The sequence below is a fragment of the Netta rufina genome, assembly GCF_964035555.1.
Source record: "Netta rufina genome assembly, chromosome: 17".
Taxonomy (NCBI): domain Eukaryota; kingdom Metazoa; phylum Chordata; class Aves; order Anseriformes; family Anatidae; genus Netta; species Netta rufina.
The window spans coordinates 7,423,149-7,698,627 of NC_140141.1; the positions used below are offsets into that span (position 1 = coordinate 7,423,149).

The following is a 275,479-nucleotide window of genomic DNA, read 5'->3' on the forward strand; positions in this document are numbered from 1 at the left end:
TTTTTTTTTTTTCTTCACCGTGCAGCTGCTTTTTTTTTTTTTTGTAGCTGAGCAGTTTTCAGTATTCAAGGCGACGCGTTTCTGTCAGAGGCCCCGTTCCCTCACCGAGGAAGGCGGCAGTCGCCGGTCCTTTCAGACAGACGTTAACGAATTGCTTTTTTATTCTACGGTATTCAGTAGAAAAAAATCAACCTAAATAAGAAGATTCATCTGACGAACCATTCTAGCCTCTTTCATAGCTTTCTAACAACGAGCATGTACTAAAATTGCACTCTTAGGAGTCAGAACTGCATTCAGTCAGCCGTTGTTTTGGTTCGTTAGCTGTCCTGTCACCAGGTACAGTCACTTTGGAGTATTTTTAGTGATAAGGGGTATCTTTCCCAGGGAAATTAGGGATGGCGAGCACTCGTATCTCAGCGCAGCTTCCCCCAGATATAGACCCCACAAAAGCGCCTATTGCATTTGGAAGGAGGGCCCTTCCTAAACTGAACGAGGAGATCCAATCTCCCGAGCTGCTGACTCAGCAGCGGGCATTGATGGCACTCTGTGATTTGGTCCATGACCCAGAAAAAGTCTACCAGGCAATACAAATAGGTAAGTGGTCTGGTATCGGAAGCTTTGACATGGTGGTGATGGCTGAGGGGAGGGACACTTTACTCTTGTGCCCTATTTTTTTCCCTGCGATATCTTTGATGACAGAAAAAAACCATGAAAATTTTGGGGGTTTGATCTCTTACTTGTTTTACTTTAAAAGGTAGAGCATGTTATAATACCATCTAACAGCTATTTTAAGAGTATACTCACTTTAGAATTTATCAGATGCTCACTACAGGGTCTATTACTCCCCAAATACAAAAGTAGTGCAGAATCACTGAGCCTTTTTTCTTGTTGTCTTGCTAAATTTTATGATAGATCAAATAAAATAGAAAAAATATTCAGAAAGGGGAAAAAAGTTTTTAGTTATTGTGGAGCAGAGAAAAATTGGTACCCTTCCTCCTTTCCCCCACCCCCAGGTGGTTTGCAGCATTATTCAACACAAAATTAAGTCAATGGGAACTTTCTTCTATCCTCACTAGCTGTCAAATCGCCAGTTATTTGGGGGTAGTTATATACATTTTAATATTAAGATCATTGAGGATTGATGGCATGGCATTTTGACAGTAGGTCTTTAAGTTTCTGCTGTACTTGTAGTGCCACATTGAGAGTTTCACCTGCAGGACAACACGAAATTTCTGATTGCTTGCACTTAAATTATGAGGTAAAAACAAGTGTTGCTCTTTTAAACTAATGCTGAAGGTAAGAAATACTAAAATCAACTACTGTGTCTCAAAGGATTCGTGGAGAACCTGAAGAATTTGCTACTGCATCATGACAGTACTGTACGACAAAAAACAACAGAAATCTTCTGTATAATGGCAATGCATAATGTCGGCAGGTAGGTATAATACCAGAATTTACTGAATATTGCGGGATGCAATAAAGTTTCTGTAAGAAATAAAAACAGAATTTCTAAGTTTTTTGAAAGATAAGTGCAATGTAAATAAGAGTATTCAATTAACGTTATGCATCTAGTAAATATTTGAGATGTATCTTGCATAGTTAAATCTGTCTTCCAATGCTTGTAGGCAAGGGTTGATACAAAAGGGAGTAATACCTGCCCTCGCTGAGCTCATGGATGATCCAGTAGATATCTGTCGGAAGAACGCACACCAAGTTTTTGAAATGATGGCAAAGTTACATGAAGGTAGGGGATTAATCTGTAATTAATTATGTAAATCAGCAAAGGAGATAGGTAGGTGAATTTAAGTTTTTCTTTTCCAGATTTATTTTACCAGTCAATTGCACTGTGCATTCCACAGATTCTCTATTAATGTCTCTGAGCCCATGCTTGTAGGCAGTGTTTCTTAAATGTACTCTTTGATAATGCTTTTAGGTGGTAAATTAAATAAAAAAGACAAAAAAAATTGGGGATGATTCAGGGAACACTGAAGTTTGTATTTTCCAATATTTTATTCAAATACTGTTTGCCCTTCAGTACCAAAAGCTAGATAATACAGTTAAATGGCTTGAATTGGTAAGATAAAAAATATGATAAATATCACTTAACTTCAAGATGCCAAATTGAGCTAGTCATCCTATACTCCCTGCACAGCAGGAGACAAATCAGCATCTCCAGGGCCAAAAGATTTGACCTATCATAAGTGGTGAGCTTAAGATTACATAAATGGACATCAACAGAGCAGAATTCATTTCCAGTGCGATAAACAGAAGCTAGGTTGATTACATCAGGGTTAGGTGTCTTGTTTTTAAATGCTTCATGCATAGATAAAGAAATTTAAGCTGAGAGTGTATAACTCACCACAAGAATAGGCCATTGTACATGATTATTTTTACCACATACATAGCTTATAGTTTTCTAAATCTTTTGTACACTAGTGGAATTTATGCAGATTTGTTACTTTTATATCCAGATTCTACAGATTCTAAATCTTAGTCTCAAACCTTACTATTCTGGTTGATGGAAATGTTTGTAAATCAGTAGAAGTTACTAAGCATTCATCCATACAGGTTATTACTGCATAATTCAGTTGTAAGCCTTATTGTTCATTCCCTGTTGTCCTGAACTTTCTGTATAGCTCTAACCTTTAGACTACTAGATATCTAGCCACATCTAATGTAGGAGCTTACCACTTGTCTCCTTTTACTGGTGAAAATTTCAGATGTGTGCACAATGTAGAATTTAGAAGTTTCACTGTTTGGGAACTGCTGTACAAAAGATTTTTAGATACGAATTTGAGACAAAAATGCAAAGAACAGCTAACGTTCTATGTAAACACCTGCTCACCTTTAGGTTCTTGGACTTAATGGAAAAAGGTTACATTTTAAATGTCCTTTCCAATAAAGTTTAGTAGTTTTATGCTGCGTTTTTGAATGCACTCTGCTGATTTGAGCTGAACGTCTATGGGGTGCAAGCTGAAATTTTTATAGCTGGTAGTTGATACTCATTTTAGCAACAGCAAGGGATAAAGAATCATAAACTAATATTTGATCTTTAATCTGTTCTCTAAGTCCACTATTGCAAGTGTATACTAGCAATATTTAAATGCTTACTCTTAGATTTTCAAAAATCTTTTTTTCTTTAGACTAGTATTTCAATTTGAAGCTAGTAAAGTTAAAGACATTCAACACACATTGTAGCATATTTCTAAGTATTTCAATTGCAGCCACTTCAGAATTCAATCTGGACAGAGTGGGAAGACTTTTTTTTTAATCCTTTTAAGGATTTACTTTTAATATTTCAATGGAAGTTGAAGGTATTTTAAAGCTTACCTACTTTTATCTATTCTAAAATCTACTATACTTATTATTATATGGAACTATTCATTAAAGATGTCTCAGAATACATTTTTAGCTAATAATTTGATAGTTATCACTTGTCTGAAAGTTTTGGCAGCAATAACAATAACGAGTTTCAGTTCACACTCTGCTGGAATTTTTAAAAGGTAAGATAATGTAGCATTTCAGACATTAGTATTAATTTAAAGGTTGCAATATAATAGCAGAGTCCTGTTTGAAAATAATAGTGTTTTATGGGGAGACTGCCAGATCAAGCAATTTTTAAGAACAAGGGTTACATAGAAAGTATTTTATTAAAACCATCATTTCTGTTTAGAGATGTATTGTAGCAGTAAGCAATATTCGCTCGTGGTGGTGCCAAAACATAAAACATTGCTTATTAATAATTCTACAGAAATCAATATTTTGTCCAAAGTAGAGGATACATAATGGAGCACCATGCTGCTGCTTAGGGATCAAGAAAAGGTCTACTACCCTTGTTCCATCTGTATCCCTGCAGACATCTGAATATTTCTGCTTAGTTCAGGAGCCACTGACAGAAACTGTCATGGCTATAAAGCACCAGGTTGGTGATAAGGGGGAAAATAAAAGATAATACTGTACAAGGAGGGATCAGGTTGCCTCCTGGAGTGAAAGGATTATCAATCCTGGTGCACTGAGAACTCAGCAAAAGCTGAGAGCCAGCTGCAGCTCTCTCTCCCCTCAGGACATTGCCTTTGGTTGAATGCAAAGGATTCACAGCAGATGAGGTGAGCAGAAGCCTCTGCCACTAAAAGAGCAGCTTCCAAATCCAGTCCCAGTTTAGTACAAGTTGCTTATACAGTTCTGAAGGGCAGATCATTTTCAGTGAGCTTTCTCATGAGCTAAGGCTGATGGCTGTTTCCCTGTTTTGCCTTTCCCACTTCAGGTACTGGTGGCAGATAAGAAGCAGGTTTTTCAAATCAAGTGCTCAATAACACAAACCTGTATGAGGGAAGTAGCAAAGAGTAGTTAGTAGTATGAGGAGGAAAAAAAAGTATTTAACAAATTTTTGAATTAGTTATTTGGTAAGTTCTGTGCATCAGTGCCTTCATTAAAGCTTCCTTCTAACTGTAAGTAATGAGAGTTGTTACTCTATTAGAAAAAGGTATCTTTGTTTAGAATACATTTATTTTCCTTCATTAATCCTCAGCATTTAGCATAATCCTGATGTATTTGCAGTGCTCATGTACTGCATGTTTATGTGGGCCAATTTATCCCCTATATCCTCCCCACCCCCTTCTATTTATGAAGAAATTTAAAGTGGATGTAGAGGAACTATTTACATCTGTGACACAGGCAGAACTTTATCTTCTGATCCTGTACTCAAGTCTCTCACCAAATATGATACTGCTCACATTCTCTTTACACTTGAATTATTGCCTTTTTAGGTGAAATTCTCTTCCAAAGCTTAGTTTCTTCAGCTGTGAAATGATTGGAAGTTTTGACTATTTACTCTGTCAACTTCTGTGCTACTAAAAGCCTTCAAGACACATTCAGAATATAAGTCCTTGCCTAGATTAAGTTAGTCTTGCATAGCATTCTCCAGACCAAGTTCTTATACAATATACTTCGACATTTTTGGAGGGGAAAATAGGAAAAAAACCTGCACTTCTCAGCCTGTCAGCTACATACAGTCTGTAAAATGAGTGGTGTAGATGATAAGCTAGCATGTTGTGTTTGAAAGCATCTCTGATCAGTTACTCTCTACTGGAGATGTTGTTCTGAGGCATGTATTCTTGTTTAGCTAGAAAATATAGGATGTATGCATATGCCTGTATTTTGTACATTAAAAATGTACATGCCTGTGTTTAAGGGGTGGAATATAATTCCTTGAGCAGAATTTTTATTATGGGGTGAAATCACCTACAGATGGTTTCTTACACAAAAAACAGAAACGTGTTTAAATTGCTTCCTGTGCTATGAGGCAATTTGAGGAGTTATCAGGGAGAACAGCAAATATTTTCCGATAGGTAATAAGAGTCATTATTTCTTTATCTGTGCAATATGTCAAATGAATTGCCTCTGCCTGGTAATTCAGCCATCTTCAGCCAGTCTAGAAGCCATCTGGCTTCCTCTCTTTGTATTTACTTCTACACTCACATCTAGGAAGTCTTGTAGCAGCTGGAGGAAGTTAGCAACTAATAAAGCATTCCTCAGCTAAATTTCTGATGCTTCCTACAGCAGAGGAAATTTCCAGAGCCAAAAGTCAGTATGCTCCATAGTAGCTGAAAAGGAACATAAGCTGTACATGCATTTGGCATGGAGTAAATTTGTTTTGGTTTACTGGAAGGTGGTCAATGACTCCAGCTAGCTCTGTGCCAGGCCACCTGGTCTTTCTCCAGATAGGAGTAATTTAGGAAAATGTGGTTATTTTAAGTGAATCCACTTACAGACTACTTATGATTCCTAAATTTAAAAATGTATAGCAGCACCCTCCAATAACAGTGAAATTGTTAAACACCAAAGAATAGAGAAGTACACTAAGACTGGGAAAACACTGAGGGGTAGGGTAGTATTTCCCAAGGAAAGAACAACTTAATGGCAAGAAATAATGGACAGAAGAAAGACAAAAATAAGATACATGTATGTATTCAATAGAGGATGAAAGAAGCAGCAGAACCAGCAGCAGCAGAAAATGAAGAACACAGGCGATGAAAGGTTACTAGAAAAACTTTCACTCTTTGTAAAAACAGTTAGTTGAGATTTAGCATTATTGAGTGTTATGCAATGAGTGACCTGGGGAATAAAAAAACAAACAAACAACCAACTGTGGAAAAAAAAAAAAGTTATCTTTTGCTCGAGGTGTATTTAATAGTGGAAAAGTTTAATAATTCCTAGCTATGATCTTTTTGTTTTTAAGTGTACTTAACCCTTCCAGGCAGAGATTGAGGTGGGTTGGATGGTACAGTGGATTTTTAAAGCTTGTTGGAGCATCCATTTGGGAAGAGCCCAATAGATTAACACTTCTATTTTACTGACCCTCACTGTCTCCACGATTCCACCTTTGTAAAATTATAACCAACCAAGTCTGTGGATAAGGACTGTTTAAGGATACCTTTTTAACTTCGAAACCTGTTTTGTTGCATGGAATGCAAATGATAGAAGGACAGATGGCATTCATATTGCAGCAGATGGAACATCTCTTCTGTGAATGTCATCGTTGCCCAGGTGAAGTGAAATCCCAGCTGTATTAATACTTTTTTCAGGTGGCAGTGCACTGCATCACTGATAAACCTGAGAACTGAGGATATAGATGCAAATTTAATTGCATCATTTTTCTAGGTGAAAGACTGAGAGCCAAAGGATTTCATTTCAGCACCTGTTCAGTGTACAGACTTTTTATTTTTCAACCTTCCTATACCTCAATTTTTTCTTACATAATGGAAAAATATTTTTTTGTGTAAGACAGTTTAACATCTTGAATTCTTCAAATAGAAAACAGTAATCAACTCAGAACATCAAAATCAAAAACATCATAGGAATTAAATTATTAGAAAGTTAATAGCTAGCCATTGCTGTTCAGAGAACATGATTAAATGAATTGATTATTTAACTTATTTACTACTTTATTCATCCCCATTCCTATGTTTTTCTTAAACTAAATAGGAACATAACATGCACTGCTTCACTTTTTCTTTTCCCTCCCCAAATAATCTTCATTTAATGATAAATTAAGGACTGACTCTTTTTCTTTAGGAAACATCTTTAGTCCTTCGACAAAATATCCTAGGTTCTCAACTTCTGTTGTAGGTTGCCTGTGGTACTAATGTTGTAAGGACCTTCTCAACTGAATAAAGATTTTTATACAGAAAAGATCTCTTACCCTCCTCAAAGTTAACTACACTTCAGGTTTTGCTTTTCTTACTAAGCTTTCTTATCTTGAAGACATGCCCTAACAAAGGCCAGCATTTTTTTTGTTTTTTCTTTCATCACTCCAAAGCGACCACAGTACCGCACAAGCCAGAGGTGAAGGAGACATACCATTCCATAGTCCAAACATTGAGAAAAGGAAGTCCACACTCATTTTATACCTTTTTCACAATTATCTAATGATAGTATATTACACTATAGAAAGCAATTTATACTAGGAACACCACATGAGATCTCAAGTACTTTAACAGTAAACCAATATTAAGGGATTCTAGACTGGCTCTGTGGATTGTACTATCAATTATCATAATTAGCTTTTAGTAAACTCACCAAGTCGAGCAGCCTGACTACAAACACCACAAGCAGGTAATAGCACCTCCTCATTTCCACTAAGAGCTAAATATTCCCTGCCTGACATACCAAACCAAAAGGTTTGGTTTTATACCCCTGAGGTGCAGCCTCATTGGCTCATTTACTTCTGTCCTTCAGGTGTAACTGTTACCAGGGTATGCTTAAAGGAGCTGTATGACTTCAGTACAGGGATAAAATACCTCATTACAAAATTAGATGGATTTTTCCCATTACTGATTACATCTGGACTGAAGACTTTGCAAGTCTTAACCCATGACTTGAGACTCTGAGAACCTTTTTGGTTCCAGTTGCATTCTCTAGTAAGGTTGAAAATGATTACTGCTTGAACCACTGCCTTCAAGTGAATTGTAGTTCTCTTGGCAGTCACAGCTCACCACTAACATAATACTTCACGTCACTTAAAAAAACCCTACTTTGAATTTAGATATCCTCAAACAGTTGAAAAGGAGGATTCTTAAATACAACATGAGAAAGGTTAGGACTTTTTGTTGTGTTTTGTAGAAATGCTGAGAAACAAAGAAATGAAACTATCCAGGCACTGTAAAGTACTTTCAGCTGGTCTCAGAAACCATTAGTGGGGTGAAGGTTTTAAATCAAATTCTGTTTAAACTCCAGGGATATTATTTGCCTAGCACCTTTTAACAAGTGAAGTTAAGCGAATAAAACAAGAAGCCTCCTATAAGACTGATATGCTGTTTCTACAAGAGTTGCAAATTTTCTTACACCCAGACCTTTAAAGATTGCAGTTAGAGGATGTTCTTAAAGAACCTTGTTGATGGAGAATCTGAATTGATGGAGTTTTTAGGAGAACTTCGGAGAAAAACCATCAGTGACCTTATATAAGCACTTTAAAACGAAGTTTTTAAGGGCACAAAAAAAACTCCACACAAATACTTCTATGTTTTAAAGCCTATCTTTCAAAAGCATGTGCCAGATGGAAGTTCATATTGGTATTTGGAGACATACAGAGTTCAGTAATACAAAAATGTGGACTTACCATATTTTTCACTTTTTAAATAGAGGTTTAGGAGACCAACTTCATGGACTATTCAAAAATTTATATGCTTATACCTAGACTACTTCTAAGCCCAGAGATTGTGAAAATCATCAGTGCAAAGTGTGTGCTTGTGTAAGGTAATATATGGGTAAGCTTCAGAAGTTTCTTTCCTGTAGCTTCATCTTAATCTTGATCCATGGCTTCTCTCCTAAAATTGCTACTGTCTCCTGAAAGTATCCAACAAGAACAACATGCAGTCAGAATTTGTAAAGATACTAAATGGAAGACATCCCCTAAAACTTTCTGAGTTTCTCAGAATTGAAATTTGCTGAATGTTTGCGAATGAACTGAAGGAAACATTCTAGAGCAAATTAACAAAACTCAGCAGTCTGTCATAGAGGAATCAAAGGTTTGCAAATGTTATCCAATTAAGGAACAGCTGTATAATAACATTAAGTAATGAACACACTATAGACAAGTTTGGTATCGTTTGAATTATTTATTTTTTAAGTGGACAATTTAATTGTTGATGTTATTAACCATTTTGTTTTAAGTTTCTTGGAGCCCTTGGCTGAGATTTCTTGCACTAATCATAGTACATAGGGGGAACAAAAGTAGAAGGATATTTTCCAGTGTGCATGTGTGTCTGTGTCTCTGTGTACGTATGTGCTTTACAATTATCAAACATATATTTACACACCAACTTTACACTGAAGTCTTTAAGAAGTCTTTTCTATGGCAGGGGAAAGAATCAACTGACCAAAGACTTGGGTCTATATGATCCATTTGAGATTTTCCAGTATAGTCCCACAGAGCTTCTTATGCATTCAAACCTTTGCCAGAATGTTACTCCATCCAGTAGTGTTTCTTTATGAGATGAAACCTGGAGCTGAGGAATGCATCTCTTCAGTTTTCTTGACTTCACTAAACTGTAAATAATTTAAATTATTAAATTGAAATATCAAGACATTTAGTTATTGTTCATATCGCTCATCTTTAACCTTCTAATAATACATCACATTTTAAAATAATTAAAAACCCAACAGAAGAAGACTTTGGAGGCTATATACTACACCATATATAGTCACCATGGCTCCTGCTTCTTGGGAAATCTCTTACAATAGTACGATTCCCAGAAGTTATTTGGAGCAGTGGAACAGAATTGTCCGTTGGCAACTTTCACATTCAGCAGTCCAGACACTACAACAATAATTTAAAAAACTGCCTTGTGATTTGTTTTTATTATCTGTATTAAAAAAGGAACACTAACCTACTTCTTAAATATAGTTTGCTTTTTTTTTTTTTGTGAAACACCACAAGATTTGGCAAAAAAAGATGTAAAAGAAGACTGTTTCGATGTATAAAACTCCTTAGCAGTAGAAGAAACACTGACCTTAATTTGGCCTATTCATAGATTCATTTCTTGTAGTTTTGCTGCATATTTTGAAGCCTTAAAGAGCAGAAAGGGCTGATAGTCAGTTTGGAAATCACAGAACAGTTGCACACCAACAATTCCTTTAACAGGCAAGGTGTCCATGATAAAGTAAAGCAGAAGTGTGTACATAGTATATGCTGTGAGTCATGTGCATACATGATGTACGTGTGTTTAGTTTGGCTGTATACCAGCACTGTGGGTGCATGCCCATTCTCTACAACTTTTAAGTAGTATTTTGCTTAAACACTCCTGTTTGTAGCTTCTGATTTGAACTAGTTTTTCTCCCCAACACAACCATTCTGATCCACACCATGCAAATGAGTTCATCTGTCACTCACCAGCTTTATATCTTCACGTCAGTAAAATTTTAGGACAACTGGATGAAGAATTATTTCTTACACAGAACATGATAACACTCCCACTGTAGGAAATGGAATGAAACAAATGGAATAAAAGTGCAGTGACTGTGGTGAAAACATCTCCACAGAGTTAGGCCTCAATCTCTTTTTTTCTTTTTGTTTGGATTTTTGTGTGTGTGTGTGTGGTTTATTTTTCATTTGGGGGGGATTTGTTTGTTTGTTTGTTTGTTTGTTTGTTTTGTGTACGTGTGATTTTTAGAGAGGAGACTCTCACTCTCCAAAACATATATTTGTGAAAAATAATGTAACAGGCTAAGGGGGCATAAGAGGAACTGTGTACATACATCAGATTTCCCCTTTTTTCTCCTTGGGCTACTAAGCATTGCCCCATTTTTCCCACTAGAAGTGGAAGTGGTTAGCCTCTTTTTTAATCGCTTCGGTAAAACAGATTAAGCCCAAGGATTCTTAGCAGAGGCCAATGTATTTGAGATTGTTCTGAATGATGACATCTGTCACTGCATCAAAGACAAATTGGATGTTACTGGTATCAGTGGCGCAGGTGAAGTGTGAGTAGATCTCCTTGGTCTCCTTGTTACGATTCAAGTCCTCAAACTGGCGCTGGATGTAGACTGCTGCCTCCTCGTAAGTGTTTTGGCCTTTATATTCAGGAAAGCAGACTGTTAAGGGGATACGCCGGATTTTTTCTGCCAGCAGATCTTTCTTGTTCAAAAAAAGGATGAGGGAAGTGTTGATAAACCAATTGTTGTTGCAGATGGAATCAAAGAGACGCAAACTTTCTGCCATTCGACTCTGTAGGAGAGAAAACAAGGTCAATAATAGTCTTTTAGCATAACTGTGGAGAGCACATGGAGTACATTATTATGCCTGCTAATGTGCAAAATCTGCTTATAGAAAGAACTTTGTTCTGTTTGGTGACTGTCCATCTTACCTGAGTGTGAAATTTCAGGAACCTTAATTCATGTATTTTGTTACAATACATTTCACAAGAGACTGACTCTTATTTATTTATTTATTTATTTTAATAAATTACAACTATGAGGGCAAGTCTAACACTAAACATTTTGAAACAGCAAGTGTAACTTGGGAAAAGATGGTTGAGTTCAAAATCAGGTTAGCAATATAAACTTTTTTTTTTTTTTAAATAAAAGGGATAATTGATTTCTAAGGTTTTCACACTACTGCAAGATTCTGTGGTTGAAGTTTTAAAGACTAAAATACTATAGCACAATTATAACACTACATCATTACATGTGTGGATTAGCACACTGTACACACTCCAACGTTTTCCTGGTCTCACTTCTCCCCATTGTATAATAGTAGACTTGGAAAGGTACACGAGAAAAGGAACCACATTCTAGTGTGTTGAGGAAACTTGTATGTTGTATAATTAAAGGTAAAAGCTGAAGTGGGCCGGACGTGTTTAACATCTCTCTGCTGCCCTGAACAAGCATTTCTATTGATGACCAAATGTAGAATGACCAACACAGTTGCATATTTGGAAGTAGCAATTCAATGCTGCTCTAAACCGAAAGCAGAAATTGCTGGAAATCATCGGCCGTTTTGATACTTCCTGAGCGCTGCTCCTGCCAGTACTGCTGGTGCAGGTGGAGCTGTCCATGGTACCCTGTGCTCTCGGAAGGCTTAGGTTACTGGGAACAGAACGTTTTGAAAAGAATTTGAGCTGAATAAAATAAAGATTGTTGTATTGTCAAAAGTAAATACAGAAATATCTCAATCAAGCATTTTTGCTAAAGGTCGATGTTTTCCAGCGTGTTCCAATACTTAGTCAGATATTTGTCTACATGAAACATTTCTAAGGCATGCACTCATATTTTCTCTCTGAAGGAAAGCTATTACAATTAAACAATAAGATTTCATTCCAATCTTTTTCAATATCCAGCAATAGTTTTTCTTAATAAAACTATACACTGGAATAAGTGGTCCTTTATTCTCTCCCAGTTCAGCTTTGTTCCTGTACTGCTGAAAGTAGGAAAAGGCTGTATTCATGAAAGGGCTTAAAATATATATATATGTATTTTTTTTTCTGTACAGCAAATGCATTAGGAAAATAGTATAGAAACAAATATACACAAAACAACGTATTTTAGTAAATCACTCACACTGTCCTGGTTACAAATCAGAATAACCTCTTCTGCCTAGCAATAACATTTGATCACATTAAAGAATATCCTTCTGGAGTTTATTATTGTTCCACAAAAACAAAATATGAAGACTAAGTAAAATAACCATTGTATATTTCTTGGGGATTAGCATATCTAAAACGACTAAATGACTTGACAGAACAATTCCCTTTACCCTTTACAGTGCTTCAGCCTGAATCATAAATGAAAATGGTTTCCATGGGTAGGTCGTTACACTGTTACGTGGAAGCTTATTCCTTTTTCTGTGACATTTCCATAAAAACAGAAGACTTGAATAAAAAAATTATAGTAATTACTTTTGCTTTTCTCAGTTACACTCATTTTTATATTAAAGAAATGTGTAATTAATGTTTATTTGATACACTTCCAAACAAGCTTAAAATTCTCTCTTAAGCCCATTATAAAGGGCTTAAATAGCTTAAGGACACACAAGTTTGTCCAAAAACAAAACAAACTGAGAGGGCATCGTAGGTACAGCAAAGGCAAAGGGTCTTCATTTTGATAACTTAGTTATCCTTGTGAATTAAAGTCTGGGAGGGAGAGGCAGTTTAGCTTTTATGCTAGCCTTAGATTTTCCCTGAGAGACTACAGCTCAGATGTAACACCATGAATATTAAGCTAGTATATTTTTGTTGTGTTTACAGGCCTCACAGATTTATATTCATGGCAATTCAAGCAATGCAACAGTGACCAGGCTATATGTTTCACATTTGGGGATTTGATTGTGATTAGATATGTTATCTTTTTTCCTTTTTCTAATAAACACGTGCATTTAAGAATAAATTGCTACAGTAAGTATGATAAAGAACTGTAATAGTGCAATAAGGTACAATTTAAGAAACTATTACAGAAATTATATAGATTCTGAAGGTATTACAGGTTCTGAGATGTAGATAATAGGCTGAAAATTTGCATTCTTTCAGTAACATGTGTTTAATTTCTTCTTTTTGTTTAACTAGAATTGTTGATCTGTTTGCCAGTTATTCACTTCTTGAAAGTTTAGGTCAACTAATTTTTCAGCTTGATGATATGCTGTTAGTTATTTTAAACTCCATGGGCCATTTTCATATCAGTTACCAAAGTGTGAGTTATACATTTTCAACATTCCCTTCTTAAAAATAAAAATATCAAAATAAATTTTAAAAAGCTATAAACATCTATGAATTTACTGACTTCAGAGGAGTCATCAGAGGAAGAGCAACTGTCTGCTTTCAAACTTTTTATATAGGGATATGCTTTGCCATCTGAAAGTAGGAGCAGATGATTTTATATTTCTTATTTAAGTGGGAGAAAAATAATACTGCAAATGTTTAGTAACAATCCTAGAAATTACTGAAACCTGATTTCCCAGTTTTTCCACAAGGCATAATGAATCAGTTTATACAGAACTTATATTTTTCAAAGAAGTGCAGTTTCTTGAAAACAAACAAAAAGCCTGGAATCAACTCAAGCCTAACAGTTTTACTGTGGTCAAAAGTATTTTGGATTGGCAGAAACAGAGCACTGTAGGGTTCTTCAAAGGATCATGTATAGCATGTTATTCCTAACATTTTTTTATTATTCTTTAGTCTTTTTCTCAGACCCTCTCCATTCCTATCTGCTGACTGATCTTTCAACAAACAAAATACATTAATCAAAAGCTACTAATAGGTAGACACAGAAAATTTTCTTAGAATCACATAGATTTTTAGCTGAATTCCTCAAAGCACAGAAGCAGTATTAACTTAAGACTGATCAACTGGTGAACCACAGACACATTTCAGTCTGTGGAATGTTTTAGTGTCCGGTTTTCAAGCCCTTCTCACGCATCTGTCATGGACATGGTCTGTCATACATGCCCAGATCTTGGCATTAATTTTGGAAACTGTTGCCAGATCAATCTCATTCCACAGGAAGTAACTTGTTTTCAGAAATCCCTCTTGTAACAAACAACAGAAGAAAAATTAATTTGACTTCTTGCATTTATCCCTGATATAAAATACAAGCATTCTCCCCAACTGAAATAGAAAACTATTTGCTTTTTGATGGACTTCTATGCTCAGTATTCTTTTATGACACTGATGCAAAGAACATAATTTTTACAGAAGTTCACAACACTACTTGCATTCATCTATCTTTGTATTTATTGTATTTCCTGCAAATAAGAAGACTGAATTGGGCAGGCTAGAAAACAGCTATGCATTTTATCACTCTTTTATATAAACACATTATGTCAGCTATATTAGTCAAATACATTTAGAGAATCAACATGGTTTCTTTTTTATACTTTACTAACAGAAACCAGTGAAAATAAGGAATCAGAGCCAATACACAGAATTATTTGCAGATTTGTATTGCGCATAACGTAATGTATTCCTCCTACCAAATAAATGTGCCATAGCATACAGTGGCTGTGTTCCGCACTGTGCCAACAGATACAATACTTTGAATGTTTGCAAAGTTTGGATACTGGTTTTAAAACCTCTGTAACACTTCACTAAATTCTACCATTCCCACCTGTTCTTCTGCAATAATTGACTCTTTTGTTCTCTTCTAATGTCGATCTATGATTTACTGTTTAACCGGTATGAGCTGCCCATTCCCCCATTCCATACAGATTATTCTCCAGGTATTACATTTCGTTGTATATTCAATATGTTTTGTTTCTAAGGGAAGACAGGCTTTGTGATTAAAAAAAAAAAAAAAAAGTTTATTTTGTTTACAAGATTATTAGCAAATATATGTGTGTTCCATTTGTCTGTCTTGTGCTTGGGGGGATGAAAACAATCTAGTCTCCATGTATTTTCGTTGTTGTCTGACTGGGAAGTATTGTGGCCATCATTTCTGTTCAGAAATTTGGAGGTGAGAGGCAGATTTTGGCTTTTAATAGAAGAAAGAGTATGTTTGCCTGAAAAGAGAAATGACCAATTAAAAACGTATAGTTGCTGAAACACGAGTAGACTGTTTTATCTAAGCTTTACATGTTATCTCTTTCTTATACTTTGCTCATTTTATTTCTGTTACTATTCCTTGTCATTTGCTGTGGATCAACTTGGTCAGAACCACTTCCTCTATTCTCCAAGTTCCGTGAAGACATTGATTTAGTGATTTTAATGAATAATTCTGTGTTTATAGATGAAACCAAGGACTTTTGTCAGTTTCTGGTTATTTTAAAAGCCCCAGGAACACACGGGGCATCCTATGATGGCTGACACTGCCACAGCAACAGAGTGTAGCCATGTCAAAGCCTAGATCACAAGCCTTTGAAGACGTACAGAAATGTAAGCAAAATTATACAATTTCTACATTTTCTGTTTGCTTCTTCTTTTGTAAAGGTGGGATCATCTGACACTTGAATCTACTTTATATACAGACAGATCTATAGATGTAAAAATGTAACTTAAAAAATCTGTTTGAGGGTTTGTGCTTTACTTTCCACCATGCAAATCATGACACAACACGTAATCCACAAAAACATCACAGCTCTATTTCCAAATAATCATGTTGTTTTTTTTCACTTTCCTGAATCTGTATGTGATAAAACCTTACAAGAATTTTTTAGCTCACTTGAAATGCTTTTGCTACTAATTGCCTGGGGAAAAAAATGTTTTAGAGCTAATGTAGGTTTTTGGCAATCTCTCAGAACATTCATGCCAGCAGGATATTACATTTTAAGAGGTTTGTGTTTATTACTTTATTTTGTAGTGAATCATAATACTTAAACTTTACCACCAAGTCTTCTGTTGGAGTTCAAGGACAAAATTAGAATTAAAACTCTTCCATGAATTGTAAAGTGTAACAAATGCTTGCAAGGGCACTGACAGGTTTAAGCTACTGTAAACCTGATGATCTTTTGATCACGTAATAGCGATGTCATTAGAAAAAAGAGCAGTATATGTTAGAATGTGTTAAAGAATGTGTATATGCATAAGAAGAGAGAAGCTGAATTTATAGACGTTTCGCTTTATCTCCTGTGAAATTTTTTGCATAGACTTATCTGAGCTATAAAATCTTGTTAATAAAGGTAAGAGTGCATCAATATTAGCCAGAATGCATTAGTAAGAGAGGTGAAAAGAAAGGAAAATTCTGGTTGCTGAAAAGACAACAAAACATGAAAGTGGTAATAACCACTTCCGGCCTTGCACATTCAACCTTAATTTGCACATGGATTTTGCAGAGCCGGACATTGTAATTATTAAAGGTGAGAATTTTTTCACAACTCGCATACAAAAATATTTTAACTATAGATTAAACGCTGAGTGTTCTTACTGTTCTTCAGTTTGTCCCCTCTCTGCATAAAATACTCATGCCCTCATGCCCTTGTCCCTGGTAGAGTAACTATCTCACCAGTGAGGTGAATGCTTACTTTTATCTCTCTTCTTGGAGACTACATTCCAAAGCATATCATCCACTCTACTCCCTTTTTCTGATTTGCGAAATGCTTGCTTAGTAGCATCAGTATGTACAATTCCAGAAAATTCATACCAGAATTTCTGTTTGAAGAGTATGCAATGTAAATTAAGCAGACCACAAAGGCAGACATAGAACTAGATATGGAAATGATTTCAGGGAACTAGATGTTTCAGAGAGAGGGAATGATGTAAACAAATACAGTTCAAAAGATGGAAAGGATAAAGAGGGAGCTACAAAGAACTGGACCAGAGATAAGGACAGATGTAAGGATATTAGATAATTTGTAAAGACCTACAAAATTATTTTGCAAATTTTGATAGCTAGTGGGTACACATAAAGAGATTCTAGCAACAAAGACGGGGTGTCTCAATCGGAGTTTTGGAAAAGAAAAATATTTTCTTGTTGAAATTTGACTTTTTAGGGTGTTAGGAAGCTGCTTATAAATAAGAGAAACCAGAAGGAGAGAAGAGTTGAAACGTAACTAAGAAAACATTGAGGATTACTCAGATACAAGTTGATCAAAAATGCATCCCTACAGTGAGGAGCAGTGTAGGGAAGCTTAAAACGAGATTTCACATACATTTGCTGTAGCAGTAGTAGGAGTTCAAATAATCCTACCCCACCAGCCTATTTTTCTGTGTATGCTGCTCTGTTTTGCATAATTCCTGGCAGAGCCACTGAGGGAGTCCGCTCATGCAATTTACTGGAACAAAGAAAAGTCCAACAACAACAAAAAATATATATAACAGTTACACTCTCTTTAATCCACAGCTTTTGCAAGAAAAAAGCACCTAGCAGTCTATCTTGTTCCCAACAGCCTTTAGAAAAATAGTCTTGCACATACCTTTGTTACACTAAGCTGATATCCTGTCCAAATGACTAAAATGTCTCATCAAAATGGAAACTACCCTGTGTCAGCAGAGCCTTTGTCAGAATTTAGCTGTGTGTACTCAAGGTCAGCTCTGCCACAGGGCAGCTTTGTAACCTTCGAAAAGAACTGTAAGACTTGTTGGAAGCCTTCACTTTTATCCTGCAGCTACTTTGAAGCTGAAGCACTCAACCTTGGTCTTTGCCTGAGTTATGTTGCTGCTGTGTCTATACCTGACTGTGTCCCTCACTGATTCCCACGTGACTTTCTGGCTTGATTCCAGACCTGCCTCATTGCTTTGGAGTTATCTAGCAATCTGGACTGTTGGATGAATCTGATACTTCTGATGGACCTGCTCTGCTCCTCTTTGGGTACTGGGAGATTGCATTGTTCGTCAGAGGTTACTGCCTGCCTTCCTGTCACCCTTGGCTCATCTTCCCTATTCGAGGAGCTCATTCTTGCTGCTTCTTTAGACCCTTCTATGCTTCAGATTTTGTTTAACATCCTGTCTAAGGAAGAAGAATGCTTATTAGAGCTGGCTACACAATATTAAGACTAGAAGACAGGGGCTTAGTGGCTTTTTTAAGTCAAACTTAAGTTTAATAAATCTAAAAGAGTGTTAAGATCTGATTAATTCCAAGGGAGACCACCTGATTCATAGAACCTTTCTGTTCTACAGTACTAAATTTGCAATTCAAACAATCCTTCTGCTCCCCTACAAGAAGGGTATATCCTTAATTCCTTGTATTTACCTGAATGTCCTTGTGAACACATACACACACACAGCCACTTACTAAATGTAATTATATTTCTCAAGTGCAACCATAGTGGCTAGAACAAAGCTGAGAAGTGAATAAGCAGAGGCTCTTACTAACACCATGCCTGAAATTACTTTCCAGCTAAACTGATGATGAACCACTTTATAGATTTTTCAAATGGACCTAGAAGTGCAGCACTTGCAGGGCAAGCAGGCGATCAGACCCAGTCAGCATGGGTTTATGAAAGGAAGGTCCTGCTTGACGAACCTGATCTCCTTCTATGACAAAGTGACGCGCTGGGTGGATGAGGGAAAGGCTGTGGATGTGGTCTACCTTGACTTCAGCAAGGCTTTTGACACCGTCTCCCACAGCATTCTCCTCAAGAAACTGGCTGCCCTAGGCTTGGACTGGCGCACGCTTCGTTGGGTTAGAAACTGGCTGGATAGCCGGGCCCAAAGAGTCGTGGTGAATGGAGCCAAGTCCAGTTGGAGGCCAGTCACTAGTGGCGTCCCCCAGGGCTCGGTGCTGGGGCCGGTCCTCTTTAATATCTTCATCGATGATCTGGATGAGGGCATCGAGTGCACCCTCAATAGGTTTGCAGATGACACCAAGCTATGCGCATGTGTCGATCTGCTTGAGGGTAGGAAAGCTCTGCAGGAGGATCTGGATAGGCTGCACCGATGGGCTGAGGTCAACTGCATGAAGTTTAACAAGGCCAAGTGCCGGGTCCTGCACCTGGGGCGCAATAACCCCAAGCAGAGCTACAGGCTGGGAGAGGAATGGTTGGAGAGCTGCCAGACAGAGAAGGACCTGGGAGTGATGGTGGATAGTCGGCTGAATATGAGCCAGCAGTGTGCTCAGGTGGCCAAGAAGGCCAACGGCATCCTGGCTTGTATCAGGAACAGTGTGACCAGCAGGGCTAGGGAGGTGATCGTCCCCCTGTACTCGGCTCTGGTGAGGCCGCACCTCGAGTACTGTGTTCAGTTTCGGGCCCCTCGCTACAAGAAGGACATCGAGGTGCTTGAGCGGGTGCAGAGAAGGGCAACGAAGCTGGTGAGGGGCCTGGAGAACAAGTCCTACAAGGAGCGGCTGAGGGAGCTGGGCTTGTTCAGCCTGGAGAAGAGGAGGCTCAGGGGCGACCTTATCGCTCTCTATAGGTACCTCAAGGGAGGCTGTAGCGAGGTGGGGGTTGGCCTGTTCTCCCACGTGCCTGGTGACAGGACGAGGGGGAATGGGCTTAAGTTGAGCCAGGGGAGTTTTAGGTTAGATGTTAGGAAGAACTTCTTCACTGAAAGGGTTGTGAGGCATTGGAACAGGCTGCCCAGGGAAGTGGTGGAGTCACCATCCCTGGAAGTCTTCAAAAGATGTTTAGATGTAGAGCTTAGGGATATGATTTAGTGGGGACTGCTAGCGTTAGGTCAGAGGTTGGACTCGATGACCTTGAGGTCTCTTCCAACCTAGAAATTCTGTGAAATTCTGTGTGATTAAAAGTAATTTAAAGACAGGGAAGATGAATAATTTTTCATCAACATGAGTTCTAACAGTAAAACACCAGAGGCAGCAGCCATTATCAAGGAAGGTAAAAACTCACAGTAAAGAACCTTAGCTGAAGGTTTTTCTTAATATCACAGGAGAAAAGGCAAGGCTAATTTGGTTAGCAATGCAACAATGTTTTTGGACAATTAGAAGAATGTAGTACATTTATGAGGAAAGGAAAATTAGCAGCAACTCAAAAATTATGTGAAACCATCTAAATATGTATTGTTACTGAGGATAAAACTATTCGTAAAGGTAACAGGATTTGGGGTCAGGATTCAGACAGGACAGAATATCACAAAATTCTAGAAGGAATCTCTAATAATCTTGGGAGGAAGATGGTTGCCAAGTTGTGGGAGTTGCTGAAGCAATAAAATTCAGCTGCATGGTTCTGGGCAATTAAACAATAAATTGCTGAAAGTGCAGTAGAATTTGTGTGGAATACTGAAACATCACTCAACCATTACTGTAATTAGGTCAGATAGTGTAAAAGTCTACGGTACAGAGAAATCAAAGTCAGCTGACATGTTTTAGGTAAGGGCAGTGATTAATGAATATATATCCCTCCCAAATTTGAAAACCAAATTTCTAGAATTTTAACAGTAAAACAGATTAGCCAGAACTGTGGTTACGAAAATAGGATTTGTATTTTGTTATGATAATAACCTTAATCAATGCTAACAAACTTACTCAATGGAAATTGAATTTAAAGATGTGGCATTGGTAAAGCACCTTCTGCGCATAACTGGTTTTCAGTAAACTGTCTGTCCTGCTTTCAAAGGCAAAATGATTGTAACAGTTAACATTTTTTCCAAAAAGGAAAAGTGGAGGACATTAGTCTGAGGTGGCAAATACAAAATCCGTTTTGAAACCGAAGTACCAGGTAACTCACAGAATTTAGGTGTTAAACTTGTTGTGAATCCACTAAAATTCCTTATATAATCCACTATAATTCCGTATTGAATAATAAGGAATTGGTGAAGTAGATCTCTATTCACCTGCTAGATATTTCTTACAAGCAGGAGTTATTTTTCTAAAAAATTATTCAGTATTATGTAATATGAGCAAATGGATATACTAAATGCTGAACTGCAGGAAAATGCTTAAACACTAGAAGATGAAGTTAGACTACTGCTGTCTACCCGTTAACATGGAAACATAGTTTGATTTCACTTTCCAAGTGCAATTAAATGACAAACAAGTAAATACAAAGCTAACAGAAAACAGTATTCATGGCAGTACAAGGCCTTTATAAATTTTAAGTGCTGGCTTATGATTTGTGTAGTGCACCTATCACATTTCAAAGGGCAATGCATGACATGGCTCTTTGTTATAGTCAGATGACATCTTGATGCATCTGGAAATCTTAAGTAGGAAGTGAAATATCAACAGTTCTAAGATGAAGGCTGAAGCAACCGATCCTAAAGATAAGTGATATATCCACTCACGTACGCAACAATAGGTATTTCTAGTTTTGACAATATTGCAAAACTGCGTATTACAGGAAAGGGAACTTGAGAGGATTATAGCTTATGACCATTACAAAAATAGAATAAATTACTGTACTACTCCCAGTGGATTTATGAAAAAATTCTGTTAGTGTGGAGGGAAAATAATGGTTTAAAAATGGGTTTTTCTTCTCTGCAATGTCTTGACCAGTTCAGGAATCCAGAGGGGAGCAAATACCTAGGTGATTAGAAAAAAGTGTGCTCCTATAATTTCAAAATTACACACACGATAAGCAAGATAATGCCAATGTCTTTTCCAGACGGCCTTGTTGGGGTCTAATTGCAAACTTTTCTCCAAGCATGAGAACAAGAAATTGACTGCTTAAGGGGAAGAATGTGCTAAGGAACAGATGGCTACTTCTGTTCTTCCAATAGTTTCCAAACATACAAAATGTCCCTGGTCATCCTCTGGAACAGGTGTGCTTTGCATCAAAGAGTTGTCCAGAACAACTAAGAGTTTGCAATAGGGAAGACCCTGTTACCAAAATAGCAAGTAATTAGAAAAAAAAAAAAAAAAAAACACTTGGTAAATAGACACTAACTGTAATATAGCATCTCCTCAAAGCTTTCGTATGAAAGCTTTCCGGTCAGAGCTCAGGGAGAGAGAGACTTGAATTAAAAGGCTATTGTATGATTCATCTTTTGCAATAGCACATAGGATCAAGTAGCTATGGGTCTAAAATGGGGAAAGATGATAATTTTGTGAATTACAAAGAATTATTACTTTCTTGGAGTAATCAAAAGGAAAAAACTATGTTTCTGTTGGCAAAAAGTAAATAGACTTAATCCACCTCACTCTCTAAATCTCTCGAATCAAGAAATGAGGAACCTCACTGAGGTATGATAAAAGTAGAATAAAACTCTTTCTAGCTTTGGCATCTCCCATGATGGAGAAGGTAACCAGGAGGGGTTTGCCTAGATGGAAGTGTTTTGCCTTTCTAAATCCTTACTTTCCAATCCTAGGATCCCAAACCTTTTCTGGAAAATGTAGGGAATTCTAAAATTTCAAAATTAGAAAGCGTGACTTAGAACGGCTAAATCCCACTGCAAATGTATTAAGATATGTTCAGTTGCTTACTTAGCAGCTTAGCTTACTGTACGAGCAAACTCATTATTCCATCACCAAAGCAATATGTTACATCAGTCTAAAACCCTGCTGGAAATCCTGACTGGTTATGTGGTAAATAAAGCAGGAATGACGTCAGGATTGCTATTTCAGTAGTAATCTGCCATGTCAGCACAGCTAATTACTATATGTCAAAGGCATATATACATGCGTATGCTTCCTATTTCTGTCCTTCCTATCGGAATTCCTTTCAGTGTCATGCATGTATGAGCCATGTGAAGTGCAGTAAGGTAGAAAACTAATATGACATTTTATTTGTATATGTATACTTTATGCCACTGCAAAACAGGGAGATTGTGGGATGATAAAGGAGAGATATATGTTAGAGGAATTTCTACTACCAAATGAGCTGAGAAACTCCTGCATTTTATGAATTGCAGTCCTGAAGGAATCTTGTGTGATTTTGGATGTGGAGAAATACATTTATACAGTGAGAACAAAAAATGCCCTCACTCAGTGTGTTTGAAATGAACTTATCTCTATTTATTTTTTTTTTATAAAAGAAATCCAACCTCAAATCAGGAGGAAAAAATGTAGTTGCCAACAAAACGTGAACTACGAAATTAATTCCTCATTATTTTAAAGAAAATGTCCTGTAATTGTTTCTCTCTACAGATTGTACATGAAAATCTAGAACAAGTGGAGAAGGCAATAGGTAATATTTGATGCCTCTTTTTTCCAAAGGAGGAGAAAGCAAAAGAAACCTGACCAAGTAGTACCTCAGCATACTGTCTCATTTGATGATTTCCTGTTGGTTATTACAACTGTCATCACAGAAAACTGCAGATGATAACAGAATCTGGCAGTATGAAGGAGAAGTGCATTGGGACCTTTAGTCTTGGCTACTGTATAGGATGACAATGAAAACATTATGAATATTTTACTGCATATGATCTCTGTGACTTGAAAAGAATTATAGTGTTACTAAGGCTTACTATGGACTGGACTAAACAAAACAGATTTAATTGGGATAATTATTTTAATGGTTCTGAACATTTATCATGGAAAATTAATTTTTTCAGCCTTTCAGGTGTGCAGTTAATAGCAAGTCACACCTGTAAGCGTGCATGATAAGCTAAGCATTGTTACATAGTAGTTACATATTGGTGCCAACAAGTGGGATAAACTCCTCTTTAATACTATCTATCAAAACTGTTTTATATTCCTATACCAGGAATAATACAGATTTGTTAATCCTAGTAAGTACAGTCTGACAATATGAATATGATATGAATATGCTGAGTGCCTGAACTGAGGAAGATGTTTGATTAAATTTCGTGACAGGTGGATTAGATTTTGAGCTGGTGGATTTCCAAGCAATCGAACAGGACAACAGGTGTTTGTGCTAGGACTTATAGACTAAAGGGATCCTAAAGAAAGGATATGGAAACGTCTTAGAAGAATAGATGAAAAAGTGACTGAGTTCAAGGATCAAAAAGGGTGAGGTGCTTCATCATTTAACAGAGGCATTAAAAGATGCAAATAAAGGCTAGTTCAGAAAGTCTGGCCAAGGTTGGAATGGGGCAGTATAAAAGTGAAGAAATACATGTAGATTGAGCTATTGCTTGTGACTAGCTGTACATATCTTCTAAGCAAGCTGAAGTATGGCAAAAATATATTTGGAAATGAAAAAATGTAACATTTGTCACTTCTTTTGGAAGAATGCAAGTCCAAAGAAAAACTACATAAAAAGGTATGCTCAGGATAATGGAAATACGGGCAGTCAATATTGGTCCTGTGCCTGGTAGATCCAAAACATAAATCAATATTTCTGGAAAGGATTAACGAGGATAGAATGGCAAAAGAAAGTCACAAAAGACACAACAGGCCAAAATATTAAAACCTGCACATTACATAGATATTGTCCAGCTAGGGTAGCACTGCCAGGGCTGTAGTGAAAGTACACAAGCTAAATTGTATCATGGAACATATCCCTTTTCACAGGACTTCATTTAATCATCAGTCAGCTGGTAGTTTCTTTTTTCTCCTTAAATGAAAGCTTGCAATGTTTCAGTTGCTCAGCAAACGATTGTTAACACTCTTCACCTCCTCAAAGGTCAACAAAGCTTTACATTACGTAAGCGCCTTGACATTAAGAGTTATGAAACCTTGCACTATATTTCTCTGTGTATTATTTTGGGGGGCAAAAAATTTTATGAGAGCAAACATGCCATAAAAGGAACATAAAAATAAGACTTCAGCATTTTTGAGTTAAGATTTCCTGAGTACAAACTAAGCTAGTTCTTCTTAATACCACAGTTCCTGAAAATAGATGTAAAGCAGCCTGAAGATCCATACTTTAATTGTAAACATATGCATGTTTTACCCTTAGATTGCATTTGAGAGAGAGAGAGAGCATTTTTATTAGAGGACAGATTTTTTTTATATATATTCTTGGTAATATGTTTCAATTGATTTCAAAGTTTACTTATTGTTTTTTGAATTTGGGGGCTGAGGGGGTGGGGGTGTTGTTTGCTTGCGTTTGGTGTTTTTTCTCTTTCTGGCCTTTAGATTATGCTTGACCTGAGGACGAAAGGAATGCTTCAAGTACATATTCAACATAGCTGAAATGTTGCTCTGTTTTGCACATAAAGTGGCCCATGACTTTAGCTGTCCTTATTTGAGACTTTTAAGCTTAAATATCTTAGCCCTCTGTGCCTAAGCAGTAAGTAACTTAACGCTGCACTGACCTACACGGAGAGGCTGAGGGAACTGCTGCTAGTTAGGCTGGCAGAGAGGAGGGTAAGGGTTGATATAATAATAAGAAAAAAATATCCACAATTACTTGAAGCATAGTTGAAAAGGTGATGAAGATAAACTCTTCTCAGCAGTATCACATTAAATACTAAGTGGCAATGAATGTTAATTGCAGCTTGGGAGGTTCAGATTAGACATCAGAGGAAAAATAACATCACTGGAAGTTTTGTGAAATCTCCATTTATTGAGCTTTTCCTCACCTGATCAGATAAAGGTATAGCTGGCCTGATTTACTGTTGGCAATAGTTCAGCTTCAGTTGGGATGTTATACATGACCTTCAGAGATCACATCTGGCTAATCTTTCTATAGTGCCATGAATTATAAAGGATGGAAAGGAAATGGTCAAAGAATGGAGTTATGGCCTTTCTGGAATACCCATTCTTGATTGCTTTCTGTTCTTTCAAGTTCCCTGGACATTAGAGCAGCCCTAGGGTCTGTCACCCAGACAACTGTTTGCCTTAATAGAAGTGGATCAATATCTTACATACATAAGAGTAAATTCAGATTTTTTCTAAAATGAGAAAAATTCATTATTTTTTTGGCATGAAGTATGCACTAGTAAGCTTAATAACTTGGTGAAACAGAAGGACAGATTGAAAAATCTGGTGTCTGTGAATGCCCTTTCTCTGGATAAAGAAAAAAAATAAAAAGGTTTTAAGTATGGCACATCAGTAACAAGGCTCCAACCTAAGAGAGAAAGAAAAGAGGACTTCTCGAGTAAGTAGGTTTTCATTTCAACACAGTCAACCTAGCTTTAAAAGGTTGAATCCTCCAGGATTCTCTGGATACTCAGGAAAACTGATAGATGTGAATGAGAAGAGGGATCATTTGTAGCAACAGAATTAGAAAACATACAGAAAAAGAGCAAGAACTATCACAAGTACAGAATGGCTATCATATGAAAAAAGTACATATATTGTTCAGCATAGAAAAAGAAGTAGCTGACAGAATACAATAGAGCTCATCAAATTGTGAATGGCACAGAAGGGGTAGGTAGTGAATGATTTTTGCACCATTTCTTACAATGCAAACAAGAAACATCAAATTCAATTATCTGACAGCAGATAAATATTCTTTCCATGCAGGGCATAATTAATGTAAAACTGTATCATGAGATTCTAGAGAATAATAATAATAGTAATAGTCATAAAAGTGTAATTGAGTTCAAAAGGCAATTAAATTAAAGAGCAGTTGAGCAGAAAGATCTTGACGTAATCCTTAGTTCAGTTTTCTGGTAGGATATATAGCAGGAGATACCGGCGTATGCTTGATCTGTTCCCATATTCTTTCCCAAAGATCCCCTGTTGCCCACAGTTGGACACTATTACACAGATACTTGCTGTGACCCAGTACAACTGTTTTGTATGTCATGACTGAATGAATAGCTCATCAGCTGTTACATTCCATATTGGTGAACACTTCTCCTTTACGTAACCAATGTAAAATTGCTGCAGTTCTTCAGCAATTTTTCCTTTCCCTTTAGTCATGTCCAGCTTCAAAAACTGTTTGTTTGTTTTACAAACTTTGCCATCATTTGAAGCAGTGAGTGTTTCTCACCAAAAATGTTGACAAAGGGTCTTGGAATTAGAGGTTCTCTAGTTACTGACATTGCCTGAAACCAGAGCATAATGCATGATAGGAAGATGATAAGAGAAATCTTTTTAGAGAAAAACACCACCACCGGAAGAAAACTGGCCCATATTAAGGTTGAACAATAATAAACATTAAAAGCAGCCTGTGATGTGATAAAAAAGGTGAATGAGTATTTATACTGAGAATATCACGGAGGGGGAGGAGGGAGGGATGAATAGTCACAAAACCTGAGACTATTTCTGAGATTGTGTGACATCTGGAGAAGAACACTGTCTGCCGTCACAGCTTAAACAGATGAAATTCTTGCAGGAGCACCAGCTTGCGTTTCATTGCGTATTTGAAGATATTTTAGGCAAGATGCTTATAGAGTTTGGTGCAGCTGGAGCTCATGTGAGAACAATTGGCTATCTTCTCTTTTTATCCCACCTATGTTGCAAGATTAGCATAGCATTCTACAGGAGTAAGATCTTTTAGCAGCCTTGCCTACAATTCCAACAGTTCTTGCCATCATGCTGATCTTGAGGTTGCCTCCTACTAACCTAGAAGATACAAAAGACTGTAGGGCACATAAGTCAGTGTTCAGAGTCAAGAATGAAGAAGAAACAGAGGAATAAAACTAAATGAAAAACTGCAGAGCAACTTCAAAGAGAGCGTCTTTATGCAAAAAGGGCAAAGATCAGACCCAGATAAAGTGAGAGGAGCACTCAGGAGTGCAAAAGCTGCATGTGTTGTGCAGCATGAAGAAAGAATCTTGTCTTCACTTGCAGTAAATTCTTCTGGTTTTATGCAATGCAGCTTTACTGGAGTTTATATCAAATCACTTGCAAGAGATGATTTCCATGAAGTTACTAGAGTAAATGGAGAAGTTGATAGATTCTGAAACAACGCTTCTCCCATATTTGTAGTGGAAGTTTCAGACTGCTGGGCTGCAAAGAGGTATAAACAACTTTGGTTGACCAAGACTGAATTAAGAAAAAAAAAGCAGTTAAATGATACAAATCTACTTTGATGGTATAAATTGCTATTGCTAAAGTTGTTCAGAAAAAAAAAAAAAAAAGACGAAATTTGATGTGGATGTGGAATTTGTTTAGCCTTTTTTGGGATCATCTCTTCCACTTCTTGTAGACCTTGAGACTGATCCACAGACTCTTTAATCAGACCATGTTTCTGATCTCTAATGGTCCAATGCTAGGCTTCCCAGGTGTCTCAGTTATTCTTTTAAGCAATTTCCACATAACTATAGTCACCTCATTCTCATTGGCAAAGTTGCAGTGATCATATATTACATAAAATATAGTTCAGCTTATCAAAAAAAATCTAAACAAGCATCAGCTTTTTCAGCCTTTTAGTGCTGATTTTACAATGCTGGCTGTGTGATCTGCAATGACTTACCTTTACTTTCAAGTTTGACAAAGGTATAGGGACCAGCTCTATTGACATGAGCTTCCTTCCCTCCTTTCATCATTTGCCTGAAACACTGACACTAATACGAATCTTTTCTTGGCTTGCAGACTCTGAGGGTTATGAAATTCAATGCTAGGAGAGTTCATATTGTTCCTTTACTAGGTTTTCCTTGAAAACAAATTAGCCAGCGATCTATAGCAAAGGAAGGACAGATGCTGCACTATGCTATATGCCCGTGGCTTATTTATTAGGAAATGAATCCCAAGGAAGTACGAAAAAATAAAAACAGAAACACTGTCTGTCTCTAGGTCAAGGGCCTACATGGGAAATTCAAACCTGATTCCCCAGAATAAATTACCTACAAATTTTACCTGGGTATTCACCCAGCAGAGGATTAGCTACAGTAACATCTGAGTTATCAGGCCACCTCCCTTTTTTTGATGCCATTTCATGATATGCAAATTTTATGAAATTCAGCTGAATTGAGCAATGAAATAATCATATCTACATATCTTTTTTTTTTTTTTCCACCTGCCAAATGGGAGAGATTCACTGTTACCATCTGTCTAACAGATTTTGAGTCTGCAAAATAGGTGGAAAGGCTGTATCTGTTAAAGCGAACGGCTGAAAGAGTCTGTTTTTGTTTACAGTTATGCTGCTGTAAATTTAGAGCAATTCTAGTGATGTTACCAGAGCACTGTGAAATTGTAAACATCAGAACATGGATCTGTATCATACCAACAGTTGTATTATGGATCTACAAATCACAGTGGTTTCTCTGGTTCATTTACAGTCACCATAACATATACTATAAGTATATTGGAAAGAAAAGTATAATTTTAAAGAATATTAAAAAATTCTATCATAATGACAGTTCATGAATAAAATGCAAATATATAAAAACTAATGTTAGGCAGCAAATTTAAAATGTGGCCCCTGCCTCCATTTCCATGGAAATTTTATTGTAAACAAGTCCTTGTAACAGAGTAAGTTTACAGTCATGTTAGAAATCTGTCTACTAGCTATTCAACAACACATCGTCCAGTCCAAGTTAGCAGAAGAAAAACTGCAGTAGATTTCAATAGAATGTAACAGAAAACAATGCAGTAGATTTCTCTTAACACCGGCTTAGCTTTAAACACTGAATCAAGCTCAAGATTCTCAGTGTTGTTAGGTTTTTCAAGAGAGAGTAAGAAATGAACTTGCCAGGAACTAGTGACCACCACAAAACAAATACACAGAAGTATACAATATGCCACAAAGAGAGAATGAGACAAAATGAATTACACGTGACATACCACTGATGTTTCTTTGATGTGTTTCTAAAAGTAGTTACAATTTCAGTAAGAACCTATTTATTTACCAGAACTTACTAGAGAATGTAAGTCAAGAAGGTTCTAAGCTAGAAGAACATCAAAGCTGCAAACTTAAATGCTCAAACATCAAATGCTGAAACCATGGCTGCCTATATAATGTTATTCATGGAACTCACATGTTAAATCAACACATACTTTTTTCTTCATGTGCCAGTCAATATTTTCCTTTACTGTCACTACTCAATTTATGGACTAATGCTTTACTATAAAATTACTATTTACAAGCTGCTGAAAAGGCAGAATTACTAGTTTCTTCTCAAGCTTATAATTATTGTATCCGAGTATTTTATTGGCTATATTTGTTTTCCCAGCATGTTGTCGGATGAAGAGGTACTGCTACCAGCAACTTATAAATGGGAAACAACACAATGAGAAATTAGTTAGAAGGAACCCAGTAATTCTAGGTACCCAGTGTAGCTACTTAGGACCTATTTTTTCAGCACATGTATTTATTTAGCAGTTTTAATGGGTTTTTGAAGTTGACACTGAACTGGTGTAACAGCTCTGAGTAATTGGACCTACTACAAATCAAATCACAAGGTTTCAGATTACGTCCCTTAGAGAAAAGTAAGGAAGAACACGGGACTACCTATGGAAATTTTCATTTAAGAAACTGATTATGAACCAAGAAGGACCACAGACACACATAGGAATCTAGTATAGTTACTCAGAATAGTATTCAACTCCTTTAATCACATGAACAGTCTATTTTCCTATAATTCTATGTTTCATTTGTTTCACATTTTCCTCTCTCTGAAGCAGATGATGGCAGTGTTCCTACGGTTGACAGTCTTATTTATCACATAAGTCCTCATTAATCATAGAAAAATCATTATATTCATTGAACAAGGCCAGAAAACCCATGGAAAAAAAAAAAAAAACCACATCACTACAGTCTGAATCAAAATATACAGAATCAAGACATTCAAAATAAGGTTAAACCAACAATATTCTGTCATTTATTCACTGAAAATCCAATTTAAACTAGCGATGCTCACAAACTTTACAACTGATGTCACCCCCCCTTTTAACATATACATTATTAAAAAAAATAAACTAATGACATATTTTGTTGCTGTGAATTGAACAAAACCTCTGCTACTTCTAGAGCCAGTCTGTCCAATACCTTTGGCATCCTAGGGCATAAGTAGTTATTTTTGCCATTTCAAGTGCATGGTAGAATCATCAAAAGACATTCACTTTTGACAGGCAAATTTGTGAATTTGTAAAGAAGTAAATAAGTACATGCAGAACAAAAGACTGCGACAGTTTTTTCAATAAGTCAAGGTTTATCTGATCTAATTCAAAGCAAGAACACCAGACATCTTTAAATACTTTGTTGAAGCAGAACAAATTCTTCTTGTTTAGAAAGTAAAGGACGTGCCATGGGCCATCATTTTTCTAGGTCTCATAGCAGATTCCACACTAAAGTTTAATAATACGTGCCTACTTTATGCTACTCAGCTTAAAGAAGCTTCTAGAAAAGCACTGACACTCCTTTTAGTCCTTGATTCCAAAGAAACGGTTTACAGGAAGGCTTACAATCACCCTGTCTCCAGAGAGAGCAATGGTACAAGAACATCTCTGCATATTTCATTACCAAAAAAAACACTCTTAATTTTTTCATACTGTATCTTACGGAAGACCAGTCATTTAACCAGTGAAGTGGACCTCACGGGATGAGCACTGATTTGCATCTAGATCTGAAACAAACATTTGGATGGCAATTACGCAATCTTTGTTTAGGCAGAACCTAAAGCTCCAGTATCACCAATCAGGCTCCCAAGACTGAAACTTTGTACTTTTCTTTTTCTTTTTCTTTTTTTTTTTTTTTAATTTACACAAGGGTAATTCTCAAAAATTTGATTTCTTCAAGTGCTCTCTTCACTTATTCACATCATCAGCATTTTTGTCAATGCACTTTTCTATTTTAAATATTCATGTTTTGAGGAAGGAATAGAATGATTTGAATACAGAATGGCTTTTGTGTTCTTAGAACAAGGTGACATTTCTTTGATTCACTATGGCCTTTTTTATGCTAAATTTTCTCTTGAGCAGAATAGCAGTGGTAACATTTTAGAACAGCTGCCTTGCTTCTTTTTACCCAGGAGTAAACTGAGCAAATTCCTTTTTACCTCCACCCTACTTTTATTTAACTCTCACCTCAAAGAGAATTTGTTGAAGGACTTCTTTACAACCATCATGTAACAGTGTGCGGCTGAAATCTCATCTCAGACTGGACCACTGGGTATTCTGGGGAATTTAATGCCCAAATGTGGAAGACCCACTCTAGACACTGTATCCCATGGATTAGCCAATGTAGCAGATAGTACCAGGAGAAAATTCTAGTAATTTCTATGTTCTACTCTGCTGTTACTACTGTGTCTATTTGTTGGGGACAGGCACGGTTTTGGGTTTGTTCATCTTTTAATAGATGCCCTCATCTTTTGCATTATTTGTGGGGGGAGGTGAGAGGGTGGTATCTAATAGTTGCTGAAGTGTTCAGCTTATTTTGTGACCACATAGATTGGAAATGTGAGCACTCTGTATTATATAGTTTCTCTCTTCCCTCTACTAGTAGAGGGAAGGTGTAATTACACTCAGGGTAGTAACAGCTCTAGTCCTGACTGCAGATTAAAACAGCAAGAGCTGTTTAAACAAGATAACAGGATGAAGGTGAAAATATAATTTAAGCCTCTAATATTTTTATAAAATGGAATTTTTCAGCTTGGCTGAGTAAAGACTAAATAGTTATTTTCCACTGTATACTACTTTTTTTTTTTTTCTTTTTTTCTTTTTTTTTCATTTTGCAGTTAACTTACTACATCATTTGCTCTCTTGGAATTGCAGAGAGGTATTAACCCAGTAATCTACATCTAAACATCCCCAGAAGCAAATATACTTCCTATATTTCCATGTCCCACTCACAAACCAGTATTTAAATTTAAATAGTGTTTGTTGGATACATTCTGCGTTTTCTTCTAACCTTTTTCATTTTATTCTGTGATACTGTTCTTCATCTTGTAATCTTTGGAGATGAAATTCATTACCCTAGCATGGAAATACAGATACACAACATTCACATTCTCAGTGCAGAAATCTTATAGCTACAATCACAGCTGCTCCTTAGCAAGGGCACATGACTTTGATTCAACATCCTCATTTTCATAGCATGATAAAAAAATAATCTTGCATTGCAAGGGTACTGGCAAAATTCTGTGGATGAATGTTTAGTGTTAGGCCAGTTGCTGACCAATGACAACGTGTAATGATGCAGCTCCCTGGTAAAGTGCACATCGCCATAAAGCTTGAAAAGGAATTACCCTACTTGTGATTCAACAAGGCACTGTTGAATGGCCTTCCATTGTGCCATCACATCTGCTTGTGATGTCACATTGTAAGTGAGATCATTAATCTGAGCCAGCAAAAAATAGCTCGTTTTAGAGAATGTGAGTGAACAGCACAGGAAAAAAAAGAAAAAGAAAAAAAAGATAAAAGGGGTTTTGAACTCGAACTTAGTCTTGTTGCCAAGGCTCTGCTAACATTGAGCTACTGCTAAGCAATGCACGAAACAGATTGCTACGTAGTAGAATTAACAAGGGATTCAAATCAGGTCTCTGCTATTTTGTACAGTGAGGAGATAACAGCATTATGTAAATAGTCAGCAGAGCACAGAAAAAAAAAATCTCACCTTTCCTCTCTTCTACCCACACAACCAACAGGATTTCTTCATACTCTGAAAATAAATCCTGGTGAAGAAACAGCCTGTATTTCTATTTTTCCTTGCACAAAAAAGAAAGTATCTATTCAAGAACTCCAAGGTGGTCTCCTGAGATCCCCTAGCAGTGGCTGTATGCTCTCGCTGCCAGGGACACACTTCTCTTCCCTTCTCCCTGCCCGCAGTATTCAACATCTACCAGCTCTGTATAATGCAGCCTGCTGCAGTCAGGCAGATTTTGGGTTTCCTCGTTTTAGTAATTCTGTTGTAATATTTGAGAGAGGTTATGGAATGACTGTATACCTCAGTGCACAGACAAATGAAACAAAAATTAAGACAAGGTTGAAAAAAATGAAAACTAAACTTAGTTATTTTCTTGTTTTCTTTATCTTGACTTGTAGTATTCAAATATAGGGTTTTGCCTGATACTTTTCCACAATCTCTACTTACATTCAAAGTCTTTGCAACAGTTGCACAGTACTTAACAGTGCTTGTTATTGTGACAGTTGATTTTATTCTATGACAGCTTCAAGTCATGCTGATGCTACTATAAGCAATGAAATTGGTTCATCAGAATCTGTGAACACGAACACCTTTTAAAATATATTTGAAAATAACATTTTAGAACATGCTAATAGAATTATCTCCAGAAGAATACTGCAGAATTCCAAACTATTTAATTAAATTTTAAAATATCACTTTTGTAAAGTTTCCAATTTCTTTCACTTATTGCAAATAGAACATCTGATATGAAAGGCAATTAAAATTTCACCCCCTCAAAAAGACTCCCATTTGAACTGTGAGTACATTTAAAGTACTGAAATAGCCATAAAACCTCAACATTCTTTTAATCATATAAAATATAACTGGAAGCAGGAAATACATGTATTTATCTATATTTTTATTCATGACTCTTACTCAGAGTACCTATTTTGGTTATTTTATTCATTACAGGGAGAACTGAATCCTAAGCACTACTGAAATCATCCTAATAGAATAAATGGGCATCCTAGAAGGTCAGCTTTTCTGATTAAAAATACAAGTCAAAATCCTTCAGTGGCCACTGCATGCCCAGATTCCACTATGATAATTTGACCCTTGAGGAGAACGGAACACTGTATTTAACATAAAGACAATTACTAAAAAAGTATGCGGAGAACAGACAGACATTATTGAGGTATACACCTCACTATTAAAATATTTGCTATGTAGAGACTTAATATAAAAAACAAACAAACAAACAAACAAACAAAAAACTCAAAACTAAATACTTTGGTATGTCAAAATAACAGCATTGTCACTTCCAGCTGTAGATGTCAAGAATATTGTACTGACGTGTACATGAAGTTACTCTCAAAAACTCAAAGCATAAAACAGATGACCAGTGCATAACAATTAAGAGCTGTCAAAATGTTCGTTAGTCTTTACGTATAAAACCAGCATGTTTTTTAGTATGTTTAACAGTAAAAAATTTTTGAAAGACATTTGGAAAGAAAGTAACATACCACTCTGTTAAACCTATTATCTCAGCTCTGTGTGTAACAAATATCCTGAGACATTTTTATGATGCAAAAAGTGTTTAAATAAATATCTCTTTCAAGAAGCTTTCTTTTTATAAACCATACATCTGTAGCTGAGAAAAGCAAGATAGATCAAGGAAGATTAAGCCACTGACGCAAGATGATAGAACAATCAAGAAAACAGCTGAGATGATGGTTTTATAACACAGAAAAGAAACATTATAATACAGAGAAGTTTAAAAACTCATACAATCAGTACAGATAAGGTATTTTGACAGCATCTTTCTGTGAAGTTTAATAATTAAAATTAAAAAATAATGCACGTCCTTTCATATACAATTCTGTATTGTAATGTTGCAACTCTGGACTCAGCTCTGGGAGCTGGGGTCTGTAATGTAAATATATGATATAAATGCCAACAGTGAATTAAGAGCATCTCACCAGCAGGAACTTTAAGACTTAAGCCAAACTATGCTTTGTTTATAGATCTGGTGAACACAGAAGATGTCAGAATTATGTTAATATCTACTTAATCTAACATTTTTTTGTGTTGTTCTGTTTAGCAACCCAAAGTTAAATCAACAAAGTCAGCAGGCAGAACAGGACACAAACACAGAGAAAAAACAAACAAACAAACAAAACTATTAGAGATAAGATACTTTGAGTAAATTTATTTGAGGATTTATAGAGCAACAGCTAGGTTGCTTATTCTGGAAGGTGCATTTCCAAGTGTCAATCGTATTACACAGCTGTTTTCAAAAGTGTTTTTTTTTGTAGTTTTAAACATTATCCTCTGTGTAATCAGAGATACTGCATGGCCTAATCATCAGCTACATGGGGATGATGACAGAAATAACTGCTTTACATTTACATCTTTACTTTAAAGAACAGTAGGGATATTTTATCTCTAGGACCTATTTTCTAGGGAAACCCTTTTTGTTTCCAGTTTCTACTTTTGGATCATAGAATTACAGAACGGTTTGAGTTAGAAGGGACCTCAAAGATACCTAATTCCAAAACCCCAGCCATGGGCAGGGACACCTACCACTAGACCAGGCTGCTCAAAGATAACTAACTGTGCAATTTCCCTGTTGTTCAGAGGAGGATCATGATCTTAACAGGGAAGCAGTAGAAGAAAAAGAAGCATTTGTCAAGCTGTTTCAAAATCACTAATTGTTTCATAATGAACATGCCCTAGAATCTTAAAAGAATTACCTATATTTATGGCAAAATGAAAAGGTAACTGGCAAAAGCCTTCAGGGGAGAGAGGATTATAATTTTTCTAAAATCTTCAGATTAAGTTTGATTTGTAACTGACTGAAACACTATTCGTAAAATCCACATTCAGAACAGTTTTCAACCAAATCTGACTAACCGCTCATAGTTACCTTCCAGAGAAGCAAGATGCTATCAGCTTTGAAGTAAATCCTATCCCACAAAAAAATATGGGACAGAACTCTTTTCAGCATAAATACAATTGCGTAAATGCTAAAATCAGACTATGCATGAATCTTACAGCCTTTGACGCAAACTTGAAAACACGTGAGCTAACTTTAATAAATAATACTTTAAAATGGGAGAAAATTAAAGCAAGAATCAAGATTCACATAAAGACTTTATGTGTGGGCAAAGAGTTCAGATACCAGGCAATGAGCAGTGGGAAAATATAAGCAGTCTACTATAGGGGTAACAAACAAGTTCAATGCATAATCGTTTTGGGGAGCCACAACTGTATCTTTACTTGATAGCTTCACTTTGCTTGGCACCACATCGCTGTATAACTGATGCACTCTTGGCAGGAACTATCATCCTTCTACATCCACTAAAAATAAAGTGATATAATGATAATGTTCAAGATTAGGGATTAATTCAGTGAAATGAAAGCAATCATATTGAAGAGCAAGATTGGCTTTTCCCAGTTTGATAGATAAATCAATTTTTATCTTCATAATTTCTTAGCCATCCAATACATTTTCCCCGATATCTTTATTTTTGATAAATGCTTATGACCTTATGACACACTAATGCTTTTGGTTATTACTTCCTTTATTGTAAGGATTTGATACTGTTATATAAACACGGCAGTTTTTCCTCTTAGTTTAATCGCTTGAACAAGCGACAACGAACTGGGAATTGTAAGGTGCATGACATGAAATACATCTCGAACCATCATCCTGGATAAATGCATGATAGCTAATAAATGGAAGTTAGAAGAAGTGGGACATTATACTGGGTTTTTACCGTTAGCTGGATGAAAATGTATATTCTCAAAGGATTTTCTAAAGGAGATGCTGATTTCTCCAGTGAAAATGCTGCATAGTATTCTCTAATGAGGCTTTTAAAGTGAGTTGTTATTGTCCTCTCCTAATCAGTCTCTTATAGGGAAACAAATGAATTCCTTCTTTCTATGGGCATTATTTTATATAGAAATCAGGCAAGACTTGCAGGACCTATAGTAGGAAAGCCTCCCAAGGTATTATTATATAATATTATGTTATTTCTCATGAATAGATGGGCAGCACAACAGACTGACAAATCATGTCATTCTAACTGAAGGCATCAGCCCACGTCACTAATCAGTAAGCAAAAAAACTGATACGTCATATTATGGCTGTTGTAAATTTCTTTACAAACTATTGGATTTTTTTAAAGTTCATTTTAAAAGCATTAACACATTGGAAAGGGACTCAATTACCATGACAATCGGTTGTCCAAAAGAAAAAAACAAATTTCAATAAGAGAAATGTACATGAAAATTAGCAACTGAAATTAGCCATATACTTTGAAATTCCAGTTTGATTTAAAAATCAAGCTTTTTTGTCAAAGAACATTTACATTTGCATAATATGAAAGTTAAAAATCTGATTACTTTAAATAAAATTTGAAGACGTTAACATCAGGCATGCCTTATAAGAAGGTGATGTTTTAGAATGTGCTATGTAATACAACATCTGAAAAACTGGAAAAGCTTTGTGTAATGGACTGCACAGAAATTGACTGTTTTAGAAGTTTGTTGTGTTCATGAAAACTGTTCATAAAACCACTAATCTATGATGCATAATATGCAGATGACCAAAAAGTAAAGAATTCTCTACACAGAAATGATTACATTGTAAATTGGTAGTCTTGTTCCAACGTGCTTTCCTGTGAATCTGTTTTTTGTGCTTCCAAAGTAGAGCAATCTTGCATTTAGGTTATCTGTTCTCTTTGTAAATACATTTACAGGTGATAGCTCTGGTGTTTCCTCTAGAATTATGTGACAGCTGAATTTCTCTTTCAATTTTTTGTAAACCCTGCCTCTGCTTAAACCATTCTTCTACAAGTCTGCACCCTCTTACGTTGTACAAGAGCTTCCCTATCTGTATCGTTCTTAGGTGCATTTGCTTGATATATAGAACTAGTTCCTAAACAGTAAAGTCATCTTTATGAATCAGAAAGCAAAGTCTTCCAAAAAGGTATCATCCAGGATCCATGTAACAATGAAGGAAACAATTGAGGAAGTGCAGGATTAGTAAGGAGAATGAACACCATTAACATGTAGCAATTAGCAAATGATGTATAAATATTAATTGCAGGAAAGCAAAACAAACAAAATACGGATCCTGGCTTTGCTCATATTAAGTTCACTGGTAATAGTATTCTCATTCACTTTATTTGAAAAATATTGTTATTAAAATTATGTCACCATCTGCAGCCCAATCCGCTGGAATTCTATAGCATTTATCTTATTCCTCAGTAAAACAAAGACTTCAAATATTTAACCACATATATGATAGTGTAAAAATAATAATTTTCATAATCTAATTTTATATTTTGCAGAACTGTTTTCTACACCATTCTTACTTACACTATTGCTAATCTATTTGTACTAATAAAACTAGCTGATTGTTCTAGTATGTCCGTTGGGCATTTATGACATTCAGTATTTCCTACAATTTGTTTTACTTCTGTCAAGCACAAGCTTTTTATTCCTTATCCTTGAACTGTTCTAGCGTCTTCTAAGATAATGAATAATTCACTGTGATAAACATAACATAAAAAAGAGCACCAAAAAGCAGCTGCTAATAAATACTGAAGTGATGGAGAGGGCAAGAATAAGAGTAAGAATTAAAGTTAACCACATTCTACCATGTATCCATGATCTTTCATACTTGAAGAAAATATAACAAATCAACTGAGGACCTAATTCCTGTCACAAATAATTTAAGAATTCTAATATATAAAGCGATCCTATTTAGAGACAAAATTATTCATATCCTACTGGCCTATTCTCTGACTTCTGCAGAAGAAAAAAAATGTAGAAGGTAACATTAATACTTAACCATTTGCTAACAATGCCCCAAATAGCTCATAAAAATCTAGCATTCTGTCCAAAGTCAGATACAGACGTTTGTGATGTCTTCCTTGTAACAACAGTATCGATTTCCTACTTTTATTACCCAGATACACATACAACATATCTTACAGCAAGGTTTAGTTATGTAGGATGACTTCAGCTGCTCTAACAGTTGATATATCAAAATATTCATCTGAGTCATCTACCCTTTGATTTTTCTCTCATTGCTTCTGAACATGTGATCCTATTGCATGCCTTACACAGATCTGGACTCCTCTATGAGGAAAAAATCAAAAGAAATGCTATTTCAATCTGGAATTTATCTAACCTACCCTCTAGCTTTTTGTACTTCTTTTTTATTGAGGCTTTTGCCTTTTTTGTTGGTCCTTCAGATTGCTAAGTACCTGATTAGTATACGAGTTTGTTTTTGTTTGTTTTTTTTTTCTAAACAAAACAAATTAACCTTTTGAAATGCTTTAAGTCTCAGTCTGGATTTCTGGATAGCAATGAAGCAATGACAGCCAGATGCTCTGCGGCACACTGCCTCCAGGATATTTTAGACACAGCCACATTACATTTAGTTTTGTCAGCCTTGGATTTTTTTTTCCTTTAACTTTCAGAATCCAGTTAATTTTGATTGTTTTCTTTATTGCAAGTATGTTTTGTTGTTGTTGTTGATTTTAAATTTCTAATAACTGAGTTCCTTTTAAATATGAAGAACAGAAAAGGCACAGTGCAAACTGCCATCAGAACCACTGCCAGAATTCATGCTATTGGACTATACCTAATATTAAAAGGCATTATAAAATTTAGTCTATTCTGGTAAGTGCAATGACATCCCTAGCCAATGTGATCAAGGCACTACTGCATAAACGTTTACAGCAATGAAATTCGAACTGATTTTGGCAAACATGAATGGAAAGAAGCTCTCATTGCAGTGTCACAGTTGCTGTGAGAAAGCTCAGCTTGCTAGAAGCAGTGCTAGCTTTGGCAGGACCCAGCTGAAGCAAAACTCATTGTCGACTGATATGACACTCTACCATGCCATGTTGCCAGGGAAACAGCAGAAGAAGAGAACATAAGGTTGTTAAACTGGAGGGGTTCTGAAAAAAATGCTCAGAGCCAGGCTGTCCTGAAGTAGATGTGGCATACCTATGAGATACCATGTTATTCTATAAAATTAGTTTAGTCATAAGCATTCTCCTCCAAACTAATGGATGGCTTGATGGATTCTTGCTTCTAAAAATGCCACTTCTGTTACATGGATTTTATGCTAACTAGTGTTAAACTATTATCAATAGTTTGTTTCTACTGATGATAAATGGTTGGTGGTTGGTTCCTATTTATAAATTACAATATGACCAATCAGTAAGTAATGAGAAAAAGCACAGAAACTGGACTGTGTATTTAGAAAGCAAGTTGTTTCAACCAGTTTAATAATAGAAAGAAAGGACAGCATCAAGATCAAATAGCTAAAAAATTAGTGACAGGAGTTTGAGAACTGAATTAATTGGAGGAGTTATTCATTGTCTGCTAATTTTGAAGTATAATCAGGGGACACTGTCATTGGTTGACAGGTTTGAAATTCAACTAAGCCTATTAATAGCTATAAAAAAAATGAATTTTGATGCTCAAAAGTCTGTCCCGAGAATCAGGCTTAAGTCTTGGCAATGCACAATAAACATACATATATATCTCCATGGAATATACATATGCTGTCTCATCCATTACTTGTCATGAGAAAGAAAAGAACAGTCATCGAATGACAAAGATCTGTCTAACCTCAAATCCAATCTGCGGTGAGACAGTAGATAGTTGATGGTTAAGAAACAACAACAACAAAAAAAAAACAAAAACAAAAACAAAAAAACAGACACCACCACGATGAAGAGGAGAGAAAGAGCAGTCTTATGGTGCTCCACAGGACAACAACGGTCAGTGACTGGTCCATGGACAACGTTGCCCTGACAAGATGGTTCATTTGGCCCGCAACTCCTCCACCCCAAGTCATTCTGGTGGTGGCAGCAGTCTGCTGCCATCAACTCTCTTATTCTGTAGTCAGTCAGCTGTGCAGGCAGGGCACCATGCACAAACAGAATGCCTGTGCTTCAAGTGTCCAGTAAAGCCAGTCACTGCTGAGAACACACAGGGCTTACTACAAATACACACTCAAGGCCTTCAGCACACCCAGAAGTGTGATCTCTGAGAAGAAAGGAAGGATGCTGACTGGCTGCTGCTACTCCCAACAAATAAATATAAAAAATAAAAGCACATCTGACATGGCTAGAAAGTATTGTACATGCTGATATATAGTGGAGAATCCTTTAGATAAGTAAGAACCTCTCTCTTGACAAAGTTCGTCCTAGTATTAAGGTTAGTATTCTTATAAACTCTTATTTGATTATATTCCCCTAAAAACAAAGGTCACTTAATACTAGGATCTCTTCCTTTTTTATTTTTTTATTTTTTTTAAATAAACCATATTTCTGTTGCTTTTCTCACCACAAAGTGAAAAGCTAGAAATGTATTTAATACCTTTAAGAAATAACAACATGAAATTCCAAGTCTATGCACCAAAGCCGTGGCAGATAGCTGACACTCGGTTCCACATAAAGAAAACCCAAAAGAACTATGAAAACCAGAGAAGTGGATACAGAAAAACAAACCATTACTTGTGCAAGGCACGTCACCAGGGATGATAGTCATACCCGAGATAAGTATCCAAGGATCTAGTCCTCCAGCATGAGAACAAATGAAATTTCCTATTAAAGGATAGCGTAGCAGAATAAATATCAGAACTACTACTGAAAATATCAGTAGCAGGTCAGACTAAACAGCAGCTTTTTTATGTCCTTTAGAAATATATTAAATAGCGTAAATTGCTGAGCATCTACTGCTCCTCTACTGCCTCCTCCTCTGAAGGAGTTGTCCATCAAATCCTGCTCCTCCCATCTCTAATCAGTTGTTCACTCACAACAAACCTTTCATTCTGTAGCAGCCTAGTTTCTTATGGAAAGACTTTGTCAAAATCCTTTTTGCAAGGTAAAATACAGTCAGCATCTGGATTCACTTCCCTGCATGCTTCTTGATCCACCCCCTCATCTCCATCCCCCCAAAGAAACCAAACCCCAGAAAACAAAGAAACGACCACACACAATCAACTCTAGAAGGTATGATTTCACTTCGTATGAGCCATGTTGTTTTATTCCCACTATGTTTTTGTTTTTTTCCTCATGTACTTGCATATCCTAGTCAACGTTACTAGTTTCTCCCAGTTTTTGTCCTCTGCAGGTAGACTAGCAACAAAAGCTATTCATGAAAGCTATTTTAAGCACTGTTACAAGGAATGCGATGTTAGTAGTAATACCTTCAAGATGATTAAGTATTTGCTACACGCCTTGTAATGCTTTTCAAAGAACGGGCACTTACTATTTATAGATTTCACACATGATTTTGTCTTCTCTATCATTTAACTTGTTACTAATCCTATCAAACCTTGTAGGGTTTTTAGTATTCAAGACCACTTCTTATTTTCTTTTCAGACAATTTTCATAGTTAAAGCTTGTCAACTGTTTTCCAAGTTCTTCTGTTACCAGCTTCCAAAGTAGATAGTTTAGTAAGCGAATGGCACAGGGCAGACGTGCCCCTTTGGTGGCAAGAACAGTGAGTAGCAATTTGGGAGTAAAATTTCAGATCAACCTTTTCCCCTGTCCCCCATACTCCCTAAAGAATGAGCAACTCCACTAAACAATGGCAACAAGAAGAGTTCTCTCCACCACACTCCATTTCAGGAAGCAGTGCCTTCCTACACTCAGAGCTCCAGGAGCTATATCTAACGTCTCTGTTATCCTTGTAAGTTACAGAGCCTTTCAAATTCACACATCTGCAATAATACATGTAAGCTAGTTCACGTTATTTATATATTTTGTTACCAGCTAAGGCCAGCTGTCTATCAAGTCATCAAGGATTTCAGAAACCCTGTTAAATGTATTGGAAATACATACTGGAGAAGTGTTCTAACATCCTGGAGGATTTTTGGATTGTCATCCCAACAGTACCGAAAACTCAGGTGTATGCAAAGTTACACTTCTACTACTAGAAAAAAAAAAAAGATGATAGAAGAATATATTTACCTAAAATGAGATTTTTTTAATAAAAGAACAAAATTCAACCAAATCCACCACACCAAAACTCATTGCAAAGTTGCACGAACAGTAGGGATCCTCCTTGTTTGTTCTGGTCTCTGCTAGTTTTTAAGGCTTATTGGACTTCAGGGAATAGCGGAGTTGCTTCTTTTCCAGATCAAGATGAATTTTTTTCTTTTCTCTTAAAGTACTTAGTTCCTGTGATTATTAAGTAGACATCGTGTAGTATTATGAAAATATACAAGTGCTTCTCTGCCCACTTGAAAACTACTGCACATATGTTCTGAAAGGTTTGGTCATGATTGGCATGTATGCACATATGTTCTGAAAGGTTTGGTCATGATTGGCATGTATATCCCACAGTCCTTAATAGTTGTTGAATTTCTTACTGTTCAAGAGGTTCCACAAGGACAGTTAAATAATATTTTATTAAAAATCACTTATTAAAAAGCAAAATTTTGAGAGTTTCATGTAAAGGTGGCTATTTGCTATAGGAGAAACCTTTATTGCTCTGGTAAACTCTCCTTCTACCTCCTATATTTGCTTTATGACATATGCCCTAACTTCACTTATTTTCTATGAGAAAGTGTTTTGGAAGATCTTGACTTTCCAACACAGTTGATCAAGGCTGAAAAAATCAGTTCCTTTCCTCCACGAGTTAATTTCTTATAGATGAGATGCTGTCAAGATCATACAATCACTTTCTCTAGCTGTGAAACAGGAGGTGCTTTCTGTTCATACTGACTAAACTAACCAGACAGCGGCATTGGCTTTTCTACCAACTCATTACAATTCTGCAAGTGCTTGGCAGGTGTCTCTTTGTTCAGGCACACTACTCTAGTGGATAGTTTAACTCTCATTACAAAAAAATTATATGCACACTAGATTGATAGGCATTACTGAAATCAGCGTTCTGTTGGGTTGTTGGGTGGGTTTTTTTTTGTTTGTTTGTTTTTGTTTTGTTTGCTTTTTTTTTTTTTTCCTTTTATAGTTTGGGGGGTGGTAATGTTACAGAACAATGTATTCTATTCTTTACTTAGGTTCTTTTTATTTACCTGACAGTATCCATATCTCTCCACCTCCACAACTCTGAGCTTGAAGCCCATAGAATACTTAGGATAATTCTGTCCTGTGTGTCCATATGATTTTCGGTTACATTATTCAGCATAATTAATCTTCAGACTTGCAATAATATATAGTAGAAAGCATTGCAAATTAGATCTTAAGTGATCATTCTTTTACGTATTTTCAATAGCTTACTGATATTTACATATTTTAGAATATATATGCTTGATAGAAGCCTTCAAGCTAGAGTCTTGAAGATATCTGTGTAAACTTAAACTTTTATAAAGAAAAATATATATTGCTTTCAGACTGAAAAAAAGGCAAGGCTACAATTCCATTTGCAATGCTGAAAGATTACACATATGAATGCTGAAGTCATCTAGGCTTCACTCCCACGCAAAATTCTCCATGAAACATCTTGAAATGGAAATGCTTTGCAAAACCAAGAACACCTGAGCAGTTTAAGTCAATCTTTTTTCTCAGGTTCCCAAGAGACTTACTTTGTCAGAAAGATGTTTCACTTAAATCAACGTTTGCCAATATGGATTTTTACCACTGATAAAGAATGCTATTAACATACATATGGCCTTTATCACAATTCCTTCTCAGTGTATTCAAACAATTGGCCTATGACAGAAGACCTTCCAAGCAAATTACCACCAGATACTTGAAAGGCTCCATTATGATCCCAAAGATTTGGTTTGCATATAAAGATTTGGTTTGCATAAGGCCTGCTGCAGTCTGAACTATTTGCTGCAGTATTTTGTCATCTTTCATCTGCATTCATCTTCTTTTGAAGATGCTACACTAAAAATGTAACCTCAAAAAAGGCTAAAGTTTCATTTTTCCACTCACTTGCAATGGCTGTAAGAAAGGGAATAAAAATTAACTAAACCTTAAGTTATTTGCAAGCATTTTTAACATTGATATTTATAAAGTTACTGAATTACTGCCATTTTCAGAAAAAGGAGACATACGTGCATCATGTGAGTCTTGTAGAAATACTGATCTCAGGAATTAAGTCATACATTCGTATTTAACTTATTCATTATTTACTTTATTACTGTACTTTTGAAGAATCTTTATTATCTAGAATGCTGTTGCAGCTATACACTGTACAAGGAAATTGAAAAGTATCCGTCGTATGTAGTAGATATGCAACACATCTGAGTGCACACAGATGGAGACTTTCAAAGAAACTGCAAAACTACTTTTTATGGTGAGAAGAAGGTGTAGTAACATGAGAGAGTAAAGATTATTTAACATTCTCTAGCATCACATTAACTTAAGGAGAAAAGTTTGAATAAAGATGAGACGGATATTAACAGGAAACTCCTCCTAGGCACAGGATTCAAAGGGTAAAAGCAAAAAGATCACTTGAAAAGTCTAACAAGCAGATGGTGGATGCTAACATTATCAAAGGCCAGAGGTGACATCTTACTATAGAATAAAAGATGGAATAGGTCAAGCAGCTGTTAAGGACCTTGGAAATAGACATGTAATGTGTTTGATATAATGTGGTAGAAATTAATGTGGGGATATAAAAAGCCCTTAAGGCAACCTTCTCAGAGTGCTCGTCAGGAATAATAACTTTGTTATGAAAAAAAAAAAAAAAAAAAGAAAAGCATTCCAAACATATTCTACAAACCAATTTTGCAATCATGTCAAAAAGAGACAGCACCTGTACCTGGTTGAGTCGTATTAGGTATGTGCACAGAAAGATAAAACTATGCTTGCTGCATGTTAGGCAGGAAAGCACATGTAAGATTGTGGGATTGAAAATGGACACAAATCAGGTTTGCAGATAACCACAGAAAGCAGGAAAATACTGTTATTCTGGTGAAGAAAAAAAAAAGGAAGGGTTCTGTCTTCCACTCATTTTTTTTGTCCTCACCCCCCCAATTTTTAACATATTTCTTAATCATTATTTCAACACATCTTCAAAGACAAGGCTTGTGTATAGGTTTTATCCAATTCTGTCAGCAGGAAACATGGAAGATACTGTATTCTTATAGATTGTTTGCTTAATTGTCACAGTAAGTTATGTTTGACAGTGGATAAGTTTCATTTAATAGTTCTCTTCACCATAGTTACTACACTAGGAAGCATTTTAGGAACTCAGCAACCCTATTATTTGTAGGTCTTCTTTTCATGAGTCTCCATACAGCAGTTCAAGTGATCTGTCAGTGTAGGTTCTCTTTTAGTTTAGCTATCAGAGCTGTTCAACGCTATTGTGTATTCAGCACACCTAGAACATGCAGTGTTCTCTCAACAAAGAAGTTATGGTTGTGTTTGGATTTAAAAAAAACAAAACACCACCACCACCACACAAGAACACATAACTACAGCACAGAAAGATGGGCCAAACATAGTTGTTGTTTTTTTTTGTTTGTTTGTTTGTTTTTTAAACACTCCCCCCCACCTTTTTTTTTTGTTTTTAAATGAGTACATAGTCAAGTTCATCCTGAAATGCTGTTAGTAGCCCTCCTCCTCTTTGCCACTTAAGTGGGAGTTTCAGGAAGACAACTGTTCTCACATTTTTCATCCGTGCTCTTATTTCTCCACAGATCAAAAATGTCTGTAGATTTTTATTTATTTTTATATCAGCAAATACTTGGACAGCAGTTACGGACACATAAGAGCTGAGAGACAATATAATTCTTAAGAGCTGAGAGACAATATAATTCTGAATTTCATAATTCAGTACTGCTATAAGTAGCAGCAACAAAAAACATCAGATTGTAGAAAAAGAATTTAAAAAAAATCATAGATGAGCTCTCCAGGCTTTCGGAATATATTGATTTTTCTCCCCACAGTCTACTTCTTTTTGATTTTTAAATCTGAAATGCAAGGCAGGAAGAGTCTGAAGAATTGCAAAAAGCCAACATTGCCCTAGTCAGTGTCTAGATTTAAATAAGAGATGTTTTTCTCAGCCCCTCTGAAAATGAATAGAAAGAATTAGGGGCAATGTTTCTCATGTCAAGAGGAGGTTACCAAACAAAAAATCAGATACAGTGATCTGTTATGATAGGAAGGCAGTGTCAGTACCAAGACAAGGATGCACAGACAATGAAGCACATGTCTGCATGTAGGACAGCAAATGGTGAATCAGTTCGTACAGTACAGAGAAGGAGATGGAAGTGCAGTGGATTAGCTGAGAAAAAAAAAAAAAGCAGTACAGAATAAAAGAATTAGGAAATACTACATACAGGATAAGCTATACTAACAAAAGCAAACAAGAAGAAGCTAATTCAAGCAAAGCTGACAAGGAATTTGTAGAAATTCTTCACACACACACACACACACACCCCAAAAATTTGCAAAAGTCACTTACGGAATTAAATATTCATTGAATAGGCTCAGACACATGGACACAATGATGGAAGTACAACAGAAATCTAGACAAACCTGAGAATGCCACTCAAAATTAGTTAACCTTCTTCTCGCTAAAGTAATTTTCTTTGATCTGATATTTCTCAGGGCCTTTTATTTTAGTCGTATGATGTATATGTGGAGTTGAAGATGACTGAATCCCCTAATCTATTAAATATTATTTCAGATCTAGCTTTAAAATAAAAACTTAGCAGGATTCCAGTTCCTCTTTACATCAACGTCGCATGCAATCAAGGCTCTTAACAGCAGTCAGTACAAACTGAATCATAAGAAAAGCTCAAAAAGAGTACCAGAAATGAATATCTAAATTCCAGATACTGACATTGGTCTCATTCATCTCTCTGGATTCAGTGCATTTACTACTAACATAACCCAGTGGAAAATCTGGGATATGATATTTCATTTACAAGTCAAATTCTATGATTAAAACATAATAAGATTAATTTATTTTCTAGCCACTAGTTTGGGATGTCTGTACACCTTGCTGAGATGCAAATACCAACATGTCTATATACTTCAAAAGGCATAAAACCTGAATGATTAGCCACATAACACTCGTAAGATAATTGTTTTTCCATATCTGATTGCCTTCATTAGTTTAACTACAGATCTGCCCTGTCACACTCATTAGGAATTATTCCTTCCTACATTCCTCCCAGAGCACTATCAAAAGACGCTGTTGATCACAGCGTAGTAGTCAAAAACATTACTGTGACTAACAAACTAAATATTAGAACTTGTCTTAGAGATGAAGAGGAAGAAGAGGTTATCTGTATTTAAATTCAGTTTCCCTTTAATAGCGGTTGAGCCTATGGGTACAGAATAAGGTGTTTTATAAAGGAGAACTTCTTAGCCTTTAGTTTGAGAATTCCCGAAAATTCAGTCTGGCACATTTTCCCCCAGTCTAAGTGTTTCTCAGGCCTGCTATTCATGGATACCAGCAAACTGTAGCATTGGTCAGCAGAACGTGAACTCGAGAGTGCCTGCAGTGCTCTCTGCAAAGCAGAAGTTACTACAGCGTACAAATCCAAACTGATCCTGGCATCGCAACGTCCCAGGCATGCTCCCCAAGGCAGGCAGATAGACAATCTACTGTGTAAGCAGTGACCACAACCAAGACTGTTACGAGTAGTATTACGCCTCCACACAACTGAAACTACATTGCCTATTTATTTTCAAAGCATTCTTTTTTATTTCCCCTTGAGTTTTCATAGGCATTTAAGTAACAGACCTCAGAACAGAAGCATTTGAAGTTACTCATATCAGAGACACATTTCTCCCTCAGAAAAGTTGTTACATTGTAGTACTGACAGATTTTGTTCTTTCCCTGCAGACTGGAAGATGAGTGTTATGTAATCCTGCACAATGTTTAATTTAATGACTGTACATTTTTACTTAACATGTAGATATGTGAAGTTGCTGGAATATTCAGATACTTGCAGTTGAATGCTCAAAACGGAATATATAAAGCAGACTGTTTTACCTAGAGTAAGCCAAATTGAGCATCCAAATGCTAGGTTAGGTTCTCAGTAAATATTCTACCTTCAGATTTAGAAGCATTATTTGCCATTTTTTCTGGAAAGGAAACATGAAATCGTAAAAGTTACTTACATCCTGTGCCAAATAGTATTTAGATGTGATGTCTGGTGCTAAGTCTAGAATACATTTTAATCATGAATAAAAGAGTTTCACATTAGTGCAGTTCTCCCCTTCTCACCCTTAATTCATCAAGAGGATTGTTGTGCACGTTTCTATTCTGGATAAGTATGATGGCTTAATGTGTTTGCAAACAATTGGACTTCACTTGCTATTCTAAATCACGAGTTTGGGAAATTGGGGGGGGAAGTACATGGCATCTTCGGATGTTTCCATGATAGCTTATTTTCTTACCAAGAAGAGAAGGTCAACTATTATCTTAAATATGAAGGTGCCCGTTTTTCTTCCACAGCATAATTTTTATTCACTAAAATGTTTCTGTTTCCTATTCTAAGTCTATTCATAGGTACAAACATTTTCTCTGGTAAGACAGAATGTTAACTAGGAGCTCATAACGAGCATTCCATTTGCAATAAATTGGAAACATTTGGTCAAAATTCAGCTTAGGCAAATGTTCTTGACAATAATATTTTTTTCCTTGAAGAATCATAGAAAGTGCATGCAAAAGGGATTCAACCATATAAGGCAAGCTTGTAAAACAAAAGGATTATTTCTGGAAACTATTCTGTAGTCTTGGTTCAAACCTAAGTATAATTGCTTCTCAAACTTATCACTTAGCTCCTTTTAAATAAGAAAAAAAAAAAAACTCTGTAAAAAAAACTATATTAGCAACCAGAAACTGGCAACCTAAAACCTTGACAACGGAGTTAGAAGTACAAATGGATTGAAATAATTTCACATCATTGTATGAATAATTATAATAGATTGTATAAAATGATACTTTAACAACCAATTTCCTATGTGCATGGGATGTGCAGGGAATAGCTTTATGTATTATCTTCAGTGATCTTCTCATTTTATGCTGGTTTGGGGGGGAAGGAATTGGTATGTAGAACCCAGATCTTGAACAGACAAGACTTCACAGAAGAGTAAAAATAAGCAAACAACTTTTTAAGTTAACTTTTTGCTTTTACAGTACAGACTTTAATTCTTCCTAAGGGCGGCTATTTTCAAATGCAAATAGAGCATGTTTAGGAACCACAAGATGATAAAAATCATTCTATGTTTCTAGCTAATAAGCTCCCATCTCTTAAGCACATTTTACAAGGCTGTCAAACAAGAGTTTAAATAAAACCCTGTGAAGTTCAACTCAACCAAAGTAAATGTGATAGCAAATATGTAGCTGCGTACATGTAAGTGTGCTTAAATATTTCCATAGTTACTGTATTTGCATGCTGTGCAAACCAGAGACTAACAATAGCATTAAAGGGGAATTAAACAGAAGTAGTTATTCATTGGACAAGGCAAATCAGCCATATAGACAAAAGCAAAGAACATTTTATATTTAAGGTTCCATTTTAATTAAAAGCTGTATTTGATTTAAAAAAAAAAAAAAAAAAAAAAAAAAAAAACTAATTTCATGTTATCCCAAATCCTGATAAAAATCCTAGAGACAAAAAGAAAAAAAAAAAGAAACAACTTTCACTATTTTAGATTCAAGGTTTCCTAGGACTCACAAAACAATGCCCAAATTAATCATCCTGTACACAAGGATATACACTGTCATAAGTGATATTTGAAATAATGCTTAACCAGATAAACTTGAACATATAGCAAAAAGCACAAACCAAAAATTTCTGCTGTCATTTGAGGAGCACCTCAATAATAACATCAAACAATTACATTTTTAAAACCTATCCAATTGGGATAACTGTCTAAACAAAGGGAAGAGTCCGAACACTGGGGAGGGAGAACAGAAAAGATATATCAAGGGAATAAGGAGCAGAAGATGCACTTACTGTTTGGTTATCTTCATACAGCTTCAAGTCATATCCACTCAGCTCCACACAGAAAATTATTGCTGTAACCCCCTCAAAACAGTGGATCCATTTTTTGCGTTCAGATCTCTGTCCACCCACATCCACCATTTTGAAAGTCAGCTCTTTGAAGGTGAACTTATTTTCTACAATCCCCGTGGTCATGTCCCGAGAGCGCAGAATGTCTTCCACTGTAGGGATGTAGTCCAGTGCTGCGATCCTTTCTAGGTCATTTAAGTAGTATGCAGCATTATCCTCTAGGTGGTACTCGTTGGAGCGACAGAAGCACTCCTGCACACCAGGGTCTGCCCAGAGCCGTTTCATGACTCCCAGAAGCTCAGGAGTAATCTCGCCCTTGCTCTCAGCTGGGCCCGTCAGGGCAAAGAGCTGTACAGCATCATATGCTCTGTCAGGATTGTGAAATTCTATCTTAAGGGTGGCTAGAGCCCGAATGATGCGTGTGAGGGAGTCAATTGCATTATAGATAATCAGAGGTTTGTATTCCTTGCAAGCCTCCAAGTTAAAGCCACCACTGTGAATGATTTTCATCTGCTTTACAATAGTACTCTTCCCAGAATTGCTGGTACCCAGGAGAAGGAGCTTGATCTCTCTTCGTTGTCGCTGACTTTCAGAGCGCAGGTGGCGGTCAATCCTCCGGGACCGCCGCGCTGCCTCTTTCTCCTCAGAGCTTTGCCTACATCCCATGGTATAGCAGGCTGTTACAGAAGGGAAGGGCCGGAGATTGTCTCAGTTTCTTCAAGTCTCCGTGAAAGATCTGTGGTGTCTTCCAGCTCTCGTGCCAGGTACACCTTGTACAGAAAAAATCCAATACCTACTGGTCCAAGAGGCCTGTACCACCTAATTCAGTTCCAGCAGGGATGCAAACACGTGTAGATAAGCAACCACAGAAATAGTCTCTTCAGTAGATCTCATGGCACTCCCCTTTCCAGTGCATAAACAGTGGCACATTCCTGTTACTGAAGGGACACTTCCCTTTGCCACAGTTTGGCTAGGTCCATCCAATATTCTTTTCTGTTCTGCATAATTATTTTGCTGCCTTCTGTCCAAAGGTAAGGAGCCGCACTTTCACCTTCTCTGCTCTAGCCCTCGTCTCCTAATTGTATTTTCTGGTTGCTGTGGTGATGCTGCTAGATAGCGCTGACGCTCTTTTCAGTGGTGCTGTACTTTTGTTTCTCTTCCCCCACTTCTTCAGCTGATCCAGTTCAGCTCAGTAAATCTATGCTTTCCACCTGCCAAACAATGAGGGGAAAAAATGAATGAAGTGAGCAACTTTGCTTCCTTGCTACTGTTTCCCAAACAGAAACTACAGATGGAAAAATACGTAAAGAAAAGCAAAAAATCAAAACCCCAGCAAAAATGTAGTGACAGCTGAAACTTGCAGACCTAAGAAAATGTGGTTTCTGAACAATAGTAAATCAAATCTCGTTTTCAAGCCTTCTGCGTTTTATTATCTAAACCTACGTGAAAACACAGTGCTGAGCTGTGTCCCAATTTCTCCCTCAGCAAGAGTTTATGGCAGTGCTTTTCCTGCACAGTCCTGTTCTGACTGGTTTTCCTGAAGTAGAAAAATGAAACAGTCACAACTACTTTTCCCAGTCTCTCTATTTATATCAATATCTTGTACTCAGATGTCCTCCTGAGTTTTCTTTCATCTTTTCCGTTTTGTTTGCACTGAACATTTGAGTAACTAAATTAGGAAGCAAAATGAGGTGATTAAGTTTGCTTCATGATTTTGTGAGAGTTACTGATCTTTGCAGAATTCCACAACATATCTTCCTTCCCCCGGACACTGGTACAGTTAAATATACTGCCTGCACCTTACATAATCAATCAAGTGATATACTACTATGACAAACTTTGTAAGTTTCTTCCCATAGCGATAGTGTTATTAGGCCTCTTCTCCTCCATTTTTACTACACAAGTTCTGAGAGGTAGCTAAAGTGAACAATGACCAGAAGGCAAAAGGTTCATACAAAAAGCACAGAAAATGCCATCCAAAGCAAGAGGTGAAAGCTTTGCAGTGATTTTTAGAACAATTATTATTTCCCAAATTAGGGTTTAAGCCTACTAGTTAGAGCTCTGCGAAAGGCAACAGCAGGAAGCAGTTACCTCTCACAGAGGGAAAACACATTGCTAACAGCTGATTGGTGACAACTTGCCTCTTTTCTAGGAAGGGCTTGCTGCTCCCACTGAGCTCTGAGCATGCTGGGTACCAGAAGTCACAGCTTCCAGCTCCTCATCACATGCTGACCTCAGCCCACTTTGGCACCTATCCTGCTGTCTGCTTGCTTGCATCTGGAGGGTCTTCAGTGGTTTTCATTCTTGTTTTTTTCCCCAAACTAGACTGCATGCCATTGGCATACCCTCAGAGTAGGTTTTGACCCCTTTCTTAACTCTACTAAAGGCATATAATTTCCATGACATTTTAATAAGACTGTCTCTCAAATTCCCTTTTAAATGTTGCCCTAGAAACTCTTCAGAGGTTTTTCCTGCATTAACTTACTAGCATTTCAACGTAAATGGGACAAAGCATCAAAATCCATACTGAAAAGGATGATTCCACACTGACAGGAAAGGGAGAGAATGATCCAGGCCAGATTATTTAATATCTAGCTTTCATGAGGGAAAAAAAAAAAAAAAAAAAAAAAAGAACTAAAACTACTTGCTTTGTTTTGTTTGTCACTTACCTTGCTTTTACTTTCTTAAGCATAATGACAGCATTTTTAGTGGGCAAAAGATATTTCAGCACTCAAAAATAATCATGTGTAGTTAAGTATTTGCAGTGGAGCACTGGATTTAACAATGTGTTTTTCCTTTTCTGACATCAGTTACATTGTGGGATAAGATTCACTTTTATAGATATACCTTCTATCTGCCAGCCTGATGTATCTCATTCCTAATTGGCCACACTGCCGTAGTTGGGAGGAAAAAAAAAAAAACACACGACTTCTATTTCAATATAATGTACATTAATTAAAACACAGTTTTATAGCACATGCCTTGTAGGATACTGTTTCACTATTGGGAATTTCAATTCTGCATTTATCTTGCCAAAAATCAGCCATGGATTTCAGCAAGATCTTGCTTTACCCTTCCCAGAAGTGCCACCATAGTAGAGGAGTTATACCAAATAATAGTTCAAGCTAGATTTAAATGATATTACTCAAGATACAGTACAACAGAAGAGCTTCTTCAGGGCAAGAGGGGAAGGGGGCTTCACAGAAATAGATAAGGACAATTACATCAGCTGCAGTCTGAAGAAGGGTTGTATAGTTGAAAGAGAGAATAAAGCTCAGCTGTTTTAGTTTCCTAGCATCTTAAATTTTCATGAAAAAACATATTTCTTTGAACATTTATAGAGGGAGGGGGGTGGAAGAGTGGAGGTAGTCAATTATATATCTAGAATTCCACTCCTCGGGTAGTAGGAACAAGTGTAATGATCTCAGGCTACCCCATTTAACAAAAGGTATTACTATTCTTCTGCCATTTATGCATTAAATCATTGTCACAGTTGGGCTATCCTAATCTTAGTTTCTGTCTTTTGCATAGCTTTCTCCCTAGAGATTTTTAAACTTACTGATCTCTTCTAGTTTATGATGGGCTGGCACGTGGCAAAGTAGAGTCCACGCATCTGTTTTCAGATCTAAGTCCTCACAGCTATGCGTTCCTGGGGTCTACAGTTCCGTAACAGCATCTTGGCACCAGGCAGGTTCTCCCAACACAATGCATCCCTCTTCAGCAGTTTTCAATACATAGATGATGTGAAGCATGTGCGTACAAAAGGACAAGCAAAACAATCATCGTTAATTCCTTTGCATCAAAGTGAAAGGTGTAAAGACTGGGCAGCTTCAATGGCTGAGTTTTATGGATTTGGTCCTGAAGTTTCTTGAGACATTAGCCTGGGACAGTTGAGCTTGCTATCATTCACTCTTAAATACTTTCACTGATTCTATATTTATCTTTAAATCCCTTCCTAACTCTAACCCTGCTTAAGGCAGATATATAGTTGAACCAGTGTAGACCTGGATAAAACTCATGACTACCAGGATGAGTCAGCACAGGTCAGAATGAATTGGTACCATTGTACTGAGAAGAGCATTATATTGAAAAAGGTTAATAGAACTCGAGTAAAAAAAAAAAAAAAAAAAAAGGAACATAAGAAAATCTTCTTCCTTGCTGCCTTCCTACGAGGTTTCTTTTAATTTCCATGGTCTAACACCTGCCTGCAAATCCATCCCAAATCCATGTGCATAAAATCAGTTATGCTACAACGAGCCTTTTACAGCAGCCAACTCCAAAAATGAACCATGACAATCTTAATCTCAGTTGTTCTAAACTAGCTGTCCAATCTATACATAAGGTTACCTCCACATGACAGTTCAGAGTGCTTGTATATGAACCACAGTGCATGGGCAGACTTGTAATTTAAGCATTTTGGGTACCTTCAATTTAAAGAGGTTTAAGTCTTTTGCTCTAAATGCAATACCACCTGATCTAAAATGCTACAAGTCTTAATATCAGCTATGGTTATTTAACTAGTTATAAAATTTACTTCCCTTTGCACTTCAGAATGAAATTAACATATGAAGAACTTGTTCATAAATGATATGTAACACCATGTGGTTATTTTATTTGGCATTAATAAATAAGCAATAACAGAAAAAGAGAGTAGCACCTCCTTACTGTAGGGACACCCTGGAGTATGTAAACATTGCGTAAAACAGTTTCACAGTACTCAGTTTCCATTTTCTTTACTTCTAGTCACTCCTATCACATATATTCCTATGATTTTTGTCACTGTGTCAAGTAGGAATACAGTGAGGTGATTACTAAGAAACAGTATCACTGCTCCTGTTTTACAAGGCAATAATACAGTTAACTACAGTAAGAATATTAAGCTTTCCCACTGGCACTGAACAGCATCTTCCACATTCATAGTTGCTACTTCATGAATTTTTTCTTTTTTTTTTTTTCTTCTTTTTAAATAAACTATTTTGTAAACTGCATTTATTGTTCTGGCTACATGCAGATTAACTTTATTTTAACAGTTTTGCTATTTCTTAGAATACACTTGTAATACAGGAAAATAAGTAGCCTAGATTTTGTTCTGTTTTAAATCATATTTCATATTAAAAATGCAAGTGTTTAATGGCTTTAAGTTCCTGATTACATAAAAGCCTTTTCGGTTACTTTAATGGAAAGTGATATTGTCTCCTTTCACAGTGCACACGTCTGTCTAAATTTACTTTAAAAACCTTTAATCTTTGAATGACCACATTGTGCTGTATATGAGCATCTAAACCAACATATATGCCTTTCACTGACAAAACATATTTGTTCAATCTGATGATATATGTGGGCTACCTTGTCATAGCTTAATGGGTATCTCTTCCCACAAGAGAAAATTAACACGCCCTAGACTAACAGGGATCTATTTCAGTTAGTAAAGTTCATTTTTGGAGTGGGAACACTACTCGAGCAGAATTCTGCACTGGTCAATTATATAAATCTATTGAAACCCATTTAACCAAACAGACTAGCATGTACTTCTGTCCATACTTTCATAGACAATAAAGCAGGCATTATTGCTGCTTTCATACCCAGTTTTCCTCTTTTTCCCCCCATCCATCACTTCTGTCTTGCTCAAATTGTGTTTGCAGCCCTACCCCTTATCTCTTCCCTCAGTGTGTTCCAGAGTAATTGGGAGGAATGGCACCAAAACTACAGCAAGTTGTGAGAACTTCCCTAAGGAAAGAGCCAAGTACTGTCTCTTTTTGTGTTAGCTACTAGCACGTTAGTAGACTGTCAAGCTACCCTGAAAGATGCCCCTTCCCCAGGATTTTATTGAAAGGAAGTGGCTCCTAGGCTTAGGATATTGCCAGTGGCTGTTACTATCGTAGTCCATATAGAGACTGCACACAGTATGCAGCTAGCAGCAGGAATTTCAGAGGGCATTACAGACATAAAACTATATTCTCTCAAACATAACCAGTACAAGTAGTCTAATAGTTTAGCTTTACCTCCACACACTCTGTATGTGTGTATGGAGGGACGGTGGTGTAATCTTATTCAGCTTTTTGCAATACAACGAACCTAGTAAAACAGATAATGCATAAGGTTTTTCCCAGTAATACATAATTTAATAAAGTGAATTGAAATTCAGAAAATTGTGGCAAAACTTTCCATAGCCATTTTAGTTATAATTGCCAGCCATCTTTTTTTTAAATTCAGCACCTTAATACAGGTGTTTCAGAATGTATGCTACCAGAGCAAAGAGAAAAAAGAAAAAAACGTAGCCAAGCTATACTTTCGTAGTTTATTGGTTCTTACTGCTTCTTCTTTATCTACACTCGGAAGATGGATTGGTTTAAACAACATACTGCACTGGAAGTTTGGAGGTAGCAGACCTCCCTGTTTGAGCTCTTACCCATTTAAAAGCAAATGCAGGCAAATCTAGCAAAAAGTAGCACAGCGCATATTTAAGACTTACAAGTGTAAGCTAACCCAATGTAATCAGTTTCTAATGATTTCACACATCCTCAGAGGATTCCAGCACATTAACAAAACCTTATTTTTACTTGTTTTACTTTCAATCACTTTTTGCACTATTAAGGAAAGAATAAGACATGAGTTTGATATACAGGGAAATACTCAAGGTAGTTCACAGAGGAAGAAGCCAAGAGTTCTATTAAGTAGGCATCACTTCGATAGGAACCGAAGCTAACAAAAAATGGCAAAGTCAAATCAGAATTTTAAATCCAGAACAGATGTCCAGACACTCATGCAGTACAAATTTAGAGTTGAAATAATTTCACAGAAGTTAGTTTACTATTTAATGTAAGTAATTCAAGTCTGTTTATTTCAGAATAAAATTGCTTTTTTACAGCAGCCACAAACTTTACTAACATTATCCTTCAACTACTTTTGAAGTCTAGAAGAAGAAAGGAGAAAAGCTAAATGAACAAAAATACAGATTTTTTTTCTTTGTGAATCCTCTTATTTGACAATGCAACTTTTTGCAGTTGGCAAAATAAATAAATATTTGCAGATCTCTACCCTTAAATAATTATGAAAAATTCTTATTTAAAGGAAAATGGCTTGGGCACTTCTGGATAGAGTGCCTGGGGAAAAAAAAAAAAATAATTGTTTTGTCTGTGCTGAAGAAGTTGAGAACTTCTCTTTAAAACCCTTCTAAGCCTCCAAACTTTGAGCCAGGAATATCACATTACAGAAGTTGAGCTCTGTGGTGTGGATGTGTCTTTGCTATTCTCACAAAGCAGGAAGTTAGAGACCTTCCAAAATTTTAGTTTTAGCTGGATTAGATTCATTTCCAAATAGAACATGTACAACAAGAGAAATTGGACTAGACAGTCTAGATGTTTATGAAAAAAATGAGAGAAAATGAAGGGAAAAGACTTTATAGTAAGGAAAATCAGAAATATTTCTTATCCACTAGAATGTCTTTGACTCCAGAGCCAAGAGCATAAACCAGTCCGATCACGTACTTCTTGCCTGCAAGTATTTGTGAAAATCCCTGATGCTCTATCTTTCCACACAAAGGTAACATCCTATTATTAACGATATTCACCTTTTCCTTTGAATCCAAGAGTTTCAAATTGAAACTGAGCTGTACAGATATCAGGCTGTCATCTTGTGGTAGAATCTAGTTTAGCTTGCTATATTGGAGAATATCCTTTGTGAAATTTAAGATATCTTAGAAGAATATTAAGGATTAATATTCAAATACCAAAAGTTATATGTATTAGTTACAGCAAAAGTTTTAATTACATATTCATACATTATAGTGCCATCCAAAACAGAGGTTGGATCGGATCTAATGATCTAACAAGAGAACGCAGCAGAGAAAGCTGTCGTCTTTATAGTTTGTTACTGCAGTTAAAATGCATATCCAATTAGTCAAATGACTGAAGAAAGAAGTTACAGTCATGATTTAATTAACCCTATGCCGAGCTGGACTACTGAGTTCTACCTTCTTTTGCCATGGTGGCTCTTTGTGCTGTTCATTCACTCAAGTCTATCTTTTCAAAGGTCGTAGCTTGTGATTTTTGTTTCTTAGATGCCCAACTAGAGGTACTGCTTGTGATCAGAAAATGCAACTGTAATAGTAGCTGTTTTTAATATATACGAACATATTAAACAAAGTCATCTTTTTTCACTTGATCCATCATGATCTCTAAGAAATTGAGCCTCATCTCCCTACTACCTTCCAACAGCAGGAACTACTGCTTACAGTTCTCATCTGCTAATTCTCATTGCGATTTTATATAAATACTCAGACCTTCTAGAATTGCCACCTGGGCATACATATCAGAAGGAAGTTTTGCAGGGTACTCGCAGAGAACCCAGAGTAAGTGAGTACTCCATGCAGTCCTTGTATACCTATCAGTATGTAGGCTTCACTGATAGAATATAGCATCTCACTGAAGAAAATCTATTATATATTTGTAAGCATAAACATCCCATCTTTCTCTTTAGTTTGGGAAACATCCCACGTTCTTCAGCAGTATCCAAATACAAGTTATGCTAGTCAATGGTGTCCACTAGCTAACCATATCAATCCCATCAAAGTTTAGCATGTAGTCTCCATCCAAGTTTTAGAGAAACATGAGTTGATACTGAAAACAAAGTATACTCTATAAACCAAGTATTCAACGCCTATTTTTACAAGGCTAGATTGTAATCTGTAGTTAACGGCATTCACGTTTGCACCAGTGCAGCTAAGATCAAGATCACATTAGAGTACAAGTACTAATTAGTTATTTTGCCTGATAACTACACATACCTTGTTTCCTTCAGGACGTGGGAAATAAATCATATAAAGCATTAATACCAAAAATACTATCACCACCTGGTAGGCATTTTAAGTCATGACCTGTTTTAGCAAGTCCAAACAACCCCAAACTAGTGTGAAAAAGAGAGAAGCAGTGTCAACACAACCAGTATGTAACACCAGCTGCTTCTTGGACAGAGCCAAAAATACAACAGTTCTGTTCTGAGTTGCGTTGATGAAAGTAGTGGTGTCAGTGACTGCGTACAGAATCTCCTGTGCTTCATAGTGATTTAACTAAGACCAGACTCTCCCACAGCAGTCATTTTAGAATTGACCTTTAGACTTCCATAAAGAATGAAATATTACAAGAATATTACAGTGTGTCTAACAGTGGGTGTGCAGGAAATGCTGGCTGCTAGACAAGGGAGAGAAGAAACAACACACATGGCAGCTGCTTTAGGGACATACAAACATCAGGCCCGTTTAAAAATTTGTAACACAGCAACAAATGAAAAGCAGCATCCACTCAGTGCTAGCATCAGTGTTTTGTAAGCAGCTCAGGTGATGACAGCAGCATAGGTCATGGTTTCATTAGAGTTCTTATGTAGTTTTTATCATCTGTGTTATTGTAGTGGAGGTGGGCTATTCATGAACTAAGACTCATACACCACTGGAAAAGGGGGTTGAGGTTTAGGAGTCTTACAGAGCTTAAGTGGATGACTTTATTACATTAAAAAAAAGTAAACATTTAGTTTGGTCATGAATGCAGTAGCAAGTTTGCTATTACTTGCTCAACCTTACTGCATGCAATAACTTTTGAAAGCAGGGGGAAATTGTGTTAGAGCAGGAGAAAATTAGAGGGATTTGAAACAAGATTACAATATAACCTTGTAAAAGGAAGTTTCTCTGCCTGTGCATAAGAGGCCACATAAGAGAGCAAAAACATGTTTGTAATAAACTGTTCCAATGACAAATGCAACCTAGCAAGAGGTCAAAATCAGAATCTAGAATTTAGTAGGAATCTGAGAGCCTGGGTACATATAACAGTGTCCTGAAAAGAAGGGGGCTTTGTTTGTTTTAGAAGTTATAGGATTTAAACAGCCAGCGAAGAGTCAAAGATTGAAGCTCTAGTCCAAGCAAGAGGCAAGGAAAAGGTGCTCCAGTAAATAGGAGCTATGGAAACAACAGATGAATTTTATCTGTCGTGATGATTAGGAAAGTATCTTTGATAACACCATACAGGAGAAAAAAAAAATCACAGTTGTGCTTGTACGTTTAAGAGAAAGAAACCAGACAAGAGGCAAAGATTAAGGCAAAGAATGGGAGAGAATGTCACAGAAGCCAAGAAAGATGTATAGGGCAAACTGAAAACAATATATAAACACATAAGCCAAGAAACTTCCATGTCTATGAAAAGAACAGGGAAGGAATAGGAAGAGAAGGAAAGGCATGCTGAGAGGAATGGATGGATACATTTTACTATGTCATATTAGACAAAATCAGGAGGAATTCGTACAGTGAAGAAAAAAAGCTGGTAGACAAGGATTGACTCAGAACTTGTAAAGATGGATCTGCACGTATGGAATTTAATTACACTAGAAAAATAAAAGGAGGAAAGAATGAATCTACAGTGGAAAGAGTCATTTGGGTCATCAGCTTTCTGCCAGAATGGTTTAGCTGGAAGAAAAGCCATTGCCAAGAGTGATTAAAGGCTGGAGGTAGACCTTGCAATGAGAGACAGAGCAAAGTTTTGGAAGGAGGAAAGTGAAATAAGAAAGTTTCAGTAGAAGCAATCAACAATGAATTCACAAAAAGGCTGTGTGAAAGCATGGGATGAATGGACTGGAAATGTGATAGTTAAAGTTGGGAACCAAGCAACAGAGAATGAGTAATGTTTCACAGAAGTGGGAAAAAAAAAAAAAAAAAAAACAGACATAGGTTGAATGAGTATGCAGGAGCAGCAAACTATCAACAAGTGCTGAAGTCGAAAAAGGAATATTGGAAGTACGAGAACAGCATACGGGAGTTCAGAGAGAGCTTAAAAAGCATGAGAAGAAAGAGCAACGCAATACAAGAAGGGCAAAGAGCTGATCCAAATGGAAAGGAGTAGAAGAGAAAGCAAGACCACAAAAGAATAAAGCCAATCATTGTCATGATGATCTCTGATTTAGGGAAGAACGTAAAGTAAACCTGACAAACATGCTGAAGCTATCATCCTCACAGCAAGACATAACATTGCGTAAAAGTGCTGTTCTTCACACAACAGGAGAAAGAAAGGAAGAAATGGTGCAAATATCAGCATAAGGGACAGGGCTGTTATCAACAATCAATTTGGTGGGTAGGTTAGAGAGTCATTTCCAGCCTTGTGCCACATATGATGTTAATCATATGAGCTATATCAGAAGGGAATTGTCGATTTCCTAGGTTCCATCTTAACAATTCAAATTAAACATGAGTTTATCCTCAGAAGGGGAGATAAGGCATGGAAGAAGTATTAGATCACAGCCCAGGACAACAACAACAACAAACACATGGCATGCGCACACACACACCAGGCTAAACAGAATCCACTGTTCTGTAAAATGTGACTCATGGGAAAGGACTCGTATGCTACCAAGCACAGATTACAGCTGCAGCCTACGCATGGTCTCATTCTGCTTCTCTTTTGAAATTCAGAAGCTTTGACAGCATTACAATCCTGCTGCATGCAAGAGCTTCAGCAGATACACCTCAGAGAGCTGAGCCCTTACCATAGTTACGCTCCCTCTAATCCAAAGGAGCTTTTATTTATTTAAAACAAGCTGAATGAAGTTGTCCATGATCTGGGTGCAAAACAATTTCATATCAAACACAATCTAAAAAGCAGATGTACTTCTACATCACAGAACATACATGTAGCTCTGCAACCAGAAGTGTTTAACATATCACTACAGCATCACACAACAGCCAATTAGCTCCTGGTTTAAAAATCTAAGCTAGTTGTTTTTGTACATTTTGCTTTGTCATCTAGATGCATAACATTTTATGTATAAGGTAGTACTACAAATGAGTTTAGCCTTGAATGATGAAGGACAGTGAGCACTCTTATGGCTTAAATTCAGTGCAAACAACTCTAGCAATACTCTTAGCACATTTTTCACAGCTCATCCCCTGAAGAGATGTAAATTTCTTAAATATGTTAGGGATTTTTTCCATGTTCAACCTCATTTTTTCTACTAAGATCAAGAATATTCCTAGTTAGCACTAAATGAGGTTGCAATAAGAGCTGGAGGAACTCTGTTTAAGTAGTTGTGCTGCAATGGCAGCCTAAAATAAGCAATACTTCAGAGTGGGAACATTCCCATTTCTTCCTCAGCAGAAAAAAATACCACTGCTATTGTATAAGGGAAAAATAAGAATGAAGTGCTATGGTTATGATCTACCAACCATGAAAGGAAGGATTTTAGTTGACTTCCGTGGGCATCGATACGAGTCTGTACCTTGTTTTCACCAACAGGACAGAAGTAAATGTGTTGCTTTGTATTTTAAAATATTGCTGGCAGGTTACTTAAATGCTAGCAATGAAGGGAGTTTTACTGATGAAAAATTACTATTTAGTGCATGATTCACACTCTTCTTGTGTATGAATATCCACAGCTTAAATTTTTTTTTTTTTTTTTAAGAATAGATATGAACAGTCAAACTTTCAGCTCCAGCTTTCTATATGATCTCATCATTTACTGTATTATTAGGAGATACAAAGCATGATCAGTATCATCGCATCTTAAGATTCATTTCTATCTACATGCACATGTTCCAAGCCTAGATTCTGTTGGTATGTATTCTGTAACATTTGTTCTTTTAAGATTGACTAGGCCTGAACAAATCTGACCGTAGAGAGTTTGGTCATGAGATGACAAAAACACTCAGGATACTTTCACACATTCTTAGGGCTATACACACTTAATCGCAATAGCACTGATCACTTTCATGTAATTCCAAGAATAAGATTTTTGTCTATAACTAAAATAAGAGAGTAGATATTGTCTATTAGTTAATGTTCAGTACTTTTAAACTCCATAGGTAGCGAAATGAACTGCTAAGTCTAGTCATCGTATCATAGAATCAGAGAACAGCTTGGGATGGAAGGGACCTTAAAAACCACCTAGTGCCAACCCCCTGCCATGGGCAGGGATGCCACCCACTAGATCACGTTGTCCAGGGTCTCGTCCAACCTGGCCTTGAATACCTCCAGGGATAGGGCAGCCACAGATTCTCTGGGCAGCCTGTGCCAGTGCCTCACTGCCCTCTGAGTGAAGCATTTCCTCCTAAGCCTATCTTCTGAGGAAGCTTGCATGGACTCGTTATCTGGGTAGCTGTAGCAATTTAGGAGTGCCATGGTTTAGATTTGGCTGTACAATGCTGTCTTTTTCAGCCTCAAGCAAGCCTATAAATACATGTAGTTACTTTTCCCCAAACCTTAAAACATACAGTGGATTTTGGTTCATCTCTAACAACAGAAAAAAAAAACATATAATCACATTTTTTCCTCGACCATACATTTTGTTATTCTTCACCTGTGCACTGGTAACTGGACTACTACTATTAGTAGTAGCAATTTTAGTTCTAGACTTTGTGACACAGGATTATTTTGGTGTTTTAGTAACATGAAATAAGAGTGGTAATTACTACTGCTACTCAAGTTTGAGTTGTACATGAGCATGTTTTCAGCATTCAGATATTTTTCCCCTGTTACAGTTTGCTTTTGTTCTGTCTGAAAATCATCTCTCACTTGTTGTACAAGTTGTCCTATGTTGAGGTCAGAAAAGTTTCCTTTTGTCTCACACCTCAACCAGCATTATCTCCTTGTCTTCAAAGGTACTTAGTTATCTCACCATTTTGTGATCCTTATTTCATTCATTTTTGTCTAAAATAAGCTCTTGAATCAAGTACTAAGAACTGATCTACTGCTACATTTAACAATCATAAGGACTAATTTATAGTTTTTTTCCTGCATTTAGCATTATGAAGAGCTTAAGTAAGAGTTTCACAAGCCAGACAAAGACATGACTGTAAGCACACAGTACCAGTCTTAACAGCAAGATTTCAAATGGTTGTTCTTCTTGCTCTTTATGCTCATTGACATCTCTTTTTGACTCAAATAGCTGTGATACTACCTAAAATTATCTTAAAGCTGAAAGGTGCTAATCTAGCCTTTATTCATTATTCAGCAATAAATCCTTAGGTTTTTCAATTCTCATTTCTGGTATTAGTAGTAGGCATAGTAGGTCAAAACAGTACAGAAACTATTGCAGCAAGATGGATTCCAGCTTCCAAATTCACTTTAAACCCTCAAAACAAGTTTACCCTCTAGGGGACAATACGCACAATGGATAACAGAGTAATAGTTTGTCTTAAAAACTTTGGTCTCAGAGCTATCCTTGTATTCTTCCAGCATTCAGATTACTCAGCTAGGGGCAGGGTGGGGAGGTTGTCTGCATTTACAGTTGTTTGTTCTCAGCTACCCCTGGTTACATATCACACCAGTTCTTGCCTGATAACCACCCATAGCCTTTCAGGGTAATTGTACTTAAAAGTAAGAACATAGATTGCAGTATGCTGTGGTTCATTTACAGCACATCTCAAGACTTTTAAGTTGAGATATTGAAGCCAGTATCATAACTAGGAAAAGATGAATACTGCCTTTTGATGCCTTCAGTGACTCTTAAACAGCTTTTGCACCTTTACCGTTGCAAGACTGAAAATTCCTCACACAATTGTTCTTACAAGTAATAAGTCCTTATGTAATATCAACCCAAAAAGCTCAAAGTATTCTAGAAAACAAGAAATATAAAATTTCTTACCCCTCAGCACAAGGAAAATACCTCATCAGGCATTTTCCTACCTCCTCCAAAGGCAGACAAATGAAAGAAATAGCTAAACACTTCACCCACCTTAAAGCAATTGGAATTTTATTTCAAGCTCTACCAGCTGGCAGCAATCCCATTAAGAGGCAGTGCCACTGAAATCACACCCACTAGCAGTCTCCTCCTCCCAAGCTATCTTTTGCACCAAGTACTTCAGGAGGAAAACTACAAACAATTTGAGTCATGCCTTTGCCTACTGAAGGTTCCACACATTAGGGAAATATCCACTATAAGTTTTAAATACTTTTCACAGAATCACAGAATTTCTAGGTTGGAAGAGACCTCAAGATCATCGAGTCCAACCTCTGACCTAACGCTAGCAGTCCCCACTAAACCATATCCCTAAGCTTGTTGTTTTAGAGACACAGGAATGGCATAGAAGTAACAGAACAAGACAGTAGATCACAGAATCACAAAACTGAAGGGGTTAGAAGGGACCTCGAAAGATCATCGGATCCAACCCCCTTGCCAAAGCAGGTTCCTTAGAGCAGGCTGCCCAGGTAGACATCCAGATGGGCCTTAAATATCTCCAGAGAAGGAGACTCCACAACCTCCCTGCGCAGCCTGTTCCAGTGATCCGTCACCCTCACCGTGAAGAAGTTCTTTCGCATGTTGGTGCAGAACTTCCTGTGCTCTATCTTGTGACCATTACTCCTTGTCCTGACCCCACAAACCACTGAAAAGAGGTTGGCCAAATCCCTCTGTCTCCCACACCTCAGGTATTTACGTGTGTCATCAAAATACAGATTTTGTCACCTTGTCTTTCTGGAGATGTTTTTTGTCAGTCCTTAAGAAGGAGGTACAAGTTTTTCTCGTATCTGCCATGAGGTAGTGTAAATGGGTGCTCTGGATACGAATAGCTTTAGCTGTCCCTTCACATTTTTTGTGTTGGTTGCAGAGTAGGGTTTGTCCATTAAGGTGAAATACTGTTTTCTGAAATCTTTTAAATATGAACTTTGTACTGCTTGTATTCTCTAGATCTCCACCTGCCTCTGGCCAATTCTAATACAAGCTGGAGAATTTATTTGTAGAAAAAAAAATAGTATTCATAGGGATTTTATAACTAGATAACTCTGAAATACCATTTTAAGTTATATTTAAAAAAATACGGAATCTATAATTGATGATTCTGACAAAATAGATGCAGACACCAAGTGAACCAGGTGATGAGGTTGATGGCTCTTAATCTAACTCCATCAGATCTGTCTTCTTCACAACTTACGTAAAGACAGATAATAAACAACATGTCTAAAAAAATTCCATTTGCACATCATATTTCATTGCTGAATATGAACAGTGCCATTATAGATTGACAGCATTCCATCTGGCCTCCTTTACATAAACATTTACAAGCACTTTATTATTTTCTTGAATTGACTTGTTTATGTAAGCTTTCGATGAGTTCTGTGAATAATTCTTGACTGATAAATCATGAGAACATTAAGCATCCAGAATCCAAAATAACAGTCATATAGATAAGCTTGGATTAATCACAGACTACCTATATATGGAGACAAGCAACACCAAGAGTAAGATACTGTCCAAGAATACCAAAATGATATGTTTGATCAAAACAGTATGTTTGAAATTCTCTCTGATAATATTATCATGTTTCACCATAAAGTAGATGAAAACAGATTAATTTGGGGGAACTGTACACATTCTATGTATCACATTTACTCTGACATACAAATCAAATACAAGCATATACAAAGTTCAAATTTTATTTTTAAAAATACTTTTCAAAATAATTAAAATATTTGCCCAGTGTAAATCTGTACTATTTTGCTGACCATGTAACATGAGATGCCTTTAATGGCATTTTTATTAGTTGTGATCAGAGGACTGTTATTCAACAAGAATTTGACAGCAGGAGGAAGGAAAACACCTCAATTATTTTACCCCAAAGTTATTTTCAGTGAGGACTAACAAGTCATACCCCAGCAAGAGTTCTTACATTCATTCAGATTTTAAATCAAATTTAGCCTTTCTTTGTTCTGACAGCCAAACTTATCATTTGTCTCCAGTCAGCTCATTTGGTAAGCTTATTCAGGATAACACAGGGAGGCATCCCTAGCCTAATAAAAGCTCTCTAGTTCAGAATTACAGGCTGAGTATGGAATGAGAACTGCATAGGTTTTCATGGGCTTTCCTGTGCTTTCCCACTAATGGGAAAGAACAAGAACTCTTGCTTTTTCAGTTGGCCACTGCCCTGATAATATCAACCAAAATTATTTTTAAGCATTTAAATACAAATGTTTTCATGAACAGGGTGTTTTTTCTTTCGTTTTGTTTTCCTTTATTTCAAAGGTAGTCCTATAGATGATACTGGGTAATTGTTAATTGCTTGTCCATCTTAGAGGCGTTTTTTTGTGGGGTACTATAAACTTCCATTTAGTCAGCCTTTTCCATTTGATTCTTATGTAAGACTGGTGGAAAAGTACAGAAGCAATATAGACCATAGGGTCATGGAAGAGCACTTTGCAGTCTTTGTACTCACTTGAATGTGACTTGCATGAAATTCTCCCAGAATAAAATAACGTTATTAGTAGAATCATTCTAAGAGTTTGGTAAGAAGGAAGATGATTGTTCTGCTCACTGAGAAGTTCACCTATCATTTGTTAATTAACTTCATAGTATAATTCTAGAGTTCCATGTAATTGTGTGTCCAACTTTCCTTTTAAAGTATATTTTTGATATAATAGGCACTACACATTTCTTTCAGATCAGTTCTTACAAAAAATATCCTGCCTAAATAATTTCTGAATTAGGATATTGCAGTATTTTCTATTCGGCATTCACTGTTTGCCAGGATCAGAAGACATGACTGGAAAAGCAATATGAATTAGTCAAAAATACAGAGAATCTCAGATAGTTCTAGTCCAGTATGCTTAGTTTAAGATATGAATTTGGGAAAATGTTTTTTCATGATCCAACCTTCATTTTAGAGCTGTCTGTACCTCAGCATGAATTAGAAGTTTCCAGGTATGATCCCATGAGGCCATGATAGCAGTGGCTGTTCTTGGTTTCCTTGGCTGCAGAAGTGAGAAGAAGTGAAGAGTTGCTAGGCCAACAACACGACATGGAGAGACACTTTTCTTGTCACAGACCACGGGAATATTCTCTGTCAGCATTTAATTTTCCCATTTAATAACCCACTTGCACTGGCAGAGAACAGGACTGTATCAGAACCAATAAACTGAGTTCTTTTTCTTAGTGGTAGGCTATTACTTCACCACTGTTTTAACTTCTGTTACATAGAATTGCTCAGGATGGCAGTGTATAATCAGTCCTCTTTGCAAAAATGGAGAATTGTCATTTGCAGTGTTAAGACAGAGATTCCTACTTCTTGTTGATGCTGATGCCTGATATTTTCATGTTTTTAGACCACTATATATTTAATCGACCTGTGGAATCAAAGACTATTGTACTGATATAGGAACTGTGCATTTCAGTCTAAAATCTGACCGTATTTGAAACAACAAACAATCTCTAATCCCTTGAATTAATACATTGTTAAAATTAGCATCCAAGTATTTTTTCCCATAACTTACAAAAATTGTAGAAAGGCTTCGGTATTCTGTGTGTTTTTGCGAACACACTTGCAAAGAAAACAAACTTTATACATACGTAATCACAGTCATGAGGCAAAGTTCAGATCTGCTTTTGGGAACATTCACAGCAGAGGACTTATGCACATCAAGTCAGGGAATGGAAACAATATGATAATAGAACAATTGTTCAAATTTGAAGTAAGCTAAACTTAGAATTTGAAATACCATCATAAATGTCACTGAATTACAAATTAAGGTAAGTTTATCTGTTCACGGACATAAATGGATTGAAAAGGAGGTAAAAACATGTCTCTGAAATTACTGTTTAAGGAGAGAGTCTACCATTACTGAGCAATACAAAATGAAAGCACAATACCTTCTTACCAATTGTAAAAATATAAAAATATCTGCCAGTTACAAAATGGCTTCTATTTTAGCTCTCTGACTCTGCCAAAATTAAAAGACCAAGCACTGAAAGGCATCTTGAGAGAAAATCTTCCTACCAAGAGCCAGTTGCAGTAAAGGTATTTTGAAGGACACTGTCAACTCACTAGCAATACAGGGAGATGCTCTAGTGCAACAGAATTTATTCTTGTATATTTTAGTTTAGAATGGATTTGATTAATATCATATGCATTACTTTACATATAGATTTTATTTATTTACAATAAATAAAAAAGTCATAAGTGATATCAGTTTAAATCTTCTGCCAGAGCATAAATACTGGGGACAGTCAACAGCTGGTATACTTTCTTTCCTTATCCAGTCAGAAAAATAAGTCTAATTTACCTATACGTGTAAATGGTTATTATATACCTCTATCCAAATAAAATAATATTTTGTTTATACATATGAAATATTCAAATTTTATGCCTTGGGCTGATAGGTACCCAGAGGAAAAAAAATGTAATAAAAAAAAAAACCAGCAAAACAGTGACATGAACTGTATTATTTTCAACAAGACATCCCCTGCATAATACTTAAGTATTCTCCTGAATCATATGTGTATTTCTCTTTTAAAGGAAGAGATATAATAACCAGGTACTTACCCTATCCAAACAGAAAGCCCTCTCAGAGCTAAACATCCAGCTGTGTTTCTGTTACCATGCCATGACACTTTCATCTGAATTGATTACAATACAGTTTCATTGTGTTTTTTCTTTTCACAACACAACTGTGTCAACTGTGTTTGTGCATCAACATTTGATGTGCTGTCTGTATTTGTGTCACTGTGTTTGGGGAAGATAAAGGTAGTTATCCCAAATTGTCTCAATAAGGTTGGAAAATACAGAAAGCAGGCATGCAAAATAAGGGTTGAAACACATTGGGAACGCATGCTACAATTACTACCCATAGTAGTAGGAAAAAATGGATAAAAGACCTGTGTTACTATACTATTTGAGCGGAGTCCTTCCTCCACAGTAAAATGGCATTATTAAGATACGGTTAGAGGAAGAAAATAGTCTGCTAGCCTAGGTACTATCAAATAAAACAGGGTTGTTAGGTAGGGGTGGGAGTAATACTATGTTATTAAACATTTGTGATAAAACGCGAAAATGTCATCATAATTACATAGTTAAAATTGGTTAATGCAATACAATATAGACAATAAGAGTGGCACTCATTTGTCCAGATTGAGCATATGCACGTAGGTGGCTACCTCTCAGCTAGTCCCGCTGCTTCTTTTGTAGCCAGTGGGACAAACGGTCATTTCCAGAGGTCAGTTCATCTCAGTCTAAGATAGTGATCGAAATATAGTTTGGTAAATTGCACTGTACAAATCTGGTTTTTTGCTCCACCAACTCTATGGAAAGCTTTACCAACAACCCATACGTACATGACCCATTGTAAGTATCTAAGTGGTATCTAAGTGGGATATCTAAGATATCTAAGTTGGAATCCTTCCAACTGCAAAGTCCAGGGAATTACTATTGCATAAATCCACTGTAAAAAAATTTTAGATTAACAAGTTGTAGTTCATAAGAAATGATTATCTACTTTCTGGTTATTATTGTTCTTTTTTGCATCTCACAACTTTACATGTATGCTAATCTCATTCTATTTTGAATGGACATATAAAGACAAGTTTTGTTTGTCCCCCCACTGTATGAACCAGCTTTTTTAATTGTGTACACTTACTGGTTTTCAGATGTGCAAAATACACAGAGAAAATAATTTGTTAACTTTCCTATATGCACAGCAATATAACAGTATAATGAATACTTAGACTTTGAATTTGTTTTTTCAAATTTGCCTCTTTATGTCTTTCTATTGGCCAACATCATCACTAGTATTTTCACAGGCTATTTCTGTAGCATGGAATTGTCTGGAAATGTTATCACACTTGTCTTTTTGATGTGATGACTTAGCAATCCAGACCAGAAACAGGCTTCTGGTGTAAGGGGCTTAGAGAGAAAACAAGGGCAGAGGAAAATAGGATTTGTTGGATAAAACTGTGTTCTCTAAATATACATTACATGTCCAATGCTAAATAATAAAATGGGATTCTGGGGAGAGCTGAGTTTCTGCTGAACGATAGATAATGTTGTAAGCTACAGAAGTCTAAAAAAAAAAAAAAAAAAAGAAAAAAGAAAAAAAGGAAATTGTTGCCTTCTGAAATTTTTCCTTTTTTTTTTTTTTCTTCTAGTTATGATTTTTTTTTTTTTTTTGATAGTAACAAATGTTTGGAGCCTAGGTAACTTAGAAATGATGGCCATTCAATAATCTATTCCTTCCATCCTATTTCACCAATGCCTATCAGTGTTAATGAAAAGCAACAGTTGAGAGAGAAGCCTATTTTCTCTCTAGCTTTCATTCAAGGGTTAAATTATGTTCTTGATTACACTGGCATAAAGCTAGGATGACTTCAATTGCTAATTTGTGGCAATTCTAGATTTAATAGGAGAATAAATAAGAGATGAATTTCACTATCTCGTTCTGTGTATTCCATGGACCTGAAATTGCAAGGGGACTTTGAGAAGGGAGTCAATTCTATTTGTGTTGAATCACTCTGTTTTTTCCCTTTTGTTATTTTGAAACCATTTTTTTTATTTTGTTGAAATTTGGACTTCTTAATCATTATGCATAGATTCTGTAAAGTTTAATAAAAACATGAACTTTGAATATAACATAATTGTAAATCAAATTCTCCTCCCAGGCAGACTGGAGCGAATCTATTGTGACTAATAATGGATGTGAGTTTACTCTGGATACCTTGGGGATCACAAGAAACATAATTTAATCTTGGTTTTTAAATAAAAATACAATTTATCTCACGAAGTATAAATAATATTACATCTAATTATGCCAGTATTTTCATTTTGAAGGGTTTTGGTTTAAGAGTTATCTTAGATAAAATAAAATAGTTAACTGCTCCTGTAGTAGGCTGTTACTGCTGGAGGTGGGTAACGTCAGCATTACCAGCATTTATGGGAGGCCAGTGTTTTAGCAATGACCCTACAATTTTCTCAGTTACAAGAACATGATTAATAATCATTGATAATTTATAAATTAAAGCTTGTGATGCCCGTAAAGAGTTACAGAATTTGTCATTGAGACCATGACCTCACTGAAGTCTGCTACAAAACTATTCAACATTGTTGATCCTAGAGGGCATGGGAGAATCTGATTGGTGAATGTGTGCTCGTATTGAGCCTGGGCTCTGTCCCACTGACATTAGTGACAAAACTTCCAATGACTCTCATGAAAGCAGGACCAAACCTTTACACAGAGTTACTCAGATTCAGTTCTTATTTCCAGTTACAAATATCTGGAGAATATCTTCTGAAATAAGTAGAATTATGGTGATTTAGCCGAAAAGAATAGAGGGCATTTTTCTTTAATTCAGGAGAAAAGGGGAGACACAATTCCTTTATATTGCCTCACCACTACATGTCATCCAAGTCTCTATCTGCTGTCAAAATCATTATCTGCTTAGGTTGGAGAGGAAGAGCTGACTTCACCATTGAAGGATTTAAGCTGTTATTGGCTACTGAATTTTCTGTTATCCTGATCCCTCTGCTTATCCCCTTCCCCACATCGCAGCAGGTAGATTCCTTAAGAAGAAGGGAGAAATTACTGTCTTCTGCTTCTGCCTTGATTTCTTAAAATGTAATATACCTTATTCCATTACTATGTAATCCAAACTGAGACAACCAGAACACTTTCACTTCAGTCCTCCAGCACTACCTGGTTGGTTATTTTTAGATTATCATAGTTAAATTCAAACCCAAGGCATGTAGCTGAAACACTGAGTAGCACCAAAAGCTTCCAAAATCTGACTTCAAAGCAACAATGCCTCCGGAAGAGTCCTCCAGTTTGGTCCACCAGTGGCCAGCACAGTGCCAAGACCATACTCCTCAGATGGAGGTGGCACATTCTTTATGTAGCAGAGTTTATTCACCTCCGTAAGGCCCATTGCCAAAACAAAATCTCTGTGGCCTTACATGGATTTCATCTGCCTTTTTTCTTTCTGTGTGCATGCATATGCAGGCAAAATGGGGTTCTTTGAAAATGCAAATCAGTGCTTTTGTAATGGGAGATACAAGATTTTATTCTAAATACTCCATATAGCTAAGATGTTCTCTTGATTTCACTCATCACTGGCTTGCTGAAGACTAGAACTTCATCCTTCTGTACACACAGGCCTAGCCTGTAATAATGTCCTCTACCCAAGGACAGGGATCTGTGCTTCTGGGCAACAGCTTCCAACCAAACGATTTGATGGAGACAGACAAGTTAACAGCAAAAACCTCTCTGTTCTGCAGAGCTGCATCCCTGTACCTGTATCTTGTCAGTTAGCAAATACGTGCCCTGTTGAAAAGCCACCGCTTCTGCCTATAACAGCACTTAAGGCATCAACTTGGACTTCAGATGTCTCCCTCCACAAAGTCAGCCACAATTTTCCCTAAGGAAGCACAAAATACATGCTCATTTTTACTCCTTTATGATCCACAAGTAAGCATTCACGATACTTGTGGCTTTCTACCTGACCTGCTGCTGTAACCTTTGCAGGAGAAATTCTGACGGCCGCCCGAAGGGTGTGACCCACAGTGGCGCGAAACGTGGAACCCAAATAAAAAACAAATGGTGGGCACGACAGTATGGGCGAGTATAGAGATATAAAGAAATGCTGAATGGCAATCCAGCGAGTTTTTCACCATTCTCGCACAGGAAAACGTTGCTCAGATCGGTCAGTAGCCTCCAGAGCAAACACTGCGAGAACACGTTACCGGCAGTTCTGCAGTGGAACAGCCAAACCCGGAGCAGATCAGCGGCAGTACCAGAGACGAAGCGGCCGCCCGCTTGCTGTCGGTCAGCAGACTGACACCGAGCTGCTGGCTCTGCGTGCATCCCTCGCTTACCCAAAACGCAGAAGCGAACGTACCAAAAAAATACTTGCGCTTGGCAGCTGCGGCTGGAGCCGTCCACAGGTGCAGGTTAACGGGCTGCAACCTCGCCCTGCTCGGCACGGGGGGCGCAGGACGGAGGCAGAGCCTCGGCCCCCCCTCGAGCATCCTCTCGGCACCCGCCGGGGCCGTCCTCGGCAGCTCCCGGCGGAGGTTCCCGGGGGCTGCCAGCGGCCCTGGAGCTAGGGCAGGGCGACGGCAGCTCTGCGGGGAAGGGAGCGGGCTGCAGCGGCAGCAGCCACCGAGGGGAGGCCGGTACCCCCGGAGAAGGTCATCGGGCCGGACCCGCCGCCCCAGCCATCCCTCGCCGCCTCCCCGCGCTGAGCCTTCCCCCGCGGGAGCCCCCGCGCCTTTCGGAGCCGCCCGGAGCGGGAGGGTCGGAGCAGCGACCTGCCGGGGAGGGCAAGGGGACCGCGGCCGCTCGCGCACCCACCTCGCCGCTCCTCTCCTCGCCTCTCCTCGCCTGGCCGCCGCTCAGTCCATCGGGGCGGGCGCTCGCCCCCGCCGCCGCCTCCCCGGCCCCCCGCACATCCGCGGCCGCAGACGCTACCCCCGCGGCCCGAGCAGGAGGCAGAGCCAGCGCCTCCCCGCTTTCCTCCAGGAACACAACATCCAAAAGCCTCCTTTTTTTTTTTTTTTTTTTCCTCTTTCTCCGCCCTTTCCCCCCCCCCAAAATGCGGCAGCGGGCGCGCTCGCCGTGCCCCGGCGGCAGGCAGGAGGCGCTCGGGGCTGGGGGCGCGGAGAGGGGGGGAGAGGAGGAGCCGGGGGCGGCGAGCACCCGTTGCCGTGGCAACGGCGGGGCCCCGCGGGCGGCACCCGGGGCGGGGGCGCGCGTCCGGCAGCGCGCGTACCCGCGGGGGGCGAGCACCCGGCGCCGCGGGGCCCGTCCCTGCTCTCCTCCCGGCCCCAGCACCGGGCAGGGGGCTCCGTGCGCGTCCCGCACCGCGCGGTGCGGCGTTTCCAGGTAGCGCTGACCACCCTCTTCCTCCTCCTCCTCCTCCTCCTCCGCGGATTTACCCTCTTCGCGTCCTGCGTCGTTTTCACCTGGCGTCTTTCTCCTCCGAGCCGCCTTGCCACGCTGGCTGCGCTGCGGAGCCTGCAGCCCCGGCCACGCAGCGATGATGCCTCCCTGCCCCGCCAGTTTCATAACCGCGATTTATTGCTGATGCATTTCTGCTGGAGACGGCAACGAAGGCGCTCAGGCATAGGTGGAATGCAGGCATTTTTTCCACGAGTCTAACGCAGTGCAGAAAGCATCCGATTCCTGTCAATGAGACCACTTGCAGTGCTGAGATTATCAGGAATTATAACAATGAAATGTTTTAGTGTAAAACACAAGGTACCAACATTATTTTTCTTGCACAGAAATAAGAGCTAGGAATTGGTGTACCGTGTGGTTCCTAGAGGTAACACATCTGAGGTCTTGTTCACACCATGCGAGTACCCCACAGGCAAAGTTTGTCTGGTGAACTCCTAGCATTCCGAAAAGAAATGTCATACATGTAACTGGCCTTGTTTTCTCAGCAAAATGGCAGTGTTCAAATCATAAATGCACCCCATCTTCCATCTTAAAAAAAAAAAAAAAAAAAAAAAAAGAGGTAATAGATCATCCTTTCATCTCTACAACTTAATTTTGAAATTTTAGCTTCTGATACCTCACAATGTATCTACATCCTTTGACACTTTCATACGATCAGGCAGCGGTCAGTTACGTTCCAAGAGCGCTTTGTGTCCCAAAGGTGCTCTTTGCTTGCAGGTGCGTAAAGCCCTGACATAGTTCCGTTGGCAAGGGAATGGAACAGAGCAGCACATCTGTGGTAGCTGAGTAGTCTAGATAATAGGATGAAAGAACAATAACAAGGTGTACAGGTTTAATCTGCTCCTCCATAAAGAACAAGTAGTTACTATAGAAACTGTCGCATTACGTGTATCTTCAGTATAGTACTTCATATCTGAGAAAAGCATCTTCCACACATTTACCAACTTCAGTAGAAAAATCAGCATCAACTGCCATCATCCTGGGTAGGACGATATTCATTCACATGCTCTCTAGAGCTTTCAGCACTTTCAGTATTTTTGACTGATACAACAAAACGCTTGCTATCTTGCAGTTTTGTGGGAGGCACTTAACAGTAGATCAGGTGTTGTACGGGAAGGATCATCAGCACACAGCATGCAAGTAACGGGGTGGGTTGTCCTCTGAGAAGTTGGGGAGTTTTATTTCAACACCACAGTACGGGAGCTTGCTCTTCATTAATGGCAGTTAAAACCCAACTCATCCAAAAAACAAAGCAGCAGATCTGTCTGTTTTCTTCAACGGCACCTTGACCTGCACCCAGAACTTCTCACTCAGGGCCTTTCAGCTCATAGTGATTGCACTACATGTTGCTGAGCCCCCAGAGGAACTTGAAGGGAAATATATGGCTCAAAATAGCGTACATCCCAATGTCAGATGGGGTGTCAAAACACATTTCTTTAGCTCAGTGCTCTAAATGGTATTTTTCTACATAGACAGCCTGAAGATATACACATATATACTGAAAATTAATAGTTTATGTTACCTTTTTTGCCTGGAAGTAGTGATTTGTCTAGTAGTTTGAAGAAACAGTGATGAGCTGACAGGATCTCTGCTCTCTCTTCCATGTCAGGCAGGTCGCACATTTTTTACTGTTTTAGAGCAGGTTTTAATGTGAAGGGAGCAGCATTTGGCTGTTGGTGTGCAGCTTCTAGCACACAGCCTACTGGAACCCCCAGCTGCACAAGGATCACTCAGCCTGCCAGTGCAGCTCATTGACCAAAAGCCAAGTCCTTGCCTGTTTACTGTTGCTTTCTGGTTGGGATCAATCAAAATAGATGCATTCGCACACCCTTAGTTTGAAGACAATAGTGCTAGAACAGAAACGTGCTCTTAAGTGCAAAATCCCATAGGGATTTTTCTAATCAATTACCCTTATTATACCATGACAACATCAAAATATTTATAAGCACACATACAATGTTCTTGGTGAATGTACATCTCCAAATGATAGAGGGAAAACTGAGAGGCCACATCTGGTCTGTAATGAAAATATAATAAAAGACATTTTCTATTTCATTCAATCTTCTACCAAACACCCTCTTTTTAACAAGCAATTGTATATCTGGGTTAGATATTTATAGGCAGGTCTGTGATTCTCTTTGAGCATGAAGAACTGAACAGAACGTTTAGAGAAGAATAAAAAGTCTATATTTTTATTTTTAACCCTTTTTCTCACCTGGAAGATGTTAAAATAGCATCAAGTGAAGATGACTGGAACCTGGTATTTATAAATATCTGGCAAATTGTTGCTTTGTACCAGTGGCTGTGAGATGGGGTGAAAAAATCATGAATGCACCTTCCAGGAGGTGGTATCAGCCTGAACACCTTTCACTTTATCACTTAGGATGAAAATTCACTTTCTACCAGGTTTTCGCGTTTTTATCTTGTTCTCATATCCTTCAGGTAGCAGAGGGCTTCACTTCGTATCAACCGTTTAATCTTCCTATCTCCTTCATGCGAGATACTTGAGAATGTGAGCCCAGATAATGGATTACAGCTGACACCACAAACAACTAAAGAGAAGGACTTCCTTAGTTTTCCAACAGACAAAAAATAAATAAAAAAGAAAAACCAGCCAAACCCTCAAAATGTAAGTGCCTCTACATTCTTTCATGGCTTTATTATACCTACTGTATCTGCAGTTCACAGTCATGGGCTTGGCTGCTGAATCAGCACTTGCCACTGAAGCCAAGTCTAGAAAAAAAAGCATTAAATCCAGCAGCTGGTGGACAGCTGCTTGGAGGCTTGCCTAGAGCCCTGAAAGATATGCTGGCTTTCCTGTGCGCTTAACTTCACAGCAGTCCTCGCTTCTCATAAGCTTTGTGCTGGGTACGTGGGCCCTGACTCCTTCAGAACCTCCACGTGAAGAATGCTACAGAGATACCATGAAGAAGATGGAGTTAAGAAAAAAATATATATATTCTTTCCTCATTCTTTGTTATCAAGGGTAAGGGAAGGGGGTGTGGAACACAACATCTCAAACTTTAACCCCAAAAGAAATAGGAGATCGTTTAGTACAGCACAGAATGAAAGATCAGTGAAATGCAAACGGCTGACAAAATCACTTGAGATTGAAACATACAGATCCTTAGGGAATTGCACCCAAGGAGATGCAATTGAAGAATGCCAGAAATTATTTTAGCAAAGACATTTTCAACAGAAAAAAAAACTTTTTTTGAAACTAAATCTTTTAAAACAAAAAATACCAGCCTCAGATGTCCTATTAAAGTGCTCTGAGCAACAGGCTCTAGGTTACTCTTGGGATACCTTTTTCCCTCCTCCAATCTTCCTGATTGAAGGTTTTCCACTTCGCATGAATGATTAAATATTCATTGAAGCAGTGAGTTGAAAGTAGGTCTCTCCCACCTGAGGTTACAGGCAGGCATTTGGGTTTTGTTTATTTTTACAATAATAAACAAATAAAAAGAGGCAATGTCTTGATTTCAGTTAATTTTTCTTCACTGATGTTTTTGCCCCTACTTGAAAAAGCATCAAACTGGGGCCTTAAAATAATTGTTTATATATTTTTTAATAGATACTTAGAAAAATAATTTTAATCCAATTTCATATTTCTTTATATCCTTTTCAGATGATAATTTTACTTCATGTAGGAGCCACGAGCTGTAGCTACAATTTCAGCAGGCACTATTTTTTTTTTACAATTGCATTTCCTTATAATATCTGATTAACAGGAGAAAAAAGTTGGTAGTTTAAAAAAGGCTGCAAATTTTGTTTGAGGGCACAGAGGTAATTCTGGGAACCAACAGAAATGACGCTGTGGACACTCGGGTAGCTTTACTACAGGGGCTTTGGATGCCAGAGCAGTTCTGTAAATAACTGGATGGCTGCAGTCAGGTTTAAGTAATGGAATTTAAATAATTGTACACTTTCTCCATGTTAGGTCATGGCTAATTTTGTATCTCTGTAAAGATACCACATACATACCCCACCGGTGGTCACTGGCAGAGATGCACAAAGCGGTGCTTTCAGCTGGCTGTAACTGCTCACTGCCCCTCCCGAAGCAGTTCCAGAGGGGGGTGAAAAACTGCAAGGCCAGTTCAGTCTAGGACTACGTTGGTGATAAACTAATAGAGAAATGAGTAAATGTGACTTCTAATTTTTGTGATTTGCCACTCCTACTTTAAAAGAGAGCTCTTGCACTCTCACGGGCGCACACAAGATCGATCCAACAAACAAATGGCAGTGACTCAGGAAGCAATTCGGCCTCCAGACATGTCTCTGGGACAGGTCCAGACACAAGACTCTGGGACTACTTTCAGCTTTCAAGGATATCCCGTCTGCCTCCTACTGCACCTTAGAAACGTCCCAGTGTCCTGCTGGCCTTATGTCATACCCGACAGTCACAGACAGATGCCTCAGGTACCCAAGGATGGTTGAATTGGTGTTAGATGCCTACGTCTGGCCACTGGAACCCCTTACTGACTAACTGGGCAATTGAGCCAGCACAGTGGGCAAAGCACATTGTGCTAACTTCGCCTGAACTGACTAAATGGATAAACACCCCAGCACATCTTTCAGTTAACATAGCTTTCAGAGTTACTTGTCTCAGTGCTGGTTTTAAAAAGATTATATTAAAATGGCAGTTATTTCATCAGCTGAGTAAATAGCTGCTGGTATCTCTTATAACTGCTACAAATACGACTGTCTCTGCTTCTGGTCGTAATGTTTTGAATACACTGTATGTAATGTTCTTAAATATAAGCACATCAGTAGCACTACCCAAGTGCATACCTTTTAATCTGGCATGTTTCCAGAAGCTAGACCTAGTGTTTTAGTCTGGGTTAAGTAACAGATTCATTTCACTGTTGTTGCTTGGGTCCTACTGCCCTTGGTTGTTTTACAAATACATGATAAGAAGGTCATTTTACAGGAACACCTTTATGCGTTCACTTGGAGATCTTCATTCAGGAAAACATCTCTAGGCAGAAAGTGTATTTACTGTTAAGTCATGTTCCTATTTGTGACAGACTCCTTTCAGCCAACATCTGTGATTCACAGCTTGCTGGAGGAATCGGGCTCTCAACCCAAGAGCATCCTTTACTGGGGATCACTTCAAAGCACAAATCACCCCCAGAGCAGCTCATACCTTGGTACTCAATTAAGACTTAAGAATTTTTCATTGCCAGAACTAAAATATGCACTAAAAAACTGGAAAGCCCTATTGTAGAACCCCACCCAGAATGGAAGAAATTTTCATTGAGCAGTGTAAGTAGTTTTCCTTAAGAATGTGGCTTTCCGCAGAAAAAGTGGAATCTGCAAGGCAGCAGGCCTGTGTGGGAAGCGGAGCGTTATCTGCCTTTCCATGCAGCTCCACTCATGTCGTGCAGCCATCTGGGCCTACCGGTCTAATGGAGATGCATTTCCTCCAGCTTCATTTTGAACAAAATTGCCAAGCCAGACCATTTGAAGTATAAAAGGATTTCACCCGCCTACAGTACTGCATTCTTCTTTTCCTAGAGATTTTATCAGTTTTAACCATTCAATTGAGCTCTTCTGGGCACAACTGCATGCAGTGTGAACTGTAGGATAAAATTAACTTATTGCAGCTTTGCCAGCATGCTAGATCAGGAAACACAACCAGTGGGTTTGTCAGTGCTACAATTTCACCAGTTTATTCTTTGAAATTCTCTACCAAGAGATTTTTAAATGTAGAAAAAAAAAAAAAAAAAAAAAAAAAAAGTTGAAGAAAATAGACCAAAAAAATGGAAGAAAATTATAACAATGAAGAAAATGGAAAAAAGGAAGTCCATACAGTAGTGCAGAATACAAGCTCCACAGATATAGCCTTACAGAAACAGAAATTTATGATAGTTAACAAAATTATTTCTTGAATTTTATTAATATTGCTTTAGTCTTTCAGCCTTCTGTCTGAAAAGAGAAGACAGTGTGTTGTTTGTTTGTTTAAAAAACAATAACTATTCTCTCAGCAGAAGTTCTGAAAATTGAAATCTTGCAGCTGTGTATTTCTCTTGCCTTAAAGCCTTGTAAGACAGTTAGCCTTAAAGGTTTTACACTGGTAGAAAGGGTTTTAAACTACAGTCCACCAAAGAGCAACCTTCCAAGCTCTCAGGAAGCATTAGATGCCACAATAACACGACCAACACCAAGACCTGCTGTGGCCCTGAGGAAGCCACCTGCCTGCGCACTGCTCCCCGCTGGCCAGCCAGCCTCGGTCCCAGGCAGCCTCCCCGTCTCCCTCCACAGCAACAGGGGCAGCCCAAGGGTCGGAGCAGGGAGGGCGTCAGCAGCTTGTGTCTGTCCTCTGGCCACAAGACTCTGGCTGGGTAGCCACAAGAGCACTTTGGGACAGTGACACTAAACCGGATCTTTGTTATTTCTCAGCTCTTCAACCTGAAGAATTAAACAGCTTTCGGCCTCTTTCCTTCCCACCCACTCCTTTTGCCCCGTCCATAACCCATTTGGGAAATGAGCTGTCTCTCACATTTCTTTACAAGCCTCTACAATGCAGCAGACCTTCCTTCTCCATAGGAATCTCTAAAGCTTACTACAATGTAAGTAATAATCACATGAACATTTGTCAAACTGATAGTTGTGCTCACCTACAGTATCAATTTTTCTGTGACTGAAACTTGCTATAGTAATTGTTAACGCTTTCTGCACTCTTGGTATATGTGATTGGTATTAAGCATAAAATCTGATATTTAAGTTAGTGCTTGCAGATGTGCCAGTCCGGGTTACCTTCTGAACATATTGACTGTGTCATATGTACTAAATCTATTGTTTTCTGTGAATGATTGAATTCATAGCCAGCATTTGTGGGAGCAGTGAATTCAGCAGTCTCTTATGGTAAGAGGCTGCACTGGTCCCTTTGGTCTTATTCTATCGCTTCATGTCTCCATTCCTAACCAAAAGACAAAAAAGGAGAAATTTTCATTTGGAAAATGCGAAATTGGGTAGGAATTCATGGCTAAGGCTCAGCTTTCTGAGAGTAGTTATCTCAGGGCTTTAATTTTCTCTCTCAGTAATTGATCTGAGGACTCTGGAGCAAGTAGTACATATGTCAGACTGTTTTCCTTCCCTCTTGCATTTTGGCAAAGTCTTCCCTGTGGAGGAAATTAATAAATTTCAGGATGACATTTCCTTCTTTATCCAAAAGAACACAGGAAAAAAAATCCTCTGGGTTATTTTCCGTCTTTACTTTTAACAATTTATAAAAATCTCTCTGAACAAAGGAAATATACTTTACCAGAGAAAGAAAATATGAGAAATTTCCTCATTTGTGTCATTGATACGCATTGTGATCAGTTGAGCCCGTGTGTGCATATGCATTCGCACACCTGAGTATATCGGATGATCATGAATATAAGTTACAAACTAAGAAAACAAAAGATTAATTTTATGGGAGGTGCAAACAGCTAGAGTTCTGATGGAGGAAAAAAACCCTGTAGGAAATATCAATGCTTGTACTCCAACATGCAAGAATATGCAACAATTATAGCTAGAAAAATCTTTATAAGCCAGCATTGGTTCTATTTTACCATCGTTTTGACTGTTTGCTTTCTTTTATATGGTAATGAATACAGTTTTATTAAAAGAAGGAAAAGTTGCTTTCATTTTAGACACTACCTTCTGATGCCGTGCGAATGACCAGCAATCCACATGTGTATCATGGATTATTCACTACTACAACAGAGAGCATATTTCATAACTACCACCGCATTGGTTTTGGTGATTTTTACTACAGGAGAGGCTGACAACCATCAGAAGTAGGGTACTTGTCTTAGTCAATTATTGATTTTACCCTGTAGATCATTCTTGTACAAAATCAGAATCCAATATTTATTTTTCAGTTTGGAAGCTGTCTCTATGTGAAACACAGTCAACTCTGTCTAATTCATTCCCAGGACTTCCAGAGGTACTCTGACAAAGACGCTCTGTAGACCAGAATCTCCAAGTTATTTATATACTAATCTTCTCATGGGGCATAAATGATTTAGGTGGTTAAGCCCGTTGCTTTCAAGCAGAATGGCACAGGCAGTCTTATTTAGTACCAAAATGACAAATATATATATGTTTTTTAAAAAGATTTCTGTTTCTTGGATTTCTAAATTATAGCAGCAAAGCTAGTGCAGTTATATTAGCTGTATGTTCTATGTTAATTATTGTCAGTGCTGCTTTGATATAACAATTTCACACATACTAAAGCAAAGTTTCTAAAAACAGAAACAAGATAGCACAGGAGTCTCTTTATTCTTTGCTGAGAATTACTTACCACTTATTTATCAGACCAATCTTATCTATTTCTTGTTGCTGCTTGAAAGAGGTTTTTCAAGGACCCTGCTGACATTTTAATATTTTTATAACTTTTTTTTTTCTTTTTTTTTTAAATGTTTTTCATACACATCGCATCCCCAAATCCTCAGTACTGGAAAAATTCTCAGTAGCTCCAACAAGAGCAGATCCCATAATGCTTACTATGGTTATACAGCTATTTACGCAGTTACATCGCTATTGCATTTTTAGTTAGAATATGACAGACGCTATTATCGAGGTTGTGATTTTATATCTGGTATGTCCCTAGGGCTGCTATAAGATAAATGCATTTAGCTGATGCACAGATGTGAAATAGTTTGAAATAGAAATGCTTACTATTTCTAGTCAGATCCCAGTATTTGCAGTATTTTCCTCAAGTCTCTAATGCCCAAGTAGCTCTTCAGTTTATTTAAATAGGGACTTTCCACCTCTCAGTCCTTGATGAGAGATGATTCTTTGCCTCCAGGCACAGGCGTCCTTTGGGACACTACTGTTTATTCCTGTTTAACTTATTACTGAAAGACAGAGAATTATTATTGCAAAGAAGAGGAAAATATTCTGTCTTTCAAAGATACCAACAGAGTTTTCATCTTTAATTGGAAGATTTGATAAGGCTGATGGGGTGCAGGCAGGTAAGTTTTATTTCATTTATTGTGGTCTATCTCCTGCTCCAAACATACTGGAAAGAAAATTTTCAAATATTATCATCTTTAATGTATTCCCTGACACAGCCTTAATGCCTGAAACACTGCAACTCAACATGCTGAATCTTATCATTAAGTTAGCTACTACAGGGTTCTCAAACTATGCTCTTGTGACTGGTGACTCAGAAGTCTTCTCAGGGAGTCTAAAGAATAAGATATTTTTTCAATTTAAACAGTAATGAGCAAGGAGTTATTAAGGAAGGTAAGCCGGGGAGGGATCTGCTGCTATCCTCTTGACACTCAGAAAGGCAACATTGTTCAATGTATATCATGTATGCTAGCACTCATTAATTCAATAAACACATTGTTACCTCTAAAACCGTGCTGAACTGTTGCAGCAAGAGAGCCGCTAGGTGTAAGAATTTTGTCAGGATCATTTGGCTACTTGCAGCTGGTGAGCTCCCACGCTGGGATTGCACAGCTGCTGTGCACTGGACGCGTTGCTGGCACACCAGGATTCAGGGTGGCGTTGTTCACTCCAGCTGTGCCTGGCTCTGCTTTTCTTTTCATTTTCTGCCTCTTCCTATGCTGAACCATTTTAGATAGTTTCTGAAGGTCTCAAAGAGACCTCTGAGGAATTAACAAAACATTCACATAATATAGAATCTGTGTTTACATACAATTTCACTATGTGGTGCTACACTGTACATCTCTCTCTGGCTATGCTTCTTATTAAAACATTTAAAGGGCTTTGATTTGAAAACTGACATTTGTACTGAAAAGAATGTGTAATGTGATTTAAGTGCTCTATGTAATTGAAAAACAACACACCACTGTTATATGCTATAAAGGACTTCTTTGTTTTCTACAAAATTTGATTTGTTTACTTGCCCTGCAGCCATACTGAGAGAACAGAATAAATGGCAACACCTCTTTAGGTCTATTTGAAAAAAGAGTCAGGAAAAGGAGAATGAGAGTGGCCAAAGGGCTATGAGGAAGAAGAGATGAGTGCTGAGATAAAAAGCAGCCCAAAGGAAGATTACAAGGTCTCAGAGAAAGAGATCAATAATGGTGTTAACAATGGAGCTGCAAATACAACTATTTGCATTTTGAAAACTTTTTTTCCCTCCTGCTTCACTATGTCCAGAATATCTGGAACACTCTCTGCACAGATAAAGCACCTCTGAAAGGACAGCATTTCAATGAAAAGTCAAGACCCTGAGGATGCCAGAATAGTACGTGACTACTGGAAACACCAGCTTACCTTCCCTGCCCATTGCTTGTTCTGTAAGAAGCAAGGATCTGAGACTGCTCTAATTTACAAGCAACGCTCAAACAACTCTCCACTAATTCTGTCTCCTCCCTTTTCCTTTTCACCTCCCTAGACCTTTCACCATTTGGTTCCCTTGAGAAAACCATGACGAATTTCCACCTGGAAATTTCAGTCTCACTGTTAGGTAGTCTCTTTTTTTTTTTTTTTTTTTTTCTGTTGTTGATGGCCCTTCCTCTCCACCCTCTTTCTCTTTACACATTGAGACTTTTGACAAGGTCAAACAATCCATCTTAGTTTCTATATTTATATCTGGGAAGCTCCCTCCAGTAGCACAATAGCATTTTGGATAGGACAGTTTGACAAAAACTGTAGATAGGAAAGATGGCCTGGTTAAAAAAAAAAAAAAAGAGAGAGAGAGAGAGAGAGCAATTTAAAAAAATTAAAACAGCCTGAGTGTTCATACAAAATAAGCATCCACTAGATACATAGGGATTTCTGACCACAGAATAAAAGCTTAGACAATGCTCTGTACATTATTTTGCCAGCTTATTGGAACAGAAAGACATAAAGTGTCTTTGTTATATATTTGGTACTCGAGAATGCAGTGCAATAGCAAAGGCTAGCACCAAAAGAAGCCGTGAAGTGTAAATGCAATGAATGAGAGATGGCTGAGTCAAAGAAAGTCAATAAACATTAAATGGAAGGAATAAACTCAAGGGCCAATGAAAGCAGGCCTGTTTAGTTGAATATATTAATTGAACGTATTAGAAGACAAGTGAAAGACACAGACACAAAGATGTGAAACCAGAACATTGAATACGTACAGAGAACATGCTGAAATAGCAATCAAGGGAATTGAAAAAAGTCTGCAAGGAAGGCCTGTAAAAGAGGGAAGTGCAGGAAATAAATAAAATAAAATAAAATAAAATAAAATAAAATAAAATAAAATAAAATAAAATAAAATAAAAAGATGATGGATTAAAAAAAAAAAAGCCTATTAAATATTTGAAACCAAATGGAAAAATAGTGATGGGAACCTCTCTAGGAAAGAAAAAAAGTGTATCTACAAGCATGAGAAAAATGCTACAGCAATAGTAGAAACAGAAAGGCAATGGTTTCTTTTGACTCAAGGTGGAATGCTGACTACTCTGTGCGAGAGCTAGCATTGGCTTATGAAATGATATGATGAAACTTGTTGTGTGACACTATCCCAAAGCAGACTGCTGTCATGTGAATTACAGCTACCCAAAGCTCTGGAGGAGCATGGAGTTTAAACTTCCATTCTTTGTCACTGCTATTTACATTTACATTCAGCATGTTAAATTATATGGAAAGAATGAAATTAATGTCAAATCGTCCAGATGCAGTCTGGATTTGAAAATATCACAGGTTATCTGGAAAGCACCTACACAAAAAATCAATCACTGAAAGGAGAGAATGTCATCTTATAACCACCCCCAGCCCTTCTATACCTATAGCGTATAATCCGAACACCTATAATCCTTGTCAGGGGAGTTAATGAGAAGTGATGGAGTGAGCTGTGCAATCTTTGCTTCCTTTTCAGGGACCTCCCTTGGAGTCTCCTGCCAGAGCAACAGTGCAGGTTTCCTTTACCACATCTGGTATGGGGACAGTGTGAATTGCCCCTTGAGAATATTCTTCTTTTTGTACCTCTATGGAAAATAAATATACAGTTGGGTTTTTCTACTATGAAAATGCAACTCCCCTCTAGTGATACACAGAGACACAGCTTCAAAGACAGTGTTTTTTCCCCACTTTCCTTCCACGCTGTTTTTTCTGGTACACAGAAAAATCCTTATTTTTAAAACATTGATAGCTTCAAGAGTGAGTTGTCTGAATCTGTTTTTCCTTATTTATCTGAATTCTCACAGGAAGTGACCACCAAAGGTACTGCAGATGGTAAAAGCTGTAATAGTACCAGCCCTGGGCATTTCTTTGCATTGGCATTAGAAAAATGGATCCTAATAAGTTAGTAACATAAGATATTATTCAGTGTCATCAAAACCTCAGAAATATGTACAACAGAATAACCTCTAGATTAGGTCAAGAATCATGTTTTTCACCTGGCTGTCAAGTTGAGGGATTTCTCCAGTGCACTACAAAAGGCCATTAAGATCTTTTTCCCACTCATCCTTTTATCTCTAACCGGGAAGATTCATTTGAAAACACCTTGATGACGCTTACTCACAAAACTTCCTTATCTAACTGCATGTGAATCACTTCAAAAGGAGACACATTCTGTTGGTAACCAAAGAAGCAGCCTTAGCAACAAGACAGCTGGAGAATTTTGTTTTCAGAGAGTTGCTTGTGGACAGTATGTTCTGCTTTCTGCTTCCCCATGGCACTGCTCCTTCAGTGCTGACTTAGTATTGTGTAAGAGTCAGTCACTAGTTCATAGCAAAGACATCACTTGCAGTGCAGATGATGATCATTTTACCTTTGATGCTGTTCCCTTTATGAAATAGTGCATATGTACTGACTGATGGAAAGCTCAGTATGTGATTTTCCCCCATAACAGAATTACCACAAAGAAATGTGCAAGGAAGCTGATGGTTTCCAAAACCTGTCTTCCCCTGCAGAAACCATAGTGAAGAATTGTATCAAAGTATTAGCTCTAAAGGTTCACATCTCAGCCTGTCAGCATCTGTTGTTGTTGAGAATAGTTGTATATAAGGTGTGTATAACAGTTGTACGTAAGGTGCCTTACATCTATCTTCTTAGCAGGAATAATTCTGGGAAAAATGTTATGGTGGGGAGAACTGGAAACACAGATCAATTGGGGGTGTTACTTGGGCTGATGTCTTCACAGAACCATTGGGGAAGCTCACTGTGGAAGCAATGCTAAGACGGCATTCATGAACAGTCTGGTGTTGTAATAGTTTCCATGTCCCAGTCCCACATCTGTGTAAGGAAATGAGTTATCATATACATTTTGATCCTATTAAAAATTTCAAAGTACAGGCAGAAATAGAAAATGCACTCACACTTTCACCCGTGTCTCTTGTATCTCCTCCTGCAGGGGCTGCTGACATACTGCATGCTGGTTTGATTCCCTTACTTATGTTCAAACTGAAGTCTGAGTTGAATGAAATCCAGGAGCTAATCCTAGATACACTCTCCAACTGTCTACGTGTGGAGGCTTCTGAAGCTCTATCAAGTGGTGCCATTACCATCCTGAAGGAAAAGCTCACACATTCATCAGTGACCATCAGAAGCAAAGCAGCTCAGGTCCTTTTAGAAATTGGGTAAAAGAAATCTATCTATAACACTTAAGCCCAAGAAAATGCTAATGAACTCAATCAAGTCTATTAATGTACAGTGGCTATTCCACTATACATTGAAGCTGCTATATTTCACAAGGAAAATAATATCAGCCTGTATGCACACACAGGTTGAAGACCTCTAAAAATTCTAACTGCTACAAATCACTGAGGAAAGTAGAGGCTGATAAGTTGTTCCTTTTCCTCCTATTTTTCTTTTGTATTGTTTGTCTTGTGGGCCATATTAAACATTTCCCACATGTAAGAAGCTGGAAAGAAAGAGACAGAATTGACCTGAAAGAATGATTCCTTGCAGACCCCTAATAGAGCAGTTGGTTTGAATCTGTTTGGGGTTCAACAAACTGGTTTCTAACTAAATTGCCATTAGGAGAACCAGCACACTTCTTCCTACATCCTGTTCCTTGCTGCTGGCAGTCTCCAGCATATCACAGGAAGTAAAAAGAGAAAAATCCAAACATCACCTAAAAATAGCCTAAAAATTATTAAGCCCACACACATAGGTTAATATGATAATAATTGGTATTTTATCAGCAAGTAGACTTACTAGACACCAGGCATAAACAGATATTCCCTCTCTTTTCTTTGCGTCTGGGTAGTGGTGCTTCCAACAGTCTAACAGTCAGAACATTTAGACTCCAAAGAGAACAGAGAGGAGAGGAGGACTGTGTCAGCACCACCGTCATGAAACAAAGGAGCGCTGTAGGGAGCCAGACATGGGGAGAAGCTGCGGGTAGTTGCATGTTTAGCAGACACAGTTAAAGAAAGCATCTTAACCATCTTTTCTGCACAGTACCCATCCGGAGGGAAAAATTGTGGTAGGTGAAGTTATTCCTGTGCTGGTGAGCCTGTTAGAAGACACAGATCCTGAAGTCCAAGCTAGCGCAACAGGAGCGCTGATGTTTGCTACCATTAAACCTCAGGGTAAGAGAAAGAGGCAGTTCTGTTGGATGCTGTTCGGAAATCCAATTTTAAGGCAACTTAGTACCTGTGCCCCTGTTCTCTTCCCCCCCAAATCCTCTGTTTCTAGTAGCATAAAAGCTGTGCCAGAAATTGTAAGATCAGGACATTTCATAGGCAGTTTCTCACAGCTAAGAGAGGAGTGAATATTAATAAGGCTGGTGGTTCTCTCAAGTAAGTTACAAGACACTGAAAATACTAACTGCTGAATTTTCAGTGTGATGAGTGAATAATTAGATATAAAAGACTCTTAATAACAGTAGTTGTATTCCAATCCTCCTCTGCAACTGTCCCCCCTGTCTTCCAAAGACAACACAGGCATCGATCTCAGTGTTTGAAGTGTCTTTAAAAATAGAGGAATGGAGGATGTTCTTAAGGGCATCTAATCCCCCCCAAAAAAAACAGCTTATCCTATCACTTGGTGTCTCACACCTTCTCAGATAGTTTGTTGCAAATGAAATAATAATGTGCAAGGCAGAAAAAGTCAACTAAGATCATTTTTCTTAAAAATAAAAGCTAGCTGGCAGCTAGCTTTGGTTTTCAAGAGAAAAGCGTGTCCTATGTCTTCACACTGCACAGTCTGGGTGTTCAGAGCTGTAACTGGGCAGGGAGTCAAAAGAAAAAAATCAAAATCTTGTTGATTTCATGCAATAACACATTTTAAAGCAAGTTTATTTTTCCACAGGGAGATTCTCAGCCCTAGGTGCTGAAGCCATTCCACCTTTACTGAAGTTGGTTGCTGGGGAAACCAGCAAAGCCCGTCTGAGCGCAATCAAAACCCTCACCATGCTGGCTGAGCTACCAGAGGGCCGCAGGAAACTCCTAGATCATACAGACACGTTTCAGCAGTGTCTGAATGATCCCTGTGAGGCAGTGAGAAGAGCTGCCGAAATTGCCATCCGTGTCATCAAATGGAAACCTTTCTGAAGATGTGATGTTTCATAGAGATCTATTGCCCTCTGTTGTTGTCTTGCTGTAAAAGTTGCATGATTATATTCGACCTTCAAAAACAAAACTCTTTCTCAGTTACTCAAAAACAGTTCCTCCTGAAAAGTCATTTGTCAACTGTTTCACATCTGTCTTACAGGTCACAAGCAGAGCGATGGGGAAAAAGGAAAGGTAGCAAGTCTAGAACTCTCTACCAGGAGTTATTTCCTGAGATACCAAGTTTTTTCTGTCATACAAGAAACTGGTCCTTTGTGTAGTCTTCGTATTCTCGCTTTTTGCTGTTTCTTTTTTAATCGCAGTCTGTCAGACACCAATCAATAACTAATTATATTAGAAAGAAAGGTTCATAATTAACCTCTCCAGCAATCTTGGCTGTGCTGGGAAATTGACCTAGCAAAAAGCATTTACATGAGTTTTGTTGCAAACATATGTTGAACACAGGATTAGAACCATTTAGAGCATCATCATTGAAAAAATCAATGGCAGTGTCATAGAAAAGCTTCCCCTAGGGAAGTCTGAGGCTTTCCCAGCCTGAAGCATAGCCAAATTCTTTTCAGCACCATTCTAACAAATTCTGTCACTGACAAGACTTGCCAGCAATGAGTTTGGTGCAGGGCCCCAGTGTTCCGTGCTAAGAGCACCTCCACCCATCCCTCCCTGCGATGAGGTTTATCCATGGGATGCTCCAACGCCCCCAGCTGACAGCAGCCACCACTGCACCTCAGTGGCCCCTTCTGAGCCCCCTCTTGCTGTGTGCCTGCAGCCCCTCCCTCAGCCTTAGCTCCAGTCACGGCCCAGGTTCTTAACCTGCTGGGGATCTCAGCAGACAGCCCTTCCCATTCCGTATGTTTGGTGCCAGGCTCGGGGTCACCACGTGCAGTTATCCACACTTACACTAAGGAGAAAATAAACCAGCAAGGCTTTACTGAGGTAGGCCTTGGAAAGCTTGGCTGGGGAACCCAGTGCCTCCAACATAAGAGGGATCAGCCCCAATCTGAAGTTTGTTAGATTATGGAACAAACATGCCTTTGCATTTGGCTATTACTTGCTATTTTTTACTTTCGTAGAGCTGTGGTCTATCCTTTGCATTAAAAAAAATAATAATAATAAATAAAATTAAAAAAAAAAATCAACAAATATAATGAAAATGGAGGTGTTCTGCCAGAATGGAAGAATTTTGCTGTTGTGGCTCATTTTGAGGGGAGATGGAGAGTTTGAGAGGAAAACCAATACTAATATTATGGTCTAGTCCAACAGAAGTTGGACAAGACAGTTTCCAGAGGTCCCTTCCAGCCCACAGTATTCTATGATTAATGGCTGTCTAAACAAAGAGATGAGGAGATAAACAAAACAGAGAACTGAAAATGCCACTCCCCTAGTTGAAAAAAAAAATGCTTTTTTCTCCCTTTTTTTTTTCTAATGAATTTTACTTCACAGAATTTAATATAACTTCGAAAGTTCAAGCTGTCTGAAACAAGCCTATCCAAGAAGACATAAATTGCCCGAAGGAAATAAGGTAGTTTCTGATTTTGGAGCTGAAGAGCAGATGAAACGGAAGTTCAGTAATATTTTGCTCACTGTGTAGTCAAGGCAGGTCACTACTGATACTGTAAATTCCTCTGTCTGCAGTTGCTAGCGTGTAATTTAAAAGTCATCAAGAGAAGGCCTGGGTGAAGAAATGAAGCAAGTTTGCAGGACAATTCCTGGCCATTAGAAGTGCCCACAGCAGCCGTCATGGTGCAGGTGACTCAGCTTCACAAGAAATCCCATTTATTTTCACTCAGGTATTTGCTCCCACATGGTGTTCTTCTAGACAGAAGTTGTAGTTAAACAGAAGCTGCACGTTGGTTACACAGCGGTTATCTGTCAGGGCAGCTTTTTTACTGCAGAAACCCAGTGTCCCACTGCAAACTGAAAAGTGTAAGCTTATTCTAGCAACTGCAGGCGTGATTAAAGTTAAAAGGTTTCTCTTCCATAGCTTAACCAGAAGAAGACTTCCCTGCCCTATAAAGATGTGATTTAAAAGCATTGAGTCAGTTGGTTTTGTTTCCTCTGGCCAGGGTCTTGAAGGAACTCTGCCTTTTCAGCACACTTGACGTGCACAACAGACATAAGGCACTCACGTGTAACACATATCAATGCCTGAGTGCATCCAGTTCGATAAGTGTGAGTCAGAAGTCTCACCTACACTTACAGAACTGCAGTAGGAAAAGACAGTAATGATCATTTTGGCTCAGTTTCAAACATCTGTCACAGCCTTTGCCCTGATAAATCAGGTATTGCATTTCAATGAATTAGGAGAATAATTAGCTTGTTCAGATGTGGAAATAAGACCATTCAGACTGAACTGATCTGACAAGAAAATTAGCCGACTTGGACCTTAAGCACTGCACTCTGAACATCTGCCTCATCATTGCTTTAGAGACAACATAAACAGTTTCCAAATCAGGTTCTAACATGGTATCTGCGTTCTTGTCTTACACACATGCACAGTACAAAAATGGAGCAAAGCCTTAACTGAGCTCTGAAGTACGGACGCTAGTATATTTCTCAATCTCCCTGTTAAAACAGCACCTGTAAGATGGAAGATAAGATCAGAGCCCTGAGACAGTAGTGGAGAAATCAAAGCAATCAGGAAAAAGTCCTTGAAAAAGTTTTTACAAATAGAGAAGATACTGGTGAAAAACTGAATGAGCTAGGTTGACCCAAAATTTATATGAAATAGAAAAGCAGTGGCATGAACAGAAATTATAGGGTAAAAAGAATTAGGTAGAAAATACACAGAACAATCCCAGATTTTTTAGGTTTGGAATTCTCGGTATTTTATTCTCCATTATTAAACTTTGATTCTCTAACTTAGCATATAATCACTTAATGAATTTTCATACCTAAAAAGAAAAGAAAGTCCTTATGAAGAAGGATTTGCTTTCTCGTCTGAGATACACAAAGTCTTGAAACAAAGGAGAACAAGATGTATGAAGTTATACTAATGCTGATTTATAGGTTAACCCAAGATATCCTCTGACCCTAGCAATATTTTGATTTTTGTCAGTTATTGCTTAATTGCTGAGTACCACGTTGCCCTTAAGACAGTGAACAAAATGAAAAATGCATCCTAGAATTCTAGTACTGACATTCCGATAAAACGAAGAGACCCCCTGTAATAGCAAGTCCAGTGGCAGGAACAGGTAAAGTTTATATGCCCTAGGAAATTCCCCAACAAGGCAATGACACTGATATTACGTGATTCTAAATGGACAGCTTGGAGAACTGAGGGTGTTCTATGAGCATTCTCTCCTTTCTCAAATGAGGACATGCTTTCCATCCTGCACTCCATGATTCTACATCATGGATTTAGCCCTAGACACGTGCTTATGTCAACACACAGCTGAGGAGTAGCGCCAGTTCTGGAATACAGTGTGTACAGGGAGTGCCAGGGCTGTCCACAGCTATCTTCCCACTTTGGAATGAGAGACAAACAGCCCTTAATGTTTGAGGCTGGGCAATTAGCACTCTAGGTGTCAGTAAAACAATCAGGTGGATCAAAGAAACACAGCAGAATGACGGACAAGTGCTTCCCCTTGGACTGACTTAGCTTCCAGTTAATTATACTCAGTAATAAAGCTGCAATAAACTTCATCACAAAAACGCTAAATATCCTTTTGTATTGCTTAATACATGTTTAAATTAACATACTAGTTAATGTGCCTGGGATCTGGCATTATCCCATACTATAATTAAATTGTTTCAAAAGAAATGCTGTGTGTAGAGAACATCTGCCTTTAGCACTACATGCTCTACTAACAGTGTTCTACGCTATGACAACATAAGCACCTCAGCAGATTTTAACATCAATGGAAAACAATTAGTCTTTTTGGTTCGAAGCCAACAACAATTAAGGTCCCGATAAAATTAATGTGGTCCTGGGTCAATACTGGAATTAATTCACTTACATTCTACACAGATGAAGATTTCAAGTCAGCTGCCCAACAGTTCTGTGATACCAGGAGGAGAACATGAGAGTTCCCAGGAGTTTGTGGGGAAGCAAGACCCTCATATATACCAGCCTGGTGTGCAACATTCCTCACAGGTAGAGCTCATTTTGGATGCAAAGTTTATCATTTTTTCCCTATAAGTTTCCAGAACGTTAAGAATATCATACCTTTCTTCTCGCAACTACAGATTCATTTCCCTGTCCCCATTTGTTTTCAAAAGTCCAGGACCTAGAAACCATTCTGTTCTCATATAAATCCTGCTTTGGGAAATAGCAGCTTTTAATCTCTTCATGTTCCAAAGGGAGTGTTTTTGCTTGCCAGAACTATATTTTATATTAAAAAAAAAAAAAAAATCAAATTAAAAATGCATAGAAGTGAGAGATTTGTCTAAAGAGTCCAGGTAAGTCAAATTTGGCTGTTTATTACATTAAACCAGAAGGGCAGAATGTGTTTTCTCTGACTATATGCAAAACTCATGTGCTGAAAAATTCGAGTCCAGGATCTATTTCTATCAAAATTTGTAAACTCGAGTGAGTGAAAAATGATTATAAATAGTTTGCTTTAAATGTAACTTGAATAAAAGTTTCTAGTCATAAGCTCCAATATTGTAAGTACAAATACTACACGGAGTAAGGATGAGTTCACGCTTACCTGAGCTTGAAGTTCTCCCAAGCACCCTAAGGAGAGCAGGGGAGCTGCTCTAGCCCTAAGCACTGCCAGGTGAGGAGAGGGCAGGTGTGGTAACTTCAGGGAAACTGCACTCGTGCAGCTGGCTGGGGTAGCTGACAAGATGTAGTGTTCCTCAGCAAGAAAAATAACCCAACCTGCTTTATTAATAAGGGTAATAACCTGGGCACTACTGCACATTATACTATCTGTCATCGGAACGAGATGTCGGAGTGAGTTACATTTTACTCCACCCTTTAAATTCTCTAGAACAGGCAATACACACTCCATTAAAAATGCTGTGAATCACCAAGAGTTATTTGTTCGTCCTGGAGTTGCTGATCTTGGCGATGTATCGCCCTCTGTTGTTAAACCTGTGATGCTGCATTTCAGGTTAAACAAGGGAAGCTGAAGCGGCTGCTCTCTTCCCTCGCTATTTTGCTGCCCCACAGTAACACTGCATATGCAGAACACCTGCAGAGACCTGCAGCTAGGAAATAAGAGCGTTAAATTAAAAACAACCAACCACAGCAACCCTCCTTCAGAAGAACTTACCTGTGACTCCACAACCTTCCAGTCACCTTTCTCTCTGCAGTGTGACCCCAGGAATATTGGTTTGTAATGCTCCTCCAATCCAGTTCTTCAAACAAATTAACTCAAGAGTTCTTCAAAGACGATAACCAAGGCTCTATAGCATTTCTCTGAATGTCAGCCAACACTAGAGATAACACCTATTTATCATTCCTCTTTGCTCCCCATTCTGTGTCAGTTTTACTTCACATGAACATTCCTAATTTTGCCAGTGGAGAAAGTGACCCAAGCAGGAGTCAAGCCAATCACAGTTGCAGCTGCTGATGTTACTCAGTTCACCACAGCCACTTGCACCTAAAGAACTCAGCCTTGGGCTAGGCCTTAATTCACCATGGGCATTTTGGTCAAAACCAGGCAGTGTTTACTGCACATCTGTTCCAAATTAAGCTACAGACCTCCCCTCCCCAGTGACTTGCACGTCTGTGCACGAGCTTTTCCCTTAACAAAACAGGAATAAGACCAAGTTCTAAGAGCAGAGTGTTCTCATAACCAAAGTAATTAACATTTGCAAGGTACTTGGATACATTTGTTGAGTGGTACAGAAAAATGAAAATATAAATGAAGAGTGGTTACCCTTTCCAGGATTTGGCTTGGAAATAAACGATATAGTCATTCTTGAATTAAAGATCTGATTTTTTTGGAACGTGTTCTTTACATGCTGCTGTAATTGGCTTACAGTGCTACTACGTGATTTTTTTAAATTGTATTTCAATTTATTTTGTACCTTTCATTTAAAATAATACTCTATATCTAACTAAAAGCCATTAAAATAAGTTGTAACCCTACATCTAACCTGCCAGGGTAAGCCAGATGTCTCAGGGTCACCCAAAACAGAGTTGTATTATGATGATTTATATTTTTTTCATTTACATTTTACTATTAGCCAGGGCTACATCTGGAGTCTCTCCATTAACTATAAGTACTTCAAAATTTACAGTCAAACATGGAACAAGCATGCACTAACTATTTGCTTTTCTAAAGCATGAGAAGGCCCCCAGGACTGTGTAAGCTACTTTTGGGGTTTTGTCTGAGAGTACCCCACAGCAACAGCTACAACACGGACACTGTTCCACTAAGAACTGAAGAAAAGTCACTTTCTTCCTTAAAATCATGAAGCTGCTCTTGACTGCAATACGTACCAACCTGAGGTGGCGTTTAACTGTTAATATAAAGGTAAAAGGTTTTATCAGTTGTCCACAGGAAAACTGCCCTGCATTGTGCAATTCTACAAAATTAGAGGACTACCCTAACGAGTAGTCAAACTCCACATAAATATTTGAACCCTGGCCTCTAACAATATCCAGTTTTCAGATCTGAACCAAGCAGGTTGTTGAAGATGTACAATGAATGTCTCTGTTAAAATTAATTTTTCAAAATACTTTAACCCTGGAAAGAAAATGGAGTGACAGTGACCAATTAACAAGGAGGTCATCTAAAGACTGTTTAGCCTACTAGGATATCAGTTGTGCTGTCTGTCTTTATCCAAATGGCCATGCAATTTCACCATATTTTCTTTTTGTAACAGAGCATGACAAAGAGGGATCTGGGCAATCTTCTTCTGGAAGTTTTCTTACTTGCTGTCCATTACTATTACACAGAGCCAAAACCTAGACACCAAATTAAGTTTCTCTGTCTTCCATTACATTATATAAAAATCCCATCATTTTGTGGACACCAAATGCTTCAAAACATACAAATACTTTAATACATACAAGTCTTCATAATCCATTAAATATAATTAATTCCATGGTCTTTAAAATGCTATATTACTGTATTAACTGTAAGAAAAAGGTTTGCAGTGGTATTTATAATAGCGATGATTTAACCTGGACTATGCAAACCCTTTCTGTATACTGCAGACATACACTGAAGAGCAGCTGATCATTTGATTTTAGATCCAAATGAAGAAAAGACATTGTCAGAAGATTACAAAGTGAGAGTGGTTAAAGCTGCAGGAGTTAGCAGTGATGTGGTGTAGCACATCATGAGCAGAGATGATCCTGGCTTCCTATTTAGATGCACCTATTGCAAGTCTGATGCATCCTGCTATAGAATGCTGTGGTAAGACACATCACACTGAGATGCTTTGCAACAATGCAGCAATGTGCAATAGCAACAAGGAATTGTGCTGTGGCTTGACTACAGCAGCTGATGTCTTCTTTTTGCACTTGATTTCCCAAGAAGCTGAATTAGATGATAAGATCTATTGCTTTTTGCCTTGAAGAGTTACATCTGTCTTCTGTTTCTCCAGCTGGTTTCAAACTTACCAATTGGAGACAATCAGACTGATTTGGCTGTGGTCCCACAGCTGTGACTGTTCTCCTTCATGAACTGTTATGCTAGCTCATACTGTTCTACTGAAGTTTCATACAGCATGAATTATATTTCTCATTGAAGTCTTCAGAAGAAAGATTCACAGTTTTTCAGAGAAATAGTACAAAGGTCTCAAATGTGCTGGAAAGCAAAATGCAAAACCAGCATTCTGATGCTTTGAGCTTTTAGCGATGTTCATGGATTGTTTTGTAGTACAGTTCATAGAGAGGCAATATATTAACACCATCTCCAGGATCAAGAGGCCCTAATAACTGTGGGTAGAGATCAACTTTGACATACCAAGACAGGAATCAATCAGTAATAAATAAATAAATATATACACACATACATATATTTTAATATATAAAATATATGTGCATATATATAATGTGCTGTATGTATATATAATATATGCATTTTGTATAAAAAAGCTTCACATTCAAGTACAGTTACATATTAAAATATACAAGAGGGGGGACCTTTTGAAGTTAACATTAAACAAAGAATCTATCATAAGTAGAATTCTTATTAGGATCATTGAATTATGTTTTGCCTAATTTCAAAAGGCAATCAGTTCAGATGGTTAGTGTTCCGCTTATTACTGAGAACGATAACACGATGAAAAATATCATAGAATGTGAAAGTGGAAAAAAGCGATAATGGAAAGTTAGATGTAGTGTTAAACATATCAGTATATACATAAATCCTTTACTTAAGATATTCTGTACTTGGAGGGAACAAAAGTGATTGTTTAGCTTGAATCCATACAGTCCCTCAGTTGTTTGTTTGTCTTAGTAATCAAATTATTGTAGGAGAAAGGAAAAAAAATACACAATCAGAAGAGAAATGGTTGAAAATTAAAGTAGTATCAAAGATAAAAGATAGTTCAGATAGTTCACAAACCCTGACATATGACTCATGAAATACAGTTCAAGCAACCTTGTTCTGCACCTAAAATATGAAATGTATCACGAGAAGAGAGAATATTGGATGGAAATTCTGAATATTGGATGGAATTCTGAACTTAGAATGATTCAATTTCTAAATGGAAATTCTCTCTCTTGAAATCTCAGGGGTCTTGATCTTTAGATTGTTGAAATTATGATCACAAAATCAGTGAGTAAATCACCCTGATTTTTACAAACTTAGACCATGAAAATACTAAATGTGTCTAACTGTAAATTTACAAGTCATTGGTTTTGCTTGCCAATACACAGTACAATTTCAGAACTGTAATCAGAGGTTTATGCAAAAAAGGCATGGCAAAATACAGCCACAGTCAATAGGATGATGCCATTGATATTCACAACATTTCTCCAAAGTGGCACTTCTGTTGTGTCAGTCAGTTTCTGCTTCAATGCTTCCTCTTCCTCCTTGCTGAGTTTGGGTCCTTTTTGTTGGTCTAAGCCACAGAACCAGTTGTAAGCTTTCTTTAAGCATCCTGGTTCTTCACCTGCCTCTGAAACTGGAAGGAATAACACACTGGTCATGAAACGTAAGCACAGACCACTGCGTGCACTAGAAGTTCTCTATGACCGAGGACCTTCCTGTATTTAATATAGCAGCTCTGGTTTATGGTCTTAGTTGCATGGAAACATTTTAATATAAGGCAGCAAGAATCAAGTTAATATTGTGTTTTTACAGCTCAGCCAGAAGGAAAAAATAAATAAATGTGATTTTCTAAATGGTGCAAGAGGGCCTTTTGTAGCATGTAGACTTGATCAAGTATTTGAGAAGCAGACCATGCTGCAAAACTTAACCTGTTATCTCCATTTTTTCAGTACTTTCTATACTTCAAATTAAAAGCCAACTAAATTAATTTTAGGATACTTATGAAAAAGAACTTGACCACAGATCCGAAAGCCTAGCAAAGAAAGCTGATGGTTTTTCCCAGATGGATATCTAGCAATTCACTTTCATTTTTCTCCCCACCACATCTTTACACCTTTGATCCTGGCTACTACACACTATTTCCAAATGAATTCTCTTTATTTCATTCCAACTGCTACAGTCATATGCAGTTCTGCCAAGGTATACCACTTCTAACCTAAAGCATCTCCATTGTTTTAGTCATAGGACTAGCAACTAGCTATCTAGAGAATAAGAATTTCTTCCTTTACTTCTGATCTACACTAAGATGGACAGATTGATAGAAGGCACCTTACTAGTCCTTTAAATTTGTGGGGTTGTGTTTTTGGTTGTTGTTGGGGGTAGGGCATATTGTTCTTTGAGTAGTCCGCATGTTATTGTCCCTTTAGGAATAGAATAGGGATTCTCAAGTATATTGACAGCATCTGCAGACATTGCAACATAAGTTATTTAGCAATTACCTGACTCGTCATCTTTTTCATCAGGTATGTCTTCCTTGTCATCTGCATCAAGATCAATACGTTCCTCTTTGCTGTTCCGCAAAGACCAGCACAAGCGGTAAAGCTGCCATAAGAAAAAAAAAAAAAAAAAAAGAGTTTACAAAGCTACAGCCTTTGTACATAGAGACAAATCAGTCTGGCCAGCATACAAACAAGCTATAGGACCACAGCATCCCAAATGTCTGTGAAGTCAACATCTAATATTATTAATAGCCACTGAAGGTCTGTGACAGATAAATGAAGGCTATTTCCTTTACTTTCTTACAAAGACTGTATGATGTGGATAGCTGAGATGCCAGGCAGATACGAGGCAGAGATACCAAATAACAGTGCTTAAAACTATTGATTTCACTGAGTTCTATGTCTCTAGGAGCAGGAGTGCAATAATACTCACATGTACATCAGGAATGGGCTTAGTCATGAAGGAGACTCCCAGGATAACGATGGCAGAAACTCCAAAAAGAATTATTGCGAAGTAAAGGTAATGAATGTGACAGATGATGAATGGGCAGTTGGAAGGTGCCACGCAGCTGCCAGTTCCGTAGGCAAACTCTGCAATCATTCTGCTGAGTCCAACTAGCAGCCCAAATATCAGGCCCCAGAAGGCACCCTGCAGACAAAGTGATAGAAGTTATCAAAATGCGTAATTTCAGGCATGGAAATGAGCTCTAAGATCTGAATAATTGCTGGAGGAAACAGGTAGAATCATAGAATCACAGAACATCCAGAGTTGTGATGATCCCACAAGGATCATCAAGTCCAGCTCTTAGGTCCACACAAGATCATCCAAAAATCAAACCCTATGTCTGAGAGTGTTGTTCAAAGACTTCTTGAACTCCAGTAGGGTTGGTGCCCTGACCACTTCCCTGGGAAGCTTGTTCCAGTGCCCGACCACCCTCTCAGTGCAGAACCTTTTCCTGACACCCAGCCTGATCCTCCCCTGTCCCAGCTCCATGCCGTTCCCTCAGGTCCTGTCACTGTCCCCAGAGAGCAGAGCTCAGCGCCTGCCCCTCCACTCTCCTCATGAGGAAGCTTCAGGCCTCTGTGAGGCCTCCCCTCAGCCTGCTCTGCTGTGGGCTGATCAAACCAAGGGACCTCAGCCGCTCCTCATGCCTCTTGCCCTCTAGACCCTTCACCATCTTCATAGCCTTCCTTAAGACACTCTGATAGCTTTATGTCCTTCTTATATTGTGGCATGCAAAACTGCACACAGTGCTCAAGGTGAGGCCACACCAGCACAGAGCAGAGCAGAACAATCCCTTCCCTCAACCAGCTAGCAGTGATGTGCTCAATGCACCCCAGGACACATCCCTTTTGGCTGCCAGGGCACACTGTTGACTTAGATTCAACTTGCTGTCAACCAAAGCCCCAGATCCCTTTCCATGGGGCTGCTCTCCCACCTCTCATCCCCTTATCTGTATGTATAGTCAGGGTTGTCCTGTCCCAGGTGCAAAATCTGGCACTTGCTCTTGTTAAACTTCAGGCAGTTGGCAACTGCACAGCCCTCTAATTTGTAAAGATTTCTCTGCAAGGCCTTTGCACCCTTGAGGAAGTCAACAGCTTCTCCCAATTTAGTGTCAAAGTTAGTATACGTTTGAGTCCCGTATTCAAGTCATTTATGAAAACATTAAAGAGAACTGGCTCTAAAATGGAACCCTGTGGAACCCTGCTAGTGACTGGCCACCAGTCTGATGTAACCCAATTTCCTACAACTGTCTGAGCCCAGCCCAACAGTCAATTGTTCACCCATGGCATTTTGTATCTGTCTAGCCCTATGCTGGACAGCCCTAACAAGGCTAGCAGTTCCAGAGACCAACTCGAGCATCTCAAGCTCAGACTTAGAGCCTCAAGAAAGTGAATTGGAAGTGAGTTAAGGCTGATCATAAGCATCTGGTTCGTTTATGCTGCATGTCCTGCAAATAACAAACACAAAGCCAGATTCATAGCTGGTAAAAGAAATAAAAGTTCCAGTAATTTCACTGAAGTTTTACATTCATTTGGCCGCGGCTTTAGCCCAAAGTATAAAAGACACATATGTCTGGACACAAATTCAAATACAAGAAATTCTGTTTAAACAGATTATTATTTTTTTTTTTATTTATTGGAAGGGCAATTCAACATTGGAACAGGTTGCCTAGATAGGCTCTGGAGATTCCATCCCTGAATATATCTGAAAACCTAACAGGACAGGACCCGAGCAACCTGCTCTTATTAATCTTGCATTGAGTAGGGGGTTGGAGTAGTTCATCTGTGCCTTCCAATTTCAACTATTCTGTGACTTTGTAAAGTCATATAACTAATGACAGTAACACAAATTTACAAATCCCAATTTAAAAATATTCTAGTTTTAATGCCTGGTTTAAGGACAAAAAAGTTTTAATTATTCAGTGGTCAAAGTCAGAAAAAGTAAGACAAGATAGTTAATCCCATTTCTAGCTAAAAGAAGAATGATTCTCAACAAGAAATACATCATATAAAGTCCAATGCTGTAATTGCTTATCTTATGCAAGGCCCCACTTCTCAAAAGCTCTGATGCTTTTTTCCCCTATTTATCCAAATCTAAAGCGCACAGTATACACAAACCCATGAGGATTATACTAAATTCTTACTCAGGCAAAATTCCAGCTAAAGTCAATGACAGATTTCCATGAAGGACACAAAGATTTAATCCATTTGTGAGATATAGCCATATTGGAATAGGAAATAGAGCATCCTTTAGTGTATAAACTTTTTTTTTTTTTTTTTTGTATACACAAAAATAACACTGAACTGGTCTTGAGGAAAAACAGTGAAAAAAGGTTTCAGCCAAATTCAAAAACACAAATTAATTTCTCTCTGTTAGCTTTCTCATGAAACTCAATCTTCTCGGAGCAAACTCAAGCAATTGGCAAATATTGATATTCCCAGAATTATAGGAAAGACACTGAATTCCTGAGTATTGAGTTTTCAGAATGTTACTGAATGTTATAATGTTCTGAATTTTCAGAATGTTAATTGCCCACTTACTGTGACTGGCCCATGGTCCTATCAAAACACATACCAGACCTCATGCCTTCTGAGTTACCTACTTAAATATGGATTAAGTACATTTCTCAGTTTCCTGCTCTCAGAATCAAAATCAATTCCCAGACTGAATCCTAAATGCAATTGAAAACAATGGATGGAACAAGAGCATGTTTGTTGAAAAAGTTTGTTGACAAAAGTACATAGTGTTCAAGATGAAGTTGAAAGGTGAGATGTTTGGTAAAACAGTTTGATGACCAATATCATAAAAGATTACTAGAGCAACATGCAGCATATTTCTTTCCTAATTTGTACTTACCTGCTCATTGACCCGCTTGCAGAAGATGCCAAGCAGGAAGACAGCAGCAATGGGAGGTCCCAGATAGCTAGTAACTGACTGAATATAATCAAAGAGCTGCCCACTTTGAGCTGACTGTACCACAGGAACCCAGGCAATGCTGATGCCAATTAAAAGTAACATAAATGCCCTGTAAACATAGCCAGATATTCAATTAGCCATCTGCTTAGAAGCATCTATCAAAAAACACATCAATTCTAAAACACAAATCTAAAAAAACACATCAATTAATCAATAACTTAAATACCTATTTTTGTATTTCAGCCAGAAAAATCAATGAAAATGGTCAATTACCATTGAACAAACAAAAGAAATCCAAGTTGGATATTGTCTGCCAACTATCAGTCAGCATAGTCAGCATATAGCTAAATATGCAATCAAAACAGAGGAAAACACTTCTTTCCTTTGTTTGTTATGTCTGGAGATGAATCAATAGCAGATCGGCTAGAAGACTAGTTCATTGATGCCAAGTATGGTGTAAAGCCTACAAAGATATCTTAAAATAGTTCCTTTTGAATAGCAGTAGGAAGTAAGTGTTGAGAATTAGCCACTGTCAATTAAATTGGAAATAAGGTCTGGAATTTATTGTCCTACAGTATCCAAAAGGGAAGCGTACATGGGACTGCCTGGATGGCCACAGGAGGCCACTGCTGCACTGCCTGAACACTGCAAATGCAGGTTTTCACTCTGGCACTTTTTTGGAGACCGTCTGTAACGCATCTAGTGTTTGCTATGTTTCCACCTTACCTTCCAGCTAACATAAGCTCTTTCTCTGATGGCCGTTTTCGAATTTTGGTGTAGATATCCATAGTGAACAATGTACTAGCACTGTTAAAAATGGAAGTCAAGGAGCTCATAAGGGAGGCCAACATGACTGACAACATCAGACCTCGTAGACCTGAAAAACGAAAATATTCCATACATAAACTGAGACAGGCATTCAGTGAAGAACCTCAGTATGTGTCACTATCCATAGAGCTTGTCTGACCCTTTCAAGTCAATCAGCTGTGGTTATATTTATGTGCTGATGCCTGCCTGCCACTCTCTTGCAATACCAACAGAGCGTCGCCTGCTGAGCTTTGTAAAAGCTATTTACAGCAGTGATAAGAGCTTTTTTTTTTTTTTTTTTTTAAGAGCAACACTTGAGCTTTTAAAACACAGATACTTCTTCTGTGAATGCTTTCTGATTACATGCTGAAACAAACAAACAAAAATACTAAGTAGACTTTCCCCAAGAGTTATAAATATCATTTCTCCAGTGCTCATTTGCCCGTAAGCAGATTTGTAAACCAGTTACTTGATGTAAATTTCTTTTACTGATTAAAAATCAGGGTAAACAACTTTTCCAAACAGTATGATCTAGTCAACATAGTATGAGGAAGTACTATAGCATACAGTACAACACATGTACATCGGTTATTATAATACAATGGGGAAGTATAAAGAAATCAGGGAAGTACCATGGTTTGCGTAGTAACATAATCTGTTTTTTCTAGCCTTATGAATCAGCTCTGGGGTTTTCTGCAGAAATTTTTCTTCCCTGTATGTATACTTAGTCCTTTATGAATTGGTGCCTTATTCTCTCATTGAGCAGGCGTTATACGGGACAATGTGCATACAGAATATCTTCTCCTCCCTCCTCAGTGAGTTTAGCATAAGTCCTGCAGGTGTTTGCCTCTAGCTGAGAAATCCTGACAGTGACAGTCTTCTATAAACCGCTGGCAAAGTATGTTACTTTTAACCTCCACAGAAAGGGAGCACAATTACCATTTCATCATCCAGTGTCTGCCAACTGAAAGGTGATATTGTCAGCAAGTAACTATACTGCACCTACAGCCACAACTAATAAAGACTACCCCTTCCATTAATAGTAATTTTTTTTCGGAATAAATAAATAAATAAATAAATAAATAAATCTGAGATTTGGGCTCTGTCACCTACATTTACAGTCCAGTACCCTCACCTTTCTTAAAACAAATAGAGACAATGTCTTACCATTTGGCATAAGTTCTACTACCATTTTTGGATAAGCAATATTGGTACAGCCAACTGCAGTGCCACAGGCCTTCTCGCAGATTTCAGGAACAACACAAGCCACCACATCTGAGAAGAGGAAAATGAGCCAGGGTTAGACAAAATCATATTAACAACAGATCAACAGATTGCTTCCAAATAAGTAGTTTCTAAAATTTCTCTGTGACAAACCACTGGATTGACATGCTCTATATCATTCTTAGTCTGCTAGGAAGAAAGATGATGATTCTAAGCCCATCCTCCCTTTCCTCTGTCTAAACAAACAAACAAACAAAAAAATAAAAAGCGCTGCAGGTCAAAAAACATCAGGATTAATTTGTCAGACCAGGACTGAATAACACAAAGAGAGCAACTCAAAAAACAAACAGAGGAACACGAAGAAGACACTTCCCTCTAACCTGAACATCTCTCCATTGCCCTGCTGTTAAACAAACGGATGGTTACTGAAAGAGAGACTGGCACTGCCCCCAGACTGCACTCAGGACTATCCATGACAAAATATATACATATACATATATATATATATATATATATATGCATGCTGTGACTGTGACCCTCTTCTTTCTATTGCCAGAGTACCAATCCTGGACATGCCACTCATTCAGCCAGGACAGGGCTATAGCAGATAAGTGGGGAGGGACACTATGGAATTCCTCTGTCCTAAAATGGACAATAATAGCATTGGCAGAAGCCTTGAATCAGAGAAATGAGAAAAGCCTGTGGCTTCTCACAGGGTAGTTAGTATTTGTGCACACATGTGCCTGGACAATTTGGATGACAAAAGGACAATATAAAGGGATGGAGAATAGGAAATTGAGAGAGATTGGCAGAAATTTGCATTCCTGTATACATATGCATACCTGTATACAAAATTCGGCTGATCATTCCAGGCATCACTATGATAAACATGGGTAAGAGTTTCAGGTATCCACACATGATACATCCAGCCTTCACATGGGACATGTTCTTGCCAGAGAGACATCTTTGGACAATAACCTGTCAATGAGACATAGCAAGTACACATAACTCAATCAAGAATATAATTTCCATAAACACACTATGCCAAGTTCCAGACACAAGGTACTTCTTAACCTGTGTGATAGTGGAAGAGTCTGTTTACAATTCCCATCACTAGAAAAAAATACAAGCTACATGAAAAAGACACATTTAAAATAAGTAAAGGAAAATATAATTTATTCAGAATATATTTAAGAGCGAAGGCTCTTTCTCACAAGATGTTCTTAAAGCAGACTAAAAAGCCAAAAAAGAATGAAACAGTTAATTACATTGCCTTTTTAATTTATTTGTTTTATAAAATGTGAAAGATTATCTTTCCCTCAATTTAGAAGGCAAATGGATCACTCCTTAGAGACTGGCCACATTCACATGTCATAGCTGCAGGAGCATACTTTCCTATTCTCATGTGAGTGTGATCTCCCAGGGAAACTGGATGGTAGACCTTAGGGACAAGGAAGAAAGAGAGGGAAAGAGACTCCAGACTGAAAAAAAAGAAAAGATATATAAAGAGTATCCTCCCAAGACCATGCATGCAAAGATGGAAGCTGCAAAAATAGAAAACAAACTAGGATCACTGAATGGAGAATCATCCCAGTCCAACTGAGATCATTGAATTCATAGTGTCTTAAGAAAATGTTCACATTGCAATATCTCTTCTTGTTTTTATACATGGTCACATAGGGAGAAAAAAAAAAAGCAATTATATACTGTATCTGCTGGGCACTGTATAAGAAAAAATGAAAGAATACAATTCAATTTTCTTGTGTACATATGGCCCAATAGCCTCAAAATTGAGCCATTTAGTACAGAAAGAGTGTAGAAAACAGAAGCTGAAAAATCACTGACTAGAAGTAACTGCCATTTCTGTAACCTTGCTTTGAATTACAGTGGGGAAGAGAAAAAATGAACAAGACCCCTAGATCACATTAGACTGCAGAATTTTGTGTTCTACATTTTCAAGGCATTTAGCTTCCAGATTACCTGATCTGTGCACCAGTACCACAGAGCAAGGATGCTCAAACCGAAGATCAGTCCTGGCCATGGCAGATCTCCACTGACAGGATCTCGGAAGATGTGAAAGGCATCCGACCGAGGTGTGTAGCAATCTTGATTAATCGTAGTGCCGTTATAGGAGACATTGGATGGAATTGCCTGCATATACTTCTGCATAAAAGCATCATACCCTCCTACTTCTTTAAATGCTGAAAAGGAGAAAGTAAAAGTAGCTATAAAGTATATAATATTGAAATCTCAAATAGAGCTAGAGAATGTGAGGAGAAAAAATGTTGTAATATAGATGTAAAAAAACCCTAACCAGTATGTATCACCATTTTCAGAAAACAGTACACAGTGTTCTGTAAGTATTCACACAATGAAGGTGTCCCTTATTTCTACAGATTTTATACATTCTCCTGTACTTTGGAATGTAGTGGTCTCAATAACTAAAGGGCTTGACAACATAGCTATTTTATTCCATGATAAATGGGTGTATGAACTGAAATCTGCTGGTTAAGATAATAGGGTTTCACACTGCAGGATACATTTCCATAGGCACTGTGGGATTTGTGATTGAACATTCCAGTTTAATTCATCTGATTTACTTACCATATCCCATAAGAATAAAAGATCCCACAACCATGATAAACGTTTGCAAGGTATCTGTGTAAATCACAGCTGCAAGGCCACCTAACGGCAAAGACATGTCAAAGCAAATAGGTTAGACCCTGTGCAAACAACTCTGTGAAAATCCTTTTTTAATTCTTTTAAATTATTTTTTATTTTTATTTTCTCACCACCTGTCTCTTTCAAACAAAGACCACTGTAAAATACGCACCCCTTTCAGGTTTTCATTTCTCCCCTCTTACCCATCTTTCCTGCTTTCTTTTTTTCTGGATCCCCTAACTTTGTTATTTTACCAGACTGCTCTGCAAACTCACCTGTGATGGTATAAAGAGCAGTAATAGCAAGCAGGATAATAATGGCCAAGTAAAGATTCAGTCCTATGGCCAGCTGTATAAATATAGCTCCAGAGAATATGTCTGCCTAAAAGATAAAAATGACAGATTAGGCAAGGCTTAAGTTCTTGATGATGGCACATTACACGTGCGTGATTAGGGTACTGAAATACACAACTACACTACCCCCTTAGAGTACTGCACAAAAAAAGTACAAAACAAAAACTGAGGCCATTCTACTGCAACTGCCAGTCTCAGTGCTGTGGACCTTTCGGTGAAAGAACTGTAACACTTTTCTAAGAATCTCCAAATGTTTGGCAATGGCTCATTTTAGCTACATTTACCTCCCCTACTGTGTGAGTTACCATACTGAGAAACTGTTTAATAAAGAATTACCTAAAGCTAGGATTACACTTACTGCTATGTCCAACTTATGGACTCTGTGACACCTCGAAGCCATGGCTTGGTTCTCTTCCTTTAATGCTAATAAATCTGTTCAATTGCCTTTATTGCTTACATATGTGTGGTACAGCTAGTTTCACTGGTTCAGGACAAATGGGAATTAAAGGCAAAAATGTTATTGCTATTTTTAAGTTCCTGTCAGAGTAATTGACATACAGTTGGCTAACAGAAGAGACCTTTAGCTCTTGGGTAAAAATGATTGTCCAGGTTTCAGAATAACACTATCTTTACTGGGATATTAATCACAAGAAGTAATTTCCTGATTTAGACATAATTTGCATCAAGGCTATTTACCTAAATTTGCAGCCAGAATAATCTACCCCAGTGCACTTCTAATATATTACTGTTAATCATCCTTTCATAAGAGTTTTGCATCTCCCTCTGAGCATCATGAACATGGACTCACATCCAATCCCACCCGAATGCCTTCTTTCCATATAGCACACCTCCCATGCGGCTCTACAAAGGAGTCATGTCCTCACTTAACAGCACAAGTCCTCAGAAGGTTCAGCAAGCTCAGGAGTTACAAAACACTGCTTCAACCAAGGAACAGAAATTGTCCATGTGCAGGCTCTGTGAGACAAAGATGTGTGCGCTCTGGGATAAGGCTTGCACACACAGTTACTTCAGGACAGATGCCAGATGGCGGCTTGCTGGAATAATGGGAGATTCCACAGGCCTGGTGGTGGGAATCCCAGAGCCTGGGATCACAAAAAAAGCGACTTGGACTCGTTTTGTCCACAGCTAGGCTGAGGTAAGGCAGGGCAGATATACCAATATGCAGTTATGCAGTCTGGCTAGCTGGGAGATGCTGGAAGAAGAAACCCTCTTTGTTCCAGAGTCGGTGAAGCTATGACATGGCAGGTAACTGAAACCAAGACCGCATGGTATGACCTCACCCTCAGTTCACTTTGGAGAATGAGGAAGTAGTACAGACCTCTGCAGCAAGAGATCCTCCAGCTCAACTACCCCGATGTGCAGAAGACAACTGAGAAGCAGCATGTGAATCATAACACTCTGATTCCCAAAACCCTGCCACTGGAGCAGATTGAGATGATTTGGTTTCTTATGTTGCAGTCTCAAGTTAGGAACCAGGATTTTTTAGATCTGATCCCCCCAGTGGCTGCTAGACTATATACTTTGTCCCTTATTTCTATCGGAATATTTTTTCCTATCTTTTTGCAACACTGATCAGCGTATGTCCTGGATAAGTCTGCTTTTTATTGTTCCTGGCTTTAGTTTACCCTATATAGCATTAAATATTAATGGTTCTAAAATGACCCCCAGAAAGAAATACACAGTTAATTATTTAGTGTCCTGAGCAATGTATCAGCTCCTCTAAATTGCTGTTACCTTCCAGCTTCACTGCTCCTCCCTCCCAATTAGATTATTTCCTTCCAATACTTCCTTGTTTCTCCATTAATACCTTTTTATAGATACTATTTAATCCTTATCTTATCTTTGATGGAGTAAATCTTTCCTTTACATTACAAGCTCTCTTTCCAAAGCCATGCACAGATCATGCAGGAACAATTGGTAGAATGCATTATAACTAAATTGGAGACTGTGTATATCACTAGTATATCAGCTGCAATGTTAGTGCACCCCCACACTCCACTATTCATTCTACACTCTGCAGTTCTAAGGGGAGCTTAACTTTCTTACTGCCCTTCCCCTGGTAAATAGATGCCCTGAATTCTGATAAATCTAATTTCTGATTTCTTCAAAAGCATTCAGATCTTCATTCCCTTGTTTTGTCGCAGTTTAGTTAATTACTCTTCATCAAGATTTTGTTTTCACTAGACCATCTTCACTGGCATAATGGCCAATATCAGCAATACTATTGTTGAGCAAGATTCTGAAAGCTGCCAGGGGCTCTGCTCACACAGCACTGCATGCTTAGGAAGCGTGTACACGTGATGCCTGTGCAGCAGAAATCATTTGGGCTGAATGATCACATGTCCTGATCCCAAAGACTGACACCTTGCAGCATGACCTTGCCTGACAAGCGATTGATTAGCCATGATACAAGGTAAGATGCCAAAAAAAAATATACAGAAGATGCACAGGAAAAGACAGAAGCAATAATAACCTTGCACAAATGCGTAAAAAGATAATCTGATCATTACACAGTGGTGGGTAGTGTGACAGAAAGAGCATGGCAGAAGTTACATGACCAACATATTATATTATTCATTGGAAAGCACCCTGATAATAATATTACTAAGAGCATTACATAATATTATAACAAATCAAGGGAGCAGCACATAAAATAACTAGCCTGCAAACAAGATGTTGTTTTTCTAGAAGGATAAGTGGCAGTAAGTATCACTGCTAGTCAAACTGCTAGGTGTGACTGCCTGTCAAGGGCAGGGCAGAAAGCCATCCTTCTACACCAAATCTCAGTAAGCCCAGATGACGACAAGGGAGTGTTTACAAAGGCAGCAGTCGAGGAAGTAAAATGCAAATCTCCAGGCTGGATAGGGCACAGATTGTCAACACGTGGGTATGTCTGGAGATGCAACGTGTCTCTGGGAAGAGAAACTTGTGCTAGCTCCACATAGCATACATACATACATATCTCTACACAGCACAAAGAAGCAAGCTATGGTCCAGGATGGAACAGCCCTTACCTCTGTGCTCCTAGAGCTGGTTCATCTGGAGACAATTTAGGCCTGGTGTTGTATAGCACATTACAGAAAAACCTATTTTTACTTTCTCTGACAGTACTGAAACCTTCAAGGACTTTGACTGTTCTGCATACTCTGAATAAAACATGACAAGTAAATCAGACCTAGGCAAATCTTGCCCTACCAAATATAGTGACGTAAGGCAACAGTGCAAAAGATATGTTGGTATACTACAGCAATCACAGCCGTGTTTATGCATGGAATTGACACTGACAGAGTTGTTCTGGGCAGATGGGAGAAATGATGGAGACAGAGAAACCTGTGCACCAAATCTTCCACTGCATAGCACAGAGACACAGTTCTGTGGCAGTTCACCACACACAGCTGGAATAACTGGGTTCATTGGAAGCTAGGATGGTAGAGTGGGGCCCAGGCATTGTGCTGCTATGGATCTCTTGACTATTGCTTTGCTCCCTGATAAGACAGGACCAGAAGCATAGGAGAAGGTGTTTCAGCCTGATGACCACACAGAAAGCTTATATGGAGAACCTGTCTTGCCTGAAAGTAAGACACCCTGAATCAAACGGTGAAATTTCATGACTAGATACTTATGCATGATAGAGCCTGGAAATAAAAGCTGGTACATTCAGAACCTGCACAACACCTTAATAGGTTTATTGCAAATGTGTTGCAGAATAGGACTGTGAGTCATCAGAGTGGAAGTGTTTCTCACCTGCTAAAGCTGCCTGAACTCTGTGGCATGTGCAACATAGCTAGCGTAATCAGAAATCTCAGGTAAGCACAACAGTAAATTTAACTGATCCTTTTAAAATATACAGAAATCCAGCTCTGAGGACAGCCCCACAGTACCAGCCTGTTTAATTTATAACCTTTGCAAGGATCAGTTATCATGAAGATGTGAGAATGAGAGCAAAAGGCCAATCTTTTAGCTTAAATTGCACTATTATCATTCAGCTCCCATTCAGAGGGCAAAGAGTAATCTGCCATGGCAACTTCTGAAAAACAACAGATTGAGGTATGCCTGAACTGTGGACTTCTTCAGAGGCTTGGTAGTTTCAAGATATATGGAAAATACCAGCTCTTCACCACTTCACAACCACATACTTAATAAACATTAACTTTTCAGCACCTTAAACTTTATAGCAACCACTTACCCATTAAAAGAATCTCTTCTCTACTCTCCTTTCACCTCAGCTATTATCATTTACTTCCTTTGCATTTCCCTACTCCCTTATTTTCTAATTCCTATCATTCTCTTTTTTTCATTGCTCTTTTTTTCTTTTCCCTCAGTTATATTGCTGATGACATGTCCACCAGAGAGTGCTAAAACAGGTAAATATGAAGTCTGGAGAGAAAATAAAATCTGTTTCTTGAAAACCTAAGAGTTTTCTTTTCCCTCTAGAGACCAAAAGCAATGCTAATTCTCCTTAGCCTAAGGGCTAAGCATTGCCCAAAGCAATGCCAAAAAGATACTGAAACCAAATGGTTCAACAAGCAGCAGCTATTATTTCTCAGAAGATTAAAGCAGAAAAAAGGTACAAGCTGACAGGCTGTGACCTTTCCTTCTGCATGTTTCACAGATCCCTAAGACAGACTAATACAATACAAGGTTCCCTCCAGTCTGACCTGTTCTAGATTACACCTTAAAAACCTTTTAAGGTGTAATTTTTAAATTACAAAGGTGTAATTTAAAAAAAAAAAAAAAGTGTAATTTAAAAAAAAAAAAAGCCCAACAACTATCAAGAGAAAGGCTTCTCGTAGACATTCCAGGAAGCCAAAATCTCAGACTGCAAAACAGATCTGAATACATTATCTCACTAGACAGAAGAAAGAAAACACACCATATTTCTACTACCGTTAATTTGACCAAGGGCTCCAAATCGGAAGCAATTGAGCCAGTTGTGCGAGTAATAATGTAAACGGGAGTTTCTCTTCTTTAGATCAATGTAGGATGGAAAAAAATGTTGTAAAAGTTTTACTTACTGAGATCTTTGTGAAAATATACACGATCAGTGAAAGGACTGATAGGTAGACCTGAATCCGTTTCCCACCAAAACGCTTCCTCAGATACTCTGGCATTGTCACCACCTGTGGGGGAGTAGGCAAAGTTTCAGATAATGGGGCACAGATGCACACAAGTTAGAGGAAGCTTTTTGCTACTTAGATACTGCAAGAGTGTAAGGCAAATGGAGAGGAGCTGCAAATGAAGTTGCAAAGAACAGCAGCTCTAGCAATCACAGAGGACAAGGAGAGAGTATCAAATACTTCTCATCTCAGGTCTCAGAATTGAGAACCATCACTATTTAAATACATACAGAAAACATTGTACAGTTTTAACATACTCAGATCTCTTGTACTTGTACTCAATGGCTTAGCAATACTCAAGACCTGTTCCGCAATCAAGAGGAGAGAGGACGATTAACGGGCTGCAAAGAAAAGCATAACATGCTGTTTTGACTTACCCCAGCTTTGACGTAGATGGGTACAAACAGCCATCCTAGAACAACCACAAATATCAGAGCCTGCAGTCAAGACAAGATCAGCCAAATTAGCCTCCTCTCTCTAGACAGCACTCCTTAATTCCATTTATCTGACCCAAGAGCAGCCAGAGACCATTGAAACCACTCAAACCTGGCTACTGTGGGGCTGGATTGGGCCCTGCTCTGTCCTTTGTCTTGCATTTGAAAATCTGGGAATGAAAACCTGGCCAAGAGATTTGCCAGGTATTATGGAGCATGAATTTCATGCTAGATTTCCAAAAGCACAAAATATATTCTGTAGGGAAAAAAAAAAAAAAAAAAAAGAATGATTTCTGTTGACAGGTTTGCCCTCTAATATCAAAGTGCTACTCTACTAGCAACACCAGGCTACCCTAGCCTTCCTCAGAGCAGGCTCAGGGATCCTAGTTGTTAAAATGTGACCAGTCCATAAGACTGCAATTTCTGGGAAATATTAAGGAAGGTGAAGTCTGATACCTGAGACATATTTGCTAGCTTCATCCCAGAGCCACTAATGCAGAATACTTTCCCACTTAGAATCAGATCTGCTGCAATGGTATGCTGTGATCAGCAAACCTAGGTACTAAGAAGAGTAGCACTTCTTTTGATATTTCATTAACTGCCTTCTGCACTGGGTTTCTGTGAGATGTCTGTGCTTTTTACAAGACAGAGTATATTACAACAATCCCACATACTGTACCACATGCATTTTGTAAAGTATTTTGAATTTCCACATCACCATTTCACATTGTATTTTGTATTACCATGTGCATTTTGTGAACAATAAATCTAACTGTACTTTGGAATTATTTTTCTGACTTAAATGGCTGGCAAATGCTGTCTGACACAGAACTGTACAGAACTAGACAGACAAATATAGATTTGTATATTTTGAGCAAAAAATCGGTTCAAAATCCTGCAACAAAATGCAGAGCCACACTCTGCATTTCTTCTGTCCACACAAGAGTTAGGTGTTTTTGTTTGTTTGTTTGTTTGTTTGTTTTTAAATAATGTTATCTTTTAAGTTCTGCCCTTAGATCAAAAACATACAATAGATATGAAAGACTGGTTCTGCTCCTGCTGTCTCCCTAATATAATTTAGGAATAATTTCAGTGGAATATTACCGATACACAAGCACTACAACAGTCAAATTTAGTATTTCTTTCAAGAGGAGAATTGGATTACATAGTCAAGAGCAATATTGCAGTATTGTGTCTATTAACCTGTGCATTAGTCTCTGTCTGTCATAAATATTTAAAAAACTATGTAACATATCACCCCAAATACACTCATGCATCATTGCTTCTTCCTAAACAACAATTGTACACTATATACTGATATTAGTCCATGGAGAATCTCCCAGGAGATGAAGTGTTAGAGATGGGTATGTTTGAAGAAGGATATGGGTCCTAGAGCTTTGAATGCCATGAAATTTCAAGCAATGTTTGTTCTGTTTTGTTTTGCTTAGTTTTTGTGCAAAGAAAAGGGGAATCGGGTTTGTTACAGCCCTAGTGTAAGCAAATACAGAAAGATCACAGATTAACTGTGCACGTCTCACAGAACTCATTTTAGCCTTTATCTTTCTCCTTAAATATTTATGGCATAAGTACTTGAATATTTGCAGCAACCATCTACTTGTTAATGAAAAAAGTAAGTCCCTCACGTTTCTTTCACTGCACAGAATTAAATGCAAGGAAAGTACAAACCTATGTAATGCTCATTGAGTTCTTTGTGTCATGCAATAATCCCTTCGATAAAGGTGAATCAAGCAGCATAAGGCCACTGTTATCCAGACCCACAGAGCCTGAGAATTCAGGGAAATGGACTGAATTAGCTCATCTGAACCTTTGTGCTATTGCAGTTAACACTGCTGCAGGTACACCAAGTACACCAAGTAAATAATTTAAAGTCAGCTTGAATATCTGTACTCCATACTGCAACCGTAAGTGGAATATACAATCAGAAGAAGGAGAAATAAAAAAGGAAATTATTTTTGGAATGGAGTCTGTGGAGGATATCCCAAATTTCCTACAACTTGTGAAAAAATCAAAGCCTCCTCAACAATTTCTATACAGCAAACTGCTGTAGAAAATACTGTGGATTATAAATCTGCTTATTTCTTCCAGACATTCTACAGTCAGAGATCAGTCTTTATAAATAAAAAGTAATCAAAAGACATGTAAGAGAAGAGAATCCACTGATTTATTTGGTTAAAACGCTCTCTGAAAAGCCTCATTCAATAGAAAAGAGTCATCTTTTCTCAGTTGCTTGGACAAGGACCAAGTAAGACAACTGCACCAAGATAGTAGATAACATTGGCATTTGTAGGGTCTGTACAGAAACAAGTGTTGCCAAGCACAAACTTTGGCAGCCTAAAATTATTAGTCAATGTTATCTTGATTAACCTCTGCAGATAATCCCGGTATCACAGATGTTCACTCAAATGCATGCCACTTACATTCCATTCATATCCTCCGATGGCAATTCCTCCAGCTGCTGCTGTTCCTGCTATGCCCACAAAATGTCCACTGCCAATGTTACTGGCAAACAGAGAGGCACCAATCTGGAAAAAGAAAGAACAAGATTTGGTTCTTCATTCCTGTTTTGAAAAAAAATCACATTCATTTGGCATTTTCAACTCAGGCCTATCTGTCATTAGATCGTGATAAGAACAACTGACAAACAACTGCCTTGACTACTTTCAAGAGTCCATCTTATTCCCCCCTGTCCACCATCCCCCAAAACCTGAGACTCCAGCCATTGTATCTAAAACAAGAATAATACAATGCTGCAAAGAGATGATCTTCCAGATGAGGCAAACAGGTTATGGCACCAATACAGATTTTCAAATATTTGCAAAACTTGACTGACATTTGTTGATACCCAAACAATTAGACAAGAGGACTGTGGTCTGACTTGCTCAAGGAGGAAACAATAAGTGCATGCCCACTTGCCAAACCAGCACTCCCAGTACTTCGTATTAAAGTTCTGCAAACTATGAGACTAAATGTGTAATCAGTAAGAGTTGTGCAGACTTTGTAGTTGATTCAAGCTTAGTCCGAAGATATTGGATTAACTTAATTAAATTCTTCAAGATGCACGGCAGAAATATCTGCTGAGAAAAGTGTTTCTGGAAGATACAAAATCCAGCAAATTAGGAGCTATATTTAATGAATGCTGTTTCTCTAAGACTCCCAGATCTTGCACTGATCCAGCAGAGAGAACACTGGGGAAAACACAAGAAGAACACTTTCTTTGGAGAAACACTTTCTTTGGAGAAAGACCAAAATCAGCAAAGGTTTATGCTAAATTAAGCCACTCAGAGCCATTCAGAAAACACAGGTTAGCCTGAAAGATCTAACTTTTCATCAAATAGCTCAGACTACAGTAAAAGATGAAGAGAAAAGATATAAAGTTTCCTTCATTTGAAATGAAAACATTAAAGGCAGTATAAATACCAAATGATAATTTTCAAGGCCAGAAACTGAAGGATGCAGGATAAGAACTTGAGGGGAAAAGGAAGTTGGACTGGATATTGTAGGCAGAAGATGTGAGCTGAAGTAGTTCTAAGAAGAGAAGATGTGAGTGAACATTTTTTAATTCACTTCTATTTGTTCTCTGTGTCCTATGAAAACTACAAAGAAAAAATGAAACAGGATTAAAAGAAAAAGCATATAGAAAGCAGGTGAAAGAAGCTCTGCTGATCAGCTTCTAATAATGCTCTCTTTTAAGGTTGATCCCCCAAGCTGAAAAACCCCAAAATGCTTTAGAATGTTTTTAGAACCATGAATGCAGGACCTGCACCTGCACACTCTCCTTATGCGGTTCCCAAATACAGGCAGCACTTGGAACATGCTTGGAGTTACCTTACAAAAGAGAGAAATATCGCTTGTCTGCAGCTCACTGAGAGATTCTTAGGGTCCTAAAACATATGTGAAAAGTTACAAATTTCCAGGTCTGCAGTGAGCTCTTTGTGCAGCAGTAAAAATTAAGTCAATCTTTCTGAGAGCACAGGGACGATTGCCTGAGATTCAGGAGGATACAAGGGATTTCATCATTGAAATCCATCTCTGAAGATCAGTTTTGTTCTATAGAACTATGCCACAGCCTGGAATAGCATCCACACTCTTTATCTCGCAGTCCTGATCTCTAATCACAAAATAGATTTTCCTCCCCCATTTTTTATATGCAACAAGTAAAATTCATCCATCTACTGCTTTCTTTTCCAAGCTAACTTTTTGCTCCTTTCCTTTGTTCGGTCTCCTGATTTCTTCTGGTCTTAGTGCAGACAAACTGTTCTTCTGCTGTGACAGGGAGCTTCTGTCTCTAGTCCACTCAGTTCTGGACTTTTTTTTTTTTTTTAGTCAGTTGTGCCCTGCAGAAATGTAACCAGTTTGTCACATGAAAGATGTTTCTACAGGAATCACAAGTCTTGCAACAAGCATTAGCAAATAAGACAGAGATCCTTGGTAATAGAAAAACCTTTTGCTTTTAACCTCTTTGTGACAGCAGCAGTATTTTCTCATCAATGATCATGAAGAAACAAATACCATTAATAGTAGCATTAGTACTGTTGTCCAGTGCTTTTCCTGGAGATGAATAATTAAACTTAAATCTAGGTTACCAGAAATGCAATCACCAGTAAAGATTAACTACATTAATCCCTGATTTTATTTAATGTGTTCCCTTTCCTGTTTCAGAAGCCTAAAATGTGCTGCAAGCAGATCCAAGAAACAAAAGCAGTTAATGAAGAACTTGAAGAACTGACAGCTATAGTAGGCTTTGGCTCAGCACCTGAAAACACAGGACCTACTGTAACATTTGCTGGTAATTCTGTGTTCCCAACTTCATCTAGGGAACAGCTGTATTTTAAGAAAAATGTGAAATGTACCCAAAGCAATGCAAAATTGCCACCATGTTTAGGGCCAGTGCGAGGACAAAACAATGTGAATGCACGTATCACCTTTACTTCATACTGGGGAAATGTATATTATTCTGAAAACTACAGCATGGTTAAAGCAAGAGGAGTGCTTACCAAATATGCTTATGCCCTGGCAGCTGCTGATGCCAGAGGGGAAGAGAAATTTCCCACCTGCCATGGCAGTACTTTAAGGAGGAAGGAAGAAGGCAGATGTGTGGTGGGCAGATGTGTAGTGTGCAAAGAACTTCCTGGTGAAACATTTCTATACTGAGGAGGCTGATCATCAGAATTGTTTGATTTGCAATTGGTACGTGCTGCAGTACACCTACACATGACATAAAGAATGCTCTTTCTCAAAAGACTCCAAGTAAACATTTACACTGCTCCCTCACCACAGGGCAGCCTTAAAGGTGTCTAAATTCCCAGAAGTTATGTGGCTAAAATTTCTTCTCTGTGATCTGAGTAACAGAGATGAATCAAGTTGATAAGATGGTATTTTTGCCTTTGCTGGAGTGACAACAGAGCACGTAGAGGTGTAACAGGATGGGTGTTTGTCTCTGGCTTGCCTCTTTTCCCTGGGGAGCACCACTGAAAGAGCAGGTCTCCATATTTGATTTCTTCCATATGCATGACTGTAAGTCAGAGGATGGGCTGAAGTTGGGGGAGGAAAGAGGGAAAAATATTCAGGAATTGTTAACCATTCCCAGTGAATGCATTAGTGAACTGATTTTAAAAGCAGATATAAGAGGAAAAGTAAAGAGGAAAGTTTATTGAAAGGAACAAAACCTGTTAAGAGGGAAAGAGAGGGCAAAAAACTGAACTAACCTGGAAAGTGGAACATTAACTCTTTTAAAATCTTTTAAGAGGTCAGGTTTTAACACAAGTACTCTGTTCAGGAAAAGTACCATCACACTGCAGGCAAGTGATGATCACTATGTTTTTTCCATGTTATTCATTAACCGATTCACCTTGCTCTTTTCATTAACTTTAGGATGCACTGACATCTTGGCTCTTGCTGTTCCAAACCGTATGCAACACACTTTGCAAATCAGTGACCACTGCAGTGATAGTGTGCAGACTTTGCAGCTTATACCTTTCCTGCCTCCCAGGACCTGCTAATAGATATCCTATGTCCCTAATGTCCTCTTTCCTTTCTGAAAGTGTTAGCTCAGTATCAAACTTATTTCCCCAACCCTGAGCACACCTTTCCTGTGGCAAAGAGAGGACCCACGTTTAGCCCCTCAACTGAGAACAGCAGAAAGGCTCCACAAGCCTTGTTGCATGGTATAACCTCTCCCCTGTGTCACCTGCAAAAGATGCTCCTCAAACCCCTCTTCCCTGGACAAATTTCTCATTCCTTTGTTCCTTCAAGGCCCTGAGACCCAAAGAAAGAAACATTTATTCTGCTCTCTTACTCCGCAAGTTTAATGTATTGCTTTACTGCTGAACTAAACCTGGAGGTGTTCTCCAGGCTGGCTGGAAAATTCTGACAGGTTCTATAGTAATCTTTTTCATTTAACTTCTCCTTTTCTACTGGAGGTTTGCTCTGATTTTTTTATTTTTATTTTTTTATAATTCTTTTTACTCTGACAACAATTGCTTTTACACTATTTTTGTATGGAACTTGACAAAATAATTATTTCTTATTCCACTTCATCTAAGGGAATGAAGTACACTTCTTATTCATACCAGGGTTGTCTTTACTGGCTCCTCATAACAGTGTCAGATTCAGCAAATGGGGAGAATTCTGAGAATAAGTAAAATTTAACTGGCTGCAGAGATCAGAAAAATTGTACCAGTGATCAGTTCTGATGAAAATAACCCACACAGAGCTGAAACAAAACCCTGTATGTTTCCCTTTAATTCTTACCTTGCTCACAAAGATCAATGCATCAATAACATTAAATAAACTGAGAGATATTTATTTTTTAAGTGCATTATGCTCTCAAGTATAAAACACTTCCCACTTACTATTCAGTAAATCTTTCCAACCACAGTTGAACTTTGGATGCCCACCAGGTACTACACTCTGCCTTATTAGCTTTTATGCCTCTGGAACTGAGGCATATCAGGTAACTCATAAGTGTGCAGACAACTTTGTCTGCAAAACTGCAAAACCTGAAAAACAATATTCAAAAGCAAAAAAGCTTCAAAATCAAAAGGTTTTTTTGTTGTTAATGGTAGTGGGGTTTTTTGTTTGTTTTGTTGTTGCTGCTTTTTAATTATTATTGTGCTTGAAGTCCTGTTAATCCTTAGGAACTGGCTACTACTGAAGCTGACTGTTTTCCAGTAATAGGCACCTCATTTCTTACAATGCTAGAAAGTATTTTAACAAAAGAAGTTAAAAATTCAGTTTGCAATGCCCAGTGTTACAAAGCAGGCACTTATTTTGATGTACTCTATGACTCTTTGGAAAAACTACAGTTGGTTATGAGTATTTAAAGAGCCATACATGCCTTTCCTAAAGACATTTCCCTCAGAGCACAAGAGACCAAAACCAGTTTCTTGAAAATTCTTCCCTCATTTTCTCTAAAAACACTGTGTAAAGGGCACAGCATTTCCTACCATGCAATTAACTCGTGATGGATTTAAATTTCTGGCAATCAGCAAGAACATAATTATATATCTTGATCCCTAATTAACTACTGGAGCTACTGAGTTGACTCATCCACTGCATCAAGGACAGTGATTTCAGTGGAATAACACAGAAGTGACCCATGCCCTCAGCAGAACAGCCAGAAAAGACAAGCTAAGGGCTTTGTTCTGTGAAATACCAAGCAACCTTTACAGACTCTGCTGGAGTGAACAGAGACAAAGTTGGACAGATTTGGCCCATGATAACTGTATTGCTCCTACTTTATACATTGAGAAATGGAATCACAATCAGGCAAAGCGACTGACAATCACATGCAAAATCGATAACAAAAGTGGGAGTAACCTCCAGCCCTTGAGTGCCAGACCTCTCTACCCTAAACCACAGCAATTAGATCATTTAGGTGAACAGACTCCCTTTCCCAGGCTTGCCAGTAAGAGATCCTAATACACTGCTAATGAGTCTCTTTCCCTGTGGAATCAGAAAAGCTACTTATGGCTGCCTTGTAGCACATAGACCACAGTATAAACATAGAAAAATACAATTAGTAAAATGGAATTAAATTTTAACAAGTTAGTGCAGGGATTTTTTCCTTTCTGTTTCAGAAGGCAATCGATTGCATGGCAAGAGTTGTTATGCTGAAATTACAGGGAAGAAATTTGATAAATAAGAGATCATTTACAAAACTTCCCCTACCCCTCAACCAAATCAGGTTAGCCCTGATGTGACACGAAAATAAAGTAAAATAAAGTTTAAAAAAAAACAAAACAAAAACAAACCAGCAAAAAAAAAATAAGTACAGTGCTAGCTGTCACAGAATTAAGATCATATCTTTGACTGAACTTTCTATACTTTCATTGGTTTCCTAGTCACTCTACCCCAGTTTGCATAGGTATTTTGGAATCTCCTCATCTGAAGCAAACTCTCCAAGGTGGTGCTGCTGACATAGTATTTAGCTTGCAGTTTGAGTGTTGGTCATTTGTTTATTTTGAGTGATATCAGGAAGAAAAGCAAGAAGGGTTTGTTTTTATGGTGCAGAAAGACACTCCTGGCATTCCAGAAGGAAGGATTGAAGGGGTGGTCTTAAGACTGCACTGATGACTAGCACTGCATCTGTGCTGAGCTTGCATAGTTTGGGCAGGAGAGAGAGATGATCCTAGCAGCAACTGCTGCACCACAGGGTCATCCCTTTTGTCTTCCTACTGGAGGAAGGGAGCTGAATATGTTGTTTTTGTGTTGCCAGAGCACTCTGTGTTTGTTAACCTTCCTTGGGTCTTAGAGGAATCATTAGGAGTTTTCTATGCCTCTGCAGCAAGATAGAAAGTTCTCTTGGTGAGTTTTTCCTGCCTTGTCTCTTCCATTTTCTTTTATGTCTGCACAAAAAAGTATTCATATTCACCCTTGACAGGCAGACAGAATTGCACAAGGTTAAAACCAGCCCACTGGTTAAACTGACTGTTAAGCAAGTTTATTTTTCTTGCTAAATTTATGTGATTTATCTTATAATAGCTTGGAAAGGAGAGAAAGGAAGCTTTACTCTTTCCTCAAGCTTCCAACAGAACCTGAATTTTCTTAGATCTACTCTACCAAATGAAGACACCTTTTACTAGCACCACCCTTTAATCTTTTTATGTCATTAAAATGGCAGCCCCAAGTCCTTCTAAAAGCAGATTGGAACTTGAAGTGAAGGTGACTGAAATAGGTCTAGTTATTTGTGCAATCTACTTCAATAAAATTCCTTAAATTTTTATAGAACAAACATTTACTCTATCTCCCCCTGGATCCTGTAACTGAATCCATGTGGGTGAATCTTAAATCAAAAATCTTAATAATATGCAAAGATACTTTTTGAGACCAAGCTCAAAAAGACAGCTCCAAATACAATGTCAGTCACACATAATATTTAAATAAATTTTAAACTACATTTTACCAATATTTTATCACAATTTTCCCAGGATTTTCTTTTTGTACTGACCAGAGCTTGTTACCAAAATTGCAAACACTAAAGCAATATTGGGGAAAAAAATGAGTAACTTTTCTCAGTGATAAACTCAATATGAGTCAGTTTATTATAGTGCAGTGAAAGTACTAAATTCAAAATATTTTTATTATTATTTAAGTGGGCTGAAAGACAAAGCATAGGATTTATCTACACTGACATCACCAATGTATCTATGTTCAAGCAAGCTGGCAACACAACCAAGACAACTCAGAGCTCAATACAATTTCCCCAACAGTTTACCCTGCCTGTCACGTGGGTTTTGTTGTGCAGTTATCACTGTATCACTGTGGCTAGAAAAAGAGTTTGAAATTGAGCAGGGTGCACCTACATGACATAGCCATCACAGTCTCCAAACTAATGTAGAAATACTCTGTATTTCTATTTCTATTATATATTTAAAGGCTAGACATACTCACATGAGGTGGATGCACATACACAAGCATCTTTCATATACACACAGTGTTTGAACTCACCGGCCACCAAACCATGTTCCGTCCAGCCAGGAAGAATCCACCTACTGTCCCTCGGTTTGTTGAGAACATAGCCTGGAAAAAAAGAGAAAGAAAAAACGATTTAATCATCTTTTAAGTATATTAGGCAAGCTATATACAGACTAATAACAAACTGCTACGACAGAGAGGTAAAATACATGGGGAAGGTAAAGTGGAAGAAATAAACAAAGTGGTTAGATAGAACAAGTTTAAAATGAAGAAAACAATACAACTGAACAATGATTTCGTATCTAGGTCTATATTAACCCTTGAAGTTTCATTGCTTCACTTTTTGTTACACTACAACCAAAACCTCAAAATAAAATTAAATGTAATGATACAATTGATCACAACTAAAAGTTTAGTGTGCAAATTCAAATTTGTGTGAACACTTCATGAAAGCAATGATCCCTTTGATCCACCAAAGAAGACTGATTTTTAAGTTGCAAGTTCATGGAATTTTCTATTCTATGCAGTTTTTCTATATAGTATTATCCAACCCTAGCAGATAGCTACAAAAATCTATTTTCTTGTTGTGGTATTAACAGTGCACTCACTTCTCTCTAAAGATCAAACATAGAAGTCAGCTAAAATTTCCTTTTCACAGACTGATTTTATATTTGTCTAAGGATGGGCTTTAGAGGAAAGCTTCTTCCATTTTTCTTCATGAGCCTGATCCAAATATTGGATTCCCATTGTATCCTCTGATGGACTTCGAACAGGCAAATAAAGAAAGAAGACTCGAAGAAAATTAGCCATATCTTTTATTCTGATGCAGAAGAAAGGAAGTCTACAATAGATTTCCATTTCACTACACACAGGAGCATTTGTCCAATAAAGAAAGCATTGTTGCTGGAAAGAAATGGTTCCAGGCATTACTCAGAACACAATTATCTGACCTGATACAGATCAGCCCTTTTCTGTCACAGATCTTTAATAGAAAGTTCAACTACACCAATAGACTTTCATGGAAAAGACCCCACAGACAGTTCCCTTCCATGAGACAGCAAGGTGTTCGGCTACGCTGAGGATTCACATTTTATCCAATGTTTTTGACATCTACTACCACAACAAAAAGATAAAGACTGGGTTGTGCCCATTTTGTGTACACTCCAAAATTCTGGTGCTCTTCAAAACATTGCCAGACTGCTAGGGAAGAACATTGTTTTTTGTTTTTTTTGGCAGCTGACTTTTCTGTTCTGTGCAATGGACCCCTGGGATGCTCCTGGCAAGCACAGGTTTACAGAGGGACAGTGCCTCCTCTCAGCTTGTTAATGGTCAGGCGCTCAATTTACCAGGAGTGCTTGCCCCAAGGAAAAAGAGTATGCCTCAGAATAGCAGCTTTGAAATTCAGTGACATTCCACGGTTTACAGCTTTGTAACTCATGGTACTGGCCTATTATCCCCAGACACCTCAGCACTAGGGCTATACCAATAGGATAGCATCTGCCTTTCTCCATTCCTTGTGAAAGCATTGTGCTTTGTTTTAGGATTAGGCACCGAGTTTTCCCTTGCAGCCCTCAGGTATTCTGCATTGCCTGGGAGGGAGCAGGAGGCACAGCTCTGCTTAGATCACAAACAAAAAGTGATCGCTGTTTCTTGCCACCCCTGAAACTCTCCCTTCCTCATAGTTTCCATGGCACTGCTCCCTGTAGTCAAGGTCCTGCTGGCAAAAAAAAAATAGCACGAAAGTAATACTGCTCTGCTGAGAGCAGTCTGTGGTCCTCAGCCTGTTTCAGTTTAGCAGCAGTTTCACACCACAGACATCAACACATATTGCCCTCCTCACACAGTGACTCCACCTCCACTATTCTCCCCACAACTGTCACTTCTTGATGTTTCCTACAGCATCACCTCACACCGCCAATTCCCACTGCAGTCTCCTGCGTTCCGCAGCGCTACACCCCGACTCCCTGCTAGCCTGCTTTCTAACAGCAACCCTAGTTGGCCTGGTCTTTACTGATACAATCTCTCAGCTCCTTCCCCATATAAACCCTGCTTCTCCGCTAGTTCTGTTCATCCAGTTAAACAGATGCTTCTCCAGGTCATCCTTCCCTCTCCAGTAAATACCCACATTTGCCCCACCATCTCCATATTAACTATCTCAATTAAGCACCAAGATCTTTATACAATTACACATTTGCCATTCACTGAGACATTTTCCAAGGACTCTATAAACTACCTGCTCATCAAGCACAAAAAAGAAAAAAAAAAGCCCAACCTACCCATAGTCCCACTGCCAGGACTACCAAAAAATAGACGACAATAACAGAGATGTCCGCAGCATTGTTGATCTTTATGATGGTTTCCATCCTGGCTGCTTCTCTGGCTTTCTTCTTCTTTCTCTCCTTATATGCTTCTTCCAGAGTTCAGGTTAATGATAAACTGCTGTCATCCCCCTACGTCTTATATAATATATAACTTCAGATTCACTTGTCTCACATGGGACACAAGTTGAACTGCTGCTTTTCCCTGGACAACGCTTCCTTCTCAAATATTGCTCCCCTGCTACAGGTGCTGCAGATTTCAGAGTTCACTCCCCTTGCCAAAGGTGCTCAGGGTTTTAACATCGACGAGCAGATGTCTAAGAAGGAATGAGCACCGAAAGGAGTGGCTTGGCTGCAATAAACCCGCATATTTACCTCACTGTGAATACTTTTTTTTTTTTTTTTTTTTTTTTTTGAAGTGGTTGTACCTGTAAATCTAGTCATGGAAGACATAGTTCTTTCAGATGATGATGGTAAACAATTATCTGTGAGGAGGAGTGACTTGGCACTTGGGGAAAACCCAGGGGTCCAGGAGCTGGGACACCCTGTGTCATCTCTCAGCTCAGCAGGATTACACAATGGAGAAGCAGCCCTATGTTTCTGGAAGGAGACAACTTGAAGCTGCTTTTCTCTCTCACATGGATGCAGGTAAAGATGCATGTGAACCACGAGACTCAGATCCAGGAGCTTCCTGTGCTGAATTTTAGGGTGTTCAGACTGGGGTTTTGTGCTCTCTGAATTGTAGCTAATAAGCTTCACATTCAAATAAGTTCAAAGTTCATCGCTGCTTTGGTCTGCTCTCCCTTTATTTGTTCCTCTGACTTCAAAATAAAGCTAAGCAAAATAACTGGTCACAAGATATGGGACACACTGTTTATATACAGATCTTCACAGTCCATAATAGGGAAGCTTTCCTAAACAATGCCTGTTTGAGGTAGAAGAAATCTGAAAAATTAAGGATATTTAGAACCATAGCCACAAGTGCCAGGCATGTTTCTGAGGACATTCAAAAGTCCTGCTCTCTGCTAGAGAATCAGTGTTCATTCACAGCTGCCTTTTGGGATTAAAGTGTGTGGTGTGTTACTTGGAGTCACACTGAGCAGAACAAGCAGTACAGTACATAGAAAACACAGCGGGTTTGATTGATCTTGAAGTGCTTATTTCCTCAGGAGTTGAAATTGAGGTCTGGCAATCTGTTGGCAACAAATTTTTCTCAGGTGAACTACCCTTCTGTAATTGTGGCTAATAAAGGGCATCAAAGTCTTAGAAGCTGTAATATTTCCATTAAGAACAAACTTAAAATATTACTATTGTTTGATCTTCGGTACTCATAAAACAATCCTGTACTCTGACAGGCTTCCCTCCCAAAACACCTTCTTCAGTTTGTCCTGCAGGTCTGTGAAATGTTAGCTATAAAGCCAACAGAGAAAAAAATTAACCCTGGAAGCTGCTGAGCATCCAGAACTCTCATTAGCTGCAACCTTCCCTACTGTGTATTTCAGAGGAGGAGAAAAAAAAAAAAAAAAAAAAAAAAAAAAAGGACTTATTTACTAACCTTAATTATCAGGAAACAGTTTGCCTAAGATAGGCTGTAGATGGCTCTTCTTTACAAAGATTGCCAGATTCTTGTGTGTCCTTGCAACTAATAAGTTTGATTTTCAGGAATTTCATTTCTGCTTCAATCTACAGAGGTAAAGGAAATAAAATATTAGACAGGAGCTTATCTACAGTAACATATCCTGTGTTCTCATCCAGACCTCTGCAAAAAAAAGAGCTCAGAGAGGCTAGGAAACATTACAGCTTCCTGTCCATAGATCCTAGCGTGGTTATATCAAGACTCCAAGGCTTGAAACAGTAGTAGAGATTAAATGTCTAAAAAATGGCAATCATGCAACTCCATTCATTACATAGAGTGGAACCATTGACTTAATTCTGTTTTCTTTCTGAAGGCCACAAACACAAACTAAACATTCTCTACAGGAGTACTAAAAAGGGCTGGCAGCTTTGCCAAGGCTCTTAATATTTGGTCTCCACATCCTCATATCTGCAGTCCAAAGAGAATCCTAGAAGCGTTATACTCAGCAGATTACTGGTGTACTAAATGAATCACTTCATGAATTGAATGCATATAAATGGTCTCTGAAAGGTCAGCCAAGTTTCCAGACTTGAAAAAGGCTGAACCTAGCCTTGTATTAAAGCTTTTGGAAGATAAGCATGAGTGTACCTCCTGATGTGAAGCACAACCTTTGCATCAGGAGGCAATGATTTCTTTTTCTCTCACCCAGACTAGCAACATGCTTCAGTGGGTGTGTTCATCATACTGAAGTATCTGGTCAACTACAGGGCTCCAGTACTGGACAAAATGACAAAATCATTGATATACTGTGGAAATTTCTCTACTCTGTTGTGAGCCAGGTCAACTCATTTAAGAGGGGTTTTAACTGGAGCGAGAATAACAATGTGTCTAAGTAGCATAACATAGGTATCCAAGTCTACAGTGATTACTCTCCTCTGACCAAGTCTGACAACGTTAGCATATCATGAATATCTCCATTCATACCTGAATAGACAAAACAGACAAAGGATGAAAGCAAAAACCATGTAGTAAATTGTTCAAAATCACATACCAGATCACTGATGGAGCCTGAATGGAATTAATTTATAGATTTATAGAAGTCTTAGGTTGCCTCTATGCAAACAGTTACATATGTCACTTCCTCCAAAAACTTATTGTGTTTTTCATGACCAATATTGTTTCTGTCTAGTACCATACTGGCAACAAATGTTCTGCTTGTGGGTTGCTTGCGAAAAACTGTATCACAAAGGCTTGAAATAGCTGCCACCCTCTGACCACAATGTCAGAATTCCAGCTCCCATGTAAGTCTTCCTCCTGATGATGGCAAATGATAAAGCAAAGAGTGAAACAAACAAACCACAAAGAGAACAATGCATTAGTATGCAAACTACCTCCCACAGAGGAACTGTCTAACATTCCTCCAAAGTTCGTTATAAAACAAGATTTCTTTTGGGGATGCTCCTCTGAAATGCTAGTTTATACAACAGTTAGCCTGTACAATTGATAAAGGACAAAAACAGATAACAATTTTACATTGTAAATGGTCACATACTATGTTAGCAAAGTCTCTCCCCCTCCTTTGCTGGTTTCCTAGCCACATCCTATAAACACGGTGAGAAAAGAGATCATACTTGCAAGTGGACAACTGCATATGATATTTTGCTTTCAGCAAAGTTTTCCTAAGATGGTCCTAATAATACAGTACAGCAGAGCAGGAGACAGGAGCATTATTTAGTACTTTTTTGATGCACAAGACCGTTTTCTATTTGTGCAATCTTCCTTAAATGAGCAAAATTTGGATCTAATTAGAAGAATTACTCACAGAAGGATGACAACGATATTGGAAGCAAAAAAAGTAGAATCCATAAAAGAGGAATTGCTAACAAGGAAAAAAAGATTCCAACTCCAGTAGTGAGGTGTAGCTAACAGTAGGAACACAGTTCCCTTGCTAAAAGGATACCAGAAAGGTCATTCATTCTATTCCTATTCATTAAAGGATCAGATCAAGAAACATAAGATTTAAAAAAAAGTGTTTTTGAAAAAAATAAAACGAATGGTATTTCTGGACCAATTTTCTGCTGAGCATCTCTATTGAGAAGAAATATCAGAGGACATAAAAATAAATTTATATGCAGATAGCTCAAGAGAATTGAAGTAGATATAGTCAGTCCTTCAGCAAGTGATTAAATTATCTCTGTGTGATCACGAAATATGCCCAGCCCTGTGGTATCATTGCCAATGTTATCAAAGCAACAGTCCAAGGACTGTACTCCTACAAGATAACAAACAAGTTAACTTGATTTTATTTTTATTTTATCAATGCTTTATTCATTTTTATAATTCAGGCCATCAATGCAGGAGAGTTAATGGCATGAGATGCATTTCACATTTCCCTTTGGACTATTATATTTGAATAAAATCCTTAGGAGATTAAAAAATCCTCCTCAGAACCAATGCAGGCTGTCACCAGATTTAGCCACGTGACAGCTGGGCAGATAGTTCCCCACAAGCAACTTCTTAATTGAGTAGCACTCTCATAAAACAGAAGTACAACTTTTATCTCAGGAACTGTGTAACACAACATTATTCTCAGGATCCAATTCCTCTTATTTGGTCTATGTTAGAAGCTCATTAATCCTTCTTGTGAGCTTCCTACCTGTCCCCTAAAACAACATTTTGTGAGAGACACAAGCTGTTTTACCATTTTTACTCTAGCTAAAATTAAAGAGTAGAAAAAATTATCTAGACTGCCCACACAATCATGGCCACAACTCTCACGAACATTTTTGCCACTTGTGTTTCAGACATGCCTAGGAACAACCACGCCTCCATTACATAAAATGCAGGAAAGAAATGAACAGGGGATGAGCTGTTGAGGCCTTTTCTACTGAAATCATTCTCCAGTTGTTCAAGTGACCTAATGAAAACCGTGGTTATTCATACTCCATTTTGCTTGAAATAAATGTAATCACTCTTGAGCAACAGATAACTTCAGCTTTTGCAGATATGTTTTGATTTCCCTTGAGGAATAACAAATACATTATTATTTATTGTATATGACAGGTTAATTTGATTAAAGAAATCCAAGTGTGGGGGGAAAATATCATAATCTACTAGTGTAATAGCCTCATATATTATATGTGTGTATGAGTGTGTATGTGTGTATATATATATATACATATATATATATATATATATAAAGCTACATCACTTTGTTCTACAGGGTTCCTAGTGCTCAAGCACTCTTCAGTTAAGCTTGTTTGTACAATGTTTGGTCAGGAAATTAAATGAGGAAAACATCTGATTAATATGTTCCCACTGTACAAAATGCATCATGAAGGTTCTGGAAAATTGGTAAAAACAGAAAACATAGTGGGCAAGAACCCAGAAGAAACATTATTTTAGGATTTTGAACCAAAAGACATGGTATTCATATTTGCAACAAATCAATTGATTGCTTAAACAGCAAAAGATTATCAGAAACAGGGAACAGTAAGATGTGCAGACATCTTTTGGTCAGACTGAGTTCTGACAGAATCTCAAGCAGAACAAAGAGGACAAATGTTTTCTCTCAATTTCAAAGTTCTGTGGAAAGCAGCATTAAAGATATTAACTTATAATCCAGAATGACACAAGAGGCTTATGGCTAAGCAAGTTAAATAACTCAATGGCTAGGACAAAGTTATCACTCAACTAATATTTGAAGCTTTGCTTTAGATTACTAACTCAGAATATATATTTTTGCTAGCATATTCTTTTTATTCCAATCATAACTATATAAGGGGAAATGGTTTTATACTAAAAGAGGGCAGATTCAGATTAGATGTCAGGAGGAAATTATTTACTGTTAGGGGGGTGAGGCACTGGCACAGGCTGCCCAAAGAAGCTGTGGCTGCCCCATCCCTGGAGGTGTTCAAGGCCAGGCTGTATGGGGCTTTGAGCAACCTGGTGTGGTGGGTGGCATCCCTGCCCATGGTAGGGGGGTGGAACTCAGTGGTTTTTAAGGTCCCTTCTAACCCAAGCCATTTTATGATAATTTTAACTTGACATCTCTGATGTTTTAACTCGACATCTTGAGTTTAGTGATAGTCTAGTAAACAATCAAATTCAGGTAGCTATATGTATTCTGTTCAAAGTACTTCACACAAAGCCTTCTGATACTTCTGATAGCTGTCAGTCACTGCAAAATTCTGTCACTACTAAAACTGCAACCTCAATATATATAAATTTTATAATCTTGTTTTGACTGCCAAGACAGATATGAAGATTTATTAAAGTGACATAATTTAAAAGAATTATCATTTAAATCTCCTCTACAATATGAAATACCTATCTGATGCAGTCTTTGGGTAGATTTTAATCATCATTTTGAAGAAAGCAGAACATTTCTAGAAGGGATTTTAGTTTGTGGACCTCCCAGGTTAACAGTTTTATATATTAGATCTAAACAGGTATTATTTCTGTCTGTGGTGTATGTGCATACCAATACATACAATGTTTATTTATGTGAGGATTTAGCTGCGTATATAAGACAGTGCATGACGACAGTGATGATGGGTGTGGGTATTTCTGGGAATCTGACTGAGACATGAGTTGATCACTTACATTTTTATGAGTGTTTGATGATACCAGCACATAAAAAAATTCTTCATCTTTACAGGTGATGTAAAATTTGCTACCCTGCATCCTGTTGTAAGGAGATGAACTAGAATGTCAGACAAACTGATGATTGGATGTAACAAACTATTCAAACTCTTCAAACTATCCAACTCTTGCTGAAACAAATCTGCTCTTCCAGTTTGGGCACTGCTAAATCCCTAGGGTAGACAGATTGCGGATGTTTCAGACATAGTTAAAATTGTGCTGAGAGAGCTTTTAATTTGAAACAGTGCTTAAAGGCAATAGTCAATAAGACATTAGCATTCTCAAGGTTATTGACACTTGCCTTCTTTGTTAAAGGGAAGAGAACACAGGGGCTGATTACCACCTAAAGAATGCTCAGGCACAAGAAGGAAAATATTTAGGAATACACTGGCTTCAAAAGCCGTATCTTTCCTGTTATCTGACAACTCAAAACACCCAGAAAGCCTGACTAACTGGATGAGCAGGTATTCCCCAGACCGCTACAGAATACAGAGAATAGAAGTGATACTCAGTTATGGATGTTCTCCATTAGGAGAAATCTTCCTCAGGGAACAAATGTCCTGAAGCTGTTGTATGCATTCCTGAACCATACATCCCAGGATCGGCACAACAGAAATAAAAACCTAGCCATACATCTTTCTCCCTTTCTCCTCAGCAGTGTTGGGCTCTTGCTCTATGATGCTTGTATTTATCAAAAATTGAATGTTTTTACCAAAAATAGTCATTACAGTAATATTTTCATTCATTCAATCCACTGCACAGTCTGCAGCTGAAATCTTAAATACATCTTTTGTACCATATATCAAATTATTCAGTTCAATAATGTTAAGTAGAAACATGAATATAACCACCTACAGGCAAATTATGCCAATACTGAAAGAAGGGGAGAGAGAAAATCTTTTTTTTTTTTCCTCCTAAAAGCCCAGAGTTTTTCCCCAAGGTTGTCATATTAGATCTATTAGATCTAACATTTCAAGTTTTGCCGTTTGTAGCCAGAGATGAAAACAAAGTGGAAAATCAATAAGAGCATACTAAGGCTTTTAGCATCAAGATGCATCAACTTCACTTATTACCCAAGCAACACTGCTGAAAGAAAAAACTCCAATGGCCTTCAATAGTCTTTGACAGCCCCTTTAACTGCCAGAAACCTCAAGACTCAGCATCATCGGTAATGAATACATGGAAGAGGCCGTAACTAAATCCACCTAACTCAGCAGCGATACTTATTCTATTACTTATACTTGTGGCAATAATTACCATGTTTTTAACATCATCATCACTTGTGTCAGTAATCCTATTCCCAAGAAGCCTGCTACACCTAACACAGTATGTAAAATCCATATATGACAATCCATCAGAAACAAGGATCGATGAATAAATTCATGATAACCTAGGACATACTAAAGATTGTTAATGTGAACTGGGTGGTAACTGGGCAAGGAAGCGAAGTACTGATGACAGGTTCTCTACATATGCTTACAGCAATATGTTTGTTAGCTTTAAACTAGTCTTTACTTTCACAATATTTCAGGTGTGGAACTTGTGATTGAGGTGCTGTTGCAAAGTGCAGTACACTATGTTTAAGAAGGGTGTGTAAAATTTGGAACATTTCTAATTGTCAGTTAAGAAGTTTCATATCTTCAGGATGTTGCTTTACTGGAAACTTTGCTGAGGACATTAAGACTTACCTATGTAGATCAGGTTGAGTACCAGAGTCACCCCAGATAAGAATGTAGCTTCCATTGCGATCCAAACACATCCAGAGGGGCTACATAACATTGTGAGTACAAGCTCACAATCTCCTCTCAGTGATTAGTCCCAGAATAGCAAGATCTGCTTATGCAAAAGAAGTGTAAATGTTTTAGGAACATCAGGTAAAGATCACTGATAGAATGAGAGATTAACATTCCAGGACATTCTGGGTGTAGTGCTGAAGGGTCAACTAAGAACTTGAGTTTCCATTTGTGCTCACAGATAAAATTTGATCTGAATGCTTTAGAGAGTAAGCAAACCACAAATCTATATAAATAATATGTTGAAGATTTTGTGCTGGAAAACACATATGTAGCTTTTGGGAATTCTTTTGTCATCTAGAAACATTCATTTTTATATTCATTTATATGTTGCAACTTAGAAAAATTCTAAGAGATTTCCTGCATTATCAGTAATAGGATTATCTCTAAGAAGCTGAGTCTCCTAACATAAGAGGCTACTTTCACATGTTCATTCATTACAAATTACCTTTCTTGGTACTTTTATATATCCTTGTTCTTAGAGATCACAAGGGGTAGAGAACACTAATTGTTCTGCACAATCACAGGACACAACTGATTAAGAGTGGCTATTATTTTACTACTTGTTAATAATTCATTAGAAGTCCGGAACAACTGGCAACAATAGAAGGGTGACTCCTTTCACCGTGTAAAGGCTCTTCTCATCATGATTGGATGCTTCAATGAATCTGAACATGTTACTTTAAACCATGTCAAAACTAAGCAGTGACCCCATAAGGTCCAGTGGTTTGACAGAAAAAGTATAACTCTTGTCAGTGAGAATCAAGAAAAGCTGTGGCCAACTGTGAAGATAATTCTCTCCAGCTGGGGCAAGCTACAAGAAAGCTTACCACTAGCACCTGTGCATGCCTTCATACCAATGGGTCAAGAAACTTCCACTTGGCTCATGTCACTTCTGAAATTGCAACAGTAGGTTTAAAGCCCCAAACTGCCTGAAAACAGAACAATGGCAGTCACAGGTGCCAAGGCTTCCCTTCTCACTGTTTAGTGCCAACGTTGCCAAATCATCAATAACATAAGCAATGTCTCTCCCGCTCCAAAATCCTCTTTCCACTCAGTTTCCATACGTTTGAAGAACAATCACATAATCATGATGCTCTAGTCAGAGCGAGACACTGCATACACTGAGAAATTGAAGCCCTTCAACTTTGACTTGCTTGTCTTGTCAGCATCTAAAGAAAGCTGCAGTTGTGCAGCCTTCTCCACCCACTGCACCTCCCTGTCTGCCTTTTTTTCACTAGGCATATTCCATGATAAGCAGGAACTTGTGTTCTCAGCAAAGGGAGTCTGCATGCATATCTGTTGCTTGCTTTCAGAGGAAAAGAGCCATTTATGGGTGAGCTCCTAAGCAGTTCGATGCTGCTTTTTGCTACAGCATGGCAAATGGTGTTTGGGGATGATAGGTCAAAAATGGCACAGTATTCAGGCACACATGAAACACAAGTGTCCTCATAGCAGCCCAGTGTTTTTTCCTGATGTTGAACTTGAAGGAGACTAATCTCAAAGAATAAACTTCTCCACAAACTTCCACATTTTTTATTTCATAGGGGGACACTCGATATCAAGATGCAGCACATTTGGGTGTATCCTTTAGTATACCATGCTATCAGCTAGTATAAATAGTATAAATATGACATCTGTGCTGTCAGACATGTACAGCTGTGATACTGTGTTTACGTGCATGAGCCGCATCAGACTTGAGCTGCTAGCAATCCAGCCTTCCCACAGATACAACTTACAAGACAAACAATGCTTTATTCAGATATTAAGGCACAATTTTCTCAGTACTTTGGCCAACTTGTTGCTGCAACAGTAATTTCTGCTACTGAAATTGACTGTGTATCCCTGGAAAGTTTCAGAATTCTCCATATTTGAAGAGGAACACGTCCTCCCATAAGCCATTTCCAGGCACACAAACGAACAAAAAGGTGACTGGGAACAGCTATTGCAGATTTACCAAGGGAAAACTATGCCTGATAAATCCAACTTCCTTCTACAATAAAATAATTGGTTTTGTGAACATGGAGTAGCAGGTTTTTGCCATTGTTGTAGTCAAATTGGGGCCGTATGGACTGGATGAGTGAGCAAAAGGGTAGGTGAAAAACTGGCTGCACCATTAGGCTCAAAGGCCAATGGTTCAAAGTCTAAGCAGGTTGCAGGTTGTATCAGGGTCAATATTGTTTAACACCATCAGTAACCTGGGCTTGCTGATGGAATAGAATGCACCTTCTTCAAGTTCACAGAAGACATTAAGTTAAAGAGACCAATTCACACACTGGAAGTCAGGGCTGCCATTCAGAGAGATCTCATCCAGCTGCACAAATAGGTCAACAAGAACCTTGTGAAATTCAGCACAAGCAAACACAAGTCCTGCACCTGGGAGAAAAAATCACCATAAAACAAGCTAAAGGATCATAGTGAAAACCAAACTCAATATGAGTCTGCAAATGCAACATTTCTTGGCTAGGGCTAAGGACATAAAAGGTTCCATTAGCGAAAGCACAGCTGTCAGACTGATGGAAGCAAACCCTGCTTCATACTTGTGAGACAGCACCTTGAACACTGCGTCCAGTTTGGGACCTTTCTGCACCAAAGAAATGCTGATAAATTGAGAGAGTACATTGAAAGGTCACTGAAATATTTAAGTGCTTGGACTGCATGATGCATGTAGAAAAACTGAGGGATCTGAATTTGTTTAGCCTCAAGAGGCTTTGGGAGGGAAATTGAATTGTTGTCATCAAATATCTAAAGGGCAGTTACAGGTAAGACAGAACCACTCTTCTCAGAGGTACACAGTGAAAGGACAAGATACGATGGTCACAGACTGCAGCAGGAGAAGTTATGACTTAATATACATGGAAAAAACAATCAGTGTGAGTGGTTAAGCCCTGAAACAGGTTGCCTAAAAAGACTGAGAAATCTCTATTCTTGAAGATTTTCCAACAGTTGATTGGACAAGGCCCTGCGCAATCTGATCTAACTTCAAAGTTCAGCCTGTTCTTCATGATCTCTGGAGGCCCAGTTCAAGCTAAATTATGTTATCTGGAGATCTCTGATATGGTGTTTCCTGTTCTTCAAAGACCACCCTACTACACAAGGCTGTTTTGCAGGCTTATCCCTACATTCACATAGGTTGTCAAAGGCTCACAAACCAGAGTTTTGACGCAGATTCTCACAATTACACCACTAAAAAAAGTCATCAGTGTCATATGCTCATTTCTTAATACTCACTCACTGCCAAATCCTTGAAGTTGCTATCAGGGAAAGTCCTATAAAACCCAAGAAAAAGCAGGGTATACTCCAGTGCTACTATTTCATTGTGACTTATCTGAACAGAAACTGCATGCGAGCTAACTGAAACTACATTAGAGCTGTGGGGGCAAAGTCTGGAAGCACCCAGTCACTATTTGTTCAGTTCTCATATAGACCTCGCTTTGGAGCCACAGGTATGGTGCCTGAATAAAGTCTGAGCAAAGCTACAATGGACTTCAATTGACTATAGTTGATTTATTGTATTAAACTCTAGATGACTTGGAGCCTGAGGTTACAAATCCCGTTTTTTTGCTAGCTTTACCCCAATATGGTAAAATCAACACTTTTTTTTCCCCAGACAACGTTAATTCTCCTCTCAAAAAGGATGGTTCAAAATCAATGGAACAGCTGAGAGTAAAGAGCAGTAATGACTTTGACTTCCTGATCTTCAAGCTGAACAAAGGTAGCCACCACATATGAGTAACACAAGCCAGCTTTGGGGTCCTGACTATCCATGGTCCTGGATGGCATTTCAGAAGTGGCAACTGTTTAGACCAGGCAAAAATTAAGCCAGATTCACTCCCCTCCTCATTTTTTGCTAGAAATATTTCTCAGAACACAAGCACAGTGAAAGTTTGCCACAGAGTGCCTGTGTGGCTACGATGAATTCTTCACAAAAAATTATCATGTGCTTTGCAGAATATTAAAAAAATAATTAATCCAATATAATTACCAGAAAGAGAAAGATGAAGAAATCAACTTCTAGACTTTAAGATCAAATTGAGATTGACCAAAAGACAAAAATTTAAAAAAGCTATAACCACATTGTGTTAGCTAATTATAATGGAATAGAAAATGGATATTAAAGGGGATATTAAATCCATAAGTCAAATTTAAAATGATTTCAGTATCAAAACTTAAAACAATAGAAAATACTTTCCCATTCTCCTTCCCATGTCTAGTTTTTATTTTCATATTTCATATTTTTATTTTCATATTCCGGAAAGACTCCTGGGAAAAGTAGACCTGTTTTTTCTTTGCTTGGCAAAGGCTTGCTTTCAATGTGAGTCATAATATTCAATAACATGAGCAGGATAACCAGGTGCTCAATGTATTATCAACATGAGAGAAGAAAACATGCCCAGTCCCACATTCTTATTACTCTGTCTGTACTTAGAGCTCGGTGAATTATAATTTCTCATTTCACCTTTTCATTCTCCAGTTATGTCATTTCCATTAGCTAGGAGACTGCAAGGCTATTTCATATAGGTTTCATGGCACTAATGGAGAAAGTAGATGTTAATAGCTAATATTTGTTTCTTACGAATTATGCTTCTAGAGCTTAATGGCTTATGTTTCCCTGGCAACAAACACATCATGTGCTTTTTAATAAGGTTTGCATGTGTGCTGTGTACAGGGCTATGCCAGAGATTCCAGCTGACAAGGTTTCTAAAACATTACGAATTACCCTTTGACAATGCAAGGACCACAACGGTAATTTGGCAGAAGACTGAGAGCCTTCCCTAGTGTTTATAAAATTGCTCAAACTGCAGTCTCCTGCTTGTAGAATCTGCAAGATTCACACTGCACGTAAGTCAGTGATCGGTCTTTCTTCCATCAAACGGAAACATTGTGTGACTAACCTCACTTATTTTACATCATTGTGATTCCATTAAATTCCTGGTTATCCACCTAAATGTCCTACAGTGAAAAAAAAAGCAGGATTATAGTTCTGGAATTAAGTTTAGCCAGTAAGTTTGCACTTTGCTTTACCTTGAAGAAATCAGAGAAAAAACAAGCTGCTGATTTTGTTTCATATTTTCCTACAGAACAACATGTTGCAGGAAATAGGCTGCAGTCTCTTTCTTCCAGAACTTTCAACATGCTTTGGCAAATCTAAAGATCACAAGAGGGTATCCCACATCCACAACAAAGCATATGTAAAACTACATAAACCATACCGATGAAAAATCATTCTTCTGATGAATATGCATAGGCATTACTAACTCACATGTCTGAAGCCAGCAGAGATCACTAAGTTGCCACTCTTAAGTGCATCTAACATCCTATTTCATAAGAAATATAAATCCTCCCCTTGCAAACCTGAAAAGAAAAAAAAAATGGACTAGGAGTTCATAGTGCCAGAAAATTCTGCTTCTTGGTAAGATTTTGAATTATCTCATAACATTATTTTGAAGTGGTAATTGCACGTATTTTCAGATTTTCCTCTTCATCAAAAAAAAAAAAAATAGGGCATTACAGATTTCGTATTAAAATTGTCCATAACCTTCTTGTACAATCAATACTGGAAAAGCCAATCACTTCTTTATTTTAAAAAGGAGTCCTCTAATCCAAGCAACTACTGCTTTCTCCTTCCATCCCATGAATGGTCTCAAACCTATTGTAGATGGTACCAATCCTGGCAGAGAGGAGAAAACTCACTTTGCAGGAATTTAAAGCCTCAGGGAGACTTGAAGTGGAATAGTTTTAGTGATGGGAGTTGAAAGTTCTTGGTCATGAAGAGATGTGGATGCCTACCTCTTTATCAGGCACTCACCAGAAATTACTCACTCATTGCATGCATTGTTTACACAATACTGATAAACCAATTGTTTCACTGATTGGGCAAAGACTTCATATCTTTCTAGTACTTTCAACTAAATCAGAAGAAAGCGAAAGGCAGGGAACTCTATCATCATATACATTGCAGTACTTTCTGACTTTCGTATGCATTTCAGAAAAGCTAAATTTTTTTCAAAAAGCTCATTCTACAAACAGTTCGCCTTGCAAATGTTCACATTAAGTGGTCTTCAAACAATTTCTGTTTGTTCACCACACACACACAAATATACATATATATACATGTATATGTATATATAGAAATAAAACGTCTGCAGAACAAGGCATGCACTTGGAAAGAAACAAGCATGGAAGAACTGTCCACCTTCCCAGAAAACTTAGCTTGTAATTACAAAGAAGGAAAAAACAGCATAAAAACTTTGTGTCAACACCAATCTTTAGCAGGAACTGGAGGTGGGAAATGATGTTGAAAAGGTCACATTTTTTGTCATGTCCCTGGAAGTAAGTAATCTAATTAACACCACGTAAATCTTGGCTGACTCCAATCTTCATAACACTATAAAAACAGCAACAGACAAAAAGTGGCAGGATTCTGAACCTCTAATGAGAAGTGCCAGAAAATTAACTTGTTTACATTCTGAGATGGTCACTCACAGAGTGTCTGACTCGTGAATACTCATGAATAGCATAACTACATGATCCATAAGTACCTTGAAATATATATAGACAAGTAATCCACAGTGCTCAAAGTTAAAGGAGGCTACCGAAAACTGTATCCCATTTTGGCATTCATTGGCAACAGTACCAGAAATGACATGAAAAAGAGCTCTGTAGGATTAGAGTTAGCTTCTACTTTTTACGTTTTCAGTGTGGATTCAGATACACGTAACAAGACCTTATTAACTATGGTGAAGCTACGTATGATTTAACAGTCAGTATAGACTCCTGTACCACTGAGACTATTTGTGGAGCCAGGGACAGAAAAAAGAAACAGATTGGTGCTAACATTCTGCTGCATGGTGACATGAGAGTTGGGTTTATTCTTCAAGTGTTGTCTCTAGAGCCTCTATGAAAAGCAAACAGATTAAATTTTTGGTGCTAAGAAATGCTCCAAAATCTACAACATGAGGAAGGAAACACTGACACAGATCTAGAGATATTCACTCACACAACCCAGAGAGACTCAATAAAATAAAAAGAAACTTCCTTTCCTGGCTTGGGAGTTTTGGCGCTGTAACACCGCAGATAGCAACAGAGGTTCTCTGGATGATGCTGAACACAACCCACTGACAGGCCTGGAGTGTTCCTCAGAGGACACCATAGGTCCTTTCTTTCTCTACCATGTCCTTTTTTAGGGACATGAGGGGAAGGTGGTTTATGTTGCAGAAGGAGACCCCCCCTCCCCTCTTTCCATTATTACAACTGGTGTTTGTCCATTTGGTTTGTTTACCCAAAGCAATCAAAACCTTCAGAAAGAAATAATTCCAAACACAGAAAAAGAGTTCTCTATTGTTCCTTTTGAACACAAGAAACACAGTGAAAGGATTAATAAACACGTGGAAACAAGATCCAATAGATAGGGAGAAGAAAAGAAGGTGGAAGTAGCACAGAATACACAATGGAACAATTGGTGTGAAAGATCTCTCTACAAACCTTATTGAACAGAACAGAAATGAGTAAATAAGATAGTACTCAACCACTACAGCTGATACAGGGGAAAAAATAGCAAAACTGTTAAAACAGACAAGCTTGTGTAAACAGATAACCCTATGTCATTTCTCTTGCTTGTTCAGTCAGAGCACTCCAGGACTGACCACTGTAACCAGGACTTCCCAACTGCTGTCGTGCCAAGCTGAGTATAACTGGACATATAGAACATGAAAATGAATTCACATCTGCTTGCCACTTGACAAGATTTAATAAAACCAGCACTGACATCATACAACAGAGCATCATCGAAGTGTACAAGGCAGCAACTTCTGTAAAGCTTGCAAAATGAGGCATCAGTCACAAAGTTTCACCAGTGAATGTTGCTGTCACTGCACCATTCAGCCATTTGAAAGAATCACAGAATCACCTAGGTTGGAAGAGACCTCCAAGATCACCGAGTCCAACCTCTGACCTAAACCATTCCCTGTTTAACAGAGCAGCCAATTTGTAGGCTCTTTCTGCTTCAGAGCAGAAGCGCTCTCTGTTCCATCAGTGACACAGGTAGAAAGCATACAACACAACAATAAATAACCAGCTGCAATGCTCAGTTTCCAGGAACTGAAAAGTAAATTGATTTCCATATGACTCAACTGCTCAGATCAATAACTACCCTTCTTTCTTCCTGTACATACACACTTTTCTTCCTCTGAAATAACCCGTATTATCTTCAAATTTAAGGAACATCTTACTGTGCTTATGATTGCACAAATAAGTTCTTCAGCAAAAAACTACCTTGAAACATCTTCTGCCTGTTAATTTATCCAGTGAAAAATTTCTTATGAGCTTTTATGATTTAGTCACAGATAACTGTGGTGCAACAAAGGCTGTATTCATGTTCTTTACCTGCTAGGAAGCTGGTTCAAAAAACAAAAAACAACAACAACAACAACAAAAAAAAACACTTATACTGATTTATTATTTGAATCACATCCATCGATACATCACAACCTCTCTTTGTTTTCTTCACATCCTAGGACTGCAAGCATTATACAATTTCTCCAAGATACGTCACTGTCTAAAGTTATAGCCACATCACATATGAGGTAACTGAGGCCACTGTAAGTAAATTCTCAAGGAACATTATAAGTTGCAATCTGACTGACTACTAAATTCTTAATAACTTCCTAAGAAAACTGAAACAGCAAGAGCACATATATCCATTGACACTGACAGTGAGTCACCTGAGTTCAAAGGTAGTAAAAAGATTTTTTTTTAATTAAAGCTCAGTTCACAATGCACAGACTTGCCTGCACAAGTCACAATCTGCTAAAGCTCTAGATAGCATGTAAGCCATAAAGATATTGATAGTCAGAACACCCCTGGGACGAAAGCACGTACATCAGCAGTGGAATGTGCTCCCGCATGATTACGCAGAGAAAAGCATTCCTTCCACCTCTAGGTGCATGTATATTGCGGGTATATGATGGACTGTCAGGTGGGGTTTTTTGTTTCAGTTTGGTTTCTCACCTCCAAGAAAATGCTTCTTATTTTAAATGACTACGAATGGCAGCTTCTGAAAGTGCTGCTCCTACAAGTGAACTAACAACACAAGGAAAACTAAAAACATTTAAGTTTCTGCCTTTGGGCTCCACATAATCTCTTTAACTGCATATTCAGCTCAGTTATTTCTACTCAGCTTCTGATGGCTGCTAAGGTGAACAGTAGTTCTTTGTCCACATGAATTATCCGCTTCGGACACAGGCTATAGTGTTCCTACCATTTACAGACTCACTTCCCCCGCATTCTCAACAATTAGGTCAGAATATATGCTACCTAGAAATCTGGAGCTGTTTAATTTTACAAAAGCACAGGAACATCCCCACACAGGATCAGTTTACAAATAACACATGGAGTAGAATACATCCTGAACTATTTTTTCCTTAACAGTGGAAGAACAACTGATGGAAATCTCAAGACTATAATTCCTAGAATTCTAGTAATTTTAAAAAATGTTATAGAACACAGCATATATTTTAATCCCTTAAATCCATTCCTGTGCTTTGGCACATCTTTCCAGCTCCCTGCCTCCTGGCTACTGCATAATGAAGTTAAACACGTGAACAATGTAACACCTTATCAAGCACAGGTATTTCAAGAAGCTTAAAGGTAATGTTAAATTCAAAAGCTGATGTATTCTACAAAGTTAATTACTGAAGGCCAACATGGGGAGCACATCAAGATTTCACGTGAACAAATGAAGATACTTATCTCACTGTGATAATGATCCCAAAGGGCACAGAACTGCACAGATTGCATGTAGGTGGGGCAAGGTGCACTGACATTACATCCTTTTTATAGAGGCACTGTGCTAATGACCATTTATTTATATTAGTAACTTTGTATGTTATCATCATATGTGATTATGCTGTATACACAGATTGATAGTTTATATAAAATCCTATAAAATTTATCTAGTGCACATAAACTTGTAGATTTTGTGTATAATTTACATATAAAAATGTTACATTTAGTGTAATGATAGCATGAGAGGTAACTAAAAGGGCAGATTTAGATTAGATATTAGGAGAAAATTCTTTACTGTTGGGGTGGTGAGGCTCTCCAGCAGGCTGCCCAGAGAAACTGTGGCTGCCCCATCCCTGAAGTGCCCAAGGCCATTGGGACACCTGGTGTGTTGGGAGGCGTCGTGCCCATGGCAGGGGTTGGAACTAGATCCCATTATGTCCCCAAGCCATTCAGTGATTCTGTGATTTGTAACAGTACTGTATCAAGTCCAAAGGTGTTCTGATATTATTACTTTTAACAACACTGTCATAAATAACAGTAACACAGAACCAAAAGTATTTATTCTCTGTACATTTTACAGTGTTCTTATTTGTACAAAGCCTGATAAGAATAATAAATATCACAGGGATAATAATTCCATGCTGGTCTTTCAACAAATCAGTGGATTTGCAGGGAAGAATGAGAAGAATCACACAGAGAAAGGTGGGCTGAGAAGTATTTTTAGCTGGGTTACAGGTAAGTTCCTCCAGAAACTAGTTTATTCCTAAATTTTCTAATCAAACACTTCAAGGTGCTTAAGGAATCAGGGAGATGCTAACAAGAAAACCAAAATCCACTATTTGTGGTGTTTCTTTTCAGCCACCAGAAGAAAAAAAAGCCTTTCATTCCCCTGAAAGGCAAATCAGTACTGACTACAGCAGTGTTGATTGCCTCCTACAGTGACTCCTATGAAGCACAGGCAAACTCTGATGTACTGTAGCAGTGTAATACTGAGTCTACTTTTCTAGTCTTGATACTAAAACACTTCATGTCTCAATGGACATCGACACCAATCCTGTTTGCTCATAAAACATAAAGGGGCAATCCTACAGGCTCTGAAGTCTCCTCCTGAAAATACTGTGTTTAATATCAAATCACACAACTACCCACCAGCAAGATAGTTTTAAATTTTGTACTTTCATTTATATTACTACTGTCTTAAATGCTGCATTTCAGGAAAAAAACACAGTTTTGATTCAATTACACATCTTTCAAATGTAAAGAGCATGTAAAAGCATTTTGTGCTAGCCACTTAATATCACAAGAGGAACTATTTTTATTATATACTGTAATTTATACATGATAAATATTTGGAGGATTTTAACTATCAAGACTGGATCTCAGAATACAGCACAGAATGAATACTGTGAGAACAGAGATCTCCAGTAGATGGAAGCATTGGCCAGCAAAGACTAAGCTCACATTGCTCATGGGATTGTCATTCCTGCAGCACGGCATAGTGCCTCCCCCTGCTACACACAGGATTTTAACATACAGATATCCCAGCTGGCTGACAGTGGTAGAAAACAAATCTATATTTCTTTATCAGTATGTGGTCTCTAGTACTGCTATATCACAGCATACAATTACTATTTAAATATTTACAAAAATCTCACATTGAAAGATGAGAGACAGACAGATGGATAATGAATCATGAATCTGACTGCCGATTCCAGGCAAAATTTAGAGAGATATAAGCTTCACAAACCTTTTCATGATCTCTCTGACAGTTAAAAAGATTCCAACTTCTTGATTTTTCTCATACTTTAACAAAAATTATGACCCAAATGTAAATTTTAAAATGTATTTAAATATAATAATCTCACATTGTCTGGTATAGTGCTGAAATGAAACACACTCAAGTTCAGGGTTCGTTCTGAAGCTCATTTAACAGGACAAGTAACACTGGTGGCCATTAATGGCAGAAATTAAATATCCCTTCAATATCAGATTCAACAGTACCCTAATTCTAGCAACCATAAAATCGTTCTAGTCCATTAGAGTCCAGGAAAGTTGCATGATTACTGACCCACATTTCACAGTGATGCAAGTCCCTTAGCTCAAAATGGACAAAGAGACCTGATATCCCAATACCACCATTGCATGTTGATTAACTAAACACTTATCAAGTTATAATTTAAGAACTTACACACAGGTCAAGCACTGGCTAGTGATTATGTCTCTCACCTGACTGTTATGAACCTCTCCACACTGTCTGACTGCTGCTTTCCACCTCCATTATCTGTTTTATCTCATTGCCGTCTGATCTCTTATAACTTGTTTCCTGCAGCCCTACCTAGATACAGATGTGAAACATGATTTCCTTTTAGTTACTTTGGCAAAGAGGTTGAGATTACTTTTTGCAGTATACTGAGCAAATATACATTTATACAAATAGTACTTTCAAAGTATGAAGAAATTAAATTCTAATGAAATAGCTTTACTACTTCACCACAAACAGCAAAAAATCCCAATTGGCATTCCCTTGTTTTCCCCCATAACTAAGTCTGGAAATTCTGCTCTCTATATCTTCCCCCCCCCCTCCCACCCCTCCACCCAAATGAAGTTATATTCTCTCTCCACCATTCCTCACCCAGTGTTGCCAAAACTTAGCTGCTACCTCAATTCCAGCCTCCTCCCACCATTTCAGGAGACCTGGCTTTCAGTCAAGATTTCAGAACTCCAAAATTTCTCAGTCCCAATATCCCAATATCTGGCCTGCTACTAGCACTCTGTATCATCTTTGATAGAATTCTTGTTTTCAGCTCTGCAGTAATTGGAAGTTAACCCAAGTTAGAATTTTCAACTTGAGGATCTTAAAACACAGCAGCAACAGAGAATGGCCCGTTTCCTGGTTAACTAATGGCAAGCCTGTAAGCACAGCTTCTAGTGAACTCTAGAGCATCTGCACAGGTACTGAGAGCACAGACCACTGTGTGGGGACAATCACTCTTATCCATGCAGATTTTGTCTAATATACCTTCAATATGTAGTTCGCTCAAATTGCAGCAAGTCTGGAGAAGTTGTTTTTGTAAAAGCTTATCCACAGAGCAATTATATGTATGTTTATACAGACACACAACACTCTGTCAGAGCTACTGATCTACACATCACATGCACAGACTTAAGACACATGGTTACCGCTACTTACATTCCCACATCCTTACATGAAACATTAGCTGCACACACATTCTTACACATTGTTCTGTGCACACAATGAGGGCTAACAAACTTATTATTGCATACCTTTCTTCATCTCTAATAGCTGCTCCTACTTTTTATTTAACTCCTGCTTCACCTTTCGCGTTGGGCTTTTCCTGGAACTCCTGCAATTACTAAAAACAAAAACAAAAAGCAGGCATATTTTAACAGTGATGAAACAAAAGTTGGTAAAGGCAGGAAAGAAGTGGAAAACAAATTATAGCTTGCCCTTCAGAGAAACAGAGCCTGGGGCAGATGAAGCAAGCTCGGAGATGTAACGTTCACTGCTAGTGCACCTCTGACATCTGCCGGGATAACAGCTGGGCTGGGCTGCTCATCACAGAAACAAAAGAAAACGAATAGGGAAAAGCAAACAGCAACGACAGGTGGGAATCCATACTACACAGAAGCACTGGACAAGGTAGGTTTATCCCCTTTTTATCGTGTCTTGATGTTCACAGTAACATTTAACGATAGAAATAGGTGAGCAGAATCACACAGACCAAATGAAAACCCAAACTGAGCACACTGTATCAGGAAAGGAACGGGGACTTTGAATCACAGGCAGCCCTCCCTGGAACAGAAATACATAAATAAAAGCATCTTCTTTGTTGCCATGAATGGGAGCATTTCCTGCCATCTGTGAGATAACAACCCCTTTTCTCCCAGTTACCTCAGTAACCATGGCAACTGTCTCCGGTGCAATGACATCACGCAGTTTCCTGGGCAACAGTTCCCAGTGCAGTGACATCATGCAGTCACCATGGCGATGCTCCATGAGGCCAGGAAGAAAGTATTTAAAGTGGGAAGAGAGGTCAGGGAGGACACCAGGACTCAGGAAAGATCAGGGGGATAAAAGATAATGGCAGTAAAAAATTAGTTTGTGAGAAGAGGAAAGGCAAGGGACAGGAACAGAGAATGAAGACAGAAGACTGAAAGAAGTACAGAGGGAATAAGAAAAATGTTAGGAATCTGAACTACTATTTAATTGATTTAGGAAAAAAATTAAATGCATTATCTACTTCGATACTACATTATTTAGGTTAGACTTGCTGAACAAGAGCGTGCATGGTCAGGTGAAGTTTAGGTGCAGCAGGCATGGCTTAAATGCTGATTTAGATGGTGAGACTTTTAACAGTCTATAAGAAACTACCAGAAGCCTCCAGAGAGACACTAGCTCAAATCATATAGAATATTCTAGCTACTTTTTCTGATACAAGATACTTTTAATGATACATTTCCATTCTCTCAGTGACTCAGGTGCTCATTCACAGCAATGCTAATACCTTGATGATACAGTCCTGCCTGTACAGGGCTTCAAAAGAAAATTAATTTGCCCTCTTCTTTCTTTTTGCTGTTATTTTGTTGGTTTCTTTTGCACTTAAATATAAGACAACATAACTTGAATAACTTACAAATGAAAATGCTTAACATTGATTGAAAGCTCCTTCACCAAGAAGGAAGTAAAAAGCATTGGTTCCATCTCTTTAATTTCTAGATCTTCCAGTATTTTCAAATGTTTCAATTTACTGAGTACAAATGTCCTTTCTGATTCAATTGTCTTTGCGTTCTAGACAGCCTCAGCTGGTGGGCAATGCTAATGGCAGCTTTATGTTAAATGGCTCAAAAGCTCTGGGAAAAAGGCTTTTTGGCAAGGAAACTGACATTATTGATACATAATGTTATATCAGTGTACACAGCCTTGAGTGAAAGATAAATTAACAAAACAGAGAGCCTTTTGAGGACAGTTTGCAGTCTAAAAACTTAGGACAATGGTATTGAAGAAACTTCAAAGTCAATCATAGAGTATTTTTCTATCTAGCAAGACATATTCACTTATTTTCTCTTACGCAAAATCTTTAGTTTAATTTCCACAGATAATTGTCCTCCACCATTCATTTCAGGAGTTAATGTTGAATCAGATGTAGCAACTGTCATTGTAACATAGCAATTAAGCAATGTAATGTTGTAGCTATGACATTTTCCACCAAAAGTGATTTTTATTTTTTTTTTGTTTTAATACAGTTGAAGCTAAGACAAACCTCAGTAACACTATTCAGAGCCAAATTTCAAATATTGGGGTTTAGAAACCTACCTAACTTGTGCATAGCAGCAGATGCAACTCTTGCTTCAGGCTAACCCTCCAAAAGCAGAATCTCAAAAGTCAACGGTATCAGAATGTTGATCAGTTCAGTTGTCCACATATTTCAGCCAAAAGGAAGATAGTTTTCTGGGGGAAGGATTTTATATAGTTTGCAATAACGAAACAGTTTCCTACTATGAGGCCTCTGCTATTCAGGTAGCAACGATGCATTTAATATGCCCAGCACTTTCAAAATCTATACAAAGATGAGCATTAGAATACAGAAAGTCTGACTCCTTCAGAGCAATGTATTTCAAGAAACAGAGCCTTACTGCAGCAAATCCCAAAGGAATTTCATTGCAAAACTCTGCAGTCATCAGGCTGGAAACGTTCCAGGTGTTTAATCACAGGCAGGAGGGTGAGAACTGAGAGAGAGAGAGAGAGATGAAAAATCTCAGTGATAAGCAGCACTAGGAAGGATGTGGTGACTGAGGGAGAGAAACAGGAAAAGGGGAGGAGGAGAGGAAAGGGAGAAAAACATCTCACGCCACCGATGAACAGAAGCACAAACATCAAGAAAAACACATAAAACAAGGCCAGCATCAATTCCACCAAGTTATTCTTCGGTCCTCATATTCCTCCTCCTTAAACAAAAAATACTCAGAGAACAGCTAGCTGTGTGCATGTAAAGCAAAATTCAGGCTACGTTGGGCATTAGCATACAGTCGAGTGGTACTACCCACCAGTTACATCTTCATGTAGTTACCAAACTGTGTTTCTTCAGGGAGAGTGGGGGAGGAAGGAAATCTTGTCAGGGACAGCACAAAATGAAGAAAAAAAGACTGCTAGAGAAGAAAACAAATAGGACCGTGTGTGTGTGTCTTTTTTTCCTTTTTTTTTTTTTTTTTTTAAACAGGCTTAGCTCTGAGACTGAAATTATCTGCATTAATGAAGCAGTGTTTCAAGCTGCAGTCTTATTTCAAAAATACAGATATCTTTAAGGAACAGTGATAAAAGGTGAATTAGTAATGCCCTTTGAGTTCTGATAAAGCCCCTCAATGAACACTGATACATACTAACAGTGAGTCAAACAAAAAAATGTTGAGAGTTGACTTAACAGTGGGAAAGGGAAAAAATGAGTCACAAGTTACACTCACGTTAAACAAAAGAAATCTACTAGCCATTTTAAACTGTGTACCCTAAAGTCAAAAATATTAGTATGTACAAATGTCTAATGCCTTAATTAACGTAGCAAATGCTATGGTTTACAATTCCACATTTGGGTGTTCTGCATTCATTAAAAATAAGATAAATTCAGCTCCTATTAATATCACACAATAAAGCTTACAGGTAATAGAAGAAAGGGGAAAACTACAAAGTAATTTAGTGACAGCAAGGAAAACTTGCAGACAGTTTTCTTCAGCTTAATTGGAGAACTTCAGCTCTCAACTCAATTTAATCCTAAAAGTTTTGTTTTTTTTTAAATAAATGTTTAAATAACTAAAAGGGTCCCAAAATAATACCCGTTTCTATTAAATAAAGAATAAATTATAACAGCAAAAAAAGATATTTACCAGCAAGAATTAGAATAACTGTTATACAAAATATCTCCTGGGTGTTCTTGACTTTGTGTCAGCCCATCACTTGCTAATTAGCACCAAGACGTTATTGTGATTACACTGGGATAACAGGATGAATAATTCATAATACCCGTACACAGTGATCTGGCACCATTAGCAGATCTTAATTCCTAACCCCAGGAGTCTGTATACATTTTATGGCAGAATTAACAACACACATATATGTATGATATATTTTGTGAAGATTTTAAGCAATTTTTTTAAACGCAACTAGTACTGGAATACTAAACTAAGCTAAAAATTCCATCCACTCTTAGGCTTGTCAAAAATGGTATTTCATAGCACTAAGATTGTGTCAGATCCCTCAGATCTTGAGTTTGGCATCCCCAGTAAGATGGCAATACACAATTTACTCTAAACTCCAAAATTCCTACACGTTTTCTGAAGACAAGACAGAGCAATAGAACCTTGTAGCACATAACAGATTATTGAAGATGTGTTCCTAGCTTTACTTAACACTACATTAGGGTTTATCTATACAAATCTTTATCAAAAAAGCTCCTTTAGAGTAGTTGTTCATTCTAATCACAAGGTGAACTACGTTACCTTCTTCTCAAAGAAATACTCTGGGACAAATGTACCACAAATTTCCAAGCATAGGAAAGTTCTCTTAGTATGGCTGGCTGCATTCACCATCAGAGCTGGTGAACTGGACATCAATGATAACAATTACTCAAGGAAAAGACTCTGGTCCTAATCTATCATTTCAAAACCCAAAGAAAAGAGCAAGAACAAATAGTCTGAAATTCAGAATCTGTCACTTAATTATTAACTTACTTTTAATATAGTTAATTTATCAATCCACCATATTTCCTCTTTTATTTTTTTTTTATCTCCCTTTGGATGAGGAGAACTTGACTTGAAATAAGTTTATCTTGTTTTTATAGCTCACTTAAATCAATTTTCCTTTACCTTGTCAGATTTACTATAATAATGTAATAATTTTGGGGAGGTGGAGGGCATCTTTTACAAATTTAGGTTAAAATTATATATTTTTTTTAAATTTAGTTTTGTGGAATATTCCGACTTGTTTTGGTTTTGTTTTATTTATTTATTTATTTATAAATTAAACACTGAAATCAATGAAGGTCCATGCAGGACAAGCAAACCACCTAATAGATGATTTGAAGGATGAGAAAATATTTAATGGAAAAAACTATTCCCACTGCTAGGATTTTAACTTTCCTCTTTAGTGAAATGATGCTCAGCTGTCAAAAGAGAAGAAAGAAAACCTTCAAGACGAAATTTATACGAGCAGTTTATGGAACCTGCACTTTTTTTATTAGCAATATAAAACATTAAGTCAAAATAGAGCTTCTACTGTGGCAGGTGGCAATACTATAAGTGTATTAAGAAATCTTATAATTTGCTGACAAAGTGAAATGCTTCCCCCATATTTTCCAAATCAGCCTTGCTATGACTTACTAGAAATTCCACTCCAGTGGCTTGTAAGAACTTGCAAATGAGGTATTTTCAAACTTGGTGTACCATTTACTTTTTCTATTAAACTATTTTAAACACCTGTAATTAATGATGTTCATTGCAACACTGTATACCTTACAGTGTACGAAAATGACCATTTTTTACAGAAGTGCAGGGGCAATCCCAAAGCAAGTCTCAGCTGTGAGAACCAGGGGAATGAATCAGCAATAGCACCAAAGCATTCTCCTGTATTAAGAACACTGTATTCTGTTGATACCAATGACAGCAAACATCTCAACTCCCCAGTGCTTCCATGACGTTTTACAGCCCAGAGAGGCTTAACAGGACTTGTTTCAGAAGAGGCAAATAGCAGCCCTTAAAAAGCTTGAGGTGACAAGTGAGGAAGAACTATTCCTGCCCTTTAAGGACATGCTGGAACTTCAGCAGAAACACACTGACCCAACATGGTGGCCAGCCAGCAAACATTTGGAGTGAGCTGTGCCATTTCATGCCAAACACAAGCTTTGGCCTTCTGCTCCCATCTCCGGATTTGGGCCGCAGGGACAGCAATGGGGATCATCGCTCCACGATAGCTCTGGTTGCCACAGAGGCAGGAAGCTGCTACAGATGGTCCCCAGTTGTCCTGGAGTGTCTGCATGGCACACAGACTTCCGCAACACACACCAAATACTCATTTATTCAGGGTCAAGTTTCTAAGTTCTAGCACCCTTAACTCTCAGGTTTTCCTGGGCAGGTATCTCACTGAAGTAGCTAGGATTGTATTTAAATAAAAAATAAGCACCTGGGCTTCATTTTTTCAGTGATTTAAAACCAAGTAAACATGAGATAAACATCAGTTTTTCATTACAGAAAGAGAATACTCTCCATTTGACTCAGGGGGGACACCAGTTGCTTGATTACTGTGTTACTGCAGACATCCACGGGTCTCTGCCCTCTGCAAGAGTCAGATGTTCAAAAAAAATCTTATTGATCACTACAGTGACAAAGTATTTGTTGATTATCAGAATCTTACTTCAAAATATTAGAAAAATAATATTATGTTGTCTTCCACCCAAGCACAGAGTGATCTACTGCAGCAGCTGGTTGACACTAATGACTAAAGGCAATCCCTTTCAATAGCCTTAGAGAGCAAATATTTAACAAATTGCCTTCTTCTTGGCCTTTGTTGTGCTAGGGTGGAACCACAAATACATCTAAATGCTTTTAGTTTATAACTCAGGTCCTGAAATCAATTCCAATTTCACTCCAAATGATGGCGTAATGGCAAGACAGAGCTTACATTGCAATGCACTTCTGCATAAATTGATTTTGATCTCATCTACACATGAACGAATCTTCATTAATTCCATTGACAGTATTAAGAATTAGTTCAGATCTTGATTCTCTGCATCAAAATCTGTTGTACATTGTCCATCAATTTAAGGACTGTTCAAGGTCTCAAGGAACTATAAGATACTTATATATGCATATACTTTATTTTCTACTTTCACTTACTATTATTTAATAGATGTAAATAAATAACAGATTTTAGAGTATTTTATTATAATAATTATGTAGTAAAACTTCCTTGTCAATCCTTTAGTTTATCAATGACAATTTTAAAAATGTATATATAATTATAACTTATACAATTATGTTATATTTTTAATGTGCAGTATTATAATAATATATGGTTCTGCTGGGAACTCATTCACTTACTTTATGTCTGCCAAATCTCCCAGAGTAGATACCGAGCAGAATTTGCATTACATATGCATTTTAAAATACACTTGTGTTCAAGAAAGTGCAAAGATAAATTTCCATGTAGTACTAAATTAGCATGTGGTATGGAATACAGTTTCTTGAAATTTAGATGTAGATGCTAAAAACTCATTCTAAAATGATAAACAAAAGGCTGTTCATTTCAGCTCTAGAACAATCTTTGCTAAAAGCAAAAATAAAAAATGTTTTTAAAATTTTCTTTTTCAGGATACTAAATGAATCGTCCAAAATAGATTGGTTATCCTGTAAGTAGCATAACAGATCAGATTTAAGGCCAAAGTCTACTAAGTGTGTTAATTCAACCCTCAAACTGTGTAAGGTAAAATTATCAAAGACGATCAAAGATGGGAAAAAAAAAAAAAAAAAGAACAGCTCATTCTGTGTTTTTGTTGATCCTGTTGCTACATAATTGTTAATGGAAATATTTTTCTTAAATTGTATTGTGTTTTTCTGATTTTTCCTTCAAAAACAATAGCAAGTATTTTTTTCATTTATACTTCTCTAGCTAGTGGAAGATGACTATTACAGTACTTATGATCTAGAAGTCTGCATATTCTAAATCAGCTTATAGTCTTGAAACAGGACACATTTCTTGTTACTCATATTTGACACTTCATTACAAGAACAAGATACGGAGAGAGCAACATTACAAAGGGACTTCTACATGTTTTTCATAGCAATGTATGCTTTCATGGAAACCTCATCTTGAATTTATCATATTCTCACCTTGGGTGTTTTTGTCTCATCTGCTTTTGAAAACATTTATATCTGAAATAGATTTTCTGAAGATATTTTACAATATTCCAGTACTTAAATCTTGCACTTTCACATGCAGAATATACACTTCCTTAAATTCAAAGCTCTCTTGCCTTCTGCAATAGGAATATCTTCCAGGAATATTTTATCTGTCATCTTCATGCTCCTTAAAATCTGTCATCTATCATACTCCTTATACACAAGCATGAGTCTGAATAATTATACCTATAGATTATTTTCTTACAGATATGTCAATGACCATTACCAACATGGAAGACCAGTTCGTGTAGGACTAGTTTGGGAAAGAAATTCTATCAACTAAGTGCTTGCTCGCTTGTGGGACATGCAGGTAAAGGTAGCCAGAAGCCTGGCTTATATGATTTCTAAAAGATGATGTGATTTCTGACACAAACTAAAAAATCTACCTTGGTCTGAGCTCAGTGTTTACAATACATCTTTGTTATCTCAAAATTTATTAAAACTCAGAAGTTTTTTAAAAAATATATAAAAAAAAAACTGCCTTAAGTTCAGCTAAACTGAACTTCAAGTACTTCGGGCTTCTTCAGAACAAGTTCTAAGTGCTCTGTATCGATTATACACAAAAATTAACCTCACATACTGATTCAGATGCCACTGATTTCAATGAGCTTCTTCAATAAACCTAAAAATGTATCTAACAAGTTGTTTTACTGAAGAGCATTCCTGCCATGAACTTTAATTTCTCTTGAGTAGCTGTTAAATTAGCTCAAACTATTAGGATAGGATAGGATTAAAAAACAAGAACATGTAAGTTATTTTTTTTTAATTATCTTTAAAAAAAAAAAAAGTTTTTATCTAAACTTTATCTTTTTTTCTCTGTTGTTAAACAGCTTTGCTGAAGAATTTCAGACTGGCCCCATGCTGACAGAGTATTTGGTAATGTGTATTGACATCACTTTTCACCCTTCTGACTTTTGCTATTATTCTCAAGTCATTTTCATGTATGACTTAAAATTCAGTTGGTCATTTCATGTCCCTCCACCTGAAGTGTACTACCATAAAGTCTTTTCTAGGTAATTGTATAGGATCCTATTGCAGCTGCTGAAAGCAGCACACAGAGTAGTTCAGTAAGTACTCCTATGCTCCTTTGGAAATACACTTGGCTCTAAAATTCAGTCCTTCCCAGCTTAGGCATTTGGGTCACAAGTAGTGGTATTAAGGATGGCAAACAGTAAACAGAAGTTATATACAGTGGAAAAGCAACACAGGAGAATCTCTTTCAAAACCACAGTTATTCCAAAGAAGTTACTAGAAAAACATGATTACTTACCAGAGTAATTGTGGTTCTTTGGTGCATGTTAACCACAATGATCTCAACCTCACTTTTTTTCTTAAAGCTGTTTTTTGCCTCAAAAGTCAGCCTTCTACAATGCTATTACATTGTATAATAAGGCCCCTACTACACACAGTGTAAGAAGTTTTGTTTCCTGTTGCAATGGCACATTTTTAGTTTAGGATTCAAGAAGGAGAGGGGGAGGTGGTGCTGGAGAACTCTGCGACAAATGCAACTATCTGTGTAAAAGTTGAATGCACTGAAGCAGATTAGGACACAGACTGAATTTCTGTCCCTATAAAGAACATGCTATTAATGTTTGATTATCATTTAGCTTTCAAGCTCATATAGAATCATACAAAATGCTGCTTTACCATCAGGAGCTATCAGGTTGCTAAAAATTCAAGGACACCCATATACCTTGCTCATACTACATAAATCAAGACCCTCAGAGTGACTTAATCTTTCAGCAAAGTTTGCCTGTGAAAGGCATGGCAAAGATCAAGGAAACATTACTCCCATCCAGAAACAGGTATTTGGTAAGCAGGTAAGCATCTTATTAGACCTGAAATAAGGCGGTGTAAAGAGACACAGATCTCAGGGATAGGGTGGCGTGTTCTGATGTTTTTACACTCCTTCCACTCCTGCTTCAGAGAGGAATGCTGTAAACTTCAGCTAAGCACTTTTGGTGAATACCTCTGGTGTCTGCAGAGATGGGTGCAGCCTGGGGTTTTAGAGACTGAAACACAACAGACTTGAGATGTGGGTCACCTAAGACAAATAACCAATTTGAGAATATATGAATCCCACAGCTCACTGAGGAATATTGCAATAAACAATAAGCCCTAGTCACATCTCGTTTTCATCCAGATCATTGCTATGATAAGGATTACAGAAAAACATACAGCAATTCCATGGCCCAGAAAAATGAAAATTGCTGAAATGGTAATATGGACTGCCTCAGAGCATTTCTTGTTCCTACGCTATAGAAAATGGGCCCACTGACTCAGCAAAAAACACTGACAAGAAAATGTCAGTCTGTGACACTGGATCATTAACTGACAACTGCAGAACATGGGAGAAGCTATCTGCTCTCCTACTGAAAATCTAACACATTGCTATACTGCTGGTGGCAGAAGCAGGTGAAAGAATTTAACTCAGAAGACTTCTAAAACTTGTGATCATGAACTTATGCAGAGCAACTGTGACTGTCAACACTCAGTTTATGAATTCTTAACGAAGACAGAAATGGTTTTTATGCCACAGAGCACTCAAGAGTAATAAAAGATTTAAGTTTAAAAAACTTCCTAAATAGATTACAGATTATTTGAAGATTTAGCTTAAGAATTCACCTCCCCCTTAGGGAAGCATCCACTGCTGTAAAGCTAATATGCAGATCACATGTTTAATGAAACCAGTAAGACTTTTGTGTCTGTTACCCTGTGCACACTTACCCGAACACACACAGTAGTTTCACTCACCTGCCTTTAAGTTCATCACCCTCAACAGAACTTGATCATCACTTAGATCTCTCCCAAATATGCTGAGATGGTAGCCTGAGTAATCATATGAGTCAGCATACGGCCCAGCACAAACTCATGCCACCCATTCGCAGGAAAAACAACCTGCCAGCTGTTCTTCATTAGGAATTTAAAGCTTCATGTTTCAGAGGAAGTTAATCTACAAACTTAAGATAATCTTCTGCTCACCAAATTCTCCTTTGCTAAGAGCACTTCGCAGCAAGTTACCTGTGTTTGACAGTTCACTGAAAAACTTCACATAATTTTGTGAGTTTTATCTCAGGACATTCAATAAGGAAGTGCTCACTATTCTTAAGTATTTTGGTTCCTCTAAAGATTCTGGCTTGAGATACAAAATTCTTAGAAGGCAGTTGCTACATCCTACTTATACTATTAGATCTTGACATCCGGTACAAAACCTAGATAGTTTCCAAGTACCAGCAATCTTTGGCAGAGCAAGCACTTTCAATCCTGTTTGCAACACCTCACAGTTGGTGTTCCTAGTTTTCCACAGCCTTTAAGGGCTTTTTGAGGGCCTCTACGTTCATGAACGATCAGTCAACTACCTTCAGTCAACTACAGAAAATGTGTTAAAGGATATAGTGATTCATCAAGAGAATGAAGGAATTTTAACTCCAATTTTTCACATAGCTTTCTTAACATCTTCCAGTCATCTTCTCATCTGTTTGTATTTATGGCTATAACTGATTAATCTATTGAAATTTATACTGCTTGGGAGAAGGGAATCCACCTTTCTAGAAAAGCAGGCAGTAAACCATGTCAAACTGGAATTTCATACCTCATGATAACCAGTAAAGGTGTATCCAGATCAATGAGAAAACAGGGAAACACAACTACCTAATAACTGTAATTTATAACCTTTCCTATCAGAAATGACTAAAGCACCCAGGAACTGTATCATTCCACAGAACACCTTTAGTTTCCATTTTAGACTGTATGCACGAAGTCTGTAGCTAATCTTCAACTGCCTAGCCTGGAAGTCACAGCCCTGCTGACTCACACACTACATAATGCTCATCGTTTTCTGACAAAGAAGCTGCACAGGACTGTAATTAGAACAAGAACTCCTTAGCCTTTGAATTAACAAAAAGATAGTGATACTTATTAAAAAAAAATTAAAAAAAAGAAAATAAACCTAGCAATCACCAACAATGATTAAACAGACAGTGTTTTGATGCATAAAGGCAGTCTCATTGCCAAGTTTCGTCTTGATTCCACAGGGGCAGGTATGCAAATTTGAAAGGGAAGAAATAAGAATATGTAAGAGCACCATATATGAGCCTTGTAAAGTCCAAAAGGTTATTACTGGCCAGAAGACTCCAGCAATTGAAGGAACAGGGACTCACGCACTGCTTGAGCAAACAGTGCAAGAAAAAGAGATTTCCAGAATAGGCTACAGGCACACAGCAATAATTCATATTAAGAACACACTTCAGGCTACTTTAGGAGGAGGTCAAGCATCTTGAACTTATGCAACAGCCCATCAAGGTTCTGTAGTTTCATCTTTTCCACATGTTGCATTAGTCTTCTGATCCTCACAAGCTTTACTGGCATAATAAAGCTGGAATCACCTAGAAGACAATAGAACATATGGAGAAGTCTACGACTAAAATAAAATCTAATCCCCTAGGTCTTTAAAAATAACCAGTGCATTGCTTTTAAAAAGTATGAGCTGTGGTTATTTAGGCCAGTACTATTTACTGCACAAATCAAAGAAAAATTGATTTAGATAAAAATAAGAACTTACTTGACCTTTCAGCTAGCTCAGGTGCAGTCTGGATACGATCACATGCAGCTCAACAACAGCTAACTTTTTTCCTGCTTCTGTAACATACCACTACAGAAGTACATATGGAACCAATGAATGTACACTAACTGTTAGGGGAGAGGAGAAAAAAAAAAAAAAAAAAAAAAAAAAAAAAAAAAAAAAAAAAACTAAGTTTGGGGACTAGATTTAAGTTAGCTACAACAGAGGCATTCTTTAAAAATAAATACTGCATTGGTACTAAGACTTAAATGTGTAAAGGTGATTTTTTGTTTGGTACTTCAGAAAAAATGGTTTAGTGTGGACAGAAGTAAATAATACAAATCTCTGCACCTGTGTAACAATTACTATTCCTTACTACATTTTAGCTCCTCAGCAGAATTGCATTACAACTGCTCTACCAAGCAAATTAACTAGAACATAGCTTTGGAAACTTCATTTTTAACACAGGTGAGCAGTATCATTTTAGTTTGCTGTGTTGTGTTCTGTTTTTTCTCATTTCAGCATACCATTGTTTGTTCATTTATTTTTAGCATATGAGGCAACTTCTCACTACACTTTTGATTGAACATGTTTTGACCCATCAATGATATAGTAAGTAACTCAATCTTTACTCTGAACAAAAGACAGGACAGCTTATGTAGAGATAATAACCCCGAAGCAGCATTTTATTTTATTCATTTAATTCCAAAACATTTAATTTAGAAGTCCGGCATCTCAGTCATCCATCTTAACATGGGCTAATAATGACATAGTGTTGTCAGAATACACAGACAACGAAACAGCCAGAATTTACAAAAAAATAAATTCATGATTCTTCAAAACAACTGCAAAAGGTTACAAGTATCAAAACTCTTAGGTAGATGCACTGCATTAAAATAAACTGTGCACATAAGTTAGAGGCAAAAAAAAAATTGCTACTGAAACCTCACATTTCAAACAGTTTATTGTAAACTGATGAACAGGGCTGTCATTTCACATCAGCTTAACTGCTTTCATTGACTGGAAAAAAAATTGAGGTGGCTAATTGACTTTGCATGCACAAAATGTACTGCTTAACAGAACTGTCAGCTCATTTCAAATGGCAAAAATTTTAACTGGAATCTAATCATCCTCAATCGCTTTCCATTATTCTTCCCCTTATGTTCTAATCAACAGGCAAACTAAAAATGCCTCATTTAATATGCATCTTTCTGCACTGTTTAAGTGCACCTAAGATAAATAGGGCCAATAAACCAATCGATCCATCAATGCCCATGAAGACTCATCTGAAACTGCTTCTTGATAAAGTGGACAGCAGATCTGAACAGCTGTACAATACAGATATGCTTAGCACTAGATATTTAGTGTGACTGTGGCAAGGTAATATTGGTGATGACGGGGATTGTGAAGTGGATGAAAGACAGATCAGAGAAAAGCTTTTTAATTATTGCCCTCTCCTGCTTCTTCATCTTGCTGGTCACTCGTCCACAGAGTGAGGTTATCTCGAAGTAACTGCATGATGAGAGTGGAGTCCTTGTAGGAATCCTCGTTTAGTGTGTCCAGCTCTGCTATGGCATCATCAAAGGCTTGTTTGGCTAAAAGGCAGGCTTGCTCAGGGGCATTCTGGATTTCATAGTAGAACACCGAGAAATTGAGTGCCAGCCCAAGCCTAATTGGGTGAGTGGGCTGCATGTGCTCTTTGCTGATTTCAAAGGCCTCTTTATAGGCAGCTTCTGAGGCTTCCACGACACTGTTCTTCTTCTCTCCAGCAGCAACTTCTGCCAAGTAGCGGTAATAATCTCCTTTCATTTTCAGATAAAAGACCTTGCTCTCATACTGGAAGTCATTGCAGTTCTTGATCAAGTACTTATCGAGGAGAGCCAAAACATCATTGCAGACCGTCTCAAGCTCCTTTTCTATCTTCTCCCTATAGGCTTTGACCTTCTCCAGCTTCTTCTCATTCCCATCCGCCATAGTCTTCTGCTCTATGCTGCTGATCACACGCCAGGAAGATCGTCTAGCTCCAACTACATTCTTGTAGGCTACAGACAGCAGGTTTCTGTCCTCATTTGAGAGAGGCTCGTTCAGCTCAGTTACCTGAAAATACAGACAAAGATCAAATTTAAAGGGCTTGCCTAAAGAGCATGGGAGCTTGCATCACATGGTAAATTCATCACATTCTAAATTCCTTCTAGACAGGAGACAGTTTGTAACACTGAAAATTTAAAACTGGTTTTGCAGTCAAGACATAATGAATACCCCCACAGTTCTGCTGTAATAGAACTGGTATTTAAAACCCATTACAAAGCATATTCACTGAATGAGGGTGAGTCAGACTGGAGTAACGGAGAAGCATTCGCAGGAGGGCTCAGTTCTTAGGAAGTCTTTGCTATAATTATGCAGACTACATATTTAACAATGAATTTAAATGTACCTAGAATACCAGTTTTACGAATCTGGAACACAGCACAGACACTGGAAACTGATGCAGTCCTTGCATTTCTTTTCCCCTGCTGCTTGCTTTCATTCTACAGCAGAGATGGAAGCGCTGAAGTCAATATGATTAAGCTCTACATAGTACAAATGGAATTAGTGTTTCATATTATCTTTCACTTAATGAGCAATTATATAACGTAATGCAAAAGTTATCTGGATATCTGTAGACTGATGGGTGCTGACAAATTTCTGGGATAAACATGGAAGAAATTTAATACTGCATTTAGGCCTTTTTCACTCACTGATAATTAGGGAAAAATGCCTTTCAAACTCAGTCACTTCGAGTTGTTCAATTTTTGCATGTTTAGAAACATGAAATTAAGCTGAGGAATTAGATTAAAAACACAGCTCAACTACTTTTAAGAATACTGCATTAACTGCATTGAAAGAAGGCACTAGAATTCTAAGGATACATACTTCCATGTGAAAGTAAACCCGACGCTACTCACACTGCTAAAATCATTAACTACTTTCAAAAATGTGCGTATTTACACCACATGACACATCAGAACATCTGCAAATACTTGTACACTGCAAACAACTGTCACAGATATTTACATTATTTTTAGACCTTTGGTGTAGCCAGTGTACCATCCAGTGAACACATCCTTCCTAGTCTAAAGAAATAGTTTATATGAATTATACACCTTCCAGTGGAAGGTGTCCCTGCCCATTGCGGGGGGGGATGGAATTAGATGATCTTTAAGGTCCCTTCCAACCCAAGCCACTCTATGTTTCTATGATTCTATGAATTATCTGTTTCCATAAGAGAGCTTACGGAAAATTTAGTTGTCTCCAAAATACCTCTTCCCAACAGCTCAAGGGGCCTCAATTCCCACAAGACACTTCTCTGCCTGGCCTAATGTAATGACAGACTGTCTACAAAGGGTAAAATGCACAGGAATCAACTCTAATGTAGTTGTCACAAGCTTCTTCATAGCTTCCACTCAACATTCTCCTAGGCACAATCTGTATGATCTACCTGTATTATCCTCTCTAGTAAAGACAACTCCTTCTAGATGTCAGGGCTCAGCCAAGAGATTTGTATTCCCTACGGTCTATTAGAAGAGCATTTCCTTTTACAGAAGTAGAATAAAAACCACCACAGATTATCACTTGCTTCTTTGTCTTTGATCACTTGGTCTTTCCTACACTACTGGAGAACTTCACTTGAAAGGCCTGCACTTGAAAGAACTTCAAGTTCTCTCAGAGTGGCTTATTTTAAAGGAATCAATGATGCTTTGTTAAAACTTCAAACACTACTTAACAGTAAAGTTTTTTCCCCCCACCTGTCTTCATTAACATATCAAGCGTTTTTTCTAGTATTTTTCAAGATAACATACTATTGTGCTATGTTACCTGTATGTTGAGTATGAAAAACTATACAGGACAAAGGTAACTATGGATGCACAAAACTAACTTGAGTCTTGGAGGGACAATAGTAAGAGATGTGCCACCTCTTGCCCTTGTAACCCAGACTCCATGTGACAGAAATGAAATCTACCTACAGCTACCCTAATTCTTTATCCAATGCATCATCATCATCACAATTTTTCACCTTGTCCTCCATTTATCACCTGTTTCTTACCCTCAACTATGTGCTAATACCTTCATATTCAATCCCTTTCCCTCTGCTTCAGATTAGGGACCCTCCTAAATGCTAGTGTTCATCTATTTGTGAACTGAGATATACAGTCACCCTAACCCTTATTTATTTCTTCTACCTCCTTAAGGTGACTTCTTAAGCTTTAAAATAAAGACAGTTATCTTCTGTGTAGCAAAGACACCAGAATGGTATTTTACAGTTTCTAACAAATATCCTGAGAAGCACTGAAAAAAAATAGATTACTAAAACCTGAATTTTTACTATACCATTCAGCTGGTGTATTTACTTACATCCTTTTAAGTTGTCAATTTTCAAAATTTCATCTCATTTGTCACAAGAGACAAAATACAATCTTACACCAATACCACTAGCCTTGAAAGAGTATTCCAGATTTTTCTAGTCCATTCTCTCTCTGCAGATGTTACTCATTTTCAAACGCAGAGAACGCATCACAACACCCACCCTGAAAATGCTGATTCATAAAGCCCACTTGCACAGGAGATGCAACATTTGCAAATAACCTACACCTGAAAAGCCCTCCCACCTTCCCTTCCTTAACCATAACTCAAATTCAATGCAGGTATTGATAAACAGTGTATTTGCAGAAATTTCTTACATTCAAACTCTTAAACTGCCCATTAACAGAGGGAGAAACTTGTAAAGTCTAGCATAATCTTTGGTCATCTTGGTTGGTTTTTACTCAACCTTCAGTATTAGAAGTAGGTCTACAGTCATTTTACCTTTTGAAAACTGCATACATTAATTTTTAACTGGCCAGCTGAGGTTTAGCTTGTGCTAAATAAGGTTGCTAAAACTCTCTGTAAGCACTCGACCAACAAAACTTATCTTGACATCGCAAGATTAAGAAATAGCAAGGAATACTCAAGGTACATCCATGTAAAACAGTCACAAACAAGAAATAAACCATCCCTCAGGACTAGCTATAAAGCAGTTGTTCCTATGTAGGAAAAAATGCTAACTACTTAGAATATGAAAGTACCTAAGTCTATTAAAAATCTCTTCTCTTAAGAAACTATTTCAGATTACCACTAGACTGTATGGTTTAATATTCAAGATGGCCATAAACTCACTTGAAAATATTCCTTAAATAAAAAAGGAAAAGATAACAGAAGCTAATTCAATATACTTAGGAGATGCTTAATAACTTTATTATGTATCAATAGTTACTCATGGGTCTTGGAGAATCAGCAAAAATATCAGTTCAAGCCTCTCTCTCAACAATTGTGGGTTTTTTTGGTAATGAGTATTGTCTTTTTAGAATACATAAAACTAGGGAGAAAAAACATTACAAGATTCTGGTCTTCCAAAAAAGACTTTCAAAAATGTTTTCTAAACAATTAGTGACAAATTAAGAAACTGACTTAACTGCAAGTTTTGGACAACAGAGCAGAAACTTTCAACAACTATACAGCCTGTTGTCAAATATATTGCCTTCCCAAATGCAAGCCAACAGTCTGATGGCAAAGGATTAATCTTCCACAACAGAGCTATTCAAACCTAGCACAAAATAAAATTAGCTTCAAAACAGTCAATAGACTGAAGATCACCACTCGAAATTAAATGAGAAATGTTTGAAAGCAGTTTAGTCTTCCCTTGTTTCTTCAGACTTCTCACACTTCCAGTTAGAAATAAAAATGGACATTCATACGTCCATATTTAACAGTTTTTGAAGTGAGGTTTTAGCACTGTATCAAAGGAATTAAATATTGTAATACAGAAATGAAGCTTTTAGGTTTGCTTTAAGACAGACAATACTTCTCATTTGGCAGCATCAACCACAGCTGTAACAGATACAACATATCATAATTGGAAGACTACACAGAGCACTGCCACAAGCCTCAAAGCACAAAGCTAATTAATTTCTCAGGTAAGGTACAGTTCAGATATCAATACCATACCATTTCTTAGCAGATTGTGTTAATCTAAAAACTGATAACCACTTCCAAAGCGAGCAGCACCTAACATACATGTAGAGTGCAGAAACTTGATGTAACAGATGAGTAGCTGCTCACTAGTGATTCCTCCTGGGGTAGAAGTTGCCAATGCTCGGAGTGAAACTCATTCCTTTCCAGTCTCACCTTTCAACAAGCCTCAGGATGTTATTGTCATTTCCACCTCACCTCCCTCATTTTTATTTCATTAGTTCTGAGCCATTTCCATCTCATCCCAAAGGTGATTTCTGAAAGAGAAATGGCAAACTATTCCCTATCCTGGTTAAAAATGTTGATGTTTTATGTCCATCTAAAAAACACATCTGCCTTCCTCATATAGTGGTTATATTACAAGAAACTACTCTCAAAGAAAATTATTTGACCTTTAGGGATCTATCAACTGTTCTATCAATTTCAGATATATTATGAAATTAAATAAAACCAGACATTTTTGCCTTTACGTGTTGGGATGTAAAGAAAAGCTTGGAATGCTGAAGGATTTTTTTTCCTGTCCTCTGTTGTACCTGTAACTTTTCCGTAATAGAAAAGATCTTTGGCTCCAGCCATGTAGTTTTACTTTTTAGACCTAGACTTTCTGTAATGTTTGTTAGCAAAAACAATAGCACTTAATAGAAAAAACTAATTGTAGCATGACTTCTAAGTAATAACAACTTAGGTGTTGCCCCATACTTTTCTTACACAAGCACACCTCTCACACCTAGGTTTAAACCAGAACAATTTCTTGTATCGCATAGCTTCAGTGTTTTATACCAAGCATTGGAGGCTCTATAGCTACATTTACTGTATAAAACCACAGTAAGGAAGTCATCTCAAAGCAAGGGAGGATATTGTTTATATTAAAGGCATCTCAATCCCTCATCCTACACACTTATCTCATCAACCCAAAACCAGACACTAATATGAAGAAGCTAGTGATACAGTATTAAAAATTCAGAACACCTCAAACTTAATTCCCTTCACATACATAGATAAAGCCTACAAACTGAACTAGAATCTCATGCGATTAGGCTTAAAAAGCTCTGGATTATACACAGACTCAATACTTTTCAGAGTGAAATAAATTTATTTCACGACTGATTTTAAATTACTTATCTCACCTGCGATCCATCTCCATTTTCAATTGAAGTATAAATGTCTACACCTGCTACATACCTATACTAGAAAAGCAATATAAATTAATGAACCTTCCAAGCACTACATATTGGAATTAATACTGACTGAAATATTAAGAGTTAAAGTATAACTGTTCAACTATTTAGTATTTACAATCAACATTTCAACTCCATTTCTGGAATGATCTACACCCATAACGATTCAATGCAGTATTCTCAGCATCTTTGTTCCTACCAGCAAAAACCTTTATGCCAAAAGCTTGTGTTTTTTTTTTCCCAGTATGTTTAGAAGCAAATTTTTACCTACCGTGTAGGGTTATTTCAAATAGTTGGAATCCTAAAGCATTATTTAATGCAATGGGACTGCCACTGCCCTTGGACAAATGCCATTTAGTACAGGCACATTTACACATGCATTTATTTGCTATTAAAACAATTCTGGCAGAATAAAAAAAGTTAATTAAACTCATTAATTTGTAACAGCTATTTAAGTGAACACTTCGCTCTCTACACATTGTAAGTAGAAGTACTGGAACCCTTCTAAGGAAACAAAAATACAATAGCAACAAAAATGTATTATTGAACAGTCATTTCCTTACTTAAGCTACAACTGTTATGTCATCTAGCTTTTCTATGGAATAGTGAACTGATAGGACTTAAGAATAAGTGTTTCTTCAGCTTTATAGCAACAGCTGAAATGACAGTTTTATCATACTTCTTCAGTGGCAGTCTCAAAGACAGGGCATATATGCTTTTGTTAAAATAGTTTTTGTCACTTTATGTTTTAGGAGCAACTATAAGGCTGCTGGCTATATTGTGGACTGTAGAATTGTGGTGATAAATACCTGGAACTGAAACTAAGCACTTGCATTTCTATTATACTGGAAACATGCTATTTTCATACAGTCACTTTAAAAAAAAAAAAAAAATCATTCGTTACATGCAGAGATCTTTTTAAATCAAACTAAAGTATTGAACTGAGAATGCCTATCCAATTTAGAACACTGATTTCTTGTTGAGAGAAGCTTAACATCACTGGATTGCAAGATTATTTGAATATTCTTCTATTTAGAGAAAAGTTCTCCAAATACTTATTTACAGTCATTAAAATTGAAGGAAACATTAGCTGTGTGGGAACAGAACCCACATAATATTTAATAGGTGTTTAAGCTCACACCTATAAAATCAACTCATTCTTAAAAGGGAGTTCTGGAAACTACCATCTTAAGAGTTAACGCCTGTAAAAGCCCAGCAACCAATAGATGCTACATTAAGGGCACATTATACCACATTACATGAACAGCTTCACAGGAAGAAACTCACCTTTTTAATAGTTTGATTTTTGTATTTAAGCATCTATAATGTCATGCATCATAAATGCTCAAGGCTCAGCTAACCTACAAAGTACTAACAAGCTCCCAATTACAGAAGCTCATCATTATACAATTTCTTAGAGAGCAAAAATAATATTAGACAATACTGAATGAAAACTGAACAGTAGTTAAGTCAGTTTAAGAAGACAACTAGACATACACACTAGTCATTTTTATTTATGCATTTCTGGAAGTGCGTCAAACATACTTTTTGCTTCACATGTGCAGAGAGCCATATATACACTATAGTTCAGCAATGCTTGGAAAAATTAAAAGCCACTGTCTACACCTAGAAATTATGTCTTCTAGAGCAGCAGTGGGTTTTAGTGATTTTTTGGTTGCCTCCTTTAGAAATAGCAATGGAAAATGTTCTTGAGATGAATGAAGCTGTTAAAACATAATACATACCAGAAATTCTAGTAATATCATTAAATACAGTTCATTTTAATGTCTAGATCTGAAGCAGCAATACACCTTGAGTATCTCAGTATTAGATGTACTAGATTGGTCCTAATATTTATTATGGCACAGTAGGGAAGGTTACTTGTACATTAAAAAAATACAAGGGCAACAAAATAAATCTCTTTTTCCTGCCCTCATTTAAGGAACGTGACATACATCCCAGTCCCTGAAGAAGACCATTTTTGTCACAAATACAAATTCATTTAATGTGAACTTGATATGAAGCTGCTCTTTCAAACCAAAACCCTCCCATGTCTTTAAACAGCACTACTCTCAAGGGAAACCTGAGTCCTCTTGAGGCCTTCTGGTGTTCACAAAAAAGAGATTAACAAGACTATACCTGTTGCAAACAGATACAGCAAGGATACTATAAAACATTTACCAGCATTATCATTATCCTTAACATTTAGATTCATGCTTTGTGGTGTGGGTTTTTTTTTTTTTTTTTTTTCAAAAAAAGAAGGAACTAGACATAGCAAGTTTGTTCATTCTCCGATTTTATTGTGTACCAGTACAAACAGGTCAGTACAATTCATTTTCATTGCTTGGTTTTGAAAGGAGCTGAGTTGCAACTGCAGCTTACTGTTTAAACACATGTCAGTATTCAACTGTGTAAGGAATGCACTGAGAACGTTACCCTACAAAGGAGAGGCAAGAAGGCAACGTTAAAGCTTATGAAACCGTGCCCGGAACAGCCTTTATACCCGGATGCAGCCACTAGACCATCTCCGAATCGGAGCGCTCATGTTTGTGGCCGAAGCCCGCGTTTCGTGCCTTTTATCGCAGAAGCGTCTAGAAAAGGAAGGGGCTCCCCTTGCCGGGCGCGGCTCCCCCAGGCACCCCCGCCCAGCGCCCCCAACCGCTGGCGTGGCCCGCACTGCCGTGGAAGGGGAGGATCAGCCCAAGGTCAGACCCGTCTCCCCCTGCCCTAGTCCCCACAAGCTGGGGAGGGCGGCAGGGGGGTCCCCATGTGGGGCAGCGCCCCAGCGGGCTCGCCCTGTGCTCCCGCGGCTCGGCGGGAGGGCTGCGGAGGAAGGCAGGGGCACGGCCCCACCCCCGGGGCTGGGACCGCAAGGGGGGGTCGCGAGGGAGCCGTGCGAGAGCGCGGAGGAAATAAGGGAGGAAGAAAATGGCAGAGGCGGCCCCAGGTGCCGCCCGGGCCCCGACCCCGCCTCGGGGCAGCCCGGCCTCCCTTCCGCACCCTCCCCGCGCCCCGCCGGCCCGGCTCAGCCCCACTCACCGACTTCATGGCCGAGGCCATATCGTCGTAGCGCTCCGCCTGCTCGGCCAGGCGGGCTCGCTGCAGCAGCTGCTCTCGGTCCCCCATGGCCGCTTCCGTGGTGGCTGCCGGGCTGGGCACTCTGCGCCCCTCGGAGGGAGAGAGAGAGACGGGAGGGGGGCTACGAGCCGCGCCTCGGAACGCGCTCCCGGGGGCGAGCAGGGGCGTAGAGCGCCGAGGGGACCGAAGCGCAGCCGCCGCCTCACGCCCGGCCGCCCGCTCTCTGCGGCTCCCTCTCAGCGACCGTTGGGCTTCGCCTCAGCCGCGGCGGGTCGGCGCCTCGCGCTCCCGGAGCGGCAGCCGCGCGCGCGCTGGCCGCGTCCCCTCACAGGCAGCGGCGTGTGAGCAGCCCCGCTCCGCCCGCCTCGGCGCCTCGCGCTGCCGCTGCTGCCGCCGCCTGCGCCTGCGCGCTGGGAAGGCAACGAGGGGGCGGAGCCGAGGGGGACTGCAGGGGAGGGGAGGGGGGCGCCGGCTCCCCCGCGTTCTATTTCTAGGTGACGTCACTTGCTATAAATAGCTACCCCGGGGCGCCGGCTAGGGAGGGGCGGCGGGGAGGAGGGCGCATGCGCGCTGCGAGTGCTGCATTTTACTGCTGCAAAGGTGGAGGTGGGCGCTGGGCGCGGGCACTGCGGAGCCGGCGCGGGGTTGCCGCCCGCCGCGATGGGAGGGGGCAGGAGCAGGAGCAGCAGCAAGCAAGCGCCCAGCCCAGCCCAGCCGCGGGAAGGCGGCGGCGCGCGCCGTGAGCGCGCGGGGGCTGCCTGCAGGGAGCGGGCGCGTCCCGCCCTGCTGCTGCTGCTACTGCTGGTGCGCTGCGGGACTGGGTGCGGGGTTTCAGCGCGTGTTGTACCGGCGCTCGGCCCGCGGGCTGCAGCGGGCGTGCTGCAGCACTGACCCAGCCGGAACCCCGCGCCGCAGCACCCACGCACGTTTGGGTTCGCTGCTGTCAGCCCCACACGAGGACAGAGCGCGTGGCGGAAGGGGACAGCGCCTGGTCCCGCTACCGCCACTGCTGCTCTCCGCTTAGCCTCGGTGCTGCTGCAGCAGAGTGGCGCCAGGGTCAGCCCTAACTCTGCCCGTGCTTAGGGTAGCTTGAAACAGCCGAGGGTCAACGTCACTTAAGATAAATGCTACAGTAAGGTATTAAAAGGGACCGGAGGAATGTTTCAAAGAAAGCCTGTTGCTTATTTTTAAGGAGATTAATAAATATTGATAAAAGTAAGAATAAATGTTAGCTACTGAAGTACAAAGATAAAAGGCACGTGTGAGATTGTGAACTGATTGCCAGAACATTGAGGGAACAGCTCCTACAGTATTGTGAAGTACACGGCTGTACGTACACACAATGCAAGCTGAATGGTGCCTTTTTCCTAACTTAATTTTATTTGTACATTTTCTAAGAGAAGGCAGAGACATATAGAACCTTAACTGAATAGATCCCACATATCAACACAATTCATTATCAGAATGGATGCAACACTTTTAATTTGAATGCAAAACACTGGATTTACGGAAGTATAAAGGTCTTTTATCTAAAGCAATCAGGAGCATGTTCTTGAAAAGGTATGATTCAAAGTCAAAATACAGATTTTAATATGACACATGCAAGAATAGCAAAAGATGGGCCAATTCAAAACCCCCGGTCCAGTTCTCCAATTTGGAAACTCTGCAGTTCAGAGTAACTCCTTAGCAGAGATTAGTCAGCTCACGAAGTGTTGCAACAGCTCTGAGAATTTGTAGGGTCTACAAAACCGAGTCTGGTGCAGCAATTTCAGATTCCCAAGGGAAACAGATCACAAGTATTTTTAAAACCAGTTATTCACCCACTGAGTCGAAAAATGTGCATTAATCCACCAAACATACGTGGACATATTCACACATGCACAAAATAATTTTTTTTTGAATTGAAGCTTCTGTATAATGGCTATTTCTGAGTCTACAGCATCTCAAAACCTCTTAATATGGAATCCACAAGGTGATTTGTAACATCACTGCTCTAAAATCTTACACATGTCTAAATCCAGCACTTGCAAGGCAAAGTGCTAAAATAAGGCAACCTTGTATGTAGCATCCCTAGAGCCTGACCTTAACCTAAAGCAAGTGATGAGATTGCATTTCAGACATACAAGGTGTGGGGGAGAGTACCTATATTCTCCTGTGTGGACAGCATCTAGTGCTCTGATCTCCAGCTGCAGCAGTGGCTCCCAGGACCTACAAAGGTACAAATGCAAACAAATTAGAGTTCAGGCAAAGAGCTTTAATTCTACTATTTTATTTCTGCTACGGTATTTGTAAACTGGGTTACAAAAAACAAATAGAAATGGAAATGTCAGCAGTCCTTTTACTGGAGTGCTGAATGCAGCGCCGAACACTGCCCAGCTCTGTTTCCCCTGCTAAGCTCAGATGCCAGGCACCAGGCATTGCGTTGCAGAGCCCCGCGATCCCGGCCGAGCTCAGGAACACCGCTCCCACGAGGCAGGATTTAGAGCCGTTGGCACAGTGACCACACCCTGCAACAATTTGTAGATGGAGAAACTTATGGCACTGCAAACTGCACCATGACCTAAGGCAGTGGCTCCGCTCCACAGGCATATCTGATTATTGGGCAGCACCGACGTTCCGCAAATAGCTCCCTGCTGAAATGCCGTTCCAGTTCACTGCGCGGCTCCACGCAGGGGCACCGGGGACAGCCAAGCCATCTCGGAGGGAGTCTCCCAGGGCTGATGCTTAGCTGAGGGGACTGAGCTACAGGGCACGCTGATGGAAAGGAAATGTGATGGGGGAACGACTAGACAGCGTACCAGAGTCTTCCCGGCCCTACACTGCTGCCCAAAGCCTCCCCCTTCAGTTGCTGAGCTGCAGGGGGGAGCACACGCCTTTTGCTGCATGCATTCTTCCTGAGACACATGGAACTAAAGCAGTGGTACTGCCACTAACATCCACCTCGTTCCTGCAGCAAGTCATCTCCCCTCTCTTCTTCTGCAGCATGGGAATGTTTTATTTAGTGAACTGCTAAATGATGCAGCCTTGGGGACAAGACACTGAAAAACTGAGAGAGCAGAGGCAACCACAAACTGAAGTGGGAGTTTAACCGGTTTCCACATCACAATAAAAGCAGTAGAGATGGGGACGGTAGACAAAGATGGAGAATCTGTGAGCATCTGATCTTGGAAATGGTGGGACTGGCACTTACATGGGGGCACGATGTTCAAATAGTGCTGTAAGGACAGATTGTTTCACAGGCTCAGGACTATCCATATTTTTTATTGTTAGAAGCCTGGCAGCACATCCCCGCAATGAAGTGAGATAAGTGCACATCAGGGAAGGAAGGTGTTGTAACCAATGACAAGATCAGAGCAGAAGATAGGAGTGGGTGTAGCTGAAGTGTGATGATTCTTTCCCAAACCACAAGAGACTATAATTTCAGTGATATATTTCTGGCCAAACCATACACCACAGTTTAACAAGCAACAGAACCCTCTAGGCTGTCACAGTGTGTGTAAAAATATTCTACTACTTGTCATATTTCAATTTCGTATTAATCTTCAATCATTCTCACAGAACCTACCTCATAACTCAAAGGTAAAAGCTAGAATGAAGGGAGAAAGATTACGCTGCCTCAGTGCTGCTCAGAAGCAATGGGCTTCATGTTGTGAATTGTCGTATATTATGCATCTATTCACCAACAGGAGAGCCCTAAAACAAAAGAGCAGCAATTTGTACAAAACCTGTGAAACTCTCATGCCATCAAGGGAGAGAGAGGTTAACCCAAACCTGTTTTTTGATAGTGTCTTTAGTATCACTCAGCATTCATACTCAGTCGCTTTTTGCATGTTCTGCATGCCCTGTGCAGACATGAATTGATAAATCCTCAGAACTCTTTGGCAAAATGTGCTATTTCCAAGCATTTGCTCATTTCAGAGTCCAGTGAAGAATGAGCACTATGTCTGAATAAAAGATTATGGCAGTGTTTTTACTTGCCAGAATGATTCAGGGATATGCACAGGAGGCTGAAGCATGCTCAGTTGTGGGGGTTTCTGTAAGTGGCAAGAACACAGGAGCTAACTGAAAGCAGCTTTAACTCTTCATGATCTGTTTCAGACTACGGTTTTTGCCAGTCCTATGCAGATACAATAATGTATTTTTGTCCTTTACGTAAAGGGAAGTAAGCAGAATTTACAAGCATAAACAGGGAAACATGAAAAAGCCTGCTTATCAGAAGCCTTCACCACAGCACTATACTAAAAAGAAGGCCCTACTTGAAAGATAAAAAGGCACCCATACTAAGTAAATGCTGAAAGTCAAAAATAAATAAATAAATAAAAATCCTGCTAAATCCCTGGGCTTTTCAGAGGTGCCGATCATTTGCAACACAGAGATAAGATCAGAATTCAGATGTCCATCACTTCTGGAACCACCCCCAAGACCTCATCATACGCAATTCAAAGATTCAGCATCAGTAAACCCATTTCAAAAATAAGCCCAGATCTTCCTTGATAAATGAATTTTTACTCTACTTCAAACTTTACCAAAGTGGATTATCTTGACATAAAAATGGATTAAATCCTACTGAAAATGATTGATCTGAAACAATGACCTTTCACTGCAGAACATAACACGAAAGACTTTGGGGATAAGACTAATGAAGTGCAGAGATAAAACATAATGCCTTTGCCAACATTTGCAAAAGTGGCCTCTTATTCTGGGTGCCCTACTTGAGCCTCTGCATAATTGCTCACTTTGTCTGAAAACGAGGCCCTAAGCAAGTTGAGCCAGGCACCCGGAAGAGAGTTCCTGAAATTACTGGCCTTGGAGTTGTCTCTCCTGGCATTTGTGGGCCTCAGATGAGCCCATTCAGTAACTATGAGAGCAGGCAGGGGCTGTCAAGGGGGATGAGAACGGGGAAAACTACTGCTCATGTCATTAATCCTCATTAGCACTGTAGTGGATTAGTTCAGAGAAGTCATTCACAGGCAGCTGCCATGCAGGTCCTCTGTGCTGCCACTTCTATACCACACTTGTAGCTCAGAACTGCTGACAGGCATCAGCTCAGTCTGACCTCACCAGGCTTAGGGCCCATCCACCAAAGTGCCAAGAGGAAAGCTGCCCGCTGGGACGGTGTCCTCACCTCTGAGGCAGCTGATTAACAGAACTTCTGAAAATGCTCCCAGATCTCCATCCCCCTTCTGTGACCAATTAGCTCATGTGAGCACTGTTCTTTGGGCCCTTTTATGAATTTTGAAATTAAAAATATCTTTGCTTTTTCTATCTAGGGCAAGCTCCTTTCTTTGCTAGGGCATGCCATGTTGAGGAGGAGGAGGAATGACAACAGCAGGTACAGCACATTCAGTTCAGGGAAGGTCAGTCACATGCTCAGAATACTTCTAATTACAGCTCCACAGAAGAACAACATAAACACATCCAGAGCTTGCTACATATGGCAGAATAGGCAATCTGGATCATGATGGGGATACAGATCACAACTAGGAAATAAGAGCAAGGTAATACACAAACCAAACAATTCAAATGATGGCACAGTGTAAATACAATGTGAAGAACCCTGCTGTCCCTCAAAGGATCAACTCCACCCAGCCCCAGAGGCAGAGGAGGCCAGATGCTAAGTGGCACCAGTGCTCAGCAGATTCCTCTGCCACAAGGCTATACAGCCAGCCTGTGCTTGCTGACGGGCAGGGAAGCAGCAGCCTACCTCTGAACTCTGCTCAGCTGCCTGTAACTCTGCTTGGTCAGATTCTGTGAGATCGCCTGCAGGTACAGGTGGCAAATTCTCATCCAAACGCAGCTAACTCCTCAAAAGTGTTATGTGCAGATTCTATACCCAGGTGGTATGTGGCAAAGATGTTGGTGGGCTAGAATACACCGTACTTCATCCACTCGGCTTTACATCTCTTAAAGAAATACTTTTAATTTGCTGGATTTCACATATCAAACTTTGACTCATCTAATATAAGTTTACAAAGAAGTAATAAGTTATTTCATCTGGGAAATGACCTAGAAAATTCAATTGTCCTCCAGAGAGCAACAGTGCCAAATCTGGAAATGAAACTCATTAAATGAAGTATGAGAAAAAGCTGTTATTCTGTTTCAGCTGCAAAGCCTGGCTCAGAGGTAAGCTTGGTGAGGATACTTGTTCTAGCACTTCTTCGGAATGGTGCTAAAGTGACACCTCTTTAAAACTAAACAGTCAAAACGCCTGTGGTCTTGAACTATTTAGAAACTAAGGCCTAAGGACAGAGGTATTGGTAAGGCAGTAAAACAAAGGTCAGTTATCTCCAAACCCAAAACATCTGCATTCCCTAGCATGGGCTGTTTCTTTAGAAAACGAACTACTAAATTGTGACAGGTGTCTGAAGTTTCTGCACAGGTGGAGAAGTGTTCATCTAATCTGCATCATCTTCCTGACAGGCAACAGCACTACGTATTTGAAAGCAAATGAAAATACGTCTCAAAAGGAGATGTATTTTAATTTGCTTTCAAATACGTAGTAGCATCGCTCCTGTACTTCAATGTATCAATCTTCAACAGCAGGGAAGCATAAAACACAGGCTTTCATCCGCATGTATTCTCATACACGAATGACTAGCTCAGTCATAATAACGGCAGTGACGTGCCCTGTCATTAACGGGGAGAAACAAAGTACCTTATGCGGCACCTCACACAAAAGTCTGTCAGGATCCCGTGTGAGGGCTGCTCACGGGGGCTCCCTCGGCACACCTCGCTGCTTGGCGCACGGCCGCGCCTTACTCTTTCAACCACAGGCAAGCAGAGAAGCCGCAACTATCGCCCACCGCAGCGCCAAGCCCTAGGGGACGGATTTTACTCGGCGGGGCTGGGATGGCGCCAGCACCTCCGGCCTCCCCTCAGCAGCCCCGGCCTCGCCCCCGCCGTCCCTTCAGCCGGGTCAGCCCTGCTCACTGCCCCCCCCTGCCCCGCCCCGTCCGCCAACGGTCGCCGCGCGCCCGCTCCGCTGTTGCTATGGCTCGGCGGGAGGCGGCAGCCAATCAGGAGGCGGGGAGATAAATTTGTCGCTGTTGCTACGGGCGCGACGGGCAGGGCGGCCAATGGGGAGGAAGCGGGAAGCCGGCCCGCGGCCGCCATGGCGGCGGGAGCAGCGCGGCGGGCTCAGGGCGCCTCAGCGAGCCCCGGCTTGGCGCAAGCGGCCGGGGAGCGGCGGCGGAGCCGGGAGGCCCTGCTGCAGGGCAGGGGAAGGGTGGCGAGGGACAGAGCGTTAAAATGGAGGCAGCCCAGCGAGGCTGGCAGGGCAGGGACAGCACAGCCCTCACAGGTTGAGGTCGCCCAGCCTTTCCGCCCCGCGTGCCAGCCCCGGCTCGCGCAAAGCCCCATTGTTTAAGGAGACAAAAGTGTGAACGTACACATAAGCATTCCCCTCACCAGTGTTCTGAGCACAAGCATCCACCAGGAAAAGGGCATTTAAAGCCAGATCCAGAGAAAGGAGCTCTGGAATATCAGGGTCACAGCCCAAGTGCTGGGGGGTTTAAGAAATACCGTGTGTGAATAATCACCTCATACTCTTACCTTGAAGATGAACCCTTGAGAAAGAGTCATTCATAACCTTTATTTGACAACTATTACAAACGGTTCTGGAGGCATCTACTTTGTTCATCTCAGAGCAGTAGATTTGACAAAGATTACCCCTTTCACAATACCTTGCTATTTAAAAAATACCAGTAATAGTTACAGAAAGTACCAAAAAGACTGCCTGATGACTTACAGCAGAAATTCTAAACCTGCATCAAAAGCCTGCTTTGCTATTCATACACAATTCTACTTCTTAGTCTGAAAGTGAAAGAAAAGGAACAGGGCTCCTGATCTGTGAGCAGCACAAGGCAGTGAGTGCGACAGGAGGCCTTCAGGCTGGGTTAAACACGGAAAAGCACTGGGCAAAAAGCACAGAATTGTGCACATTCTCCAGGTGGGTCACACTTGGAACTGCCTACCCCTGTGGAGTAAGTAGCCTTCAGCCAAATACAGCTTTAGCCCCTGCTCAAAGACACCTCGTGCAGCTCACACTGCGTTGCAGGGCGAATAGGATGCGCTCACCTGCTGCTGCTGAGCGTCACACTGCCGCAGACCACCTGAAGGGTGACACAATTGCCTGTGCAATTTCAGCCCATCCAGATCTGGGAACTGAAACGGATCAAGAGGCTCCCACCATTTATCCGCCTTTTGCAGGCAATCAGATGCAGGCAGCGTTAGCTACCAATGCACTTGTATGCCCCCCTTCCAGTCCTGCAAGAACAGCAACTCTAGCACTGTAATTTCTGCCATGCTCCAGTCTGTGTCTCCTACAGCACTATAGAGCATGGAACATTTCAAAGTGATGCCCAGCAGCACAACAGAAGTGCAGAGATGAGTAACAGCAGTGCTTTACCAGCACTTAGCTGAGTCCTTATTTTCCATGCCTGAGATAACCTTTATCTCGTATCCAATATCCAACTGTTAGGCAATGTAACTAAGATTTTATTCCTTCTGAGTAGAGTTTCATATGCCTGCATGGTGTAATGAAGGACTCTTATCTGACCAGTGCTATAGGTAGAACTATGCAACTAACACAGAATCAGTGACTTGATATTTTAACGTTCACAGAGCAAATTCAGACTGCTCTAGTGAAAACCTACAATCCACAATGTACCTTTGGTTTCTTATATTCTTTGCAAAATTCTTCATAAAACTAAAACCAACTGCATAACTATTAGAAAAGGCCTTCATCCATCTACCTCATTCCTTCTGTTCCTCAACTCCATGTCAAACTCTTCATTCATTTTAAAAAACTAATGAGAGAAAAACAGGAAAGAATAGGGTGTTTCCTGGAGAAGTGCAGACCACATTGAGCATCGCTGTAGACAGGTCACATTTGTCCCCCAGCTGAGAATTCAAAGAGCAGCTGTGCTGCCCAGAACGTATCATCGGCTAATGGGTCACCAACTGGATCCTCCAGCACCTGAAAGACACGGCAGAGGAATGAAAGCTTCACCACATACGAACTTTAACGATGCAGTTGCTCACTGTGGAATTGCTCTTTAGGGCAGATGTACAGTGGCGCAAGACTGTGAGAGGGGAAGGAATGTCAGTAGTGAAGGCTGTGTGCGTGAAGTGAGGCGGAGTAATCCATCTGCACAGGACATGGGTGTAAAAATGGCGAGCACAATCTGTGCAATTCGACCCTTCGTAATTCAGAGAAAAGCAACTGCCTTCCTTCTGCCCAAGACATTGGTTTCTATAAAAGCAAGTAAACAATGGAGGGCAAAAACAGGATGAACTAATTAAGAAGGGAATGATCACCTGGACAAGGGAGTTCTATTCAAGAAGGGAAAGGAACATCTCCAAAATCTGTTAACTGGTTTTTGTAGTTGTTTTGTTTTACTGTCCTTTTAATTTTGATGGAATATATGACCCACAAAGAACAAATTGAAAGTCATGTGTGGCACAGGGAGCGTACATTTGCACAGCTGTGGTTCAGACATGGAAACCACATGTTGTATATCCCTGCAACAAGCCCAGGGAATGCATCCTTGGGTGATCCTGTAAGAAACAGAGCATCCAGGAAGCCTGTGGAATGCCATAAAAACATTTACCCATTCAAGCTCCTCCTTTTCCTACAGCACACATTAAAATTTGCAAAAAAAAAAAAATTGCTCTTCTGAATTCCTGAACTGAATAACTATTACAAAGGTTTGAAGATGTTGCCTTCTGACATCTGCAGGCATCACATGGTATCTTGTTTCCCATACCATATTACACCTAGTGTCATGTTTCTATGCAATCACAAAATCAGTGCCTAAATCCAAAATAGCAAGAGGAAAACACTAGCTACAGAGACTGCATACTCCGGAAATCTTAGAAAAGGCTCATTCATTATTAATGCCCAAAGCTTTCCTACTCATCTGGCTCCCATTATGGCTGGTAAAAAGGCCACTTTCCAAGATATGGATCTTTATATTGATGCTTTCAAAGGCTCAAAAGAGGTTCTGTTACTGCCCTGAGAGCTGCAGCCGCTTCCCATAATGAGGCCAGAAGAGATGGTCTCCTGCTTTTCAAAATCTCTTTCAAAAAGGTTTTCTCCAGCAGCTGACATTGCAGGAGAAACAGAAATGGATGCTAACTCATTGGTAGACCAATAGATTTGAAGCCAAAAAATAAACTATACGAATAGCTTAAGCTACAGTTTAGATAGGGCTTTCTTGAGTAACAGTTAATTCATAGATGTGCTCCCATTCCCTTGAAAGCAGAACAATTCTAGTTTCTATTCTCTGCTGCCTTAAAAGCACCAAAAGAAGGCATAGTTTGAATTCACAGTGCTAGGTGAACCCTCCGTTGCTCAGAATTTAAATGATACTTTGGATCTACAAAGGTTGATTTGGCCATCACTGCAATGACGTGTTTAGTACAAATCAAGGTCTGATAAGCAATTCAAGTGGCAAAAGCAAAAAAAAAACCCTCTTCTCCTAGCATCCCAGCATCTGCTGGATGGTACTCAGAGAATGCCAAGCTTACTGATTCCAAAGATATGCTTAGATCATGTACGTTTCATACAATATATGATGTGAGATTTCACATCTCCTGCGAGAATGCTACAGCAGGAAGGTGTGTGTGGCTGAGCTCCCTTCTCTGAACGTAGGTGCGTTCTCTTACCTGGCCTTGTCCCATGGCTTGGCTTTCTTCCATGCAGGGTGCAGAAACAGGTGGGCACTGAGGCTTGCCAGCCACAGTCTGATGGGAACTGGAAGAAAAAAAGATGATTTACAAATGCGTTTGTATTTATGCCCTACTTACCACTTACTGCAGTCTGGCAGCAGGATGAGAGGGGCTGCTGACAAGACTATTCATTGAAAAGATAATGAGTTCTGTTGACTACAAACCTGTGTCATTTCTTCAGATTGTCACAGACTGAAAAAACAGATGGTGCAATGGGAGGACTAGCCTGACCAGGAGCAGTATACAGGACTGACATCTCCATTTGCAACTTGCCTTATGCCCCTAGAACACTCTGCATAAACAGAGAGATGTCTACCAAAATGTCTTTCTCCTGGAACATATTTTAAAAACACAGAGGTCCTCAGAGTCAAAACATCCAAAGGTAGCTTTAGACATAGCCACAACATTAGCTGTAATTCTACTATAGCTTTTCAAGGCCATCAGCCGACAGTCTGGGGACATGGCTTCCCCATCCACACATCCCCAGGGGCTCTGCCAACGTCTGAAAAGAGTCTGCAGGCACTGCGCCAAGTAGGAGACACTGGGTACTCGATGATGGGATGCCCTTCGTCACCAACTCCATATCTGTACTCCAACAACACTGCCCATACCACTGCCAGGAATACTCCAGGGTATGAACAGCCATACAAGCCCAAACCAAAGGAATCAACTAATAGAACTTGGGAAAAAAGTACAAGGAACAGGGCTGTTTCTTGTCAAGTTGCCCTTCCTTGGGATCCCCTCCAGGTTTCAGCAATCAGTCTCGGGATTCCTCTGCTGGAGGCTGCATTCATGCAATTACATTTACTAATGACAAACAGACTCAGCCCCTACCCCCACAAATTCCTCTCATCCTTTATCATTGCCCACTTACACTTTGACATGCACAACACCCTTAGCAACAAATTCTGTGATTTAATTAAGCAACATGCCAAAAAGTAGCCTCCTTTTGCACATTTGAAACTTGCTGCCTGCCAGTGTCATGCGCATGGGGTTATCTGGGGCGCAAGCCTAATGGCAGGAGATTCCTACTGTACTGAGCTGGCATTGCAAAGCACAGGAAGAATTGGTAAGCTGCAACAAACATCCCAGCACTGGTATTTTCTAAATCAATAAGATGGCTCATAAACGCAGTCTGTCTTGCTCTATAGAGTTCAGTGTGCTTTTCTGCTTGAAATGTGAGGCACAGGAGAGCCATATTCTGCACGAACCATTAGCCAGGCTACATTCCACCTGTCCCAACCAGAAGAATGAAGAGGATAAAACAACACTATCTGTAGAGGCGAGCATCTGTTTGGTGCCCCACAGGGCCCTCCAGTTCACTAGCTGGATCACACCCTCCTGTCAGGCAGCAGGAGCAGATGGAGACAGTCAGCTCCCAGCCTGGCTCCCCCTCACACTCCCACCTCACAGCCCTGCGGAGCGTGAGAGGTTTGGATACAGCCCAAGTGCGTAGGACCAACTGGAAAAAGCCCATAAAAGAAATAAACCAAAATTGGTCTAATAAGCTTTCAAGGCAAGTCCTTTCCAGGTGAGCACCTTTAAAACGAGACATGCAGATCAAGGTTCCTTTGGCTGACTTGCAGCTCCACCCTGGCACCTACAAAGCAGACTGATACAGGAAGCGACTATCACAGCAGAAGTCCACTCCAGATGGGTAACCCTGGATAAATAATTTCCTTCTCTCAGCTTTACTTTTATCACCAAAGCATGGATAGTTTCACTGCCCTGTCTTTCTAGGATAATACCACTCATCTGCCTCACAGATTAAGCTGTTGACTCCTTCTTAAGTCCCCAGATGAGTGATGCTCATTGCAACATTGCTGCTAAAGATGACTCGGGTGACACAATACTCCTCTTTAATCCAGTAAGCCTGTTAGAGGGCACTGCCTGATAACAGAGGTGATCCTCACTCATTGCCCATCACTGCACAGTGATCTCACCCAAGACTTCCCACCCAAGGTCTGCTGGCTCTCTAGAGAGAAATTGCAAAAAGGCACGGGTGAGATTGCAGCCTAAGCCTTACTCACTCCTGAAAAGATTTAAGGTCCATAGCATGCATGGTATTTTGGGGAGTTCAAGGTTCTGAGGGGAGATGGACCAGGCCACTAAACTAAGTAGGGTCTACAAAGTTCAAATAACTGTATCCTCACCAGAAGGTGTTGATGAAGCAGCAAGTCCTGCCCCTGCCAGGAATATGATAAAGGGTGTTATGGATTCCTGGCACAACTGACATACCCAACAAGGAGACATTCACCATAGATTTCTTCTAGTGGTGGAACATACTTTAAAAATAAACATGAGCTCACTCTAGAGTCAGAACATGCAATTTTACATCCAGCCAAAATATTGCCAGCAATTCCTCACTCATCTTTCATAATCCTTAGCCACAGTTTAAAACTGCAAATCCCAAAACACAGGCTGAGGTGGGCTCACAATACCTAGACCTGGGTTCACCCCAGCAATTCTGAGGAGGGAGTCTGACATGAATGTGAACAACTGTAGGCACCAAGCCAACTGGGAAACAGAGGTAAAAGGCAGAAATGTTTATAGCAGGGAACTAACTGGGAGGCAAAAAAAATCTACTGATCTCTATCTCCAGTGAATCACTGCCTTCCCTTGTTGCTTTGACAAGCCACAAAGCCTCTCCCTGCCTCTGCTTCCTCATCTGCAAAGCTGGAATAAAACTGCTTCTTCTGCCTACCTCTTTGACACATTATTGACAGGGTCATGCTAACACAAATGCTGGACAGGGTCAAGCAGAAGGGTTACAAAATGGTACTACTACTCCTGATCTGTCTTGCAGATCAGCAGATTAAATGAACTTTATAATGTCTGTTTTGCAGTGTTTATTTTTATGTAACATTATGGAAGTTGTGTAACACATGGAAGATGGCACGGATTTTTGTTGTTTTGCGTTCTGTGAATTTATCTCAAGTCCCAGAGAAAACCTGCTGTCTGAAACATTCGGTACAGGTGGAAAACAAAAAGGCAGAACAGTGCCTGTCTTTCTGTCTTCCAATTCGGAAAGCTTGCACTACGGAATAATCTTGTCATGAGGTTATGAAGCTACAAAAAACTATTTTAGGATTAAGTACAGGCCCTACCAACCCAGCCTGCAGGGTCAGCTCTCACAGAGATCAGTATAAGTTATGATTTTCTGCCAAAAAGAAAAACAGGCAAATGGCTTAAATGCCAAACCTGCTTTAAAGATAGGGGTTTGTGATGCTGGCCCTGAATCTCCTTTGTACTAACCACGCTGTAAAACACACACACATTTATGCAGCATTTCCCATTTCCAGCACACAGATAAAAATATCTTTAGAATCTGATGAGGACAAGCAGAGAGTCAGGCCCCTGGAATGAGATGCATTACCACACTTTCTGCAGCCCTCTTTAATAGGGGAATCAGGACAAGGCTAGATTCACAACATCATTGTTAGTCCTGCCTTTGAGAAGCCCTGTGCTTTCCACTCCTTTACCTGTGGGGAAGAATAGCCTCCAGGGTCCCTAGCTGTCCTTCTCTAAGGGTGAAGCTTTCAACCTCTAAATCTGACTGCCGAATGATTCTTCCTGAACTGGCCTCAATAAAACCACCTTGAGGGATTCTGCTTAAGGGAGCTCTTACACCTGCTGAAATAAATGTTCGTATTAAAGACAATTACAGATAACATGACCTCAACCTCTGACCCAGCTAGTCCCCCCCTCTTTGCTGTGCATTCACCAGAGGTTGTGCGAATAGCAGTCACAGCACCTTCCACACTGTAGACCTATAGCAAAAGCACGTTACGTATCGTATCAAGGCCATTCTGAAGAACAGGGACAAGAAAAGAGATGGTGGGAATGCTGAACAAGACAGGATAGGAAGGAAACAGAGAGGGAGAGAGAAAAGCAGGAAGAAGAAAGGCAAGTGAGAAAGTGTTGCTGAAGATGAGCACCATGCTTCCAGCATCTGCTCAGGCAATCAGCACTTGCCTCTGAAGAATTGTCAGGGGTTTAAAAACCCAGAAGCCTGCGAACTGACAAGGTGAGCAGACAGCACCTGAAGGGACCCTTCCAACGGAAAAGCTAAAAGGAGTCCACCTTGCTGGAAAAGCACTATCTAAAGAAGGAGTTACAGTCTTAGCAAGATAGTAGGCAAGAATGTCTGGTTCAGCACCTTAAATCAACAGGTTTCCTATGCTATTATGGGAGTTGAAGATACGCCCTCCTGCCATTTGTCATGATGTGGGAAAGCCATGTAATTGAACAAGCATGTTTCCAGCAAAGGGAAGAGAAGCCTGAAAAAACTCTTAAGGGCCATAATCTGGGTTAATTTTTACTAACCTTCTACATTTGGGGTCCACATGGAGCTGGAGACTCCTGTGGTGCTGGAAGGGGCCTGCCACATGGCCAGATGTTCACCTGGGAAGATAAGGGACCCACAAGAGCACACCACAAAGTTATCCAGCTGGGGGCCAGCGTCAATACTGCTTGCTGCTTCTCTGGGCTGAAAGACGGCAGAGTTAAAGCAGGTTCCTGGTTCCAGCACAGCCTCACTGAAAAAAGCTACAGGTTGTTCAGTGATGTGAGTCGTCAATGCCTTGCTTGTCCTTGGTTCACACAGTGCACTGCTCTGAATAAAGCTGTAGTAATGGAGGAAACACATTAGCCATACATTTTGCTTTTCAAAGAGTGGAGACACCCCAGCTCAACCTTTGACTCCTGCCCTTGGCAGGTGGGAGATTAACTACGAGATGCTCCACCTGCCTGAAACTGTGCATGGACCATTCCCATCAAGACTCCCTAAATAATGTCCCCTGAGAACTGAAATGGAAGTCAGTTCCATGACAAAGTTTAAGGGATGCTTCATCTCTGAACTGTTATTGTAAAGACTTTTTCATACATCACCTGGATTCCAGCATCTTTAAGTACATTCCTTCTGGAGACTTATCCATGCCTGTAGCTGCCTGCTCCCACCCTGGGTCACAGGGCATGACGTTTATCTCTGTCTGCTCAGAGCCAATGCCTACATAAGATCCACCTGAAAAACACAAGCCAGGCAGGCAAAGGAACGCTAACAGTTACTCCAAAAAGCAATTAAATAAGTCTAATTTGCAAAATGCAGCAAGGCCCTCTTTTTCCCTATGACTGAAGTTTGGTCAAACTTTTGTGAAGGGGCACAGAAATACTGGGTTTTACAGGAGTGGACTGCAGCTCAGAGTGACCTATTTGTATTGTAATAATCCCCTTCATGTTCTGGGAAAAAGTTTATGAGCTATTATTGTGTTCCTTTAAGCCACTGGTATTTGTTGGCTTTGAAAGGCACTCTGCATCCAATCCAGCATTGGGAAGGCTACAAGACAGACAGAAACAATGTGAAAATGGCCAGGCAGGCAGAAGGCAAGGTGTTGCAGCTGTGATGCACTGGATCCCTGCTATATGTAGAAAAAAGCAGGTGTCAACATCATTACATGAACACACTAGCATCTCTTTCATCCTCTTCAATAGACAATAGTAAATGCTGCTAACAGTAGTGATCACTGAGATCAAAGACAAAACAGCAAGTTGTGAATTATTGCTAGTCAGTCACTAAAACAACAATGTGACCGATACACAGAGTGCAATCATTTTGGTCCCAGATCAATCTGCAAATTCAAGTCCTGATCCCAGAGGCTGAGAGCTAAAACCTACTGCCTGACATGTATTTGCTTTCATTTGCTGCCCCTTCTGAGAATGGCATATCTTTTCACCTGCCCTCGCGCAAGCCTTGTCAAAGCTCGCTCCTCCTACAGAGTGACAGCCTCAAGCCAAGAGATGAGGCACTCCACTGAAGCAGAGTTCTCCGGTGGCCACTTGATACCTCAGTATATAGATGCTGCTTCTGCAGAAGGAATATCCTTCTCTTCCTGAAGAAGTTAAAAATTGTTTTTCAGCTTTCTGGGCCACATCCCAAGCCCATTAAGAAGAGACAAACCTGCAGTTTGTGGAGTGTAGGATCCTCTACTCTGCTGATCCTTTGCATGGTGCATCAAGGTCCCCTCAGGGCACAAGTAGTTAAGCTTTTCCTCACGACAGATGCGGGATTTTTGACGTCGTCGATAATTTGCAAACCAGTTATAGACCTGAGCTGGCTGCAGGTTCATGTCCTGAGCTAATCCCTCCTGCAAACCCAGGTGTAGGGGGGAATCAAGAAAAAAAGGAACAAACCACATCCAAATAACGAGACCTTTCCCTTCAGTTCCAAAGACAGCCAGACAAAAGAGCTTTCAAACCCACTGGAGACATTTGTTCTCTAGGTCTCCAATAAGTCTATGTGGATGCCATTAAGGAGGCTGATTTATAAACTCAAAAGAGTTGCTGGAAAACAGATTTCACCCTGTTCCCCTAGACAATCTGTTTGTTAAAGGAAACCATTTACTGTTATTTTATATTACTATATTTAAACACGCAACATACTGCATAAAACCTCAGCAAAGTATGCTCTTTCTACAGAATGACAGCTTCACATCACTTGCACGACACTAATGGCATAAACATTAATGCATTTACCACATTAAGTAGTTTTCACAAACCCTGAGCAGCATAAACATCTGCAACACATTCACAGAAATAAAATGTGCTGTATTAAACTACTTGTTAAATAATGAGATGACATAAATGAAGAATGTATTGGCAAATTAACATACAAGTTGTTATCATAACCTGCACTATTAAGTCCTAGAAGGTCAATCTCATTATGCTCCCAGTTCATATTCATATTTTTTAATGAAAATTTGGAAGTTGTTGCTGCTTTGTGAAAAGGGTATGAAATAAACCATCTTCACATTGCAGAACTATTCACCAGCTCATCCTGCATCATGTAAGAAGGGTATTGGAATAATTGAGCACCATAGGAGCAGACATTAAAGACTAAAGCTTTTACATTGCAAAACAGTAACAAACAAGGGTTACTGAATAAATTCACAGGTCACTTGAATTATAACTCTGTCCCTGTTCAGATAAGGTAGGTAACTGCATACATTAACAGTGCCTTTTTTTTTTTTTCTGTCTTCAAATTCTATGAGCTTAATGTGATAAATCAGTACAAAATACATTCTGGTGAGCAAAATGCAATTGCGTATAGGCTACAACCCAGTCAAATCAGAACTATATATCACTATAATATAGCCCTTTTGAGTGATCAATATTTCACTGCCTACGTTCAGTCAGTACAAGATTAGACCTGCTAAAAAGCCCAGCAAAGAACTTATATCCCCTAATTTTTTTGTCCAAGGCAAGCAAAGTTACTTAGCATTAACTTAATTTGCTATTTTTAATTTTTATTATTATTATTACTAATTTTTTTAAGTAAACCTTTAGGGAAAGATCAAATATTGAGAATTCCAGCCCCACTGGGCTTCTGAAAACAGATCTAGAATGAAATCAGCCATAGACCCCTGATCACAGAATGCTGTTTTTCTGTGACAAGGACACTTGTCTGGAAGAAGCATATCCTTACCCGTTGTTTCTTGTTTGGATTTGTTGTCACCTCTGCAGCAAATTTGTACAGTTGCTGGCGTACTTCATTGGAATAGTTTCGATTTTTCAAGCCCTCAGGACAAAGGGAAATAGGTGGAGGATTCCTGTGCACAAGAGAGAGGGAAATAAGGATTCCTGTACATACGAGAAAACAGGACCAGGAAGGACCCCAAAAGATTCATTCATATTCAAGGGAAATATTCTTACATTGCCCCATGAGGTCAAAACCCCAGGAAAAACCCAGCTCCCAGATGCAGTCATTTTGAGATGTGCAGCCTCTGAATCTCTACTATCTGCACATAAATATTACAGCAGAGAAGAAAAACTTTGCTTTCTCCTATGCCATGGTACCTCTTTCTGCAACGAAATTTCTGCAGTGGTGTCAGAAAATCTCTGTGGTGTTTCTCCATAACCCTATGGTAGTGAATCTCATGCCAAAGTTGCACCAGCTCCTCCTTCTCTTCTGCCCTGCAACACTAAATCGGAATGGTATGTTACAAGCCTCTATCACAGTAGTCAGAACAAAATCCTGCTTTCACAAACTACAACCCAGTTACTTTCTTCCCCTCGACTGTTTAATAGTAACTGCCTGTAGCAGAGGCCTTACCCTGGGTTTCAGATCAACCCGTCCACACGCAACACCTTCCACTACTGGACACCAGCTGAAAATGCTCCACACGCTGCAGATTGGGAACCTCTGTTCAATTCTAACAGTTCTAAACCCTATTTTTCTGACACTGCTTTTTGTTTCCATGAAGCTAGGAAGAACACATCCCTACCTCCAGGAGCCTGCAGGCTGTGTCATGCTGCCCATTACGGATGTGAACAAACACACAAGCTCGGACAACATGGATGTTAGTGAGAAAATGCATCTTTTGTTTGCATCTCATCACGGCCCCAACCAGCTTCTCCAGATTAGGGAATGAGCTCTGGAGGTCCCGGCAAAGCTGTCCCGCTAGATCCAGCAGCTTGGTGGGTGGGGGATCCTTGTGTTTGTTCCTGCTTAACATGGCCATGAACCGCTTCATCCTGACGTCCTGCTGGAAACCTTTTCTATGCAATGCAGAAAACTGTGGTTAGATAAAAACTATTATCTCTTATTTTTAGCTCCTATGGTCTGCATTAAAAAAAAAAAAATACACAACGGAAATAAAACAACAAAACCCTCTCGGACGCCAGTACAGGAGGGCTGTAGGAAGCCAGACTCTGGGCTGCGCCTGCTCAGCTCTTGCTTATTGTCAGGGGCCCTGGGGTGCTGGGGGTGCTGTTGGCTCTCCACTGCCCCCAGGTCCCTGCTCTGATCCCCCTTCTCAAATCCGGCTCCCCCCATCCAAGCTGCTGAACGGGGAACACAAACTGCTACAGCTGAAGCCCGGACCCATTCTAGGGAAACAAAGCAGGGTGTTTTCCAAAACAGGGCCAGGCAGCAAAGCACAGCCTAACTCCGACCATCGAGGCTGCTTTCACCCCGTTTTCCTGAGGGAAAGGAGACCGGCACGAAGCCCCCCCCGTGCCCCCATCCTCTGGGCCAGGGGGGTAAAGCTGTTAAGTACCTGCGAGCTCGAGGAGCAGGGCGAGGAGCAGGGCTACCCCCGCGCCCTCCCGAGGTGGTGGGGAGCAAGTGGCGGCCTCTGCCTCCCGCTGCAAGGCACCGGGGCCCCTACCTGCAGGCCGGGCCCGAGGAGCCTCCCCTGCCGCCAGCCTCCCCCCCGCAGGCAACTGGAGGCTCACCTGGGACGGGGAGAGCCTCCGGGACCCCGCTGACCTCGAGGGCCCCAGGCACGGTCTCCCCCTCCACCTCCCTCTCCCCCACAGCACTCACTTTGACAAGCCCACGGCTGCCCGCACAGCTACGTGTTCATGGGGAAGCGGGTGTAGAATAGAGGGCAGCAAGATATGTTTACAGGAGGGTTTCTCTTTTTTCCTTTTTCCTTTTATTTATTTATTTTTAAGATGTTAATGGGGCTCAGACGTGCCCTGATAATTTTCACACACTTAAAGGAACTGAAAGAGGAATGCAACTCAAACCCATCTTTTCTAGGTGGGTCCCATCTAATAACAGATGAGTCATTCCGTGAGATGAGCCAAAACTGAAGCAGCCATGATTTTCCTTGAATCAGGTCTGAACAGCAGTGTGAATGTGCCAGCCCTCTGCTGACTCCGCTACAGTGAGCACAGCCAGGAGCACAGCCAGCAGCAGCAACCACTGTGCAGCAGGAATCAACCACCACCCACGCACCGTGCTGCCAGCCACAGGTCCCAAACCCACCCCCAATTCACATTTCAATATCTGGCTCCACGGGATGTATGCTACCTTTCTTTGCAAAGGCAAAGACTGCATACTTGAGTGCAGGCATCTGCATTTTGCTGCATACAGACATCTTAAAAAAAAATCTGAACCCCCCTTTTCCTCCACTCAGCTGCCTGTGAATTCTCCTTTGGCTCCGATGCCAGCCTAGCAGGCTGGTAACTGGCTTCTTGCTCCTGCTGCGTGACACCGTTTTACATCCTGCGCTGGAGAGGATGAAGTCCCACCACCGGACTCTGAGCATTTCATTATCATGCAGGACTTAAGAAGCAGTATTTCCTTTTGGTGATGTTCTCCTTTACTCCCCAGTTCTCTCCTGCTGTCTAGAGTTACAACAAAACATCAGGTCACTTGGGTTTCTGTATTTTTACTTATTTACATGTATGAAACTTAACAGGCATCTCTTCACATTTTATCATACATATTCACACAACCAGGTACACCTCAAAAGGGAAAGATAGAGGCTGCTGTCAGGCACGGCAGATGCAAACAGCACCCATCATTTCCAGTGATGACAAGCTGCTACCACCACACGGTGCTGAATCTAACTGCCCTTGAAAACCATTTGCACTCTCCCTGCTCTAACGGAAGTTTTGGCAATCAAAGACAGCAGCTACTTAATACCAAGCTGAGGTCAGGTGATAGGTACTGGCAAGCCAAGAGCTCAGGTTCTTTTTCCAAGGGCCTAATCAAATTCTGTTGAATATCAACAGCAATATTGATCAGGTCCCCTTGGAGCCTCAAAATGAATCCAACAGAGAGGCTCTTTTCCAGTCATTCTCCCCCTCTACTTCCTTGCCACAAGGTAAAGCTTCTAGCTGTCTCCTTAAGAGATACAACCCTATTTCACGGAGCACTAGCGTGCATCTTATCTAGGCAGTCAGTCCAGAACAACACAAGCCGGCTGTCTTTGTTCCAGCAAAAATCTGTAAAGTCTTTCAGCAACCGATCAGCAAATTTCTCGTCCCCAGTGGCACTGGACCGCCACGTTTTTGTCAGCATGGTGTTGTAGGCCCAGTTGTAGCCAATGCGCTCTTCACAAAACATGTTCTGGTTGGTGGAGCTAGTGGAGTTGCGCCGGCGTCGCTGCTGCCCACAAGAAAACTTCCGCTTTGAATATGGCAGCTGCAGAAACACCGTCCCTGAAGGAAACAGACAGGACTTTAGCCTTAAGCAGACCTGAGTCCCTATAACTGGTAGCTGATACTACATTCTGAAAAGGAAAATGGATTGAGTTCCCTGCCATTACCTTTTAGCAAGATAAAATGGAATATATTTTTCCTTTCACATGCTATTTCTTCCTGCAAATTACAGCAGTGGGAAAGAGCACTTAGTCTTGCCTTTCTCTTGGTAGAAGGGAACGAAGCAAAGGGGTATGCTCTGATCCATCTTTCTAACCTTATATCAATTCCCATTCTCTCCTGTAATCTTCCAGATGCTCTTTTCTCATCATTGCCTTCATATCACAGCAACACCTCTGGATGTAGTTATTTTAATGTAATATGCTATGCATGTAGTTCAGTTAAAAGTGCTGACAGAAAACCAACATTTATGAAGAAAAATTACGTGAGCAAGTGGATCCATTGCCCACACAATGCATACAGGTAGAGAGGCATCTACAACTGACCTTAAGCTCAAGAGCACAGCACTGACTTCTCCCATTCTCTTTCCCTACCAGCTGCTAGATGCTGGATGCACATTTGTTTATACTGCAGTTGGAATAAACTGACTTATTATTTCTCCATCTCCTGGAAATATAAAGTTTCAGGGACACCATAAAGCAAGATTTCAAACCAGTGCCATTCATTAGCAGCAACACTTCGTGCTTTCATACCATCTTGCCAGTTTTCTGGTTTGTGTTGGCTGATACAGCTACTTGTCTTCTGACTAGGGACGTAATGAGGACAAACGTCACTGACAAAACACAAAGTGCATGTAAAATGGTTCTTTTGTTTATAACAGCCTCCTCCTCACCCCCGCCGCCTGCCAAGTATTGCTCACCTGTGACATGAATATACTGGGGCTTGTTCTCAGCTGGAAAGTTGAATGCAGAAGCCGAGTATTTATCTTGCACAAATCCGAATCTGAAGAAACAAACACCAAGGCAATAAAAAAAAAAATAAAATAACGAGAGCCACTCCAGCTATAATTCCTTCAGCCAAAGGCAGGGGCACAAAAGAAAGTTTTACAGCATTTCCCCTCTTGAGGAGGAAAGAAGAAAGAGAACTGAGCCTTTCCAAACGTTCTCTGCCTCTGATAGGTACAATGTGAAAACTTGTAACTCCACAACTGTCCTAATGGGGGTCAGAAACAAGAGCCTGTAGCTCACTTGGGGAGGGTATTGAGCAGTCTCTGGCAAAATGAAACAGCTGCACAAAAACAGGGGAAGAGCAATAGTCAAGAAAGATGTTCCTTGGATATATCTCAAACTGTAACATCATTTTGTTCACGCTGGAAAACATTACATACAGAACTTTGAGCAGCTCACCTGACAGTTCTTTGCTATTTGGAGAATATTTCTTCCTCTCCTGCTTTCTAAGCTAATGAATTCATACTTCCAAACTAACTCCATTACAAAATGCAGTCTCTCTATCATGAAAAAGACCCTGGTAGCAACACTGTGAAACAAACTGGCAGTTCAAGCACAGTGGGTTAAGGCTAGACAGTGCTGAAAGCTTGCCATAATTCCTTTTTCGTTGTGCTCAACCTTCTATGTACAGCTCATATCCCAGTCTTTTGTCAGTTATTGGGCATCATCTAGTTCAAGACTACATCAAACACACATGAAGAAATTAACTGTCCTATTTGCAGTCTATCTGCTTCTAACTTAGAAGAATAGGGCACTTTTCAAAGCCAACGTCCTCCATAAGACTAGAGATGGTCTGCTGGTGACAGGCTGAAACCCTATATGCCTGTCTCCTGTACCTACAGGGGCCCTTCCAGACAGTCTAGTTACATTTTAATCTAATAACTGGCAAGCAGACTGCAGAGAGGCAGACTGTATAGAGCCCAGGTGACCCAGGAGTGACAGTTCAGTGTAGATCCTCATCCTATCTTATCCAAAGAGAGAGGAACCTTTCAGTCATTCTGCTCCATACATACCTGTATGCTATTGCTTCCTGGAGAAGGTGCATACGATCCCAGTATGTCTCTGGTTCAAAGCCTGAAGCAAAAGATAACAGTTACCTCATAAAGCCACTTCATTTCTTTCTTTTTCAAAACCTGTTTTCTTCAAAAACACCTTAGTGCACTTTGTATTTGCTAGCAATTTTTTAGTTTGACTTGTTTTCTGCTAGCTGTCCCTTGAATGCCTGCTTCTTAGAGATATGTCTTGTATATACCAATAGCAGATTTATCCCTGAAATTAGCTTTTGTATCTCTAGAGATGAAGGAAAGGAACTTAATGGGAGTTCCACAGGAGGGGGCAAAGAAGGCAAATGGGGTGCTGTGCATCACCACAAAGTGCACTGAAAATGCTTCAGTGAGGCTACAGTGACCTCACAGCACGTGGATTTGTCACTGCTTGTTGTTGTTTTGTTTTACATCTACACCTGGACATTGGGTTATGAAAATAAAGAATTAAAGGGTTAATGAAAATGAATAAAATAATCTTTTTTTTAATCCTTTTACTGATTGTTTCTTCTCACAGTGCTCTCTGATCTTTGAGCTCCTACCTGAGACTTACCACAACAGCATCACACAGAAGGGCGAGGTCACATTGCAGAAAAGGAGATTGCAGTTTCTAGCTCTTAATCTCATGTGCAAACACTCTTACCACGAATGTAACCATAGCAACAGTAAAGAGGATGGTGGTTGTGAAAGCCTAATCTCACCGAGGAGAATAAACAAATGCAGGGTACAAATGCAGAGCAGCTCTGGCCAGTGTCTACCAGCAAAATGCACTTTCACAGTATAACATCATATCAAACAGAACAACTAACTACTTGCTACAGGCTAGTGAAGGCTATGCAACATTATGGCAACACTGACCACTGGGGAGGCAACCTTTCCTGTGCCTTCCAACTTCTTGCTGGCAATTTCATACACTGTTACACGCTGATTAGCCTGCCCGCACAGCTTCCTTTGAGTACCACCTTCCTGAGAACGGCTCTTAAAATGTAAAAACAGGCCCTTCCTCCAGCTCATGCACATCTGGTAAAGGAGGTTCTTCATGTCAGATATCTGCCAGGAAATATACTTGCAGGAAAAGCACATCAAGGGGCAAACCCAAGAAACAAATATTTCTTACCATCAAACAAATGCTCGCTACCCTCCTTCAACAAGCAGCTAACATTGAGTGGGATGAACAACTGAGCTCGAAGTGGGTCTCCGTACAAGTAACTGGGCAACGCAAATGGGCCTTCCAAGACTGGGACTAGCAAGAAACCACAGGATGTGGCTTTACGATGCCAGCCCTGAACCTGAGAAAAAGATTCAAACAGTGAATCATACAACATATGTCAAACTGAAGAAGGGCACTTATGTGCATAGGAGCAACTCATTCCCCAAGAATAGATCAGACATGCTCAATTCTCCACAGGCTCAGCTTGCTTTGCATGGCAGGCACACAAGCGTCCTTGTAAGCAAAGCAGTACAAGCACAAGACATCAGGCTTTCCTTTTTTAAGTGCCACATCAATCAGAAAGCACTTTAAAATAGGACATTTTTCAGGAACTGATTCAGCCTACTTATCATCAGTGGCTAAGCACTGCTGCTTTACTGGAACAGTGCAATAGATTTTAAATAAAAGCAGAAACAACCTCCCAGTGCTATTTGGCTGGGTAGGGTAAAACCTGACATTAGATAGTTTGAGTTTTACAGAAGATAAAAAAGGAAAAACAAAAACAACTAAAAATGAAACAAAAAAGGTGACAACAACTGCTTCCATTTTCAATTCAAAATGTTTTCAGGAAGCTAAAAAAAAAAAAAAAAAAAAAAGCTAGAAGGCACTGCTGCAGAGGAGAACATATTGCCTGGAAAAGCCCTGTCATAAAAGCAATTCCACTGAATTTCAAATTGTTGAGGTTTGGGGTGAGGAGGAGTGTGGTACAAAACAAATTCCTTTCCAAAAACTTAGGTTTGCCTAATTGGCACATAAATACCACCTCCGCCTGTATTGACCTCTGCACAGCGCTAATCAAGGCCACTGAAAGCAGAACACCATCCTGCAGACACAAGGACTACAGATCGCATGAGAAATGCTGATCAGATGCAGCAATGCCAAGGACCGTCAGTAAAATTACCTACAGAAACGATGGCAGATCCATCCCACCATCTCTCTCCCCCCTAATACTTCCAACATCAGCTTCACATAACAACGTCCCCAGTGGTATAAGGGATATGAAGGCCCAAATGGCATTGCTGTGGCAACCCAGGATACAAGGACTCTTACCATCTCAAAAAGAACAGCTGCAGTCACTGCCATCCAGTGTAACTTGATTTCAAAGGCAGCGTTCAAGGAGAAATTGCCGTGGTAATAACAACTGCACCACTCCAAACGGTCAGTGCGGTTATTCACATCCACATCAAGCGTCACTGTCCGCTGTTCAGGCACCGTGGCAGCTACACAGCCAAGGGATAGGGGTACATTTAAAAGATGCGTTCAAGAGAAGGTGGGAGATGGTATAAAACAAACAAACAAGGTAAACAAGCTATTTGACATGAATTTGTCCTCCCATTCCTCCCCATATGCTTTTGGGCTAGCAGAATAGTCCCAGAATGCTGCTCTTCTAGATCAAAGAAGATGAAAAAAATTGAATAATTACTCAAATCAGGGGTCTGTGTCGTAGAATTACATTCCCAAGAAGTCAAAAGACATCTCAACTGCAATAAAGAGACAGAGCCAAGAGTCAAGTAGCTAATCAATAAGCAACTGGTGGCGTAAATAAGAATGTCTAGGCAACACCATCTCCTTCATACCCACAATTTGGCTTCTGTATTTCTGTGTGTCCCCACCAGAAATCACAACAGGGTGCTGTCAAACAGGGCAGGAGCATTCCAGGACTTTCCATAGGTAAAGAAGATGAGAAATTCAACTTCTTGTTTCTTTAATCCCATATCAATATCCCGTGTTACCGCACTGCTAAAACTGCATATCCAACAGTTTTTCTAAAAGCAAGAGAAGTCAGCCAAGACTCATGCAGCAGTGTTAGAGTCACTGCAATACTTTCTGTTGCTTTGCAGCAAGTGCTGGGATAGTGCCCAAGATCCAGCTCCCTTTGCGCCCTACACCCCAGCACCTCAGTGAAAGAAAATCTCAAGTATCAGGCAAAAAGAGTAACAAAAGCAAAGGAAGTGGAAGTGACCTGTCTGGTGTCATACAGTGGAATGCAAGGTCAGGGACAGAATGCACATGTCCTGACTTTTAGTCCTGCTACGAACCATTGTCGTCACTTTCAACTTTTCTTCATATAAGAGAATAATTTAATATTTCTGTAATACTAAAAACTGCCAGAAAACAAAGAGCAGCAATACAACTATTGAAAAAACTTTGCTTATTTATATTTTTTTAAATCTACGCATGAGGGATGGACATTGCTATTTCTTGCTTAAATAGACACAGATGTGCACCCTTTTATATGGTCTGTTTTTAAATGACTGTATCATTGAATTGCTTAATGGCATTAAAAATAGTTGAAGTTCTTCCTCAAGGTAGATGGATCTGTGGCACCTTGTCTGGAGACAGTTTTCAAGGTTAAAAGCAAATCTTTATATTGTCATTACTGCAGCTTCGAAGAAAAAAATCCCCAAAAGAGTAAGTAAAACGGAAGAACAACACTCAGTTTTGTTTTTTAAAAAGTTCCCATTTGTCTTTGGGAAATTTATCGTTTCTGAGTTTGTCTGATACAGTCAGACAGACCAGCATCTCATGATTCTCTTCTTCTTGCCCCTTTTCAGTGGGTTATCAATGCGAAATAGAAGATCACAGTGCCAGTTCTGTAATGAAGTATGATACCCATTTTGAGATGTTGGAAAGCAACATCCCAAAAGCTGTAAAGCAAAAGCAGCTTAGTCAGGTAGATGGCAGTCATTAGCTAAAAGGTCAGTGATAACACCACAGTCCAGTGTGTCTGAACTAGCACACTGTGAAGAATGAGCTCCCTGCTCCCTTAGACGGTTCCTTTTTCCAGATAATGGAACTTCCCCATTAGGGCTGGTGTCTGTTTCTCCACCTTGCCTGCAGCTGTAGTTCACAGGCAAAGCAACAGGAAGACAGTCCAGCCAGGTGAACTAATCAAAAAGACCTTACAAACTGAAGAGAAATATCCACAGATCTCTGAATTTAAAAGCTTCAGATTAAAATCAAATTGATTTTGATAGAAAAAACACCCCAGCTTCCAACGATCTGATTTTAAGAGAACTCACCTGCTTTCCAATTGACTTGTACTATCTAATTGACTTGTATTTAACTAATGATTTATTGAGTACATCGGAGAGGAGCAGGCAGGTTATTCTCCAGTCACAGACTACACTACATACATGACTACAATTGCTAGTGCATGCATTGCTATAAATCAAAAGGGACAAGATTAGGTGTATCACAGGTCAGACTTCCACTGAGAAGGGAAAGGGGACAATCACTGGGCAATAACAGGGGAATTGGGAGGGATACAGATTTTAAGAGATGCATGGAGCTTGTTCCAGAGCTCCCAATGCTTGCATGCAATTTTATGTCACAGCCTGACATTTAGGGAAGGTGGGGAGGGGAAGAAATAAAAACCACAACCAAATCAAAGCCAAGAGAGGAACAAATGAAGTCACGTGGACCAGAGGTCATCTGGGTTTAGTAAAGCTCGTTGCCTCAGATGAGCTGGTAAAGTTTTTTTTGGAATACTATTTTGAAGAGGGACAGCACAGAAACATCAGTTAAACCAGTTCCCTTTGTAAGAAAAAAGTTCCACACTGGGCTTTCCTCCAAGACACTGTTATTCCTGGAATAACAATGTGAGCAAACTGGAGGCATTTTTCATTCATTCAAGGACTGCAAATTAGTTAAACAGCAGTATGGACATAATTACAACCAAAATGAAAGGAGGGCTACACAGGTGTGTACTATGACACATGCTGTGGGAATACACTGGTAAAGAAAAGGTGAGAGGCACATTTCAGTCTTTACCCACTTCCCCAGGTGCAAGCTTACTTAGTCTCAAACTTCTCATCTCACAAAGGAGGGACAGACATAGAAAAGTGAAGTGGTTTTCTTGGCCTAAGAAGCAAAAGATTAAAGCAGGAGCAGGATCTGGCCCAAGCCCTCCAGCCTCCACAATGCTTTCGGATGCCAGCCTATGTTTAAGGCTTTGGCTCCGGCCAATCGTTGAGCTAATAAGGTTGGGTACTGGCCAAGGCAACAGATTTATCGTGTGACAGGGAAAAATATCCTGCAAATGTTGGCTTCAGGGAATTAACCATTAGTTTAGAATTCCTATCCTTAATACCTTCCCACTTCTGATGCTGCCCCTCTTCAAACAAGGCTTTCAGAAATACACAAGGATTATTGTAACTTCAGATTTAAGAGATACTGCACAAGCAATATATCACTTCTCTTCAGAAGGTCAAATACACAAAACAAGAGAATAGCAGAATTTTCTTTTTATCCCTAAAAGCAACAGGCCTTTAAAAGATGTATCTAAATAAATCTGAAGCTGCAGTTCCATAGCAATGATTTTTCTGGTAATTTTAAACAGTGAAAGGGAAACAACAGCAAGTGACTCAGGCTGGCCTAGAAATGCAACAAAAAGATGACAAAGCAACAGAGTCAAACATGCACCCAGTATGTTTCACAGGCTGTGGTAGTGTTATGCTTCACACATTACAAAATTTCAGATATTACAATGGTAACTTGTCCAGCAGCATCATTATCTTTGATATGCAAGTCCTACTGCTTCCACAGTGCAGGGATCATTTGTAGCTCAGCTTCCCAGGCTTTAATATAAGGAGTCTGTCTATAAATGATTCAGACTAGTCAAGAAGCCTTCAGCACTGCATCACAGAAAGTTTCTCTAACACATCTGGGTATCACTGGGACTTTCCAATGCAAAGCAATTAAACATGTAATTTTAGGTACAGTTTGCTTGCTCTGCTGTTCTCACAACTTATCCCTCCATGCTCATCACAGGCTGTGAACAATCCGTCTGGATCTACAAAGAGACAGGTCACCCTGCAGAATTCAGAGATGACGACATGGTGGGGAGATTCAGGAGTAACTATTTATTTATTTATTTTTAAAGTCCACTACTCAGAAGCAAAATTGTCCTGCTCAGCCAGTGAAACACACCTCAAATCCATAAGAACAAGTTTACCAGCTGGTAAACAGGTAAAGTTTACAAGACGCATGCAAGGCCAGCATGAAATTTGCAGCTTTATTGCTGGTCCACGTGAGATCATACCCTTGGCTGGCTGCTCTTCCCCCTTCAAACTATCCCCTTGAACTTCCCCAGCTGTCACCTGTGCTGTGCATCTACCTAATAGTGCAGCTGCCTGGCTCCGTCCTCCGAAACTGCGGCTAAAGGAACTGTGCCTACTTGCATAGGAGGCTGGGCGGCTGGGCAGCCAGGGCAGGAAAAACGCTGGGATTTCCGAGTGCAGGAGCTCTTCTGCCACAAACGCCACCTCAAACCATTTCCTCTGGAAGGCGGAGAAGTCATCCATAGCAGCTGTGTGCCACATGGCAGGCTGCTGCATGCCCACTGAACAAAAAGCAAGGGGAAGGACAGATGACTGTTAGAAACAAGTACTCAAGATCAAGAAAGAGAAGTTGCTCTTTCTAAAAATAGGGAAGGAAAAAAGAATAGGTCATGTCTATATATTTTTTTCTTTTTAAATAATATTCCTGAAGTCTAAACATCCTTGATACTCTTTAGAGTACTGTTTTTGGTTGCTCCCAAAGTGCATTTCTGCTGCAGCACCCGTAAGAATCAAGAAAAACTAGCAATTATGCAAAGTAGTAATGAGGAACATCTTGTAACACAATTCTGACCTCGGTCAGGTTCTTTGTCCACAACAATCTTGTAAAAATAAAAGCCATAAATAAAGGTTCGTAAAGCTTCTCCGGATGCATGGACAATCAGCTGCTCTTCTAGCATTTTCTGAACAACAAAAAAAAAGAACAGAACAACACAATGGAAAAGGAGAAGTCATTCTTTCAGTTACGTAAAAGGGTACTAGAGCACGTTAGGAAATCACGGATTTTTTTTTGGTATCTTTTTGTCCAGATATGTGCCTCAGGAGAATACCATCAGTGTTATCTCTTGATCATCAGTAAATGTAGCAAGCCCTTAACTCCTGGAGAAATCTTACTTGAACTTTCCACAGTTGTCTGCCTTCCTCCTTCACACTGCTCTGGTTATATAGATGGATTTATAGGAAGGTAAGAGGTCAGAAACATTCTAGGTTCTTTGCTAATTGATATGGGATCTCATTAGAAGAATGAACATCAGAACACTTCCAACCATCTGCAATAACACAGTTCAGAGAAAAAAATTCACAGACACGAGCATACAGTGTGTATACTTCAGCATCCATAAGAGAGAGGTTATATGCTGCTTATATATGATCCATTTACGAAGAATTTCATTACCCAAACTAATTACCAGAAGAAAAACATAATGAACTAAAAATCACACTAGTGCCTTGTCATTCTTACCCAATGGAGAGTTTGTGGTAACTAGTAGCTAAATGGAGATTTATGCAGAACCGTCACCACGTATATATTATTTTTCCACTTGCGTATTACTACCAAAGAACATGTTGCAGTTTTGTGATAGGGAATCCAAAAACTTCAAACTATTCAAGAAAAAATGATTTTGCTAGGATATAAATCAAGTAGCACTAGGGAATGCGCATCTATTGTAATTTCCATCACAAACTAATATCTAGCATCTACGAGGTGTAGAAAATTTTGGTGATAGAAGTTATTTTCTGTGTCGTCTTCATGACCTCACATTCTGTTGAACACATTTTTCAATACCTATCAACAAGAGGATTTTAATGAGTAACAAGAATTATTGCTATGCTTTCCTCTACGGTTCTACTTTCTTCACAGAGCAGGGTATTTTTAGCCCTCTCTACACCCCATGAGAGTTCCCTTACCTGCATTATGTCAATCGCCATGGCTTGCGTTTGCACACCTTCCACATTATTCACCAGCCAGTGTACAACTTCTGCACTGATGAAACAGTACGGCGAGAGGCCCTTCTGTTCAGAGAGCAGTTGTATCCCTGTGCTGAATCACAGCAAGTCAAACATGTTAACAGCCTGATTGACAAATCTTGTAAGTTACAAAAACAAAAATCACTGTTAGGAAAAAAAAAAAAAAAGGGATAAAGATACAGGACAAGAAGTGCATGATGCCTCCAAAGTAAAATATCATTAGTTTCTGATAAGACAAAGGGCTGACATCAACAGCATTTCAGTGTTACTCTCACTAAGAATTCTTGCTTTGGCAAGACTAGGATTCTTACAATTAAAGTCTCTGCTGCACTACTAGTACCTCGATGCCTATAAAGTTCCATGCTGGAGAGACTAGAATTGAGTAACAAAATGAAGCTGAAGTAACTCTTCCATAGCTGACAGGGGCTCTCTTCTAAGTGACTCCATGCCTCATATTCCTCTTACAAAACTTCTAGACAGATGTTAAACCTATTTAGATTAAAAACAAAAACAAACAAACAAACAAACAACTTACGTGGGATGTTTCATGGCTTCAAGAATCTCTATCAAGGTGGAGGAGGAAGTCAGAGAGCTTGCTGAACACTGTTGGGAGCTGGGAAATAAACAAAAGCATGTTCAAAAACCATGGCAGCTGCTAGATTTGTTCAAATATGTGCACTTCAGAAAAATACTCTCTCTTCGGAACAATGACTTTGCCACCACATTTGTTTCCTTTTTTATCTTAATAGGGACAAGAAAGAGGCATTAATCTATTTTCTTCCCTTGAGGTTGTAAGGTCATTGCTATACTGACCCAATTCACACATACGGGATGAAGCCATATGACAGCAAATATTCTGAAGTTGCCTTTGTAAAAAAAAAAAAAAAAACACACTGTAATATACAACCGCAGGAAGCAGGTGCTAATATGGTTTATTTTTAATATTGCTTCCTCCCCGGTGTCTCGCCTCCAGGTTGGAACCTCCTGGATTTCATCAACCTACTACATCTCATTAGGCCCGCAGGGCCCCCTTTTGCTAAACAGACAGAAGACAGCTATCAATTTTGGTCTTATGCTAACAGATTTCAGATATGGAATTTCTTCATTCTTCATTTCTGGAAGAATGAAGATCTTTCTTGGGGGTGGAGAAATCAGGCCTTGTGTTGATTTAATTCTGGAAAACTGGGTTGCAAGGCTTATTTTTACTACTGCTCTTTCTGCAAGCAAAAATGCTGCAGCAAGGTCTTGTGACAAGTGCCTTATAGTGCTGACAGACACAGCACATCTTGTTCTCAGGTTCCCATTTAAGTGCCCATTCCTCAACACCAGAAAGGGGAATGTACTGAACAGAACTGCAGTTTAGCACTGCTGTGCTCTTCTCACCCGCCCTCTGCAGTGCCAGCTGTGACATATCCTGGGTCTGCTACGTTCTGGGAACTTCCCAAGTTCTGAGCGTTGCCCCTGTCAGCTGACTGCCCTGTGTTTATCAAGGTGTTACCATCTGTGGTTGCAGGAACTGATTGATCTATAGAGACCTGCAAGAAGTAAACATAGCAACACATTTATGAAGTTTATGATGTAATCTTTTCCCCATTTCTTTTCTACCTTTCCCCCCAGTCTTCACCTCAGCTTAAGTCTGTTAATGACAAGCACCACTATAAAGCAAGCACGAGCATATACAGAAAGGATAAATGCATTCGTACTTCTGTTATCACTACAGAGCTACTGACAAACACAAAATTCATCACATCAGTATTCCATAGTGGCCCCAGTAAAAATGAGGATCACCAACCCCGCAACAGAACTAGCAATGCTAGTCCTAACCTGACATTTTAAACTTGAATGAATAAGTGTCATTATAAACATGCAATGGACAGAACAGGAAACTTAGTCACTACGAGAAAGTAGTAAGCAGTTAGAGAAAATAGTTTCAACTCCAACTCTGAGAAAAATATGCAAATGTAACACACAGAATACAAGTTTCATAATGCACAAAATCAGCTCATCTTCCTTCCTTTCTTAGGGTAGTACCAGGAGGCTGGTTGGCACCCACCCACACCTGTGTCACTGAGACAACAAGAACATTTTCCTCCCGCAGGAACGGTTGCACTATTCCATGGTAGACTGAATAGTTCAAAAAATTAACATAAAATCATTTCAGAAAGAACATGAAAGATTCACAAAGTACAGTCTGTAATTGCCATCTGTCATTAACACGTATGGCTTGGGAAAGGCATATTATATAAAAGCTAGAGAGGTGGGGGAGAGGAATATGAACAGCAGAGTAACTTAGCAACTCAAGTTGGTGTAAATATGAGGGCTGATCTGCCATGATGAATCCACAGCACATGCACAGCTAAAAATCACAAGCCTGGTAGTTTGACTTACAGGTCTGATAGCCAGACCAGAGTCCTTTAGTCATTCCTTTTCTCACATCCCAGTGATCTCTCACACTCGCTTCTTGGGCAGCCAAAAAGGGCAAATGCTTACATGGAATCTGCAGTCCCTACATCCAGCTAAAGCCACTCTCCCTCCTCAGAGCTCACTTCAACCAGCAGTATTTTTTTACGTTTACACTGCATTATTGGTAACTTTTAACTGGTGTTAAGCATATAAACAGCTTCTGTCATAACGGCTCGTTTAAACCAAGACAAAAATTGTGTTTTCAGCCCTCAGTTGTTTAAGGACCCAAGGACACAATTCGATTTGATTTGACCTCCTCAAAGCCACCTGTCAGTCAAATACCACACAAGAAATTTGCATGAGAATGAGGTAAGTAAGCTGTCATCACTTAGTTTAGCAAGGGAAGTTGAAAAACAGTACTTACTGAAACACAAAAAAGAGAAGCTTCAGTAGTTGACAAGACAGTACTGCAAAGGACAGTAATGCAGGGCACATGAATATCCAAAGCACACCAAAAACACTAATTGGTAAAAGGAAAGTCACATCCTCCACCAACAGTCACTGTGTTCTTTTAATGCTGTGCATCTCCCTTTCAACAAGCAGATCTGAAAACTAGCACAGGGTCCCCAAGTTGCAAGCTCAGGACAACTAACGCTCTCCATTGCCTCAGTCCAAAAGCCAGAGATGACAAGACTCCATTCAAAACTAACCTGTGAGTAGAAGGTTGATGTTGTGCGTGGGCTGCGAACAAAATCCATAAAGAAGGCCCCATCCTGAAGGCATCAGAGGAAGTCGCCCCATTAATGGCAACAGGAACAAGGAGATGAACAAAAGCAAATACAAGGTTGTGCAAGTATGAAATGACCACAGAGAGAAAGCAAGCGGAGAATGCAAATCCCAAACAGACCAAGAATGTCAGGTACACCAGAGTGCAGAGAATCAGGAGTTACACATGTACCCTTGCTTTCTCTCTCTGTACCAAGATATCATTCTTCCTTAGCACAGATGCTTTTCTGAAGTTTTGAAAACCACACCGATCAGAAGCCAATTCAAAACCATGGCCTTCCCTCCACACTTTATATGAGAAAGACTTGGGCTCTAAAGTAAGTGGGTTTTCACCCCAAATGCAAAGCTGAACATTGATATAGAAAATTGCAGAACCATGTGCAATGACGTATTCAAAGAAGGCCAACTTTTTTCTAGTCTGACAGTCATTCAAATGATACAGAGGGAGAAGCAAAGAAACTCTTTTCAGGAAGCATACTCTTCCTGTCAAATGCAGGTCTTGTACAGTGCAACGGAAAGGGAAGAAAAATCCATCACAACGATCTTTCCAACACTGTGTCTAATACTTCATGCAAAATTAAACAGGCACTGCCTATGCTATATGTTTCCTGCCTACTTACGAACCCTGGATGAATTTATCCCCTGCTGCTATTCAAAGGTATGTCAAGATTCTCTTATCCAAGACAATACGGTGAAATTTGACTAGATTTTAATTCTCTATTCGGAATTTTTTGTTCTGTTCCCTAGGCAAAATATTTTGTCTAGATTGCAATTCAGAGGATGCTTACCCTGGTACATATGCCAGGGTTACACAGCTGGCAATTTACATAGTGCAGAAAGAGAGCCAGGCAAACTGTATCCATCAGGACAAGACTCCCCAAACAGATTATGCATCAAGCTAACTTATTGAATTAAAACACTGTGTATTGCCCAGTAACTGGCTGAAGTGACTGGTCAGTTATACTCTGAAACAGAGACAAGGTGGAGCCAGTGGCTCAGTTTTGTTTTGGAACAACTCCAACATTGAACAGCATCTTCGAAAAGCCCTTGCTCCCTTGGCTGCCGACAGAGCACACAGCTGTGACAATTTGTCAGTGTTTGGACTGCAAGTCTCCAGACAGCAAATAGGCATACCCATTCTGATGGGCCCTAAGAGGATTGTGTGCCCTGGAGGCACAAGGCACACACTTGTTGATGTTTCCAAGTGAGCACAAAGTTGCCTGGTAAGGCTACCTCTCCACTGGAACCTTTCCAACAAGTGAGAGCCATCAGTTTGGAGACCACAACTGCTTCCCTCCAAGTCTTTATGTGTAAATACTTACAGGAGTGTTTACCACGAGAGCGTGAAATCTTTCAATTAATAATGCACTCTTAGAGATTGTACAGTTACACGTTCAGAGAAGTTTCTGAACATAGTTACTTTTAAAATTAGAGGAAAGAGCACTTTTTTCAATAGCATTTACTAATAGTACAAGGCCTGCTACATTGTTCCTAGCATGCTAATGTGCCAGTACATCTGGACATTGCTAAGAGAGACAATTTTGACTTTTTTTTTCCCTCTGCAATGCAGAACTACTCCATGTAGCATTCCTTCTGTCCTGTGTCCTGCATGGAATTTTCACCAGTTTTAGTGGTAGAAAGAGACACTTAGAATTTCTGTATTTAAAGAGGGAAGTTTGATGAGATGATTTTCCAAAATGGCAGAAGAGGAAAATTCAAAGCCTGAATTATGATCTGGAAGTTTGCAAACATCTCTTTAAAGTCAATTTCTGCACTTACTTTTTCCAAGTGAAAGATTACCTGCTACTGATCTCACCCGTGTTTTGGAAATACTCTCATTCAACAAACAATGCCTATTATAAAGATGACTGCAGTTACTCTATCATTTCAACTACTGGTATTCCAGTCTCCAGAATATTCCAGCACTTATCCCTGATGGTGGCACAGAAGGTTGGAGGTTGAAACACTAGATGCTAGAGAAAAATTCTGGAAGAGATTGCTAACTATCTAGAAAGCCGATAGCAGGGAATCTGAAAACTTGTCCTTTGCAATACTTCAGTTGTTGCACCCAAAGATTGGTCATACTTTTAAGAGTAGTATCTTCATTCAATTCCTTGTTACTCTTGCTGAAAAGACCTCCACACCATAATACAGAAAAACTATCAATTATTTCTGGTTGGACCTGGGAGGTGGAGTTTTGCCTTTCAAGACAGTTGCCAGGAAGGCTGAGAAATAGCACAGCTCTTTTTTTAAGCCACTGAAGAAAGCTCCAGGAAGACAGTCTTCTCCAGCCTGGAGCCCAGCCAGTGAAGGCATGACACCTAATTCATAGCCCAGGAACACATCCTCTCCTCTAAACAGAAGCAAGCGATTGGAGTTTCTGCTGTTAGAATTCCACTGGAGCTTCAACAGTCATGGTCTAGAACATAACCCTGCTCTGAAAGAAAGCCACCATGTAGATACAGGCTGCACTATACTACTTAATCTAAAATGAAACCCTGACTGAAACGAAGTGTGCTGCCAGAAAAAGAAATAGACTAATTACCAAATACCATTTAAATTAGCAAAGCATAAACAAATGCTGAGATAGTATGCCAGGGATTTCATCAGTGATGAAGAACTGAAGGATGGTTGTGCCCCAAATTCTCTTTATGACTTCACACACAAAGGAGTGTGAAGTTCTCTTATCTGAGAAAATCTTATGTCAAAATAGACCATAAAGACCATAGTCTTTACCTTACGAGGGCTGTCCATATAGGTTGGTGTGATAGCAATGCTCCCGCTATCTGAAGGCTGACCTGAGCTCTTTCCAGAAAGCATTGCTGCTTGCTGCTCCCCCAGAGTCCTAAAACAAAGGCAGAAATCCAGAGTTTGTTCAAACATTGTCAGCTTCTGTCTGAAGGCAACTGTTGCAGATGGGTATTACTGTATTTTCATCCGTTTGCTTCACCACACTCTGAAGCACAGAGACAATCCGATGTTTTTTTAAGTACTGTTTACTCCACATAAACACAAACCCTTGAACTTACTCAGTTTTCTTACCAGTAAAATTATTAAAATATCAACAATGTTTTAAAATTGTGTTTTCAGCATATCTGGTATTAGTACTCTGAGTTTCTTTGGACTGTTCTAGATCTGTACTGAAAAAGAATTTCAGAAGTTTCACAGGCATTTCAATAACTGTCATCAGTACACAGAAGATATTTTCTTTAGGCTATATTAATTACCAAATCTTTATATTGAGCCTACTCTACTGATGCTGTGCACACATATTCCAGTTAAGCTCTTATATGGATATAACTGTAATAGCAAATCAGAAAGGGATGAAGTCTTATATGTGATGAACTGAGATGCTACACTGAAAGGAACTCCTTCTAAATTACTAGACATGAACTTCTATAGTCACCTTGTTCCTTCCCAGTCTCTGGTAATCGTTCTATCATGGAAACAGAATGAAGTAGCTGGAAAAGCACAGTATGCCCCCATCTCTACCACAAGGTTAGTGAAGAAGCAAGATCTCCCACCCCGTTTTTCAATGCAAAGTTCCCCCAGTCTGCCTTAGTCAGTTCAGGTGGAAGATATGTAGTAAGGATATTTTAGAGCTCTTCACACAGCCTTATTGTACAGACTCACTTCTGACTAGCTTCCATCTCCAGCAGAGCAGAGAGCGCTGAGGTTCCCTTCTTCCCAATGGGAGGCCCAGACTGCTCCAGAGAGTGGGTGGGAATTGGACCAGCAATCTGCAAGCCTTTCATAGCAGACCCTTTCTAACAAAGGAAAAATAAAATCACAGACTTAGTCAAACTAGGCTTAACTAATAAGCAAGAACACAGTACCCCACATCAGCAGAGGTTTATTAGGAAAACTTTAAAAAGGGAGCTAACCACAGGTGCACAAGAAGTGGACCAGTCTGGTGTTTTGTATGGATGCCATTATCAAAATAAAGCAGATATTGTTCTGGTAATAAGATGGTTTTGCTCTGAAATAAGTCATCCCATTCAGTGTGTGAATTTGAAGAGAATTTGATACACATTAACCCATTTCTCCTGATCCTCTTAAAACTACTGTTTAACAAGAACTCACCCGTATGGCTCTCTTTTCACTACCCTCTTCCTGAGCCTGCAACACACAGCCAATTCAGCCAGGAAAAGTTACCAGCTTCACTCCCTCACAGATCTTTCTTCACCAGTGATTTGCATCACAATCTGCAATGCATTCAGACTAACCACAACCACTGCACAAAGCGATGCACTCTTGCAAAAAGATGGCACCAGATTTGTGCTAAGGGCAGACCAGCTGGGTAAGGCACAGGTATGCTGTACAGCAGAGGTGGCCTCACTTAGTGAGAAGGAACTCACTGAGTTCCAATTCTGGTTCCAGCCTCAGCAGCATGATATACCCATTTCCGGCAAATGTAATTAATTTGATTAGTTCAGTAGCAGTAAGGTGCTAATATGGCCATACCATTTCAGATTTGAAATAGTGTATCAGTCAGCATGGCACTGTGCTGTATAGCCAGGTGCACACATTATACACGCACATTTACCCCAACTTGCTTGGGGTTGTCTCAGGTTTCTCTGCTAATACTTCATTAGATTGCGCAGAGAAACTAAAAGGATGACAAAGAGGACAAAGGCACCTTCAGCTTCTCACCCAACTAAAAGTTGACTCACTCGAATCATTCGATCAGATCGATGGCGTCGACGAATGCGGTTCAAACCTTCCACAAAGCGAATGAATCCATCTAGGAGCTGCCACTCTTCCTCATCAGAACGGGGCTTATCTCCGTACACATCACAGTGCACTTCTCCTTCCATAATGCGCTTTGTGGCACTGATGCAGGCAGGCAGAAGGAGAAAGCGAGTCCTCCAAAATTTCAGTGATTCGATGAGGCTGAAGGAAGGAATGTGGAAGACATGATAGTTCAGTACAGCTTCTTATGAAGGATTTTACAGTAAGTGAAATATCTATCTATCTATCAGCTGTGTATTTCAGCAAGTAGAGTAAACATCTCATTCTGCTATTCCCTGTGTGACTAGAGGCAGACATGCAATGGAGTGGTCAGCAAAATGAACATCACTGGGAAGTACTGCAACACATCAAAGAAAATGTGAATGAGAGAAAACAAGGCCATCTTCGGAATAACTGTATCATGGGAATATATTTTGTTTTCTGTAAAAGGTAGGCTACAAAGGCTTTTCCTCCAAAAACAAGCAAAGAAAAAGGGATGTCAGAGGTATAATATTAGAACAGCAAGCATTTTGGTTGAGAACCAAAAATAAACAGACACAAACACTGGTCTCACTCAGAGAAGGTATCAAAAAAGCTATTGACACTAATGGAGGCATCCCACTAATGAGAAGACCTCCTGCTCCATATAGCTTGCAAGTAGAGCTACAGTTAAGCTAGGCCTAGGATTAAAGCAAGTGTCCATCAGATTCAAAACTAAATGGAAGTTTTGAGTCAGATCCAGAAATGAGTAAGTAGCCAAGAAAAACATGTTTGGGTACAAAATGCCCCCATATTTTTTTGCATTTGTAGCAGAGAAAAAAAAGTTTGTGCTTAATTTTGCTATCCAGACTTTGCATCAAAGATCGGATAACGCAAAAGCTGCACTGAGTAAGACTCCTACAGAGGTAAGAGCTGTTAACTGCATACGAGTGAAAGCAGGCCAGTTACTCTCCCTGGAGTACTGAGCATTTGTAGGTTGAACTCGTTGAAGAAATTTTAGGTCAAAATGGAAAAGAGGAAATTAGGACACAGAACAGCCTGGATGGAAAAGGAAACCTCACCTGAAATCCTCCGAACCAGCAGAGCAGATATACTGATCCAAGTAATTCCACTTATACTCTTCTAGTCTCTCGTGGGAAAATTCTACCCAGCAAGAGACAAATTCAGAGTCAGAGTGTGAGGGGCACAAGCTGTAAGTGTAGTTTATCTGAGCAGATTCATAAGGATACCTAAAAAAGACAACACAAACCTTAACATCAGCATTATCAATGACAGTGTTGCTCTTTCTTCTAAAAAGGAAGAAGTCTACATATTACAATCTTTCAAGTCCAGGCAGCTGGAAAAGCACCCTCATCTTATCATTAGCAAACAGTTCAACCAAAGAGATACTCACTTTGGCAGATATCGAGTCACAGTAATTATTTTGTCTTTTAATGTTACTTTGTGGAAAGTACGGCCCATGCTCAGCCAGTACTGATCTTCTTCCTCAGGCCGGTTTCTTGATACAAGACCTAGTTGTAAGAAGCAAAACACACAGCCTTTTAGCTTACTGGACTAGTCAAAACTTTGTCAACAAACTCTATCTATAGAAAGAGACTCTAGAACCATGTTTCTGAACTCAATCCAAAAGCCATCTTTCAGTCCACATTTTTATGGGACACGTGCACAACTAGTCTTCTGTTCTCACAGTTAACAACATTTGCTAATATTACAATCAAAGAAAGGCATTCACAATTCATACACCACCAATACAGATCTTCTCTGGGCAGGACAACTAGAGAACAGACAACACAAAGTGTTGAGAAAGTGGTGGCTACAATGGGAGGTCAGGTCCACTTTCCCTTCCCTCTCTGTCCTTCATTTCTGGAACTAACCACTACAGGAGAAGCCACTACAGGAGAAGCTCGTTCCCAAACCAGTGAATAATAACTACATCCCATTTGTGTGTATTCTCTGCCCTATAAGCACTGTATCACTCTCACTTGTCTGGAGAATACCCAGAAAAAGTCTGAAGTCAAACAGTAAACCAGATTCCTTCAACTGAATGTGAGACCATCTCATCCCACTTCCATTCCTCTGCAGTTTAACTAGGTTTAGCTGACTCACGGACAATAAAGCTTTACTTGTCTATCTGAGACTGCTTTCACAGATATTTTAATGTTCAGAAAATGCTTCTAGATTAACTTTCAGATACTTACATTTTGGAGTTTTGGGTCTGTCTTCCAACAGAGATGTGCCTGCCCTACAGTCATCATGTGAATTATGTTTAAGATGTGTTCACCCAAACTGCACTCAAGACATATTTAATTTGGGTTCCCCATCATGAATATGAGGCCAATTTCTTACTACATTTCCGAAACCCTGCAGCTGTTCCTTCATGGTGCAAGCTAATTGTTTATGCTGAGCCCAGATCAGGCTGTCTGCCACCAAAGGCTTCAATGAGCATCTATGCCTAAGTCGTGGAGGTTACTGGCCTTGGCAGAAGGACAGAAAGATAACAGATTTAATTCTTAATCCCAAGTCACTCACCTCGACTGTAAAGGGGACTGCTGCTGAGTGGGGGTGGCACAGTTGTGGCTGGTTTCTGTGGTTTGGATTGCACGATAATTTGATAGCCTTGCATGAGACGCTGACAAATGAACTCCTCAAACACTTGTTGGGCTGTCATCTGCACTCCTTCCTCATCTCTCCTGAACACAAAGGTTAAGAAGGAGACTAGAATAAGGAAGCTGACCACACACCTATTCTTAGCTCTGTGTTTCCTAATTGAGGATTTATCCCTGCCCTGGGCCCTGTGTAAGTGAAGCCCTCTGCCTGTGAAAACCAGCCTACAGGAAGAGGAGAGAATAATGGGTGGGGACTCTTCTGTTTAAAACAGGTGATGATAAGCTGTCTGACAATAGTTATTAACACCTTTGAAAGCAGTTTTTAAACCAGGAACAGACACAAAGTCCAAAAGATTTGCTTACAACCAGTGTTAAACTTCCAATAAATATATCACTGATCCCTTTTATAGCACTTTACAGAGAATCTCAGTGCAGTTTGTAAATGTTCAGCACAGCTCAGGACTGGGGGTGTGCAGGCAACACTCCATCCTCTCCCACAGCGGGAAGTCTGGAGCTGAGAGAGATTAAAAGACAGTTCAAACACCAACCAGCAGCAAGCATGAGTAGAGACTTGACATCACTATGCCATGCTCTTACAACTACTTCCTCTCTTGAACTTTGCCCTCCTGCTACAAAGGGACATTTCTTTTTTTCTGTTTTGTCTTTAATCTTACTATTTCCTATGTGCTTCAATCACCCTGACTAATATTTTGGTTTGTTCACCCAAACCAGCAACATGCACAAGTCTTTCTGATGTCTTAATAATCATGGAAAAATTGAAAGATGTTTAAAAAGATAAAACACCTTCAGGGAAGAAAAAAATACCAGTTGAAAAACAGTTACCAGAGACCTCCAACAGAAGAAATTATATTTATCCCGCTAATGCTATTTTCCTCCAAGATTCTTTAAACTAAATAACCCTGAAAGTGGTGATAAACACCTTAAGTACTATAAGTACATGTGCATTTGTTCATCCAGTTTCCAAAATACTTCACAGAAAACAGATTAACAAAGTTGATAGCTCCAGGTTGATTTTTTTTGATTAAAATACAACAGAGCATGAAAAGGGAAGTCAAGTTTTGTACATAAACTATCTCTAACAAGATATAGAACATAATACTGTCATATGGTAACATCAGAAAAGTTGCAAAGTTAACACTGAAATGAGAAAAATTGAAGTATTCTGCTGCCAGTTATGTAACCAACTCATCTTTCTCTTGTATAAATTTCAAAGTGTTTCTCTCCTATCAACTGCACCTTAAACACTTTTGACTCAATGCAAGGTACTTCATAAAAAAAAAAAAAAAGTGCTGGCCAAACCTGTCAATGTCAGCTTCTGGGAGGAGATCGTAGCAACCCTCAGTGTAATCATTCTGCAGACTCTGACGGTCGGGGAAGTAGTCCGTGGTAAGAGGGAGACATGCCGGAGTAGTGAGGGATTTCCAATCCACTCCAACTGTACAACAGAAGCCTGGCACTACGGGGGGAGCAGACAGTGTCAGAACTGCCTCGTTGCATCATTGGGGGAAGACAATGGGGGCATATATGGTCATCCATGAAAAAACAGGGTGCAGTGGGAGATGAAAATAATGTGTGAAGTGGAATGTTAGAAAGAATGAAGGACAAGTACGGAGTTGGCAAAAAGACAACAGGGACAAAAAGGAGGCAGAATGGGGAGGAAAAATAAAAGTAAAACAGGAAAAAGGGAGGGAGAGAAAGAGACAGAGTTTGTTAAACAATGCAGTGCACATGCTAATTCAATCCCATCATGCAAATAGCATTCAACGTTAATGCATTTAATTTTCTGTTGATTGAAAGCTAAAACCAACATAGCCACTGCTCTGCCAAAATTACAGCAAGTCAGGTGCATTTACACATTATTAATAAAAAAGATGAACATTTCAAATCTAAACCAGAAAATCAGACCAGCTTTGCATCCTAGACAATTGCAGAAGGAGCTGGGGATGAGCAGAGAAAGAATGACAGACCAGCCTCTTTCCAGAATAATACAACAGTGGAAAAGGGAGGTTTTTTTACAGTTATAAAACCAGAAGACAGAGAGAGGGAATAGGAAGACCAGAAAAATAGTAACTCTCAAAACAATCCTCTTCCACACTCTTTTCTAGAAATTATGTTGCTGATTCAAAATTACAAAAAAAACAAAAAAAAACAAAAAAAAAAACCACCACCAACAACAGAGCACTTGAAAATTAGACATTTAAAAGCGAAGGCTAAGTAAACTATATCAAATCTTCAGTCCACTATTTCATTACATTTTAACTTGCCTCAAACAATTCGTAACAAGGCACTCAGCTAACTGCTAATTCTTAACTTCTTCGCACAGAAGTCTTACCCAGTTATTATACTATAAAGATGTTAACATTAATTGGAGGAGCACTGCACAAAAGCATTGTACAGGACTGCTGTAATGTGTCACACACTTGTTTCTGTATTAGATGAAGGTGCATATTTCTGAGTAAACAGTACCGAATACAGAACTAACTGTACTACTTCTGCTTCAATTAGTTAGTGTCAATCAAGCTTTCCATATTGAGAGATAGATAAGAGTTCAGTAGGCTTCACTTTTTGCCCAATAGTGTCCGGTAATAAAAGAATTTCACATGTACTATGACAATCAGTTTCATATATTCTTAAGAGATGTAGAACTGCAATCAGTGAGACACACAATGTAGGGAGATCCTGACAATTACTACAGGGCAAAATAAAATCCTGCCAAAAGGCAAGAAGGCTTCTCAGTTTCTTGCCTACCACCTCGTTACGCTTCTATAAATGTCCATGTCCTTTCTCTCCTTATCTTTACACCTATGAAAACTCTTTTCCAAACCTTCCTGCTTCTTACTTGGATCTGGAGAATTAGAGACAGCATCTTCCAATGAATCCTTATTCTGAGGCTTGAGATTCATCCCTACAAGAAAGAAAAATGTGTTTTATTTTAAGCAACTATGCACTTTACTTACATTTCAAATACAAATAAAAAGCATGCATCAATTTTAAGAACATTATAGTTCACTGCCTTTAAAGAACTCAGGGTTCTGAACAGCAAAAAAGAACGCAAAGGTAACTAATGAGAAAAAAGACATCTTGGACAAAAATTGAACATCTCATCAGAAATGTTCAGTGGTTAAAACAAGCAAAAAACAACCTGCCCAAAATGGTGTAACATCTTGAAAAGGAGAACCCATAAAAAGGCAACTTGCTAATCTCAGTCTCAGAAGCTAAAGAACTTTTAAATACATTCAGAACCCAAAGATATAATGATTTTGATTGGTTTTCTCTGTTTTATGAACAAGAGACAAGTTAGAGAAGAATAACTTCTTAAAGCACAGAATTACACATTTTTCTGCTGTATTTGCATCAGTATTTGTACAATTACAGTCAAGCAAGCCATCCAACAAAGAAAAACCCAAGTTACTCTTCAGTTGGATCAGTTCACTGAGCTGCTTCACCATGTAGCTGTATAAACAGCTGTTGTGGCACAAAAGAGGAAACGAGCAGCTGAGACAACAAGAAAAATAGCTGACATGAAAAGCTTTTTATCAAAACACAAACTTTGGGAGGCCTCTAAACATTTAAAGGAGCTATTTTTATTTTATTTTTTATAAAACTGACTTTTATAGATTTATCCAGGGAATTGATATCAACACCATACCTGTTATTCTAAATAGCATTTACTAACAGAAAGGATGGTTATCTGCTTCCATGATGATACCAGTAAAACAGCAAAGGAGATGGCTCAAATTGCCATTCATCTTTCACTAACTCCACTAATGCCACCTGCCATCTAGTTAGGGAATTGCAACAAGATTTATTTGCTCTGAACTACCATCTACCATCTGCTGGACAATAGGGACAACACACAGAATGTCAGTGTAAATAGATGCAGTGATTTTTCACTGTGAAGCACATGTTGCAGCAAAACACGCTGTGGGCAGCAGAGAAGAGCCAATGAGATTCACTGAGAAATCATATTTTTGGAAATAAAAAAACCTGTTCCATTTCATATGTGACTCAAACCATAAGGGAGAAACATAAGTCAGATCACTGAGTCACACTATGGCGGCTACAGATGGCTGAGGGAGTTTAGTCAGGGAAGGTGCTCATAACAACTTGCACCAAGACAGACACAGAACAACTTCCACCATATACATGATTTATATCCAAACTACAGACGTGAAAGACTTCTATAAAATGCAAGTATGTTTATTGCCAGGATATGCTCTACATCTATGTTGTGCAAATTATATCCAGCAGCTGAAATACAGTTTAGACTTTGCTCTGGCAATTGCCATCTGGAAGGCAGAAAAAGTAAAGCATGGAAATGAAATGTATTCAAACAAAATCCACGGAAGGAAACAATGAAACAGAAATTACTTTTAATACAATTACGTGAAAAAAAGACAAGACAGACACAAAAACTAACTCTGCTAACAAAACAGCTTTACAGCTCTGCAAAGTGTGAGCAGAGGGGAAAAACATTATTGTTTTCATTCAAATATAATTTGAAGGATGATTTAAAAAAAAAAAAAAAAGTTCTTCAAATTGGTTTTGAAAAAAGAACAGAAGTGTTGAATGCTAAATTACAAAAGATCAAAATTCTCTTCCATTTGTCCTGCTTAAAAAGCACATCCATAAAATCAGAAGGTAGGCTGAAAAAACATAAGAGAATGCTAGTGTGGCATATTGTTCCACTTACACGATTCAAAAGAATTATTAAGAATTTCTACTGATCCGGGCCCCTGGGTAAGGTAAGAAAGAGCATTAATCTTCAGCTGAAAGCACAAACATGTGTCTTCTCTTTAAAATGTGATTAAATACTTTGGGCGCTGTCAACAACATTTGGTATAAACACTGCTATGTTCAAAGAGCTTAAAATCTGAAGAAAGTGCTTTGCTAGACAACAAGAAATGCTAGAAAACACTGCATCCCAGAATTTACCATGCATAATAGGTCTGCTGCTTTACAGATGTCACTGTTAATGAGAGCTTTGTCTCCCCACACAATGCTCAGTCGCTGTTTTGTTACCTGCACCATTGCTGCCAGCCAGACCATTTGAATACTCTTCTGTTCCACTGAAGCCCAGGAAGGAGGCACTGTCACCTGGATGCCGAGAACTGGTATGTCTAGAGAAAAACAAAGCAGCCTGTATTTTACCACAGATACTTTTCGACACTCATGCCATTCCATACTTTTACTGAGAACTGACATAACAAATAACAAGTAATCAGCCTGCCATCTCAGCTGAGTCTTTGCAACCATGTTCCTAATGATAATTGCAGAGATGGTAATAGGCACAAAAAGCAGGACTGAAAAAGCTGTAGCAATATTCCCTATCTATCCATATTGTGTTCTTTGCCTCTAGCAATAACCAATGCACTATCTTCACAGGATGGTGGAGAACTCATACATCTCCTATGAGAAAAACAAAACTTACTTAATCTGATTTCATGGTCTAGAAAACTAGCCAGACTGAGCAAATTGCTTTGGATGAGTATGTCATCCGCAGAGACCACAAAAAGATTCAGAGAATTATCAAGAACATGACAGCAGAAGATACTGGTGTTAAGACCAGAAATTTTAACACACTACTATGTTCTTATGAAATAGTGAGAAGGCAATCATCTTATTTACTGTAGAACTATGGAACAAAGACTTTAGGATGATATAATCCCAAAATTATGCAACACACAAAGGGATTAGAGTATTCCAAAGGATAATACAAAGGGTAAGATAGGACAGCAATTTTCCTACAAAAGAAAACATGCATGCAACAATAGTTAGATTGTGCAGTTTCCTGAAAGATAGCTTGAAGACAGCAGGGAAAAAAAAAATCCCTAATATTTAAAAAGGCAGAAGATACCAAGAGGATCCTCACTCACCCTGGACATCCTGAAACAACAGGTAACAAGAATTTCTACAAGCATTCAAGAAAGAAAAGGGGGAGAAATACCTAAGTTATTGATAAAAAAAAAAAAAAAAAGGCAATTCTGAAGTTGCCTAAGGTACCAAAATGTAAACAACATTTAAGTATAATGAAAAGCAAGGACAAAATGAATAATCAGATAAAAAACAGGTAAGAGAATAGTTGGAGATTGGAGAACTGTGCAGCTTGAAAAATAGCCTAGATTAAATGAGGGATCTAAGTACTCTCACTGTAAAACCAGCCTCCCCACACCCATGCTATAACCAGCAACAGTGGGGTGGGATCTTTCTCACTTCTCAGAGCCAACAGTCAATATAAGCTCCCAACACTGGCAAAAGCTTGTTTTGTTTTGTTTTTTTAACAGCAAACTAGTTTAAGAACATAGGTACATTCGCTTACAATCCACCCCTAATGTTCATCATAGCTGCACATTTCTTAACAGCATGGGGAAGATAGGACTGAAAGGACAAGACTGAAAATGCTCAACAGTTGCTGTGAGACAAAGCTATGCCCTGTGCTAAAAAACATTCTATTCTGGGATGAAGGTCACAATTATTGGGATAAGAAGTCAAGAATTAAAGACACAGGCTCTTATAATGCAATTTTGAATGATCATGAATGATTCATTGTATTGTTCATGTATTGCAAGCTGTGATAAGCTACTGCTTACCCCAAATTAGAGATAAACAATCTCCAGCCTCGCCAAAAGAGCTTTACATCTCAAAATAAAAGTACATGCTGCATATGTGGCACTGACACAATATATTATTCAACTTACAGACCACAGCCTATAACTGCCTTAAATATATAAAACTTTATAACACACACATAACTTTAATGAAAAGGGGTGTTCATGCCAAGTCTAAACATTCTGATCCCTCCTGAGGACCTCACCTGCCAGTTGCCTCGTGGTAAGCCAGCTCAAGCAGTTCAGCAGAAGAATGTGTCAAATCCTGCTGCCCGTTGCCCTGCATTTCTGCCATATTCTGACGAGTTTGATGATGAATCTGGATAGCTTCTCCTGATGGACCTACACAATTACAGTTTGATCATTAATCATCTCATCTGTCCTGATTTCTCGTTTGTATTCATTCACTTGTACCCCTTTTGTCAACACCACAGGTAAATAACTAATGGAAATTAAGAAAGCAAGTTCTGGAAAGCTTCGCGAACTTGAACCTCTTGAAGCCAGCAGAGTAGAATATTCTTCTAAACATTTTACATGGCCTACTTACAAGGATTCACATCAACAGCCTCTATCTACACTTGTTCCACTGCATTGAATGCTGCAAGTTCACCAATAGATGACAGTACTTCCAAGAGAAAAGGATCTCTGCTTTATCAAGGCTATAAATTTCAACCACTGTCACAGTACTTCAAGTCAAGAGTTCACACTGGTTCTCCTGTTGCTGGACAAGGAAAAATCCTTAGTTATCTAATATGCTATGAAACAGACTTACCCACAGGAAAAGTGTGCATCCAGCGCCTCCTGTTAGATGTAAGTTTCATGGGCATGCGGGATGGGGCAAATGGGTTGATCAGCGCTCGCTGGGGTGTATATCCCCCAGGCCGGATGTGCAGCATGGATTCTGCACTGCCAACGTGGAACCTCCCAGGGGCACTGGAGTCACGTTGCTGGGACTCCAGCATGTTCTCAAGGACATCTAGAAAACACAACTTAAAGTCAGTGTGAGATCATGCAGAAGCCAAGCAAAAGAGTGAATTGCTTAGGGATATAAAAACTCCCCAGAGTAATTGGGAACAAGGTGAGTTGAGGAACAGGCAGGGAGATAAGCTGAAATCAATTTCAATCCAGTCTGCAAGTTACAACACAAGAAAGAATTCAGATGAGAAAGAAAATTTCACTTGACATTACAACATTACTCTATACTGCGCCACTTCATATTAATGAAACCATAAGGAAATCACTTGCTAAGTTAACTACGAAGAATTACTTGAGAGCTTTGAGAACTGAAAAATCAAAACAGAAGTCTGAGGTGACAAATGGAAACCTCATGACAAGTACCCAAAGACATAGCAGAAAGCATAACTGAGCAACATATACACTAGTTTTAAAATTCAAATTTGACCACTGGAATATGGGTTAATTCCAGAGGACATAGGACACAAGATCTCAGCAAGCTAGCAGTTAGTCATTACTATGTAGAGCATTAGTGCAGTTGTTATAGTGTATACCAGATGACTAAGAAGCATTTGCTCTGTTCAACAAATAGAAATCCCAAAGAGAAAGAAGGGTCTCATTTACCACTGTATACTGATTATCAGAACATGGGAAGAATTCCAGTTACTCTGACCCTTCCCTACCCATCAGTCCTACTCCGCTCACATCCCCATCCAGTTGGGCACCTTCAGCTGAGTCATAAGACTATCCTTCAAACTAAAGGAGTAACAGAAAATACCAGAATATCTGTGCATATGTTAATTGACAAGGGGGAGAACACAACAAAGATAAATGTAACGTGAAGTTCCCTGTTGGAAAGCTGTTCCAAACGAGTAAGTCCAATTCCTGTAACAGGCCAAATGATATTAAGTGTCAGACAACAAGACATGAAAAGAGGCACAAAGAGCCTGCAGGGACAGAATTCTACAGTAGATCCAGCAATTGCAGGAGGAATACAATTCACCTAGAAATGAGTTGGGCTTGTGAAGATATCACATACTGTCTGAGAACAAAATTAAATTACAAGGGAAAAAAAAAAAAGGAGCCTGTCACCACTGCTAATACACCAAGATAGCTCAGCAGCACTTTGTCAAAAGAAAGGATCCAAAAAGTGACTCTTAACGACAGCAACTCCCCATGGAGAGAAGTTAAAAGCAGAGTCCCCCAGGGCTCACTAAGGCCTATTCTCATTTCACAAATTATAGGTGACCTGGATGGTAAGAAGTTACTTGCATATGTCCACATTTGCAGACAGGCACAAGAGAATAGTCAAATATTAAGGAAGGCAATAGGCAAGGGAAAAGAGCAAATCAGTATCAGGACACTTCTATTTAGAACAAGCCAATTAAAAAATGCAATGGAATTGGACAAGGATAAAGTGAGAATGCATACCCAGCCATAGCTGGAGCTGCAGAAAAGCTGTAGTATGAATGCTAATATGAGCACCATCTTCCCTGTGCTGGCCTGGCAGTGGCCAGCACGAACTTCCATCTTCTCTCTCCCCTCTCACCACCTAAGGTACTGTCCCATCTGCCTCAGGCTGACCTCTGGTGCTGGTATAGCCCAAAGAGCTGCTGACTTCATACTGATGCAGATGAGGCCGTGGGATCATCAGGATGTTGGAGATCTTGCCCAGGGAGCTGTCGTCGGAAGCCTGGCTCCTCACCTCCTCTGGAGGTAAAGTGCGGCTCTGCAGAGAAGGGCTGCATGAGACATCATAGGAACTAGAGCTCTTCCGGGTACGACTTTCTCTCTCCCTCACAGACCTGCTGAAAAGAAACAAATATGTGCAGTGATATGAAATCATAAGAGATCAATTCATCCCTTCATTTTCAAGGGGATTGAACACACCCAAGTCATGTAAAAGACTCAATAGCTGAACTCAAAAAGAGGACTAACAAGAAGCTATCACTATTTTTTTGACTATGTGGATATTACATACTTCTGTGCATTATGCAGTATAAGAACACAACACTAAAATGCTTCCAGCACAACAGCTGTGAAAAGAGCACGCTTGACCTTTGAGGCAGTTCTACGGACATCACACCAAGCTAGTAATATAAATGTGGTCTATAAGATACTAGAACTAAGCCCATGCTGCTAGGAAAATTTAGCTAGAGGAAAGCTACATGAAATTACTAACTACTACTAAGTTGTACTGGTATTTCCAGTATTTTTACAAGCTACTCATACTAACAACAAATGAGTCCACTTGCACAGATTCCTCAGATTTAGGCAATACCATTGAAAGAAGGCAAGCCAAAGAATACTTCAGAAGTTCATCAATCCCACATCCCTGGAAAAGCACTAAAACTTACACGTTTTTCAATTAATTTGGCCAGGACCTGAGGATAATAGAGCTTTCTTCTCAGAGGGAAGGCCATGAATTATTTTGGAACCAGTGCTGAGATTCTCTATTTCTTCTTTCATCCAGAAAAGCAGTATTTTCAGGGAAGATTCCTCACCACTCTCTTCAGCACCAGTTACTAAGCAGTGCATTAAACTGATGTTATTTCTACAACTACTTTCTTACTTTGTCTGAAAAATCAGCTAGAAACTTAGCCAGGGAGACTAACTTCATTCTTCAGACAAAATTAAAAATGTATCAAAAAATGAATGTTTACACCTTTTCATAGATCCCACATGTTGTTTTAGAAATACAATACCAAACAACCAGCAGTAAGTAATAGTTACTGATGCAACTTTCTGTTCAACTGTAAGCTTGTGGAGCTTAATTCGCCTCATTTTTCTCAAAGCACGTTGCGCATCAAGAAATGCACCATAACACTGCTGCTCGAGAACCAGTACATTCACAGTCCTCTTACCTGAAAGTGGTACAGCGCTGGGCTCTGGATGGGCCTGGTAGTCTGAACACCTGGGCATCATAGCCATCATAATCAACCTGGATAGGCAGGGCATTCTCAGCATCTTTTGGCGCCCCTAATGCTGAAATAAAATCATATAACATTGGAACCTCTTTCAAGAATGCTCAAGATCTGCATGGCAGAAGCATCCAACTCTCACCACTAAAATGTATCAATTGAAAAAAACTGCATACAACAATTTGATGATCAGAACAGCTGGAGCAGATGTCAGCTCAAGTATCGAAGTCTGTGCCTCTGAATCAGAGTTGCTGAGGCTCTAATATCTTTCCCTGTATATCCATGAGATTAAATCAATAATCAATAAATAAATCCTTGTACGGACAGATGCCTCAGACCACAGAGAGAACTGCACATTTTTAAAACAACTTTACAGAAATGGACTGCTTCCCTTCACAGAACATACCCATTATTAAAATGAGGTGGTATTAGAAGAATGCATGCTTCTTCCATTGTAATCTGTAGGCATAACACTGACAGCATCCCAAGCCAGCAAATGCCCTTCCTGTCCCATTCTCGTGAATGCTAGTGCTAGCTCACCAGCCTGACACCACCTATTTCTCTACCCAGGTGACAAGCAGTCAGGATGGAAACTCTTGCCTCCCTCCTTACTAGTTATCTGTTGAGAAGGCAATTCATATATGCACATTAACATCCTGGATGACGATTATGTGGTTTTCATGTTTTTCTTCAGTAATTGTCCTTTCCAGAATTTTATTAACAGTGGTTTGCTGTTAATGCCATTGTCTTACTACAGCTGTTTGTTAGTCTAGCAGTCAGTGGGAAAGATCATTCCAGAGCAAGATTACTCACAGGCATCTCGGCTATTTTTTGCTTTCTCAGTCAGTGGCTGGAGGGTCCAATAAAGGAAGTGTGAAGTTACCAGGAAAAGGAGAGAGAAAAGAGAAAAGGAGAAGGGAGACAGTCAGCATATTCTAAGGAAATATCCTCCAGCATGATAAAAGCATCAAACTTAAGAATTCATCCAGCTCACCCTGTGAGACAGCCATAACACATTTTAGGTATGAAATACTGATACTCAGTCACAAACCACAGTGTAAAACACATCTTTGCCAACACTCTTCCTCTTCTCCACAGAGTTTGCCATTAAAGCACTAAACTATTTTTATGTTGGCTAAAACATTTCTCAAATAGTTTAATCCTAGAAATTATAGATATTTAGAAACCAGTCCCTCATTCACAATCTCTACAACAATCCTTTACAAATTTGTTTGCACTGTCTCTTAAACACAGAAACTTAGTGACCGTTGTTGCTAGAAGGATTCTGATGCTTGGCTGAAAAAAGATCTGACAAGCTAGTATGAAGAAAAGATAATCAGAAAGACACCTACTTTTCTCCCTGCCAGCTTGATCCGCGGAGTGAAGCTGTTACATAGGAGCTGGCTTTTGGATGTGTAGAAACTGAAATGGAAAGACAGAGTGGTTCAGCTGTCTTCTAGGAATTGAACATGGCTGGTTAACTACATAGCTTTTTGAGCTAGCTGTTAAATGAAAAGAAAAAGGGATACCTCTCTTTGCATAACATGACATCTGAAGAACAATGGCAAATGATTAACTAGAGAGAATCTGTGATTCCCACACAACCTCAGTCTAGACCTCCTCCTAATATGCTGATATCTGCATTCCCCAGTTCATTTCCTCTTTCTACTGAAAGATATCAGCTTTCACTATCCATACAGTACTGCACAGTTCACATGACTCTTTCCCTAATTTACATGACAGTAATGACTCACATCAACTTCTTGAAAACTAAGGACCTCCACCCATTTGAAGTAATTTATTCTTTAACATCTGTTTCTTGTCATCCGAATCTTTTAAATCCTGCCCTTCTACAAAGCCTTCAAACACCTCTTTCATCTTAGGCAAGGACCAGATGCCTTCGAACTACTTGAAAAGATTGGGTATAAGCAACACTTGAATGGTTATTGGTCAGGACAGTCAGTCAATGCATGCATATAAAATGAGTTATTAAAAGGCAGAGAAAAGTTCTACTGCAGAACAAGGACTGCAGAAGTAGTTTTTATTCTGAGCCCTGATCTCTGTGGGTAGGGAGAGGAGAGAGTATTATGACACCATGTTTAACAGAAAGCATAAAGAAAACCTACCGTGCCTTGGAGTAAAGCAAAGTAAAATTAGGCTTGTTTCCTGTAACTGTTCCAACATTTACCCATGTTATTCACATTCTCTTTACCCATAACTGTTCATTTGAGATGTATTTACTTTCACTAACAACCAGCTTAGTTGAAGTGACAGGTTTTTTTTTAAGCATCCTGACTGACTTTGAGCATAGTTAAGGCTACAACTTAGTTGGAAAGACAGCTTAAGATTAAGACCTTTTCCTCTGCAAATTGCCTATCACCTCTGACATACTGCATTGACACCCAGAGTTCTACAAGAATACTCCTACTTATGCAAGACTACTGTAATATCTGTCTCTGCTTTGCAAGCAGAGCAGAGGAAATAAGCTATGGAAGAAGAAAGAATTCAACAGATGTATAGAGCGGAAAGCACAGCAGAAATGTTTTCAAAAGACTGGTATCTTCTCAGGAACCTTAAGCGTTTACCTACCTATGGTTTATCCAGTGTGGAATATTGTAGTCGTCACCCAGCCTGGAATCCCCAGGTCCACAGCGATTATGGAGCTGTAAGAGGAATTCCAAGGCAAGGCAACTAGTTGTGTTTATCTATTCACAAATGCAGTAACATTTCTACTAGGAACAGAGAAGGGAACAGAAGGATGCATTACCTTAAAGAGTGGTACAGCATGCAGTGGTTGTTCTCCCATGCAGACCAAGTCCACACCAATCCCTGTAAACAAAGAACAGTAGAGTTCAGCTATCCACCAAACAGGACTGATATGCTAATCCAAAGACTGCCAACTTGAAGTGAACCCCCACTTTGTATTCATACCAAATTTAAAATTATAATCATACTGAAAATGGAAATGGTAACCAGCAATCCCATGGTATGGCTGCAGACCAACAGTGCCAATGGGGATATATAAGAAGTGCTTCTTCTAAACTAGGTGCAGGATTATCCTGCAAGGGGAAGGTCTGCACAGACTGATGAAATGCTCCACTATCATAAACACAAATAAATACCCCCAACTTCTCTAAAAATCTAACCATTTCAATACAAAGTGTGGACACAAGCCTTCCAGCTGTAAACCCTCTTTTCCAGAGAACAAAAGTTACAACACATACTTTTTCAGTGCAAGAAAAGGCTACAGCTTTTCCAAATACAACCATTAGCCTTCATAAAAATTGCAAATAGTCTCCAGTTATTTACCATTGTCTATCATCCGCTGTTTGGTTAGAATCATAAGGAGGCGATCGACTTCAAACACCCCAACACCAGGTGTGATAACCACGGACATCTGGCCGGTCCGATCAAAGTTCCGGTTTATATAATGCTTGTCAAACACTAAAAAAGAGTCAGAAAATACAAGAAAAATATGCTGGATGTAGTTTTTGGAGCAAAGGAGGTGACTACTAATACCAGGATTAAGCAAATTGCACAAAATCCATGCAAAAGTGAAAGTATTTGAATGTAGCATTGTCCAACCAATAAATGTCAATAAAGCTACAGGTAAGAGATAGTAGTTAGGGCAGAAGAGAAAATAGGAACTGGATACATCAATATGAGTATTTTTTTCATATGCTTAGTGTTATATTAAAAAACAAAACAAAAAAAAACAAACACAACATCTCAAAAAAAATCTTGAAAACAAAAAAAACCTACATCATAAACGAAAAAGGTAAAGTTCATTGCTAATCACTAAGTAACATATTATGCTCTGTCTCATGCAAGTAACAAAACAGCCATTAAGAGGACAGAAAGATATCAGATGTAAAGAATCACAGAAAAGCAGATCTTTGGAAATCCCATCAAATTCACCTCCCTGCTAAAAAGATGGATCTACTTCATTCACCAAAGTCACATTTGATTTAACCCACTTTTGAAAGGCTTACAAAATAAAAAATATCAACTTCTGTTGCAAGAAGTTGGCATACACATAAACAGCTAGAAGAAAAAAGGTTCATCCAAACAAGGCTCTGTAAATGGTTTCTGAAGCCCAAACTACCCAATTCTTAGTTATGAGAGCCATTTCCAGAGACCCATACAAAACAATTTCTTCTGAGGCAGAAAGTGATAGTTATACCACTTAACATTTCGCTCCTTTACTTGGTGTTAAGGAACAGACAAGAGTTCCTTAACAAGATAAGTCAACACCCATTTATTGAAAGCTGCTTTAGTGGTTCCTCCTCTGTACATTTTCATCTATTGTTCACAACTTACCATTGAATGAAAGATTTATGGCCTCCAGGTAGTTCCCTTGTGCTGATGTAGAATTGTAACCTGGAGGAAAGCCCTCTGGACAAGCATTCAGAAAAAAAAGAAAAATTATCATTCTTGTATAAACTAGCTCTTGAAAAAAACAAAACTGCATTTGACATAAGCCCTATTACATCAACAATTCATAGGCTGAATTGGTGCATCTCACAGAAAGATACATGCAAAATAACTTTCTCGGGAGAGCACTTCAGTAATGTAATACCAGACTCCAACTGAAACTATAGTTTACAGACAGCTTTCAAACCAAACAAAAAAAAAGCAAGAGAATAAAAGCATTGTATTATTTTACCTGCTTGCTCTAGTCGTACCAACACAGGATACTGGATGAAAAGCTTTTTAATGGTCACAAGCAATGAGGTCCACTCTTCTCGTCTCTCATTCTGAACTACAACTCTAGAAAGAGCACAATTTAGTAAGCATCATGAAAGGAAGCTACATAGAAGCAATGAGGCAGCATTTTAGAACTACCGTGTATTTGTAATAGTTAAGGAGTAGATGCACACAAAGCTGGGCATATCCTTAACCAGAAGAGTTTAATCTCTTGATTATAAACAGGTAAACATTTAGAACATCACATATTAAGTAATGTCACTGTTCTGCAAAGTGGTAAAATACTTAACAAGTTTAGAATTAAATGACAGCCTCAACAGCTGCATTTATTGTAACCATCAGCTAAAGAGATAACAGCACCTACATGGAAAAAATTGTGCTTTCAGCAATGGCACTCTTTTCATCTTACCAAGCCTTACACAAAAACTACTCCTGACACTACAGAACTTTTAGGTTCACTGGCAATTCCAGTAAGATGCAAACAATACAATATTTACATGCAAGTGCAAGACTAACCTAGTAAACATGAGTGTGCATTCACAGATGTAACAATGTGCTGTCAGTTTCAGAGAGATGTTTTTCACACTCCTAGTTCTTAGCAAGATCCTACAGCTAATAACTCGATATTCTCCACAAGGCTTGACCATACACTGAGAGACAAGAGAGGAAAGAACTGGAAGACATACTTGTAAAAATCTTCATAAAATCTTCCCTCATGATCCTGCCGAATTGATGCACGGTGTGTTTCAGGAAATTCATCTGAAATGGAGGCAGTTATAATTTTATCCTATGTTCGTGTATAGAAGCAACTCTTGTCTTTTCTAATGAGGAGCTTTTTTACATTATAAAAAAGAGTAACTCTGATAAATATTATATCTCCTACACAGTATTTAAATTGGTTTTAAAACAATGTGACAGCATGAGTAGGAGGAAGAAAATTTGCCACATTCTTCCATGCATAGTTTTCACTGCAGTACTGTCAGGAGAATGGCTGTGTATCCACTGTGCTTGGTAGGACATGGACATAAAAAAAAAAAAAAAAGCAGAAAAAAAGTCACTGCCAGCCAGTGACGACCTTTCAAGAGAGAAAGGGAAAGGTTAAAAATAGTAACATGAAAATATATAATTTACTTACCTATAGATTTTGCTTCGTAAAATGTTCTAGAAAATAGAACAACTGTCACTTCATGGCTGCAATTCTTCTCCTGTCCAGGAAGCATATATGAAAAAAGAAAACTTTACACATCACACTCAGAAGAAAACTGTGTACCCATGCATGGATACATCTAGATACACATATAGTAACACCCTCTTTCCCTCACACCTAGGACCTAGAAGAAAGTGGATTGCTGTATTTATACATCTGCAGAAGTACTGCATACGCCTATATGCCTCTGTTAAGTAACATAATGCTCTGTCCTGACAATTATGTTCTCCTGAGCTATATTGTATTTAAAAGAAGCACCCTTAATTACTCTCTTTAAAGAAACTCCTCTCTGCAGTTGCCAGGATACAAGATTTTTTTTTTGTGTAAAAAAATGCAGTTGACTCAATTTGTTTGAATACATAAACATAACCACTTGCAGCAATTTGATACTCTTATTTGCTACTGCTCAGAGAGATACCCCTAACAATTCCAGAGAAATAAAATGTTAAAACCTCACTGAACAGTTAACAGTGTTGATGCACACAATGGAACTGATGAGCTAAAAAGAGCATACAGGCCATCCCCTTGAAAGGAAAAGCTTGAAAATCCTTGGTCTGAGTGAGCCCATGGATGCTCAGGCACATAACCAAAATGGTATACTAGTACCAAAAGAAAAAGAGGTGTCTTACAGGTGTCACGCAGGGCTCCTAATAACTTTCCAATGGAGGAAATGAATAAAGGGGCACAATGAAAAAAGGGACAAATCTGTTGCTCTTGTTGACGCTTGGGACCATCATGAACTGTCCTTTGCATAGATTGCAGATAGGTTGCAGATTTTGTATCTGCCTTGAGTACTGCTACAGTTCTCTTATTTATGTCTGCAGGAGCCTGCTGCCTAAGACATTTTCCATAGCTCTGTGGCTGAAAGGATTTCAGTCACCAATTCTGCCCTCTCCTCAAATGCAGGACTGCTAACAGCAGTTGTACCTTGCTCTGAGCCAGGTCATGAGACAGGGTATGGCTCTTTGTTGTTGAGCTATAAGAGACACGGAGGCTTTGTTGTTGTTAACATTATTATTTATTTTTTTTTTAAAGAGACCTTCACCTCCAAGGAGTTTGCGGATCATCAGTGGCTTATACACTACGGCCTGGAACCCACCCATGCTAAACTACAGCAACACTAACCAAACTACACAATACCAGGAAAGCATTCAGAACTGAATCCTGGAACAATTAAGATTGTGCAAAACAGACTTGTGCATCACTGCGCAACCATAAACAACTGTATTACATGTTTAGTGACTTAAGTCCAGTCACAGACCCACCACAAAACCAAAACAATTGCATGATAACACCACAGCAGATACAACAGATCAGTAGTGGAGCCACTTGGCACATATGATTTACCTGCAGTAACCACTCTTTTGATGCCCAGAAGCCATCACTCATAAACGTTACCTCTGCCTGACACAGCCTGGGTCTTCCTCAAAGTGGCAGACCAGTGGGTTCATTAAGATGGCACTGCATTGCTCTTTCAGAACAGGATGAACAAAGTAACTACTTACCTTCCATTTTGTGAAGAGATCAGCAAGGAAACCATTCACAGCTTTCTCAAAGTACAAGTCCCCTGCAAAGTAAACACACCCAAAGCATCAAACAGCAATTACTTCGTCTATGGGGTATGTTTAACACCACGATTCTAGGCAAGTTATTTTTATTAGAATCACAGCAAAATATCTTTGTGTGCACACTGAATGCAAATATTACTAAAGCAAAGAGAGCAAAAAGGATTAAAAAGCAGGACTGTTTCAGATGATGTAAACAAAACTGTTGTATTGTCAAAAAGGACCTGACCTTTAAATTCATTTTCCCAACACATTTGGAACATGCTGGGTAAGCATCTGTACTGTCTTTTAGGAGCAGTATTCACAACTGATTCCCTGCTCAGCTTTGAATGGTTGCCCAGTTGCATATGCTTAAGCACATGGTCAAAGGAAGGGGTGAGAGGTTTGCTATTAAATTAAGCCAAGTAAAAAAAAAACAAAAAACACAGGACAATGACATAGTTAAGTGGCTCATTCTCAACTCCTGAAGTTTAAATACTTCTAGCTAGCTCCACCTGGCCTAAAACAGTGTTTTTCCATCCTGGCTAAGCCAAAATCAAGCGAAATATAGAACATTGAGGCCCTCTTTGCAAAGGACTTCGATTCATTTCTGTTTTCAGGATTCATACAGGCTTGCCCCTGCCCTCATCACCAAACATGTTCACATCCACAGAAAACCTTTCCGTGGTTTGTAGTCAGTTGGCCCCCATGAATTAATGACTGAGATAAAAGAACCCAGACTGTATGTTAAGGACAGGAAAATTGTGGAATACCACGAGAGAGAAAGGCATAGCACTGTGAATAACAGTCTAAGAGGATACCATAGCACACTTCAGAGCAATGTCTGAGCCAAAAGTAGAACATTTTAGTTTTCTAATGGTGGCAGAAATACATCATAACAGCAGTTTCATAATACAGACAGAAAGGATAGCTCTTGCCATTCACAATCAGGCAAGCCAGTTAACCACGTACCATAGATATCAAAATCCCACATTTCACAGCTCATCTGGATAAAAATGTAAACCATGGCAGAAGTGGAGCGGAAGACCACCTGCAGAGGAATGAAAGATCTTTTCTGAACAAGGTACATTCACTGAAAGTAACAAATGCACAATTTAACTACCGTATAACTTATATGACTGGGCCCACTGCACCATCAGGTATTTCCCCACCAAGGAACTGGCATTTCAACAGCCCAAGTAATTCCTAGTGCTGTCAATGAAAAAAACATTGAAATTTTCTAATCATTCATTCTCCTGAATTTGTTGTAATTTTTCAACTTGCAACACAGTCATTCAAATGATCCAAACACGTCAGTATGCAAGACAGAATTACAAGAAACTTGGGATGAAGGCGGGGGGGGGACGACACAAACAAAAAACACTTTCTTTCCCCTACTCCCTGAAATCTTACCCGGGTATCCTCACTGATGTATCCACAAGTGACTTTCTCACTCTTAACCCACAATTCACCTGCTTGTGCCCTGGAAGAAAAAGAGTTCATAATATTTACTAGCTGGAGTGAATCTGAAGACTACAGAATCAACATTTGAGTAAATAAAGGATGTACCAAAATTATGCATTCAAAGATGACTTGAAGGCAGAGTAGAAGTTTATTCAGATAGAAAGCCATCTTTAATCAAAAAGATGTTAAACAGCTGTTCCCTGCTGCATCTGCACACTTGCTTGTCCCTTTGTCATCTCAACAGCAACTGAAGCAACCCCCTTCTGAGCTGTTACTAATTTTTGGGAAGTGAGGGAAATATTCTAATAGGTGACCAAAAAATTATTTGGCATTCACCAGAAGCAGCAAGTGTGGTTAGCTGTCCTGTCATTAGTTTCTTCCACCCCAAGCCAGACAGAAGCCTTTTGCACCCCCACGCTGCAGAGAGAAGTCTGCAGAAGATTAAGAGAACAATAAACTGACTTTTCACAGAAGATGCGCATCGTTGATCTGAAGTCGTAAGTAATAATACGCATTCAGAGGAATAGCAGCTGTAGATTTTCACAGACAATATATTCTTTTAACTGATTGATGGAAATGTTAAAAATACTTCCAAATTTAAAGCATTTATCTTTATGCTTGCCAGTTAGGGCATAGATTTCTCTGTTACTCTATATATTTTCCTATATCCAGGCATAAAGCACATAATGCACTGACCTGATACCTGCAAATTCCACCTTTTGGGTCACATATGCACATGTGCTGACCTAAGAAAGAACAGTTACAGGTGTTAAAAGAACATTAGGCTTGGAGTGAGCAGACAGATTTGCAAAAGAATGGAAAACGCTCAAACACAAGACTTCTGCCATAAAAAACATTTAAACTAGAACCTCTTCTAGGCAGCATGGAAAATAGTTTTTAACAGATGCTAAATTTGATTGGAATCATTTCTCTAATTCACCGTCCCTAGAAAAATCAAAGACTGCTCTTCAGAGATACAGAAACAAAAAAAATCTGATAGTTAATTATTAAGCAGTATCATCCAAGAGAGGGTATGTTAGCATACTTCTACTTGAAAAACAGCTGGATTTAATTCCTTCCAAAGGCAGTAAATCACTAAAATTCAGAACATGAGAAAAAACTCTCAGCAGCATTTCAGTACCCAAGGCAGTAATTAAAATCACTGCAACAGAGTAGGAAATGATGGAACTTATTTTCTATAACATTTATGTTTATTTCTCCAGCTCTAATGTCCTACTTAAAGCTTACGTTCCTCAGGAGTTGGTGACACTGGTCCTGTTCTAAGTTTGTTGGTTGTTTTTTTTTTTTAATTTTATTTTGTAAAAAGCTTATTTTCTTTTACAGCAAGGAAAGAAAAATGTACGTAACCTCCTCAACCCTGCACATGAGGACTGCATAGGCCTTACCAAACTTTTCTTCAGTCGCCACATATCCCCACGCCCAATATACTGATCTTTAAAAGTCAGCTCCACCAAGTCCAAGGTCACCTCCTGGGAAACAAAAGGAAGCGCTTAGATTTTACTGTTTGTTTCTAATACAGCACCCTTCAATTGTTCCGCTAAGAACCCAATGCACAGTCAGGGCTGTTCTAGAGCAATTCAATACTCCTAACAGACATAACACAAAAAGTAAACCCCATCAGAACAACCACCAGAGTTATGCATGGAGCTGGAACATCTGCAAGCTGCAAGACAATGCACGAGGTGGCCAGAGAAAGCACCAGGATTACCTGTTCTACAACTCTCAAAGCAAACTAAAAGCACAAGGGGAACAAATGAGTTCCATTGTTCATATCATTAAGGAAACCTAGCTTTCTGCAAGTTTTTGTCTTGTACTGAAGGTAAACTCTGACTGAAGCCCTTTAGCTAGTTGGACATCTACAAGAGATGCCTCTCTTACAAGGTTCTCTGGTGTGAAATAATGCAAATCCATGCCACGGCTTTTCTTTTGAGTGGGGCACTTACAGTTTCCTTTCTCTCTGCTTGCTTATCTTCAATTTCTGGAGTGTAAATGTAGTTAAAATTTCTAAATTTTTATGAAGCAGGTGCACAGGCTTCAAGAGTGTGGGGATGGTGGGGAGAGAAGAAAGAGTCCCATAACAAATACAAATAGTGAAATTGCGCAAACCTTATTTTCTTTGGAAAGAAGGGCAAAATCCATTTCAATTTAAAAAAAAAAAAGCCTTTTTTACAACACTACTGTAAACAGAAATTCACAAAGCCCCAATGTGAGCTAAGTGACGGGACAGATAGAAAAGTTTCAAAACCACATACCTTTGGGTCAACAACATTCACATGGACATCCTGGTATGGCCGAAGCCGGAATACCTGTGCAACAGTCTGATCTACACTTATGGTTTCTGCCACAAAAATGAGAAAAGAGAGAAAAGAGAGAAAAGAACTTATGGAAAAGGTTCCAGGTGATTTTCAAGTACGAAAGCAATATAGGTTGGTGTGAAAACTTAGGGCCTTAGCAAAAGACAATTTCTTTCAACTACTGCCCAATTTAAGATTCATTAAAATCAAAGCAGGGGAGATAAGTGAAAAGTTTAGTCTGAATTAATTCCTGCAAGAAGAAAAGACACATAGCCATTCAGACAATACAGAAACAAAAATTTAAGGCTTTTTTCAAACTCTACCTCACATTAATTCAACCAAAAGCAGATTTAAAGTTGGCTATTCACTTTTTGATAAAAATTATAATCCTTCCATCCCTAACCAGACAAAGCCATGATCTTAAAAAGCTGAAGTACGTGCATTACTCAATCACAGATACAGTCCAATCACACAACCACTGTCTGTGATTTTACTACGCATACCATGAGCCTAGAGATTTACCTTTCTGTAAATCTTCCTTCAGTGACTTCACTTGTAGGAGCAGGGGGCTAGCATGCAAGAAAGAAAAAAGGTAGATGAGTTGAGACACCAGTCTACTCTGGCTAAATCACTTTCAAAACTGTTTAGTAACACAGAGCAGGAGATAAGCTAAACAGAAACATTAGTATTTTCTGGAAAGCTTCAATACACCATGCTCTCTGCCTGTCACCCTGAGATGTTCTTCGTACCTATTATAACTATAAGGTACTCTTTAGGTAAAGATGATACTCTAAATGGGGAAGTAAGTCACACAAGATCTCAGGATCTCATACAGGTATACTCCTACTCTTCAGACATAGGCTGCAATATGAGCAGCTTCACAATGAAGGTTTGTGTTTTTATAGCAAACAAGGAAGTTTTAATTTTGCCTAGGAGATACTATAGAATGGAAGACTAATCATTAGGTAACAACAGCTCTATGAATAAAATAGACATAATTGACCTCTCCACATTCAGGTGCTACTTGCCCTATGAAAGGTCAGCAAACACCAAACACAAAGAATTGCACAAACTTGGAGGAAGAGCTCCCACTACAGTTATCCCCTTTACTTTTATTTAGAAGAAAGAAAAAAAAAAAAAAAACAAACATGGCATCCTCCTGAAGCAAAGTTATCCAAGTCCAAAAGAATTTTATCCTCTAAATTTCTACAAGAAAATTATCCTCTAAACCTAAGAGCTGCTGCACATGAACATGCCCTTTCAATGTTCTAACCACACTCCCCTAACAAATAGCAGCAAAAAGAGAACTCACCTGTATTCATCATTGGGATGTGCAATTTCTACAACATCTCCCAACTTGATTTGAAGAAATACTTTAGGATTCACCACCAGTTCATCATCTTCAAGATATAAATGAATGCAGAAAACTACAGTTAACAAATATATAGCAAACACAGATACTTACACATTTATACACACTAGCTTGCTCAACATAAATTCACTAGCCCAGGATTAACACATCACTAATGCACCACATTCATGACACGATATGGCCCCTATGCAGCCACTGCAGTCTGGCCAATTTTGTGACCAGAACTACTTGCAAATCACAGGACTTTCACAAAAGACTTGTTCAGCAAAAGAGCAGGCCTTTCCTAGGCAAGAAGAATTTTCTTTTGTACTTTTCATATCACAAGCACCAGCAGAAAAGTAGGTGTCTATAGAATCTTTTTAGCAAGCTTAAGTAACACACTGTGATTTTAAGCCTACAACTAGAGAACAATCACTAAATGATATCCTAAGTTCACAGAAACATAAATTCTGACCATATACCTACCTACATGCCAAAATAACTCATTAACTAAGAGTGACAGACATGTCAATTAAGAATCGCTGAAATACAGTGTTAAAAGACGAGTGACAAAACAAAAGGGAAAGAAATAGAATGAAGCAATTTTATTTTACAGGTCTAATTTCATTCCGTTCTGACAAATAAATGTAATATTATTCTACCTTACTATTAGAAAAGAGCCTTCCACAGTCTGGCTGGTGATACTGCTACAACAAAATTCCACCTTCACCATTTTGTTAATAGCATCAGCAAATCGGTTCATTGATTTGAAGTAAAAAAGTACTGGTCACACTGTTAAGAGCCACGAGATACTGACCACTGCCTCCAAAACCCTTCTTGTGTATGACGAGCTTGTACACCTTGTTGGTTCTCATCTTGAATTCCAGTTCTTCTCAGCTGCTTTGAGTAAAAACAGTTGAAGACATCTTGCATATCTAATATGGAAATGAAAACAAACATGGACAAACATCATTATTACAAAATTATTCTGTATACTCTGTGTGCGAACAAAGGGTACTGTATCACCACATGGTCAAGAACGCCACACCTGAAAGGCTGACATGTTATACAGTTTAATAAGTGTCAAACTAAAAGCTTAGAAATTATGTCTCTTCTATCAGCACTGCTATCAGAGCTAGCACTGCTCTCTAAAGATCTACCTTTTGTATTTCAAGGATAAATTCCTAACCCTGTGTTAAATGCAGTAAAGTGAATACCCAGACTCACACCCACTACCAACTGTATCTTCTGTTTTCGTCTCTGTACTGCGCGCTCTTGTACCACAAGTGGGTTCCCCCCGCTTCCTCACGGCTTTTTCCGTCTTTCACAGCCGTCGGATTCCCACCTGGCCGATTGCACAGCAGCGCCGCAGCGCTCAGGCCAGCAGAGGGCAGGCAGCTGTTCGCACAGATGGGGCCAAGCAAACACTGGCTGTTTTGGCACTTTGCATTAAACACTTCAATTGCATCAACGACCGCGGTTTTTTCCCCTGCTACTTGAAATGTAAGCAAAGCATATTTCGACGGAGGGCCTTTACTGCTACAATGTAGTTTTTTTTAGAAGAGTGCTTAAACTGAAAGCTACCAGTAACGAGATCCTCTTAGGATCTACAGATGCATAATTACAAGACAAGTTTTTCAACTTCTAGAGCACGTTTGCTGTAGCTGTGCTCTTAGTGCGCAGAGGCTCTTACATCAACCCGAGGCGTGCGGGGGAACCTGCAAGCAGCCCTCCCGAACAGCACACAGGCAGGGCAGGAACAAGCCGTGCCCGGATCGCTCCCACAAACTCCCTAGGCCCGAGGAGCTCTCCACAAGCACTGCGCTCCCCGGCCGGGCGTGCAGCGAGCAGGGCCGCTGCCGGTCAGCCCGCCCCGGGGCGCTCAGGGCCCCGTCACGGAGGCTCGGAGGCGGGCCGGGAGCACGCAGGCCGGTGGCCCAGCTCCTCACCCGGCCGCTACGGGACGGGAGGGACAGGAGAGACGGGTGGGGGCCCCGAGCCGCTCCCCCCCGCTGTCGGGGCGCTGACCTGCCGCTGCCGCTGCCGAGCCCCCGCCGGGTGCCGCCGCCTCCCCCAGGCCCCCCGGGCACCTCAGGGCCGCTTCCGCATCCGGGGCCCGGCGCGCGTCAGGTGGCGGCGGCCGCCGAGCCGGGCTGGAGGCGGGGCCGTAGCAACGGCTGCGAGCCCGGCCCGGATGGGGAAGTGAGGTCAGAGCAGGGGGGGGCGGGAGGAGCGGAGCGGGGCCGCCGCAGGTAACGGGAGCGGGTGGGCGCCGGGGGGGGGGGGGGCCCGGCCGGGACGGGCTGGGGGTGCCCGGGCTGCTTTGGGCAGGGTCGCTCTGAGCGGGACCCCTCGCCTCGCCCCGCCTGCCCCCGGCACGGGAGCGGGGCGCGGAGCTGCCCCAGGCTCCCAGGGGCCGGGGGGGAACAAGGGAGGAGCCTGCAGGAGCTGGCCCCGGGTCCCGGTCCTGCGGGAGGCGGCGGAGCGCGTTGGTTGTAGTGCAGGGGGAGGGGGAGCAGGGGTGATGGAGGGGTGATGGAGGGGTGATGCCAGCCCCGAGGTGTGCTCGGTGATCTCCTGCAGCTGGCGGTGCGCCTGCTGGGAGAGGGCTCGATGCGAAAAGACCCCTCAGCAATCCCTGTGTGCGCTGCTCTTGTTAGTGAAACTTTTGCCTGGGCGCTCAAATGGTGCTCAGCTCCTCTCCTAAGAAAAATAGCTGGATGTATCATTGCTAAACACACATTTGAATCTTGAACAATGAGCCCTTTCTCTTAATCACTGAGTTATTTCTTTCTATGAGGTTAACGTTGCTTTCGTGTTCAGGGTAAGCCGTGAAAAGCTTCAGACAACGGACCTCCTGCTGCCCTGATGCTATCAGCTGGGGTGGAATGTCTCCTTGATTCTGCCACCAGCGGTGTAACAGAGTTCTACGCGGGACTGCCAGCCAGCATCCCCACGGAGCTGATGGCAGTGTCGGAGCCTACCGTTGGATTGGATGCAAAGGCTGATGTATCCACACCTGTGCCCGCACGCAGCAGCAGCCTGTCGTCTGAGCATCACGGGACTTCAGGGGTAGAAGACTTTTGCCAGAAGACAGAGGAGCCGGATGATATGGTCAGAGCGATTTCTCATGGGCCAGCAGAATCCCGTCCTGAAGAGTTACCGAGGGACAGAGACCTTGAAGAGGATGAAAAAAGCAAAAGACAAAACTTTAGGGAACTAGACTGTTCTGGTGGTGGATACCAGCACGAAGATAAAGGGGCACAAGATGCTGAGAATTGTGCTGGATGCTGTGCTTTAACACCTGGGGATTGGTCGAAACAAGTAAGCAAATAGCAAAAATCATCCCAGTGTGATATTTTGCATTTAAGGTTATAATGACAAGGCAGAGGGCTTTTTGATTTCCTATTATTTATGTTTTCTGTCATGTGTCATTACTTAGGTTATCACAGGCCCAATGAAAAATGAGAGTATATTTTAGTAGACCAACAGTATTTTAAAATACCAAGCTTTGCTAAATCCTGAAGGAATGTTAGGAGGCAGGTATGTAACAATGAAGAACTGGTAACTAAAGCATCGTTACCCAGTGCCCATGTTCTGTGGGTACAGTGAATTTCACAGGTACCATCCCTGGTCAAGGTACTAATCACTAACTAATAGTTATTTCAGTCTGGTCATAGTGTTTTAATAATGCAGTCTAGCGTTTAAGTTTTCTATCTAAAATTGAAGATTCTTCTTCGTTTTTGGAATTATTGTTTGTAATGAGGCAAGAGTTCACTGTTAATGTTCTCAAAACAAGAATCTCCCATGGTCATGGTTTGTTTTTTCTCCACTCTGGCAAAGACTGATGATAAAAGCAGCACTTCTAGGGAAAGACTTGCTAGAAAATGTGCCAAATACTCTACTAAAAACTGAAGAGTCACAGAACTCTTTATTAAAAATTGAAATATTTAGTGATTCTTTATCAGTTTTCCTTAACTTATAAAAAGTTTTCACAAATACAAAAAAAACACAGGGAAGAAAAAAGGTACTGTGACTGAACATATACCAGCCAGGAAATAAGGTGCACAATTTACAATTATTACTGGATGTTACATAATATCAAAATACTTTGTGGTTTTAATTCTTATTTTTTGATTACCGTTTGAAGAAATTTGAAGAATTGAAGAATTATGAAAATAAAAACCATTAAATGATCCATAGTCAGTTTTCCTAGATGACCTTTCACATATTTGAAACGTGCAGGGAGCTTGGTGGTGAGGTTTTTGATTATTTGCTTCTTTGTTTTTTTCCAAAGCAGACCTAGGTTGCATGTTCCTGGGTTTATGTGTTTTTGAGCCAAGAAAAAGAATGATACAAGGCAAGTTCTACTAAATAAAAGAAAAGGTGTGCACCTTACCAGAGGCATGCAGGACTGGTTTGGGGCTGTGAGATAGACTTGGTGACTGGATTATTCTTCTGACACTCACATTTGCGACAATTTCCATTTAAGTCACTTACATTTTAGTTGCTTGCACGGGAAGATTTTACTGCTTCTAAACACAAATCTGTTCTGGATGCATCACTGTGTAACGGTGAGGTGCTGTTGGTTGATAGGATCAGAAAGAAATGACAAGTGCTTGCACGAACTAGTTGCAAAGCAAGTCTGCTTCTGTGCAAGGGCTGATGTGCTCTGAGCCTTCAGGGTGTCTGTTCTATTGACAGAATCAAGCTAGATGAGCAGGTACAGTCCCTGAAATATGCAAAATGCTTCAGCAAATTGATCAAACTCTGCTGATACTTTTGTCCTGTTTCAGGAGGATCCTCACCTAAACCGGTATAGGGCGAAGTCTTCAAGAAGCTGTTGCACTGAAGTAGCAGGATCTCTGAAGAACAAAGGTGAGTTTTTAGTTTTACATCCCAATCTGTCCCCTGCTTCTCTCACAGAAGCCTTTTTGGTGATTTAAAATTGATGAGTAAGAGAGCTCATTTACTTTGTTCTATAGTAGAAGCTATTACCCTGTGTAGTTTGAACAGTAGCCAGACTTAATCCATTGCTTTTTCAGAATAGCATATGCACTTTACTAAAGACCCTTTATGTAAAAGATAGGGTTTAGTTACTTCCGTGGAGTACTTATTTATGCCAAAGCAGAAGCTCTTGTTAATAGCAGACGTTTTGCATTTCCTTATGCTTTGTAGCTGGACTATATATATCTTGCTGTTACTACACTTACGTGCCTAGTCTGATATTAGAGAAATCTGAAAAATACAGGTCTTTGGATGTCTCCTGCTCACGTGGAATGTGTGTATTGAAAAGGATTGAGTTTGTTATATTAGATTTATGGTGGGGTTGTTTGTTTGCTTTTTTTAAGGCTTGTATTAGAATTGTTAGCATCATTTCTCAATTGACTTTGAATAATTGACTTTTTTGAGAAAATCATTTCTCAATTGACTTTGAATAAGTTTTGAAAACCAAGACTACACACAATATTGTGTATAATGCTAAAAGGAACATAGTAAGCTGAATGCCTTCTCCATTCAGTGTATGGTGCTGATCTGTGTTATTTTTCTTATGCAGAAGAAAACCAAGCAAATGTTCAGGTGACAGCTGAAATTCTTCCAAAGCCCACTGAAGACATACAAGGTATGACAGCTGATGGGACTAGGATATTTAGTAAAGTAGAATACAAGAATGACAGTGTGAGTTGAGGTCTTCCACCTGAGAGCAATCAATGTTCAGATGTAGACACAGTCATGGGTGGAGCTGGAATTTCAGAAACCAGCTTGTTAGATTTTTCAGAGCCTTTAAAAGTAATGGACATTGAAACAACCACAGAACCACAAGAAATAAGTGAATATAATGGGTTGAGAACAGATGGCAATGTTGTATCTGTTTTGGAGATTAGAAAAAATAAGTTACACAGACAAAATCCTGTTAATGAATTCAGTACATCACTTGCTAATTGCCAGACTTATCAGCAGGATGAGGAAAACAATGTTCATGACTTCTGTACTGTTCCTCTACCTAAACAGAATGAACTCGATAGATTGTCATCGGTAGAAAGTGGTAGAATGCTCTCCATAGAAGGTTTGGAAGGTTTATGTTCAGTTCCAAAAAGCATCTGTTATCTGGACTCTAGAAATATATTGCTAGAAAACATTAGTACTACAATGCATAAAATTATCAATGAAACCCCAAAAAAGTATCTTCCTGAAAACATGGAAAGTCAGACTAATTATGATCACGGAACTGGGTTTGTAGAAAATTGTACCTATGCATCCATGCCATTAGAGCATCTCTCAGTGGTAAGGAACAAAGAATTATCTAGTGCTCAAACTGATTGTAGGGAAGAAAACGATAACATAGGTAAATATTACAGCTTTGAATGTGAAGAAGCTGCTGAGACTCAAAGGAAAATTGCTGTGGGAGGTAACATTGAAGCTGGTAGCTTGCCTGAAGCTCCAGAGGGTGCTAATTCTGAGCATGGTCATTCTTCAGGTTTTAGTTCTATTCCTTCATATTCTGAGAATTTCTCAAAAGAAAAGATTAAAATGGTCCCATCAGAAGTTGGTAAGTGTAAGAAGGACCACTGGCAATTCTCTGTTAGTGACCTATGCAAGGACGGTGCAAAAGAAAAGAGACTATTGAAGGAAATGAACAGTATTAGTTCCCATGAAATTAGGCAGACAGATGTATGCATTTATAATGCCTACAGTAAAACTTCTCCTCCCAGTAGCCATAGCTGTCTGGACCATACTACCAAGGTAGAGAAAGGGTCACCTGAGGTACAATTGTTTGAAAAGGAATCTGAGAGTAATACAAAGTCAGAAGAGTTGGCTGGCAGTTTAGTTGACACTACAGAAGCCAATAGACTTTGTCACTTTGTCCACTGGCAAAGAAACTGATTTGATTTATATACTAAGTGTAACTCTACCTCCTGTTGCACAAAAATCAAGAGAACCTCACTGTAACAAGTGTATTCCCTGTACTAATGAAGTTGCAAGCAGGGACAAGGCTCAGGATAGTCTATTTGGAAAAGAATCAGTTGGTGCTTCTGGGACAACAGAGGAACAAGTTGGTGAATTTGTACTTCATAGAGACAATTTCGAGTCTTCAGTAAATCCCATGACTTTTGATGCTCCTAATATGATAAGAAAAACTTTCCAAAAGTCTTTAGCAGGGAATATAGAAAGCGTGGACACTGGTTTAGAAAATGAACATAGTGACACATGACATTGTAATAATCAGAGCGTAAAATACTGGCATACAGTTGCCAGTACTTCCTGTACTTTATCAGGGAATACACATATAGACGATGCTCTCCCAGGCAGTCGTTCTTTTAAGGCTGACATTGAGATGAAGATTGAAGAAAATGATAGTTTGGAAGGAGAAGCTTCATCTGGATGTAATGGTAAAAAGGCTGTCGTCTTTCTGGAAGAACGCTTCCCTTTGGCATGTGGATCTCTTCCTTCTGAAGATCACTTGGGCAACAGAGATGTAGCTCTGCATGGGATAAATGACATTTCCACAGCAAAAAACATGTTTTGCTCAACTTACACTGCAGAGGAGCCTACTGCTACCTTGGTAGGAGATGAGGTTTCAAATAAGAATATGAAGGTTGGAAATGTGAAACGATTTGATCTTTATAAGGTAACAGATGTCAGTGAAATTATTTGTGGCAAAGATGAGGCAAAAGAACAAATTAGCATGTGTACTCTCCAGACAGATGAATTTGATAAAATAAGACCTGTGAGTTCTCCAAAGGCTCCTGAATGCAATTGGAGAAGTAAGACTAGTGAAGAGCTATTAGTCAGATATCTGAACAAAAAAAAATGTGTTCATAATTTTGGATTTTGCAACTCTCCATTAGGCCCGAAGATGAAAGAACTAGGCACATATGAGAAGAAAGAAGTGTCATCACTCACAGCTAACCCTTCTGAGTATAGCACTTCAATCTGTGATTGTCCATTACTCAGCAATGTGAATATTCGAAGGAGACATGCTACCAAAACAGAAAAGACCCTGTGTCCAATGGAAAATCAGTTTCTTGCACATCAAAGTGAGTTTAATGGCCCAGTTCCAGGCAGCAAGCATCTAGAAAGTTTAAACAAACCACCAAACACAGGTTTACAATCTGTGGCTACTTCTGTGGAAGAAACTAAAACATCAATTGTCTCTAGTCAAAGTGAAGAGAAACTGTTAAAAAAAGGTGATGACCTACCTCCATTGGCTCATAAATATGTAAGGAAAGATGGTTTTCAAGGAACTGTAAAAGAGAAGGGAGTGGATTTTGACTCTTTAAATGGTATAAGAAATGCCGACTCTTCAGGATGCGTGGGCTTCATCAGTGATCTAATTCAGGTGGAGACAACAGAACTAAAAGAACAAGAAAACAGATGTGGAAGAGAAGGTAAAGAAACTCTTGAAGAAAGCCTTTCTGACTGCAAATCACGATGTGTTCTAGCTGGGAAAGACATGGATGTGACCCTACCAGAAGGTGGTGACTGTGAACAGAAGTTTAAGAATGCATGTGTAGAAGAGAAGATTGAAAGAGAAATAGCTCCTAGAAAAAAGTTGCCTGTACATTCTTTCCTTGATGGAGAAGATTTCCGATGGGCTTTGTTAGAAGGTGCAAAAGAATCTGGTAGCAAAATGGTCCCTGTCAGTACTGAGAATTGTGAAAATGTTTTTGAAGAAATCCCAAGCTCTAACCTAAATTTTTCAAAAGAAAGAAAAAATACTACAAAGCTTGCACACTTAGCAGCTATCAGTCAGTGTTCAGAAACTGTGCAAGACTGTCAAACTGAAAATGCACCTGACACAGAAATATCACCAGAATTCCCATATAATACAACATCCCCATTTTATCCGTCTAAGAATATACTATCAAACAGTTGCAAAGAAGCATCACCAAATTGTGTTTGCCATGAAGTATGTGTGCCTTACAAATTAAATGCACAGAGCAAAGATAATTTAAAGAAAATTACAGGATTTCAAGACACTATACCAGTTTATTCAGTTTGCAAGGAAAATAAGGCTTTAGGTTCGGAGAGACTTGATCAAGTAGAGAAATGTCAGGCACTTAAACGAAAGAAGAAGTACAAGGAGATGGAGGTACATTTGTCAGAGAAGGCACAACAAGAAAAGAAGTCGGAATACCAAGTGAAAGCAAAAGTCACACTGCAACCAAGCATATTGGACAGTTCAGAACTTTTATGCAGTTCTTCAACTGAGTTGGTGATGGCAAGAAATACAAAGTTTCAAGGTCCTTCAGAGGAGATTTTTGCTTTTAAAAGCAGTGAAAATAAACTACATAGCACTTTACAAGAACTCAGAAGGCCAAAGATTACCCCTGATACAATTAGTTCACAGTTTTTGAAGACTCAGGATTCAGAAATGGAAAACCTGAACCTTAATTTAAACTATAATGGAATTCCCGGTGCCTTTGGAACTACAAAGAAATTAAGAGGACCTCTTCCATTAAAAAGACAGCCTGGAAGGACGTGCAAAAAAGTTCCCACTTCGTATCAAGTAGAAACAGTAAGAAAAATGAAAAAAAATAAAAGTTCAACTTTTTTGGAGACTCCCTCAGAAATGCCCCCTAGCCAGGAAAATACACTCCTCAAATCTTTATACTTTACACGCAAACCACCAACAGTGGAAAAGGAAATAGCCATGAGATTTGTACGTATGCCAAGGCTCTCTGCCAAGAGGTGCAGTTTGTTGAACAGCTTGAAGTGTAGAAAATGTACCAAAGAACCAGCATTGTTGAGCAAGCTGTCTGCAATGGCTAGCAAACTACTGGCACCTGCCAAAAGCATCCATAACATAGAACCACTGCCATGTTCTTCTGAAATCCTTCCAGTGGCTGAGCGGTACAGCCAACGTAGATCTAAAAATCTATTGGAAGCTTTGTCTTGCATTAACAGGAACTTACACTCACGCTGGGCTGACAGTTGGTGTACCAAGATGTTCAGCTTTCAGTCTTTGGCACTTTATCCTGTAGGATCTACCAAAATATCTTTTTTAGACTTGAGCAACAATTCTCCATCCTCTTTCTTGGATACCCCGCTTTTCCCAATTTCTTTTCACATAAAATTGGACTCCAGTCCTGTGACAGACCTAACAGGGAGTACATCTCGGCACTCTGGACATCACAGACCAGTTTTGGGAGAAATGCCGGCACCACCTTCTAAGTGGACATTCTCTTTTCTCCTGTCTCAGAGCTGTTTGGATGCAGCAGCTTTCAAGGAAGATTCCAGCCTAGATAATGATCTGCCTTCCCCTCTCTCTGTAACAACCCCAGGGGCTGTTGCCCTTCATCCCAACCACAGAAGAAATGCCGTAGCTGAAAGAATGGGAAGTTGCTCCATGCGTGGCCTTCACACAGTGCTAGCACTTTCTTCCCCGGGATGTTACAGGATTTGGACAAGAAGAAGAAACTTAACCAGTCGTATTCCTACTGTCCAGAGACTATTTATGTCCCAATTCACACAGGGTTTGAAAGGGGCAAGGTATCGAACTAATGTATCGGATGGTCTCGTCTCTTCCTTGCCGTACTCCTTGGGCAGGGCCCTATCCTTATGGAGTCAGCATGGTCCTTCTGCCTGTCCCTCCGAAATCACTCCTCTTCATTCCAATCACTGCAAGTGGCAGCCAAGTGTGGCCATCGAGAACAGGTAAAACCCATCAACTTATTTCTGAGAATAAATATGTATAGGGTATGTTCTTGCTCCTTTTTGGGGGGAGAGGGTAATTGGAGCTTGTGTTGGAGGGTCAGTGTCCCCCATTCCAAATCTACACATTCTGCTCCAAAAATGGCTCAGCATGGAAGATTCATCCCTATGGAACAGTCTGTTAGCTGAATTTAAATATATGTGCCTTCGCTTTAATAATATCCTCTTTTGGCAGAATGGCTAACTCTATTTTCTTCTCCCATTCCAAATATACACACAAGAATATATAATGCAGAAAGGTGAGCTACTTCATTAGTTCTATTCAGAGTGCCTGCAGAGCAGCTGGATTTCTGAGGTAGGAGAGCTTTTTTCAGAGGTCTGAGCCGCAAGTGTCACTTGAATGACTGTAAAGTATTCAATATTAGCTTAGGGAGAATCCTAATGGGGGTGAGAATTCAGTTAAATCTTTAATTGTATTCCATAACTGTTCTATACTAATTGAAACCTCTTTACATGTGCTATGTCTTTTGATAGTATGTGCTAGATGTATTGTTGGCACAAGCAAGCATAGCTCCATTTCAGGTTGGTGATCAATTATTGTGATTTCTGTCCTCAATATGAGTGGGAAGAGGACTGAAGTCTAGTTTGCATATCTTGCTTAACATTGTTATCTGCATTTGAGATCTGTTTGCTGAGAAACAGAATAAGAGAAGAGGTTCCTAGTTCTGGTAGAAGACTTTTTTTGCTTGCTCTTGAGCAAACATTTTCCTGTTTTATGTATCAGTTCTGCTACCTGAGACACCACAGGACAGTTAAGTTCCTGATCTTGCAGTCTTAAGATTCCTGGACAGAGTTATAGGTTCATGAGCGCAGCATAAAAACCAATTCGATCAACTCTTGTTTAAAATTGCAGTCTCTAGAGTAGTGTTGAATTTGGCGTATCTTAGTTATGTATAATTCATGCTGTGTTTTGTTTTGTGTAAATGAAGAATGTATCTAAAAGTTTAAGTATTTTGATTGCTCACTGAAAAGATTTGAGTGAGCATATGAAAGAGTTACTCCATTCTGGGAGTTCTCTGCACTAAAAGATTGAAGTTGAATAATAGCATAGAGACAACTTTGCAGCATATTCTACTGGACTGAATTTTCAAGTGTATAAATTAGTACCCTGGAAGTAAATGTATCAGTAAACTACAGTTTGAGCACTCAGCTTAAAATAAGACTTTGTTGCTCTTTTAAAAAACAAAATAAAACCCCTACTTTTTAAAACTTCCATCCAAGTGTGGGGTAAAATTACTATTTTATATTGTTGAGGTATGATATCCTTGGACTGTGAGATTTGAGCTGAATTATACTCATGTTTTCTCCTGTAATTAAGTCTACAGACTCCAAGGCAGCTTGCTACAGCATATCCACATAACTAAAATATAAGAGGACTTAATTCCTTGACATAAAGGATAATTTAAAAAAAACAGATATTCTGCTATTAGTGATCTTTATTCAAAAGGGAGACAAGCCAAATCAAATCTAATCACCCTAAGTGAAAAATACCCAAAGTTAAAATACCCTGAAACTCAGTTGGTATTTTCTTCTTAAATACCTTTCAGATATGTCCTGATATGTATAGATACATACTAAGTAGACTTAATTATTGCATTGTCCCACTTGGATTTTCTTTAAAATGAAGTTACTGTGGTGCGTTTAAGGCAGTAAGTTTAAAAGAATGTTCCCAGAAGTTTAAAGTGCAGTAAGCAAACCCTATTCTTAAAATAAACACACAAAAAGTAAAATTGAAGGATTTGGATATAAAACAATTGAAAGAATTAAGCCTAGCCTTTAAAATATTTAACACCATTTTAGATTCAATTTTTCTAGAGATTGATAGCCTGTCCTCATCAACTAATATGTCTTATTTTTCTTAACACATTAACAGGAACAGTGACAAGGATAATTCAGTATATCTCTCTTAAATTTGTGTGTATTCAAAAAAAAATATATATAATCTCCTGTGAAAGAAGTATCTGGCATGTAAATGTAAGAATACAAGAAATAGGTGTGCAGTATAAAGGCATTTTCAGCTCCCAGTATGACAAATCTCTGCTTGTTTTAAGATGGTTAAAAATCAGAAAAACTGAAAAGTGGCTCCTAATTTTCTGAAGGCCATTTTCTTCTGGAAGAGAGTTTGTCCTCTTTAAATGGTTTTATTCATTGTCAGTTTTAAATGACCAGGAGAACAAGGAACTACAACAGTTCTGCGTAATAACTTGTGCTGTTACTTCCACAGCCAGTAATAAAACATTCTTTAATTGAAATCCTTTTTCTACTTAATACTCATTTGGATTCAAAATTTCTGAAGTGTGTTTTCCTCTCTTCTTGTAATTTTTTTTTTTTGAATTGCACAAAGCAGTTAGCTCAGCCTGTAGCAAAGAGAACTCTGATGCGTTGTTGGTGCAGATTCCAGTGTTGTTGGGATAGTGAGTAAGAACACTGAGAGAAATGCAATGTTACTGTTCTGATATTAAATGACAAATACAAGAAATAGGTCTTTCCAGCCTCCTTATATACCATCTTATCCATGCCGCCAGCATGGTTGATTTTGATTTATTTTTTTGCATTCCAGTCTGTGTGTAACTTCTTTGCTTTAGAACAGTGAAGTACATTGAGTTGCTAGTTTGGGAAAGCAGCAAGTGGAAGATTTGCTATGTAATGTAATAAAAGCTGTTCCAACTGACTCATTTTTCATGCTGTTAACAGTATGGACACAAAGTAAAGCTTAACGTTAAAAGACCCAAAGCTGCTGTGATGATTTTTATTTCATAGAATTGTGGTAATTACCAACCCTTACAGAAAGGCTTTTTGTTATTCCAGTCAATTAAGATTATTCCACTAAGATTATGGGAGTTAGAGATGGTAGAGATTGAGTCTTAAGGAAATCATTCTTTGTACTTGCTGCTGTCTCACAATAGACTTTTTGATTTAGTGGACAAAAACTTCATGGTTTTTGTTTAATCTGAAAAGCTAGGGTTTTTGAATGAGGAATTTAGATTTCCATGGTATTAGTCTAAAAGTTGTAATTACTTGTCTCCCTCTCTGTGCTTTTATTTCCTTATCACTACCATTTTAAAGTGAAAGTAGGACTATTTCCCTAACAAGCTGTCAGTGAAATTTTATTGTTAGTGGACTAAATCGCAGATGTGGCTTACTCTTGTATGGTATTAGTCTTTCTTCCCTTTGCCGTTCCCAATATGAGCTTTTTTTTTTTTTTTTTTGTCTTGAAGTCCAGTTTATACTAAGGTATTTTTCCTTCATTTTTTTTATAATGTAGATCTAACTTATGTCTTTTTGTTGTTGTTGTTGTTTGGTTTTTTTCTTACTCTTTTGAACCAGCTATGCCATGTTACCGCACTTACCTGTACAGAGTATGGAAGCACTACAGACACTGGGTCGTGAGATATCGTGAGTGTCTTGACTTTTTATATTTATTCCAAGTAGTGCGATCGTAAGTTTTCTTAGAAAGAGACGTTGTTTATGTCAGTTTGGCTTTCAGTTTTTGGAAGTTCAAGAATAGCTTTCTGATTAAAGTTCTACACTGGCTGGATCATGTCATGGAGGAGTGTAGAGGGGCATTCACACAAACACCGTGTAGACCACTGTACAGAACAACACTGTTACCTTCAAACATGTTGTGTCACTTACTATGAAATATGCATGTAAAACTACAGAACTTTTTTTCTTACTTGGATATACGTTCTTTCTGCTTGAGGAACTGGAGATTAGGTGCTGATACTTCCTTCTACTCTTTTTCAGTGCTGGGATGGCAGAGATAAAAGCTATCTTTTAAATTTATCTGTGAACAAAAAGTACTAAATTAATAGCTGTGCCAAAGAAATTTGGTGACAAAAAAGGAGAATTAATCATTTTCTACCTGTAATGACCAAATAGAGCTATAAACTGTTTAACTATATGGAAAGGAAGAGTGGTTTTAAAATTAATGTTCAAATATACTGGCAATTTAGTTTGTTTTGGTATACTTGCAACCTGCAGCAAGATTTTGGCTGTATTTATGTAGTGGAGAAAGTGTTCACTTAGGTAATTCCTATGAACTGCATTGCTTTTTGTGTCCATATTGTAATTTAGGAACATCATATGAGAGCATGGGATGATGTTGCAGAATAAAATGTGTATTAATCTACACGTATCCCCTTCTTCCTCTGTTATAGTCTGGAACCTTCATTCCTTCTTCCATTACCAAAGTCTCGCTTGCTTCCAGAAGCATTGCCATCTCCCCCCAGGCTTCCAGCATCTGAACTCCAGGTCCCTGACCTTGATGAAGCTAATACTTCCATTCCGGCCTGTTTTAGATCTCAAGATAACACAGAACTGAAAAAAGTGAGTTCATTTTAGATTTGTAAGTATCTCAGACTCTTGTTCTCTAGGACTTGAAGTTGCTGCTGCTGAATGTTTCCTAGTAAATGTTAAATGAGTGGAGAAAATAGGCCCTTAGTCCTAGTCTGTGCTGCTTTCTTGTTTTCAAGCAGAAAGCTTGAAAGGTGGCCAAACAAAGAGGAATAGAGCATTTTTCTTCTATAGATAATGTATACTTAACATAAAAGGGAATTTGGTTAACTAGCATGGTAATTACTTCCTTCATCTTAATTTTTTTTTTCTCCCCAACCTTCCACCCCAAGACTGAGCCAGAAAAGAGGCCAAAGAAAGTCTCACAGATCCGAATCAGGAAAACTGTTCCTAAGCCAGATCCTAACCTTACTCCAATGGGACTACCCAAACCAAAAAGGTAAGTCGTATGTTTTAAATAGACTTATGCTAGCTTCTGTTGTTTGTATTTCCTGCATAATAATATAAATATTTCAATAAATGCTTCTCTTACCACAGCTATTTTGTACACTCCCAGCTGAGTAACACCTGATGATTACTTGTGGTATAACATAAAAGTATAGGTGTTTAAAAATAACTTTTTTCAAGTGAGAAAGGATGAATAAAGGGCTGTTGGGTATGAACGAATGTCTAGTTTTTAGGCAAAACTTGGAACACTAACCTGTGGTGGAATGATTTTCTAAAGAAGGTTATACTATACTGATAAGCGAGCATTAAAAATAAATCTTCCTACAGTGCACAGTGAGACAAAGACTTACCAGGAAGTTCTGTTGATGCAAATTATGTTGGAGTTCTTGACTGTCCTTTCTTTTCCTGTGGTATAAGACCTTAGGAAAGCATTAGTACATTGTAAATGTGGGTAGTCACAGTGCCAAATACTTATAAAGCTTTTCCAATCAGTCATCTATTTTATTCATTTCTGTCCTGAACAGAAGTGCCAGCTTAGACAAAGAAATGCATTTCTTCACACATCAGGTTGATAACTAAATGTCTATAACTAAGTTTTAAGATCAGTCTCAAGAGATGAAATGTTAATGTACTAAACTTTATTTTCTTAGCTTCCACAAAAAAGTGAGCTGTGAACGGATTTCCCTTTCTTGTTTTGAGCACCATTATATCAAAACATTGTAGTGTGCTAGAAGGAGCAGTGATCTCTGCAGAAATGACAAGTCTTGACCCAGATGTTTTAGAAACACTGTATGAGATACTTTGGGATCTCATTTTTCATTCTTCTTTGTACCCAGCTAGTCTAAAATGATGTTCTAATTTGAAACATAGCTATCATTTAAGCATAGAAGGCAAACAGTATTTTCTAGTAAATCTGCTTGTGGTGAAAAGATGCTTTTTGAAAGTATTGATTTGATTTGTTCATTACTTTTTCAGGCTTAAGAAAAAAGAATTTAGTTTAGAAGAAATTTACACGAACAAGAACTACAAGTCCCCTCCTCCAGCCAGGTTGGTTCTGCTTCCTAATGAGAACACTAAGATGAATGTAGGTTGCTGGTGAGATTAAAGGTGTCTGAAATCTAAGGGGGAGTTACATTTGAAAAATTGCTCTAGTTCACAAAGATAAGGAAACTTGGTCAAAAATTAGTATCTTTTAGTATTTGGATGGAAAGCAGCGAAAGAGAATATGAACTAAAATTTTGCAGTTATATGAGCTTGTGTATTTTTTTCATCTATTCATTCATTCTATTCTCCATCCAAGTACAGTTCTTATTTTTTCAGAAGTAAAAGGCAACTAATTATTCTTTAGAACCACAAGAATAACTCCCTAAGTTGAGCACGACTATCAAGACTAGCATGTCTTTTAATGTTCAAATCTATTTATTCTATAAAATCAAGGGTCTACAGTTGTGTTTTTGAACTGAAATACAAAGAGATTCAACCCAGGTGTCTATGCAACAATAACAAATTACATAGCTAGCAGTATAAATGTGCGGTTATCTGAAGTGTAAGCTGCAGATAAATATAGATTAGAAGGGATGTGGAGGGGCTGTAAAAAATGTAAAAGTTAAAAGTGTGTTTACTTGGGTTACAGAATGAATCAGTCTCCCTGTCTTTGTAAGGTGGTTAGTTGCTTCCGAAGTGTTCATGAGCTCTATCTTTTGCTTTTACCAGGAGCTTGGAAACAATCTTTGAAGAGCCCAAGGAGAAAAATGGACACTTGATCTCTGTCAGCCAGCAGAAGAGAAAGCGGATTCTAGAGTTTCAGGACTTCACTCTTCCTCGGAAGAGGAAGGCACGAGGCAAAATCAAAGCAGTGGGTAGTTTCACTCGAGCAAAAAAAGCTGCACTACAAAGTGCAGAGTTAGATGCCCTTCTGAGTCAGAAGCTAATGGACCTTGAAGCCTTTTTTGCAAAGGAGGCTGAGCAGGAGCAGGCCTCTGTCATCCTAGGGAGCCACTCAGCTGAATATGGCCCAAATCAGCTACTTTAGTATTTTAGTCCTTCTGGGAGAAATTTACTGACTTCTTCATACCTTACTCTACCACTCTCTTCTAATACCTGATGATAAGTTATTGGCTGTGTCCCTCTTTAAGGTGCTATTTTTTATTTTTTTAATGCTACTGGAGGGATCCTCTTAGGGTCCCAGTGTGAGTGCAACACACCCATGTTAAGACTTCCCTTCCTTCCCCACCCTCTGGAAGTTACAGCTAATGTTTAATGATGTTTAAAAACATTTTGAGGGTAGAGTAGGAGTATAAAAGAGGAAGTAGTGTACCTTCAGTGATGCTAGGACTCTGTACTCCAAAACATTTGCACATTTGAATCTGCTGTTACTACTGTAATGGCTATTTTGAACAACCTGACAGAAGAGATATGGTGTTTGGTAAAGATAAGTTTTAACAAACACATTGTTGATATACCACTAACTTTTTAATAATTAAAAGTAGCAGTCTGGGCTTGCTTTCAATTATTTCTTCCTTCTGTTTACTTAGAAGGTTCCTTCTGACTTTCTGGCCCTTTCTGGCTTCAGGCAGCAGAAGCCCCACGTAACTAGAATTTAAATAACTTGCACTTTGTATATATTTGTTTATTTGCAGTATGAGGACACCTTTTAACATGATCTGAGATTTTTAAAAATAATCATATTTTCAGAAAAGATTGTGCCCAGTGCTAATTTTTCCCCAATACAGAGTAAGTTTTTACCTAATTGGCTGATGCTTTATATCTCTTCTCCAGAGGCAAAGCCCATGAGGATGTGAAGTCACAGCATATGCAAGTAGAGCTTTTAATTTAACTGAGCTGAGCTGCTGCATACTGGAAACACCAGCAAAATCTTTGATTCTCATTTTTAAGTGATTTTAATTTCAGTAAAAATATCAGCTTCATTTTAACACCAACAGGAAAAAAAAAAAAGATTTTTCTAAAACATTTTAGTTTTACAATCCATATAGCTCAAAATTAGATGTCCTTTGTACAGCACCATTGTACATAATAGCTGGTGCTGTACAAAGAGCCTCCTAGCATGTCAAAAGTATTATTTTTTTTTCATTATGTGAGGCCATTTGTAATTATCTGATGCAGCACTGGGCAATTTCTCAGCTATAGCTTTTCAAGGAAGAGAGCTCCCTTCTGGGGTAACTTCTGTTAAACCTACTTGAAGCATGATTCAAAATGAATGCTAGCTGCAGTACAGGTAATTTCTGTCCTTTAGTGCCTATAGAAGTTATTCATGCAAAGCCGTCATTGCTGGGATGCTCAAATCTAATTAGTCTATTCTTTTATTTGTCACTTAAAACTTGCACTTTCTTATTTACCTACCCATATACTGAAGTTCCTATTCACCTTCAGAATGAGCAAATATCTAGTGGGTAGGTATTTTAATCAAGTCCCAGTCAATGCAGGACTGAAAATACCATCATTATCTTCTGCTGCTCTGCCATTTCTGTTACTGGCCTAACAGGAAACTCAAAATTAACAAGCAATCTGTTGAATTCCAGAGCTTTGGAAGTAGAGAGATGAAAGAGGAATATTACATTCTCTGTGCCTGAGTCTTGAGGGAAATGTATTCTGGGTTTGTTTTGCTCTCAGCTTGCATGCTGGGATTCCTGGAAGTTTACATTCTTGTTTAGGAGGCAAATTATCTTTAATCAGGAAGACTGAAGAAAAGAGAAGAGTGCAGACTTAGAGTAGTGTTGTTTGGGTTTTGGGGATAGAATAACAAAGTAGGCAAACTTTGAACATATTAACATACTATTTCAGCAGCAAGGTCTGGTTAACCTATTTGAGCTGCTGCAGAACATTTTAATTGATCCTCTTTATTTTTATAAAAAGAATTCCCTAAAAAAAATAAAGGTCAACCACCTTTTCAAAAAATATTCAAAACTTTCCCTATGTTGATTTATTGCCCAAAAATTGACTGGCTGGAAGCTGTAGCAAGAGTGATGTGTGTGTGTGTGTATGTATGTATATGTGTGTGTGTGTATATATATACGTATATGTACATATATATAACTTTTTTAATGGTTTTAATGCTGTAGAATGGGATTGTGGCACAGTGTTAATTTACCTTCTATTAATATGGCAGTCTTCTAGTGCTGTGACACAACTGACCTGTAACCTCACTGGGGCTTTTAAGAAAACAAGGATATGGGTGAGGAGGGAGTAAACTTGGGTCCAAGAACAGTTCATACCTCTAGTGTGCTTCAAAACATGGAATTTGTTGTTGTTTCCTTTGTGTGGGGGTTGTTTTGTTGTATTTTTTGTCTGCTTCCTTACTCTGCCTTATTTCTGATTGATTCTGAAATAACACAATAGGTTTTTAACAGTTACAGGAGAGAGAGCAGAGGAAAGAAAATACCAGATTCCCTTTTATTTGCAAAAACTGAAGGAGTTAGAAAATAATTTAGCAGTTTCCTAGCTTGTCCCACGCCTTAGAGCTTGTGGAAACCCATATATACAGCATTACTCTGTTTTGGTTTAGTATTTGTGTGATAGGGATGCAAACTAACTGAAGCAAAGCATCTTTTTCTTCCTCCCCACACACCCTTCAGGAACAGATGTCAGTCATTCTTGTGCACTTTTCCTTTTTTCCCTCTCCCACTTCTGTCCCTATTTACAACACTCACGGAACAGCCTTGTTCCTTGTGGCTGCTGCTTGTAACTGGGAGTGAGGATGGTGCAAAGGTAGGTATTTGCCACTCTGAGCTGCTTCTGTCTCAGGTAATTGAAGGAAAAAAAAATATTGAGGAGGCATATTTTGGGGTCTTAAATACTTCCTTAGCTGAAAGATGTGTACACTTGCCTTTTTGTAGAGAGAACCCACTCCAGTGAGGATTTTTTTTTTGTATCATCATGGAAAGACATGTATATATTGCTCACCAAATGCTGACTAGAGCAGTCTGAGAATTGCAGATTGCCAGGTACCATCATGTAGCAGTATGTTTTTCAGAGCCAGGCAGCTTTTTGCTAAATTTGCTGATTATGGGAGGTAGAAGGATCACTTTCCTAAAAACAAAATCTTTCTTTCATCATGCTACAATTGGAGCAGCTAAGGCTACTTTATATGTGTTGCAAGGTTTGCCTGACTGTCATTGTGGCTGCATACGTTTGAGTTCTGATGCTTGCTGATTTTCTGCAAGCAGTTTTCATTTATTGTATTTCATTTGAGGTGGGCCTTTGGTATATTATGTTTCAGGTGCTCTTCTAGAATATGGATGCTAACTGTGGATTAAACGTCTATATGATGCTATCATGTCAACAAATAGCTCAATGAGAATTTGTATGCCTGTGCCATTAGCCTCCATCATGCTCTTGGCATTTTATTTCTGTTCAATATTGTGTGAATCTAAAATTTTATTGTTTCTTTTGTGTGTGTTTTTAATTTATGGAAATAAATTTTTTCTGAGAAACTTTCAGCCTTGTATTAGTAACTATGCCTGATAGTTCTGTCTTACAAACATGGTGGGAAGAGGTTGACACCCTTAAGTAATTGCGTGGGCTGTTACTGAGCCATGCAGCAGCAATCCAACACTGCACTGTTCAGCTGTAGCCATACTTTACCTGGACAGACCTGGGGCATTGTAAACACACTCCTAACTACTATTTACATTGCTGAGACAACATCCATTTCTTAAGGCAGTAGAGTAGTACCATATAAACAGTACCCACTAGGTTCAGAACCCAATGCTTCAAAGCCGGAAGAGGCCCGTGGTTCACACACTGCAAGTCTGTGCAAGACATCAACCTACAGCTTTTAAACCAAAGCAGAAGCATAGGAACACTAAACAGAGCTATTCAAGCCTCTGAAATATCTATGACAGAAAATAACTCCCACTTCCCAAGAGCTGATAAAATCTTGCATATCACCCATGTTTTCAACTCGCTGCACATTCAGCTGCATTCTGTTCTTGGCAAAGCTAAAAACTGGCTGTTGCACTTCACCCTATTCTCATCTTTCTGAAAGTGCAGGGTTACCTGAGTCCTGCAGATGGCATATAAGTTCCAGCAAAGACAGGGAGTGAGCACCTCAAGACTTAAACTAGGCCCCTACTGTTCCCCCACTTCAAGGCTACAGCTTGCTGTCACCAATGCTGTATGTGAAGATTTTGCTTTGCTACGATACTGGGACTTGCCTACACTCATTTTCTCAACTTTCTTCCTGAAAGGTAGATAGATGAGTTTGGATTTGCATTCACTCTCTGCTATTGGCTCAGTCAATGCCAAATGATGCAAGAAACAAACAGTTTAGATTCTGTGCATCTTAGCACAGAATCGAAAACCCTTACTGGTGCTGGGAGTGTGATTAATTTTTTCCTAGGGAACTGAAAAGAGGAATGAGAGAAACTAATGTAAATTGAACAAGGGAAAAACAACATGGGCACAAAATAAACTGTTCAAAAGAAGGTAGTTTTAGCAGTAAATTTTGCATCTGAGTGGTTTTGGTTCCTGCTCATTAGTTTTGGGGTGTTGAGGGGTTTTATTGTTTTTCTGTTGCTGGTGTTGCATTTTAAGCTTTGTATGGCAAATACATTTACTTTCTCTACCACAGCTGACCCGTCTTCACTGTTTCCATTTCATTTATTGGTATCTGTGGTTAATGCAACTGCATTATGTAACAAGGATGGGAGTGTTTGGGGTGAAAGTTGTGTTTCTGATGGGTTTTAGTGTTTTTCATTTTATTTATTTTAATTAAAGTCACTTGGCAGCATGAAAGTAGAAGCTAGTAACACTGTTGTTGCAAACTAAAATGAGCCCTGCCTCTGAGTAGCCATCCACACAAAATCTTTAATCCAGGCAAAACAAAGACATGATGCGCTGTTTTCAAAAGACTTCATATGTTCAGATAGTCTCTGCTCGTAAAAACAATGTTTGGTTTAATTAATAATTCATATTTAGATACTTAAGTGTCAAAATACAATGTAATGGTTGATGTTTCTGAGAAGTATGTGTATCCATTGGTTTTTTTCGCCTTAAGGCTGCAAGAATCCAGTTCTGCTGGCTCTTAGATGCCTTAATACATTAAGTTGAGAGACAAATATTTTGATTTACCAGTATAAACCCGTAGTTAAAAAAGCAAATACAGTCTCCCCAATTAAAAGTAGAAAAGACTACTGCTTTTGATAGCAATTGCATACACAATGCATGATACATATGCATTTTCACCACAGACAGCAAACAAAATCACAAATATAGGTTAATGTTGCAACTACCAAAATACCAGTTGATTTTTTTTTCATTAAAACAGTTTTAAAAAGATAATAATAAGAAAAGCAAGGCAAACTACTACCCACTAACCTGTGCCCTTCATGACAGCCTGTATTTTAGTCCATTGCATTGACCCTCTCTTCCCCCAAAAATGCTGAATCCTCCATAGTAGTTGCTCAGAATTGCTGATCCCAGTTCTGTGCTGTGGGTTAAGGCAGACTGGTGTGTTCTGTTTCACATGATGCCATGCTCCAAAAAAGAAAAGGATGACACATGAGTAGTATTGCATGATCATAAACATAACATCTGCTTTTTAAAAAACATGTAGATCGTAACAAAACATTATTTAGCATACGTTTCTAGAGGTGGCAGTTTCCTTACTGATTGCTTTCAATAGACTGGACTTTTGAATTTCCTTGTTTTCAACATTGGTGGTGGTAGGTACCTTGCAAACTCTTTATTAGCCATCAGTTTGATGAGGATGTACAGATGTCCCGTTTGCAAAAGTCTAAAATGCCTACAAACCAGTAAGAAAACACATACTTAAAAATGCTGTGAATATTACAACTTCTCCAGCTACTATTCACTAGAACAGAACAGATGTGAAATTTCCTTTTTGAATTTCAGTTCTTTAACAACTTCTAGATTTGCAGACATCTAATTCACTGCCTAAACTTTATTTATTTCAGTACAGATTTTCAGATCCCAAAACAGCTTGATCCTGACTTACAGGTAGGGTCAGTCTTAGTGATAGCTAAATGTACACTTCATACAGGAAAATAATGAAAAAGCTGTCCATAAGTATATAAAGGTTTTGATATTGAGTTCTTTAAAGTGCTTGTTAGTGCACTCTTTAAAACTGAAATTATTTAGCTTACTTTTAGGTTAATTTAAGAGTTAAATATAAGAATTCTTATCTTTTTCCCAAGCTTGTCATACCTAAATGAACATTATATTCCCTTATCCCAAAGCTGATCATTGGAGAAGAAGGGAAAAAAAATCAGTGGGAGTAACACAATCTTACATCAGTAACCTTGTATTTGCTCTAACGCGTGCTGTTTATTCTATTCCTGCAGAGCTCCAGTTTCAGTGCTCATGAATGGGGGTTGTAAGAGGCTCTAAAGGAGCTCCAAACGCTGTACTACTTTTACTAACATGCTTATGTGGAATGTACCTCTCTGTTCAAAGTAAACAAAAGGGCAATATCTATGCACAGAAGATCTCCTGCTTTGCACTTTTGTCTCAGAATGAAGAACTAGACTTTACCTGCAGGTGTACAATTAAACACCGATTCTGCCAGTTGAAAGAAAGGCACTCCAAGAATTTCCTGGTAGCTCATGTGACTTGCACCAACAAGGTACTGAGTAGTATCTTTGAAAAGCAGATCACTTTCGCCATACTTCTGTGACTCAAAAAGATGGAATTCAGAACCCGGCTTTGTTCCCAAAAATTCCTAAACAGAAAAGAAATAAGTTCTGCAAATTGGATTATAAATAACAAGGTTAAGGCCATCAGTTTTATAGCAGAATCTAGAGAAAAAAAAATACTTTCACCTAGCGCTATTCATTAGTAATTCAAAAAGATTCAGTTCTGTAGTGGCTTATTTGTCAGCAAAAGTATGATTATTTCAGAATGGCAACTGGTGTCCTTTAGAGAATAAAAAATTATTTTCTCAATCTACTATGAAAATTTTTAATTATTTCATATCAGACCTGAAGACACTATATATTTAGTATATAAAGCTCTTGATTTTAAAAAGGTTTTCAGAAGTTGCACATAATAAGTGATAAACTAACTTTTTCCCCATTACATGCCTTACCTGGGATTTCATTAGGAAGTCATAGATTTTAGTGACAGTGACTGGCCGAGTCATGACTGTGCTGGGGGGAATAGGGCCAAGGTTGCAGCCTGCCCATTCTGTGACTGCAGCACGCGTTCCATCCGGACACAAGAGTTCAAAGTCAATAGGGGTATAACCTTTTGCCCAGCCAGAGCTATCCAGATCTGAAAAGAAGATGAAAGAAAATATTTTTTGATTTTCTTAATTTATTTTTTTTTTCATTTTCAAATGAAAGAAAATCATTTTGAAAAACAAAAGCAGGAGACAGTGTGAATCTCACACAGTTTTGAAAATTTAGAGGAAGAAGTTGAGTGAATATATTCACAAATATGCAGCGTGCTACACATGCATTTATTGAGAGTGCATAAGGAATAGCTCAGTGTTTTCACTGAGGAAACAGGTCAGTGAAATGAAGCTGCACTTATCTTATAAAAACTAGAGTAAAATCAAGGCATACAAACAGTTCATCATGCTTCATTTTCGTCTGTAATCAGATCACTTCCTGAAAACAAAGCAATTTGGCCTTCATGTCTTTGCTTCACAAAATAAACTGTCCATTGCTTCATGAACACCTGTGCATTTCCAGGTTCTTATTCCTCTGCTTGATTTTAGAGAGATTTCTCTCCTAGAAGGGTCTCTTCTCCCACTACTGAAATTGCTTAAAGTTGAATTTCAGTGTATTTTATCAGGCTGACTAAAACGGGCATTCTCTTTATTCCCACCTCTTTGAAAAGCAGCACATTTTGGCTGTTAGACCAGTAGGAGTAATTTAAGAGACTGGAAGGATTTCAGCTACTGTAACCAAAACCACCTTCATTAACAAAATCCAGTAGCTAGACCGTTGCAAAGAGTTTTATATATATATATATATAGTTTTATATTTACAATATAGCTTTAGAAACTGAAAGACAAAACAGTTTGCTGTATTTTTACCTACTGAGCTATCTGGACTGTTTATTCCATAAGTGCCTGTGAAACAACATGAGGAAGTTACCACATCACAATGAAGTTGTAGAACATCTCCCAGCACAAATAGCCCATGGTATCTCCCTATTTGCTATTTTCATTCTTGAGAATGACTACAAACAATGGGTACGTGCACTGTAGATGCCTATGGATGAAGATCTGGTAGGAACAGTCACTTACTTTTTAAAGCTTTGAGTTTTCCAAAAACTAGTGCAGACTTCAAGGATGATTTTCTCTCCCACCCCCAACATACACCTTGATCTCTGCAATCAATGATTCCTCCTCTTTCCTCTCTGAAACAGAACACTACCTGAATTTTGAGCTTTACTGTAACATGTACAGGCAGGAAAGTTCTTGCAATTTTCCAGTTACAAATACAACTTCATGGACCTAGATTAAACCTGTAAAAACTGACTGGGAGTCAGTCACAGTGTAGGAAGTAATTAACGCTAACGAACATTCTCAAATGACAAGAGAATATCTGCATCTCACTCTCTATGTTCCGGAGTAGGTTTGAGTGCTCCAGAAAAGCTACATCTCCAAAGCTTCTTCCACTGGGATTGCCAACTAAGCACCTAGTGCAGGGAAAAGAAAAAAAAAAGTTATCAGAGACAGCCATTACAAGATACCTTAAATCTTTGGAAGCAGTGTCTTGCTCAGGAAATGGTGTCATGACTGTTTTAAAATCACAAGCCATAGAAACTGCAGCCAAAACAAAATATATGCTAGCCATACTGATACAGACATTTGCTAATAAAAAAAATAATAATAAAAAAAAATCCAAAGAAAACCACCAGCAAAATAATAAGCCATTTCTGGCTATTGCTCTGCCTTTCTTATTCAGAAGAAGAGGGTTACCTGAGAGCTCCCATATTGCCATAGTAACGTTCGTTGTGACTTGCAGTGCATCTGCTAGATACTCGAGCTCCTTCCACCTCACTGTCTCCAACACATACTTTGCACAGGTTTCCATCTGCTCCTGGCATGCAGCCCTTCCAAAAGTAATTCTGGTAAGCTGAATAGAGAAAATTTAGGTGAGATTAGGGCAAGGTATTCCAAAGCCTCTTCTTCCATGGAGGAAAAAAAAAAAAAAAAAAAAAAAGGAATTGGATTCCAACCTAGTAACTGGTAAGAGGAGGCCTAAATAGTATGAAGAATCACAGACACAACAGGAACTGCTTCAACACCTTCTGAGAGTGCAGTCATCACTTGCTGGCCAAATCCCTAATTACGTTTTTCTTGGGTAAAGTGGCAAAATATTAGAACTAAGCAACCCAAGAAAGCAAAAGAAGCTGTGGAGTAAGAGGCTTTTAACTAGATTGTACTAGAGGTGGCAACATTCCTATTCATGCTCTTGGAAGCATTAATTAGCAACTTGAAGAACAGCACATTTTTCCTGTAACTTGAAGGACAGAGAGAGGAGACCACGATCCTGCAGGTTTTGGAGCACCTACATGGATAATCAAAACTGAGCACAAGACAGGAGGATCAAGACACAAGGCAGTGTGTTAAAAGCACAAGGGGAAGAGGAGTTTCTATTACAACTGAATTCGATACCATTAAGATAAACCTAATCCGTAACTTTTTACATCCAAAACACAAACAAACCCACCTGAGTTAGTCAACGAGATGATTTAATCAAAAGAGACAAAGAAACTGACCGACTTTCATCAGACAGACACAGTGAGCTCTAGGGGTATCTGTTGGTTATCCTTCCTTTTTGCATGTAGACATTGATACAACTATTATTTATGGTGCATCACTTTCTAATGAATATCACATCGTCTAAGAGAAATCCACTACTAAAGAGCTCTGTACAAGAACACTTCAGAGCAAAGATCTTCAGTGATATGCAGGAACAAATCTTCTCTGTTGTCACGGACCCATTTCCTTTTTACTCCCAACTTTTGGGTTTCAGACTTCCCTGGTCTACTCAACAGATACACCAGAGCAGCCCTTACCAGACCCAATGTCACAGCTCTCAGTAATATTCTCCAGAGCTCCCACTGTGTATCTGGAAAGAAGTAACCATCCTCCAGGACTATACACGTGGCTGTGGCATGATCGCCTTCCCCGAAGGTTATGGATGTTAATCTGTTTGGCATTTTTCTTAGCTAGGGCTACAGCATAAACAGGTGACAGCGCTGTAAAACAATGACAGCAACAAGTTATATGAAGGCAATGAAGTATTCCAGGCAAGTAGACACCCCCTCAACCCCATCTTCCCTCCCTCATCCTGCTGTGTTATTTTCACTTAATGGTAGATCATCTGCATTCTTTGCTTAGCCACAGATCTCTTGCCCTGCTAGCCCTGCATTGTAGTAAAGCTCCTACTGAACATGCAAAGCAATTTATTTCCCAAATGAACAAGCAAATACATTCCAACATAATTCCTACAGGGAGCCTCATGAAAATTGAAACCTTTCATCTTCCTAAAGTCCTTGCATTACCTTTGGGCTTCAGATGAAATTTCTTCATTTCCTCTGTGCTCTCAGCAGCTGGGCCACACCTCTGCCCTACAGAGGGGAGACAACCATTAAGGATCTTGTGACTGCTGACATTCCTATTACATGACAGCACACCACCAAAAAGCTTTATAACCTTGCAATCTTCTTGAACCACATCAGCATCTCTGCCCCTTTTATAAAAGAAATACAAAACCAGACCAAATGCTACAGCCAGTTAGTGTAAGAGCTGGGTAAGGTACTTGGATGTGTGTACTGATTCCTGCTTTCATCATAAACCATCACAAATTGTTGAAATTTAACTATATTTTTATGGTGCTTTTTTGATTTGCACCCTTCTTGCTAAGGTCATATATTGATATTCTTGCTAATATCAAGAACTTACCATAACATTCTGCAGCCACAGGCACCAGTCCACATCTCCCTGCAATGTAGACATGTGTCGCATCCAGGGTAACTGCATCAGCCTCACTACTCTGCCAACAGCATTACAGAAAATAACACAAACAGGACTTGTGCGAATTGTGTAAACAGGCAGCTGCACTTCCCCACTGGCTGGAAATTCCCCTGCATAATTTCCCTCTCCTTCCCACTGGTGCCTCTAGTGTACAAGCATTTTTTCCTCTTGCTCAGCTTAAACAAGGACGTACACACCCTGTGTGGCCTTATCACATACTCTGACCAGAGGATCTCTCCTACCTTGATCATTTCAATGCAGCTGGTCATGGAAGTTGCCTGCACACAGACTAACGGATCAGATTTGATGCTCATTGCCCACTCCTCACATTTGCGAAGCTCAGCATTGCTGATGCAGCACCAGCGCACAACACTGTTGTCCAAAGAGCTCCCTGCATTAGAAGGAAGGAGTGCAACGAGATCATGTCAACCATACACCAGTGTGATCTTCATTGAGGAGATATTTTGGTCTATTCACTTGTGCCTGGCAGGGAGGAATAACATAGAAAGACAACCTTTTCTTCCCTTTCTTTAGGTACAATCCTCCAGAAGGTTTCTTACCTTCATGGCCTAATCCCTTAAGGAGAGCTACATAATCCAGGCCAAGGACATAGGCAATTTCTAGCTGCTCCTCAAGAAGTTGCAGGTGCTGAGTGTCATCCCGAAAGAGCAGGTTCCTTCCCCCAAATGCTGATGAACTGAAGAGTTCAAATCTGGCTCTTTCCTTTCCTTTTGGACCAAAGAGGCGCTAGGACAAGAACAACACTTAATTGCAGAAAACAAACTCATCCTTTTAGTGACAGGAAGCCTCATCCCCCCACCCCTTCATACCAATGGTTTGTAACATAGCACTCAGGGTTCTAATATCAAGCACACTGGGACAAAGCCCACAGGTTACCACAGTGGGTGGATGGTTACAGTCCTTAAAAGCATTATATGGCCTGCGACTCGCTTCTTTTCAATAATTTTGTCTTTCCCATCTTACTTATTCAAATGTGTTAGGCTGTGCTCAATGTCTTCTTCCCTAGAAGGGCAACTAAGGCAGTGTGGCTGAGTGGAAAACCTTTCTGATAGATAAGTACCGTAATGGGGTGCAATATACCTTGTGTTTTATGCTCAGAAAGTACTATATGAAAAGTAAATTTGTTTAGATTGATGGTACTGGAAGAGAAGAATGTATTGAGAAATATACTGGGAACATTGCTGCACAGCTACTGTTACATATGATATGTAACAGGACATATGCTAAGATACGTGTTAATAAGTCCACTGAAAACAGATATATGAAGATCTCTAAACAAACGAGATTTTGTACTCCTACTATCTGCTAGAGTTTGCACGACAGCACAAATCAGCCCACTGGGTTGAATTATTCACTGTCTGTTGGACCATTTTAAGTGCATTTTAAATACTTTAAATAGTACACATTTCAAGTCCAAATAGGTGAGAGAGAGAAAAAGAAACAAAGGTGAACCCTGCTTGAACTTGTGTGTAGCCCTCTGCTGCATAATTCACCTGAGTTCCAGAGCAGTATGAAAATCATGAGCCATTTTGCATTTTGTCTGTTAAGGCATCTTCCCCTTTTTTTACTTATTTATTCACAGCCTTCTACAGAAGAATACTTTAGAGAGAAGTAAGACATTACTCCACAAGTCAGTAAAGGATCCTTCCCCAGAACAACCAATTCTGAATGCTTTGTTCATGCCAACTATAAATTCAGTGAGAAAGAGGGCAAACTGGGCGGAGATCTCCACACAAAGCTGGAATAAAATCCTGAGTACAGCAATATATAGTTTATAATATTCACTCACTTGGATCATGGTCAGAAATTTGTTGGTGATCTTCTGGAAGTTGCGGCGAGTGATGATGCCACGGCCAGGCCCTCTGCCCAAGTTACAGGTGCTGTACTCACTCAGCTCAGCTGTAGTCCCATCTGGACATAGGAGTTCATATTCCTGTTGTTCTGACTCTAAAACAACAGGACATTCATGAATCTATGAAGTGAGACATGGCTTTGCAGCAGCCACAGAGATGAAAGGTAAAAGTTTTTTCAGAGGAGTTTACTCAAAGATTATGCTAGCAGCAGTGTACCAAGCACAATTGGAAAGATGTCTTTGACATGGTCTTCTCTCACCAAAGAGAGCAACCTCAGGTAGAGTTACTCCAAAACACTCTTAAAACTGTAGCTCTCGAAACATGTTTGTTTAAAAATACTCTTCTTCAACTAAAACTGCCAATTGCCTTCCAAAATGTCGATACAGTGCTTGACTGAGTTTAAAAAAAAATAAAAATGAGTACATAGGAACTTACTATTCCAGCATCTCAAAACACTGAGAGTTAAAAGGAATTTAACAGTCAGTAATATCAAACAGCAGCTGCATCAGACTTTAGGCTAAAGAAATCACCTGCATAAAAATGTCTGTCCCTATTCTATGTCTGCTCCCATTCTACAAATCTTCTGTGAGCAGTCATTGCTTGCTCACTTAGTCTCCTTTTCCATTTCCCTCTCGCAATACCACAGAACTGCTTGCAAGGACAGAATTTTCCCAGAAACAATACAAATACAGGCACATCCCCCAAACCCTAAGGAAGGAAAGAGCACAGCCAGAGTTTAAAAGGAATCTGATTTTTTAAGATTACCTGTAGCTCTCATAATTGTTAGATGATCTATAAAGGCAACATCTGCTACTCCATTCTTCAAGCACCTGCAGGAAGACAAATGCCACCCTATTAACATGTCACCTCACTTCCCCCCACCTTACCAGTTCTTTTTCCCCAAACGTAAATTCAGTATAAGTGACAGAGAGCTTACCTGAAGGCTCCCTCAGAGTCATAGAAGGGTTCATTGCTGCTTGTCTCACAGAAGTGGTTCTTGTCTCTGACAAAGGATTTTTGTCCTTGGCAGAGAGCACACAGTTGAGGAGCAGCAACACCAACCCCAGGGATGCAACTTGCATTGAAATACTCGCTGATTACTGCAGGTGTAGGGGAAAAAAATCAAATAAGATTAAAAAAAAAGAAAAAAAAAGAAAAGGGGCCAAACATATCATGGATGTAATTAAGACTGTGCTGCTTTAAAATAAATTTCTCTTCAGGAAATGTGGCGTCATTGCCTAGACTTCAAATTTTAAACATTTTCTGGAAACAGAGTGATCAAATTTTGCTTGTTTGAAACCATCTTTGTGCAACCTAGGTATTATAAAGCATTGTTCCTTGTTGTAAACAGAACAAAGACTTCCTGTTTTGGTAACATTCTCTGCCATTCTGAGAGATTACTAGAAAGAGTTCTGAAGAAAGCTAAGAGCCAGTTTCACAAACGCTCCAAGAGTTTACCTCATCAACAAAACCCTGAAGTTTCCACATAGCTCAATTCATGCCACATCTGCCTCCATTTCAGTCACTCTTGCTGATGGCAAGGATGAAGCTATGGCTCCTGTCACCCACCTTGGCTCAGAGGTTGTGCATCATCCCAGGAAAGATCATTTCTTGCAAGTAGAAAGCCAAGTGGAATATTCCAGCCTGATGTCCATCTGGCTCCATTGTGGCAGCTGCGCACACCTCGTAGCCTCTGGATATCCAAAGTTCCTCGCTTGGCAACAGCCACAGCAAAAACACAATTTCCTGTGTTAGGACAAAATATGCAACAGGAATAACTAAAATCCCAATTCTGCTTCCATCTGTGCACAGATGTTCAGTTACCTCTCCAAACATGGCAAAGGAAAAATAAATCTTAAGCATATTTAAGCATATACATGTATAAGTTAAGGAACTCACACCAGGAACTTGACTGCATGCTGGCTAGATGGCACTTTGACAAACTCAGCAATGCCAGTGATGTGCAAAGCAAGAATGTAAAATTCTGGTTGAAAAGGTTCACAAGATCATCCAGCTCCACCATCCAATGAAAGTTTCTCAGGAATTTTGAATGTATCACACAGTTTTAGGTATTGTAATAGAAAGAACTCCTGTCGTCTCCCCAGAACGTATTTACCAGACTGAAACATATAATTTCCACTATGATTTCATGGTTGTTCAGCCACAATAAAACTCATTTCAATTCTCATACTGTCCCCTTCTTAGTCTCTTCTTACATCCATCTGTAATTTGGCTTCTCTCTGAGTTATGTCCCTCAAGTATTTTCTACTGTATGCTTGATTTTGGCTCTCACTTATTTATTCTTGCTTTATAAATCAGTCAATGCACAGAATGTTCAGCTGAAGAGGAATCTTAATATGACAAGACTCACCACCTTGTCTCTTTATGGTGAGGAGGTGAGAATGAACTAATGACAGAAAGTGGTCTCTTAAAGAACAACTAATAAACATTCAGTCACACAAACAAAGACCATGGTAAAAGAATTAATGTGGATGGAATAAAACCCTACTTATTTGCTATGAGATGTAGAATTCCAGAATATCAGTGCTGTGGGCAGGGGTAGATACAGACAGTTTGTTGTTGATACAATGGTACCACAGGCAGAAAGGCTATTAGATACAAAGCACCACTGATATTTCATTCATCATTATGTGTTTTATATATACTAATCTAAGGTGTACGTCATTAGTCACCTCCTTACTCCCATAAGTAAACAAAACGTATAGAATTTTTTCCAGTAATTCTTGAGAAGCTTTGCCTTTCACTGCACAGCAATTCATTAGCTAAATCAGAAGTACAGCTTATTCTTCTGCTTTGTGAACCTACCTTGGTCATAGATCTCCTTTGCCACCACTGTCAAACCATGTAGCTTTACAGCAGAGTAAACATCTCCTGCATCCAGGGTGGCAGCATCTGCTTTATTCACCTTAAAAACAAGAGCAAAACAGCAAAACAAGTGTGTTTACAGTGCAACAAACGGAGCAGCTTTTCAGGCAGGAACTCTGCTCTTGAAGACATTGACACTTACAAGCATTTGCTTTGTTTTTAATTGAATCCCTGCTACTAAGCATAGTGAAATGTTAGCAATTAAGGCTGTTACCTTAAAAAAAAAAAAAAAACTGTTCTTTTCCAGTAACATCCTTTCTTGACTCATCTTTAATCTTCCCATTCAAAACAAACAAACAAACAAAAACACTAAACTAAAAACAACCAAACAAACAAGAAACACAATTCTGATGCCAACTGAAGAAAAAGGCAATCCCTTTTTCCTCCTACAGTTCCCCCAAAACCTCAAAGCCTTCTCAGATTTCTCCTGGCTGTAATAACCATCTGAAAATAGAACTGAAGCCTATTAACAAGAGTCACAGGACTGAATGAAAACATGAACTAAATGATTCCGTGAACAAACAAAGCTTTTCTGTGTTTTGTTTTCCAGGTCAGATATGGACTCCATTGAAACAACTAGAACTGAATGAAAATAGAAACTGAAATTCTCTATCCCAATCAAATTTTAGACACACTAACGGAATTATTTTACAGCAAATGCTTGTCTTTCTTTTCCATCAGTGATTTATTTTTCAAAGCATACAGCATTATGGAAATGTCATTTCAGTACTAATATAGAGCTTACACTTACAAATGGCCTGATGTCTAATTTTATTCAAATTGAGGATTTTCATACATTAAAAAAAAAAAAAAAAAGTCTTTTGCCCTTCACTACAGGAAAGATATACTTGGAGTTAAAAACAGAAGGAAAGGAAAGGAAAGGAAAGGAAAGGAAAGGAAAGGAAAGGAAAGGAAAGGAAAGGAAAGGAAAGGAAAGGAAAGGAAAGGAAAGGAAAGGAAAGGAAAGGAAAGGAAAGGAAAGGAAAGGAAAGGAAAGGAAAGGAAAGGAAAGGAAAGGAAAGGAAAGGAAAGGAAAGGAAAGGAAAGGAAAGGAAAGGAAAGGAAAGGAAAGGAAAGGAAAGGAAAGGAAAGGAAAGGAAAGGAAAGGAAAGGAAAGGAAAGGAAAGGAAAGGAAAGGAAAGGAAAGGAAAGGAAAGGAAAGGAAAGGAAGAAAAAAAATATTAATTATAGTCATAGTAGAACTAAGACCTGCAAGCAAGAAGACTGCTCTGAGTAGGTTTTAATTTATTAGTTTGGGTTTGTCCATTTATTTTCAAGCACCTTTCTATTTATTTCCTGGAAAATGAAAGGACATTAGCTGAGGTAAAAGAGTATGTCTAGTAGAAAGCTCATGGATTTGAATTCTTACCTCCCAAGCTACCTTGTACTTTGTCATATGTGAGATACCATCATTTCAGTAGCATTTCACTCTCCCATTAACTGTTTTCCAGTTTCTTCTTAAAACTGGATTTGACTCAAAATACTTTTTAAAAATCTCTGTGAACTTACCCTGATTTTATCAATGCAGTCGTATGTATTGTGGGCTCTGATGCAAGAAATCCTAGCAAATGAGCTGGTGGTAGCAAGGGGCAGCACAGCTGTGAGTGCTTTAGACAGTTCAGCACACTTTCTCTGTTCTAGGTCAGAGAGGGTGCACCATCGAAATTTCTTCCCTGTAGAATAAAAAAAGTCAGTATCTGTAGGATCTAAATGTTTCCTCAGCAATGACAATGAATTTGCTGGACTTCCCTCAAAAGAGAGGTTTAGTTTCCATAACACCCACTGCAAAAGTTAGAAATTAAGGAAAAAATTGTTATTGAGAAGGAAGAATCATGTATTATGCTGAACAGAGTATTGAATAAACATTAACAACGAAATTGTCACAATCCTACTTCTTCCAAGCAGGAAGTTAGTAAGAATTATCTTAATTTCTGGATGTCAAAGAGGTTAAATAACCTGCACAGGAATGCTCTGTAAGTTTGTAGCAGAACTGGACTATTCAGTTGTCCGATCTTTTTTCAGGTGAAAACTAAGTAACCAACCAACCAAAAAGGTAGTGATAGCAGAAATAAAGGGTTAGGAAGGTGCAATTAGAAGTGGAGGAGAAAGTGAAACCTCGTTTTCCAGGGGAGGTTGGGTTGGTCTAAACTGATGATGAAGCTACAATTTAAAGGAGTGCAGACATTTCAACAAAACTTCTTTTGATTTAGGCTCTGTAATTTTTCCATCTGGGATGTGCTATGACTTATTTTATATTCTTCCTATTAAATGCCTTCTACTCTAAAATATATTCATATATATCTCAAGAAGACACTGTATTTAAGTAGGAAAAAGTGATTACATACGAAAACAGCCTGCAGTTATGTAACTTGACAGAATCCTGTGCCACATACTTAAAACCAGGACTGAATGCATAGAAGAGACTGCTACTTCTCTAACATTGTCATTTCCAGACGTTTAAGCATTTGGTTTTCTAATAATCTGTTAATATATATATATAAAAGGCTTGGAATAAATAAAATTGAATTGAAAAAATAAAATTGATCATTGAAGTTTTTATTCCTTCAAGCATAAGGTCTGACAGTAATTCAGAGTGATTCCATAAAGAACACATTGTAGTTTAAAAGAGAAGCAGCTTAAAATACACTGATTAATTTTGACAGCTCTAATGAGTACGCAGATGTCAACTACTCAAAGGAAATAAATCTCCACTGCATTGCAAAGAAACTAGTGTATCAAACTGCTTCGAGACTAACAGTCACCATCTGCCAACAATCAAACAGTAAAAATACAGTCAAATGGAAATCACAGGCGCAGTTGTAGCTACAACTTCTTTGCACAGAAGAAAACAAAACCAAAGCTTATTTTAGAGTTTGTCTCCTGGTAACTCAACCAGAGGTCACCTTTCTCTTTCCCTCTCTGCATCAACCTTACCTGAAGACAGCAAAGTGAAGATGATTAGGACAATTACGAGAACTGCCTTCATGATTACAGCAATTCTGCAAGGATCCACTCTCTACCCGACACTCTGCCTTCTCATACCAGGAATTCCACAGTGGTGACCAGTGCTTCTGGAAGATAACAAAGAGGGTTTAGGCATCAACAGGGATAAAATGCAATTTAAAAAAATAATACTAATAACAACAACAAAATCACACAAACCTGTCAGAGATGAGATATCCTTGTATGCAAAGAATAAAGGGACAGCGTCCTATCCATAACCACAGATGGAAAATATCAGTGCATTTCTGCTTTATTATGAACAGACATAGGAGGAAATGCAAGCCTCTGCTTCTGAAGTAAATTGTGCTTTTTCCTGTTTCAAGGGACACCAATATGCCTTCGGGAGATAAGCAAGAATTACATCTACCTTACAAAAATGGTATCTAAAGTTAAGTGAATTGTCCAAACTACCAAACTTCCCTCTCTATAGAATATTGAGGGGTTCTTCTTTATTCTTTTTTTATCTGATAAATGTTTATCTACAGATAAATGTTAAAAAAAGAGTAAGCCTATGCCCCCCTAAGAATTCAGAATGGAATTCTGATTTTCTCAATTTTATTGACACTCTTCATTTCCGTTCTAGCACAACAGTTTCATACAAAATGTTTTATTTCCATTTCCTAACATTTAGGCTAGAGTATTACCTCTTAATTACCCTAAAGCAGCAATGATTAACACAATTAGTTCTATAGCAGGAGAAATATATGTATATATGCTTAAGCAGAAGGGTGCATACTGAAATGATCTGATGAAATATATATATATATTGCTAATATGCTTTAATCTTTCTTTTTCAGGAGATAATTGATCATTCCCAGAGTTCTGGAGAAAGAAAGCCTTTTTCCTAGTTTTGTTTTCCTTCTTCACCTTATGGACTTAGTACTTTCATGGCTTTGTGTATTTTTGCCAATACTTTTCCCAGATTTCTGTTGTTGCCTTAGTACTGTTCCCTGAGTCCTTATTCCCCACTTGCTTCTTCTGTGTTCATGTACATGGACTCCATTGTTCATCTCTGCTGTTTTGTAAGTTCCCTCATCAGATCTGCAGCATGTGTGGAGATGTTATTTCCCCTTAATCTGATCACAGAATAAATTCACATTTCTCACTCCTCCCTGCACTCCCTGAACAAATGTTCTCAAGCCCAAAGACCTCTGTTTTCTCACTTGCTAAAGGAACTCTTTTACTGTCCCACCCTTTGACATGGCACATTTGCACAGGTCTAGCTCAGCTCACAGCTCTCTGGGAAGTATGTTCTATTCCTCAGTGAGTACAGTCTATATCATCTTTTGATATAATATATTAACAAACGTAAACATAACAAAAAATCACAATAGAAAAGATCACATGATAGAAGTGATTTTAAAATAGTTATAGGTCCACATATTTACTTATAATGCCAGGAAGAAAGATTAGATCAGGCCAGATCACTAATCAGTTAAGTCCATGTCAATTAAAATACACTATAAACAAGCACATTTTATTTAACTATACCTCAACCTCTGAATCATTACTGAATCACCTCTGGGGAAACTTGTCTGTCAGGCCCACCTGCAGGGTACAGGTAGACATCAAAGCCAATGGCTTTTGCAATGCCTGTTACAAAACATCTGACAAGATCTATCCCACCTTTTTTGCGGTTGTACTTCCTGCCAATCCTACCATTATGTTAGCTCAGGATATATGTATATCCCAACAACTAAGTCAGCTAACATTATTAGTATTATGTGAAGGGTGCATCTGGTTTTCTGTTTAAACTATACATCTTCTAAAATAACAGGTTTTTCTGTATATGTCTACGGTATAAGATATGCAAGGGGCAAGCTTCAGCTTATATACATACTTATATATTGTTCAGTTTATAAAGATGCTTTCCTGCTGTTTGCGGTGATATGAAAAAGAAAAAAGCAGTGACATGAAGATTTTGTAGACTTCACGGAGTCCTGGTCAGGAAAACAAATAATGATTAATCACAAACGTAACAGGTCACCTGAGAGGACCATGTCCTAAAGCACCGAGGATGTGGAGACACAATAGCAAGACTCTGGAATTCTTTTCCTACTGATTCACTCTGTGAAACTATCCCCTTCCACCACCGTCAGAAAAAGATAATTACCAACTTCCTAGTAATATTGCACATATGCATCTATCTAGAGATGCATCTGAGGGTGCGGAACCCAGATAATCTTTACAAAATCCCCTCTGTGATGTTACGATATAGGCAAGTAACACCCAAACTTGCACTACGCTCCTCACCTGCAGGACCAGCACTACCTCCCCTCGCCGAGTAAAACCCCTGTCCTGACATCTCCGCTGCTCCCAAGTTCAGGCTCAAGCACTCCCCTACTCCCTCAGCAGCAACCCTGAGGCAGCCGAGCCCCCAGAGCCTCACGCTCAGCTCCCCCTGGCACAGCCCCACGCCCAAGCCGTGC

The 275,479-nt window shown here is 39.1% G+C and overlaps 8 protein-coding genes across 16 annotated transcripts; 2 read left to right on the forward strand and 6 right to left on the reverse strand.

Annotated features, from left to right (window-relative positions):
- Positions 1 to 395: 395 nt before the first annotated feature.
- RSPH14 (radial spoke head 14 homolog) lies at positions 396 to 91,719 on the forward strand (the record flags this gene model as incomplete). The annotated part of the gene is made up of 6 exons (XM_084297019.1): positions 396 to 594; positions 1,333 to 1,435; positions 1,626 to 1,744; positions 89,574 to 89,799; positions 90,626 to 90,756; positions 91,478 to 91,719. The coding sequence occupies 6 exons, from the start codon at positions 396 to 398 to the stop codon at positions 91,717 to 91,719; spliced, it is 1,020 nt and encodes a 339-aa protein (XP_084153145.1).
- On the reverse strand, positions 10,877 to 52,268 carry GNAZ (G protein subunit alpha z; the record flags this gene model as incomplete). The annotated part of the gene is made up of 2 exons (XM_084297018.1): positions 10,877 to 11,221; positions 51,546 to 52,268. 2 exons carry the CDS (start codon positions 52,266 to 52,268, stop codon positions 10,877 to 10,879), a joined length of 1,068 nt encoding a protein of 355 aa, XP_084153144.1.
- An 8,830-nt stretch (positions 91,720 to 100,549) lies between the features above and the next one.
- SLC5A1 (solute carrier family 5 member 1) lies at positions 100,550 to 127,972 on the reverse strand (the record flags this gene model as incomplete). 3 transcript variants are annotated; one of them, XM_084297145.1, is made up of 15 exons in its annotated part: positions 100,550 to 100,770; positions 101,636 to 101,738; positions 102,069 to 102,284; positions 104,997 to 105,165; positions 105,783 to 105,933; positions 107,031 to 107,138; positions 107,930 to 108,065; positions 109,068 to 109,288; positions 109,692 to 109,772; positions 110,024 to 110,129; positions 115,138 to 115,242; positions 115,617 to 115,676; positions 118,112 to 118,216; positions 125,643 to 125,714; positions 127,886 to 127,972. In XM_084297145.1, 15 exons carry the CDS (start codon positions 127,970 to 127,972, stop codon positions 100,550 to 100,552), a joined length of 1,941 nt encoding a protein of 646 aa, XP_084153271.1. The 3 variants fall into 3 exon arrangements, with proteins under 3 accessions (XP_084153271.1, XP_084153273.1, XP_084153272.1); XM_084297147.1 differs by having other exon boundaries at positions 100,550 to 100,764; positions 127,886 to 127,951; XM_084297146.1 differs by lacking the exon at positions 107,031 to 107,138.
- A 33,931-nt stretch (positions 127,973 to 161,903) lies between these two features.
- On the reverse strand, positions 161,904 to 171,948 carry YWHAH (tyrosine 3-monooxygenase/tryptophan 5-monooxygenase activation protein eta). The gene is made up of 2 exons (XM_084297221.1): positions 171,512 to 171,948; positions 161,904 to 163,346 (listed from the first exon to the last, which is right to left on the reverse strand). Exons 1-2 carry the CDS (start codon positions 171,596 to 171,598, stop codon positions 162,690 to 162,692), a joined length of 744 nt encoding a protein of 247 aa, XP_084153347.1. The 5' UTR covers positions 171,599 to 171,948; the 3' UTR covers positions 161,904 to 162,689.
- Positions 171,949 to 179,335: 7,387 nt separating this feature from the next.
- Positions 179,336 to 190,809, reverse strand: ANHX (anomalous homeobox; the record flags this gene model as incomplete). The annotated part of the gene is made up of 8 exons (XM_084297429.1): positions 179,336 to 180,527; positions 182,219 to 182,306; positions 186,608 to 186,906; positions 187,172 to 187,304; positions 188,238 to 188,424; positions 189,762 to 189,885; positions 190,133 to 190,257; positions 190,561 to 190,809. The coding sequence occupies 8 exons, from the start codon at positions 190,807 to 190,809 to the stop codon at positions 180,497 to 180,499; spliced, it is 1,236 nt and encodes a 411-aa protein (XP_084153555.1). The 3' UTR covers positions 179,336 to 180,496.
- Positions 190,810 to 192,449: 1,640 nt separating this feature from the next.
- Positions 192,450 to 239,000, reverse strand: DEPDC5 (DEP domain containing 5, GATOR1 subcomplex subunit). Of its 7 annotated transcripts, none has more exons than XM_084297193.1 (43): positions 238,884 to 239,000; positions 237,673 to 237,790; positions 236,817 to 236,904; positions 236,027 to 236,073; positions 235,463 to 235,548; positions 234,596 to 234,679; positions 233,886 to 233,935; positions 233,139 to 233,208; positions 232,698 to 232,776; positions 231,687 to 231,748; positions 230,110 to 230,179; positions 229,661 to 229,733; positions 228,934 to 229,037; positions 228,588 to 228,662; positions 227,577 to 227,711; positions 227,035 to 227,096; positions 226,857 to 226,930; positions 225,620 to 225,689; positions 225,081 to 225,117; positions 224,211 to 224,331; positions 222,931 to 223,151; positions 221,165 to 221,368; positions 220,599 to 220,734; positions 218,807 to 218,904; positions 216,624 to 216,689; positions 215,084 to 215,240; positions 213,687 to 213,847; positions 212,551 to 212,668; positions 212,219 to 212,386; positions 211,100 to 211,319; positions 210,060 to 210,193; positions 209,163 to 209,271; positions 206,351 to 206,413; positions 204,621 to 204,772; positions 203,773 to 203,850; positions 203,178 to 203,310; positions 202,066 to 202,174; positions 201,551 to 201,775; positions 197,482 to 197,651; positions 196,339 to 196,510; positions 195,192 to 195,252; positions 194,091 to 194,173; positions 192,450 to 193,231 (listed from the first exon to the last, which is right to left on the reverse strand). In XM_084297193.1, exons 2-43 carry the CDS (start codon positions 237,728 to 237,730, stop codon positions 192,936 to 192,938), a joined length of 4,779 nt encoding a protein of 1,592 aa, XP_084153319.1. In that variant the 5' UTR covers positions 237,731 to 237,790; positions 238,884 to 239,000; the 3' UTR covers positions 192,450 to 192,935. The 7 variants fall into 7 exon arrangements, with proteins under 7 accessions (XP_084153319.1, XP_084153317.1, XP_084153318.1 ...); XM_084297191.1 differs by having other exon boundaries at positions 215,084 to 215,267; XM_084297192.1 differs by having other exon boundaries at positions 222,931 to 223,154.
- A 71-nt stretch (positions 239,001 to 239,071) lies between these two features.
- PRR14L (proline rich 14 like) lies at positions 239,072 to 257,661 on the forward strand. The gene is made up of 10 exons (XM_084297143.1): positions 239,072 to 239,107; positions 239,679 to 240,179; positions 241,652 to 241,733; positions 242,413 to 242,478; positions 244,706 to 247,514; positions 250,899 to 250,967; positions 251,732 to 251,900; positions 252,200 to 252,306; positions 253,290 to 253,361; positions 254,028 to 257,661. Exons 2-10 carry the CDS (start codon positions 239,724 to 239,726, stop codon positions 254,344 to 254,346), a joined length of 4,149 nt encoding a protein of 1,382 aa, XP_084153269.1. The 5' UTR covers positions 239,072 to 239,107; positions 239,679 to 239,723; the 3' UTR covers positions 254,347 to 257,661.
- A 1,997-nt stretch (positions 257,662 to 259,658) lies between these two features.
- On the reverse strand, positions 259,659 to 273,033 carry LOC311215969 (serotransferrin-2-like; the record flags this gene model as incomplete). Its single annotated transcript, XM_084297430.1, is given in 18 exon segments — positions 259,659 to 259,775; positions 259,777 to 259,808; positions 260,826 to 261,012; positions 261,379 to 261,563; positions 262,858 to 262,940; positions 263,224 to 263,380; positions 264,327 to 264,509; positions 264,816 to 264,881; positions 265,216 to 265,306; positions 265,530 to 265,678; positions 265,848 to 266,034; positions 267,098 to 267,255; positions 267,927 to 267,991; positions 268,099 to 268,261; positions 268,731 to 268,907; positions 269,988 to 270,087; positions 271,557 to 271,720; positions 272,982 to 273,033. Coding segments are annotated over 18 exon segments (2,316 nt in total).
- Positions 273,034 to 275,479: the final 2,446 nt, after the last annotated feature.

Excerpts from the sequence above, each read along its gene's own strand:
- YWHAH (XM_084297221.1), bottom strand. The coding sequence starts at position 171,598 with ATGGGGGACCGAGAGCAGCTGCTGCAGCGAGCCCGCCTGGCCGAGCAG. Across the intron at positions 163,347-171,511 it reads TGGCCTCGGCCATGAAGTCG|GTAACTGAGCTGAACGAGCC; the intron begins GTGAGTGGGGCT and ends CTGTATTTTCAG.
- DEPDC5 (XM_084297190.1), bottom strand. The coding sequence starts at position 237,730 with ATGAGAACCAACAAGGTGTACAAGCTCGTCATACACAAGAAGGGTTTT. Across the intron at positions 236,905-237,672 it reads GAAGGGTTTTGGAGGCAGTG|ATGATGAACTGGTGGTGAAT; the intron begins GTCAGTATCTCG and ends TATATCTTGAAG. Across the intron at positions 218,905-220,598 it reads TACCACGAGGCAACTGGCAG|ACATACCAGTTCTCGGCATC; the intron begins GTGAGGTCCTCA and ends GTTTTTCTCTAG.
- PRR14L (XM_084297143.1), top strand. The coding sequence starts at position 239,724 with ATGCTATCAGCTGGGGTGGAATGTCTCCTTGATTCTGCCACCAGCGGT. Across the intron at positions 251,901-252,199 it reads ATAACACAGAACTGAAAAAA|ACTGAGCCAGAAAAGAGGCC; the intron begins GTGAGTTCATTT and ends TTCCACCCCAAG. Across the intron at positions 253,362-254,027 it reads AAGTCCCCTCCTCCAGCCAG|GAGCTTGGAAACAATCTTTG; the intron begins GTTGGTTCTGCT and ends TGCTTTTACCAG.